This window comes from Arvicanthis niloticus, chromosome 9, assembly GCF_011762505.2.
Source record: "Arvicanthis niloticus isolate mArvNil1 chromosome 9, mArvNil1.pat.X, whole genome shotgun sequence".
NCBI lineage: Eukaryota > Metazoa > Chordata > Mammalia > Rodentia > Muridae > Arvicanthis > Arvicanthis niloticus.
In genome coordinates, this window is record NC_047666.1 from 65,064,462 (window position 1) to 65,352,819 (window position 288,358).

The 288,358-nt window shown below is 46.9% G+C and overlaps 2 protein-coding genes, 1 long non-coding RNA gene and 1 pseudogene across 6 annotated transcripts in view; 3 read left to right on the forward strand and 1 right to left on the reverse strand.

Moving 5' to 3' along the window:
* Positions 1-8,156: 8,156 nt before the first annotated feature.
* Prmt8 (protein arginine methyltransferase 8) lies at positions 8,157-93,689 on the reverse strand. Of its 2 annotated transcripts, XM_076940613.1 has the most exons (11): positions 93,139-93,689; positions 80,487-80,543; positions 54,171-54,356; positions 48,794-48,949; positions 45,656-45,719; positions 30,377-30,519; positions 29,637-29,724; positions 23,099-23,214; positions 16,783-16,933; positions 9,751-9,872; positions 8,157-9,046 (listed from the first exon to the last, which is right to left on the reverse strand). In XM_076940613.1, the coding sequence occupies exons 1-11, from the start codon at positions 93,211-93,213 to the stop codon at positions 8,963-8,965; spliced, it is 1,242 nt and encodes a 413-aa protein (XP_076796728.1). In that variant the 5' UTR covers positions 93,214-93,689; the 3' UTR covers positions 8,157-8,962. The 2 variants fall into 2 exon arrangements, with proteins under 2 accessions (XP_076796728.1, XP_034368573.1); XM_034512682.2 differs by lacking the exon at positions 80,487-80,543 and having other exon boundaries at positions 93,139-93,688.
* Positions 92,007-184,263, forward strand: LOC143443544 (uncharacterized). 2 transcript variants are annotated; one of them, XR_013112634.1, is made up of 3 exons: positions 92,007-92,083; positions 183,139-183,310; positions 184,058-184,263. It is a non-coding gene; the product is annotated as an uncharacterized LOC143443544 (long non-coding RNA). The 2 variants fall into 2 exon arrangements; XR_013112635.1 differs by lacking the exons at positions 183,139-183,310; positions 184,058-184,263 and adding an exon at positions 93,016-100,451.
* Positions 165,614-166,925, forward strand: LOC117715316 (polycomb group RING finger protein 6 pseudogene; annotated as a pseudogene).
* Positions 184,264-224,532: 40,269 nt separating the features above from the next.
* Tspan11 (tetraspanin 11) overlaps positions 224,533-288,358 on the forward strand; it is a 70,563-nt gene continuing 6,737 nt past the window's right edge. Inside the window, exons 1-7 of one of the 2 annotated variants that reach the window (XM_034512463.2) lie at positions 224,533-224,810; positions 254,366-254,460; positions 264,529-264,720; positions 280,444-280,518; positions 281,320-281,424; positions 283,891-284,049; positions 284,381-284,467. In XM_034512463.2, the coding sequence (XP_034368354.1) occupies positions 254,377-254,460; positions 264,529-264,720; positions 280,444-280,518; positions 281,320-281,424; positions 283,891-284,049; positions 284,381-284,467 (702 nt within the window). In that variant the 5' untranslated portion in view covers positions 224,533-224,810; positions 254,366-254,376. Of the gene's footprint in view, positions 224,811-250,641; positions 250,837-254,365; positions 254,461-264,528; positions 264,721-280,443; positions 280,519-281,319; positions 281,425-283,890; positions 284,050-284,380; positions 284,468-288,358 lie in introns of those variants that run through there. The other variant, XM_034512464.2, reaches the window with a different exon arrangement.

A 288,358-nucleotide genomic window follows, 5' to 3' on the forward strand; every position in this document is an offset into this window, starting at 1 on the left:
ACTGCCCACACACAGGACTGAGCACTCAGTGCCTGCCCTGAGCCTTGGGTGTGCCACACACATTGATGAAACCACCTGTTGACTCCCCTTCTCAGCATGAGGTGATGTCAGGCCTCAGGCCTCCATACAAACTAAATTCTGTATTATCCCTCACCTGAAGGGTCACAAGTCACCGTTTCCTGCACACGGGTGAATGATCAAAGCTGGCTGTGGTTTGTGCACTGAGTAGGTGACAGAAAGCCCAGGTGCATACCAAACTGCAGATTATAGGGCATTGCCGCAGCATTCCGTGGAAACTGAGGCCTGGGGGAAGGGCAGCCCTTCCTCAAAGGGAGGCTAATGACCCTCATATTGGTTCTCTGTGTTGTCGCGTGTGCTCCACATTTAGACCCGTCCTGCATGGACCAGGAGTCCTTTACTCTGCCTCCCCTTACCCTGGGCACCTCCCCAGTCTTCTGTCCCCACAAAGTCCTTGAAGCCATATCACAGGGGACCATCTCAATGGAAAGTCTTGGCAGGGTGACACATGAGTGAGCTTCTAATCAGATAGGCAACATGAGCAGACACAAATTAACTCCCCACAGAAGAATCACCGGGCACTGCCAGCCAGAAGCCAGCATCCTTAATTCCATTTCCTCTCAGTTATTAAAATGATTTCCCCCCAGATAGCCTATCTCCATGGAGTCCAGACTAATAAGCAAAAATCAAGGCCAGAAGACTTGTCTGCTGACCCATCTCCATTTCCTGTAGCTATGCATCAAAACGCCTCCAGGATGCCCTCCAGCCGCCTTGGAAGAAACTTCTTTTGCTCTTTGAATCTTTATTTATCACCCATTGCTAGGAAGAAGAAGGAGGAGGAGGAAGAGGAAGAGGAGGAGGAAGAAGAGAAGGAGGAAGAGAAGAAGAAGAAGAAGAAGAAGAGGAGGAGGAGGAGGAGGAGGAGGAGGAGGAGGGAGAGGAGGGGAAGGAGGAGGGGGAGGAGGGGAAGGAGGAGGGGGAGGAGGGGGAAGAGGAGGAGGAAGAGGAGGAAGAGGAGGAGGAAGAGGAGGAAGAGGAGGAGGAAGAGGAGGGAGAGGAGGAGGAGGGGGAAGAGGAGGAGGAAGAGGAGGAAGAGGAGGAGGAAGAGGAGGAAGAGGAGGAGGAAGAGGAGGAGGAAGAGGAGGAAGAGGAGGAGGGAGAGGAGGGAGAGGAGGGGAAGGAGGAGGGGGAGGAGGAAGAGGAGGAGAAGGAGAAGGAGAAGGAGAAGGAGAAGGAGAAGGAGAAGGAGAAGGAGAAGGAGAAGGAGAAGGAGAAGGAGAAGGAGAAGAAGGACAAGAAGATAATGAAGATCCCAACATCATCCATTATACTCCCTCAAAGTAGGTGCCAGGCCCTTCTTGGAAAGGCTTGGGCATGTTGTCACAGAACAAGAACAGCAGAATCAAAAAGATTCAGCCATCTAGGTAGGAACTTGGAGATCACTCCAGGCTAACACTTTCATCTTCATAAATGAGAATACAGAGGCTGAGATGGTGAGTGAATAACTCAAGGTCACACAGTGGGTCCCCAAGGAGAATAAGAGCTATGGGCACAGTGGCATAGGCATCAAGGTGACACTACCTCATCTGGGTATTCGACAAAATTGGAACGAACCAGGATCTGTCTTCAGTACCAAAATGCATTGAAATTAGACAATGCCTGACTTATGGAGGGAAGACAGATATAAAAATATTCTAGTGAGGCAACATGGAGCTCAGAGCGGAACAAAACATGCTATTCCTGGGCTCAGATCTTTGTATGGCTCAGAGGTGCAACCTGTAGGAAGAGAGTAGCCACCCCATAGATTGCCTAGCTTCAAATTCAGTTCTTGCTCCTTCCACTATGGGATGGACAACAAGGTTACAAGAAAGAAAACCGAAGCAAAGAGGCTACAAGGCTTGCTATTGGATACACAACCTTTAGTGGGAGAGTAGAGATTTGAATTGTGTCTTCTTGCTCTATGTTCCTAACTACTCTTGTGTCCCTTACTCTGAGCTATCCAAGATTTGCCAAGAAACCTGCCTAGTACCTGGTGGTACTGGGTACTAGGTACTTCTCATCCCAGCCCTGAGCTGTGTTTGCTGACTTAATATTTCCACCAGTCTGGGCCTTATCTGAACTCATACAGGGTCCCAATCCAGGCATCCTCAAGGCCACCTTCAGAATTGTCTCCAGGTGCCTGAGGGTCATGTGCCTTCTAGTTTTGCCTGCAGCAGGCCAGCCTTCTGACTCACTGTGGGAAGAGTCTCTACCCTGGGGCTACCTGCTTCTCCCTCTTTCACTGGGAGAGCCTTGAGCATCTACCTGCACTGTCTCACCTGAAGATTTCAGTTCCAATAACAGGGAGAGTTCCAGTTTATCTGCAGCTGTTGTGAGCCTCTTATCACACAGAGAGCATCACTGTTCCCTCTCCTCATGCTGTATCACTTGATACTGGAACAACCCCAGGATAACAGGGTTATTATCATTCCCATTTAACAGGGCAAGAGCCCATACAGTAGCAAACATAAAAACACCAAGTAACATACTTCAGGTCTCACAGCCGTGCACTGGAAGAACAAGGCTTAATCTCAGGACTGTTTATCTCCAAGGCTGGCAAGAGTTCAAGGCATCATCCATGACTCTGAAGCTGAACTGTGACTCTGTGAAGCCTGAGCTTTGGCTTCAAGCACGATGCACTCTCCAGTTGAACTAACCGTGGACAGAAAGCAATTGTCACCATATCAGAAACCCATTATGACCCCACGGAGCCTCTGAAAGATGATTCAAAAATACATTCTGTTGGTTAAAGGTGATGCAAAGCATTAGGCCTCTTTGGAAACAGCTGTCTGGGTCTTGAAGACAACCTGATAGTCCCCAGAAGGAGATCCAGCCTTGTATGAACCCATCTGACTGACCTCTGTCTGCCTCCCAGGTAGTTATGTCCTCTGAGCCAAGGGGAAACTGTCCTTGCAGAGAGAACACAGTAACACAGCACTAGAAAGGACAATGCAAGTGAAGTCACACACGTCTTAAGATGAATCTATTACAAGCCATTTTGAACCCCAGCAACCCCTAGGCAACCTGGTTTGCTATGCTCCACTCGAGCCCTGGGACTTTCTCAGCTGCTTAGTGTTTCCTTTCTAGGAGTTCATTTTGGTAACGGGTTAAGTCTATCACCAATTTCCAGGGGAAACGGCTGCAAATTGAGCTCATTAGACAGAGTGCATGTGCGGCATGCAAATCCTCTGCTGTCACATTCCTGATTAAAATCCTTCAGTGTCTTCCTGTTGCCTAAGGAAAAGGTGCCCTTGACATGGTTTACGAAGCCCTTGACCTCGGAGCTGAGACTACGTCAGTCACTGGCCTCTCTTCGCTTTATTCTGGCCTTCTGCTTGTGCCGGTATGAGCCATTCACAACATACCAAGCCTCAGTGGGGCCTCAGCAATGCTGTTTGCAATGGATCTTTCCTCCGCCTCTCCCCCACTTTTACCCTCCTCTCTGTTTTCCACTTTTTTGAGTCTCAGATTAAAGCTGTGCCCTCAGGGATGCTCTCCTGATCTTACCCTAGGACCCAGAGCTTCATACATCCTCTGCCTCTGTACTTTATCTTTCATGATATTGATCAGATCATTCATGTTTCATGTCTGTTTCCCAGGCTTCGGGAATCCCAGGAGGCCAAGCTGCTTCCTGGTTTGTCCAAAGCTATATCCCCTGCGTAGAATATACTCTATGGAGACACAACCCAAGAAAGGATGCTGGGAGACATCTTTCAGTTGTCTTGATTCCAACAGGGACTGAAAACAAACCATGGGGTTCAAGATAAAATAGTACCACATGCTGTATCTGAGAGCATTGCCCTACATCCCTGGGACAGACAGCAAGGGGACCTCCCTCCTGCCTTCAACTAGATCTATGCTTCTTGGTGACCCTACTCCCAGGACATTATGTTTTAGAAACAGTAGTGCTGAGCTTTGGATCTGGAGAGTCCTTTCCAAAGGCATGTGTGTTGAAGACTTGGTCTCCAGCCTGCATTGCTGTTGTGGGGAGTAGCAGAACCTTTAGGGTGGGCTATAATGGATTATTGGGGGCATGGCTGTAGGATAATATTAGGGTCCAAGTCTCTTCTTGTCTCTATGATTGTCTCCTAGGCACCATAGGCAAGGAGCCTGCTCTGCCTGTACATCTAATCTTAGCATACTGTTCCACTGCAGGTCCAAAAACAATAGAACCAAGCAACCATGAGCCAAAACCTTGGAAACCAGGAGCCAAAGTAACCTTTTCTCTTATTAAGTTGATTTTCTCTGGTATTTTGTCACAGTCTCAGTTATTTGTCATAGCCAATATTTATGTCAATATCTCTAGGCCTTGATCTTTTTTTTTTTTTTCCTGTACACATGTTCTCAGGAGGTCCTACATCTTTCTCTTGACACTATGGCCTTCCCTGGTGCCTCTATGATTCTGGTCTTCCAGTTCTTCTGACGCATAATGCCATATAGATGTGCCTTTGTCACCATTACAGCAATTTATGGTATTTGAAAATTGACTGGTTGTTTCCTACTAAAACTGGACAAACATATCTTCAAGGGCTTACATGGTTAGTGAGAGCAATCAGCATTAAGTTCTCACCCTGGTCTCTTGCCTGCTCCAACCACTGGCTTCCAGAGTGAACTGCTGAGCCACTAACTCTGGGCATCAAAAAGCACAAGTAGCCTGTATGTACAAACTCAATGCATTATTAACTGAAAGTAAATGTGCCTAGGGGAAGAATTCCCCTGGGAAGAGCTGCCTGCTCTGAATTCCAATGCCTAATGGTGTTTAAGCACTCCTGCTTTTCACTGGATGGCTCTACCCTGGCACTCTAAATGACTAGGCCTTGACCCAGGGTTATAGTAGGTTCTATGAAACTGGAAGTGGGCGAGGAGCCTGGTGGCAGGTCAGCCCAGCCCGCAGTGTCTGAGGAGGAGGACGGAGACAGACACATGACTGGGGTTCTTTCTTTGTTAAAGGAAAGACATAAGTCTGTGGATGTCAGTCAGCCACCATGTGCAAGAGACTGGGACATGGGTCTTAAGGATGCTGCAAGCCTGTGTACTAATGAAGCAAAGCCACAAAGCAGACCACTTCTGCTCAGGACTCTGCTTCACTCCGTGATGCTGCCCCCAAACTCTAGGCCAAGGCAACAGGTCTAGAACCTCAGCTGTCACTGACTGGAGCTCTGCCTCCAGTGTCTTCTGCCCTTCCAGACCTGATGAGCCTAGGCTTCAGAACTGGTACCCAGGCTGTTTCATGGAAGTACAATGTTGCACATGTATCATCTCTATCAGGACAGTAGGGATGCCTGGGGTCTCCTTGGCTCCCAAAATGCTTTATATGATTTCATCTCATCCTGGGCCATCTCCTTTGCCAATGGGAAAGCTATAGGTCAGTGGTTCTCAACCTGAGGGTTTTGACCCCTTTGAGGGTCAAATGATCCTTTTACAGGGGTCACCTAAGACCATCAGAAAACCAGATATTTGCATGAGAATCCATAACAGTAGCAAATTTACAGTTCTGAAGTAGCAACAAAAATGATTTTTATGATCGTGGGGAGGTCACCACAATATGAGGAACTGTATTAAAGGGTCACAGCGTTGTGGAGGTTGAGAACCGCCGCTCTAGAGTCTCAAGGGTAAATAAGACTATAGAGCATTATTTTCTAGAAGCCATTTCACTAGCCAGTATCAGGGCAGGGATTTTTCTGGGTCCTTCGCCTCGTGTCTTGAGGAGGGATATCTCTCAACTAATGGCTCCCGTCAGAAAAGGAGACAGCAGGGATGTGAGTCTGGGGACCAGCGCACAGGAAGGCTTCTCTGCTCTCTTTGCTCTGGCTGTCCTGGGGCTGAGGGGCTCACAGATGCTTGATAAACTTGCTTTGGCAGACGTTTAAAGAGGAATGGTGGGCTGCTGGCATACAGAATCATTGTGGGTCTCTAAACGATGGGCTGGGGCATGGGCTTTATGGATCATGGTGCAATCTGAACATGTTTCCTCTATTTCCCTCTGAGTGAGGTGAGCTAAGTCTCACGGTCAATCTTCACTGTCAATCTGACTGGATTTAGAATCAGCCATAGGAGCATATCTCTATCCGTGCCCTTAAGGATATTTCCAGAAAGAGTTAACTGTGGCGAGGAGGCCCACCCTCAGTGTCAGTAGAACCATCTCATGGGCTGGGGTCCTGGGATGAATGGAGGTGAAGGGCAAGCCAGCGTTCATCCCCTTGTGTTTGACTGTGGATGCAATGTGGCCAGTCACCTCATATCTGCCACCCTGTTACACCCCTGCCACAGCGTCTCCCCTGCCAGTGTCTCCCCTGCCAGTGTCTCCCCTACCACACTGAACTATACATTAGAAATGCGAGCCAGCAGAAACCCCTTCATTAAACTGCCTTTGCCCCAAATTCTTTGCCACAGCAGTAAGAAAAGTAACTGAGCAAGTGGGTCTCATACCTGTCCTGCCCAGGGACTGAGACTTGAGTATACTCTCAGGGAAGGTGCACAGGCCTAGGGGACTTGGTTAAGCCAGCAGCACCAAGGAAAGCTGAGTGACCTTATTTCTCATATTTGGGCAAGAACAAATCAATTTTACCAGAAACTAAGAGGGTGAGGGAGTTCCATCAAGTTCCTGTGGACTCAGGGATTCAAAGTACCCCACTCGGCCCATTAAGTAGCTAACAAATATTTCTTGGAAAATCCTTTGATTAATGAATACATTATGTATGAGTCTTTGCTGGGAGTGAGTTGATGGCTTCCACTGGGCCAGAGACCTTGGAAGCTTATCTTCCAGGCTTATCTCAGAAGCCACAGGATAAGAGCCACAGAGTTTAGAACAATAGTTGATAGTCCTACAGTTTTCCCTCTAATGTCCCCAGAATGTTTCTTTTCAATTAAATTTTTTTTAATGCTAAGTTTTGTCCCCCTCTTATGTTTCTCTGTATTTCCAGCCTGGCATATACGAATTAAATTATATAATTCTCACTGATGTTTTTTTCTGAAGACGACAAGACTTTGACTGTTTAGGTTGAGGCTCTGAAGAATCAGCCTAGGGCAGGGAAGAGCGTGTGCAAACGGGCTCAAGGCTGGTTCAGCTCTGCACAGACTCTATGGCTCCTCTGTGTCTCAATACGCGTCAGCTACAAGGTGGGTGGCGAGGATTTGTATGTATCTTCCAAGACTTTGGGGAAGCTGACAAATTTTCTAACAGAGTTCTAGAAATGAAAGAGATACTGCCATTGGGTTTGTTTGTCAATTATCCGAGGACTCTCCAGAGACTTCATGCAGGCTCGTTCCTGTCTAGGATAGATAGCCTTTGGGTTGGCTTTTATTAGAGAAAGGTGTTAAAATCCCTCTAGCAGGGCACTCAAGAGACTGGAGGCTGGGGTTCTGGAGAAGGTTATAGGAGCCTCTCCTAGAGTCAGGCCACGCTGGAATATGAGTCTCTGTCACCACCGCCTATAACCCACTCTATTCAGGCAACCCCATCTGGAGCAATCCCTCACCAGCATGCCTCTCCCATGCGTAGCCAATCTCCCCCGCCCCCTGCATCTGATCTCTCCTGGGTGCCACCAATCCACAATGGACTCCATCTTTCACTGAATTCTTTTGCTCCTCGACACTTGGAATGTCTCTCCTATGGAAGACTGCACAGGTGAGACTAACATTCTAGAGGCCAAAGAATAACCTAGAAACAAAGACCAAGTCCTCTGCCAAGCCTAACAAAGCAAGTCGTCTTTCTATCTTATGGAAATACTGTTTCTGTATGCAGACCAGGCCAGAAGCTTCTCTATAGGTCTTGAGACTACAAGTAGCTTCCAGGGTACATGAACAGCACTGTTGGTCAGTTCCTATCTCCCTTCCCAGCACCCTCAACTCCACAGCTCCAGGACCCTCTTATCTCCTCAAGGAAGGACCTAGGTATCTACAGAGAGGTGTGTTCAGGCTGATACAACTTTCCAGATGCTCCTTCCATGGAATATACTTTCAGTGAACAAATATAAACCTAGTAGGAATTATGTTCTATGATTTTCTGTGCTACTGTGGTTTCTTACTACCTACCCTCCCCCGCTACCCGCCCCTACCCTCCAGGGCATCAGGAACACGAATACCCATTGCTTCTTTCTCATGTGTGTTTATTGAGTGCCCACAGAGCCCGTAGTACTGTGTTCAGGATTCAGAGTCACAGTCTAGTCAAAACGAGACCAGAGCTAGTACACAGAATGTTTCATAGCTGTGTAACATCTGTTAAGGGATCAGGATGGGGAAACTAATCACGAAACAAATTCCTATTCAAAAGCAACAGAACCTCCTCTGAGAGTAATATAGATTCTAGGCACACCCACCCACCACACACACACACACACACACACACACACACACCTCAGAATGAACACCCAAGTATGCCCACTTAGTTGTATATGCATGCATATACAGATGTTTGTGGGCAAGTAAATTAATATATATGCTGTGCGCACACACACATGTGGACACACACACACACATACACACACACACACCATCACACAGACAGAAAATCTGGCTTATGCTATCAAAGACACTATGTCTCCAGGTTCTAGTGGAAGTAACCTGTCCTAGATGTCTGCAGCATGCAAAACTTGGAAGATCCAGAGAGTCAGTTTAGGAGGACAATGGGGGCACATGGGTATGCTTCCATCCTCAGAGCCCCAGTCACAGCACGGAAGGCAATAACAAAGCCTTTGTGAAGGGCTCCAGAGGCAGAGCAGAGGAGCTGGAGGCTCCCTGTGAAGGCGGGGGCCCAGGAGAGTCCTGGGCATATTCACCAATCTTCAAGGCAGAGTGGAAAGCTCTGGTTGTTGAGTGTGATCCTCCTAACAGTATTCCTTGGGGCAGCGTGGCAGACTGAAGTGAGTGCCTCTTCTCGCTCGCTTTCTGCAGCTTCCCACGTGTGCTAACGCATTTTGTAGTCATTAGATACAGATGTTTCACACAGCTGTCCCTTAAAATCCAAGTCTACTGTGAAATCGAGGTCTCGCTGTGAGGAGAGAGCAAAGGGTCACAGTATGAGTCTGGGTAAGAGATTGTAGCCCTTCGCAGGCATAGGACTTCTCCTGGTACCATGGGGATAGGTAGACACGAGATTTCTAACTAAGGGGCCCCCAAGACCAGTCCTTAGGAAACCATTCTGGTGCCCCATTATCCTCACAGAAAGGGCTCTGACAGCTAACCTAAGCCTCCCTGTCCTAATATAAAAGCACTCCTGGGATTTTATCTAGGCAATAACTGAGGTTGGTGGGTCTTCCTTGATATTACCCTCAACCACCCTGCAGACCTTCAGCATCTGTGCAGATACGGGGCCTTCTCAGAAAGGTTCAACCAGGCCAGCTGGAGAAATAAGCCAGACATTTGCTTTACCTGGCTCAGCTCATCCTAAATGAAGCAGAACCCATTTATACAACATTCAGTCTCGATGGGTCTCCTGGGAGCTTCCACGAGCTGTCCTCAATGTTGAGGTCAGGGTCTAGAAAGCCTCTAGCCATTGGAGTTTGAAAAAGTCAAAGTTGAGGTCACCCAATGAGGCCTGGTCACCTTCAAACACAGCCGCTGTCTGCCTCACCTAGAAGTGTGTCCATTTGTACACAAGGCATTAGACTAGGTGAGTGAACTTCTGAGAACTCCCTCAGAGTAAGCTCTGTTTGTCTCCCTTGGCCCTGGTCATGTGGGGGTTCCTAGACTCACCACATTTTTGGCATTTGGCTTCATGGAAATGGTCCCGTAGATTTCCTCCCCTCTCCGGACAGTGAGGTAGTCTTCTAAGTAGAAGACAGTCTGCTTCCAGTGGGTGTAGGGGGCATCAGGGGCTGGAGATAGATGAGAGGGGGGGTCAGAGATAAACAAGAGTCAGCTGAAGCCCACACAGAGGTCCTGAGCTTTCTATGGGCCTCTGATTTCTGCCCACATCAACACTCAAGGTCAGCAGCAAGACCCAGAACTTCTGACTCAGCCCAATACCCAACCTCACAGCCCAGTCCCAGCCTGACAGAACTGGTGACCTTAGTGAGGGTCAGAAGAAATGCAGCTGGTGTGCTCAAAGCCCCCTCAGCAACTAACCTCATTAGCATAAGCAAACCTCCTCCCTAAGCTCCTGTGTTAGTAAAGACTCAGGGTGTGAGGTGTATAGAGCAGACCATCCTGTCTCCATCATTTGTAGACTTAGGACATCATGTGTGCCAACTCCATAGCTTAGCCAGTTTTCTAGCTCTACTAATACCCTCCTTCTTACCCCTCCCTCCTTCAGATAGCTTCCCTTGACTGTGAGTCTGCCCCATTGCAGTACCCAGCATCCTGGCCCAGTTCTGGTGTAAGATTCCAACCCTGCCTTCCCAACAGTACAAGAAAGAAATGAGGTAGGGGAGTCTTACTCCAGAGATCACCCCTCCTGCATAGTTCAAGACCATCATGGTGTGTGCATTTCTGTGGTGTTTATCATTAAATTCCATGTAGTCTCCAGCGAACTGGGAGGTTCCTGTGTCCTAGGATGCAGTTCTTTTCTTGGGCAGTGACTGCCTCCAGAGTACTCTTCCTTTCCTACTCATGACACCCTCCTCCTTCAAGGTCAGCCTTCCTGGACCACCCCAACCTAAATCCAACGCTCCAAGGGCATCCAGAATTTACGTCATCACAGTGCCTGGCATGCTTCAGAGTAAATGTCTCTCCCTCAACTGTTTCCTTCCTTTGCAGGCTTCTGGAGAGTGGGGCCAGGCTCGCCTTGCTTAGCACTGCTTAGCTCTCACCACATTCAATCTAGAAGCACAGAGTCTAGTGGCAAGTGGACGGTGTCAGGAGCCCAAAGCTCAGCATCCCGTGATGTGTGGCATGCCCAAAGATGCTTGGCTGGAACCTGTGGGCTGCAGAAGCCTCACTTTATGGTAAGCTCCTCTTGGCTTAGACCTTTGTCTTTCCCCAGGGGACTTTCCTTCTTGCTTGAAACCAACGTGGACAGCAAGAACGGTTGGAAAGGATAGGAGTGCTCTTCAAGCACATCAAAGACTGTTGCCTGGGAGACTTATATGTGCCTTACTAGGACCCAGAAGTGCAACTGCAAGAAGAACTGGATCTGCCTCACAGTCACAGGAACTGAATTACTGGTTTCTCCCCAGGTGTTGAGAACACCACTGAAAAGGAGTTCAACTGTCATGCGTCAAGTCAGACAGGGTGACCTCAAAGATCTTTCAAAAACCCCAAGATCTATTTTAATGACAGCAAAGAGGCCTTCCTCTCCCCCCTTTGTTGTTTGCAATGAGCTGGCTTGATCAAATGTCAGTGGTCAGATGGAGGCTAGAGCAGCCTTCAGTGTGTGCATTTGGAAATCAATGAAAACTCAAGGTCACAGGACAAAGCAGTCTGAGCATCTAGAGGGGAAATGGAGGAACAAGATACCACACACAGCTTGTGCCTTGCAAGGCTTGGGCCTCAAGCCCACCTAGCACCCAGCTTGCAAGGCATGCTGCTGTTGGCAGACCACCTGCTCTCAGCACGCCTGCTGCCAATTACCTCTAAATAAACTGTCAAAAGACAAGTTCTGACTGTGTGTGCGGAATGCTGGAGTGTGACTGACGGCATCCTCCCCCCCATCTCCACCTCAGCCCACTCAGGCAGGTGTCTCTCCTGTTCCTAAAGACCTTCAGTGAAGGGGAATCAAACTGCCTCCTCTCTCATCCAATGAGAGACCTTTGAGGATTTGAGTGTCACTAGCTTACTTAGATCTTCTGGCCAGTGAAGTCAGTCTGCCTCCAATGAGTGGCCCCAAAGCATGCATGCCCTCCCTGGGTAGAAGGAGGATTGTTTCAAAAGACTAAGGACTTCTCCGAACATATTATTTCATATCATAGTGGAGCCAGTGGCCACAGTTTGTCTCAGGGTTTCTCATCTGAGTTTTCCACTGTGTCTAGTAGAAACAACAGAATTTAGAGGCTTCACTCTGCTTTGCCTTTTTAATGCAGTAATTCTGGGAAGGTGGAACACAGGGAGGACAGAAATGGCAAGACATAGTATCTGCCCCCATAGCTAAAGTGTCTGTTTTCTTCGGTATTTTTTCTGGGTAGATGTTGTAGGAAGGACAAGAGGATCTGGTCCTAGAGTCTTCTTTGCCACAGGTTTGTACTCTGACCCTGAAAATCTTTTACCACCATGAGTCAGCTGGTGTGCTAGAAGCCCCCCTCAGCAACTTAACTAATTAGCATAAGCAAGCTTCCTCCCTATGCTCCTGTGTTAGTACAGTAAGATTCAGAGTGTGAGACGTACAGAGCAGACTATTCTGTCTCCATCATCTGTAGACTTATGAAGAGGTATTTATCCCCTGAGGTGTTATATGAGTAAGATGGACAGTGAAGAGTGACCAGATATCCCTCTGTGCCTGTGGACATGGCTCCCATCTGTTCACGCAGCACAGTCATCCCTAGATCTCCCTTTTTGCTTGCCAAAGCATCCTTAATTGAAAGCTGAATCATAGGGACACCCTGCTTAAAACCTATTAGTTATAACAAAGCCACATTAGGGAACTTCTAAGCCATGGCAGCTGGCAGTGTGTTATTACATGAACTGACATGCAAGTATCCATCCGGAAACTGAGGGATACCAGTGAAGACACACTGCCTGACTCTGGCACTCTCTAGAACATCCGGGTTATATCTGGAATGCTGCTGTGTGCGGAGTGGCACTCTTGTTGGACCTTGAAGATGAGGCTATGAATGATGTCTCCAGCTCTCTTTATTCATGATTAAGCTTTCCTCCCTCCCCAGTCCCAACCCATAACCCAGGATGGCACAGCTTTCAGTCATTATGAGGATGAGTTCCTCTTGGGAATATTCTGGGTGCCAGCCCAGCCACCCTGCTTGAAGATTACTGAGGACTTTCACTCTGCCTTTTGGGATGAATATGATTAATACCATCTGCAGTGCTGCAAATATGAGAACATGTGTTCAAAGGTCTTTGGATGCCAGTTCTGTGCCAGGTGCAGCTCTGAATCTGTCCAATGATGCCCAGGGTGATCACAGCTTTGCATGCTCTTCCCCATCCTTCCTGAGGATCCTGGACCCTTAGAAGACCTTAAGTAGTGGATAGTACAAGCAGAGCTACGGGAGCACTGGTCTTGGGTGAGGAGAGACAACAAGGAACCATGAGAGCCAGTGGGAATGGCCTCTCATAAGATTCTCCTCCTGTGTTTTAAAGGAAGACAATTGTGCTTCCTGTTTCAATTCCTAATGGCTAAGTGATTAGTATTTTTTTTTTTGTAGGACATAGTAATTGTTCTAGTTGTACATTTAGAGCTGCATTGTCTAGTGGACTTTTTGGAAATTAAAGACTGTGCACTGAAAGGCTTCTTTGACCTGGAAGATGACTCAGGGCCACAGGGTGGTGAATCTGGAAGAGGCTACCTGAGACCACGAAGTCTCCAGCTCAAGGTCATTTCTGGTGCTGATCGGCTGATCGTCCTACTTTGGAAAAACTAATATGTGAAGTCGGCCACTGCTTCTACCCACCTCACAGCCTTCCTGGACTGCATGGCAGCATCAAATCTCCTCCCGCAGCCACAGAGGAGGAGTTCAAGGGGACAGGGACAGCTGTGTCCCTGGCTGGCAGAGCCTGGAGCCTTGGGTGCTTCTGCCTGTGTGAGACAGCTTCTGCCTGGTGCTGTAAAGCAGCCAGAACCATTAGCGGGCATCATTTTCGAGCTACACAGTATGTGATTTGCTTTTTGTGAGTGGGTCCCTCAGAGCTGGCTGCACTGAGCCTGACACAGAAAACTCAGTGGGGAATCAGCAGGGAGGTCTCCTGCCAGGGGGAAGAGGAATGCATCCACAAATTCCCACAACCAATACCTTGGTTTTGCACATGCATGATTGTGTTAAAACTCTTTATATCATAGCCAGGACATAGGAATACTTAATTTAGGATAATGTTCATCTAGAAGCCTTATGGGTTGGATGGGTAGAAATGAAGACATTCGATTAAAAAAAAAAAGGAGAGATACTGAGGTAGCATCTAAGCCACCAAGTTCTGAAGTGGGCTTGCAGGGAACTCTTCTGTGAGTATGAATTAGTTTATTTACATTTATTAATTATAAATATAACCATATATCATTTATTTATTATCCATTTTAGCTGATATTTATATTTTAATTAAGTTTGCTCAACAACTCAGGCGCTTACATTCCAACAGAAATAATAGTAAATTTATTTCTAGCTACTCTTTGCATTATAGTTAATAATTTAGTTCCATCCTAGTTAATAATTCATCTCCATCCTAGTTATTGAGTTGGGGGGGTGTTCATGAGTGCTCATTGTATTAATAAACAAATAAGCCAAAAGTGAATCGTGCATGGGTGGTCCCATCATGATAGTCTGCCTTGAAACAAACATTGGGATTGATCAACTTGTATGTACCTGTGATCCAAAAAAAAAAAAAAAAAAGAAAGAAAGAAAGAAAGAAAGAAAGAAAGAAATCACTCTGCCAGTGGGAGAGTGAAGAGTCTGGAGTCCACTGCCAAATCCATATGGTCTAGTAAAGAATTCATTGACACACTAGACACAAAACTGGTGCTAACTTCCCAAGAGGACCAAGAAACTAACAATCCACATTGTTTTCTCTGGCTCTCAACAAGCAGGACCAGAGTTTATAAGAGGTATGAAGACTTGGTGAGTACAGAGGGCATGCCTTGCTGAGGAGACAGAAGGGAATCAGGCTCAGCTGAACTCTCAACTGTCTTGTTCAAGATGGTCTTTCAGGAGAGTAGTGCTTCACAAACTCAACTAGGAATCATGGCCACCTGGAGGTTTTGTCAAGGCACAGATAACTGGGCCACCCTCAGTTTCTGAATTGATGGTCTAGGTAGACGCCTTTTTAGACATGAGCGATGCCGGAGCTATAGTGCACAGAGTACACATTACAAGTCACTGTACAAGACACAGGAATCAGAGACTTGTAGGACTACAAACAACCTTCTTGAGCCTAGCTTTACGGAATTCTGCAAAAACAAGGGGGTTTATGGCTTGCTAATATCTCAAAGGCAGAGGATAAGCTTCTGCCTCGATTTACCATGACTTTCCGCTTGAGTGGGGTAAAGTGGGAGGATAGTCAACAGACAGAGTAGACTGACCCTGGGGCTAGACACTTCAAGCCCTTACCCTCTCTCAGGAATCACAGAGGCAACAGCTTTGAGCCTAGGTTGAGCTTTAATCAAACCTCCTGCTCATGGGGTCATGAGAATGTCACCCTACCCACCACAGAGCCAGGGAATCACCTCTAGACAGAAGTCCACTAGGCAAGGAAGCCTTACTAAGAGTCATGGGTTAGGACTCAAGCTTTAGAGACATAAAGCTTATCCCAGCAGACCCCCACTGACTCATCACCCATAGGAGTGATCGTGTTTGGAGCATCATCTGAAGATGGGAGAGACAAAACTAAATGCTATGGCTCCCTCACTACCAACCTTCCCTACCCACTCTCCCTGTCCATTGCTACACTGAGTCTTTTTGTCCTTCAAGTTAAAGTAGAATCTTACTTCTCTCCAGGATGCTCCTGACCACTGGTAAAAAGAGCTCATTTCACCTCCTCAACCTTGAAGGAGGGCAGCCCTCAACAATGGCCAAGATCAGGGGAATATCTAGTTTTCCTAAGGATAAGAGAACATCAGTCCTGGCCTACATGATAGAGGCCAGGAGACACTAGTCTTGGTAATCAAAGAAAACAACTGAATCCAAAGCAAGACTTTCTGGAATTGGACAGGTGTGTGTGTGTGTGTGTGTGTGTGTGTGTGTGTGTGTGTGTGTGTGTGTATGTGTTTCTGTGTGTGCATGTGTGTTTGTTTGTTTTGAGACAGGGTCTCATGATTTATCTCTGGCTGGCCTGGAATACACTATGTAGACAAGGCTAACCTCAAACTCACAGAGATCCACCTACTTCTGCTGCCTAAATGCTGGGATTGCAGGTGAAAAACTGCCACATCTGGCCAGATATTAGGAGATACCAGGAGTCTTCTGCCTACTGTCTACAGGTAAAAAAAAAAAAGTCTCCATGCCCACATAGCTTAGAAATAAGTAATTGCATATGGCAGAACATTCTCTCTGCTGCTAGCATACCTACTCGGCCCCTGAGTGCACACTCACCATTTCTAGGAATTCAAATAGAGGGCACTCAACCTGTGGACCTTTGTCTTGGCAACCCAAGCATACTGCCACAGAAACCAATAGGTAACAATTTCCCTCTGATAAAGGACCCTTTTATTACTGGGTCACTTTCCAAATGAACATGCAGAAGCAGTAGCCCAGCGATGAAGTCCTCTGAGCCTAAGGCATGGGAGGGAGGACAAGGTGTCTGTCTTGTGTGTAAGAGTAATGGGAAAGAGCTTGAGCATGCCCAGCAAGAAGTCTGAGGACCCGCTGGAGGACTAGGACCAAACCATGGAGCCCTCCCCTGCCAGGCTCAAAGGCTATGAGGTACTTCTCAAGGCAGATAAGGCAGAGGACATGGTTTGAATGTGTCTGCCAAAACTCGTGTGTTGGAAATGTGAGCCTCAGTGAGTGTGTTGATGTTGAGAGTTGAAATCTTTGGGAGGGGGTGATTGGTCTCAGGGCTCTATCATCCTGAATAAACAAACCTATTTGTGGATGAATGGATCTGAGGGTTGTCATGAGTTGTAGTTACGGTGAAGAGACAACATGACCAAGAAAGCACAGAGTGAAAGTTCTAGAAACCCGGTAGAGATCTCACCTGTAGAAAAACCCATTTTCTTGTGGCACTTGGTAAATTCAATATTAAAATAGGTGACGAGGGCATGGACATAGTCGTTGCGCTGTATCTGCAGGCAGAAGGCAGACGTGAAGGACAGCTCTTCCGTCTTCACAGTGTAAATGTCCACTTCCTGCAGCCCAGAGGAGAAAGAAGCCAGAGGCTTACAACCTCTGCCATGCTGGGGCCCAGTAGCCTCAACCCCTAGAGAGACTGGACTAGCCGCTACTTCAGGGGGACTTCCAGGTGCACCCACCACCTTTCCAACTTCCTCCTCCATCTTTTATAGGATAGAATGGTGCAAATGGAACTGAACCCACATCCAAGCAGAAGAGAACCAGGAAGGTACATCTGCTGGGGGAGGAGACCACGGGGGCTGAAGACTGAGGCAAGAGTGATTTAGGAGACCATGCATCACCAAAGCAAGTCGGAGTGGCTTCTGGTGGCCAACAAGCATTGCTACCTTCTTCCAGTCATTCACAAAGTGTGGGCCCCATGGTCAGCATCTTTATTACCTGGAGAGGCGCAAGTATCAAAACAGCAGGGCCCTCCAGGTCTCCCATGAATCAGAAGACTTATTCCCCAGCCATCACCATTGTGTGTGTGTGTGTGTGTGTGTGTGTGTGTGTGTGTGTGTGTGTTCAAGTTCTCCAAATCAGGAACACTAAGAGTTGCCTCAGGAGTGAAGCATAAATGGGCTGAAAGAAGTTCCAGTGACCATTTATAACAAGGCTGGACACGTCTAAAAAATAAATATGAAGGGAAAACACAGGCGAGAAGTCTCAGTTTGGACTGGGGAAAGCAGAACACAAAGAACTAATAATTCTCACAAGTTCAACTGGAGAGTGACTGAAAATCGATGTTGTACAGGAAGCAAGCGTAGTGGAGAGAAGGTTCCCCATGCGCTGTTCTTCTGTGTGAGAAGGATGCTGATGGATCTGCTGTTCATTGGCTGTCCTGCGACAGGAAATTCTACCAGGGGCTTAAGAAGCATCAAGACAAATGCCAGTGAGACTCAAAGAAGACCTTCCCTCATGTTAGGGTGTGTAGGAAGAACCACTATCTGGGGGACTCTGGAAAAGACAGCCAGACACCTGTGTGACTGGTGACTCCAGGCAGTGTTCTAGAGCAACAAGACCCACAAAGAGACAAAATAGCATTGGGTAAAGGGCATCTTTACCCTTGGGGAAGGAGAAGCTCTCTTTCAGATTGGCTAGAAAGAGGGATGCAGGATTAGAAAGTGAAGTTCTCTAGTAGTTTGCAGCAAGAGGCTAGGATGCAGGGTCAGGTGGAGCCTTCCATGAGGTGGAAACTACATAGTTTCTGAAGCAAAGATGGAAAATGAGAAGTAACAGAAGAGTGAACCTTGGGTCAGAGGGGCCACCGTAGATGGTGCACAATTTCCTATCTATCATGATAAGCATCATTTGACCTTACTGACAGCACAGTGATGCTGACCCTCTATGTATACTATATATTGGCTTCTGCATGCAAGCATTTTTAGAAGTGGTGGAAAGATCTCAGACCTGTTGCCCTGAGTTCCACCCACAGGGCACACTGGATGTCCATTTCAGCTGACTGGGCCCTTTAACCTTCTTCAAATGTGACCGGCTCCCAGCTTCCTGTTTGTTTCTCTTGTCGTGATATCTGGTCCCTCGTCAGCCTAATGTTTCTAATGTGTAATGTTGACCACATCAGGCTCTTTGCCCTCCTGATGGGAATAAAAACGCTGCAGAGCTCTTTTTGCATTCCAGCCTGATCCCCACCCCTTCTCTCCAGCAGAGACCCAGCCTAGGAGTGCAGAGGGCCGGAGGGGGTTGTTCAAGGGTTAGAAACCTCTTCAGGGGAGGTGTCTGACAGACTTTCTCAGTGCTCTTGGTCCCTCCAAGCCACACCCCATCTACAAGTCCCCTGTAGCTCCAGAACTCAACAGACTGCCTCAGGGGGACTGAGCAGTGATTAACATGTGCACATGCACTTGGGGCCCTTCTGCCTCCTCCTCAGCCAGGTCCTCTCAAAGTACCTGCATGTTCCTTTTTAGATCCTCAGCCACCAGCCTGGCTTGACTTCTGGCTTTTATGCAGGGGTCTTGTCACCTCCATTCTCAACCCCCGCCATTAGAATGGATCCTTCTGGGGACAGAAGCTATGCCTCATTGTCTTGTGTGTCCTTGGTATATAATTGAGCACCAACAGGTATGGGCTCACCATCCTCCCAGAGCAGGTCTCCCTGCCTGGAGCCTTTCCTTCCTTCCTGGCCTTTCTTTTACAATCACTCACTCACTCATTCACTCACTCACTCAAACTGTCACTCTTGGTCTATAACCTTCAGAGACTCCCTCTGACTTACACACAAACCTTGTAAATCTCCCCACCTATCACTTTTCTATGTCACTGTGTCACTGTGCACATGAACATGTGTGCACACACATATACATATGAATGCACACACACACTCAGAGAGGCACATAGAGACACATAAACCCACACACATGCATTGCTTAGGGAAAGCTTATATAAGTTTCTACCTCCATACCTTCTAGTTGATTCTAAAGCCATTAATTTGGGAAACTATGCAGTGATCAAATGTTACTGGTTTCACACTCACTTTGCTATAAGTGACACTCTGAATGAAGCCATCCTGCTTCATTCAGGATGGTTTCAGTGTGAAAATTGCATTTCACTATGTAGTCTGACTAGAGTTGCCTGTCTCTGGCCCCCAGGTAAGGTGTTTTTCTGTATCCCCAAGGTCTTCCAGGAAAGTAGTCCCTTTGCCCTCTTTCCCTTTCTTTGGGGTAAACAATGCTTTCTAGATTATAATTAGAAACAGTGCTTTCTATATTATAATTAGAAACAATGCTTTCTATATTATAATTAGCTGCAGGATTAACTTCTCCTGGAAAAAAAAGAATTTAAAAAATCAGGAGTTATAGATTCACTATGTTTGGTTTGGTTTTTGTTTTGGAGACAGGGTCTCACATAGACCAGACTAGTTTCCGACTCACTAAGTAGATGAGGCTGGCCTTGAACCCTGATCTCTTGTCTCTACCTCCCAAGTTCTGGAATAACAGGTGTCTCCCATCATACCTGGCAGTGACTTCCTAATCACTTTAGGTTTACAGAACCTAAAACAGCCAGAGACCACAGTGAACAGCAATCCACACATCAGAGAAGATCACTAGCAATTTCTGCCCCGAAGTCCACTAACCTCAAGTGCCCCCATGTTTCCCTATATCAGCCTGCAAACCCGAGGCAAGATGACCCTGCTGTCGTTTGGGATTTTTTTCCTTGCCCCAACAACCAACTCTGGAGTTATTAGCTATTTTCAGTAGTGAGCAATAAGCACATGTGCGTGCATACACTCTCTCTCTCTCTCTCTCTCTCTCTCTCTCTCTCTCTCTCTCTCTCGCACACACACACACACACACACACACACACACACACACACCACATAAACTGTCTAGCAGGAATCCCATCTCCAGACAGTCTTCTCTGACCATCTATCAAACAAATGTCAGCTGTCACGTCTTGTGTTAGCTGACAATGTTCCATGGGTCCTGGAGACATTTGCATCTTAATGGGGGCCTCTGAGGGAACAAAAGGCTTCCAGGCAAAGGGCGATGAAGCTGTGTATTAAAGAGACAACAGCAGAGGCAGATGGGTCCCATCTGTGGGAGTTAGATCAGACCAAGTGGGGCTTTGGGGGATACAAAGGCCCAGGGCTCAGGTGCATGTCCCGTTCCACAGCTCAGCCACGGTTATTCCCACTGATGCTCCAAAGCCCTAGCGCTGTTGCTGGAAGGGTTCTTTGTCTTGAATTTGTACCCTTGAGACCTCAAGAAAATTCACCGCCTTGGCCTCAGGCAACCCCAGATAGCACAGGATCCTCAGGGAATAAGCTTCAGAAGAGCTCCTGGCCTCTGCTCTCCCAACCTCTCAATAATGTCACAAATAGATGTCTCCAGGCAGAAGTCTGGTCAAAACAGAGTCTTAATTATAATAAAGTGTCACACTCGGCAGTGTTAATAGCTATGAAAACAGCAATTAAGTGTGTGAAGAAGGGCAAGTGTTTTCCCAGAAGGCTCAGTGAGATGCTGCTGCAAAGAGAGAGAGAGAGAGGTGTGGGGAGAGAGCACTACAGGGGCAAAGGATCTCAGGAAACACTAAGAGAAAGAAGGGTCACGGGCAGCAGTGACATTGGGCAAAGGGGCATCGCCACAGAGTGGAGTCCATAGTCCCAAGACGTATTCAGAGCACTTCTGGGTTGCAGGGGAGCAGATGTGACACCCATCCTTCCCTAACCTCCTTCTTTATCTAATCTGGCATGTGAATACACCCAGTATCTAAGGCCACAGCAAGGATCTTGCTGGTACCCATCTAAGAGGAAGGAAAAGAGGAGGAGGAAGAGAAGAGTCATGTGGTGGCTGAGGATGGGGCAAAACTTAGCCAGTCTGGGAGGCCACCAGCAGGCAACACAGAAACACAGTGGCCACATTGCAATGGGCAAGGGCAAAAGGCCATGTAGTGTCCCAGAACACTGACAGATTTTATCTCTACGCTAAGGCTGCTTCACCAAGTCACTGACGGCAGTTGTATCGGAAAATCAATAGCTCTAGTTGACTTCTGCCTGTTCTGAAATTAGTCTGTCTGTCTGTCCATCTATCTGTCTGTCTGTGGTACTGGGGAGTTGAACTCTGAGGCTGGCACATGCTAGGCAAGTGCTCTACCACTGAACTACTGCACTGATTTCTCCCCCTTTTTGTTTTTGAGACAGAGTCTAAGTTGTTCAAGAAGGCCGTGGACTCTGCCCTCCTTCCTTAGCCTCCTGGAACACCGAGATTGAAGACCTGAGCTACGAGGCTCAGCACCTCTTCTGAACTTTGAGGGGTGTGTCTTGCTCTGAGAGTGAGCCTCCCTCTTTTTTCTTTGTTCTTGTTCTGAGTTCCAAGAAGAAAAGGCCTCAGGGATGCAGGGTTTGTAGGAAGAAGTGGCTGTCTCTTCTCATCATGGCTCCGGGCAGTACCAGGGCAGGGATGTGCTACGTGTACCCTGAGCCTGGGAATGAGAGGCCAAGACTCAGACCTGAAGCCAAACCACTTAGGAAAGATGCCACAAAACTGAGGGTCAACAGGTGGCCTCTCCCAATACCACAGGGATGGTCAGGACTAGGTGTTAGCATTCTGTCTAAACTCCACCCCCCACAATTACATGGCAACAGCCAGGTATGTGCCTCCCCACAGTTATCCTTAGGGGTTTCAGTAGATCATTTGTCCAAACAATGGGTTCCTCATGTGGGCAAACAGCAGCCTTTCAAAACCTTCTCTCAACTTTGGAGGCCATAAATTGGCCCTCTCACTTTTGTTAGAAGTGCCTCAAGCCACCAATCCCAGACTTCCAGAACCCAGGGGCCTCACAGCAGAGGAGGATGCCCCAGCAGAATGATGAGGCTTATATAAGGAGCCACAGGTTTGCACCAGAAAATGAACTTGCATGATACGAAATGGATGCCTTTCAACCTGAAAGACTAGAGTCACAGGTCAGTTGTGTTTGTTTCAGTATAATACATTAGCACACAGGAGCGCTAAAAGAGAAAAGATCCATCTGGGCTTGAGCAATGGTGGCTCCCAGGAGGAGCTGGGGTGGGAAAAGTGATGGGGATGGGTTTAAATGCTTATCATTACTCTTTCTAATTAGGCATGTTTGGGTTTTTAAATGAAGATGCTGCTGCTGCTGCTGCTGCTGATGGTGGTGGTAGTGTTGGTGGTGGTGGTGGTGGTGGTAGTGGTGGATTAGAAACCAGTATAACAAAAATGCTAACCAGATACTCATCTGCACTGAAGAAAACCTTATAAGAAAAGCTGTTCAGAGCACAGACAAAAGAGGAGGCTCCAGGACGAGGCTGCAGACAACGTCTGTGGGAACCTGATGTGCACTTGGAGAGGCAGTATCGTGAGGTCTGAAGCATGGACAGACACTCATCCCTGAATTGCCCAGCTCTCTTGAGTCTCCATATCCCTCATGCCTCCCAGCAGTACAGTTACTGACTCTCCTCCCCTCAGCCTTGCTCCCATCACCATGGCCACCACTTTGGTTCCCACTTCTAGCAGTGCCACCCTGGAGTCACTTTAATAGTCCTGCTCAGTAAGATCACTAGCTTTTGACTTGCCACCAGGCTCTGACCAAAGTGACCTTGGTGCCCTCTGTAGGGAGCCATGTAGAAACCGACATTTCTTGGCCATCCAGAGTGGCACAGCTAGGCCCTTAGCATACCCAGGCCCAACCCTAATGAGTCTCCAGACCTTTATTAAACAGGCATTGGTCACCACTTGCTTTGGGTCCACGATGTCCACCAGGGGCTCCTTCATGGCAACATCCCGGATGCAGGTCATGTCGAAGCCGTAGACGTTCTCCCACCCTGAGGAAACAAAGTGAGTCATGAAGGCAGGCAGCAAGACCCCCAAGTTCACCGGAGCTCCTGGGCACTACAATGCAGACTGCCCAAGACAAGGGAGCAGGGTGAAGCTCTGTCCCCTTCAATCAAAATACCATAAGCATCCGTCCCCTGCAAGAGGTGCCTTGCAATGAACCAGTTGCTCATCCACATTCCATTCTGTTAGATCAGCAGACGCCAAGCAGGCTGGGAATCTTCTCCAAGAAGTTCTCTAGAAGAATTACATCAAGGCTAGGGCCATTATCCACATGGTGTGCTACTTGTTCTGACATGCGCTTGCTGTCTCCTCTCCAGGTCATTGACTTTCCTGTTTCTGGGCCTCTGCCTAAGTGTCCTGTCCCCTAAAGGCTTATCTGAACCTTTAATGCCACTGAGAGAAACGTGAGCTCTTCAATGAACCAGATTCATGTTTGAGACCTAGCTCCATAGCTTGCTCTCTGGGCACTGGGTAGACTCCCTCCTGGTTTCTCAGAAGCCCAGCTTGCTCAGCAGATGGATCCAAGAGAGTACTCACTTGCTTTCCATGTCACTGGGCTGAAAAGCACTCACTTAGGGTTCATAGCATAAGAAATCACTGTATGTGGGTGGAGAACATTCTTACGAGGCTCTGGACTGTTTGGCTTCTCATAAAATGCTTTGGGAAGAAAGCAGACTCAGGGTGTAGGAGCAGGTAAGTGAATTTGAGCCTGGTGGCCTAAGACCACCCATCAGTGATGGTGCTAATTGCACTATCTGATTAATTACCTTTGCTTAATGTACCCAACAACCCCTTGAGGGCGCCTCCAGGCTACAGATGAGAAAACTAGCCCAGGTAAGTTGGTGTCTGGCTCATGCACAAGCCCTAAGCCAAAGTTACACACCAGTTCAGTGACACCAATAGGGAGCTAGGAATTGTGTCAAGCTGACCCCTAACCTTTCAGCTATGTGCCAGGGTAACAACATCCGGGCATGCAAAGTTCTCCCTGCCAAGAGAGGGCCTGGGCAGGGGCTCTGGTCATTGGCAAGCTGAATCTCATTCATCTGTTTATCCTAAGGGGTTTAGAAGTGCTTTGAAGTAAAGATGCTTCTGTCTAAAACCTTATTAAATGTACATTTTCTTTTAGTGTTCATCACACAAACAGGGCCTCAGGGTACTCAGGTCCCAGTGCGTGTGTTGAAGAGAGTGGGTGTGGAAGAGGGAGGTGCGGAATGGCCAGTGAAAGAATGGCTGTTCTTTTCCAAGGTACACAAAGATCTCTGCGGTGGGGGGAAGCAGTCGGGGAGAACAATCATTTCCCAGAGGGTGAGCTCTGGTGAGTTCCTGCCTGCAGGGAAGATGCCAGTCACAGCCCATTCAATCTCGGGAGGCTGATGCCAAACTTGAGACCCGCATTGTGGGGGCTGGGGACGCAACTCATCTGGTAGAGTGCTTGCCTGGCACGAGAATGCCTTGGGTTTCATCGCCAGCACTGCATAAAAACTAAGTGTGGTGGTACACACCTCTGATCCTAGAGCTCAGGGGTAAAAGGTGGGAGACCCAATAGTTCAAGGTCAACCTTGTTTCTATAGTGAGTTTGAAGCCAGTCTGGTTACATGAAACTCCGTCTTCAAGATAGATAGATAGATAGATAGATAGATAGATAGATAGATAGATAGATAGATACACACACACACACACACACACATCACACACATCACACTGCAGGGAAAAAGCCATCCAGTGGGCAGCAGGGTAGACTTCAGAGAAGACCACCCTAGAGAATCTGAAGGCAGCTATCCACCCTCATCCCAGATGACACATATATACTGAGACACCCTCCCTTAGGTATAAACCCCTCCATGAAAAACCTCGTGGCTGTGCACCTGTTCTTTCAGTCCCTCCAGGAAATGTTCTACACAGGTGGTCAACAAAAACCCTAGAGATGGCATGGGCGGTGGTTGACAGCTTGGGTGTCTGGAATTCAAATCTGGGCTCTTCCACTTGTCATTGCGTAACTTTACACAAGCATGAAGCGACTCTCAGCCTCAGTCTCTTTTTCTTTAAAATGAAGCTGATAGTCCACCAGGGCAATTATTAGCATTGATGGGTCACTATATGCAAAGGACCAGAGACAGTGCCAGATGCAAAGAGAAACCTTGACATCATGACCTCATTATGTGGTTTGAAGACCGAGATGGGAAGCCCTGTGTAGATCGGGTCTCTTCTCTAGTCTTAGGTGTCAAAGGGAGGGTTTGGTTTAGTGGTTGTGTGTTGTAGAATCATCTGCAATGCGTTTTAAAGCTCAAAGCCTAGGTTCTGACCAGACCTACTGGACCAGGATCTCCAGATGGGAGACTCGGGAAGCTAGACTTTCACAGTCATGGTTGCTCCACAAGAGGTGGGAAGTTTTCATGCTGGTTGATCTTTTGAGGTCTTTCCAAGTCCTGAAGCCATGAACTTAAGATCTCCTGTCCTTTACGAATCCTCCTCCAGCCGCTATAGGCCCTTCTGTGTCTTTGGCCCCCACAACATGTGGCACAGCTTGGCCCTGCAGCTGGTGCTTTTCAAGCTGAAGGTGTTCACAAATGGAATGCTATCTTTCTTTGCAGCCCCATTCTCTAGTTATCCCTACTGGCACCCAATATATTTGTCTTACATCCCCAGCTACATTGTCTCACTCCAGCTATTTGGGGACAGAGCACCCAGCAATTTCAGAAACACAATTTTGGGTTGGGGAGAGTCTGCTGCCCATTCCTTTCTCACTAATCTCTCTTAGAGAAAGTGAAGCACAGATGACAGGAAGTGAATCAGCTGTGTTAACTTTCTATCATAAGGATATATTGTCTGTGGAAGTTCTGCCATTGCCTATCTAAGTAACACCAGAGGAGCTCACGAATCTTTTGTTGTTTCAGAATAAGTGTTAATAATCAGACCGTGATACATCATAACAAATGCTATTAAGGTAACATCAAAGCCCCTGACCACAGGCCTCTTGACTGAAGCCCCTATTCCAAAAGCTTATCAGAGGAAAAGGCCTCTTTTCTGGGCATAACTATCTCTCATCTCTCTGTGTTGCTGTTTAACACACAATGCCCAGCATCAGTGAAGACTCACAAGGCACTGAAAAGATAATATCCAAAGGGAAAGGAGAGGCCAGGCTCAGCTCTAGTGAAGATGCTCTAATTGCCCAGCCAACAGAGACTGTAAAGTAACTATAACAAACACGCAAGAATCCTGGGGGAAAGGGGAAAGGATGTGCAATAGATGGGTAGAAAACTTCATCACCAAGAGGGAAATGATGTCTTTAAAGGCCAGTCAAATTCTCTAGACCAGAATCATGCAGTCGGAGAAGAATTCCTGTAATCAGCTTGTTAGCAGAATGGATGGACACATTGAGGAAATAATCAATAAACCTGAAACTGGTTCATTAAAAATAACCCAAACTTAAACACGGTGAGAAAAAAGAATCCAACATTCACAGTATAATGTCAAACACATTTGTAATGAAACTCCCTGAAGGTGAGAATGATCAGACAGAGAAAAAGACCCATTTGTATGGATGATGTCTACATTTTCCCAGATATAGTAACCAACCTGCAGAGCCAAGCATTGTACAATAACCCCAATCAGGATGCATACAAGGAAAAAACATGCCCAGACAAATCAAAGGAAAACTTGAGAGAGAAAGGAGAAGAGAGGAGAGAAGAGGAGGATGAAGACAGGAGGAGGAGAGAACGATAAAGAGAGACATATACCTAGAAAAACATACACACACACACAAAGAGATAATGTCTCAAAAGAAACAGAAAAGCACATCTCTGATAAGCAAACCAAATGCTCACTGGCTACCACAGCAGTTACCCTCCTCTCTCTCTGATGGGAAAGACCTGCGTTTCTCTGTGAGGGCTGAAGGCCAGGGCTGCTGGCTCAGAAAGCCTCCAGGGAACAGGGGTACCTCGAAGCTCCATTTACAGCCTCTCTATGTAGAATGGAAGGTGTTTATAATATCTTCATGCATATTAAACTGCCAGGAGCAAAGCAAACAACAGGGAGAGAGGAAGGGAGGAAAAGGAGAGATGGGAAAAATCTTTTAACCTCAGCAGTTAACTTTCTGTAGGGCTGGGCAAGCCCCACTCTCCCACCCCATGTTCACACTGTTCCTTGTGGTTCTTGGGCCAACTGAAACCTGTCTGTAACTGTTCCCTTGGTAACCAGCAACCAAGAGCTGTCATTTAAAAACACATTTCTGTAAATAAGCCTCTTTTCTTTACCTAAAAAGAAAGTGTATCTTAAAAATTATATATATATATATATATATATATATATATATATATATATATATATATATAACCTAGCTGTATCCTAAATAAAGTATAAATGTTAGAATCTTGTTCTTTGGGGATTTAGGATTTTGTTGATGTTTGTTGTCACCTTTGTTTTTTCTTGTGGTGATGGTGGCTGAAGCTAGATTATTAGTACTCTACCACAGAACTGTAGTCAGCCTTTTTAAAAAGTACTCCAAAATAAACACTTAATAAGGAAAAAAATGGGGCCTGACTTTTGGTTTTGTTCATTAGTTGTTGGGAATTGTTTGATTGGTTGTTAATTCATTTGTTTTTCTCCTTTCCAGAACTGTAAACACAGTGATAGGAACTACAAGAATAAATTAAATGTTCTCCAGTTCTGGGCTGGCCCTAAGTGGCAGCCACTGTCCCTTCCTCTGGTGGGTTCATAATGGCTCCTTCCTGTGTCTGCTCCAACTGGTTCCAACTGTGCCTGCTCCCAACTGGTTCCAGGGAGGGAAGGGGGAGGAGGTGAGTTTGTTCTGGAAACTAGAAGGCAGCTCTGTGAGGAGCTGTCTTAGGAGCACAATAAATATTTAAGTAGATGTGAATGAAGAATGTGTTTCAATGTTCTCTCTACATGTTGCCCAGGTCAATTACAACTCACAAACCCCCAAATGTAGTTCCAGTGTGATCCACATTTGTTTTACACATCCACTTGACCACTGTTGACCTCTCAGTCACTTCTTCGGTCTTTGATGAGAAGATGTGTGGCCTAGATTCCAAGCCACCAGAGGCCAGCAGACTTGGGAGAGCCCAGAGCAGAGTAAGGTACTGGCTTAACTCCTTTAGAGGCTAGAGCTGGCCTATTCCTACACACACCACAGACTGTGTATTCTGATCTAGTCCTAGTGAATCACTGAGATTGACGACATCACCTCTCAAAGTCAGGGAACTTGCTCAAGGTTACCCAGTCAGAAAATGACAAAGCCCACATGTAAAATCCTGGGTTTGGCAGGTGTCACAGCATTCACTCTACGGCATCCCACATCTCTTGACTTTCATTCAGAGACATGTGTCCTCCTTTCTTGGGATCAAATATTAGAAATGGCAGTGACCTGGAAGGTTTCCAGAACATGGAGCTTTAAGTCACTCCTCCATTTCTGCCCTTTGAACTTTTGACTCTAAACTTTGCCCTTAGACCTTCAGCTTCCAGAAGGGTGTGTGAACAGGCTTTGAACTCTCCACAGGCAGCCTGTGGGCGAGAGAACCTGGACACACTGGCTTGTGCATCCTAGATCTCCTTCCTCTTACTTCTGACTTGAATGCTGGCATGCTGGATTGTTGAAAGGGCTCTTTGCTCCTCTGTCATGTGCAGTTCCTGGTGACGTGGTCACATCTCACTTGACAGAAATATACTGGGTACCATTCCACCAAATACCAGACCCATGTCGCTAAGAACTACACCTTTTAAAATAAAATAGAATAAAATAGTCCTTTAGGACCAGATAAAATATTGGCAAATTTTTTAAAATTTGTTTTTGTTTTGTTTTTAGACAGGGCCTTATTCTGTAGCTCAAGTTGGCATTGAGCGCGAGACAATCCTCCTGCCTCAGCTAAATGCTGAGATTATAGGAATGAGGTACCTATCACATCTGCTTCATTTGTTAGGTGTGATCTGAGGAGAAAAAGATAGGACGTTGCTATGTAGCCCAAGCTAGCTTCAAACTTACGATGTTTCTATCTCAGCCTTCTGAATGCTGGTCTAGAGGCATGTAACACTACACACACAGAGCTATTTTGCCTGAGAGAAGATACTATTCTAACTTGTAAGACATAACGGTTCTTTGCACAAACACGATTCCCACTGCCCAGGTGACACACTTCATTCTCACCCCCAAGATGTTTTACCAGATACATTGTTTATGTTCTATCTCTCTATCTCTCTCACTCTCTCTCTCTCTCTCTCTCTATCTCTCTCTCCATCCCACCCTTGGGAACAGAGAGAAAGACTCCAGAGAGGAATCCAGACAGGGTCCCAGAAAAACTCTTCCGGGACATGGACTGTCCACCCTGAAGTTTCTCTCACCCCCGCCCCGCCGGTACACAATGAAAGGTCGGTAAAAACCCGGAACGTGACTTACAGTGGATTTTGAAGTCCTTGTACTGTCTGTCTTCAATTGCTACCACGTACAAAGCTGCCCGGTCTGGAAACATAAGCCCTCCAGGTTTCTGTTGATGAATTGTGGGGAAATGGGTCTCGTAATCTATTCACCTGACAAAGACATCACATTTTTGAACTGCACATAGAGTCACCGGACGAGCTCCCCCTTGCCAGCATTTCTCACTCAGTGGAATGACAGTGTAGCTGGACATGGCAGGAACATTCCACGTTTATTTGGACTGGGGAGAATCTGAGGGGCCAAGGGAGCTCAAAGGACAAATGAGGTATAGGTGTCAAATCAAAGAGGGGTAGAGAACCAGCCTTGAAGCTCAGAGAAGCCAAAGCAAGCCCCTGGTACTCTGGTAGTCCTAATAAATGAATTTCTGCTCTAACCAGAGAGGACAAAGTTAGACCTTACTATGTTATATATTCTGACAGTTGGGCATATTGGGTCAGGGTTGATTACTAGGTCCCCTGAAGCATTTGTGTTTTGAAGAGAGGGCCACGAGACAGGTGATCCTCTAGCCCATTCCTCTCTGAAGTTCTCCTGTCTCTCCCAGGCTGGCACACAGGCCAGGGCCATTGAGTAGTGTCTTCAGAGTTGAGGGTGCTAGCAGCAGCCTGACGGTAGCTACCGCTCCTTCATGGTTAATCAAGGCTTAATCAGAGTGTGCAAGACAGCCACCAGAGCGATGCAGGGCCAGCATGCGGACCACTTACCAACCACTTGTCCCTGGCAAAGATCACGGTGTTGAGCATGGACTCGTAGAACAGACAGTAGCCCATCCACTCACTGATGATGATGTCCACCTTCTCCACTGGCAGCTCCACCTCCTCCACTTTGCCCTTAAATATGGTAATAACTAGAAAACAAGAGCCCAGAGCCATGCTGTGCAAGGATGTGACTTACCTCATTCTTAATCAGAGGGATTGACTCAGTCATTAAAAAAATGCTAAGCTCTTTGACAGCTACTGGAGTGTGCCCCCTCATCAAAAGTACTGGACAGTTACTATGCACCTGACTCTATTCTAAGACTCCAGGGTACACCACGTCATGTAATCTGCCTTAAGTAGTCAACACATTATCATCACCATCTTCTCTTACATCTAAGGAAACTGAGGTCTCAAGATGAGATTGTGGCAGTAGAAACAGAGTCCCGGTCTGATGGAATGGGCCTTTAACATCTCTATGGTGCACCCCTCTGCTCCATGTGAGGGGATCATGACAACTCAGATCCAAATTGAGCAAAGGACACTGTGCGTGCATGTTGCTGTTGGATCTGCACTCAGCCAAGGCCCTGCACTCAGTGGGTGCCCACCTAGTGTCTCTGAAGGAAGCAAACTGGTGTTTTGACAAGACCATGTACTCAGCAGACAGAGAAACCCAGGATTAAATGCTGGGTCTTCTAATTAGCTGTCTGCTTTTACACACTTGGCCATGTAACTCCATTGCAATTCCCCAAAGAGTACCAAAGAACATGAGGTCTCTGTCAGGGCTGGTTGTGTTGAGATTAAACAACACCTTGTAGTACCAGGCCTGTAGCTGAGGCTCAAGGGAAAGTAGATATGGCAAACACGTTCTTTATTTAACAATTGAGGGAGGAGGGAAAGGGATAGGCCTTTGTGAGAGGTGACTTTTAATCCCACTGCTGCAGGAGAGTGATATAAGTCAGACTTTCCATCAGTGGACACAGGAGCACACATTTTTTTTTTTATACTTTGATACACAGATGGAGAGAAAACACAACCATGAGTTGTGCGGTGGCACTGGAGGGATGTTGTATCAGTTGCGTGGTCCCTTCTGAACATCTTCCCTGAAAGGCCACACCTTGAGGCTCTCAAACCCCTCCCTCTGTGACAGAAGCTGGGAGGATCACAAAATACCCAAGCTTTGCTAACTGAGCTGAACAGAAGTGCAGACCCCAGAGCCATGAGCCAAATAAACTGTGTCTGCCTTGAATCCAAGGCAGTTAGTTTCGACTGGAGGCCCCTCAACAGCAAAAGGCCAGGCCAGGGCCACTGAGTAGTGTCTTCAGTGTGAGGGTGCTATCAGTGACCTGATGGTAGGTAGCGTCCTCTTCCCTCATGGTTAATGAAGGCTTAATCAGACTTTATAATGTGTCCAACATTACTTATAGCTATCCACCCTCACTGCCCACCAGGGATGCCTGTGTGCCCCACCTGGTCACCTCCCATCAGCCTTACCCCCAAGAAGGAAGAACGAAGTAAAGCCAGACTTCCCTAAACATTTTGGAACAAGTAGGAGAGTCAAGTGTTAAACCTGTGGTTCTTCATGGTCCTGAGACCACAAAGAAAGAATTTAGCTAAAAGAAGGACCCATAGCACACCTTGATAATTCCCAAGGGGACAAAGTCGAGGGCTTTGGAAGGTGCCCACACAGTTCCTAACTTACTTCTCACTGGAAAAGAGCCACAGACACGCCCATGGCCTTCCGCCTGACTCTCAGCTTGCAACGTCTGGTTTATTTTGCTTTGTCCCGTTTTATACTGTTTAATAACCTTCCTTTTTCTTTTTGTTTTTCTTTGTATGTCTGCTAATGGCCCTTTCCTCATGTTTATATGTAGGTGTAAAGTTTTGGATCCTTTGTAATATCTTTTGTAATATATCATGGCTTCCATACAGCCAAGGATAATACCCACTTCTGCCTCTGGGATGCTGTAGCCCCACTCAGCTGCTTAATGCAAGGCTTTACCTAGGATGACCTCAGAGATACGTAAAGAAGGAAACTACCTAAGGAGTAAAGGTTTATGTTAGGCTCATGGTTTGAGGACACGGACTATTGACAGAGTAACCATGATGGCAGGAACATGAGGCAGTCCGTTCTGCTGCATCTGCAGGCAGGAGCCAGAGAGATGAACTGGTTCTTAGTTCACTTCCTCTCTTTATTCAGTCCTGAATTCTATCCCATGGGATGATGCTGCCTATGGTGAAGATGGGTCTTCCCACATTGATTATGTTAATATAGAAACTCCCTCATAGAAATGCCCAGAGATTGTCTCCTAAGTCGAATAGACAATCAATATTCAGCATCACCCATGTATGTCTATATGCATGTATATACTATATGTATTATCTATCTATATCTATATCTATATCTATATCTATATCCATATCCATATCCATATCCATATCCATATCCATATCCATATATATATCTACGTACCTACCTAAGCTGTCTACTTATCTGTCTACTTACCTATTGTAACCCCTGTTGATCAGAATATAGTAGTTAATGAATAAGGCTAGTACAGGGAGCAGGGAAGGCACCCGAGGAATATTCCATACATATCGTGTCTATCAGACAAGACTAAAAGCCCACATCCTGTGCTTCCCGTAGATCCGTCAACAACTTAAATGGATTTAGAATCAGCATGGGACTATACCCCCAGGTGTGTCTGTGAGGATACTTTCGAAAAGATTTAACAGAAGAGGGAAGACCCACCAGAATGTTGGCAGTCATATCCTAGGACTGGGTTCCCTAATAGTTCAAAGAGCACCAGCATTCATCTCCCTCTGCTTCCTGACTGCAGTGCAGACGCAACACGATCTGATGCGTTATTCCACCACCAGGCCTTCCCAGCCAGGATGAAAGTTATCCTCAAATGTGAGCCAAAAACTTGCTCCTCCTAAAGGTTGGGGACTTTATCACAGCCATGAGAATAGTAACAAGACCCATATACAGTTAGTTCAACAGAGACACTCTCTGGATGTCCATAGCCAACACCTGTAACACCTCAACATCTGTGTTCAGTATCACACTCCACAAGATGTGGCCGCCTGGGACAGTGGCTTGGGGGACGATTGGCTCTCATTAAGCATGAGGCTAGCTCATGGGACTGTGTAGGCAAACACACAGAGCTCTGTTTCCCTTGTCCACAGAGAGGCTCTTGGAGGGGTAGAAGCAGACACCACTCCCCCTGCAAGGCTCTGAACAGCTGCAGAACCCCTTGCCCAGTCTGGACCCAGGGTGACATAAGTTCAAGGTGGCTTTGAGGTCTCTATCTGGAGCTGTGTTCCCAGACCATAAGGGTGACGAAAAGCTTGCTTGACTAGCTGTGACAGGACCCCAGCTCATAAATTTTACAGTGATTAATCATAGCTAAGTGTACCATGGGGAGCCATTGACTCTGACTTGGGAGTCTTTACCCCATGGCTTCAGTTGGAAAATTAGAAAAGCAGAATTTAGTTGTTGTTTTTTCTTAATGGGATCTCTCTCTCTCTCTCTCTCTCTCTCTCTCTCTCTCTCTCTCTTTCTCTCTTTCTCTCTCATTCTTTCTTTCTTTTATTTTCTTTTTTTTTTTTAATTTGAGTGGTTATTACAAAGTAAACCAGACCAGCCTAACCTGGTTTGGGATTTCAATGTATCCATCAAAATCAGATACCCTCCATAGAGCCTGAAACCATAGTCTGCCATTTAATTTTGTTTTAATTATCTATTTAATTTTATTCTTATTTACTTACTGGAGTTTTTTGTTTGCTTGTTAGTTTGTTTGTTTTTAGGTAGGTTCTCATACTGTAGCCCAGGCTGGCCTGAAATTCACTAAGTATCATTTACTAGCCTCAAGCCTCGTCTTGGTTCTAGGGAACCTCCAGCGTGAGCCTCGCAAGCATTAGATCATAGGTATGGAGCCATCATGCTAATCCAAGAGCTAATTCTGTCCCACAGAAAAAGTGAACAATAAGGTCACATTCCCCGGGACAGAAAACCCATTGTGCGTCAGGAAGTCCCACACATCTGTCCCTGTAACCACAACAAAATCCCTGTTCATTCTCTTCATGCACTTCGCTTAGTCTCCTTTTTGGTGACACCTACAGTTACCATTAAGCTCTTGAGGCACCGGCCCATGACCCCTCACCTTGTTGCCTATTTTAGAGCCTGTTTCTAATATCTAGCAGGACACATGATTTTCCACAAACATTCTAAACTTCTCACATGGGTGGATAGATAGATAAACAGTTAAAAACAAACAAACATCTAAGATCTACAAATAAGTCCTAATTATACGAGTAAAAAAAAAATCATCAGTGTTTGGAAAGCAGCTTGAAGAGCTGTGTGCTGTTAACTTAGTCATTCTCCCAGAGACAATGTAACTGCTTTCTTTCATCTGCTTACCAAGAGACCTGGGGTCTAGAAGAGTCAAGTTATAGACACCAAACCTGGCCTGCTGAGTCACCCGAGCAACTCACACAGCCTCAGTTGGGATCCTGCCCCTACCTTGTGAATGGGTGCAATCATTTCTGACCTTTCACCACCTGTGATGGTTGTGCACATGGAGCAGCTGCGTGAAAGGTGGAGAGGAGAGAAGGGAAGCGCCGTCCTGTCCTTCTCACGGCTGCTCATGGAAGCAGAGGAAGGGCAAGCAGCTAGGCTTGGCCGAAACTACCAATCTTTCTTGACATCAACCGATACTTTTCCTCTATTCCCTGTGTTCTGCAGGGCCCAGGTACCCAGCAAATCTCTCTCACAGATTCAGAGCCTGCATACTACAGGGCACTGGTAATGGACAAAGAAACCATCAGAATCTTTATCTGTATATCCAGTGGCACCATACCCAACAGACTCCATTAAAACGGCACAGGTAGTCCCTAGGTGCCATGCAGCATAGGTGTACTGCGTTCAGCAAAATGGTACCCTTCCCTGGTCCAAATCCCTATTCAGCTAAGAACAGGGAGCTTGAGATTCCATGCCGCCCCCAGGGCATGTTTCCTACCCTAGCCAACTCTGGATCTCTGCAGGACCTGGGGACTAGTCTGCTCAACTTGGGCTTCTAAGACCTGTGGCTTTAGGCAGTGGCTTTTTTTTTCCTGAAGACAGCACCTGCCATGTATCCTATTAGAAGTGTATTACTGCTCTTCTCATCAAAGACATCTGAGGGCTCCTCCCTACCCTAAGCCATCCCTGGACACTGAGAAGCATTGGCGTGCTCTAGTCTGCTTAATACTCAGCATGCTGGCGAAGGGTGTGTGACCTTGCAGGCCTGGCCCACACAGTTATTAAGAAAGAAATGGTACCCGGAAGAATTTCCACTGGGCTCAGGTGTTCAGAATATCACACACACACACACACACACACACACACACACACACACACACACACACTCATTTTCACCCTATAACCAGACAAGAAGCCAACAAAGGACCAATAAAAAAAAGTCCCTCACCTCAAGAGGTTTACACAGATGACCCTCCACCATTGTAGGTTTTTTTTTGCATCCACAGATTGGGCCACCCGGGAATCAAGATTTGAAAGTCAAGTGGTGTCTGTGCTGAGCACAGATATTGTTGTCTTTATTCTCTAGGCAGCATCGTATAACAACTATTTACATAGTGTTTCCATGGTGTTAGATGCTCTAAGGTATGTGGAGAGGATTTAAAGTGAGTAGAGGATAGGCACAAGTAACATTCGAAATCTACACAGTACAAATACAATGCTAGTTTATTAGCATAGTATTTGCACATGCTTGGTTCTTGGTGTCCTCAGGGGGTCCCAGAACTAATCCTTCATGGTCATTGAGGGGCAACTGTATATTAGTCCCCCTATACAAAATGCATGTCCTGTCCCCACAGCATGGCTAGCCTCTGCTCTCAATTTGTCAAGTCCCTGCCTCAGAGCCCTTTCTTCAAAAAAAAGTAGTCCTTTACAGCTAGTGCTAGCCAGTGCTTAACAATCAAATCTGAGGAAGAGCGTGGGGAAGAGGCAGTTAGGGGGTAGGGGGTGAACGTTGAGAGTTTAGGAGACAACCTATCTATCTGCTAATGCCTAGGATGTAAACCTTTCCTCTGAAGCTGACTGGGGGACAGGAGATCACGCAGGGCAGGATTAAGAGAAGCCTGTGCAAGACTGGCTCTCTGTAGCAAGCATGTGAGCTGCTCCCACACGCCTGCCTCCATGACTGTCCGTGCTAACGCACAGCAGCCCCCAGCTGCCTTGCTGTTCTTTCTAAGCACATTCACGACTTCTAATTTACGCAGTAGTCTTTGTTCACCGTTTGCTTTTGTGACCATGCATCTTTGTGAAGCTAGAAGCTTCGTGACAGCGATGACTTTTTGTTTTCCAAGTCACGTGGTTAACTCCTGTGATACCTAGCACGGGGGCCCAGCTTATGGGACAATATGCTTGAAAGGCCGAATCAATAAAATTACTAATGGATCATTTCTCCGCAGTTAGGAAAAGGAGAGGCAATTGCCTGGAGCTTCACGTACAGGTTCATTCCAAACAGTTTTAGGTGATTAATCTCATTTCTTCCTGTGACAGCATTATTTGTCAAGCTAATAAATGAAATGATAATAATAACAACGGCTAACAGGAAGTGGCTGCCACCTGCCCGCCAGCGCTGTGCTGTGCCATACAGTGGTGTACAAGACATACTTGACTGGATCTCCAAGGAACGAAAACATGGTCCTTAGGATTTCACAGTACCGGGTTGTGGAAACACACAAGGGCCAATTTCAAGCCACTGAAGTGACTGCATCCTTTCCTCAGATCTGTTGACTATGCCTCATGGTCTTGCAGGCTCACAGAAAGAGCTGCTACAGACTCCACCAGCTTTACAAGCAGTCACCACCTGGTCCCCATAGTGACACCACGAGGTCTAAACCACCATGGGTCCCATTTCACAGAAGAAGAAACTGAGGCACACAAAAGTAACTCATCTTAGGTGACTAGCTCCATTAGCCCAGATAGATGTGAGCCAGGAGTGGCCCCCATATAGTGTCCCAAGATGGAGAAAGGCAAGTGTCAGCTCAAAGTTATCCTAATGTGCTGGGAGCCAAACCCAGGAAATTGCCTGCTGTTCTAAGAGAACCTCAGGAAATTACCTGCTGTGCTGAAAAGCCTAGTCAGTACAAGGTTAAGAAAGGACTTTCTAGAATCTCAGGTCCCAGGAACTTAAAGAAGTCTGGTATTTCCTGGGAGCTGGTAAGACAGTGGGACGGTCTTGGGCAATGAGGATATGGCAGTGGGATGGTCTCAGACAAGGAGGATTCAATAGTGGGATAGCCCTACACAATGACCCCCCTAAACTTCCTGTTTTGCTGTGTCTTTATAACCTGCCCCCGAAATTAAAGTTGCAGAGCCTGATCAGAACCCCAGACTTTGTGTCTCTTGTCCTTTCATTCTTTCGCCCCCTTCCCTAGCGGAGTCAATGACAGGTTTTCGTGCAGGCTCACAACCAGCCTTCCATTCCAGAGCTGATCACTGTACACATGACTGTAGGTATCCTGCAAAGACTTCCACAGTTACCACAAGATGCTTCTGAATATGCAGCTAGCATGCTGCTGGGAGCCAGGACCCCAAGCAAGGAACAAATGAGAGAATCTTGGTAGTTGGTAGTAAAGACTTAATTGAACAACATGGATGTTTAAATGAATAAAAAGTACGTCTCTGCTAGGCTTCCACCTGAGAGTCCACCAGGTAGGAAAAGGTTAGGAGACAGCACCTGCCAACAGCCTGTGGGGAAACTACACCCACACACAGCCATCTATTTCCCACTAGTAGCAATGAAATATGGAATCTGCCAAGGGGCTTGTGGGAACTACTATGCACAGTGTGTCTGGCCCAGAAGAAAGGGGCTCAGCCAAGGCCTAGTGGTGCATAGTCAGGGAGAAACTAGGAAGAAACTAAGGAGAAACTAGGCTATCAGCCTGGGGATACGGGAGCAGGGAAAACTCTTTGGTAGTGTGGCTCGAGAAAGAGAAACAGAATGTCAGGAGAGCCGTGTGGAGGTAGAATCCTCTTCTGGAGACGATGCTTTCTGATGACTGCAGCAGCCAAGGTGCCTGGCAGTGAGGTTTTGTTAACTAATGGAGTCATCCCGAGACTGTGCAAGTGCCTGACTGGGAACTGACTACAATGACAACAGCACCATTTGAATAGCACACAGCTAACCTTTTCTGAGTACCTAATCTATGCAAGGTCATGTGCTTGACGTTTGACCTAATGCTCTCAAGTTATGGTGTGGGTGTACCTCCTGTACAGAGCAGTCTGCTCTTCAGTGTGCAGTGTCACAGCAGGGTCCTTCAGGGTTGGATTACAGACACCCTCGTGTCCATGGCCACCCTGTTGTGTCAGCTACCCTAAGATCTCTTCCATCTGGGACATGTATCCTCAGGCATATGCTCAAGGTGAAGAAAACAGAGAGGTACCTTTGGTTTTCTGGAAGGTAAGTGGACGATACCTTTTTGTTCTGTTTACAGAATGACAAAACTTTAATCCCTGCCCTGAACTCAAGCTTCACAAATGAGGGGACTTTTCAGCAGCGTTTCTTCGGCCCCTCCCCCATCCCCGGTTTCTGTCGTGGAGGAAATAATTGCTGGGGTTTAAGTCAGAGAAAAGTGGCTGAAACAGGCATGTGGATCGAGTCATGTGAAGGTGGCCCATCTGTGCAGGTGACTTTTAGTAGGTGTGTGTCTTCATGTGAATAAACCCACCCTCAGGAGCCCCCACCCCCGAAGTGGAGAGGGAGCAGGTATTTCATGTGCATGTTGTTATTTATGGCCCACCGCCCACACAGCCGACACTCATACAACTGGTGGTGGCGGCCTGTCTAACTCATCTCCATGGAAGCACTTGAGCAGTCAAGCTGTCCTCTGTCGAGGACGCATGCCAAGGCTGAGTAAGCTGGTTCAGGGGACTTGGCCTGCTGCGATGTCACCAGCCTCACCTACCTGTTCTAACTCTTAGAGAGGAAGAAATGAAGACCACTAGGCCTGGGGCTCCCTTGTTGGGACAGTGTATTTGGGTGGGCAGGCCTGAGACATAAGGGTGGCTGGGGGTTTTCGATGACGACGGTCTAGCCTTCACAGGCCTTTGCGTCAGTTAAGCATGATACCAAACAGAGCAGAGTGTGAGTGGTAACATCCAGAGCATGAAATGAATGATCTGGGGCTGAACAAACTAGATGTCCCCCCTGCTGCTGCGGAAAGGGGGAGGCAACGACGCTGCAGGGCTCAGGATGGGATGGGAAAGCCAGAGTCAGGTGACAGTGGCCCAGCCTGGCCATCCGACATGAAGGTGGAAGAGGATGTCATTCCTCAGAGGACCATTCTGGGTGGGGCAGTGGTGCTTCAGCACGAAAGAGGTCCCCCTTTAAGGTGAAGGACAAGGGTCCAGCACAGGGTGGCTGAGTGACAAAACATACCCATGAAGCAGGAGGTGGGGGACTCCGAGAGATTGGCTACACGCGGGAAGGAGTGATCCAGTAAGCCAATATGTCAATAACTGGACTATGGTTTTTCAATGTCAGAGGAAGGAGGTCTGGATACACAAAAGGGAGGAAACAGACAGTAGACTCATGGGGCTGGGTTAGCAGTAGAGGAATCACATGACCTCAGCTTCAGCAGCAAATGAAGATAGAGATAGGGATGAGTGTTGTATATGTGTGTACAGGCACATTCATCACAGACATGCGTGCACACATATACACATGCACAACACACACATATGCACATATACACATATAACATATACATATATATCATACATACATACATGTAACACACACAAACATATACCACACACACATATATCAAACACATGCAATGCACGTACATACATACATACATACATACATACATACGCACACTTATATCCCATACATACTCATCCCCCGACTCTCTGCAGTGACACACCCTGACACCCGAGAGCTAAGGAGCATGTCCAGCCCTTTCTTAGTTTCTGGTTACTATTGTCTATTCAAGGACCTTAGGGACACGGCCAGTTGAAGATAGAGGCAGATGAAGCACAAGATGAGCCTGTAACAGCTGGAACTGGAAGATCAGAATCTAGGAAAAAAGGAGAAAGCACACAGGGGCCAGATATAAGATGCTCTCAGAGACCCAATCAGGGATGGTTGGAGCATCAAAGTACTGACAGCCAGATAAAACCTACCGAGTACAGTACGGGTATGCAGTAAAAGCACTGACAATTAATAAGTAAAAATGTGAATAATTATAAAGAGAAATGATAACAAGATGATAGATGATGAATGACAGCCATAGACAGTGTAGATAATGTATTTATATGTGTATAAAAATATTAGAAGGTAGATGAAAGACACATGTAGTGAGGGGTAATACATAGAAAATAGATACATGATAGACAGACACAGACATAGATAAAGTATATAGATAGATAGATGATAGATAGATAGATAGATCTATAGACAGACACAGAGATATTATAGACAGACAGACAGACATAGAGAGAGTGTATAGATAGATGATAGATAGATCCATAGACAGACACAGAGATATGATAGACAGACAGACAGACATAGAGAGAGTGTATAGATAGATGATAGATAGATCCATAGACAGACACAGAGATATGATAGACAGACAGACAGACATAGAGAGAGTGTATAGATAGATGATAGATAGATCCATAGACAGACACAGAGATATGATAGACAGACAGACAGACATAAATAGAATATATGATAGATGATAGATAGATAAATGATAGACAGAGAGATCGACAGACACAGAGAAATGATAGATAGATAAAGAGAGAGAGAGAGAAAGATACATCACATGGAGAATGAAATGTTTACAGGATTTCAAAGTACCTCCCCCAGAACTAACTTGCTCCAAATATATTGTGACAGTAGCAAGAAGAGAAATTATTTCAGCCAATAGCAAAAGAAATTTTAAAAAGTACAGGGGAAAGGCAGACCCCCGAGGTTGGGAGTCACATACATACAAGGAATACACAGAGGAATGGCCCAAGCACAATGAAAGGCCCCTGGGGCAGAGGAACGACCCCAGGACCCCTCCCAGTAAATCTGCCTCTGTATCTGTCTACACTCACCCTATTCCCACTTCCAGGACTGTGTATGCAGGAAGAAGAGCTCAGGCCTGTGCTCTTGCCCCTCCCCCACTCAGGCCAGTGTTCTCACCCCCTTCCCCTTTGTCCCCACCCGTCCTTGCCCCATTGTCCACATCTGTTAACTGGAAAGAATCACTTGCCTATTCAGAAGGATGGAGAAGGGACTGAGGGGAACCTGGGAACGGCAGCCAGGCTGTGTCACCAGGACAAAGAGTGTGGCCTGGTTTCTGTTTTTTCCATACACAGAGAAGACACCTGTTCTCCCTCTGTCCAGGTCAGGTGCTTTTTAGGAGAGACTTGTCCCCAATCCCTGCTGAGGAAACTAAGACATGATAGATATCTAGCCAGAGGTCAGAGGTCAGAGTTCAGAAGTCAGAGGTCAAGATATCTAAGTAATATTTGCCCTGCTCAGTTTGAGGGCATTGCTCATAGCCATAACAGCTACTGCCTAAACAGTGTCCCAGCCTTGTGCCTGTTGCCAACACCTTCCCCTCCCTTCACTCTGCTTCCTTCTTATCCAGCTAGATTCTGCTACAGCTTAAAATGGCTGATGCTTCCCCAAAAGCCCATGTATCAAAGGCTCAGTCTCCAGGGTAGCATTAATATAAGGTGGTGGGCCCTTTAAGAGGTGAAGTCAAGTGCAGCATCATTGGAAGCATGGGCTACTTCTCTTGGAGCCCTGAGTTCTTCAAAATGTGTGTCTTAAAAGAAGCCAGCTGACCCCTCAAGCACCCTTCTTCCCCTCTGCTTTCTTGTTCTTATTTTTACCTCTAAAACAAAACTACAAACTTCATCATCACAGAGAGTTGGCCTCCGGTATTTCATTCCGGAAACAAAAACTGACAAAACCACACTGCGTCATCAATTTATTGTCATTGTTTTCTGAGGCCTCCCTCAAGCTGCTGTGTCTTCTTGTCAAAGCCAGGCTGCCTTCAGCTTTGGAGGCGGCCACACAGACAAGCCAGTGAGTGTGGAAAGAGAAAAGTCAGAGAACAATGAGAGATGGGCCCTTCGCACAGCGGGCGTCCACAGCTCGCAGAGAATAGCACACTTCCCAGCAGTCCCCACTACCTCAGCAAGCCCTCAGAAGAGCACCCAGCCTCTCTTCTCCCTTCCCTCCCTCCCTATCTTCTCTGCCTTGCATTCACAACACTGAACAAATAGAAATAACAAACTAGAGGCCTTGGGCCACCAACCACCTGCATGGAGATGATACCATTATTGTCTAAACCTGTCCCTACTCTGTGACAAAGGCCACTCCCTCCCCTAGGATCTGCAGCTAGTCCTTCAAGGCCAGTGTCGCACCACATACCTCTTCCTGTATCTCTGTTGAATCACACACGTTCTCCCAGCTCCATTCCCTCCCTTGACCCCCATCCCCTCTGTAGCTGCTACTTCAGCTTTTTTTCCCCTCCGTTCTCCATTACTGAAAGAAACATCACATCACCGCCTCCCCTAATCTTACTCTAACTGGACTCTGGACCCTGCTACACTGCATACTCAATGGTGAGCGCCAATACCTACCATGTGGCCAGATCCCATTGCTTCTTCTCTGGCGTTATCCTGTCTCACCTCTTAGCATTTCCTGGGCTGCTCTTAAATATTCGCCACCCTCCCAGATGACATCTTGGTTCCTTTGCTGGCCCTTTCCCCCTGCAGAATGTCCAAGTAATGAGTGGCCAGTCAGCCATATCTTCGTCTTCTTTCTTTACTCCTAATGGTTTGAGTAATATCACCATGTTGATGAGCACAGATAGAAGTCTCTGGAGACTCCCCCTGGAGCCCTAGACACATAAATTCAAGTCTTCCTCAACATATCCACTTGGGTACCCAAAGTGAGGACACCTCAAACCTATCACAGGTAGTGAGCTCTTGGTTTCTCTTTGGCTCCCACTGCCCCTGTGAACCCTCTGGCTGCAGACAGCCACCTTCAGTCTGTTGCTCCCCACACTTTCTCTCCAACCCAGCAGCAGTAGGTGTTCTGGCCTCTGCTTCTGAGGCTGAGACACAGCTCATTTCACTCCACCTCTGTGGCTACCTCTGGTGCCCCACACCTCTCTCTCTCTCTGAAGCCTCCGGAAGCACGTTTGTGATACTTGTGTCTACAACCTATCCTGATGCATCCGCAGTCGGCAAGACTCCTCCCTTGCTTAAAACCCTCCAAACCATCTCCTGACCTGAAGAAAGAAACCCAGTCGCGTCTAAGAGTAGGCTGTAATCACTTGCTTCCCTCTCTCATCCCTTCCTTCTCTGTGCTGTGACTATGGGCCTTTTGTGCCCTGAGCATGCCCAGTTCAATTCCGCCCAAAGTTCTCTTCCTCTGAACTTGGTATCTTGGGTTGAGAATGGCCTCAAGAGTTCATGTGCAGGACCCTTACTTAGTTCCTCAGTGTGACAGCATAGGGCATGAATGTCGGGTGATGGGAGCATAGTACCAGAAAATGGTTAATATTGCTCTCAAGGGAAGGAACAGTCATGCCGAGAACAGGGTTTTGGCCTCTTTGCCCTCCCACATATCCACTGTGAGTTGAAGCAGTACAAGTCCCTTACCAGATACAGCCAGCCAGTCTGGGACTTCCAAGCATTCAGAATGGTGAGCCAAATTAAACATCTTTCCTTTATAAATTTCCAAGTCTCAGATATTCTGTTATAGCCACAGAAAACAGACAATTGGTCAGCCTGTTTCCTTCATGTTCTTCAAACTTGAACATAAATGTGTTGGTCAGAGGGCATACATTGAGTGGCAGGTCTCCAGCAACCCCACCACCCAAATCACCAGAAGAGCATTGTAGTCATGTGATTTTCTCTGACTGGCCACTGCTTTCTTCAGCATCTGTAATTCTGTTCCCTACTGGAAGGAGCCATAGTGAGTCAGAGACCTACTTGTCATAGTCCTTGCTCTGTCCCCAGAGCCAGGCTCATGGTGACACACAGAGAAGTTCGTGGAATGAATTATGCTCTTGCCTTTCACGGAGTCTGCAGCAACTGGGTCAAGCAGCAAACAGCACAGGTGGCAGGCTGAGGCCACACCAAAGTAGGTCTGTGACCTATTTTGAAGTAGTGTGTAGTGGGAGGGCCCCATGGTGCCTGGTCTCTCGGGTCAGACCCATGGGGACATCTGGCGCCTTAGGGGGAGCAGAAGAGCTGTGAGGTACAATAGGAAGTATCCAGGGCACTCATCTGTTTAGGATAAGAAGGCTAGGCTAGCCGACTCTCCCTCTCCGTTGCCCAGGTTTCCAGCTTCCTGTTCCACCCCGCTCCCAGACCTGCCAATGAACCCAACGCACTTCTCTCAGGAATGCCCATCCCTTCAGGGTCCTTCCTCCCCAGTCTTTGTAACTCTGATGGGAGCCTTGTCTTTTAGAGTTGACCTTGCCCTAGCCACTGTACCCAGCTACCTTAGCCCCACTGCCTCTGCCAGCCCTGCTTCTGTTCCAACCCACTCGTCACACTGTGGCTTCTGATCCTACCTGTCACTCTCCTGACTCCACCTCCACCCAGCACCAGGTATGTTCCTATCATACCGAGTGCCCTGTAGCCCCGCACTGAGCATAGGGCGTGGCAACTATAGTCAGTCCTGCTGATGGAGAAAGATTCTGAGGAGGTGGCCCAGTCAGGGACCCTTGCAGATCTTAGCATACTGAAGATGGGCCTCTGAGGGAGGGGGCTGGGAAGGTCCACATATTGTGGGACGGGAAGGGAACACATCTCTCCTTGTGATTGGAGTCCAGCCTGAGCAAGGCGCCTCTCCCCAACACAGCCTGATGTACAACATACTCCATCAATACCGAGGCTTGTGCCAGACATTCTGGACAATACCTCTGGACAGGCGACAGAAGAGGACAGAGTGTATGTGTGTGAGAATGAGGAAGAGGAAGAGCATCAATTGCCATCTTATAGACTTGACAGACTACAGCTGGGCACAGCAGAGGGCATGGTGACCAGAACTTAGTTACAGACAGGGCTGGCTGAAAGCTAGGGTGGGGCAGATGTAACCTGACCAGGCAATGTCATACTCCAGGGAAAAAAATTGTGTGAGCTGTCCGTCCCCCAAACCACATGTTCTGTGTCTTCTCTATATATTACCTGAACTGGAAAGTGCACCCCCCCCCCCAGCCCACCATGCGGAAAGACTCAGAGGTAGGCCTTACCATTGTCCAAGTGGTTGGCTTTAATGATCTTCTCCGAGTAGTCAGAAATACTGGAACATTCAATCTAGAAAGTACACAGGAAGAAAGAGACGGGGATTTAAAAATCACAGCTGGCTGCTAAACTCTGTGCCTTCAAAGACCCCAAAGGCTCATGGGAAAAATCCCAGCACATGACGCTCCTGGGAAGCAATGGGGCCTAGTAAGAGGAAGTTAGGTAATTGGAGACATGACCTCAGTTCCTCTTCTTCTTCCTCTCTTGGCTTTCCAGCCTCCAGGAGGGAAGCAGCTCTGCTTTACCAAATGATCCTACGATAATAGGCTGCTCACTACAGGCTTCACAACAGGACCAACAACCATGTACCAAGACCTCTGAAACAAAGTCAAAATAACCCTCCCAATAAATAGATGGGAAAACTGTTGATGTCCAGAGAGACTCATGGTCTTGGCCACAGCCACACAATAGAACTGTGGTAGCTAGAAAACTAAAATCTGTCCCCTCTAATCCTGTGGCCAGTGTCATTTTATGAAATTGGCTACTTTGCCTAGAGACCTAGAGCCAGCTATGGAGACCCTGAGTCTATCCTGGAGACTAAGGGGTAGCTGACTGATCTCACCATCCTGCGGAGAGGGGGATGAAAAAATGGCAGAACAGACGAACCCTCTGAGGAGGCGTGAAGGGTCACATGAGCCTCTCTCTACACTCTGTCACTAAGTCCTGCCTGGGTAAAGTGGGCCTGTTCTTGGACAGGAAGTTCAGAGCAGTTCTCTGGGCTGGTCTTAAGCTTCCCTTTCACCAAGGAACACACACACACACACACACACACACACACACACACACACACACACACACACGGTGACTCTGAACTCTTGATCAGATGTGGGTAAGTGCCCTAAAGGACCCTGTGTTGACGGCTCATTCCTCAGCCTGGTGGTGCTACTGACACTGGAGGAGCCTTTAAGAGGTAGTGGGAGGAAATTAGGTCACTGAATTCATGTCAAACATAATATTAGGATTATACGCCCTCCCTCTTCCTTTCTTTTTTCATCTCTAAACCAAGGAACCAACTGACCATGAAATGGAAGCTTTGAAACTGAGCCAAGCAAAACCTTCCATCTTTTGAAATTGATAGTCTCAGGTATTTTCTTATAGTCACTAAAGCTGACTCACATAACCCTGCTGTGAACTTTTCATTTGTCTGACAATTTCTCTTTTGCCTGGAACTCTTTTTTCAAGATCCCAAATACTCTAGGAAAGGACTAAAGTTTTTTAAACAAATTTACCATCAGCCAAGAGCAGGCTTCATGGGAATGGTTGGAGTTTAAGACCAATTCCAGAGGTTAGAAGCTTAGGATGTGTTGTCAGAGGATTCTGGGAGCAGGAGGGCATTTCCCAAGACCTATTCTGCTGCTTTGCCTGGCTCTCTGACAAAGAGGCCTAGGGTTAGGCCCTGGGTCTTGGGAAGGGTCTATAGTAGTTATGGCAGAGAGTCACTGGGGGTGGGGGTTACTGATGACCTCTGCCAATGTCCAGCTTTGGGACTGGAAATAACTAAGTGGATAGCTAAGTAAGATCTAAGGGACAGATGCCACCAGCTGTGCTCCACTCCAGGAGGACCCACCCTTCCTTGGTTGTCAGGCCCTTAGCTCTCAGGTCTCATCACCCTGTGGGCAGTGCTCCCTTCCTCTCCTCCTTCTTGCCACCCTGTCACCCCACGCATGTGCGGCTGCCAGGTTAGGATCTAAGGACACAGCATCTTCAGGTAGTCAGCTACCTGAAGATCCTACCCGCCTCCCAGGCCTCTTGCAATAGGCTGCAGTCCCTTTCAGGTAGTTGGAGGAGGGTGAGCTGAGTCCAGGGCCATCATACATACAGAGCGCCTGCTCTGGGGAACCCACAGGCCAAGCTGTGGGCCTTTGCTCCTCTTTTTCCTTTTTGGCTGTCACTCTTTCCTCCCCTTCCTTGGTTTCTATTCTCGTTGGTTGCTTCATTCTGCTTCCCTCTAAGTTTCTCTAGCTTTTTTCTCACCTCATATCTAGCTCCTCCTGTGTTTCTGCTCCACTTCCTGTCTTTGACCATGACTTCTGGTCATGATGGTACCCCATGACCTCCCTCCCTCCCCAGAGGAGTAGACTGTGGTCGTAGGAGAAGCCTGAAACAGAAACAACTGGTGAGCTATTGAGAAAGAAGCTGGTTAAGCCTGGCAGGGCCAGAGCCACTTATGACAGGCAGACTGTGCCATGTGACCACTGGGAAGCACCAAGCAGGAACCCTGGCAGAAAAGTATCTGTAGCCCCTGATAACACAGGATCCAGGGACCATGTCCTCTGCTCAGCCCCACCAAGGTTGGCACTAACTTAAGTTTCAACCCTGCAAGGGACAGCATAGGGTCACCAGATGGACTCAAGGCCACTGACAGTCATGACATCTGGGTTCCATGCTGCTGAGGAGGTTTGAGAGAAGGAAGTCTGAAACAAGGAAGGGGTATGGTCGTGATGGCGATGGTGCTGCTGTTGATAGTGATGATGGTGATGATAGTGATGGTGGTGATGGTGGTGATGGTGGTGATGGTGGTGATGGTGGTAATGGTAGTGATGGTAGTGATGGTGGTGATGATAGTGATGGTGGTGATAGTGGTGGTGATGATAGTGATGGTGGTAATGGTGATGATGGTGGTGATGGTGATGATGATTATGGTGATGGTGGTGATAGTGATGGTGATGATGGTGGTGATAGTGATGGTGATGATGGTGATGATGGTGATGGTGGTGGTGGTGATGGTGATGATGGTGATGGTGGTGATGGTGATGATGGTGATGGTGGTGGTGGTGATGGTGATGATGGTGGTGGTGGTGATGGTGATGATGGTGATGGTGGTAGTGATGGTGGTGATGGTATTGGAACTGCACTGTGATTGATTTTCTCTGCTCCTCTAGCAAGAGAGATGCACTGAGGCTGGGAAGGTGGCTTGGTGGCACGACACTTGCCTAACACACAAAATAGTGTGTTCCATCCTAGAACACCACAAAAATAGAAAAAGAGGTGGTAGGTCAGGGTAGGTCTTTGTAGGAAGGTCCAGAGAAAGCCAGAGGCAGGGACCACTGTGCAGAAGCCAACACGAGGGGGAGTGACATGCTTACCCCAAACACCTTCTTGGCCCCTGCTTTGGCAGCAAACATGGAAAGGATCCCTGTGCCGCTCCCAACATCCAGAACCACTTTATCCTTGAACACGTGCTTATTATGGTACATGGAGTTCCGGTACGTGAGTGTCCTCACCTCATCCTTCAGCATTTCCTGTGGTGGAAGGAAGAAAAAGGTGCAGTAAGGGGACTCATGGCATCTGGGAGCACATCTGGATAATAGGCAATTGAATCATCCCAGTAACATCCTCTGGAACCACCGACATTGCTGGGTCATTAATGAGGATACTGAAGTTTGTAAAGGTTACCCGGCTCATTCCAAACTAAGGCTGCTTTTAAAGTCTTCTTGAAAGACAGCTGAGTTATAAGAAAAGAAGTTTGTGTCCAGACCAGCCACAGGTTGCCCAAAGCCAAAAGGAAAGATCAGTACAGCAGCACAGGAGATCCAAGAAGGAATTATTAAACGGTAGTCCTCCTTAAGCTCCCAGCAACTCTGTTCACTGCCTTTCCGATCTTAGAAAGTTAGGATCTGGACAGAAACCCAGGAAAATACCCAGAAAGGGACCCCACTCCAGGCTGCCCTAGACCCAACTCTGACCAGCAGACAGATGCTGAGATTTGGACTGGTTCTTGGCAACCTGGAGGGTGACCTCCCTTTTTGAAGTTCTCACAGCACCCACTGGGTTCCGTTGGAAATTCTGAGTCACCCTCTCCTGGACCTGTCCTCTTGACTCCTCTCTAAGTAAAACCATGGATGGAAAGACAGAAAGGCCCAGGATCATCTCTTGCATAGCCCTCTTCCTGCCACCCGTCTTGTCTGTATTTGGAGTGAGCATGCTCTGTCCATCCACCCACACTGTGATTCAGCCACACCCTCTGACCGCCATTGTTTTAGTACCCCGTTGATGAATGGTGGACTACCTCACAGCCAGCTTGCTTACTCTGGGGACCTAGAGGCTCTGCCTAGAATGTCCAGAAAAAGCATCTCTGTGAGCCTTCTGGTGATGAGCAGATCCCTGCTGCTAAATCACAGGGGATGGGTCTCTCTGCTGTCTGCTTTCATATTTGGCGATCCAAAAGACAGGTGGGGGGAATGGAGACAATTCACAGGGGTGAAGGCCACCTGTCTAGTCACACTAGTATTAAAAGACCAGTGTGTTACCCCAGTGGGGTCTGGAGATGGCCTACAGAAGCAACAGGGGGGACTGAAGATAGAGGTGCAGAAGCGCTTCACCCACGAGAAGGTTGCTAAGGCTGTGTGGGGTAGAGGTATTATCTGTGATTTGTAGAACCTTTTAGTCTGTACTATGGCACATATAAATTTGGGTTTTCTGCTAAAACATCTGACTGAGGGTACCCGGTCTGGTATCCAGGTGATGGCTCTCTCTCAAACAGGGTCAGGCCAATCTCCCACACCCACATGTGACAGTACACAGATCAGCAGATGATCCACAAAGCCAGGCAGAGCCAGGCTTGGCAGCTTAGTCTGCAATCCTGGCCCTTGAGAGACTGAGTCATAAGAGCTATCACAGGTTCAAGGCCAACATGGCCATATAGTGAAGGCCTGCTTCAAAATGTGCACACACACACACACACACACACACACACACACACACACACACACACCAAAAAGACCCTTGATAATGTGCAAGCCCTGGGTCATAGCCATAGATGTCAAGTCCTGAAAGAACTAGAGATCGTGTGGAGATACAGAGAAAGCTGTCCTCAGTGCTTGGGGCTGGTTTCTAAAATGAGAGCTCCAGGCAGGCCAACTATTCGGGTCCTGGATGTAGTTCCTAAGTGTGGTGGTTTGAGAGTGGCCCCATAGGCTCATATACTTTAATGTTTGGTTCCCAGTTACTGGAGGCTTTAGGAAGGTTTAGGGAATGTGACCTTGTTGGAGATATGTCACTGGAAGTGGGCTTTGAGGTTTCAAAAGCTCATGCCATGCCCAGTCTCATGGCTTCTCTCTCTCTCTCTCTCTCTCTCTCTCTCTCTCTCTCTCTCTCTCTCTCCGTCCAATCTTTTAAATTAGATGTGAACTCTCACCAGTCCAGCAGCATGCTTGTCTGCTTCCTGCCATGCTGATCAAGGACTAACCCTCAGAAACTGTAAGCCAGTCCCCAGATAAATGAATGTTTGCTTGGTCATGGTGTCTCTTGACAGCAATAGCATAGTCACCAAGACACCAAGTGTCAGCTGAGGGGGAACACAAAGGTACAGGCTTTTAGAGTCTGCTACACAGGTGCACCCATTCTCTGGAATGGACAGAGTTCATTTCAGGAGTTCCCTCTGCTGCATAAAGTCTACACAGCCTTAGCACTGACTAGGGTCTACACAGCCTTAGCACTGACTAGGGTCTACACAGCCTTAGCACTGACTAGGGTCTACACAGCCTTAGCACTGATTAATGCTGCATGGGAAGTCAGGCCACAGATGCTGCGAGGAAGCACATGCATTCCTGAGCGAGCGTCTGCCATCTCTATGACCAGAACCCTTGGAAAAGGGCACTGATCCTCAGTCCTTCCCATAGGCCCCCGCTCACCACACATGGAGGAGACAGCACAGAGGAGCTCTGATCTCCCTTGTTAGGCAGGACTGAGCCCTGGATCAAAGAAAGGCAGCATGTGACAGGACAGTTACAAATGAGATCCCTGAGCCAAAATGAAAAGGTTGAACTTGTAGCTGTCTTCACTGGTTTCTAGTCCTATGCAAAACCATGGTTAGGACAAGGACCAGGCTGTTTTAAGGCCTTGGATCACCTGGGAATGCAGTAGCCGCAGCAGTACATGGTGAAGCTGAGGAGTAAATGAGCCAATAATCCAAAATGCTTGGAACGACACCCAGCACACAATAAGCATTTCACAACTTAAAAACCGCTGACTACTGATATTAAAAAACCTCCCCGGGAGCAGCCTGGCAATTTGGATGGAAGCAGACCTTCCAGCAACATCTCATCGCCAGGGAGCTGCAGGAGCTGGTTTGTAGAGACATCTTCACAGTGAGAGCCAGTAAACATCCACGCCTTCCTCACCTCACTAATTTCCTCCATTTATGGATGATGGGGATGCCTTCTTCATGGGGCTCACAGGATGAAGTAAAACAGATACGGATGACATGACTAGAACTATACCCAGCACGTGGCAGGCAGCAGACAACACTGACTGCTTTGGGGGCAGTTTGGGACAATGTTGGGAAATTATATAATGAGGTGTGGCATGGGACTCATATCCTGCACCCACAATAACCGTGAGGCTTGCTTCTGTTCTGGGGCTGCTATAAGACTTCCTTGTTGGGAAGGGGGATGGACATTCACCTGAGAACTTCCAAAGATGGAATCACAGTGTCAGAGGCAGGTCTGTCTACAAGGTCTCAGCCTCAGCTCCTCCCCTGGAGATAACCCTTGGACAAAAGAATAGGCCTCCTCCAGGAGGCCGCATTGGCTTAGAGCACTCCAGCTCTGCACCAGCATCAGTGATGTACAGGCTACTCAGGAGTGTCTAGGGCTGGTTATCGATAGACACTGGGCTGGAAGGTAAAAACAAATAACCGGAAGCACTCCTTGGTTGCTCCCTGCCCCTTCCCCCAACACTTGTTGATGTTCATTTGTTTTCAATGTGTAGTCCAGTCTGACCACAGTGCAGCCCAGGCTGGTTTCAAACTTTCAACAGTTCTCTGACCTCACCTCAGCTCTCAAGTGCTGGGATTATAGCTGGAATACACAATTACCTGCTTCCTTTTTTTTAATTGAATATTTTATTTATTTACAATACAGATGTTATTCTCTTTCCCCATTTCCCCTCCCTAGAACCCCCTATTCCATCCCCCTCCTCCTTAATGCTTTTATAACATTTTGATTACGTGCACGTATTAAGGTCAGTTTTAGGTTGAGGGTTTAGCAATAAAATAGATGCAAATAGCCAAGAAACAAGCAATACAATAAACACAAATAGTCAAAGAAAAAGCAAGGCATTAAACCCAATTATGTGAACACTCCCGTGATCACTGTTTCTAAGGGCTTATCAGGATGTCCAAAGTATCTGAGCCCACTTCCCTGTCCTAGCCTACAGTCATTTTCATGTCTGAAGCCTACTTCATTGTTCTAGCCTAAAATTTAGATTACTATCTGAAATTACTTCTTTGTTCTAGCCTAAGACTTACATTCCTACCTGAAATTACTTCTTTGTTCTAGCCTAATGTCAGATTCCTGCCTGAAGCCCATTTTTTTTTGTCCTTGGCCCATATCAGATTCTTGCCAAGCAGCCCCAAAGGCTCTCCACCTCTCCCCGTTTTTATTTCATTAACATGACTGTGCCTGTCTTAGGTCATTCTGACAAGAATGCCTTCCTTACCTGTTATGGAATATGCATTATCAAAAGCAATGTACTTCTGTCTTAGGTTGGTAAGGCTCTGTGCAGAATCTTACCCATCCTTGGCTTGCCAGCTTGCTAATTTAATAACTGTCTGGGGGTCCATTTTCATGTTCAAGCCATGTACTTGGCTACCAACCATGTTGATGTTGTTGAAGAAAAATAGCTTGCAAATACTGGAAGAAATGAGTCAGGCTTTAAGCAGAAGCAAGAGGGTAGTGGGCTTGATTATTGCTGGTATAACAGCTTTAATTACATTAATTTCTAGCACCACTGCTTCTGCAAATGCTGTGACACAAGAAGTTAAAACATCTACTTTTATTAATCATTTAGCAAAAAATGTTACTAATGTGTTGAATATACCAGAGGATTTAGATAGGCATTTGGAAGAATGGATTGATGCTCTTTATCCTATTCAAATTACTGGAAGGAGGTTCAGAATTTAAGGGTAAGGAGCCATCTTGAGTATCATGTCAAATACCATTGGATTCATGTTAGTTCTACAATTTACAGTAGTAGTCATTATAATTAGGAAGAAGTTTAATGACATGTGCAGTGTATTTGACATAATTCTATTAACACCTCTCAGGATGTTTTAATGATACATAGGGAGCTTATGAATTTCAAGAATGTTGCTCTGCTGAGCATTGATGCAGTAGATACTGCAGATAAAATTACCCATGGCCTGAGGAAAATATTTCTATTTTGGTCAAGCTTCAAAAATAGGATATATAGCTTGATCATGATAGCCCTTTTTGTCTTGGGTATACTTTTATTCCTGCCCATTGTGTTAAAGCTTTTCTTCAACAAGTACCTGCTTCTATCTACTTACCTGCTCCAGGTCCCATCTTAACCACAACTGTCCCAAAGGGACCCTTGGGATGGAGAGAGAGGGGCACTTTGAGGTGGTAGAGAGTTGGGCATACCTGCTCTGCCACCTCTGAAAACAAGAACTAAATTACAGGACTACACCTGTCTCACTGGTCCCCAGCCTGGCCGAGTTACCTCGTGGATCCCAAAGTGAGCATAAGAGTCGAAATAGTAATCTCTTGATGTCATCTCCTCGGGGTTCAGCAGCTTGGACATCTTGCCCCGTCCTGGGCAGCTGGGTTGTGTGGACACATGGTGGACACATTGCACAGGCTTGGCTGGAATGACAGGCTGAGGGGGCTGAGGGGGGGCACTGCTCACCTGAAGGGAGAGAAGGTACCCAAATTAGTCCTGCTTCCGAGATTTCCATTCTTCTCCCCTCCCTCCTCCACCAGTCCAGCACTAATTGGCAATGACTTTTTAACCACATGACTGACAGCAGCCTACTGATGCTCCAAACAGACCCTGATTGACCTCGGGGTTCCAGCTCTTATAAACTGAGTGATTTAAACCTATCTGAGTCTCAGTTTCCATATGTGTCAAATGGGGAAACAATACCATCCTTTAGCAGGACCAGAAGGAAACATTCAGCAAAGGGAAGGATGGATGTGTGAGGAAGGCAGGAGGTGGAGCTGGCTCTCAAACAGCAGTGGTTTGGGTGTGGCTTATCCATGAAGGCTCACATAGTTAAGGCTTGCTCTGCATTGTAGTGAGGTGAGAGGCAGAGGAATCTTTAAGAGATAGAGTGGCCAGGTCACAGGGAATATGCACATGAAAGTAATTAACCTCAGAGTGAGTCTCTGTGGAAAGCAAGACTTTTCTCTCTGTCTCTGTCTTTCTGCCTCCTCCCTCCCTCTGGTTTTTCAAGACAGGTTTCTCAGTGTAGCCCTGGCTATCCTCGAACTCCCTCTGTAGATCAAGCTGGCCTTGAACTTAGAGATCTTCCCGCCTCTGCCTCCCAATGCTGAGATTAAAAGCATAAACCCCCGCCACTCCCCTAGCCCCACTCCTGTCTGCTGTTCCCCTTTTCAAACTCGTATGTTCCTGCTGTCAAGAGGCTGTCCTCAGAGCAGAAGATAAACCATGCTCTTGAACCTTCTGAACCACAGCTAAAGAAATCTTTTTCTTTATAAAGTACCAGCCTTGGATATTTTATTACAGCACTGGGAAAATGGCCACTACATTAGTTATACAATGTCACTAACCACCCCACTCCGTGCCTTAGAGAATAAAATATCCCTTACGCCTTAAGATAGCACTGAACATTAGACAAATTAGAATTTTTTTAAAGAACCTAGAAAAGGGCCTGGCAGGTAATAAATGTTCATTAAACCGAATCAAATCTCATGGACAGAAGTGAGCTTGGAAATGAAGCTCCTGAGTTTATCTTACCCACCACATCATACTAAGCCACCATCAGATTTGCTACCCTCAAATTTGACCTTGAGTTTCAGCACCAGAACCTCTTTCCTGAGCACTGTCAACTACTGCTTCTCCAAGTCTTCATCCTGACAGCTATGCCCCAACCACTGCTACTTGGTCTTCACTCCTCAGGCTGAGGGAGGAGGGAGATGGAGATCAGAGGTCTCCCAAATGAAGCAGAGCAATGGCAGAGGACCGCCTGTCTCTAGAATGTGCTTACTTAGATGCCAGACACAGAAAAGGTCTCAAAGCAAGACACAAACTAAAAAATACCAAGACAAATAGCCAAGTGGGTTTTGCCGAAGGCTGATTTTCTTCCGTTGGGAATCAGTCCTGATTCAGGGATTCCTGACTCATGGATATGTGACCTTGGGAAGTTGTATATCACCAGTATGTCCCTGTTACCTCCTCAATCAAGTCAGAACCTAATAAAACTTCCCGAGGAGCAAAAGAGATAGCTCAGGATATAAAGGGTCTTCAGGGCAAGCATGAACTCAGCATGCAGTTTACATTATATTTTATGAATGTAAATTTCAGGCATAACCCTATCACTGGAGAGGAGGAGACAGGAGGATTCCTGGGCTCGCTGGCTAGAGGGTAGCATAATGGGTGAACCACAGCACCCAGAGAGAAACCCCCAAAAACAAGGTAGATGGCTCCCAGGGAATGACATGAGGCTGACCTCTGATTTACAAATATAGGTCCATTTGTATGTATGTGTACAGGCACAGGAGCTTGATGTGCATTTGTGCTCACACACAGAAACACACACACGTGAGAAAGAGAGAGGGGGAGGGAAAGAAGGAGAGAGGGAGAGAGAGAGAGAGAGAGAGACTCTGAAAGAACAGTCAAAGCACCAGAATCAGTTTCTCAGTTTCTCTTAACACTGGACATCAGCATGGTGTATATACAATAAGGGCATCACTATTGTTGATTGTGTTATTACTACCATATGGATCATATAAAAACACACACATGTATATATGTATACATATATATACATATATGTGTGTACACACACGCATATATAATTTTCCTGTCTTAATTTGTCTCTCCATGAGATGAGCTAAGTCAGTTCAGACTTACGATCAAGGGAACAAGTGACCCCTGGAACAGAGCAGCTGGAGAAATAAAAGTGACACCACCCCACTCCTACATGAGGTGGAGCCTCAAGACTGTCCTGTGTCTAAGACTAGGCAGGAATGAGCTGCAAGGGGCAAGCGGTGTATCCCATCCTCACAGGGCCTCTGGGCTGCCATCTCTAGGAAATAGCAGACTTCCCAGTATAGCAACACAGGCCTTCGGGTCGAGGAGAGGCCAGGCTGGCTGGCAAGTGGGCCTGCCTCATTATAATGCTGCAGGTGTGCCCACCCTCTGCTTGGGATGTTGGTCACGGTCTCTAGAAGGCTAAAAATAGATCGTGTCAATTGCACACTCCCGTGCAGGCTGCAGAGTCACCTCCAGAGCTGAAGACAGCTGTGCACACAGTTGACCCCAGTATTGACTCCATTTAAATACATTAAGGAGAGAAAAACTCTTAACTGGTGCAGTCACTGGTGTGTCAAGGTCATGGGGCTTCCAGCACCCTTCATCTGTCATTCAGTTCTGAGTGCAAGGACTTTGTTTTCCTTGGAACTCTCTGGCTTTCTGTCTTCAGTCAACTTGAGAGGTGGCTTCTACATGTCACACACTGCACCAGGCAATGGGATGTATGACTACTTGGCCAAGGACAGAGGAAGGGCATTGAATTAAATAGCTACAAGTCCTGAGGACAAAGAGGTGATCAAGGCTAGTGAATAGTCCCAAAGGCCGCCCATCAGCCCAGCTCAGCCTTCTGCAACACAGACTTATGCTCTGCCCCTGGACTGACAGGTGTGCCCTTCTCGCGGTAGCCTTGAATTCCCAAGCATTAAGCTACAGGAGAATTGCTTTGAATTCTAGAGACAACTGCGGAACGCCTGCTGCTTTGAGGCACTGTATAGAAGAAATGAATCTGGGGGGAAGGTGTCGCCCAGAGATTCTGCTTTCTAGACTCTGAGACCTTTAGCACCCTCCCCAGAGGCTTCAATAAAACACATTCTACAAAAAAAAAAGGCTCAAACACAAAAGAGGTGAATTCCCTTCGAGTGGGAGTCAAGGAATCCTAGCCGAGTGGGCTATGCCACGAGCAGGGAGCTTTGTCAATGGGTTTTGAAAGGTACAGGTGACAGGGGTGAATTCTGAGAGAAAGAGAGGTGGTTGGAGCAAAAAGGACAGGGAGTGGGAAGGTGGAGAAGTTGACAGGGGAGAGGATGTTGAGATAGCAGAAGAGTCTACTGAGGAAAGTCTACTCAGGCTACGAGGGTGGAATTAAATACAGTAGACAATGGGGAGCCGTGCCCCATGTACGCAGGGTCCCACATCCAGTGTCAGAACACCACTTTTGGAAACTGAATGTGGTCCTAGAGGGCGGGAGGGAACAAGGAAGAAAAGGGTGTCAAATGGCGGATTAGGAGGCTATTTTCAAAGTCCAGTTAAGAAATAATGAACATGTGAACCCCTGGGGTATTTGGAGGGGCTGCCTGCCAGCACAGCACAGAAATAGAACCTATAGGGTTGGCAACTGGTGGAACATGGGGGAAGAGACAGAAGCTGGAAACCGAGATGCCGTCCACATTTCAAGCCTGGATGAGTAGGAAAATAGTGGTGACATTAACAGAAATAAGCAAGTCAGCAGGAAGGGCAGACTGGGGCCGGGGAAATAATGAATCTCAATTTGGATATGTGGAGTTTGAAATGCCATCGAGCCATGCAAGAAAAGATGTCAAGCAAGCGGACACGAAGGAGGTTCCAGTCAATAAACACCTTCTACAAGACAAAAAGGCACACCCTAACATATGTGGTGAGGAAGGGCGCATGTGTGCCTTCGAAGAGAGCGCTGACAAACCATGAAGAAAGAGATGGACATCCCGACTTAATGGGGAAGAAGAAGCTTCTCATCTGCTCCTGCACAAATAACGACCAACAGCAAATCAACACACAGCTTAATTGCTGGGATCCGCTAGAGAGCCACTGAATTCAAAGTAGAACAAAACTTGATCATATCCCTCAAAATGATCAGTCTCTGCATTTGCAAGATTTGAAGCGACAGGGGAGGAGAGGAGGCAGGTTTTTTTTTTTTTTTTGTTTTTGTTTTTTTTTTTTTTTTTTTTTTTTTATTTTTCTTGCGGAAATGTAATTAAGTCAAGACTTTTTCAGAAAACGGTTTGGTAAAAATTCAGTAAGCTCATTAGAGAGCACAAATCCTTTAACCTACAATTGCTTTCCTTAGATTTAACACCAGGAGAGAACTATTTATCATCCTAAGTATGTAGCTCTCCGAATTTCATGATGACCAAAACAAGAGTCAATAGATGCTTCACCAAATAAAACCGATTACAGTTAAGTGGTGAGCATCTTGCCTTTGAATACTATGCAGCCCTTAAAAGTGTAGATCTACGACCACAAGCATAGGAGCACAATAAACTGTTGGTTGAGGAGGACTCATGGGAGAATAGACTGTGTGGCTGTGTCTTAATTAAAACCTGTTCACACTGGTGCATGAAGAGAAGAGACTTAGGGAAGGCACCAGAATTGGCAGCGGTTGTCACTGGGTATTGACTGGGTCGTGAATAATTCATTCTTTCTGGCGCCCCTTTTGCAAGTAGCAGAAGGAAATATTACGGATGAATACAAAATGCAATTCCAGACCCATGGAGGGAAACTGAGGCTGGGACTGTGTCTTGGGAGCTATTGGAAGGACAGGGTGAAGTAAGGGATTGCATAGGAGAGACCACAGGGAAAGAATGGGAGATGCCCCTAGAAAAAAAAACCCACAGTCACCACCCTTTGAGGACCTGACTAGGCTCAGGGGACCCAGAGGAACAGGCATGGAAATGAGAAGACGGTGGTGAGAGAAGATGTGTCTTCAGACAGCCCTTCTTCTGGGGACATGTGACCCAGACACTGACTTCAAGAAGGGACTCTAGAGCAAAGACTTCCTTTCTGCATTCTGGCTAGGACCTTCATCTACCCCGAATAATAATGAGTTCAGAGGGCAGCCTAGAGTCACCCCAAACTCAAGGAGTTCCCATACATCCAGTTGTCCTCTATAGTGACCATAGTTAAATACAGGGTTAGGAGAGATGATTTCTAGCTTGCTCAAGCATTGCTCCTGATCAGCGTTCTCTGTTTCATGAGGTCTCTGAGTCCCTTTCCTCAACAGCCAAGCGTCTGTCATGTGCTGCTGCTGTACTCATGAGACAAAGGAATTCATGGGTCAGGGGAAGCCATGGACTTAATAGCCAGTCAGGGAGACAAAGACCAGGTTGTCCCTGGTTCCGAAGTCTGCCAGCCTCCTGTGAGGAGACCTGCATTCTGCCTGTGGACGGAGAGGTGTGTCCTCTCCCAGGAGGCTGAGGTTGAGTGGGCAGTGTGAGGTGTCACTTTGCCTTCCACAGCTACCTGCTGAGATTCAGACCACTGCTGCGCATGTGCTTGGAAAGAAAGTCGAGACAGAGGGGTCCATGGTGGGGAATACAGTCATCTGGTCTCAAAAGATAGTTCAGCCACAAGCAAAGGGGTTGCTCTGGGAACTTGGTCAGGGAGCAGGCTCCGCTGCTTACCCATGTGGCTCTAGAAACATGGAGAAACATAGGCCATTGGTCCTGGTAGTCATTTCTGTAAGGTCAGAAGGCCCGACTCCTCCCTAGGGAGTGGCTCAAAGAGGCCCCGGAACATTCTTCCAACTGTCTGGTAGAATTTACGGCTGAGAAATCAGGACGGTTTGAGGGTACCCTGGGGTGTAAAGCCCAACTAACCCCCAACTTCTGCACCTTTGTCTCCCATAGCCTTGGCCATTAAGCTCCAGTGTCCCTCCTAACCCAAGTCCCCTCCCCATATAGTACTCCAGTTGGGATGGAGCCCACTCTCTTCTCAGCCTGGCCCTGTCGGCTCAGAACAGCTGTCCTGCTCAGGGAGAGCACCTCTACACAGTAGCCCTCATCTGGTCCTGCCCATTGGCTGGGGCCCTAGAGCATACAAAGGGCCTTCAATGCTTATTTCTGCCTCCTCCAAGATGCTCAGGGTGCCACTATTTCCCGGTACTCTCTCCACACAGCTTTTGATCCCAGTGTGCTGAAAACCATGCCCACTGTCTTCGAAGGCTAAGAAGAAGATGATTTCTGGAGATAAGGTTTTAAACGGGTCCTTTCAGCGAAGGTAGGACTTCCCCAGGTGGGACAGGATGGGAGCATTTCAACCTAACCATCTGACTGAGGACTCATTCTGCTAAGCACTTTGTGAACTCTGCTCCGTGAAGGTGTAACAATCTGACAAGGTGCTGAAACACACAGACCAAAGAGAAAACCACCTGAAGCTCTCAAGCTCTAGACTTATTGGCAAGAGTCCAGAGTTATCGAGTCACAGAGCCAGACAGTAAACCAGTTATCTGCAACAATGCCAGTGTCCATGCTATCAGTGCCGACACCACAGCAAGCTTGGTTCAGCCCAGCCATGCCATGCTGAACCCAGCTGCTGCCTAGGCCGGGGCACGCTAGCCCAGGAAGGAGGCCCAGCACTTGGTGCAGAAATGGGGTGAGAGTCAGTGAGCAGCTCTGGGAACGTGCTTCAGAGGAGCCAGGTAGATACTTCTTCCAGGTTTCTGGGTTTAAAGAGAAACCACAGCAGGTTTCCGGGTACCAATGGAGAAACTGAGGCCCACACAGGACAGGAATCTGTCTAGGGTGAACTGGGACTGGAGCTGTGAGAAGCAGGAAAGGCATGGAGAGAGGACAAAGGAAATCTCGGGGTAAGCACAGGAAGAGGACCGTAGGCTGCAGGACCCAGAACTGCCCGTCTCTCCTGCATCCTGCAGTCAAAGCTGACTTGAGTCCCTTGGGTTATAGATGACCCCTCTTGGCTCCTAGCCCAAGCTTTCAGGTTTTCAAGCTGAAAACAGAGGCACTCCCACTACAGGAGCCAGCTCCTGCTCTATTCTCCAAATGCCAAGGGAGCATGTAACATGACATTCCAAACAGTCTGTGTGGCGTGTGGTTGCCACCGAAGTAATGGGAGACAAGACACTACAGGTGAGTGGGGTGCCCTGGTCTCCCCCAGTCTTCTCTCTCAACTGCCCTCCTTTTCTGTCCTCTCACCCGGTCTTGCCACCAGAATCACCCCTAGACACTCTGCACTCTCATGCCACTGTTCCATAGACACTTCCGAGGCTGTCATCTAAGCTGTGGCTGGGTCGTTGATAATGGTATAAATAGCTGTGCTGGCACCATCTGTCATCATTATAGGGGTATCAGAGTTCCACACAGAGGGAGAACATTCTCACGGTGGGTTTCTGGACCACTTCCACTTCCTAAGATCATACCAGAAATAGGGAACTTTTAAGACCACAGGTGTCCAGGGTGCATCTTCCCATGCATCCATGTTTCCTGACAGCTAGGCTACAGGAGGGATCTCTGGATCCCAGGAGAGAAACTTTGTGGCCTGTGAGCTTGGAGGGAAGCAGTGTCTTGGTAGGTTGGTCTCACTCACTGCCAAAACTCCAGGAGTCAGGGGCAGTGGCTGGGGTGTTGAAGTTCAGGTACGACCAGCCTTGTCTGCCTGCTACTGTTGCTTCCTCACACTCAGCCCCTGGATCCCTGATTTGCTCAAGATTGTTCACCTGCAGTCTTTCTCATGCTCCCACTGAATGGCCTAGGCACAGCCAAGCCCAAGATATTCTCCCTTGGCCTGGAAGTAAGAGCACAGTTTCTCCCCAGTCCTGTCATCATTCCTCACAAGCTGTTCTGTGACCATGGATGCTCTCTAAGCTGACTTCCCAGAAGCCACTTCTCTCAAGTTGTCAGACCACTCACTGCTCTCTGCTCACTGCACTAAACAAGTTGGGGTTAATACAAGGGCAAAGGGCAGTCGTGCTCAGAGTATGGGTCCTGGAACACCAGTATCAGCCTCCACTGGGGGATGGTCTTAGACCACCAGTATCTGCCTTTACTGGGGGAAGATCTTAGACCACCAGTATCAGCCTCCACTGGGGGATGGTCTTAGACCACCAGTATCAGCCTCCACTGGGGGATGGTCTTAGACCACCAGTATCAGCCTCCACTGGGGGATGGTCTTAGACCACCAGTATCAGCCTCCACTGGGGGATGGTCTTAGACAACCAGAATCTGCCTCCACTTGGAGGCTTATAAGAAGTATACACTCATGGGCAACGCAAGATACCACTGCCTCAGAATCTACAGTGGAACTCAGCAGTCTGTGATCAGAAAGCTCCCAGGAAACTTTGATGTACTGTCTGGTCTGAGGACTGCTGCTCCATGTAGGTACCTTCCCCTCCCCTGGGCATATTCTAGAACAGTCACCCTGGGGTGGGGGTGGGGGAAAACATGGTCAACTGGGCTGATAAGCTAAGAAGAGTTCTTTGTGATGTTTGTAAGTCCTTAATTGACTTAAATGAGGTGTCAGTCTCGGAGGAAGAAGGCAGGATGTCTCCTGGCACTGAATTCCAGGCTGGGATGCTCTTTTCCCAAGAGGACTGTGATTTAGCTTCTAGATACCAGCCCTGTGAACCCTCTCAGTCCCAACCCCCAGTGCATGGAAGCAGACCTCGCGGGGGTGAGCCCTACAATCTTCAGGCATGTCAAGCTCCCAGGTGATGACACTCATGACCACTAGCTACATGGCCCTCAACACGGAAGCTGGGTGCCACCCAGGTGCCACTAAAATTATCACAAGGCCAAAACGGGCCACAGATCCCTGGGAGGGAGACAGCTGAAGGTTCTAGAAAGCTCTTTTGTTCTGCGGTAGGTGCTTGGGGACTGGACAGGTTCCATCACATTTGGGCTGTGTGGCCTGGACTGATCCCTGACTGACTCACTAGAACCCCCTGACAGTGCAACTGGAAGGCGGTGTCCCAGGCGCTTCCTGTCAGCCTCTGGCTGTCTCTTTGTGGCATAACAGCAATGCCTGCCTCAAATCAAAACCACACTGCTCCCACACAGCACTCCCTCTGTCTCCTGGATCAGTAACCGCTGCGAAAGCACCGCCTGGATTTGTTGGGCCTGACCTATTTTTTTTTTAAATAAACCGGGTCTGTTTTCCATTCTTAGTCACTTTTCTCCCAAGCCTCCACATATTAAATTCTCCTCTTATATCCTCAGATATTTGGGCTGCAAACGATGTCAGGTTAATTGGATGCTTGGCTCCTGGCTCTTCCTCTTCAATGGGCTTGTAAAGCAGATTTCGCAGGCTAGCATCCCCTCCTCCTCCCTTTCCCCTCCGTAAGGCAACAGGACCCCGCCCCCCTTACCCCCCCCCCCCGTCTGTCTGTCTGTCTGTCTCCTCTCACTCTTCTCCCTGCTGGAGTTAGGGAGCCCCTTCACTTTCAGACTTCAGTCACATCATCCATGTGGGGTCTATGCTGGGGTCCTGAGTCTGCTCCTCTCAGGCTGGGGTCTGAGCAGAGGGATCTGTCCCATGTCTGATTTCTATTTACACAGACACAAGACTTTGCGGATTCTGCTCTTGAGGGTCTCCTCACTGTCGGGTGGCAGCCTTGGCCGACCCTTGCCCTTATCAACCAACACCCCAAAGCTGTTTCCTTCACCCCTGCTTCCACTTCTTTGAAATAATAATGCATTCTGCCTCTTCCATGGGGCCATTAGGGTGACTAAAAACTCTGAATGTGCCAACCACTAGAGGAAATTCTCTAGTGTGACATGGGACCACGAGAGAGAAGTTCTGGCTACCTGATTCCATGCCACGGTGCTATTTTTGGATGTTCCCTGGGTCCTTCAGTGGCACTGGGCACAATGGCCATGGCAGCTCTTTGTGTGCTGTTACACACACACACACACACACACACACACACACACACACACACACACACATCTCTCCAGGGGTTCATTCAATTCTCCATCCCACTTCCCACTATCCTCTGAATTTCCTGGATTCTCTGGGACCAATCCCTGTAGGAAAGGGCCACCACTGGAAATCGGACCTTTCTGATTCCCCAAATTTCACCCACTTCAATTCTGAAACCGGCCTAAAGCTGGCCTAAACCCGGTGGTTCTAACTGAGTCACGACTGTAGCTGCCAATTCTCCATGAGGGAACACTTTCAGACTTTCAGACAGATTTCATATGGCTCTAGTTCCCCTGACACACTGGACACATCATGTTGACGGCACTGCCCTTACACTGGTCAGTCAACATGGCCATTCACCAGTGACAACCTCCACTGACAACCCTTCTGCTAACTTTGCTCCATGAGCACTGCCTGGTCCAGACAACAGACACTCCTTGAGAAGGTGACTGGAAGAAAGACAAAATTGAGCATCATCGAAAGGAGGACAGTGATGTGCTCAAATCCCTCTGGAGGGTCCAAAGCACTCAGGAGATTTTACCAGGAGTGTCTTATCTCAGGAAATTTCTAGGAAGCAAATATCTCAAAGATGCAGCTAGCTTCGACTAAGACTCCAACTCCATCTGTATAGACCACAAGTGGCTTCAAGTGCAGACTCAAGTACATCTGTTAGGCCTTTCCAACCGCCTGTCACACTCCAGTGGCACAGGCAGAGGAGACTCACCGCTGGCTCAGCCCTGGAGCTGGCTCCTCACAGCCCCAGGCCCTACCATTTGGGTGTTAACACTAATAGCTTGGATTTTACTGTTTTGGGGTTTAGGGGGGGGTTGTTCTGATTTTTGGGTTGTATTTTGAGACAAGATCTGACTATATAGCCCTGGCTGGCCTGGAATTCCTTATATAGATCTAGCTGCTCCTTAAACTCACAGAGATCTGCCTCCTGGGTGCTGAAATTAAAGGTATACCATGATACCTGGCCAATTAATTTTTACATTTGTGTGTGTATGTATGTGTGTGTGTGTGTGTGTGTGTGTGTGTGTGTGTGTAGTGTAGTGGAGGTGCTTGCCATGATGCACATGTATAGACCTCAGAGAACAACTTGTGGGAGCTGGTTATCTCCTTCCACAATATAGGCCCTGGGCAACGATTGCCCTGGCAGCAATTGCAGAATCATCGTGTTGGCCCTTGGTGATTTTTTTTAAGAAGAATGTGATAACACAGACAGACATTTCAAATGGTGTCTGGCCCAGCTGGCAGCCACCCAAGCTTAGATGGTCCCTGGTTTTCATGGATTCCTTCAGACGTGTTCCACCTCGTCCTAACAAGCCTATTTTCCTCAAATAAATATATTTCCACCTGGAATCCCAGCAGAAGAGGTTGACTTCTTTCATCAAAGAATCTAATATGAATATTTTTTTTATACTGGCATGCACTGGAGAAGAATGAAGTCTGACAGTAGGAACTCAAGAATTTTTTAAAAGCACTGGAATGCAAACTTTAGATTTTTTTTTAAAAAGCATTCCCAGACAATCCCAACAACTATTTAAGAAGACAAATGGAACATAAGAAACCAAAGGTTTAGACTGAGTGCACTGGTGCACTCAGGAGGCAGATGTAACCTGTCTGATTTATATACAGTTCCACATTGGCCTGGGATACAGAATGAGACCCGTCTCAAAGAGAGAAATATCAGTTCTCATGTTACTGAACACCAGGCAATGGAAAAGGTGATGCCTGAGAGATGGATTGTCCCAGTGTGCCCTGGGGGAAGTATCCAAGCACAGCAGAAACGAGTCAGTCCACACTAGGCAGAGCTGATGGACCTCTTGCCGAGAGAGATGGAGTAAGGACCCCCATGCCAGCAAGGCAAGAGTTCCCGAAACAAAGTCCTGAGGAAGCACAGTCTTCAGAGAATGTGCAGGTCTGCTGAGAGTTCCCAAGGAGTCTGCCAAAGTTGGCCACATCGGGAGTGTAATGGAGCCACATAACACCAGGAGAAGAAGCCCCAGAATGACAGGGTTACTAATCTGCAGTGTTCACACGGCCTGGAAAGCTTCTTGTCCCTCCAAACCAATGTCGAAAGTCCATAACTTATGAACACTAATAGTGTTTCATTGCTAAACTCCCCAATACAAAATACCTAAAAATACCTACCACTCAACCACAACAGCAAAAAACCATAGTGTTTGGCATCCAGTAAAAAGTTATCAGACTTTCAAGGAAGCGAAAAAAAAAAAAAAAAAAAAAAACACTGCACAAAACATCTACAGTTAGGAGCAAATCCTGCCACGTGCATGTTACACTATTCTCTGGAGACACATATATGTTTAGAGCATATACTGTTGCCATGTTTGGCTTTTTTGTTTGTTTGTTTGCTAAGTTAAAACAAACAAGAGTCACCTGGAAAGCGGTACCACAACTGAGAAAATTTCCTCTATAAGATCTGGCTGTAAGCAAGCCTAGGGGACATTTTCTTAATTAATGATGATGTGAGAGGGTCCAGTCTATTGTGGGTGGTGCCACCTCTGGGAATATGGCCCTGTGCAGTATAAGAAAGCAGACTGGGCAAGCCATAAAGAGCAAGCCAGCAAGCAGCACTCCCCCATGGCATCTACTTTAGGTCCCTGCCCTCGGATTTCTGCCCCTACATCCTTCAATGACTATGATGTGGAAGTGGATGATGAAATAAGTTCTTTCCTCTCCAGTTGCTTTAGTTATGTTTAATCACAGCCATGGAAACCCAAGACAAAATTGGTACCAGGTCATTACAGACTAGACCATTTATCTTTAGGAAGACTGAACGTTCGCCTGTAGACACCATTGAGTACAAGGAGCTCTATAGGCTGTTTTGTGGGCACTTTGAAGATAATGAAAAGCAATGCAGACAACTGAGCCTGTGGAGAGCCACACCAACACCGCGCGCCCTAAAGATGGCGCCTGTCAGATGCGCCAGAGCAGTACAACTCCTGGCTGGGCAGAGAGATGGGAGGACTTAGCAATCGCCTGACCTGACGTTGCTAGGCCCGAGCCTATGGCTTGCAGTGGCGTGATGTGGCGTGCTGGGACGTCATTTCAGGGATATAAGGCTCACCCTAGGAGGAGGAGAGAGCCATCAGATTGCCCCGGGGCTCACCCATTTCTTTCAAGGCCTGAGTAAATTGCTGTTGGAAGGAACTGTTGTGCATGTCTTTCTTCCTGCTGGTCAGGAGCTCGGCGCATCACAATTGGTGGCCCGTACGGGGAACCTGTCTCATTAAAGAGCGGGTTCGAGGATAGAGTTCCAGAACCTTCAAGCAATCAGGGCAAGCGCTTGGTAAGTGACCGGTAAGTGTGGTCCAATTCCTTTTTCAAGCTCTCGGAAGGAGAAGATTAAGGTTCGCAGTGAAGCGGCAGCAGTAAGAGAAAGGGAAAGTGAAAGTATAAGTTCCTGGTTTTGGGACGAGTATGGAAACTTTGGTGTATGTGTATTTCTGCTTGGCAGCTCTCTGCATGTGTGTCTGTGTGTGTGTGTGTGTGTGTGTGTGTGTGTGTCTTGGTGAGAGAGAGAGAAAGAGAGAGAGAGGGAGAGAGAGAATCTTGACACAGGCAGCATACCAAATATAGTATGATTTAAAGTCTAATTCAGACCAGGGATTATTTTAAGTCCAATTTACATAACACTGGGTTTTAATTGTGTCACAGGAAAAAAGAAGTGCATTTACAATAATACCAACTTTCCTCCTTTTAAGATGGCACATATTTAAACACTTAGAAGAATTTATATCAGGAAGTTTGGGTTGAAAAAAGGGGCAGGGATTTCAGAAGACCTATAAAACAAGTCAACGTGAAAACATGTTAATTTGATCTGCCATGTCCTCTGAAAGCCTAGTTGCATTGTTAATTTTTAGAAACAGTTTTTCTGAAAAGTTTGAGTAGAGAGTGAATACCCCTGAAGTATCTGTATAGTTTAGTTTTCAGCTCATTTAAAAAGGTAAATTTTTAAAGGTGCAGGGACATAGTTTTCTGAATAGATTTTGAAGAAATGTAACTATTCTTTGAGAATTACTGGAGTTACTAACATACTCTAGTACAGCTTATAATGTTCCTCTTATAAAAGCAAAGGAAATTGAAAATAACTTGATTCTGTATCAAGAATCATATTTTCCTATCAAAAGTGGCAATTTCATGATAGCTGCAGATGTCTCTACTTTGTTCTAAGTCATGAGGTGATTTGATTTCCTTTATAGCAGTTGGATTTTGAAGATGCAATGAGGATTTTTTGATAATGTAGTACAAGAAAAAAAAAAGCACCAGCAACCTATGATAAGACTGCCTTTTTGTGCACTACTGAACTGGTTAAGCCAATGTGATCTTCTGTGGTGAGCTCTTAAGAAATAGGTGTCTTTGATGGAAACTTGGTAGGCCTTTAACAGCAGTGGTGCTAATGAGCACTGCTGTAATAAAGTCGCCATTATTTTTTATGAAACATCTGAACATTTTCAAAAGGCTTATGAGGGCATTATTTTGAGCATCTATTTTGAGGTGATGTTTTAAAATAGCTAACATCAAGTCAAATTGTAAATTAGTTTTAAATATATTGCCTTAAGGACCTACTAAAGAATGTGCCACCAAACTTTTGGGTAATAGTTGAAATATCCTTGTCGGGGGCGGGAAATCAATGTTGACTTAAACATTTTAATTTTCAATCCAACCTTTCTCTTTCACTTTTTTTAAATTCCATTGTTGTTCATCTACTGTGGCTCAAGCTTTGGAATCAAAGAGTTGATTTAGTGCAGGAAACTGAGTGGTTTGTGTGTTACTGCAATCCCTTATGATAATATCTCTCGAGCAGCTAACTTGTCTAAAGCTCTGTCTCAACAGCCAGCAGGCAATTGATCCCGAGGGTTTGACTCCCCGATGCAAGACCATCATTAATTCTACCCGAGTTGATATGTCACTGGCATCCGGACTATCCTCGTGGATCCTTCAAGCAGTTTATCATTTGAAGGAATGGGCGAGAATAGGGGTGCTGGCTTTTGTCCTAATGGCAACCAGTGAGTTGTGTCTGCTCTGCATATGCCGTATGGTGAGAGCCAGACGTAGGGATATGGCCTTGGTAGTCCGAGCTCTCAATGCCCTTGATGAAGGAGTGTCACCACAGGCGTGGTTGGCCGGTGTTAAGCTTTAAACATTCCCAGTATTTGTCGGAACAGCCCTTGCACCCCTAGGACTTTTGAGGTCCATTGCACAGGGAAGGGTGTTCCGATACATTTGGTGCCACAGCTCTTGCACACTGGAGGGTTTAACCCATTGCACCCAGGAGAGTGTGGTACTTATTTTTTGCTTGCCAGTTCTTGATCGCTGGACTCCTAATGAAGAGTCTTGCTTGATCGTACTGTGTCTGCAACAAAATAAAAAAGGGGGAACTGTGGAGAGCCACACCAACACCGCACGCCCTAAAGATGGCACCTGTCGGATGCGCCAGAGCAGTACAACTCCTGGCTGGGCAGAGAGATGGGAGGACTTAGCAATCGCCTGACCTGACGTTGCTAGGCCCAAGCCTATGGCTTGCAGTGGCGTGATGTGGCGTGCTGGGACGTCATTTCAGGGATATAAGGCTCACCCTAGGAGGAGGAGAGAGCCATCAGATCGCCCCGGGGCTCACCCATTTCTTTCAAGGCCTGAGTAAATTGCTGTTGGAAGGAACTGTTGTGCATGTCTTTCTTCCTGCTGGTCGGAAGCTCGGCGCGTCACATGAGCCAACCAAGGCTTAGAGAGTCTCTGAAAGACATTTGAGAGTTCTTCGATTGATGGGCAACCTCAAGAATCTACTGGGACTGATAATATGATTTGTTTTTAGTTTTTATTGCTTAGATTTACTTATTTTATATTTGTGTGTATTGCTTGCATGTTCGTCTATGAGACACATACATGCCTGGTGCCCTTAGGTGTCAGACAACAGTGTCTAATTCTCCAGTAACTGATGTTACAGATGATCATGAGGTGCTACCATGCAGGTGCTAGGAATTGAACCCAGGTCCTCTGCAGAAGGAACAAGTGTTCTTAACCTCTGAGCCAATTCTCCAGCTCTGGTTCATGTGATTTTTTTTTATTAAGAATTTGTAATCCTAGTCAGCTGGGGCTGAAGAATCAGCAGTGATTAACAAGAGACCAGCACCACAGAATCAAAACGTGATTTACTGGGAATGATTGATGCTGGTTAGCCAGTGTTGAGAAGCTGGCAGTGATTCAGAAGAGACCAGCATTGTTGGAGTGAAATCTGAGAAGGTTTCCTCAGGTTAAGCACACAGAAGTTATGTCCCAGAGGGGACCAAGGCTGCATTTCATAGAGACAGTTGAACTTGGTCATGTATAAGAGTCTTTCAAGCAGGAATGATTTTGGTGGCATGAAGAGGTCATGGAGAGCAGATGAGGCTTAGCACTGTGAGAGGCCATTGACGAAGGGGCAGCCTTCATCAGTTGAAAGCTTAGGATTGAAAGAGTCATGGAGAGAGACTGTAGCAGGGTTGGAGTCCCTGAAGAGAACCTAGTAGAATCTACTAGGAAAGGAACAGCGGAGACAACCTCCAGGACAGCAGCAGGGGGTGAGGTGGGGCTGTTCCGAGCCTCTGAGTTATGTGTGCTATGGATGACAGAGCTGGAGAAGAGGCACAGTCTAAGCCCTTCAGAGCCTGGAGGATCATGAGTAGGTTCCAGAAGTCAGATGCTGAGTTTTGCACTGGTAAAGTTTGGGTTTGCTTTGATTTCATTGTGACTGTGCCCTGGTTACTCCCTCTTGGCGCAAGAAAGTGTGTAACTTAGTTGATTTTTCTAGGAGTCAAGAAGCTTTACATTTTAGAGAGACTGAATTTTTAAGGAGTTTAAGAGGAAACTTTGGATATTTCAGAGACTTTAGATATTATTTTAGAAAGGCTTTGAACTTTGAGACTTTGGAAGTTTTAAAACAACTTCAGACTTTCAAGATTTTTAAGTGTTGAAAATTTAAAGACTTTCAGACTTTACAATCAGAATGTTTTATATTGTGATAGTAGTATTAGCATATGAGATCTTAGAGACAAACAAGAAAGGAAAGGTTATGGCTGAACAGTGGTGTGCTTGTGTGTCAGGTTGACAAGGGGACAACTGTCCTTGTTGTCTTTGTCAACTTGACACAGTGGTAATTATCTGAGAAAAGGGAACCACAATTGAGAAAATGTCTCCATGAAACTGCCGTGGAGGCAAGCCAATGGAGGACATTTTCTTGATTTATGAATAATGTGGGAAGGTCCTGCCTGTTGTAGGTGGTGCCAACCCTGGGCCAGATAACCTGGGAGATATATATATATATATATATATATCTGTCCCTGCAAGCCAGTAAGAAGTTTTTCTCTGTGCCCTCTGCTTCAGTTTCTGCTTTCAGGTTCCTGCCCTGACTTTCCTTAGTGACGAATGTGACCTGTATTTAGTGTAAACTAAAATAAACTTCCTCCCCTAAGTTTTTTTTTGATCATGGTGTTTTACAACATCAATAGAAACTCTAAGGCAACTGTGAACCCGAAACAACCACTGTATGAAAGTAGATAGATAGATTACATAGATAGTCTCCCCAAAAGGCAGATAAGGGAGAATTGGAGTAACAAAGAATAGTGACAAAGAAACAAATAGCAAGGTAAAAACTTAAGCCTAATTGTGTCAACAATTACACTAAACATTAATGGTTGAAACAGCTCTATTAAAAGGCAGAGGTTGTCATAATGGATTTTAAAAAACAACCAAGTACTTCCCTGTTGGAGATGAATTTTAATATAAAAAAAAAAGTTCAAAGTGAAGGGATGAGGAAGTTATGCCAGGGAGAGGAGAGCTCAGTGACCATGCTAACAGTAACACATACTTGAGAGCAAATAACATCTGGAGGAAAGAAAATTATTTCACAACGACTAGTTTACCAAGAGGATATAGCAAGTTTATACATTCATCTATCTTTAAAAATGTTGCAAAAGATCAAGGAAAACCTGACATGATCATCTAAGTGAAAGTGAATCAAAATGCAGCAGGGGCTGCAGCTCAAGGGTCAAGCCCTTAAACGGCATGAGCGAGGTTCTGGGGTTCACCAGGATGGACCCCCAGCACTGGCAAAATAAACTGCAGTGAGTTACCCTCACACTGAAGACAGCAAGCTATGACGAACTGGCAAGAAATTCTTGTGTGCTGCTGGTGAGGAAGGGAGATGGTCTCGCTACCATGGAGAACAGTATAGTGGGTCCTCAAAAAAAAATTAAAAATAGAACTATGTATTATGCAGTGATTCATTTCTAGGCGTGCACTCAGAATAACTGAAAGCTGGTTCTGAATGAGATATCTGTGCATCCATGTTCACTTTAGTATCATTCACAATGGCTAAACTACGAAAGGCAACCAAGAGCCTGCTGGTGCACACATTCAGTGGAATGTTATTTGGCTTTTCAAAGGGAGGGAATTTTGTCCAGGGGCGTGGCTACATAGCAGAGGGCTCACCTGGCTTGGGGAATGCCCTGAGTTCTAATCTCCAGCACCATCAAAAGCGAAAGCAGGAAAGTCAGAAAGGGAACCTCAATGCATGCCACAACATAGAGGAATTTTGAGCACACTGAGGTCTGTCAACTAAGACAGTCACAAACACCAAACTCTGTACCAGTCCACTGGTCTGGGTCCTTGGAGCAATCAATACTATTAAGACAGACAGAAGGACGGTGGCTGCCAGACGCTGGGCAGAAGTGGGAGAGGTGTGGTGTCAGGGGTATAATGTTTCTGCTTTGCAAGATGAAGAAAGCTCAGGGAAAGCTGTCAGTGAGGACAGAACTACACAGCAATCTGAGCGGGCTTGGTGATGCTGTGCCCCACGCAAGGTTAAGATGGTAAATGCTGTGGCTGCTTGCACATCACCAAAACAGAAAGGTTTAGAGACAAAGTCTGATGGAATAACAAGGAAAAATAGAACAATCCCATTATTATGATGGCTTAAAGACTCAAATAAGCCAGCCTCAGATGGGAAGCTGGAGATCACAGCGCCGTTTCGGTCACTTTCAAACTCCCCAGTTAAGGTGAACTTAGGGTGAACTCACTTATCAGTCCTCTTCTGAAAGGAGCAGGGAGAAGAGGGACCAATTTCAAAGACTGTTTTCCGGAGGAATAGCTCAGATGTTCAATGTCAGGACAGTAGTCGTAGGAAGTAGAGTGAAGCTGGAACTGAGAGGGCCTAGGTCAGAAGTGCCAGGGACAAACCTTGGAGTGCTGAGGCCCTATATGCGCACCCAAACTCCTGTATCCTCTACAAAACCTTAGGTGCTGCCTCTTCTGCACCCCTTGAGGCTATCTGGCCTTTGTTACCCTGGCCTACCTGCGTCGCACACACTACAGACACCTCCTCATCCAGGGGCTGAGCAACAGCTACTGTTCACACACTGAAGAGTTCACATCTCTTCCCACTTGGGTGCCTGTTCAGATGCAGCCTCTCTGAGCACTGTCTCCAAGCAGGCCTGCCTGCAAACACTACCACCTCCATCTCCCCTGCCTCCCTCTCGGGCTCCGTTTTCCTCAAAGCTCCCTTTGGCTCCTGACTCTATTTCATGCACTTGTCTCCCTCATAAAGTAAAAGTTCTGTGCTGGCGCTACTGGGCTCTTCTGTATTTGCACACTGCCTCATACAGAGTAGATGTTAAACCCCTGTTAGGTACGTGAATGGATAGGGGATCCCCTAGCAGATTGCCAAGGGAGATGGTACAGAGAGGAGCTGAGAATCCTAGAGATACATTCTCAGCCTCAGTTGGGACAGAGGACCCTCTTCCATGCCCAAGCTGGACTGAGCCCTGCCCCACCTAGCAGACACAGCTATGAGGACAGAGATGAAGCTGGAGTCATAAGAACCCATGGACAATATTTAAGCTCATTAGTGAGGATTTTAAGTTGACTTCTTTCTTGGGCTTAGTCCCTTCTCAAATTTTGTTCCAGTTCCACTGGCCTTTACCACATATCCTCAAGACCCTGACAGGCCTTGTGGCCTCTGCACCTTCCTCTGCCTACAGCCTCCACCTTCTCCCTCTCTGCTGTCTGTCCACTTACCTGCTCTACTCACTCATGGGCACCCTTGCTGAGTTTTCAAGGAGGTTAGTTAAATATAATGGGGCCACTTCTGTGTATGTCACTATTCCCCCACACACACACACACACACAAGGGAGAACAAACATTGTGACATTTCCTTTCCCAACTGACCACAGTCAATCTGAGAAAGGCTTGCTGTGGCTTTTATGTGTCTCAAAATGGCAAGAACATGGTAGCACATGTCTGTAATCCCAGAACTTAGAAGACTGAGGCAGGAGAATTGCCCTGAGTTTGAAGCCAGCCTGGATTGCAGAGTAAGTTCCAGGTCAGCCTGGATGAAATAATAAACCTATCTCAAACACATGCATGTGCATCACACACACACACACACACACACACACACACACTCACTCTCACACACACTCCCCCACACACTCTTACATACAGTCATGCATACTCATACACACACTCATATATTCATGCACTAACACTCTTACACACCACATAACCCTCTAACACAAACATGCCCTTTTACACATACTTTCTCACACTCACTCTCACACACACTTACATAGTCATACACACACTCACACACTCACACATACTCTCACACTTACTCTCTCACACATACACAATCTCACATACACACACACACACACACACACACGCGCGCGCACACTTACTTGGGGGATAGGGCCATGTCTTAGTTTTGATCACATCCCCTCATCCTCAGAAATGGCATGGGACAAGCACCAGAAAATTCCACTTGTTGAGTGCACAAATGGATGGGTGGACAAATAGCCCTGATGAGGTGACAGAAGCTAATCAACTTCACTTCCAATCCCTCTTCTTCAGAACCTACCACACCCTCTCTCATTCCTTAGGCATCCTCCCAGAGAGCCAGGGCTGAGATTCTGCTCTTTGCTTTCTTTGAGCTTAATTTTAGCTTGCAACCTGGATCTGCTTTTCGAGTTTCATATAAGAGGCAAGCATTTAGCAACCCTGAGCAACCGTCGCCATCACAACCAGAATGGCAGCCACCCTTCGCTGAGCAGCCCTGGTGCTAAAGGCTTTGTTGGTGTTCCTTCCTCTGACCCTCACACAGATCTTTTGAAGGAAGAAGAGGGGGAATGAGAGCCAGAGAAAATAACTAGCTAACTCAAGGCCGTAGAGTTAAACGATAAACCTTAAGCTCCAGCCTTAAAAAACCACCTTCCATAGTTTGACTGAGACTCGAGAGCCAGTGCCATTCAAAGGTCACAGGCATAAGTGGCCAATGATGACAGCCCCTCCCGGATCACTGCCCAGCCAAGGTTCCCTTTATACCCCACGAGCTAGTGTTCGGAGTTCTTCATTAAGTACCTTCCTGCTCTCCTAACTGGACACAAAATTTTGACCCTGTACATAAGTCAGCACTCACAGCCCATCCCCACAACCATGAGAAAACTGCTCTTTAGTTAGGCTCCTAAGTAGATCTTAACAGCGTCTACTTGGGCTATTCTAGGGGGCTCAGTGTCACAGAGATCCTCAGCCTCAAAGATGGTAGTGGGCCAGTTTGGCAGCTTAACTCTACGTGTGCCCTGGAATCTGCCTTCCTTCTCTCTGGTCTTAGATGTCTATCTATTAACATAGGGGGACTAGGTTAGCTACGGTTAAGCCTAAAGATCAAGCAAGCATTTCCAAGGGCTACATGAGTGTGGTGAGAAGGGGAGGTGACATCCTCCACCTTTGGTAAGCAGAGAGATGGGAAAATGGGCCCTTCCTCTATGCCGTGGGCAATGACCCATGATTTTATCCTCTGGGCACACACCTGTTGACTTCTCAATGGTAGCCTCCATGAAGCCAAATAAAACATGTGTGTATGAGCAGGCTTGCCCCTCTTCCCAGGCGTTCCCATTATCTACCACCACTGCATTCATATTTAGGGAGAAAAGCAATAAAAGACAAATCTAGGAAAAATAGGTACACAGTTCTAAGAAACCAGCCAGAGAAACAGCCCAGGCTTCTGGATGAACACAAGCTTCAAGAAACTGCCAAGGCCAAGGACAATGAGTGACCTTTGGATGACCTGTTCCCTTAAGTAGGCTAGAGAATGGTATAGGTCCTGAGCAGTGGATAATGGAGCCGTGATAGATGCTGGTAGATCATAGTTCACTGTTGTAAGCTGGTCATCAAGTGGCCATGAGAACCACCTAGTAGATGACTGACCCCACCTCTAGAGCGTTTGAATCCAGTTGGTCTTTTCTAGGGAGACTTTTTTTCTTTTTTAAAGCTCCAGAAAATGTTGTTGTGACTGACACAGGAGAATCCAGAGCAACCAGGGGCCATGCTGATTCTAGAAGGTGACTGGTTCTCTTGAAACCAGCTAAGTGACTGCTAGATCTTGGGAAATTGCCTGAAGTCTATCTGGGTCACAGCTTCATCCTCATCTATAAACTGCAGTTAGGATGCATATCCATTCACGGGATCATTTAAGATTTAAACTGCATGATCCCTACCAGGTGCTTGGAAAGGTGCCTGCTCCCAGCCCAGAGTGTGCTACGTGAATGAGACTCATTATTCCTGCTTGTGAACATGGCTTAATGGAAGCTGGAGCTGTAGGCGCTCCACAATGACTCCTAGGTCTCAGGTGAGAAGAGAGAGGTTGCTGGAACTCAGAGCCCACGTTCCTTGGGGAAAGAGCTATATGACAACTTCAGTTCATAAAAGGAGCCTTGGTTGGTCTGTAGAGACCATGCAGAGAAGGGATAAAGGGCTATACAGTTGGCTATACTCTCTTCCCTCCCTGATGCTGCCCCAACCCCAGAGCAGACCTAGACAATCGGGGGCCAGCTCTCCACCGGAAGTTTGACAGAATGTCCTGGTGACAGATGAAGGGTGAAATGGAGGAGCAGACTTAAGATGACCCGTCTGCTTCATTTCCTTCAGTGAAAACTATGTAGTCAGAAAGTCTCCACTGGCTACCCAGCTACTCCCATCCCACCCCACCCCCTACTCTGCTGCAGCAGCAGCCAGCACCAGGCTGTTCCCTGGCATTCCTGTCAGTTCTGTCAAGATGAGCCATGAAGGTCCTGGGGCCACAGCTAGCTCCAACACTAAGCCAACCAGGTACTACCCTCTTTGGTCCTCAGAAAGGGACAAGCTAGCTTCTCCTTGCAGGGCTCAGTAAGGTAGAGTGAGTTGAAGGGCCTCTAAGAGGAACACAACACCTGACACACGACCCCAAAGCCAACTCTCTGACTCAGACAGAGCAATTTGTCATCAAGGGGCAGTCACAGCCACCCTGTCCCCGTCTCTGTCCAGATCCTCTTTGTCCTTCTGGGCTGAGGCTGGAGAAAGATTCCCAAGATCCACTAAGTCACTTTAGGCTCCTTAGAGGACAGACCACAGTGCCTTATTCATTATCTAAAGCTGGATGGAATAAAAGCCTTTTGAAGGTGGACAGTAGGGCACGGGTCTGCCTGAGCCAGGCCCGGGACTGAATTCACCGCCATTATTAAACATATTCCCAAAGCTGCTGGCATTTGATGCCCTCTTTCTTTAGATTCTGGCTCCCTTTGTCAGAATGCTTGAAGGAGGCCAGTAGTGGGGAAATGACATACAAGAAGCTCAGAGCTGGATCTCCAAAGAAGTCTGGGAACAATGAAGTACACACAGCCGATCTGATAGACTGCACCATGAAGAGATGGCTGCTCTATTGGAGTTTAGTTGGAGTCTCTGAAAACTGTACATGGAAACTTCAAAAAGAATCTCCAAAAACCATGGGAACCATCCCTTGCTCTTGGGTAAGATGTTAAGCAGATCTAAAGAATCTAAAGTTTCTTCACTTACCAAAACGTAAGGGGACTTAACCAGTACAGAGGACACATGCTCTACTGGGTACTGGGCTAGCATCAGAATTCTGATGGCAGGCCAGCTGAAAACCTCAGACACCATGACTCTTGGCTTCAGAGACAAACATAGTCTCTGCAAAGGCCTGCCAGAGAGTAAGCAGTTGTTGAGTGGGAATCTAACTCCAGTTTTTGAGAACTGTGAACCTCATTCTAAAATTATTTAATTCCCCCTAAGGCTTAATGGGCTGGCTGACAGTGGTCTCCCACGACAGCACACTTTCCAAATGTTTTGATGCCATTGTCCCTGGTTATTAAAGGGTCACTCCATAAAGCAGGGTGGATAGGAACCACCGTGCCTGCTTTTCACAGAGAAGCCGCCATCCTCCCTGTCTGATAGCCTCCAACAACAGAATCCAGACCACCAGAGCAAGGTTTCTGCCTTTTAATTGGTTCTCTGCTTTGATTATAGTATAAGGTACCGAATCACTGGAGTGAATGAACTGGGAAGTGGAGGCAGTTCATCCTTGGGGCTCAGGACAGGTCCCCAGTGGCCTCACCTGATCATATGGCCTACAGTATAGCAGGGTGCAGGCTCAACAGAGCCTACGAGACAAACCACCAGAGTGGCCTGCGGCAGAAATCACAGTGCCCTGCAGTGCTAGCTGCCCACGCAGTTTGGGTTTCTTTACATGGGAGAGTAGTGAGGATCTATTTTTAACTGTGCAGATAAAAGAGTCAAAAGCAATACGGAACCAAGAGCAGGTGTGCATCAAAGAAGTCTGGACCAGAGTAGAAACAAAGTCTGATGGTGTCTGTATGAAATGTTCCCTACAGGCTCATGTGTTTGAACACTTGATCCCCAACTGGTTGTACTATTTTGAGGGGTTAAGGGACCTTTGGGATACAGGCCCTATTTGGTGGAAGTGTGTTGCTGGTGGTATGTATACCTTGAAGGTTGTATTCTGGGCTGGTTTTCTCTGCTTCCTAATTCAGCCATGATGTGAGAGCATCTTGCCTACAAGCTCCCACGAGCACAGAACTAGTCCATCCTTCTTTCCTCGCCATTGTACGTGGCACCCTCTGAAGCAAATGTTTCCTCCCTTAAGCTGTATAAGTTAGACTGACAAGGACAGTGACCAATGCGGGGCATCACATCCACTTCCCTGTGCAGAGTCTCAGAAAAATGCACATCTCTTGACCCAAGATGGCCAGGGATGATAGACCAAGCAGCGGAAACATACTGGTAGATTGAAGCTCTTAGCCCCTTGCTTCCATCCAGGTTTTTTCAGGGCCTCTCTGGCTTTCTCTACTGCCTCTTGTTGTGGCCAAAGGGCAAGGGGGTCTCAGTCACACAGACAAGGCCCTGGCCCTTGCTGACTCTTATGTCTTGACAGTTTTCCTGGAACGTGGAGGACAGTCGTGTGACTGCAGGGCAACATGTACCTAAGAAGCCTAAATGGGGCTCGGTTGATGACAAGATGGGTAAAAAGCAGTTCCTATGCAAGCACAAGGACCTGAGTTCAAATCCCTAGCACCCTAGCACCATATAAAAAGGGAAGCATGACTGAGCATGCCTGTGACTCTAACACTGGGAGTGGGTAGGAAGGGATCCTGAGAGCTTGACTGACTACTGCCTTAGCCAGTGAGCCTCCAGTGCAGTGAGAGGCCTCACTTCCAGGCAATAAGGCAGAAAAGGACAGCGGAAGACACTCCATGATCTGTCTTGCTCTGGCCTCTGCATATTCATGAGTACATACCACACATATCTATGAAACACACACACATGCATGTATACACATGCACACCCATATACACATGCATGTATATACATGTACACAGACATGTATGTGGGAATGTACACACACACGTGCACATGCATACAAAAGACTCTTAAGCAGAATCTTCAGGCCTTGTTGGAGAGAAAGGAAGGAGAAGAGACTAGGTTTCTAGGTTTGGTGACTTAATACTCAGTAAGATGAGGACACACAGAGCACAAGGAAGTGAGTTAGAGGGAAGAAAGGAAGACCAGACATAAATCCTTGAGGAATTTGGGGTTCCAATAAGACATCTGATGGAAAGATCCTGTCAGTGTCAGACATATGGGTGACCTCAGAGGAGAAAACTCAGATGCAGCTCTGAGGTTGAGAAGCAGCTGCAGATGAACCAGAAAGGAAGCGGCAGAAGTCAGCTTTGCAGTACTATAACAAAACACCCGAGACAAGCTACTCATGAAAAGGGACTTACATGGCTTATGGTTTCAAGCTTCAGAGTTTGAGGTTGGCTGCTGCACTGGCTTGGCTTCTAATGAGGGAAGAAACAAATTATGGTCATAGTACACATAGAAGTGAACCATTTCATCTCAAATCAGGAAACAGAACGGGACCATAGTTCCCTAGTCTGCTGAGAGTACTTCCTAGGAGACTCAGGTACCTCCCACTCTGCCCCACCTCTCTGTTTCTGTAACTGTCACATAGAGACGGGTTTCACGAAGATAATGTCTTTCACATCTATCATGTGATTTGATCATCTTTACTCCTCAACCCCACCTCTCCTCCGTTCCCACCATTTTGAGGACAAAGCTTCCAAATGCACGAACCTCTGCACTCTAACCACATGCAAACCCAGGAGAAGCTAGGAGCAAGGATGAGATCACCTGGAGAAAGCCCAGACCCCAGCCCTTATGAAGACCATTGTACCTTATGACACACAATGTAGGTTTGAAGCTGCAAGGCCTTTCCAACCCCAAACTCAGTTCTCTTTCCATGAGACTGTTCTTACAGCTGCCTGTGACAGTTCACCTTGACTGTCAACTTGACAGAGTCTAGAAATACCTAAAACACCACTGGGAGGGTCTTAAGTTTCTAGATTGGTTTAAATATGGGTGGCAGTGTCCCATGGGTTGGGGACATGGGATGAATAAAAAGGAGAAAGCAGACAGAACACCAGCATCCAGCTCTCTTTCCTGACTGGGGACACAGTGGGACCAGCTGCCTCAAATTCTTTCCTTCCCTGCCCCCTTCTCTTCTCCTTCCCCCAATGCCATGGCAGGCTGTACCCGCAAACTGTGAGCCAAAATAACCACTGTGAACCAGAATAAAACCTTCCTGCCTTAAATTGCTTTTGTCCGGTATTTTTATCACAGCGACAGGAAAGATAACTAATTCACCAGCCTACTCTAACCATGCCCGAATGCAACATACTCCCCCATGCTGAGACATCAGACAACGCCTCTATTCTCAGAGGCTCTCCCCAGCGATTCACACTGCCCTCGAACACTGTGTGAAATGGAGTCACATAGGGTGAGTGTGAGCAAGCTTGTCTGTGTCCTGTGCCTACCCCCCTCAGACCCAGGTGCACCCCTCCCCCACTCCCACACCCTGCCAGGGTTCTCTCATTTGTATCAGCTCTCCCTGAACCTTAGAAGCAACTGCTCTCACTCCGAACTATAAATCTTCCACTAACAGGAAAACAAAAGCTGGCCAAGTAAAGTTCCAACAGGAAGGAAAAAGAGAAAAGATTTGTCAGGCTTCTTTATGTCCAAAGTCATTATTAAATGTGATGCTTCTGGCTACCACATAAAACGTGCTTTATAATCCCACAGGGATGAAAACGAGATAAAAGCTCAAAACTGATGCCCCAAATCACCCTATTGCACATTGGATTCCTCAGCTATAACTTGAGCAAAGGGATATAAAAAGAGATTATAACAATAAGAGATTGTTACATATGTGTGAGCCTTGGATGTAACACCACTCACCACTAGCCAGGCCTCAGATAGCTGAGTTTGCCCGTGTGCCTCTAGGCAAAAGAACGGATGTATGTTAATATTAACACAGGATAGTCCTCAGTTAAGATCCTATCTGCACTTGAGATGGACTGTAATCACTTGTGGATTTTCTGATTAAGCCTCTCCAGAGAATTGCTGTCATAACTGCTTGTCAGGGAGAGATGGAATCCTTGAATGGAACGCATCTGCGGGGATTCCCAGTCTTTCATTTTCTGGGAGCCCCAGTCTTGAAAGGCTACCACTTTGCTTCATCTCAGGAAATTATCTCCCACAATGCAGTGGCAAATGGGGCCCTAATTGATGAATTTTTGCTAATTGTCACTCCCTTTGCAGTGTCATTAGTCCAATTTTGTCCTACTTAACTAGACTAGCCTGGGTTAGGCCAAGCACACAGCATCTTCTCTTATGGGAATTATGGTCAAAAGGGGAGGAGTCTTAACTCACTAACTAATCATACACACTGTCCTGTGAGACAGGACATCCCTCTCTTGTTACTCTCCCCTCCCCTCATGCCTCAGTTCTCGATGTTAAGAACACAAAAGTGCTACACTCATACAGTGATTAGCAGGTAGGGGTTGCTTATCTATTTATTTGTTTATTTATTGATTTTTAAGGGGACAGGTTGGGGAAGGGTACAGAGATACCCGAGGCATTATATACTTCCTCTGGCTTGTCATGGTGTGGCAGACTGATGTCCCATCTCCATTCCCTCCAGATTTTGCAGGGAGGAGCTGAGATTTGACTTCTGTTGTAGCTGTTACCAGACACCAGAGTGCTGACACCCCCACCCCCACCCCCACCCCCACCCCCACCCCAGAGCTGAATATGAGCCCCCAGTGGAGTAGGCTGGCCTGTGGGTCACAGAGAATCCCCATCTTGCTGTGGCAAGGCTGATATCACCTACCCAGTGGATCCCAGGGCAACAAGACTCTCTGGAGTCCCGTCTCCAGCTGCCTTTGGAACATCTGAATTTGAGCCTTTTCTCAGCTGCTCAGCTCTTCCTCTGCTGCCCTGACTGCATGATGTCACCAGCTAAGGCTCTTTATTTGTCTGCTCCCAGTTTGAGAATCTACTAGATAAGCCCAGGTGATTAATGATAGCTCGAGCTCCTAAGCACAAACCTCATGCAAAACCCTGTATTTGTATGATCATGCCCACAACACTCAGAATGGCTTCATGGGATGCTGTGATAGGTCATAGGTGAACACTGGGCGTGGACATAGGGGGTAACCTGTGAGAGCTGGCAATCGGCAAACAGATGGGATCATACCTCAGGCAGAGAGGCCAAGAGCCTGCCTTCAACCTTCACTCGAGGCCAAGAAATCAGTAGCCCATGCTTTAACTTTTAGTAAGTGTTGAGAGGCTGACCCTTGCAGTCCGGAGTAGCTGGACAACTCAGAGAGCTCACGACTATGCTACTAAAATAACTCTACTGGCAAATCCAAAACAAATCCCCTGGGGAGCTAACCCACCAGTCCAGTGACAGGTTCTGCACATTTCAATCAGTTGTAAGCTCTTTCCCAAGCCTACAAATTTAGCTGGTGGGTAGGAGCTGGTGGAGGAGGGGGAAAAAGACAAGACAAGATATAGGTCAAGAGTGTGAATAAAAGAGAGAACAGAGTTGGGCATAGCATTATTGGTACAGTTTTTGTTGCTCAAGGATGAGGACCTCAATTTGGATCCCAGCACACAAGTTAGAAAGGGGAACTGGAGACAGGAGGATCCCTGGGCTTGCTGGCCCGTTGCTCTTGCTGCATTGGCAAGCTCCAGGTTTAGAGGGAGAGGGTTTTTTGTTTTTTTTTTTTTTTTTTTTTTTTAAAAAATAAGGTAGAGAAAAATAAATGAAGACACCTGACTGGGCCCAGTGGTCTCTATGTGTACACACATGCAACATACACTTGACACATACACATGCATACACCATATACATGTGCCAAAAGTACAGTGAAGAGAGAGAGAGAGAGAGAGAGAGAGAGAGAGAGAGAGAGAGAGAGAGAGAGATGGAGAGACAGAGAGAGACCTGTGTCAAAAACAGAGCACATCCCAACTCAAAGCATTACATCCCGTCTTCCCACAGATTGTACACTCTTGGCCAAAACAACCTTTGCAAGTTGCAATTTCCCCAATTACAGAATGCAACTGGCAAGAGCTGCTTTGTACTGCTGCTAAGGAAAGCCGAGTCCACATAGCATTTACTGTGCCCAGTGGAAATGAAAGTATAAACATTAAATAAACGTGATAGCTCCTGTGAGAATTGCTATGACTCAAGGAAAAAAACCAAAAACACAATAAGAGAGACCCTGGGTGAGGTGGGCAGCTAAGTGAACTGACAGAGATCACTGGGAGGAGAGGATGGGGGAGGGGTGGCAAGATAAGCCGCTTTGGAGATTCAACCATCCAGGCATTCATCAGCCAGGTCTTGGGTTTACTATGCTGAAGGTATTATGTTGGCTGATCAAACGATGTTTTGTATTTGTGAGCCTGTGACTGTCCTGGATGATCTTGGGTTTTTTGCTGCTTGTTTCTTTGTTTTGTTATCAACATAAGCTAGGGTTATCTGGGAGAAGGAACCTTAACTGAGAAAAGACCTCCATCATATTGCCAGTAGGCAAGTCTGTGGAGCATTTTCTTGATTAATGATTGACATGAGAGGTTTCAGTTCACCGTGGGTGGTGCTACCCTTGGGCAGGTGGTCTTGGTAAGATAGCAAGCTTAGCAAGCCTTGGGGAATGAGCCAACTAGCAGCGTTCCTTTATGGCCTCTGCTTCAGTTCCTGCCTTCAATGGATAGAGTGTGACTTGGGATTTCTAAGATGAAATAAACCCTTTCTGCCCCGAGTTGCTTTTGATCATGGTATTGTATCACAGACATAGACATCCTAACTAAGACAGTGACCTCATTTGGGATTGTCATTGTAGCAAAAATGATCAAGATGGGATGAAGTCCCATACAATGGGGAAGGGTGGCTAATCCAATATGGCACATGGCCTTTAAAGACTTACACACACACACACACACACACACACACACTCCCTCCCTGTAAAGATGGAGGCAGAGATTGGAATGCTATGTCTACAAGCCAAAGGATGCCCAGCACACTTGGCAACCCCACAAAGCTAAGAGAAAGAGAAGGAACAGGAAAGGATGCTCGCCAAAGCCTCCAGACTGAACCAACTCTACTGGCATCTGGATTGCAGACTCCTGGCTTCCAGAACTGTGAAAAAACAAATTTATTCTGTTTTAAGGCGCCCAGTTTGTGGGACTCTGCTACACCACCACTAGAAAATGCAAATATGTGGTGAAACCAAAAAAGATCTTTCAAAGACCAAACAAACAACAAAACCCTCTCTAGTGTTCATGGCATCCCTACTAAGCAGCAGCTAGCTTAGAGTCCGGATGTAATGATGACAGCCTTGAGGTGTGCTTTAGTAGACAGGAGTGCTTTTTCCTGGTCCATCAACACAGTCTCCAGGATGAGCTGCATGTGTGCATAGGGGAAGGGGAGATAGTTGTCTCCACCACACCTATGACATATCCTTGTTGCCCTCGGGGTATTAGTGAGGACTGTGGAGGTGAAGGTAGTAAGACAGTGGTGGAGACCACAGGAGGATACCTAGAGAAGAGAAAATAGCCAGAGATAGCTCTCTCTCTCTCTCTCTCTCTCTCTCTCTCTCTCTCTCCCTCCCTCCCTCCCTCCCTCCCTCCCTCCCTCCCTCCATCCCTCCATCCCTCCCTCCCTCCCATCTCCCAAGCTCACAGAGTCTTAATTCTCCTAGTGATTTCTCCCTTTGTCTTCATTTTTCAGTTCTTGTTTAGGTTTTTAACCATGTATTGCCAGACTCGTGAGTGGACAAAATGTGGGTCTTGATGACTGGGTAGTCAAAGTTTGGGTTCTCAATCCATCACAATCTCATTCACAGGAATTGCCACAATGGGAATAGCATGTGTTTCACAGTGCCCCGTAGGATGGAATGTGTAATAGGGCATCTGAGACGATGGAGTAATTACCAAGGTCTTTATGAAAAAAAAATTCAAGCTTTGGATGATGTTCTGGATCAAAACATACCAGAAAACATACACAGAAAGTCAGAATCACACGTCTGATGCTCTCTTTAAAAGGGCTGAAAGCATCATCGCTCTAAGACTAAAAGAGTGTTCACCACCAACCATGACAAGGAAGTGTTCTCTCTTTGTCTAGGTTGAGTTTCTTTCCACTTTAAGATTTTGACATTATAAAAATGGGCAGATTAAACTGTTTGTATTCATCACATAACACTTTAAAGGATATGGATCTTTACTTATGGGCAGCCCATTACAAATGCGGGAAAGCCATGATGCTCGAGAAACTTCTAATGACAAGTGAAATGTGAAAAGACATTTAATGTGTGAAAGAGCCAACCAGTTGGATGATACAGGAAAGAATAGTCTTCTCACACTCTCCCTTCTACAGGGCCCCTGGGAGAAGGCTGATCACTGAGTAGCAGGGAGAGAGGCTGTGGGATTTGAATACAATCTAGAAAAGAAGTTAACAGGTTTAGCATGGTGTCCTATGCTTTTAATCCCAGCACTTGGGATTCTGTGACTTCAAGTCCAGCCTGGTCTACCTAATGAGTTCCAGGCTAGCTGGAAGTACATAGTAAGACCCTATCTTAAAAAGAAAAAAAAAATAGGAGGCAGAAGCTAAACCCTTAGCTAGAAACCTAACCACCTTGTTTTACAAAGGTAACTGCCATTAGAAGAGAAGAGACTCAGATTCCGGAAAGAACTCACTCCTCAACCAATGAGGTAACTAGCAAATTTAGGAAACCATTTTCTCTGAAACCTCTTGACAAGAAACCCCACACTGGGCCACTAGGCATCTTGGGTAAGAGCATTCAGAGGCAAGAGCAATAGCAAAGCAACTTTTTGGAGGTCCCTGTCCATCCATTGACTGCTTCAGTTTGCGCAGATGAAACCCCCCGTGCCTCTTACACACAATAGCCTCTTGCAGTTACCTTGGCAGCTCACACATTGTCAGGCTGCCCACTTCTTCCCTGCTGGCACAGTGCAGTCCAAGGTGTAAGTAGTGTTTTTACAGATTTTTTGCATGTTCCACACTGGTGTGTGAGAATCACTTCACGTTGCCGTTAGCGAAGTGGAGGAAGTGAAGCTCACTCCAGAGCTGGAGACAGGAGTGTTGTGCTTCACCCTCTTTGACAGCCAAAAGCCAATTTAGGACTCTCTACAAAGCCAAATTTTCTAGAGGTGGAGGGGAGGACATGTGGGTATCTTCTTAATTCTCCTGAGCTCACTTCAGGGTTGAAGTCAGTGTTTGCTGAAGAAGGGAAACCGGATGTGGGTTATGAAAAGGGGGCCATTTCAACAAGAGAAGCAAGGGAGAGAGAGTCCGCCAAGACTGAACTCCTGGTGAGATTCTCATAAGCCAGCAGGATAACAGTCAAACTTCAAGTGTTGGCCAGGAACAAGCCAGTATCTTAACCTCCGTGCAAGCCTGAATGTGTTTAATCATCACAACAGTCTTCTGACATGACAGATTCAACACAGCAACACATCTAAGGGTCGTAGAACTGGATTAAAAAGCCAGCAGCCTGACTCTAGGGCCTGAGCAGGTAGTGAATACATTCTTCAGAGACATAGAGGCAGACCATCCTCAGATAAACAGCTACTGCCCCCTGCCTCCTCTTACTCCACTTCTCATTGGTATAATGGTGCCATGCACTTCAGTCAAAACTGACACTGAAGCTAATAGTTATTAGCCTAACCTTCCAAGTATATACACCACTCTGGAAATCAGCTCAGTTATACTCCTAACCCCAGCAGCACTCATGGGTACCCAGACCATGTCATCACTGGGCCTTCCTCAGCCTGTGATGATTCTCTTTCTGGGTCAGCAAGTCAACAGAACCTCCAAGAAGCATTCTTTGAAATGAGTATTGCTAAAGCTATTTTTTTTTTTATCCCTGGTTTCCTCCTTTAGGGTGATGGATCCCCAAACAAGGAGTCACCACAGTTAGTAATGTACCAGGTTTTCACAGAGAATCAGTAAAGCAAGAAGAACAGAGAAGGGCTCGTTAACCTACTGGCTCGTAAGAGGACCTTGTGATGAACACATTCATCTTCTGTTAGAGGAATATCCCATGGCAAGAGTCAATGATTACCAAGTATTTAATAGGTCCATGGAGAACCACAACATAGCAGAATGCTTTTGGGTTTGAGCAGTATTTGCTGTCGTAGCTGGATCCGTTCACTGGTCCCCACTATTTTCTGGCTATACTGTAGATGATATGTGAGCTAACACTCATTTCGCTATTATACTGGTAGGAGTAAGTATGACATTTCCCCCTCAATTCTTCCTAGGTCTTTCAGGGATACCCCGATGGTAGTCTGATTATCCAGATGCCTATACCACATAAAATACTACAGTTTCCTCTGTACGATCACTTATCTGACTTACAACATCTGGATCCATAGAATCTCTGTCCATTGTGAGTTTTAAAGGATGGCACCAGCTCAAGCACATCATAGGAGTAGAGATGGGTGCAGGCAACCATGGTGGCCTAGCTGCCTTGAGATGCATAGGTTTCTCAACTCGGGGTCCGTTGCTTTGGGGCTACAATGTGCCTTCCAGAGAGACTGACACACTCCTTGGTCAGTGAAGTGTTCTGGCCACTTTGTTTTCCTCTGTATGTTCCCTCAAGAAGTCAAGGAAGCAAGGAAGCCTGACGAGACAATTGGTCTTAGACATGAATCCTGTGTACCCTGAGAAGTTTGCAAGCATGATTGTATCCTAGCAACTACAACTTATCGATCCTAGAAATTGCCGTTATATTCTGGTATAAAACGACTGATTGCTCTCGGTAAAACTGTCACAGCCTCAGTCTTGCCGTGGCCCCTACAACCTGCCTGCTTTAATCCCTCACAGTCATATCAAGTGACCTTGGCCTGGTAAGTAAACACGGGTACTTACAATTTCTAGAAAGTCAGAAGGCTTTGAAAATGTCTTACAATCGTACAAATCAATTCAATCTACATATTATTTCCCACGTGGCAGACACCGTGCTAAAAATAAGACAAGTAAAAAAAAAAGAAAAGAAAGAAAGAAAGATGCCTATTCAATTGGAGAAATAAACATCTATCAAAGACGATTATCTTGTGATAGGAAAAGTCAAAGACAGGCAGCCCAAATACCTAAGAAGAAACCATGGCTTGCTCTCCCTAGGGAGAGAGGTTAAATGAGAGATCTGGGAAGGCTGCCCAGAGGAAGCAACATTTGATTTGAATCTTGCAGGTTGAGGAAGACTTTTCTTCCCCAGAGAGAAGAATGGGTAGAAGCATCATAGACGGACAGAAGATCACAAAAGTATTCAGCATAAATGCAGCTGCCTTGGAGTCTCTCGTAGGGCAGGTGTTCAAGGCCCTTGTTTACTGTGCTATGAGGAAACGGGTAGCTCCTGAGTTTTCAGAGCTGACCTACCACAAGCAGATTGGACCTCTCAAAAGCCAGCCATGCAAAGATGGTGAGACTGGACCAGACATGGCCAGCTGCTGGAAGCTAGGGTCCTAGCATGGATGTAAAGGGCCAGCCTTGGGGGCACTGAGGGTAGGCTGGGCTGCAGAGAGTGGGACTGGAGGCTCTACAGATGTCACAGGAAGCCCCCGGCGCCACACTGAAGATGTAGCTCAGTTGGTATTGTTTGCCTGAGAGTTACAAAGCCCTGGGTTTTATCCCCTGCACTGTGTAAATCCCAATGCAGTGGTGTCTCCTGCCTATCACTCAGAAAGCAGAGGCAGAAGGCTCAGGAGTTCAAGGTCTTCCTTGAGAGCTCAAGACTTGCCTGGGGGTACAGGAGACCCTCTCTCAAAAGAAAAAACAAAAGTGGCCCTGGGAGATTCAGAGGTGGAAGAGAAAGCAGGAAGTGAGGTCAGGGACATGCTCTGGTGTTTTCCTACACCACACACAAATTGTATGCCACAAGCAGAATTAGCTTGGGCGAACAAGCTTAAGAAACCAAAATCAAAGGTGTTGAAGGTACACTCAGGTCCAGCTTTAGACACAAAGCCTCACACTGGAGGCTCTGGGCCCTGGCTTCTCACCTTGTTTCAGGTCTGGAGAGAGTGGTCACAGTATATAGAGTCACGTCCTCAACCTCAATACTCCAGCCTCACCACCACCACCACCAGCACCACCAAGACCTCCCTCCCCCTGACTGATGACTGCCATCCTCTCTGCCTCCCTCCCTCCCCACTGCCTTTCCCTTCCAAAGTAATCTCTCCTCCTACTCCCATCCACTCCCATTCACACATGGCATCTTGCTAGAAATAGCAAAGAGCAATGAATTGAAACTTAGGGCAATCCTTATCCCAAGCCCGACTTAACCCAGCAGCTGGCTGTAGCCACTGCCTCACCTCAGGCTACTCTGTGGTCTCAAAGAAAATGAGAAACAAATACTAACCATTGCTTCTCTCACATCCTTAGTATAAGCACAGGACACAAGGAGTGTGCTAACACCTCCCAAGAAGCGAGGAAAGATGCAACCGGGCTCTACAGCCACAACTGTGTTCACTAGTTTGTGAGTTCTTTGAGGGCAAATGCCAGGCCACTGGGGTCTTAGAAACCTACTTTTTCCAGGTACAGAGTGAGTGCCTGCTAGAGACTAGACAGAAACCTTTGTCATCCTCCCTGCCCCCCTCCCCCCCCCCACACACACTCCACGAATCCACAAGCGTTCTCCTGCCACTCCTACGATGTGCAAGCAATGCAGCCCCCTCAGTACCCCACTTTGGAAGCACTGCTTTGCTCCTAGCTTATTCCAAAAACAGCCCGTTCCTGGAGGAAAACCAAGCAGTAGTCACAAGGCCTGTATGCCTCATTGGGCACGTTTGACCAAGTCTGTGTTCCATCCTTTCTCCAAGGAAGTTGCTGAGAACCGAATCTCCTCTGTCCCGCTTTGATTCATTGTCGTCTAAGGGGACCCAGCTGGGTCTTTGCCCCCTCTCTCTCTCTCTCTCTCTCTCTCTCTCTCTCTCTCTCTCTCTCTCTCTCTCTCTCTCTCTCTCCACCCCCGTCGTCCCCCCCCCCCGCCCCTGCCACCGCCGCCTTTACTGCTGTTTTCATTGATGCCTTGAGCAGAGCTGGCATGTGCGACTGCTGAGAAGGGGGAGCGCAGAGCAGCGGGGGAAGCAAGTAAAAATAGCCTGTCGCGCGTCGCTCTGCCTGCTCCGGACGCCTTTAACCCTCACCGAGGTGGAGAGAGCCGCAGCCGCCACTGCACACTGCGGAACGTGGCACGGGTCAGCACTAGACCCTACGCGCCAGCCCCAGATGATGGTGAACCAGAACCCATGAAAACTTTCTTATTTTTATTTATTTATTTTTTTTCAAGACCAGATGAGGTGGGATAGGGAAACAGCAGGGAAGAGCTATAGCTACCGGGCTGCAGGGACTGCTAGGAGCTAGCTGGCTGGCCCAACACTTCACCAGTGCGCGGCCTTGAGACTCGAGCTATTTTTAGAAACCTGTTCCGCGGGTGGGCGATCGGAGGGCGGAGGGGGAGGGGAATGCTGAGCGTCTGGTGCTATTACTCGGTTTCAAAGACTCTGCTCTCAGGTTGGGGTGGGGAAGAGGATGGCTTTGCCCTAACTCAAGGAGAAGACATTAGCTGCTCTATGCCCGGCGTCTTCAAGCCCCGGATCATGTTTGTTGCCAGAAGCATGCTGCCTCTAGTGTCCAAGGAATAGGGGTTCTTTGGCTTTGCTGCCTATACGGTGGGGTGGGGGTGGGGGTGAGTTATGACCTCTAGGAAAGAAGGCCGGGAAGGGTCTTCACGTTGTTTTTGCTTTCCCGCAAGGCCTGGACAATCTCCGCGCCACACCCCCATCCCCGCCCCACGCTGCATATGGGTTACCGTATGTGAAATGTACGGCAGCCCCACCAGACACTGGGCTATTAATAGAGCCCTGGAGTTTGCTCTGTGTCTTTTTCCTGCCACCGAATAAGGGATGATCACACACCCCCCACTCCGCCCCCACCTCGGCGCACAGTTCCTCTGTGAAGGTAAGGGGGCTGCCCACGCCGATCCCCTCCATGACTACAGGTGCCCAGAGCCAAGGAACACAAGCCATTGTGATGACAGCCGGGTCAGAGCCAGGCGAAAGAACACACTTGCTCGGGACGCAAAGACCCGCTCGGCTCTCTGCAGCTTAGGGCCAACTCCGGAGTAGAGAAAGGGCAGATATGGGGCAACCGTAAGGGCTGCCGAAGACGGAGGGCAAGAGTATCATTTGCAGAGCTAGAGTGGCCTCCTTAAAAGCTGCTGCGGGACAAGTGGCCGCAGACCCGTTTCGCGCTGCAGCCCCCGGCGCGCAACCCCCTCCGCCTGTGCAGGCTCGGCTGCGGCAGGCGCGGGCGCTGTCCCTGGTGCTGAATGGGGCCGCGGTCTGTGCGCCCTCCCAGGGTTCCGCTCTCCCGCGGCGCCTTCAGCACCCTTGGACTGCAGACCTCCGGTCCGGCCCCGCTGTGGACTGGGGACTGCGGGGGAGGTCAGGTGCAGGTGCTTAGTACTGCCACCAGGTCGGCCCCCGGAGGCCGAGAGCTCTCCGCGGTGTTGCAGGGACCCGTAGCTTGGGGACCGCCTGGAGCTTGAAGGGTAAAGCCCAGACAGCGGTGGGAGAGAGTCGATGCACTGCGGGGAGCAGACCTGGCCCTAATATAACCCATTCCAGCTCTGCGTAAAGCTGGGATTCCGGATCACTATCGGAATCTAGTGCACAGGGGCAGGGGAGCGGGGCTGCCCAAGGTTTGGGACTTGGGGGAACAGGAAGGGAGCAGCGGGTGGCAGGAGAGGGTGATGGGGCTGAAAGCGACTCTTATATTTTCAAGGGGGAAAGGAGCTGAGACGTGCACCGTCGCCCCCCACACACACTCCTACACTTCTCTCTCTCTCTCTCTCTCTCTCTCTCTCTCTCTCTCTCTCTCTCTCTCGGCAGGGACAAGCGGGATGGGGAAAGTTTGGCACCACAGCGGTGGTGGTGGCAGCAACCAGCGGCGGCACACAGGGGTCCCGGTGGGAGGCAGGGTCGCCGAAAACCCCGGCCCGGTCGCCTCCTTACCTCGGTGCTTTCGACTGCGTTCTCCGCCATTTTCCTCCGGAGGAGCAGGCAGCGGGAGGAGTGTTTCATGCCCATAAGAGCCAACAAGGGTTTGGGGATTCGAGATAGTAAAGAACGAGAGAAGGCTGATGTGGCTTTAAAAGAGAGCCTAAGAATGCAAGAGGAGGGGGGAAAAAAATCCCAGCCAGCCCCTCTCTCTTGGAGCGTCCTCCGCGACAATCGAGCTCTGTGGAGTCCCTCCTGCGGTCGCCACTTTGTTCACGTTTCCTCGCTCTTCATCTGCCTCGCATCCCTTCGCACACTTGCAAGTTCTGGTCGCGCTCACGACCCCCTCCGCGCCCCTCTCCCCTGCGCGCCGGGCTGGGCGGGAGGGAGGGAGGCGGCCCCGCGGGCTCGCCGGTGGAGGCAGCGGCTCCGAAGTCCGGCAGGCGGGAGGCGGACGCCAACTCTCCCAACTTCTGCCGATCGCTGGGCGAAGCAACACGCGTCCTGCTCGGCGCTCCCGAGGGCTGAGCGGGTGAGTGGGGGCGGGGTGGGAGGTGCGCGGGAGCGAGCGGTGGTGGGGCGCTGACGGCGGGGACCCCCAGCCCGCCCCCGTGCCCCGGACCGCGGGGTCTGGGGGCCGCCTGCGCTCCGCTGCGCTCCTGGCGCGGCGCACACCTGGCGCGGGGGCTAGGGCTGCGCGCACGCTGCAGGGCCGCGCGCCAGGCTCCGGGAAGCAGGCGTCCGCGAGGCTGCTGGAGGTTCTCAACCCACTGCAAGTCCTCCTAACGATGGCAAGCACCGGACAGGACTCAGCCACGGTTATCTAGTGTCTACGCACCCCGCACCCACCGTGGATTCCTGGATCCTTCCTGCTCGGATTACTATTTGGGGCGTGAAAAGGGTGGGTGTCTAGATGGGAGGGGGGCGTCCTTAACTCCTTCAACTCTAGGCCTTCTCTAGCTTTTCTTCACTCTCAGGACCCAAGACCAGAAGGCCTTCAAACCCCTCTCAGGTGGACTGGGTTGAGGTGAAGGTGGCCGCCCAAGGTGGCTTGGGAAAACAAGAGCAAATCAATAAGAGGGTCCGCGGTCTAGCTCCCCTACCCCTGTCTTGCCTGTCAGCAAACCCCCCTCCATCTCGGGCCCACACCCCCCCGACCCCTCCCCCACCTTCACCCTCTCCCGAAGTCCCTTTTATGGGAGAGAGCTGCGAGGATGTCACGTACCCATTAGGATTCTCTCGATCCTTTTTTAAGGGAGTTTGGGCGGCAGCGGGGGGTGTGAATTTTTATACAATGCATTCCTGTCTTCACTTTGAGAGCTTTTTTTCCTCTCTCTCTTTCGGGCCATCTGTCAGGCATTGGGGGATAGAACAATGGGGGAGGGGGGCCGCACTCAGGACTCTTTAGTTGGTTATCTCAGGGAAAGCTGAACCTTCGGGCTTTCTGGCTCACAGGTCAAGGTCAGGGTCCTCACAGTGTGCCGGGAGCATTCTGCCCTCTTCATCTTAGTTGAGTTATTTAAACCAAACGCTCTGTTTAGTCTGATCATAACCTTTGATAGCCAGGAAGTGTAAGAGTGACTGTCCTCAACTAACCCAGGTTCATTGAGGAAAAGGGCCAAAACCCGGCTCGGCTCAGCGTGATACTTACGTTAGATCAAGACCCTCAGGCAAAGAGAAGAGACAATGCTGTGAGCAGAGGTGAGGGGTGAAAAACAGGAAGAGGATGGAGATGAGAAGGATTAAAGAAAATGCAGCAAGAAGCTTGGGTTAACCGCATTTATAATCCCGGAACAAGAGTAAATTCACCTCAACCTTTTCAGTCCACAGAGCTGAATTCAGTTCGAGTTGGGCATGAATGAGCAGAGTCTTTGGCAGTACCTGGTCCTTCTTCACTCCCATCCTGCCATCCTGCCACACGGTGTATACGGGAGGGGACATTAGTGCCTCTAAAAAGTGACTTTTACCCTCCAGTACCTTCTCCCCCCGCCCCCACACGTGTCTTCTCTCAGATAAGAAGACTCTGAGATGCTAGATCAAAAGTGACTTAGTACTTGTGCAATCAAAGAAGACTAGAATAGCAAGATCCCCACCCACACATTTGGGCCAGTCCTCTTAAAGGTAAGGACTCAGGATGAAAGGGAAGGAGCATTTGTCTGAGGTCCCTTGACAAGCTGCTGGAGGGACCTTCGGAAACCAGCTCCCCAGCCTCCCGACTTTCAACCCAACACTGTCCCCACCCCACACTCCTTCTGCTTGTTCATCCATTCTGTGACTAACAGGGGAGGAGGGGAGCTGAAGCAGGCTCCCACCGAAATAGGCTGCTGTTGTGCGTGATTATGTTGCTATGAGAACCTCAGTGGGGGTGTTTCCTCAGTTCTCTGTTGAAATCTTTTACTGTGCTTGGCTTCTCCCCAAGTACAGACACAGCTCCTGTTGGAATGGGAAAGGACATAGAGAGCTGTGTTTTTACAGCAAGAGTTTACTGTTCCAACTCAAAGGCAGCCTGGGGCACAGAGGTATCTAGGCCACTAGGGTTGCTCTGCGGAAGTGACCAGAGGAAAGCATGGTGACCTATCACTCTGCCCCTCCTAGAACACCTTTGGAACTGAGATTCTGTCCCTGTTGTGCACCCATCTAATTACAAATTCACAAATCGTAGAGAGGTGGAGTTTGGGGTGATTTGTTATTCCTGGATACTGGAGGTAGAGAGATGGCTCAGGCCCCCACATGGACCCCCACACACATGCATGCACACACGCGCGCACACACACACACACACACACACACACACACACAGTCACAAACATGTATACCTATACAAGAATTACCTGAACACCCACCTCTTAGGGTTGTGAAAATCCATGATGTATGAAAAACATATAATAGGACTATTAGAAGCCAGTCCCTTTCTGTCTCTTTTGCATGAGTGTCAGAATATTCTCTTATCAAGTTAACTTAATTATCTTAATTAATCCACATGATCCTCACTGGGCATCTTTTTCGTGTCTCGATCATAATAGGAACTGGATTTAACAAGGCAACAGAACACACCAGACTTCTGATGAGTTTTCAATTTTTATTCACCTTGACTGCTAAGAACAGAATGGAAGGCTTCTGGAGAGAGTTTAATGGCAAGTGGGAAGACATGGGATGATAAAGGGTTCAGCATTTGTCATGGCGTACGTTTGATGTGTTCTGTGGTCAAGTGGTTCCCAAGATCCATTAGCTTATTTCCCTGGCACTAGACCTTAACAGAACAGAATGTGTTGAATGCCACATATAATGTGCTCAGAACCGGGCTGATCCGGTGGTAAGAACACAAATATTATGTGAACATTTGCTAAAACTTGTCCTGGAGCCTGAGGTCAGCCTCACGGAGTGCTTTTCACCACCTGTAGTCTGTATCTGCACAGGTTTTCTTGCAGTCCTTCTGGCTACTCTTTGAGAAATCATCTCCATGAACATAACACAGAGAAAATTCCCCGAAACAGACAAAGCTCAAAAAATTGCCCTCAGAATGCAGTCAAGATAAAAGCCTGGGGAGCCTGATTCCGCATATAACTCTAGAAGTTAACTCAGCTCAAAGAACAGAGCAGTGGCTCTCAACCTTGGCTGTATGATAGAACACACCAATGTTTTGTTTTCCTCTTCTGGGGATTGTTATTTGGTGGATCAGGGCATTAAGAGTTTTAGAGTTTAATTCTAGTGGGGAGCCATGTTTAGAACAAATATCCACAGATATTTGAGGGCAAGAACTGTAGATGGTCTCTGAGAAAAGACCCTTCCAACCCATAGGGGCTGCCCCACTATTGAAAGATTTCCCTCTAGCACACAAACCTTTATCTTTCTCTCCAGTGCTGGGTTCCAACCAGGGCAGGTGCTAGGTTAGTACTCTATCACTAAGCCACATTCCCAGCCCTTGGGTCTATGTGGTCCAGGATAGGCCCTTCCTTTGCTTCCATAGTGCTGGAACTGTGGGTATATTCTGTGACACTGATACCAGTGTTGTTTCTTGAGATCTATGGAGTAAAGTTGTGTTGGTGCCTGGGATGACATATAGGATTAGAATAAGACCCTTGAGGAAGGGTATCATAGAAAAGGCTCTCTAGTGTTGTGAGATGCCACTGAAGAGGTGACCCATAAACAGAGGAGGCCTATATGTTCCCACTCTTCCTATTGTGGAACTCAATAATTCTGCCTGGGAGTCTATGCTGGGATCTCAGAACCAAACATTTCCTTGGCTACCTCTCCACTACCACCAATCCAGTGACCCAGCATAAGGGTGCAGCTTCCCTAGACTTAGGAAGATGAAGGTGCAAACTCTGGTCTGTTCCAGCATGTAAGTTCAGACCATGCTATCCCCCTTTCCTCGTCGCACATAGCTAGGGCATGCACACTGTAGTGCTGCGGCCATGTCTCCTCAAAAATCAGGCCACGGCCATTATCCATCACCGCATGTGGCAGCTAACCCAGCATTGAGCATTCTGAGTGTTGTCTGGGCCAGGTGGCATCCAGCCAAGGCTGCAGCAGCCCAGCTACCTGGCTAAGCTTGCAAGCAACCACACACCTGGATGGTTCTCCTACACAAAAAGGCTCTGTTGGTCTTTCTCCCTAAGCCCCATTTAAAAAACAAACAAACAAACAAAAAAAAAAAACAAAAACAAAAAAAAAACAACAAAAAAACAAACAAAAAAAAACCATATTCCAAAGAAGGGCCTGCTGAAGTGCCACCAGGGCCTGCAAAGCAAATGTGTTTCCCCTTCTCATTTTTGACATTACAACCAGACTATGACTTCTTTCTCCCTCTGACAGTATCTGATTTAAGTCATTGTGATTTTGTGTTGCATGTGGCACTATTTGGCTTGGTAACTTGATATTTGGGAGGCATTTTGTTATAGTTTTGCTCTGACAGGGGAAATCTTTGGTGCTTCACACTCTTAAAAAGTCCAGCTGCTCGGGGGAGTACAGCTCAGGACATACCTAGGCCCTGACTCCAATCACCAACACTGCAAGAATAAAAAGGGAAAGAAAAAATGCTAGAGTCTGGTGAGATGGCTCCCTGTATGGTGTCTGTTGTATAAGCATGGAGATCTCAGTCTGGATCCCCAGAACCCATGTACAAGCTGGGAGCACTGGCAGGCATCTAGAGCCCCAATGCTGGAAGAGAGAGTGGAGAGAAAGCGCAGGATCCCTGACAAGCCAGACTAGCCAGCTGATAAGCTCTGACCTCAAAGCCCTGTCTCAAAAAAATCAAGTGGGGCGCGATCAAGGAAGACATCTGATATCTACTTCAAGCCTCCACACACATAGACATTCATGCAGATCCGTACACATGCATGCATGTGCCCCTACGAATATGCATATAGAACACTTCCAAACCACATATACCCAGGTTACCTACCTACCTTTCTGGATGAGAAGGGCCCAAAGATATTCATTTTTCTCAATGGTTTACGATGGAGTCTAAACTTCTTTGGGGACACAGAAGGGCGTGAAGGCACCAAAATTTTCCAACATGCCGTCACAACAGGAGTAGCTTTTTCTACTTCCTAAAACCATCCGTGTCTTCTCAAGTCATTGATATTTAGCATTTCACAGTAAACCCAAGTACCCCCATCACCACCAATACCAGCTGGCAACCATTCGGCATCCCCTGTATGATAGCTCAATGCATATTTTTCTTAAGAACCCTTTTGCAGAAATGACTATAGTTCATACACGCATGAGGCTTTCTGAACTAAAAGATGTAAAGCTGGGTGCCTGGCCTGGTGACACTCATCTGGGAAGACTTGGTCAAATGGCCAACTCTAGTACGGTCTGTGTTCTGATAGGCTCAGATACTTCTGGAGTCTTGTGAATCAGTTCTTACTGGTTAAATATAGCTACGATCAATGGCTTATCCTCAGGTGTTGCAATGAACAGGGAGACCCTAAAAGCTGTAAGGTCTGTACCAAAGACATAATCCTCTGTGGTGGATTCAATATCTTAGACCCAAGGAGTGGCACTATTAGGAGGTGTGGCCTTGTTGGAGTAGGTGTGGTCTTGGAGAAAGTGTGACATTGTGGTAGTGGGCTTTAAGACCCTCCTCTTAGCTGCCTGGAAGCCAGTCTTCTCCCAGCAGCCTTTAGATGAAGATGTAGAGATCTCTGCTCCTCCTGAACCATGTCTGCCTGGACACTGCCATGCTCCTGCCTTGAGGATAATGGACTGAACCTCTGAACCTGTAAGCCAGCCCTGGTTAAATGTTGTCCTTATAAGAGTTGCCTTGGTCATGGTGTCTGTTCACAGCAGTAAGCCCTACATTCTATTATAAAGATATAATTCTAGGAAGTGCTACAGCCTTGATTCTCCAAATGCACTCTGGTTTTGCTTGATCATAACATATACTGTATGCAAGACTGATCTCAGGTAGCCTGAAAACTCAGTGAGCCCTTGAAACCAAATAAAGCCGTGAACAAGTTCACCCGTTTTCATGGACCATTTAGCCACCATGATCACTTTCCTCTAAACTGTGTTAGATTTTCATTTAAGACTTCACCACACTGGAGAGATAACTCAGTAAAGTGCTTGCCTTGTAGGCATGAAAAGCTGAACCTGATCCTCAGAATCTTGATCGAGAGAGAGAGAGAGAGAGAGAGAGAGAGAGAGAGAGAGAGAGAGATGGTGTTACATGCTTGCAATTCCACACTGCAGAGGTAAAGGCCCAAAAGGCCATTTGGACTCACTGTCAGCTATCCTAGCCTACTTGGCAAGCAGCAAAGACTGAGAGACCCCATCCCTCAAAAGCAAAGTGATGGCTTCTGAGAAAACCCTGAAGTTGTCCTCTGGCCTTCACATGCAAACACAGGAGGCAAGGGAGCGGGCAAGCCCCCACCCTCACCATCTCTCAGTGTCACTATGGACATTTTCTTGTGTAGAATTTCACTCCTGCAAATCTATACAATATGCAATATGTGGGGGCACATGTGTGTCCATGTATGCACATTGTTTGCACATATACACATTGTGTGCATATATGCATGGTGTGTATACACTTGTATATACATGCATATACACTATACATGGGTGTGTATGCATGCACATGGGTGTGTGTGTGTATGTGGTGCACTCTGTTGCTATGGCAATCGCATCATTTGAAACTTGTTTGTCTTATTAAACAAGCCCCTTTCCAGGTTGACACATATACAGCCAAGTTAATTTTTTAAAACTGTAAAGCTCTTGCATGCATGAACCCCACTTTTAAAAAACAGCCCCTTTTTGAACTCCAGGTTGTTCACTGTTTCTTGTCAGTCTGAGAAATGTACAGTAAATGTTCTTACACCATGTGAATAGGAGCCTTTATTTTCATGTGATGGTTTCCCCAAAGTAATATTGTCTTAGTTTAGATTTTCAAATCTTAACCATGCTAATATCTAGAGGTAGAGCCTGAATCCTCAAGAGACAAAAACTCCACCTTCCTTCCCTTATCTGCCCTAAAGTCATGTGCAAAAACATATTTAAAACTGAGATTAGGATCTGGAAGCAGAAGATCCATGACATCACAGTCACAAGCCTGTCTAAAAGGTCATGTCCATAACATGAGCCTTTCAGTGCTAAGAACATTCCAGAGAGCCGCTAAGACCCGTGGTGCTCTTTAGTGGCCATCTTTCCAGAGCCCTGAGTGCTCCCAGTTCCTGGACAACAGATTTTGATGTTTCCAAGTCCTTCTGTGATCTGAAAAACAATACAAACTCTATTTAATTGGCATTAATCTTCTATGTCAAAAGCTAGCCAGACCCGGTCAGCCACTCCCTGGTCCCTTTTCTTCCAGGCGAGATTGAGGCAGTGCTTAGATCAGTAGCAGCTACCACTGTTTGTACCTAATAGAAACTTCACCACTTTCTACCTCTGCGAGAGCTGTGTTCCACGCCTCTGTGGAGAAATGCTCCCTGGATTTAGGGTTGCCACATCAGATGTGACTCATCTGTTACTTTTCCATACAAGGAAAACTCACTTGAGTCTATGCTTCAAAATATGAGGTCAGGCATAGAAGATGGTTAAGAGGAAGCAGACATTCAACAGAGCCTTTGAGAAAAGAGTTTTGTGGCTTAGGCCAGTTGAGTCAACTGTGCCATCAGTGCGCCACAGAAAAATGACAGACACTGGCTCTCAGAGGGTTCAAGGCACAGCAAGCTCACAGGATAAGGCAGGCACTCAGCACAGTTCCTCATTGCAGTGTTTCAAGACAGGGGTATTTCCTTCCTACTTTCGATTCCAGAAGATAATATTTACTCTGGAGGTTAAAGAAAGAGCAGCTTATCCTGACAGCAAGACCTGTGTGCTGGCTGAATCTGGGAAAGTTGCCTTGTACCTTAGGACCCATTTCCATCTCTTTAGAACAGGGATTTCCCTGAGAAGGGCCTACACTTCTATTTCTGCTTTGTCACCTCATGCCTTCGGTGGCAATCACCACTCTATCATATGTTCTAGTCATCACGAGGACTGACCAGACACATATTACACTCCAAGTCAACCCCAGTAGTACAAATGTGGAATGAAGATTAGAGACCCTTCTCCCACCCAGCTGTCAGAGCACTGAAAGACCCCGTGTCTTAACACTTGTTTGCCAGCTGGTGGCGCTGTTTGTGGAGACATCATGGAACCTTAGGCAGTAGAGCCTTGATAAAGTGGGTCACTGACAGCAGGCCTTGAGGTCTATCCACCGGTTCCACTCCCCATCTGAGCTCTCTCCCATGTTCTGCAAACAAAAGGCTTCCCAGCTACAGCTCACAGTACCACGGAGCTGCCTACCATCATGACTCCCCTCCACCAAAGACTCAAACCTTGCTTTCGTCAGTTACTTGGTTACAGCTGTGAGAAAAAGCAATCAATACAGAAAGAAAATCCAATTCCAATATGGTCAGAGGCTCCTGATGGAGGCCCAATTTCCCATTAACCAAGGTGTGTATGTATCCTCAGTGAGCCATGCCTTGGCCTTTCCCGAGGTCAAAGGGCTTTTCTTGTGTTAAGAGCAGTGTCAGTGGCAGTAACCAAGCAGCCAGTACCACACAGCCTTTATATTTCCCTGTGGCTGGTCAAGAGTAGAGCTCAGTGGGAAAGCTGACAGATTTCTCTACAGCAAGGGCTATTGGACCTAAGAACAGCTCTTGATGATGTACGTTGATACACAAAGTAATCTACAGATTAACCTGCTTCAAGTACATAAAAATAAAAGTCGTTTGTTTTGGTTTTTTTTTTTAACCTGCCAATCATTCTTGACATCAAAACTCATCTAGGCATCTGTATTGCCCGGTATACACAATGAAGGTCATCAAAGATGCTCCCAGTAGCAGCCATCTGGTGGCAGGTGAGGTGCTCTGTGACTTCCCTTTTGGAAGCAATCTCCCTGTAGCCCGCCCTCCTTGCAAGAGAAACAGATATGGCTTACTATCTGTGCTAAGCTCTCAACCAGCACTCCCAGGCTGGTTATGAATGGTTCAAGTTATTCCATGGTAGAAATGAGGCAACAATTTGAGGACACCACAAAATCACCCAGTAGAAGAACATCTTGTTTCTTGGACTTACCTGTATCCATGGAATCCAAGTATAACCGCGGTTCACCATAGCCAAGGACCGTCTTCCCCTAGGATGGACATTGTTCAGGTAGATCTAAGCGGTCTTCTGTGGCTAGGATTCTCCGTGTGTGTGTGTGTGTGTGTGTGTGTGTGTGTGTGTGTGTGTCGGGGGTGAGGTGGGGGTGGAAAGAACTCTATGAAGCATGTCCCCCAATCACTTCCCCCCTACCCCAAGATCCTCTTGACAGTCTAAGCTGCAAGCACCATCCTTACTCTCATTGAGCATGACAAGGGCAGGTGGCTGAGAGGAGAGACTTGAGCTAAAGGGCCAGGTCACATTCTTTGAGGGGACTGAATTGCACGCAAGTTTGTTTCCTATGATGCCACCGGTAGAAGGTCACAGACTTCGGAGCCACACTGGCTTGGTCTTAAATGGGCTCTGGTGTGTAACTAACTCTGACCTTGAACGCATCACTACCTCCTCTAAGCACCCTCATGCCTGTCTACAATAGGGAGTAGAGGGCTGGTAGAGTCTGCTGTTTAGAGCCGCTATGAAGCACATAACCCAGAACCAAATTCGTTGTAATCACTAATAAATGAGAAGAGGACACACAGCACACAGCTGGATGTGACAGATCAGCAAGGCTGCATCTGCTGTTGGAGTATGGCACACAGGGACAAGTGCAAAAAACAAAAACAACAAAAAAAGGTCCACCCCATCCCCTGTCAACTTGGGAATGGCTATAGACGAAGCAACTGCACCTAACTGACACCTATCAACCTACATTCCTGCCCTCAGCACTGTCTGTCACATCTGCTTAGTAAGTTCTTTCTCTTGGGGGTGTTACTCAGATTGCATAATATCTTTGCAGGTATAGAAGGCACTGCATATATATATATATATATATTTCTCCCCTCCAAGGAAAATTCAGCTTATACAATGCACATCCAAAGACACCAGAATGTAGCCAATGTATCCTGAAAACTGTGGTCTTTGTCACAAGAAGGAAGTAAAAAACCCAGCACCCGGACAAGAGGGTGGAAGAATGAGGGTGGTGGTGTCAGGGCGGGGGGATTGCACGCGTGCCCATTTCTTGGCACGCAAAGATGGTCCTGCTGCTTGGCTTATTTCTTCATTATCCCCCTCTTTGTTCTCCTCTCCCCCTCCTTCTCCCTTTCCCCTCTTCACTAATCTACCATCAGCCTTTGCAAGACACCTTAGACTACACTCGGTATCTGTAACTTTTCTTCCTGGTCCGAGAATAATGCCTTGAAACATTCTATTCACAGTTTCTGACTAAAGGATTCTCCAAACCTTGCCCTCTCCCTTCTCCTTTAGTCTCTCAGCAGCGAGGACAAAGAGGAACCCTTTCTCTTCCTTCTCCTGGTTGTGCAGTGGGGTCCTTGAAACAACTCCTGGCACTGCTCTTCCCCCAACTTTGCCAGACCTGTAGACTCACAGCCCCCATTTGACTGTGTGAGGAGTCATGCTCTTAACCCAATGGGCCTCTGGGTCTTTTTCATCCAGTGTCTCAGGTACAGATCTGATGATGTCATTATGACTACAGCTTGTATCGCACTAAAGTAACAATGCTCCAGGGACTCCCCTCAATCCCTCTTCTGATGGGGTGCCTGTAAAGTCTTCCTGGGGGGCTTCTAGGAGCCCACACTGTGCATATTCACAATACCCTTGAACCCCCCCGGGTCATCTTCTGTAAGTTTAGATTGCCCGGCTGCCATCTGCATTGACAGTGACCCTCATGAGAAGGTGGAGGGCTGTGCCCGGGGCTGCTGAGTGTGGTGGAAGTGAGAATATCCAGTGAGGCTCCTGCATCCACCTATGTGCTGAGGCTCATAAAGTCTCTTGCAGAAACTGTTTCATCCCATCTCTGCCCCTAACCCATTCCTCAGAACAAGTGCAAACGCCACTGTCCAGAAGACACACAAAGAGAACATGTGGCTTTTGTCATCTTTGTCTCGCCTGTCTTCTTCTCACACAGTAGACTCAGTACAAACTGCCCCCTCTTTCAGCCACACACAAAAGTGCCTTTAACGGTTCATCTATGTTGTCAACTTGACTGGATTTAGCATCACCAAGATATGTCTGAGGATGTTTCTAGAGGGGCTGAACTGAGAAGACCTACCCTGAATGTGGGTATCATCCTCCTATGGGCTGGGATCCTGAGACAAAGGAGGGAACCAACAAAATGCTAGCTAGCATTCACCTTTCTCCACTTCCTGGGTATGGAGGCAATGGGACCCACTACTTCACACTCCCTCCGGCCATACCTTCAGCACCACGATGGACTGTACCCTAAAAACCCTTCCTTTTGCTGACTTTGTCAAGCATTTCGTCATTGAGAAAAGTAACTGATATTGTGCTCATATAGGGCAATTCACAGAGAAGGAAGCTTTGGGTTGAGGGGAGGCCTAGTTCTCATCAAATCTCAGGCTCAATTATGTAGGAGATAGAGCCCTGGGCATCCTCTGGTTGCCTGTGTGGCCAGTCCTTTCCCTCTGGGCTTCTGGTTTGCTCAGGTTGTATATAGGTTATCCCCCTTCTCCAATGTAGCTGGATTACAATATATGTTATATTTCCAGTGTGGTAGGTGACCCCATTTGTGGAAAATCCTAGAGTGGGGACCCATTTTATCTTAAGATCTGAAACTATCATTCCTATTACAATTTCCAAAAATCCTCTTGCATGTGTCATGGCTTCTCTGTCTCATCACCACCAAGGACAAGTGACTCCTGGGGAAACATTCCTTTCCATCTGTGAGCTGCTCCCATCTGCTGTTGACGGGTCTACACGTAATGAAGACATTTTGGAAGCCTCCACAAAAGAATCAATCTCTAATGGTGGGGCGTCAAGCATCAGATACAGGGTGGTGTGACTACACCTTAGAGTGGTTCCAGAGGTGCTCCCAGAGATGCTCCCAAGTGATCCCAAACCCATAAAATCATCTTATACTTGTATATAATTATGGTTACATAATTCTAATTCTTTTGCCAACTGCAAAGTTGTACCCTGGTGAATGAGCGTCAGAAAAAGCAGGAAGCTATAGGAAGAAGTAGACGAGGGTAGAGTATAGGAGCAGAAGAATGTCAAATTACAGTCCCAGTTGTATACGGCACATTGCTAAAGACCCAAAGTCAGTTAAGACAGAAAGACCCCTGGGAAATTGGGACTGGTGGCAGTCTGGGTCCGCCCTTGAGGTCCTCTATACAACTGAGTTTCATTTCTTCCTCAATATTTAGAGCTGTTTGGGCAAGCCAAATTGGTGGGTCTTATTCAAGTCTTCGGTAGTATTATTGTCCTATGGCGATGTTCAAGGTACAGCCACTGTTCCTAGCTCTTTGGGCAGGCGGGGGCGGAGAGGAAGGGGACAGTATTTAGAAAGCTTGAGTACCAGGGGCTCAGGTATTTGGGTCTCGAAGTATTCAGCCATAGCCATCTTCAAATTTTATCTTATTTTTTAATTTAAATAGCAGTAAAAGTAATCTGCCTTGCTGTCAAGTCAGGCTTGAAGAGATGTACCCTATGGAACTGGACCATTACCCACATACACTGGAAGGGTTGTATTAGAGACATGCATCTGGAGACTGGTGCTTCTGGGTGTCCATCCTACAAAGCAGCCCCTCTCATCTCCCAACACCACTCTTTAAGTCTCACCCACTACCATGCATCGATCATAGTTTCCTCTCGTATTCAGAGGCTTTTCAGTGGGGATGAGGCACATGAAGTGTGCCTACAAAGCCAGATGAACTTGACACTAACATGTAACATAAAACACTTCATAGCAACAGAAATAACCATGAGAGCAAAGATGGCAGGAGACCACGCTCACGTCTTCAGTCCTCTTGGATAGATGGAATCATCCTGATGCGGGTCCTATTCTAAGTCATTGCGATCTTTAGGGGAGACATGCAATTTCTCGATAAACAGCAAGAAATGAGGGCAAACTTTCCTGGTAGATACTGTAGCAACTGCTTTCTTAGGAGTGTTCTAAAAGCAAAAAAGCAAAGGAGGTGATGAATTAGCCGAGGGAACTGCTTTCAAGTTGATTCTGCCTGGAGCTAGGACAAGACATCATGGCTCAGAGTCCTCCTTCTACAGTGTACATAAAAAGTATTGGCCAGGGTCATGGTACAACTTGGAACACAGCCAGTTACGCACAGTGTCTGCTCGCCCTCAAGAGCTGAGGACAAAGTGAAGAGCTGAGACCAGTTATGAACTACAGAAACCATCAGGGAAGCATGAACTCAAGCTGGAAACATAGCCCCGCTTGGCTCTCCCAGACACAGCAGACAGTAGGCAGAGGGCAAACAGTGAAAGGTGAAGAATTATTTTAATAAAAAAAATTAAAAGTTGTTTCTGAATCCTGCTCTGTGGAGAGGCTTCCTAAGGGATCCAGGAGGACTTACTGCACCCTTACTGGGACCCTGGCCAGCTTGACTTGACATGCAGCCAAACCAGCCTCCTTTGCATTCACAGTCCCACCCAGTGGGGCCCAAAGGGGTATATTATGGGTCAGCCCCAGAGCAGCTTCCAGAAGCAACAGCTTCACCCAAACAGGCCCAAAGTCTCCCAGAACCACTTTCTGACTGGCCTCCTGCCTTGCCATCTAGCAGGGCTGGTCATGCCCCAAGATGCCAAGCCACTGGGTGTGTTAAGAAACCTCTCTTAATGCCTCTCTCTGTCCAGTGCTATATGCACCTATGGTCCTGGGCACTCAAGTCTGCCTCTACGATTTGTTCATAAGATATCAAGGTGTACTTACTGCAAACCACAACTTTCATCTTGGGAGAGACTATTATTCCACTCTAGGTGCTCCAAAGTGAATTTAATGGACAGTAAACATCTAACAAAGGGCACAATTCTAGACAGGCAGCTGTAAATTTTTTCCAAAGTATCTTTTATTGTTATTCTAATTATATGTACTTGTGTGTGTGCATGTGGGTGTGCACATAGAATGTGCCTTCCTTAGGGATGCAGAAGAAGGCATCAGATCTCCTGGAGCTGGACTTACAGATGTATGAGCCACCTGACATGGGTACTGGGAACTGAACGCAGGTCCCCTGCAAGAACAGTATACGTTCCTAAACACTGAGCTGTCTCTCCAGTCCTTTCCCCACCAGGTACAAAAAAATTCACAGTGCTAAGCAAGAGACAAATCAATTCTACAATTTAGTACATACAGTGCACCTGCAAGACTGCTGGAGACTAAGACCTTTCACGAACATGGCTGCAGCCTAACCGCTGATCTTGACCAGAACTCACTTCAAGCCTCCTCAGTTCCCAAGGCTAGTGAGAGTACGGAAGTCTGCCTTGCTTTGCTGTCTGTAGCACACAAGTGTGTGCAACTAACAGACTCCTCTCTTGACCCCCTATGTCCACTGTTTTCCTCTTAAATAATGACCTTTAGTGATTCGGTGTGTACAAGCCATGAAGTGATAGACTCTGAACCCACGGTAGGACATAACTTTCCAGTCACACGTTTGGCGATTATTTTGTTGGATATATAACCAGGCCCAATATCTTCCCCACCCCCACTGGTCTTGTGATTCCATTGCTCTTTTGCATAGCTACTGTTGCAGGTCTGTTACCACTCTTCCACTTGTTTCTTCTTGCATACTCATCCTCAATGCTATTGCATGCTCTTCTTGCAAGCTCTTCCTGCCTCAGCCATCTCTCTCTCATGCTGTCTTGGCACTGTGATGTGTTCAGACATGATTATTTCCTTAAACACACTACTTGACTACTTGGTCATGCTTAAGGCTTGGACTGTTATCTCATTTTATCTCTGCTGCTTCTGCTTTTACTTCTCCACCCCACCCTACTCTCTAAAACTCCTTACAGAGAAATGTTGAACTGTCCAGCCATAATTCCCACCTCGACTCTGAACTTTCCAGTCCTCTCCCTCCTCATCTTCTCAGGGGCCATACATAGTCAAAGAGAATCCCACTTTGTTTCCATAGATTCCCTCTTCAGTTCTATTTGCTCTGCTATCTTAACCGATCTGTTGGTTCTCAATGTTGGGCAGTTTAGTTCCCAAGGCCTCTGTGCATCTGCCAGCCATGTTTATTTTAAAGTTCTGTTCTCCTTACACTGTCATCTTTTCCTCCGCCTAGAACTCTGGTTAGTCAGTACATCCTCATACATAAATGTTTGTGTGCAAAAAAGGCTCCTGGTTGTGAGCCTCGCAACCAGGAGAAAGGTGTTGTGTGTACTATGAACAAGTTTTGCTTCCTTCTGTCCAATGTAGGCAAGGTGCCTGTCACTGGCAGAGTGAGAAGGAGCAGGGGTGTCTGTCTTTTGGCTTATGGAGACTGATGAGCTCCGCTTGAACCCTGTGACCCAAGGTCTGAGAAATCCGGGTCCAGGCCAAGGAAGGTTATGGGACAATCACTATCTGGTTGTCCTGGCAGCCACAGCCACTCACTCCATTTTATGCTCTGAACTCTCATCCTATGTCTGTCACTTACAAGCCCAGGACACACTTCACATGTGTAAATGGTCTGAAGCAATACTTCCTTCAGAAACTGACTCCATGGACTTTCCATGTTTCAGAGACTTCTCCCAGTTCTACTGCGTCAAAGGCAGTTCCTGTTTTCTCTCCCCTATTCATAGTTTTACCACACACATTTCTCTTCCTTGGGGAATTTGAGTGGAAAGGTGATGTTGTCATTTCACTCAATCCCTCCGCTGGGGGCCAAAAGACTTGATATGTTCTCAATAAATAGTTGTTGGATGGATAAATGGATTTAATGTTTCCTTACCATTTAAAAATTGGTCACCTTTGGAAAAAAATTGCTTGCATCGTTAATTTACTGAACTGAGTTCTTGCCTCTCTTGCTACTCAAATTACGTGCAGAACTTAGTAGGATCTTAAGACCCCAGGTAGACAGAAGTTTTCTTTGTTGTTGTTTGCAAGAATCTCTAGAAATTGCTCCAAGGATTTCTAGATTCCCTGTGGATAAACCTGGCATAAACCCTCAGGACGCCTAACAGGTGCGAACAGCTGCTAACCCCTGTTTCTTGTCTCCCAATTGCAAATCCTACTTTTAACTTTCCGAAAGTATTAGGGGAGTTTTGGTTCCACGGGTGAGATGAGTCTTTGGTAGCACATGAAGTAGATGAAGCCAGTCTCTAGCCTTCACTTTTGAGTTACATATCTGAGGTCATGTATCATCTGAGCAAATGTCAGGTGTGGAGCTAGAGCTTCTTTTCTGACATCCACTTTCCCTGACCAGGCAGCATCCAGAACCAGCTAATGTTGCTGTGGCATCTCCCTGTGGAGGGGCCAAGCCAAGGACCAAGATGTCTCCAAAGACAGATACACACACACACACACACACACACACACACACACACACACAATGAAGGAATATTGCTCAACAAAAGTGGACATATAACTACCTTTTTTTTGCTGAGGAAAATAGTAAGGGGCATGTTACTTAATTTGTATAAAAATTGTGCAAGCATTTTATCCAAACCCCCAGAATCTAGAGGATAAACCCTGGTCAAGGGCTGGCAGCATGGTGGTATAGTATCACTTTGTAGCCCTATGAAGATGTGTGAACACCTCACCATGATGCCTCCCAATTCCATTGGAGAGTACTGTCTACCATTGTCTTGAAAATGTGAGTGATTCCTCTCTCAACTCATCCAGGCTCTGCCCCTGAGGCCCAGTTACGTTTTGTTTCAGTAAATCCTTCCTTGAGGCTGGCTTCTCAGCACATAAAGGTTTTCTCCTTGCTCTAGTTGGCTCATAGATACAGATGCTACCACATCAGGGGTTGGGGAACTTTAATCTAAAGTTGTGTCCTTCAGCTCTGATTATGGAAAGCCGGAAAAGTGGGGACAGACGGACAATGCTGGCAGGAAGGTAAGGAGATTGGCCATACTTATCCACAAAGTACTTAATCATGACTAAACCAAAGCTCATTCACCTAGTGTTGGGTACAAACTTAAGTTTGCTCTTTAACCAAAACCAGGTCTCTCATAGCTCCGGTTTCGTCACCATTTCTCAATGGGGATAGTCCATTGGGATGTAGCCACCGTGATAACTGTACACAGTGAGAATACAGTGGCTGTGCTTCTCAGACTCACAGAACCAACAACTAATAAAAGTTCAGATTATTCAAAGAAGGTTGAATTAGGACCAAATCATCTAAAACAGGTTAAGACCATGTCCTGAGAATTCTGTTTTTCTAAGTCAGAGTGGGGCTATCTTTTTAAAAGCTCCCATCATATGTCTTTGTATAAAATGTTTCTGAACTTTTTTATACAACAATTAGACAACTAGAAGACAATAATATCCACTGCAGAAAAAAATCAAAATGCAAGTAGAGATGGAAACCTAGCCAGCCAACTCCCTCCTGTGCTGCACAAGCTTCTGGCCACTGTCTCAGCTACAAGCTCCAGAGGGCAGAGCCATCCACGCCTTCGTTTTATCTCAGTACTCGAAGCAGCACTACGCACATAGTAGGTGCTTTTAATATACCGGTTGAATGAATGAATGAATGAATGAACACATATCAGTAACTTAGGCCCTCTGCCTCTCCTCACTCTAAAACATTTTTGGACTAGGAAATCAATTTTAAGACTATTGCTTTGAGGACGCCATAGCAACCACCACCTCTCTCAAACCACAGAGGCTAGTGATACCCTTTAAATTGCCACCCCAGGATCCCCAGGTGAGGCCCTTGAGGACCAGCTCCTGCAGAGCCTTTCCCTCCCATCACCTGTCAGATAGACAGACTTCTCAGCCCAGTTCCCCTTAGCTCACAGTATGGCTACATGCTTAGATGCTTACATCCAGAACCAGAGCCCTAGCTGCAGATACTTAACAGGTAGAAAAGAGAAGCTACCCAAGGAATTGCTGTCAACTTTAATGTTCTATCTTAATGGAGAGTCTGGGGAAGGTCCCGCTTAACAAAATGTTTTTTTGCAAGGACTTGTCTGCTCTGCCTTGTCTTGTGACTTCTCTAAAGAACACTGAGACAAACTCTTACTTTAAGAGATTATGAGACAAAGATATGGAGTGTGTGTGCCACCAAGATAGGAACAAGGTCCATGTCAAGAGGCCAAGAGAATTTAAGGCCTTCCACCAAGGCACAGATCTGCTAGCAAGCACCTCCCTGGTTCACTGTTTATGGATCTGCTGAATGGAAGAAATCAGACTTCTTGAAGAAAATGGTCTACTTAGGACTGGATGGCTCAGACACCATGGCCCACCAAGCCCATGAGTCAGCTCCCTGTAGGAAAGAGAACTTGTGTCCTTTTTTAAGCACCTCCAGAGAAAAGGCCTCCCCCTAGCCCAGACACTGGACTGCCCAAGCAAGAAAAGCTGGTATGTCTAAAGTGTGACAATCCCTTAGCGATGAGAGCCCTTCGAATACTCAAACACTCGGCCTCAGAGGGACTGGAGAAGATTTGGGTCTCTGTCCTGGACATTCAGAGTGTTGGGAAAACAGAGGAAGTGAATTTGGATTAAAGCTGCTCTTAGGAACAGCTACCCAAAGGAGGGGCCTTCCCTCGAGATCCTGAGTTTTGAAGCATCTAGACCTATCTCACTTCTTAGCATATTGGAAGGTAATAAAGCTCTCACATGGAGAAAGGTGTCTAAAAAGAGAACTCAAGGCACAAAATTCCTGACTCTTCAGCCCCTCTTCCCCCACATCCCTCTCTCCCTACATCCCTCTTCTGCCAGTAAGAAGAGAGTGAGCATTCGAGAAGATACTGGGCTGAAACCTGATGCCCCTTTCCTAAGAATCAACTGCCCTTGCTGCTCATTCCAGGGCAGGAGGTAGCTTGGCCTTCCCACTATGTCCAGAGGCTATCTCACCACTGTGGCCTTAAAACACAGTGAACGCGACATATTAGGCAGACCATATAGATCAAGGCTTGCCATCTATCTCCTACTTCTGTTAGAAACCTAAGCAGCAAAAACAAGTCATGTCTAGCAACATGGAAGATGATATAATTGCCCCCATAGGGTGGGGTCTGGCAAGGAGGCTTAGCCAGATGGCAAAGCCGAGGAGATCCCCAAGGGGCTAGGCCTAGCAGTGGTTAGACAGCTAGCTATTCATGCCAGAGACTCTCAGACCTTTTAAAACAAAATCAAAGTCCAGGGTGGAGGCTTAATAACCTCTGGAGCAAATTGTCTACAGGAGAACACAGAGGTGAATAAAGGATCCCCCACGCCTCCCGAGAATCCCAGGTAACTTGCAGCATTTGAAGCCTCGCTCCACTCTCCAACCCTGCTCAGTCCCTCCTCACCTCTCAAATTATCTGTGCTGCCTTCCTTCACCCACGAGCACAGCCTTACTCCAACCCTATCTTGGGATGTCTTAAGGCCAACCCAGTATCCCTCTGGGACCACTGGAAGCAATTGGAACAAAGGTCAGCTAGAACTGGGAGTTCCTCCTTACTGGGACTAGCCAAGCAGTCAGTGATGGGTGATCTAAGTTTTTCCGGTCACCACACTGCAACAAGGCCTTGTCCTGGGGGGTTGGGAGGGTGGGGACTTGCCCTTCTAAAGCTGAGCTGATATGAGAGTTTCTTCATCTAAAGTTGAGCTGACAGTTCCTTGCTGCCAAGAGGAGCAGAAACGTGAATAAGAAACGATTGAGCAGGAGTCTGAATGCCACCTAGAAACTTCGCCAAGTTTGAACTGGATCATTTTCACATGTCTATGATAGCCTAGCACGTTCAAGGATAATGCTGGGTCCTAGGGATATAGAGATAAATAAGACATGATCCCTGTCCTTCAGAGTCTTTGCCCAGGGAATAACACTTGACTGAAAGGTAATTGCCAGATGGTCTTAGGAGAGACTTCCATCGTATAACTCCTAGAAACCACTTTAAGCAGCGAGGGCAGTTAAGAAGAGGAAACTGCTGGACTAGGCATGGGCTTGGGGTGGCGTGGGGGATGGGCATGGGGCTTATGTATGGAAGGAGATGGGGAAACATTCACTCTTAGGAAGGACCAGCCCTCTCGGGGAGGAAGCAACAGAGGGCAGACATTGGGTGCAAAGCTACCAGGAAGAGTGGACAGGAGAGTGGAATAGAAAGAGTGGGACCCACTCACTGTGTGCTACAAGTGAGGCAGATGCCAACATAGTATTCAGAAAGACAAACACATACGTGACTTCATTCTATGCTCTGGGCCCCCAGGGAGGCAAGCATATTATCCTCAGATAATCCAGAGACTCATAAGGCTTACTGGGCTCCTTCGAAGACACAAAGCACAAATGTGGCTAGGTTAAGAAATGGGGTCTCTTTAAACCCCATTCTTGGGAGCACTGTGTGATGGGAAAGGCCCTTTGCCCCCCCCCCACACACACACACCACTGAGAGGTTTACACTGTATCCTGACCCCTGGGAGTCCTAGAGGATTTTAAAGAGAAGAAAAGCATGATCAGATCTGCATTCTTAGTGACTCTGCCAGCAGTGCTGTGTGTAAACTGAGATCCCAAAGATGTAGAAGGTAACTGTGGTAAAGCGGCCATGGGCTGCAAGTGAGGGAGTGCAGATGGGCGTACAAGAAGAGCCCTTAGGAGCAGTCCGAAGGGGAAACCAATGGGACAAGTGATCACATACGAGGAGTCACCAAAACGAGAAGGAACTGTGAACGTGGCCAGCTGGGCTGACCACTGGTCAAGGTCCCAATATAATGTGGGCCTTGAGTGGCTGGAGACCAGTATTTACCAAGACCACAGGTAATAAAGGAAAAAAAGACAGAGGTGTGGAGTTACTCCAGGCAGGAAAAACAACGGAGATCCAGGTTGCACGCACTGCAAACAGAGGCTGCCTGAAGCTTCCACAAAGATGCCCGCAAGCTCTTCCAGTCTTCCAGTGAGGAAGACAAGAGAGGACGGTGACGGGGAGACTGAAAACTGCCAGCTAGAGAAGTACAGGCAGGGACAGAGGAGGCACTGTCACAGAAGGTGAGGCAGAAGAGCATTAAGTGACCAGCCCTCGACAAGCCTTTCTGGCTTTTAAGAACTGAAAAATGGAGTCCACCGGTCTTGTGATGCAAACGTCAGTCATGATTCAGTCCAAAGGGTTGACAGAGAGTACCTGAGTCATAACGGTTGAGGAGGAGCAGGGGAGCCCCCACAGACATTGACTGTAAACAGTACTTGTAGCAACTTTGACTTTTATAAAAGGGAGTGGTGACAGGCCATTGTCATAGAATTTAGCATGGTGAGTCGCAGCCTGGAGAAGAGCTGCTAGTGAGAAGGACATTGGGGGGAGGGGGGGCTGGTAAATGGTGTAAGCTCCCAAAAGAAGGGTCAGCTTTAGTCAAAAGAAAGACAACTTTCTGGCAAATTTTGGAAGGAGATGCTACTGGAAAGCACGGACAGGAAGGGAACCAGCAACGAGAAAGCTCTTCCTCATACAACTAAAGTCACTTTGGCCTTGGGATAAGGGAGTAAAATTTATTGAGTGTTGGTATCACAGGAGCAAGCTGGCTGAAAGTGGGCTGAGAAATCCAATGCGAGTTTACACTAGCTAAAGTGGAAGACAGATGTAGAGTCGCCAGACAGAGGATGAAGGCTCGGGCAACTCCAGGATAAGCCATGGTCACAGAGCCTGCGCTGGCCACAGTCAATCAATCACACTGTGCAGTCTTTGGCAGCTCTCGGTCACCCCAACAGGAAGCAGAGGGTATCTGGCTACATAGGGCAGGGACCACATGTCTGATGGCACGGGTGGGGACAGAGGGCTACCGCAGACACAGAGACACTACAGGTCAGAGAGAAGCAAGCCAAGATCCCAGGGGTCCTATTAGATCCTCGGAAGAAATAAAGGCCAAGGCCTTCACACTGGAAGAGGCCTCCCAGGGGCCTATGTGTGGGAACTATGAGGCTGAGAACTTGAGAGGAGAGCTCAGCGTCGCAAGCTTCAAGAGGAGAGACAGTGGCAGGACGGGGTGGCTCTACAGGTCAGGGAATCCAGAAAGCCTGTTGCTAAAACAGGGCGGCACTCGGTGCCTGGCTTCAGCAGGCCTTCCATAGGAGCCCCACCCTGGTGCTCCTCTCAGCAGCTCCTGTCAGCAGTGCCTTCCTCCTCATCACACCAAGGCCCACTTGCTGTGCAAGAGTCTGCGTAGAAACCAGGCTTGGCAGACACTCACTGGACTTCAGGTACGGTCTCTTGAAGTCAGGAGAGAGGTCTAGATTATCTAGGCCTCACTGCTTCGGTGCCTCCAACCCATAGACCAACTTCTTTCTTCCTCCATTGTCATGGGTTTTGGTCTGTCAAGGATGTGTTCTCCACCCCACTCCCTTACTGTCCTTTCCCCATGTTCTGGCTCCCAGAGCATACTCCCTCCCCTCTGCTGCTAGGCACCTCAGTCATGCACCTGGCTGGTGCTTCTGTTTGGGACTCTACAAGTCCCTGAGTAGTGAAGTGTGCGTATCTAGGTGACAGGCCTACCCTCAGTTTCCCTCTTTCCCCAAACTGACCACGGACTGAGCAAACCAGGCTCCATGTGCCATCATGGAAGCTGCTCCCAGTCTCTATCCTCTTATGCTAGCCCATCGTTACAGTATTGTATAACAAACAGCCCCGTGCTAGGGTACAAAGGTAGTGTCCCTTGGAATTTCCAAAGATCTTTGGCATGGACAAAGTTGAGGAAAGGGAGGCTCAGAGAAGGTAAATAGCCTGTCCTCATATCACACAGCTTGTAAGTGGCTGACCTGGGATTCAAAGCCAATCCAATCTTCTTCTTCAAAGGCAAGCACGTGTGAACCTCTCCCCCCACACCTGCATCCCCAGCCAGAGCTTATGACAAACTCATGTCACAATCTGTTTGCCCATCCACATATCTGTTGATTCATTTGTCAAAGCTGGGCATTTCCAAGGCTGGCTTGCACACACTCGCTTTAGGTTCAGAATGGTCAATGCGCCGATGAACGGAGGTCTGAAGTAGAACCCATTTCTTATGGTTATCTATACACCACCTTCCACAGCCAGAAAGGATTCCACAAATCCTTTGTTCTTGCTTACAGAATATGTGTGTGTGTGAGAGAGAGAGAGAGAGAGAGACTCTTCTTAGTTGAGAGCTTGTAGGAACTGTACACTGTGGTGCTGTTGCTGCTCAAGCTCACGGTGGAGGCTTTGAGTTTTTCCAACAGCCTTTCTCCAAAAATCTCCTTCATATCTTTTATTGCTGAGACAAATCTCCAGGCCTGTGGGGAATCTGTCAGTGCCCTGCTTTCTTAGCATCCTTGCTCACACCCCACCCCCACTTGACCTCCCCCTCCACCAAGACTTCACTGTGAAGGGTCCTATCTGCCTAAACTGGGTGGGTCCTCAGCCCCTGCTCTGTACCTCCAGGCTGGTTGACAAACTGGAGAAATGAGTTCCAGGAGGGGGCTGGGCATCAAAGTAGCTACTGAAGCAGTATGTCGAGAAGGCTCTGTTCCAGAGTAAAGGAGATCTGGGGAGCATCAGAAACCACAAAGTGGAGAAAAGAGTGGCTGAGAAGTGTTCAGAAGCAGGAGAGGCTCTTCCGCCATTTGATAACAAAGTAACTCAGGTTTTTTTTTTTTTTTTTTTTGAGTTTTTTTTGTTTTTGTTTTTTTTGTTTGTTTGTTTGTTTGTTTGTTTTTGGTTTGGTTTCGTTTGGTTTGTTTCTTTTCCTGGCAATCCTCTCCAGATCAAAGAGTTGCTTCTTTGAAGTCCCTGCAACCACACTGGCCACACTGTGGAATATAAGCTAAGAAATACAAGCTAAGGCCACACTAGCTGACCTGCTCTTGCTTTGTAGGGATTACTTAGTTCTATGTCAGGAATCTGCCTGTCAAAAATCTTGTTGCTGCTGGGCTAAATGGCACTTATTCTCGCCAGCCAGGCTGTGTGCCCACTGGGGTCACAGTTAGGGTAGACATCGGGCTCAAGGGCTTTTGCCAATACATTAATATATCCTGTCTGCCCAGGACAACTGTTAGAACCAATTGGGTGGATCCAATCACTGTCCCTCCACTGGACTAGGTGGTCATTAGAAAACGAAAACATCTAAGAACCTCCCCCAGAAAAAGCCACTTGAACCATGGGAGGACGACTTCTGCTTACAGTGACTTCAGTTCCCATAGCAGGTATTAATACAAGTGGTAAAGACAGTTTGAATTTGGTTCTGATCCTTACAAGACATCAGCTTATAGGACACAACCTCTGCTGGAGCAGGCAGCAAATTGGTTTCAACTCCATGAGCCAAGGGTGGCTGATCACAGACAGTCATGTCCCTTTGCTGCCCCTTCGATCCTGGAATAGAACCCTCTGCTCCAATACTTTCTGTTCTCATTATCAACGCCACAACGTCAATATGACAGTAAGTACAACTAGACTAGGGACCACCTGGTTCTCTAAAGCAGACCCAGACAGATTCTGAAAACGCCTGGGCTGCCTGAAGTTTCTGATTTGAGTTGTTGGCCCCTGAGGTGTGGCACAGGGGCACATCACTCTTTTGCTTCTCATAGTGGCCTGTGTTGAAATCAGATGGTAAGGGTCAAACCAGAAAGTCAACTCTCTCTCTCTGCAACAAAAGCCACGGCCTCTGGAATCACTTCTGAGTTTTAAGACAAAGTGTTAGCTGTGGTCAAGAACTGGATGTCAAAAGTGAACGACTAACAGCACAGCTTTGTCTCCTTTGGCTGGGGCTAGGGGCTGGGAGTGGGAGTGACACTCATTGGTCTTTAGGGGAGGCTTTAACAAAAGCAAACAGAGGCTCAGACAGATTACATGGCCCATAATAATATGCAGATCTGGTCAGGGGCAGGGACAAATGTGTATCTTGTTGTGTGGCCATTTTCCTGCAGGGGCAAGCATGCATTTTGTTGTATTGGTCTCCCTTCTCGTCCTTGAAAGAAAGAACCTGGGAGTCCATGAGACCTGCCATGCCAGACCAGCAGGCAATCTTGCTCAGAACCATAGGCCTACAGACAGCATAAGGCAACATTAAAGGCCATCCAGCCTCAGCCCACTGTTTACAGATAAGAGGACTCAGGCCCCAAGAAGAAAAGTGACTTGTTCAAGGTCACACAGCAAATTAGTGGCAATGCCCAGGCTTCAAGCCACATTGGCAGAGCGTGGTGCATGCCAGCACCCAGTCCTCCCCTCTAGCAGATACACCTAGACTCTGTGCCTGGATTATATTAAGGTCTCCGGTTTCTGTGCTATTCCTCTTAGGAAGGAACAGTTCTTGTACTGGAGAAGCTAGGGCTTCCCTTTCAACCAGGTGAAAGCCCCCTCCCCCCCATTTCTCTCCACATTTTAGGTAAAAGTGTTTACATTTCTTAAGTGTCCAACTCTGTCTCTGCCCCAGAGATAAACCACAAAAACATCCAGACCTTCCTTTGTTCATGTTGATAGCTGTCTTTGCTGCACAGAGGGAAAGTAGGTAGGAAATATCCAATACCTTTATAAAGCAAGACGACAAGCCAGACTGCTATTCCCCGATAAACGGTCTCAAGTCCTTAAGTTCACCAGTGGTATTATCTATCACTTAAGTTTCCTCACAGAAATGAAATTTCTGATTTGGGGATCTGATGTGACACCTGACACTGATGCCAGTACCCTGTCCAGAAAACTAACCACACTCACTGTGCATCCTAAACCAGGTTACATAAAGCCACAGGGACCAGCCTCCACCCTCCTGTAGCGTGTCACTGATTCCAGGTTAGGCTCTCCTGTCTACCAGATATCCTAGAAACCGCTGCAGTCTTTCCTGACCCCCACCCCTGTCCCCAAAACCTTTTATCTCCTTCTTGACAAATCACTGTCTACCCAAATATAGATACTTTTGCTGGTTTTTTTGTTTTTGTTTTTGTTTTGGGGTTTGGGTTTTTTTAGGGAGGTTCTTTTTTTCCTTGATTTTTTGTTTGTTTCTTTTTCTCCTTAAATGTAAAGCCTCTTGGATTATTTTCACCATCCCCACCTAGCAGGGAGCTCAGAGCACATAGTAGCCCCGAATAAATAATAAAGAAGTGAATGAGTATGTACTGTGGAAAAAAATCCATTCTCCCTCTACCACTCAAGGCCTGGGAAGAATCAACTACTACAGAAGAGAAAATAGGGTGTGGGAACCTAGAGAAAAAACTCAGATGAGAGAGCAGGTCAAAGAAAAGGAAGGCATCTCCTGCTTAATCTTTCTTAAATACACTGAAAAGTGAAAAACCCATCCCATGAGTTGAAGAGGAGAAATGGTGTGTCTTCAGTACACTTTGTAGCCAGAATCTGTGGCTAACGAAACAAAGGACATCCCTTTTGTCAGTGAGATTCTTCCCCCTTTATGGCTTAAAGAGGTGAAATGTGGTCCTACCCCTTCCGCTGTGACCTCTGTTTTGTTTTGTGCTCCTAAACCAAAGTCACTCGATGTTCACAGTGCCCCCAAGCATTGAGGGATCCATCCCACGTCTTCATTTGGCTCAACAGCCAAGATCAACAGTGCAACAGATGGGGCTTCCCTCTGCTCCATCCCATGTCTACTGTAAATGAAGCAGTGGGTGGTGGGTCTAATCAAGAAGAACCCATCATCCTGCTAGAAAGAATTCTTTCCTCTAGGAAAGAGTGTGCATCAGCCACACCAGGGTCTGGTGTAAGGAACATCACTACTGGGGGGGGGGGCACCTCTTCATAATTGACATTTTTCCTGGCTAGTCTCCCTCTTAGCCACTAAAGAATTTTTTCAGAACACAGCTCTCCTAGAGTATATGCTTAGCTGAGCCAAGAGGAAAAGTTAAAACCAGGACTTTCCCTCTATGTTGCTTTGAACCCCTCACTAGAATTTCATGGGAGTCCAACTTCTTTGGGTTATGGAGAAAAAGCAACTATAACCTTCCTTGATATTTTAATCTACCTCAATCTCCAGCCTGGAGAGAAAGCCTTATAAGAACAAAGATAAGGAAACCCATATACCAGTGTGTGTGTGTGTGTGTGTGTGTGTGTGTGTGTGTTCCCTCGACCACAGCCCACAGCAAATAAATGACTAAGGAGACATTCTTGGGACATCTTCATTGTCGTCATGAAGTCTACCTTTCAAAGCCAATTATGAGAGTTATGTTTCCATCCCCCCAGATGGCTCTGTCTTAACAAAACCAAACCCTGGATCCAAGGGCTTTTCGTCTGCTAATTTCACTCTTTCTATACACATCTCCCCAGATGTGTCCCACTCACTGCCTTCCAAAGGGAACTTATTCCTAAAGGTTTACAGTAATGAACACTTTCATCTGCCTCCAGAGAGGTTACTAGATCTCTAGAAAGAAGATTAACCTAGTCTGTTGAATAAACAAATTCATCTGTCTTAAACTGGTTCCCACTTCTCTCAGCAGGAAAGTCAACAAAGCCGGTTGAAGCTGGAGGACAGATGTCCCTGGCTAAGCTTTTTTTTTTTTTTTTTTTTTTTTTTTTTAAATCTTTTTGCTCTCTTGTCTACTCTCTTTTTGTCTATTCCTATATGGAATCATTTGTATAGTTGATATGGGACAAATGAGTCCCTTATGGGAGTAAATGAATAACTAACTCCTTCTCTGTCTGATGCTTGCACCCCACACAAGAGGACTGCCTACTCCAAGATAGTGGGGAGGCGACTTCAGAAGAAAGAGAGAGGAGTTGGTATCTGCTGACACGGTGGATTCTATCCAATGAGGTCAGAGGAAGGCTGTTGGCAGCTTCCGTTAAATTCTGTTGGGGCAGGGAAGTCGCCACTGGCAGTTAACTCTGAGGTGGAGCTAAGGATGCTGGGATAGATTAAGTGAGAAGCTGAGCCTTACACCATGAGCCTCACCTAAGTGCCCAACGAAATGGAATACAAGAGTGAAGGGTAGTCACAAATAATGCCAAGGCCTCTTGTTAGTCTTTGGCTTCCATATCCTTCCACAAAACTTCAAGTGCTCATAACCCAGCATCTCCACCTCCTGTCAAGGCCTTGGTGGCAAAGTCTGTAGGTAAAGCTAAGGAGCAAAGAGGACAGAGGATGCAAATATTGCCCTAAGCTTCAAAACACATTATAGCCAGGACACTGATATCTATAAATGAGTCACCTCAGGCCAGATCTACTGAAAAAGTGCAGTCTCTCAGCCTCAGTAAAGTGGACAAGTCAAAATAAGTCCTGACTAATTTCAGGGGACATCCTGTACTCCTTCCCACTTAGTGCCAGAAAGTCTCATGAAGACCAGTCAATCCAATAGCAAGATAAGAGTCATTTAGACACGTCTTCTTGGAAAGCTGGTTAGGTTTCCTACTAGTGTGTGGTACTGGAGCACCGGCTCTAAAATAAAGCCCTGAATTTCAATTCTGGATTGTGTTAGAAACTGGATAAAGATTTTAGACAAGTTACTTAACCTCTTCAAACCTCAATCTCCTCAATCTGTAAAATGGGGATAATATTGGGTAAAGCACTAAACAGTGTAAGGGATGGGCATCCTGTTCAATCCATGGTTACCTTCCATACTCCTATGCCCCACTCTGCTGCTCTCTCCTCTCCTCTTCTCCACAACTCCTAGCTACATTATTGCCATAGACAGCAAGAAAAGATTCCTGCTCCCTCCAAATTAGGCAGTCTCGGATAGTCTAGAAACGTCTAAGCAGACCTGACCATCCAACCAGCCGCCTGGGCTTTTGAAAAGCCTAAGAAGCTGGTGATGTCCAGAATCTCACATGGATTTCCTACAAAAGCTGGTTAAATCTTTTAGAAAATGACCTTCAACCCTCCCTCTAAAAGAACCACAAGTACAATTTGCTCATTTGGTGTCTGAGACAGGGGCTGGTTTGCAGCAAGGGTCAGCTGGGCAATGAGTGACATTACCCAGCACCCAGTCTATGTCTGTGAGCCACTTCAGAGTGCCTTGATACCTTGACAGATTTTTCACACTTCAAGACTTCAAATTTAAGTGGTTTACGGATGGCCAGATGGAGGTCACAGACAAAACCTGATAGGGCACTGGGAACCCTTTCATTAATGATTCAAAGTTAACTCGTGTGTGTGTGGGGGGGGGGGGGGAGGTTCTCTCCTTCATCTTCAATACGGTGGGCATGGGGTCTAGGAAAGGTGGAAATTCCTCTTTACCCCAGGGGAATTGGAAGAAGGGCAAGGCAAGGACTCTGTCAAACCTCTCTGCTCTTTCACTGGTTGCGTTCAAAGTGAGGAGGTCGGGAGGAAGATACCTAACCATCTATCACTGTTGCCGATGCCAATTGAGTCTTTCCCATCCTTGCCTCTGTTTCAATGTTCACCTGTACTTCTGACACAAACTATGCCCCCTGCTATGCATCAGCAGAACTTAGCCTGGCAAGGGGATTCCTTTTCCAAATTTACATGAATTTGTAGGTAGGTAACATTTTAGAAACATTGTTTCAAGTTCCTTCGGAGAAAACCACAATGGCTACCTTCCCTATCAAAGAAGGTTTTCAGGAGACTATGCAAGTTGAGTGCTGGTGACAGGCACACTCATGAGGCTGGGCTGGTAATTGGTAGGGACAGTTTGGTTTTCTGTGTTTCTTCCTTCACCATTCAGGAAATCTCAACTTTTTCAGTATTGGCTTGAAACAACACTTAGGAGGTAGGACCCAAAGCTTCAGAGAGGGACTGGCAATATGGGGAAGAGTGTGTGGGTGGGGGGGGATCCCTGTGTTCCACCCAAAAGTATGAAAGGATTATGGCAAACACGCCTCTGGAGTGCTTCCCAACAGTATATGCCTGCCGTCTCCATTCTGAAGTTCTTAAATTTCTAGTTCGCCTAACCAGGCTCTAATTTCTGAAGTAAGTAAGGCTAAACCCTCAAATCGTTTGGGAAATGAAGGTATCTGGTTAAGAGACAGAGAGTCAGAGCAGCTCCTTTGTCCTCGGTTCTCAGGTCCTCTTCCCATTCACTTGAAGAGGAAACATGTGAGGGAAAGAAAACACCCGCAGTAGAAAAGCAAGCTGATGAGTGTCAACCGAAGAAGCCTAATCAGCTATGTGTGGAAATCTTCTTGAGCAACTTGCAAATGAAAGCAGGGCTCAATACTCAATACTCCAACCCCCCCCCCCCAAAAAAAAAGCTTGGAGCTAAGAAGCACCTGGAAAGGGGGAACTACCTCTGGATCCCAAACAGAGATGACTGGAAAGAGGCTCAAAGCATGGGAAAACTAACAAAGGCTCAACAGAGCAACTGACAGCAAACTTTCACACTATTCTTTTCCCCACAAAGGGGAGACCCATCTCATTCATAGAGCTCTTGAGGGGAGCCTGAACCATTTGCATTAATGGAACAATATAGAAAAAATAAGATTCTCCATGGTTCTGATTGGCTCAAAGGACAACTTACAAAGGCATTTGGGACTGGGCTTGTATCCTAGGGCCACAGGCAGGTCTCTTGAAGGCATGTCTTCAGTAATGTTGCAGGGTCTCTTGTGCCTTATGGGGAGAGATTTTTCTTTGACATTCAGTCCAGTGAAAGGATTCCTGAAGGTTCTGAGGGTAGGCAGGCTGCATAGCTCAGGGTCTATTCCTTCAGCTCTCATCCCCACCCCACTCTCTGGTGGTTGGTGAAGTGTCTCTCCTAAGCAAACATTGGCTAGCTCTTGATAGCAGGAAGCTACAAAATTTTCTAAACAGTTGAACCGGAGGACAGAGAGCCTCAAGGTCCAATAGGTTGAAGAATGTGTGATTAAAACACTAGTGAGCAGAGGCAAGGTGGAAATAGAGCTATCAATGTCTGTAGTTTCAATCTGGATATTACGGGTGATGTTTATTCTCTTCTGCGATAGTTTCCAAGTTTATTTGGTGCACCAGTTCAATGTCCTAATATTTTCCCTGTTTTCTACAATGTATGATTTTGAGCTCACATTTATTTGTTGATGCAGCAAGGATGAGCTCAAGGTGGAGATAGTCAAAGGCATGCTTAGCAAAGTCTAGACACTGCCTTAGCCCAGTAGTCAAACAATTCAGAGCTTGCAGCAGTATGGGGGCCCCTTGCTAGCCATATCTCAGGGAGTCATCTGAAGCCTGTCTTTCTCTTCCCTGCCTCTGGGAACACAGGTACACACAGCCTGAATCTGGGATGCCTGCACACTCCTCCTTACAAAGCTCATTCATCTACTGATGAACAAAACAAAATGGAATCGCTTCCCCCTCAAAAAGAAATAGTGATTTTGTGTTTAAAAGAAAAGAGGGCTCTTTTGTTTTCCAAAACTGGCCACAGCACAATCCCATGAAAACCCTATTTCTGTGGCCCTCATGCTGCCGTATTGGCCCAGGCAGGATAGGCAGCTCCCTGCCCTGCCCTGCCCTGCCCTGCCCTGCCCTGCCCTGCCCTGCCCTGCCCTGCCCTGCCATGCCCTGCCATGCCCTGCCCTGCCAGGACCTTTGGTATGCCAGCACATGGCAGGTCTGTCTCCTTGAATTAAGAGAGTCCACAGCTTCTGTTCTGTGGTTTGCCTCCTTTTCCTGCTGGAGAATTTCAGTTCCTTTGACCTGGTGACATATTTTTTTTCCTTCTTGTACAATCCTTGGAGGAGGGGTAGCCACTTTGGGTGTTTCAGCCCCTTCTCAGCTGATCCTCGCTGCTATGTCTCCTAGGGGGTGGGTGTGTACAACCCCATTCTGCAGCCTCTCTCCAAGGTGCCTTCCTGACCCCCTTCACTTGCACTCCTTACTCTTTGTGCTCACCCCACAGGGTCACAACCCTTGCTTCTGATGCTCACTATATCAGGGTCACTCCCTTACTTTTGGTGTTCACTGTATCCAGGGTCACGCCCTTACTTTTGATGTTTGCTATATCAGGGCCGATCCTCTTGCTTTTGGGCCTTACCCCATCAGGTTAACTCAAAATGATGGATTGCCCAGCCAGTTCATAGGGAAAACGCTGTGAGTTGGGGTCTGACAGGGCAATGCAACTCAGGTACTAGGCTCTGGGCCCTCATAGCCTGATATTATATCCGGGAAAAGAATTTTGCACATGTTTTCAGCTTTCTGGAAGTCCCCAAGGCTCTGCTGAAAACAGTGTGGATGGCAAACTTCTGAGATTTTCAAGCGTTCCCTTTCTTCTTGGCAAGAAAAGGTCATGTTAAACGGTCAGATCTTTGATCACCCCCTAAAATGTCCAGAACATTTCACTGAGAGACTGTTCTCTAATCATTGAGGCAAAAAAAAAAAAAAAAAAAAAAAAAAAAAAAAAAAAAAAACTGTAGAGAAGAAAGAGGCTGGAACTGGGGTGTAGGAAACACTTCTGTGGAGGTGTGGTGGGAATGGCTTCCCTAGGATGCCTGGATGCAGTCATAGGGATGAATGCCAGCCACACAGATTGCATACCTAGCTCGTGGTCTGCACTGGGACCACTGTTTATTCCCCCTCTTCACTGTAGCTCTCACTATCTTCAGTATTATTATTTTTCAAGTGAGAAACTAGGCTCGGGGACATCAAGGAGTCTCCTTTATGTCACAAAGCTAACAAGAGACAGACCAGTGAACCCAAAGGTTCATGATCTTTGATTACCATACACAGCAATCACTGTCCATCTGCTTCACTGGTAGGGCCTGCAAGATACAAGTGGCACAGGCCGATCACCTGCTCACTTAAAGGTTTACATTTTCATGTTTTCAGTAGAAACTCTATTTGCTCCTCTTCCTTCCACCCATCTGGCGATTTTCAGAAGAGTAGTTAAGGTGGGAGAAAGCGAGGCTTAATTCCACCTTCCCTTTCACAGACAAAGTGACAAGATGCTGTAGGAGAGGGGCTGGAGGTGAGGCTCATTGGCCAGCTATATACTCAGAACAGAGCTTGGAAAACAGGCTAGGTCACCCACCCCCTCCTCTGTGAAAATAGGTGGTGGGCAGAGCCTGAACTGGGGTAATGTATGGGGCAGGAGCCAAGAGAGCCGGGCACACATAATACAGTCTTTCCAAAGTCAAGGTGGAACAGAGAGAAAGGTGTCCACACAGGCCAAGAAGCCAGTGTGGCCACTGCTAGGGATCTGATGGCCCAAAATGGGCTTTAAACCACGCTTGTTGCCTGAGCGGACGATTGAGTCCTCAGGAGGCTTTGGCCCTGCATCTTTTACCTGGGCCCGGTGAATACCTTCTCTTACAACCACGATGATGTCTCTCCAGTGCATGCTCCACTCCGAAGACGGCAGCACCAGGCATCCCTTAGACACTGGTCACCATGCTTTGTACCCTGTGACACCACCGCCCTAGTTAACATAGATTTTCTAGTAGACAGCTGGCATCTCAGCCTACAGCAGCCACCTTGAGACCACCCACCCAGCAGAGTGACTTTGCCAGAGTATCTGTCCATGAGCCCCCCTCCCCTTCCCCCCAGCAATCCTCCCTCTTAGAAAGTTGCAAACTGAGACCCAGCAGAGGAGCAAAGCAAAAGCCAAGAGGTCCAGTGGGAACAGCAGGCAGTGGGGTTTTAAATGCCAAAGAGTTGACCCTGCTGACAGCAGAGCTGAAGGGTTGAGTCATTGCAGATGTGGTGTTATGGTGCCTAGGGTACCCCAAGGTTCCCACTTGAATTTCCTTGTTTAAGTCTCTATCCTTCGATAAGTCCACATCACCAAAGGAGACCCAAGCACATCACTGCTTTGTGATACTGGAGAAGGTCCCAGTGAGAAGCTCACCATGATGTCTATGAAGCGACAAAGACAGACCTCCATTCTAACATTCCTCCCCCCACACACCCCAGCTGGCGTAGACAGAACAGATGCTGAAGGGCAGACTGGGAGTGGACTGTGGCTGGGAAACAGACTTAACAGTAACAGTTGAGAGGACATAGCTGTGAAGGGCCTACCCAAATCAGAATGCAAACTAAACTAGCAGGGCCCTAGCCAAGAGGTATGAGCAGAGCAAGCGGGAAAAGATGCTAACAGCATCCCGGAGATCAGGACTTGCTCTGCTTGTGCATGTGTGGAGCAAGATTTCCTGGAGCTGGACAAGGACTGCCCCCCTGAGCATGGAAAGATACACTGAGAAGTGAGTGTGACCAGTTGGTTACCCAGACAAGTTATTCTCAAGCCCATTTCAAAGTGATGCTGGCATATGGAACACAGCATCTGGATTCTCCCAGTGAAAGTAAGGTCTGTGAGGCCAGAAACCAGAGCCCAAGCCTTCTCCAAACCTCAGTGTAGCAGCCTCCAAATGATACCGTTGAATTCAGCAGGAGCTGACATGGGAGTCTGTATTTCTGAGTATTCTCTGCTGCCTACGCTAACACCCAGCAACATTCGCAAACCCTTAGGGTTTAGCCACTGGACTCCACTGTGGTAGCCTGGGGTCCATGTCCAGGAGATCTCTCTCTCTCTCTCTCTCTCTCTCTCTCTCTCTCTCTCTCTCTCTTCCACTATTTAAGTACAATGAGGGTAAGATGTGCACTAGGACCCATAAGACTAGCTTATTGTTTTAGAGTGCCTCTGAGGAGGGACGTTTACTTAAACCATTTGTGCATGCCCACCAAGTGGTCTAATAGGCATAAAGTATTGTTGCAGGTAAGAATAATTGGGCAGGAGAGCAGAAAATTGACCTGGAGAGTGGAAATGACAAGCAATACTTTAAGCATTGTAGTATTAAGTAAGGATTCTAAGTCAAAAAAAAAAAAAAAAAATCCTGGACAGCAGACAGGTTTCAACTCCCTGTACATCCCCCAGTGTTAGCTTAGGTTGCGCCCAGTTACAGTTGATCTGGTTGGTCCTTGGCCCTATATAATATAACAAGGGGGTCAAGGGTTCAGGCACAGCCAGCAACCCTGAACAATTCCAAGCTGGGAGGGGACTAGGGTTAATATTTTTGGTGTTGAGTAGAAGCAATCTCATAGAAGGAAACTTTGGTCAGGATTGGGGCTTTCCCCTCAAAATGTGTAGGGGGTCTGTTGGGTCTGAGGGCCCGGGGAGGTGGTCTCCTCTAAATGGTAAACATTTTCCTTTGGGTCTCTTTTGGTAGCATAATAGAATCTTATTTCTTAGGTTTTTCCAGTGCACCATAGACTGGACAATGGACTTCCATTTGTTGTCGCCAATCTCTATCTTATGGGTCTCTGTCCTGAAGTGTTTCAGGGAGAGCCCTATATATAGTTGTCAGCATGCTTGGGGGTGGGGGGAAGCTCAGTTTCACAACCCCATTTGGCACAATTAAAATCCCCTCTCTCTATTTCCTGCCCCCTGACGGTGTGTGTGGGAGGGGAATTCATTCTCAGGGCATGAATAAAACTGGATTTCCTGTATTTTTTCAAAATATAGGCCCCCACAACCACCCCTTCTATAGCTTAACCAAACTCCAAAAGTGGGCATAAAAGTACAAATATCTGCTGCCCATCTGTCACACTGACTGTCACTTTCCCAGTTTCTATTATGCCTGATTCCCAAGTTCAGATTAAGGGGACAGGTGAGGCTCCCATTCCCATGTAAAAAGAAAGGAAAAGGGTTAATTATCTTGTGTTGGGCTCTAAGGAGCCAAAGTCCTAGCAATAGTCCATTTGTAATCAATGACTTAGTTAGGGTTATTGTTGCTGTGATGAAACACCATGACCAAAAAGCAAGTTGGGGAGGAAAGGGTTTATTTGGCTTACTCTTCTACATCACTGTTCATCAAAAGAAGTCAGGACAGGAACTCAAACAGGGCAGTAACCTGTAGGCAGGAGCTGATTCAGAGGCCTGTGATGGGGTGCTGCTTATTGGTTTGCTCCACATGGCTTGCTCAGCCTGCTTTCTTATAGAACCCAAGACCACTAGCCCAGGGATGGCACCACCCTCAATGGGCTGAGCCACTCCCCATCAATAACTAAGACTATGCCTCACAGCCTGATCTTATGGAACCCATTTTCTCAACTGAGGTCCCCTCCCTTTAGATAACTCTCTCTAGTTTGTGTGTCAAGTTAACATGAGAACAGCCTGAACAGTCAGTCATCCTCAATGGCTTTTTTAAATTGGGAGTGACAAATTCAAGGGATGATACTAGCTACTTTCACAGCAGTTGGGATGGTGAGGATGACAGGGTAGGGTCCCTTACAGGCAAGTTCTAGAGTCTAGACAGGTATCTTATCCAAACAAAGTTTCCTGGCTGGACTAGTGGGTGGGTTTAGACAGGATGGGAGATGGCAGGATTTCCTTCACAGTCTGGTCAATGACCTGTCAAGATTCCTGTAAAGGAGAAGGGAGGGATTAGACATTTCTGCCTGGGGAATCAGAGTTTGGAGAGAATGGGTGGTGGTCTTCAAAATATAAATTTGAAAGGAGGAAGCCCCTTCCAGTAAGGAGCACATCTGGCCTCAAGCAGGGTGAAGGGAGGAGGTTGGCCCAATTTGCTCCAGTTTCCAGGACCAATTTGATTGGAATCTCCTAAAGAGTTCTATTTATCCTTTCTATCTGACCTGAGCTCTGTGGCCTATATACACAATGTAATGTTTAATTAATATTTAATGCCTTTGTCAGATTTTGAGACACTTTGACTATGAAGCCTGGGCCATTGTCTGATCCCAAAGCTAGGGGAAGCCCAAACCTAGGAACTATTTCCTGAAGACGTTTCCTAGTAACTGCTGGAGCACTGTCTAAGTGGGGTACCCTCCATCCATCCTGAGAGGGTATCTACAAATATTTATGTTTACAAACAGTAGACCTGACTTTGGGCAAGTCCAACTCCCAGTGTTTCCTGGCCCATTTTCTCAAGCTCGGATCCCTTGTGGGATCTTCCTTCCTTTCCCCTTTGGAGTTTATCCCTGGCACAGGTGGCATATCTAAAAATGGTGTCTTTAATTAAGCTTTGCAAAGTTGGAACATTAATACCCGGGTCTGAACAGTTCAGCTGTTTGCACGGCCCCCGAGGTGAGTGACTTGACGGAGATTCAGAACCAGTTGCCTTAACCAAGCTCCCAGGAAGGATGGGTTTGACATCCAGCAACATTCGCCATCCACACATTTATCCTGTGTGGCCAGTTCTTGTTTAACCTAGTCAGTCTTGCCTGGGTGATCTGGTAAATGGGCTCTTGCAGGACTACTGAGACTTGGAAGGACTCCACTAGTTCTAAGGCCATTTTCCAGGTGACCAAGTCAGCTGGTCTGTTGTTTCTGGCCTCTGGGGAAATCCCCCTTTTCTGCGTCCTTTCTAATGGGCAAGGCTACCCTCTTGAGTAACCAGCTAGATTCCAGTTGAGCTTCGATTGCTTGTCTATTTTTTACTTCTTTTCCTGCTGAGGTTAGTGATCCTCTTTCCGTGTATGGCGCACCATGGACAAGGGCTGTCACAGAAGCTATGGTATCTCAGTCTTAGCACCATATTGGAGCATATCATGATAGCCTTGTCTCCCCAACTCCCAAGCCCCATGGAGTGCTTGAGTCAAAGCTAAAAGCTCAGGTCGTTGAGCTGATGTTCCCCTGCTTAAAGATGGTGCCCACATAGTCTTATCTTGGGTCACCATCACTGCCACTGCATACCTGATCCAGTCTTTGACAAAACTGTTCCCACATGTGAACAAATACCTCATCTGGTGTTACTGGTGGGACATCAGTCTGATCAGGCCTGATGAATTGGATCAGGTCAGATACCTCAAGACAGTCATGCAGGGGTCCTGAGGAGCCATTGTCTCTTAGGAGCCTTGCAGGTTTGAGAACTGACATCTTGAGGAACCGAATGCAGGGTTGATCCAGAGCAGATCTTGGCATTGGGACACCAGGGCATTAGACATCCATCTCTTGGGTGTCCCCCCTCAAGAGGGCCTAAACATAACATGAGGTTGTCAGGAACAGTTTGTGCGCTAAAGTTAATTTGTCAGCCTCTTTTACTAGTAGGGTGGTGGCAGCTATGGCCCTTATAGATTCTGGCCATCTAGCTGTGACCAGTTCAAGTCTCTTAGACAGATTGCTACCACTCTTTTCCAGGGTCTCAGGATTTCCATGAGGACACCCTGGCAATGACTCTGGCCTCATCCACATATTAATAATGCCTGAGAGTACTGGGGCTGGGAAAGTCACCAGGGCTGGGAAAATCAAGTCACCAGGGCCTATTTTAAGGCTTTGAAAGCCCTCTGCTCAGTCTCAGTCCTTTCGTTCCAAAGGCTGCTGCATACCTTTGGTGCTGGCAGAGGGGTTTGGCTATCTCAGAAAATTTCATTATCCATAGCCAGACATATCCAACTGCCCCCTACCTCTGCCAAGATTCCCATACTTGTCTTTTCAATGTGGAGCGAGGAGATACAACATCCTGGGAAGCCTTCCCATTAGGTTGTACAGCCTATGTATATGACATTAGGGTCACACAGCTGAGCCTTTTTTGTCTGAGACTCTACTGCAGGGCTTGGAGGGTTTCTAAAAAGCCTTTTATTGCCTGTCTACAGTCTTCCTCAGTGGTCAAAGCTATAAGGAGCGCATCTATATACTGGAGTGGAGTGCTTTGTGGATATTTTTGTTTAAAGTCCATCAGACGTGCCCTCAAGTTTTCATCAAACAATGTTGGTGAGTTTTTGAACCTTTGCGGCAACCACTCGGTTGACCAATAGTCCACATGAGTTGACCAATAGATCCACATTCTAGGTCAGTCCATTCCAAAACAAATTTGCTTTGGTTGACTGAAGCTAGCAGGAAACAGAAGAAAGCATCTATTATATTTAGGCTCATATAGATATTCCTTTCAGGGGGTGGGGAGAGTTAAAAAAAACTTAGGAGAGTATAAAAGTCTAGTACAATGTGGTGGATGGTTTCCACCCATTTATTGACCTCCATTAAATCCTGTACTGATCAGAAGTCTCAAGTGTTGTGTTTCAGGGCAGGGAGCAAGAGAATGAATGTTCCATGAGGAGTGGCAGGGGACAAGAATTCCTGCCCCCTCAATCAGTTGATGTGTTTGGCAACCCTTTACTTGACTTCCTGGCCCACTGGGGGTATTATTTGACCCATACTGGTCTTGTAGAACATAACTGAACTATGGTGGGTGGCCAGTATGATGCTAATTCTGATGGGTTCTACTCTGCCTAAACATCAGGGTACCTCACTCTGAATTTCTGTAGGTAGCCTGAGGGTAGCTCTTCCTTCCTGTGACCAAATCCTCATATAAGAGGTACTCCTTGGATGGAGGGTAGGTGACCAGAGTATTGGTAGGGGCTTAGCTTGAGTCCAGAGTTAGACTGGCTAAATTCTCCCTCGAAGAGATGGTGGGTGGCTCTGGGGTTTGTAATAGGTCCCTTCTTGATCACTGAGTCTGGCCTAATCAGAATGACTCACTGTATCTTGTCCCTAAGTCTACAGAGGAGGCCATTTGTCCTATTGCTCCTTGAACCACTGTCTTCCTGGAGCTACAAATTACTAGCAGTTCTGTTAAGGCAAGAATTGTGCTACTTAGTGTCTATTACAAAGTTGATGGACTTGCCCCCTATTCTCACTGTCATCCTGGGCTCTCCATGGGTTACGTCATATGGAGCCCTGGCCCCACCCATTTTCAGTTAGCTATAGGATTGGACAACTCTCCTTCTCTTTTTCTTTCCTGCTAGGATATTCTTTCTTGAAGTGAGCCTTCAGCCTACAATAGGCACATTGTTCCTTTTCCTTTTCACCTGGCCCAGCTCCGCTATTTCCTCTCTTGTCTGTTTCCCTGAGGGCAGTGATTACCACCCAGAAGAGTTTCTTTCCCTGTTTTCAGCTGAATCTCAGCTGTTGTAAACGTTGAAAAATTTTCAAAGTTGAGAGCTTTTCTTCATTCCTTCAAATTCCTCTTATTTCTGAAGTTTTCCCTTTATATCTGGCTGACTGCATAACAAAGGCAGTATTAGTGGCTCTCTGGTTTCAGGTGCGGGGGCATCTGGGTCTATTGGGGTAAATACCTAATATACTTCACAGAACCTTTCCAGAAATACAGCGAGTTATTCAGCAGGTCCTTGAGTAACTGACTTACCTTGGGTAAGTTGGTAGACTTTCTGATTACTTACTTTTAACTCTCTCAGTAACGTTTGGTGAAAAGTGCCCAGTGCCCCTTACCTGCATGGGTATTAAGATCACAAGTGGGTCAAGGGGAGAGGTTTGCTCTGTCTATGCCTCTGCATCTGGAAAATGTCCTGTTGCCCAACCCCAGAGCCAACTTCCTGCTTTCCAGCTGAATTGAGTCCCGCTCCTCTACTTTAATCAGGGTGGCCAGAAGTTGCTGACAGTCATGACAAGTCAACTGGCTCATATGAAAAACAGTCTCTTAACAGACCAATAAGGACATGTGGCTTCTTGGGAAAAGGGAGGCTTGTGGGTCTTCTAATTATAATAGATTTATTATTATAATATATAATTGAAATAGATTTATTATAATTATTATTGGTGGAGAAGGGAACATACACCATAAACAGAGGCAGGAGACCTTTCCTCATCTTCCTCTTATGTGTAACAGGGTCCCAGTTCTTTCTTTAATGAGAGAATGTGAACAATGGTCATGCAGTCTCAGACAAAGCCTGTCTGACCTCCTGAAAGGCAGAGATGCTCCTTGTGCACAGTGGACAGAAGGAACCAGGTGAGGCAGAATTGGCCCTCTGTCCTCCCCGCTGGGAAGAACAATTTCCTCAAGGGCTCTTGAGTTTTCCACTGGTCCAGTCAGAACATAAAGAAGAGGAATGTCTGTCTCTTCAGATGGAGCATGGAGAACCTGCAGTACTTTCAGCTCTCTGAGTGTTCTGGCCTGATCAACAGAACACTGGCTCCCAAGGAAAGAGAACAAGTCTTCAACCATAGGATTGGATGAAGGAAATGGCTTGCCAATCTAAAGATTCCTCAGGCAGCCATCCCACTTCAAGAGGGCCACTCAAGTTCACAAAGAGGATGGAGCCTTACTGGGGATAAATGAACACCATCATTGTCCCCATCCAAGAAACCCTTAAAGAGTTTTTTACCATACACTTTAGAGGGGTCCTTGGGAGGCTCAGGCTCCCATGTCATCCTGTGACAAGGGCAAGTAACAAATTGACTTAAAGAGACACAGACAATGCAGATACAAATAACAGCAACCAGATAAATGAGACAAATGCAGGTAGCCAGACATCAAACATTCATCCATCCAATAGACCAGGGGGTTCCAGTGATGTCTCACAAGGACCTCTGACATGGGATCTACAGTCGCACATAATCTTCTGATGAAATGGTGATTCCACAGACCAAACTTAACCTCTAGAGGTGTTCAGAGCAGATGACTTTCAATTTGCCTTCTTGGGTGATACTGTTGATTGCTTCCAGGGTGCTCATCAGCGGTTGGTCAAGAGAGGATCTTCCTGGGGACCTGGAATGTCTCAGGATATGCAACCTCTAAGAATCCTCCCCAGCTGGATCACACCCACTCCTGGAGGGTCCCGAAGCCTTTGAGTGCCAGAATCCAGTCTCTGAAGATTTCACTGGATTCAAAATGTTACAGGGAACCCACCAGAGATGGTTATTCAGACACACTGTGTAGCCAATTGAAAGTCTTTATTCCAGCCAGCTTGGACTGAATTCTGGTATTTAGGACCCAAGTATAGAGCTGAATATTTAGAGATTTTTTTTTTTTGGTTTTTTTCGAGACAGGGTTTCTCTATTTAGTCCTGGCTGTCCTGGAACTCACTCTGTAGACCAGGCTGGCCTCGAACTCAGAAATCCGCCTGCCTCTGCCTCCCAAGTGCTGGGATTAAAGGTGTGCGCCACCACCGCCCGGCCATTCAGAGATATTTTAAAGGCAAAAACCACATCCTGTTATCTCACTGGACAGCTGCATGGGGGGGGGGGGGGGTTGTGCAAGCAGGAAATTTGACAGAAGCCAAAATAGATTAGCTGAGCATTTTGACCTTGGTTCCTAGAAAAAAGTTGGGTAACTTTCCACAGGGCTTTCCATTAAGAAAATCAAATTCCAGTCAAACCTAAAATGGCTTCAGCAAGAATAAAAGATGGAGGAACCTCTGCACTCTCTTGCCCTGCAACAACACAAAAGCCAAAGTGTGAGGGCACCAGGTAGATCAGACATGCCTAGTGGCCAGTTCGAATAGTCGTAGGTCATGGATCTGGAGAGGAGAAGCAGACTATTGCATATTATGTCATGTGGACAAAGCCCAACAGTACATGTGCCCCCCAATAATAATTCTCACACTGCTGCTGGGTAAGGCCATTCTATACATGAACATGTGCCAAGCCCCACACCCCAAGTCCTTGAAAATAACTAAGGGTGTGTGTGTTAGAAAGAGCACTGGACTGGGAGTCAAAAGACTTAGGTTCTAAAGCTAGCTCTGCCACCAGCTGTGAGCCGTGACAGACACTTCTGTCTTGGTGCTAGTGACACTGCTTAGAGGTTGAAGGGCCTCAGCCTGAAATTTTAAAGTTACTATGATTTATTTCCTTGGCAACCTATAAGCCAGCCACATAAATAGCACCCCAGTGACCTCATGTCTCTGACTGTGAGCGGTCATCAAAGTGAAGCAGTACTAAAGTGGACTTTCCATACATTATGGGCACTATCAAACTTCAAAAACCTTTCCTGGGGGGATGGGAGTGTGAAGGGTGCCAATACAAACATTTAAAAGGCCAGTATAGTTATTTCCTTGGTGACTAACATAAGATACTACAGTTCATGGGGTGGGTAAAAGACTCAGCCATTACAAGAAAAGGTTTCATTCTAACTTTAGTACAGCCCAATCTAATACAGGGGAGAGTGGGAGCAGGGAAGGAGAAACTTTACTTCTGTGCCTTAGATGCAGCTGCAGGTTGCCTTTAAAAAGCCAGCCTTCTGGACATTCAAATGAATGTCATCTTTGGAAAATTGACAACATGTCCTAAATTTGAGCCTATGGGCAACCTTATCATTTGGCAATTTCACTCCTAAGTGTGTTTCTGTGAGAAACAAAATAGCATTCACAATACTGTTCACAGACATATGACCAAATGTCCATCAAAAGGAGTGTGGATCAATTACTGGCATTTTGGTGCTGGGATTGAAAAAAAAGTGCTCCAAGTTCATGGTTGCACATCATAATCTAATGCTGAATGACGATGGCCCAAAGAACACAAGTCAGAGGACTCTGCTTAAGTCTGAAACCAAGACAGAACACAAGTTTTATAACCACAGACAACTATTCTGTATAATGAAGAGTGTGAGAGACTCTTTGGGGCTCGCTGATGTTCTGTCTCTTGCAGTAGATGATAAACTACCATGTTGTGATGTTTTTAGTCACATCTGTGACTTGCTTTCTTTTATGTAAAGGAGTAACTACTTTTTAAGTTACTTTTTAAAAGTATTGTTCATAAGAAAGAGAGTGAATACAATAAATATGGAAGTTGGGTTCCTCAGGCTGGGGACATACCTCCCAAACCTTAATCACTCAAGGTATTAAGACCCACACAGTAGAAGGAGAGAGAGCCTGTCCCTGCAGATTGTCCTCTAATATACATGCACCCACATGTGTATACATATACCTACTCATTTATACACACAAACTGTTGAACCTATATGTGGGCAGGGCAGGCTAGAGAGATGGCTCGGTGGTTAAAAGTGCTTGCTGTTCTTACAGAGGCCCCAAGTTTGGTGCCCATCATGTCAGCTGGTTCCATGTCAGCTGTTTCACAACTACCTGTAACTCCAGCCTCAAGGGATCTGATGCTCTCTTCTGACCTCTGACCTCTGACCTCCTCAAGCATCCACACAGCGTGGCATACAGTTCCATGGACCTACCCAAAAGTAAAACTAAGTTCAGTTTCTCTTACTATACTCTTTATTACTTTGGGTGCTAGGGACAGAAGTCAGAACCTTATGCTTACCAGGCCAGTTCTCTATGGCTGACTAGACCCCAGCTGTAAAATTTTAAAAATAAAAGTAGCACTTGTTGAGTTTTGGTGTAGTAAGTAAGAATTACTACAATAATTTTCAAAAAGTTATCAAAACACTCTCCCTTTTCAAGTATGCATCTGTGGAAGGCTGAAGTTAAATTGAGTGCTTCGGCCAAAACAGGCTCAAGACAGAAACAGATGTAAAAACCCATGTGTCATCTCTTAATTGAGGCATTTAAAATAGTGATATTCTCTCTCTCTCTCTTCTTCTGCCCAGGGGACATTAGGTAAACTTTTGGTTGTCCACTGAGATCTAGGAGGAGGGGTCCTGCTCATTTGTAAAGAGAGCTGGCCCTGCACCTGGGGACCTCCCAGAACAAGAAATACTTTGTCAAAACTTCTGCCCTTCAGAGGTGGAGGTCCTGATGAAAATTCACCTCTCCCCCAATGCCCTTCTCGTTCAGTGTGTGTTCAAATATATAGAAGTAACAGGATTCTCTTTAAATAAGTTCACAGTTTGGTTTTTTTAAAAGTCACTATTTGTAATTATAATGTCAGTGGGTATAACCCACATAAACAAAAGCTCTTGGGGGTTCTCAATAGTTTGTTATTTTTTTTTTAAGAGTTGAAGGGATCTCAAGACCAAAAAGTTCAATAAATTCTTAGAACTTATGTAGAATATAGATTGCATGGTGACATCTATTGAATAGCTTTTACATGCCAGCCAGGTTAAAGACAGACAATGTTCATGACAGGTATGACAATGACATGTGGCTTCTTCTGAATGAAGGGGGGGGGTTGTCTAGAGTACACTAACCAATGAAGAGCTTGAAACCAGAGGCAAAGGATGTGCATCCAAATATCTCTCAGATGCTCACCCTGAGAAAACACATCCACCAAAAAAACTCACCTGTGATTCCCAAGAGAGCTACTGTCTAGAAGGGACAAGGGACACAACATTTCCATTCAAATGTGAGTGCCAAGAACGGGATTGTATATGCGGGGATGCGACAAATGTGAAACCCAGAAGTGCGGTCTCATGAGGAAGGCAAGGAAGAGGAGGCAAGGAAAACCTTAGAGCCCGATGTGACCCCAGAGCTGAGTCTTGAAGGATGAGTAGGGATTTGGTCACTTAAAAGCAGGCATTTCAGGAGATAAATGGGGTCTACTGTGCCATGGGCAAAGGCCCAGAAGTGTGCAATCACAGGGTGTATTTGGGGAAGTTACAAAAGGGTATAGAGAAGATGAAAAAGGCAGACTGTTATAGCTAAAGAAGCTCCGTTTAGTGCTGGGCATCCATCTTGGTACCTGCCAGTCGTTTGTCTCTGATTACAGTCCCTGAAAGATAAGTTCCCAGTAACTCTAGTTTAGTGACCCCACCCCACCCAAAAATGTACAGCCGCGACTATCTACTTGTTATGACTAACTACTTCCCACCCTCCCCACCTCCCCAACCAGATACCCAAAGATTGTTTTGAGTTGCCTTAACCACTTGGTAGAACAGAGTAGTCTTTGCTTGCTTGCACAGATATTGAAGGTCTTCATGTGTTCGGCTTTAAAAGTCCTACCCCAGACCCCGCCTTCAGGGCAGTCTCAAATCTGGCTCGGAGTCTGTTCACTCTTTTAATTATAAATGGATTGAGTTTATAGTCTTTTACAAGGGGTCGCAAACTTCATAACAAGATGAAGTATATACCACCCCCCCAAAAAGATGGTCTCTAGTAAAAGCCTCCCTCCCAAAAAAAATTTGTAAAGGAATAAAAGCTTTGAGTTAATGAAGCTCTTCTGTCTTTAGGAGCAGCTAGGTTGACTCCTGACTTCCCACCCTGGTGCAGCGTGAAAGGGGCCCTGCCCTCTCTCTGCTAGGCTTCCTTGTCTTTACACTAGCGCTTTATCTGACTCAAGAGCAGCCAGGTGGTACTGATGGTAGTGGCTGAAGTTCCTTTAGGCCAGAGGAGGAGGGAAATGACCTGTTCCCTATCTTGCATGTAAAGCCAGCAAGGCTGGACATTCCCTGGGCTGTGTCTTTTAGGTCCCCTGTCAGGTGATATTGTGCTTCCCATTGTGGGGAATTGGCCAAGATGGGTGACTGTTCATTTCAGAAGCATCCATCAAGCCCTTTCTGAAACACCTGGAAAGGCAGGGAGGGGGCATTAAGCAAAATCAAAGAGGGGAGAGAGAACAGACATGTTTTCTGATGTGCTCAGCTCCTCATATCCTCACTGACAGCCTTCATGAAAGATTGAGCCAGTCTCAGACACCTGTCTTTTGCCCAGGGCCCCAGGAGAGGCCTGCCCCTTAGATCAGACGTTAAACAAGTGTGGCAGAAGCCATGTAACCATGGCTGGGAATCTATCTCCAGAAGTCGGGTGGGATTTGAATTGAGAACCTGTCAGTGGAAATGAGACAGTAAGATGGGCAGGAGCTGGTGAGCTAGGTGTCAGGGAGAGGGTCTCCCATCAGTCTATTGGTCAAGTTTATTCTACAAACAGAAGAGAAGCAGGAGGCCCCAGAAGCAGATGGAGCTAGGGATCCCCCAGCAGACTAGGCCAACAGTAAGTAAGTGAGGATTCCTGAGGGGATGTGGGAAACTGACTTTGTCTGACCTGAGAATAATAAGTTCTTCAGGGCAAATAATGCTTCGGCACTGTGCTGTATCACTCTGGCCAGCAAACCTGGGTTCTGGTACACCTATAGACTTTATCAACGTCTGTGGGTCAAGGCACATGAGAGCCCAGACTTTCCTTTTCTTTTACACATGTGAACAAGACACCCATGGGGGCAGGCTCATTGTAACTGCATCCAATCCAGATGAAACAGCATCAGCATCTCCATCATCTGGGTCATAAGGTAGGAGCTGCAGGAGATTGTTCACACCTGACCCCTGTAAATTTTTTGTGGGGGGCGCGGAGAAATAGGTTCGTGTTTCAATGCACCTGAGCTTGGAGCCACTGAGTTTGGAGTTTCTTACAGAAGACAGCAATGTCAGAAATGGAGACCATCTATCCACAACAGCTCTGGTCACTTTGAGTGCTCCTATAGCTGGTTCCTCACACTGGGTCTCATAAATTGGCAGTCTGTATATTGCAGGTGTTTGAATACTATGCTTTCGATGTAGGAAGTACTGGGTGCCAGGCACAGTTGTTGTAAGCCCTTGCAAATATTAGTACGTTGAACTAGCAGTAGTTGATAAGGTGTTATAATAAACAGGTGTTGGGTTACTCAATAAAACAAATTATGGGGTCAACTCAGCCCTCCCAAGCAGGCAGTAACAAAGCCACCAGCCACCTCTTCCTCACCTGGCATGGCATGTGCCTCCTTTGCCAGGGTCCAGGACAGTGCCTGTGTCTCCCTTTACTGCTTGTCTCTAAGCAGTGGTGGCAATGAGAGAAGTGTCTGTGTTTATTGTTCACACTCTTAGTCCACTTAGAGGACACGGGGAAGGGTTGCCCATACCTGCCGGTCTCTGCACATCAGTTCCCAGTTACCTTGTTTAGGCTGCACTTGGTCTCCCCTCCTGAGAGCCATTCCTGGATAACAGAGCCAGCCCTTCAACCACATCCAGAAACCTTCCCCCAGGGAACCAAGGAGCCTCAACCTGTGCTATTTGTAATCTCTCTTTCTTTTCTGCCTCTGCTTCCCTCCTGCCTTGGAGGAAGGCAAAGCCTTGGATGAGGCACTAGAAGGGAGAGAAGCAGAATCGCTCGCTTGGGCCAACTTTATCTCCTTCCCTTGCTCAGTACTCCCCGTGTTGGCAGACTCTCCCACTGACCTGCCTGGGTTTCTCCTCAATTGTTTTTACATGGCTTGCTGCCTAGTGCCTTGAGCAGCTTCTCTTGGGATGCCCACTCCGCTCCTTTGGTGGAATCTGGGAAACCTAGCATAATCTTGAATGTACCCCTTCCCTTCTTGGGTATGACAGATGAGACCTCCAGATGCTCCCTCTGAACAAGACTTCTACTCCACATTTACCCATCACCAAACATGGGGAGTGGGTGACTTTGAAGAGAATTTACTTCTCCTAGGGTTTTTTTCCCTGGCAAGACCAGTTCTGAGATTGTGGCAAACAAGGGATCCTAAGGCTGTTAACCCAGGCCAAGTATCCTGGTCTCCCATGCCCTTAGAGGTTCTTGGGATGAAAGGGAACAGAAAACAAGATGGCAACATTAGAACAAAGACATTCTTGTTTACAGGTCTGAGGGGCTGGGGGTTTTGTGGTCCAGAAGAGAAATACTCTCTAGGCTTCTGGTGCAGGAAAGGCTGAAAGAGAGCTCCATAGCATATCTGATAAGAAAGGAAATTAACCCAAATCCTTGCCCTGGGCTCTTGGGCAATGAGGAATGAAGGGAAGCAAAGCTACCATTAGTGACCATGTCTATGTATTGCCTGTTTAATGAACGGAGAGCTGGAGGTGGCTTAGTACAGGGCACACGGAAAACAGAACAGGAAAGTATGAGGACAGATGGTGTGGGGCAAGGAGATGACACCTGAGGCTGAAGTCTGACAGCTCAAAGAAATTTGCCACCATAGAGGCTGATGCAAGTCACAGAGGCAGGAACAAACTTAGGGAGCAGATACCAAAACAATTGAGGTTGATGCCTGCTGGGGGGGGGGGTGTAAAAGGAAGATGCTGCATTGTTTGACTGGACCCAGACTTGTGAAGCCAAGGAATTTACTTACACACTGGATAAGCAGTCCTTGAGAGGCTTTAACTGAAGAACCAGCAGGTCCTTTTTACAATAAGTCCATGCAGAATGGGGAAGAGGGAGAAGGAAGAGGAGAAAGAAGAGGAGGAGGAGGAAAAGGAGGAAGAGGAGAAAGAAGAGGAGGAGGGGGAGGTAGAGGAGGAAGAAGAGGAAGGAAGACTCGGGAGGACTCTCTATGAGGCTGCTGACAGCACTGGCAGGGGAATGTGGATGGCTTTGCCTAGGATGGCATCAGTGCCAATGACTATGGTCACTTGGGAACTACTGAGACCCTTTGGTGGATTGGATGTGAGTTAGATAGGAGAAGGAAGTCGAGAGTGAAGACTCCCAGGGGCACTGAGCAGTGGTGGGGCCCCTTAGCTAGATGGGGAAGAGAAGTAAAGCAAATTGGGTGGGGCCCTGCTGGAGGCCATAGTGAGTTTGGGCAGGAGTGGGTTGGTACCTACTATCATAGGACCCACTTCACCTCACAGGGATGGTGGCATTTCTCTGGTGGTTCCAGCTCCACTGGGAAAACCATCAGCAGAACCTACAGGGCATATGTCATGTTCAAGGTCATAAAACAGTGACTTTGTGCATTCATTCATTTGTTCATTCGTTTGTTTGTTCGTTCCACAAACATACCTACGTATATACCAGAAGGAATATCTGCACTTGCCTCAGTCTTCAGAACGATCAGCCCACAGAGGCCTCCCCACCAGAATCTGTTGCTTCTTTAAAACAGTCTTCCTAGTAGATGCAGCCTCAGGAATTTATAAACAAGACAGAATCGAGACTAACTTCCACAATAGAGAAACCATGTCTACAGGGCAGTCCAGGACCTACTTACTGCCTAGTGTCTCTACCTCTGGCCCACTGCAAACCTTGTCCCACCAGAATCTGTTGCTTCTTTAAAACAGTCTTCCTAGTAGATGCAGCCTTGGGAATTTATAAATAAGCCCCAATCATGACTTCAACTTCCACAATAGGGGAACCATGTCTACAGGGCAGTCCAGGACCTACTGCCTAGTGTCTCTACCCCTGGTTCACTGCAAACCCTGTCACTGGTAGCCTCTGAGACTCTTGTACTTCCTGTCCCAGAAAACCAGCTGAGTTATCCATAAGGGTTTAAGAGGAGGATCATGTAATCACTCAGACAATGACAGATTGGGTGGGAGCCTGATGGCTGTCTCAGAGGAGAGCTGTTCTGACCACCCAGCTGTCCTTCCCTCCTTTAGGGCTTTAAGAAGCCATTTGCCTCCAACACTTTGGTTTTATATTCTTTTTTTTTTTCCAAATTTCCCTTTCAGCCCTTTTTAGTAAACAGAAACCAAAATAGCCTGCCCAGTGTCTGCTCTCGACTCTTCGCCCTGCCTTTAGGTCATTTCACTTGGGGCTTACTCCAGAGCTATTTTTCTTTGTTCTGGCTCAGGTTGTTTACTTGTTTGGGATTTCTGTTTTTATTTATTTTTTTTTTCCTGGAAGCCAAACTGTCTCACTTCCGCACTTGCAGTTTTCATTGTTAAGTATCAAAGGCCCCTTTGGATAATATTGATAATTGTCCACAGTCTTGTCGGGGCTGTTATGGGGTCCTCTTCTTGCTCAGGCTGGTTTTAGAGACTCTCCTGTCCCAGGTTCATTCAGGCAAGTTGTGAGACTTCCACAGTTACTGTTTTTACTCTGTTTTTGTTGTTTCTGACTTTCAATGTGATTTGGGAGGAGGGCCATCTCTGTTAGAGACTTGTATTTTCCAAACACATTTAAGGTTAATATAGTTTAAAGAACAGATTTCAAGGGATGGATAGGGTTGTTTGTTTTGGTACATAATTTCAGTTTCATTGCACGGAGATTCTACATTTCAAAAAGTTTTGAATGATTCTGTTGAAACAATCTGCTGAGCTGCTGCTGGGTATTAAGTGTGACTGGCGATGTCTCCCCTTCAGTCACTCACTCATTCATTCATTCCACAGACAGGTATGGAGCATGGAGAGCCGGGAAGATGAGGAAAGAAGCCCACTGGGTACAGCAGTTAAGTTGCTGCTGCACGGAGGGTGACAACCTCGTCTTTCCAGGGGTGGGACCAGAACACAACATGGGGGTCAGGTCAGGGTTGGGGGTGCAGGAAGGAGCTCCTACTGCTTTCTATTCTCCCTACCTCCTGGGTGCCCTGGGACCTGGTTGCCTGCTTGTTTCAGAAGAAGTGATGCAAAGCCCTCTTTCCAGCTGGCCTTGGGAGCTACATGGCACTCCCTAGGTAGCCCCCTGCTCCCCGGGAAGCAGCATCCTGCTGAAACCCTGTGCTCCTGGGAAGCACAGTTCCTGCAGAACTTTGTGGAAGAAATGAAGTATCTGGCCACAACAGCCAGACTTAGTCCCCACTGGGGACACTGGCAAGAGGTGGCTCATGGCCCCAGTTAACAGTTTTCAGTATTTCCTGGCAGTAAAAACTGTTTTGGACAGAGAGTTGAACATAGTATTAGTAGGCCAGCATTAATTAACCACAGCTAGGAAAACCCCAAGCTATGCACAAGTGGTCACCTACGGTGGAGAAAAGTTCACCAGTGCTCAGCACTGGATGTTAGTGAGAGAGAGCAATGTGGTGAACTTTACATTGTTTTTTTTTTTTTAAATAAAAAAAAAGTGTTTTGAGATGCATCAAGCCGAGGATCTCCGACTATCAAGCTGTTAATGTCCCCTTTATTGTCTTGTTTTCTTCAAAGGACTGTGACAATTGACAAAACAAGGCACAGTGGCCAGTGCCACATAAAATGTGAGGCTAACACCTAAAGCCATGTTTTCAAAGCCTGAGGATGTCCCAAATCAACTCCTTGTATGACCCAATTAGATCTTTTACATTTATAACAGAGAAATTACTCAGGTGTAGGACATGGGTGAATTCTGTCCTGGTTTGTGTTGTTTTCCAGGAATCTTTAGGTCATTCAGCTTTCATGAAGGTTCATTTGGTTGAAAGTAGATGACACATTTCAATAGGGTGATTCTGAAAAGTGTTATAATATGTGGACATTAACAAAGGATGGTCAGAAGGCCACTGTCAGTATTCTGCATAAAAAGCCTTCTTTTGGTCACATACCCAAAGTGACCACTTGGCACAGGCCACCAGTCATTATCCAATGTATTCTCCTTTAAAGGTTAAATAATTACCAATAGATAATTGTTATAATATCTTCACTTAGCAATTGCATGGCTTTTGGTGGCTTTTGCTACAAGCAAGAGAACCAATCTGTCTCCCAGATGCAGAAAGATGGGACACAGAGATGCGGCCTCTTGCTCCAGGTTACATGATTAGACATCCCAAGCAGAAAGCCTGCAGAACTAAATGCAGGTGCTCTCTCCTCACTCTGTGGTGCCCTAGTCCGTTGATCCACAACCACAAATGAGCTGTTTCTGGCACTGATTGAGGCCTTTGGTTCCCATGGAAACAACTCCAAAATGAAAGCATCACATTTCACACAGGGGAGCTCTCGGATGGAGGAGAGTGGGTCTATATAGCAGCAATGGCAACAGAGAGGGCACTGTTTTTGACTTACTATCAGATGAAGTCAGCCCCATCCCTGTCTCTCAAGCAAGCCATTCTTCAGTTAAATGCAAACAATGGTTGCTTTAGTTGAGTTTGACAATTGAAAAGTAGGAATTAAAATAGCAGTTGTTGGGTGGGAACTTTGTAACAAGCTAACAGTGGCATTATGCTAATGAATCCATCAGGAAAGACATGGTGGTGTGTCGAAGGCTTCAGAGAACTGGAAAGTAATTAGATATATTCATTTGATTTGCTTTTAAGGGATCACATAACTGACAATATGACTCGGTATGGCAAGTTTCTGTAACTTGTCAAAGGACCTAAGAGCCTAATCTGCTGACACCAGCCATTTATAGGGGAAGCAGGAAAACAGAGATCTCTTAAAATAGTATTTACTGGACACTTGAAATTTGCAGAAAATTTAAATCGTGAGCCTTTAGGACCCTACCTAGAGTTGCCTGCATTTTGATTTGTCTACATAGAGACTTAAAAACAAATTGGCAAGTGGAGCCAGTACATTTCAGACTTATTACAGGCAAAATGGGAGTGTTGCCCAAGCTTGAAATACAGTGCAGGATGCACTTAGACCTTGCTTCCACTGATCTCCCAACCCAAACTATGCAAAGACATTGATATAAATGAGTAGCATCCACAATGTGTACTGGAGAGTATATAAAATACATAAAGTCAAGTGATAAAGTGATATTCTTGTATATTCTTCAGGAGTTAAGGTTTCTACAGCAAAATACCTTGCAAATTGGCATAAAAACATCAACATCCAGAAGGATACAGGCGGAGTTCTTGAGCCAGAAAATAATCACAGAAATTAATTTTAAAATAGAACTTAAAATTAAATGCTTCCATTTGTAAAGGAAACTACTACATTTAAAGTGGGGGAGAGATTTTAATGCCAGGAAAGTAATATGCATCCCAAGGGCCAGGAGCAGCCCCATAAATCAAACTCACTGAGCACTGTGAAAATACATCACCCTATCCTTATTTTTCTCATTTAACCATGAGCCAGCAGCTGAAGACAGTCTGTAACCCGCTATTTGCATCAGTGATCTAGAAATTTCTGACCACATGGAGAAGCCTCTACAAATTGAAGGAGTCATGAATAGTTGAGACACTAAAAGGGACCACCTGGAGTCACACACACACACACACACACACACACACACACACACACACACACACATTGCTAAGGAGGCTCCCGAAAGCCAGCACCATGATCTTGGTGAGAAAGCAGATGTGGTCAGAAAACAATGTCCATCTTAGGTCACACCCTATCTAAGTTCTTCAACACAGCGGGCTACTGAAACAGAATGAGCTTTAATGGCACTTGAGGGCTGTGGAAGCTGAGTCAACGCTGAGTGACAGACAGCCGTGGCCAGATAGAGCCATTAGCTTTGGCCATTTACACGGCAGCCTGAAAAGAATGTATGGTGTCTAAAACCATGGTATTAGGACCCGTTCATAGGTCCTAATCACAGGTTCTCTGGTTCTCTGATCACAGACTCCCGGGCCCCATCCTCAGGATAGGTGGAACTCTCTAAAGTGGAGTAGAGACAAGAAGCTCAAACCCCCCCCCCGCCCCACCCCCCCATCTTCAATTGTCCAGAGACATCCTCCCTGTCCTCTGCTTCTCTCTGGAGGCTGTGCCTCTGGAGGTAGGGTAGACTTAGACTAGGCTGGACCTGTGTTTCTCTAATGCCTCCCTCCTGAGACCACCTCTGATAAATCCTGTACCCCCCCCCAGACATATACAGCAGTGAGAACTTTGGTGGTGCAGCAGAAGGACTTACAAAGCCCAAGCCACCACAGGGGCTGACCAGGTGCTGTCAAAGACTTGGTGGACATCTTCTCCTATGTCCCTGCAAGCTGACTGCCACCCTCACTTTTGCAGTCAAAGATATGAATATTAATAGGGTTTAAGAGGAGTTATCAAGTGCCACCCAATAGACATCAAAGATGTGTCTCCAGCCTGATTCTGTCTGCTCTCAAAGCCCTCGTAACGGTCTCAGACTGATGAGGTGGGGGAGGAACATCAACACCTAGAAACAAACAAAATGTACATCAGAAGGGGCACGACTAAATATATATTAGGTGTATTGTGCTCGCGGCATATAATTACATGCAGGTGATGTAAGATAAAGAGAAATAAGCTAAGATTTCTTTCGTAACATTTGATCACAACAACTGAGATAAAAAGGACTTCTATATTCAACAGTGTAGGTCAGTGTAGTTGTATGACAAGGAGATTCATCATGGAATCAACTCACTGTCAAATCTTAAATTCTACTAACCCATTTGGATGGCAAAGAGACAGACCCATCCCTTCCCTAGTGTGGTGTCCCTCATAGGCACAGAACTTAAGCTAACATGAGAGGCCTGAAGTCTTCCTTCTCCTTCTTCCTCCTTCCTTCCTGCCTTCCTTCCTTCTTTCTTCCTTCCAATATTTTTCTCTAAATGTATTGATGCTGGAGTGGAATTGTATCTGTTAGAGTCTGGAGAAGAGGGTTTCTAAGGGAGTTCATCCAGGTACGGCCCCCAAGCCCTGGTCTGTGGCTCCAAATACTTCCCCAAGCCAGCTTGCCTCTTGCCCTGACATCCCTCACTTCATAAGCAGTGTTCAAAAGGTCGTCTTTTATCTCCCTTCTCCCCATCCTTCAGTGTAGGGAGGGAGTCTGTATCTGAGTTGCTATCTCTGAATGATCCAGCAATCTTTGTCTTCATCATATGTGTAATGTTCTTCAAGTTCGGGAATTATTTTGGTCCTCTTATCCTCAAGTCTTGAGGCCTAGGAGTAAGGGAGTTAGCACTGTGGTTTTTTGTAACTCTTGAGGAATTCCCTGGAAGGAAACTGCTTCTGGTCCAACTTCTGGTAGCAGAGCAGTGTGAGACAGTCTGTCCACACTAGCCTCAAGTGACTAATAAAGACTCCACCAGCAGGACCCAGAGTCATGTCACCCTCTGCAGCCAGCAGTGTAGACAAAATCCGTATGTCAAGGCCACAATGGGATAAACACTGAGTAAGAGTGGCAGGAGCCTTCTATAGAGACAGAGTCCAGATGGATTGGAGGGGTTGCACCCCCAGCTTTATGGATCTATGGTGCATTGAAGCTTTTGGTAACCTGATAGACTCTTTTGGGGTCGGTGAAGAACATAGTGCATGTCATTTTGACAATGAGATTCTTGAGTCTTGGTGTTCCCATGTTTACCTGTTGGTTGAACAATGAGACCCAATTAGACGATATTAATATTGCATGCACACTTCTTAATTGTATATATAGTTCAGGAAATGTTACTAATAAAGATGTAATCAATGGAGAGGTTTCACCCACTTTGATCCCAGGCATCAGTTTGGTGGGGACCCCTCTACCAGATTTTTACTGAATTCATCCAATGTTACTTGAAAGTACTAGAACTTCTTCCACTGACCTCCAGTACAGCACTTACTTATTTGTGGAAGGCTGTTCCACAGCTAGTCACGTGGCTTATAAGCAGCTTCAGAGAAAGATACATGGGCTTGATAAATGGATCACGCTAAAGTTGAAAGAAATCGCCCTCCAGAATGGAAGAAATGGGGCCTTCATAGTCTATGACTTCATTTCGTTATAATGTACCCAAAATAAGCCCTGGAGGTGAACGTTTGTGTTCCTGGAATTAGGTCTTTATAGTATGCAATGTTGATTTCTCAGGTCTTTGCCCAGAGGCTAGCCCTTTAGCTCAGCTAACCCAGCAGCCAGCGTGTATCTAGACAATGATTCTGCCTACTGACGTCATGCCATAGGGATTGCATCGTTGCTTCCCAAGTCAAGCCTGTGAGGAATTGACAGATGTCATCAGAGCAGGCAGCTGAAGCTGCATTTGCCAATTGACCTTGTATCTTCAGCTTGGTGATTACAGGAAATTCCCCAGGAGATTATGCCCTGGGTCACACTTCCTTGGGTTCCTTCTCTGTGAGGCTCTCCTTAGGGGCAAGTCCCAGACTCTTGGTTGTCCCAAGAGACAGGAGTCTTCTTCATTAGGGGAAGGAGATAGGGACATTGAGTGCCTCATGAATGAACTTTGAAAATCAGCCTCAACACTAAAAGTACCTACTTAATGCTCTTCTGTGAGCTAGAGTTTATACATGTGAACCTAGAAACATGCTGTGTGTATAAGGGTGAGAAGGAGAAGCCACAGTAAACATACGTTGCATTATTCTATTTTTCTTCTGAGGAAAGTTCTACCTCTATGAATCTGTCTATAAATGCAGAGGCCATGTATACAAGCCCACTGTATAAAAATACCATAGCCACCTCTGGGGATGGAGTCAAAGGGGAAGAGAGGCACGTTCTGGCATAAAAGGCAAAACTGAGACCCTCGTTAGGTATTTTGTACACATTCTGGGAAGTTAATATTTGCAGAATTGAGATGAATCATGTCGGAGCCTGTCCTATCACCCCTGTGGCTCCCCACCACCTAGACAGGCTATTAGAGATTTGGGATGTGGGGGTCCCTGTGCCAGTAAGGTAGAGGCCACCAGTGGAAGGAAAAGCTAGCTCATCTGCTCAGTCAATTATCTAGGCCTCAATCCATTGGCTGAAAACCCTTCTGCCTTGTTGAGCTGATTTTAGCGTTTCTTGGCAGCCCAGTTATGTTAGCCCTGAACACAGACAAGGCTATGCACACAGCTGAGACTTGTCCATGCAAAAGGAGAAGCTGAGCAGGGCCCGGGCTGCAAAGCTGCCTCCTCTTAGAAGTGTTGCTTTTAGACAAAATCTTTGGTCTATTAATAGAGATTGGACAATAGTGGCTCCCAGGGCTGTGGGGGATGAGACTGGAGTGGCATCCCCAGCAGCTCAGCCCCTGGCTTACTCAGGGCTCCTGGTGGGGATGGTAGGAAGAGCCCTTGCCTTTCAAAGACCTGGCTGAACGTGAAAGTTTCCCCACTCCCAACCCCACCTGAGTTGTATAGTAACCATAGGAAGTTATCTGCAAAGCATATGCCTGACAAAGACGAATGGGCTGAAAGGGAAGCCAGGGCTTTCTCTGGACTCTAAACTGAACTTAACACGTAATTGGATCCTAATTGTCTTCAAATAATTAGAACATTCAAACAAAGCTACTTCTTGTAGCTGATAATAAAGAGATCTTCCCAAGTATCTTTTATTCAAAATCAGAGGTGTTGAAGGCCAAGGCCTACAACCAGCCAGGCCACCAACATGGATTCTCCATAAACTTATAGTACCTCCTTTGGGCTGCAAATCAACCTTACTTATGGAGCAAAGGATGGGGTCTCAGTTATATGGCCTCAGTTTCCTTGCTGATCCAGGAATCATCTGGGACAGACATGTTCTTTCATGTCTTAGAGATGAAATAAGACATACCGTGCTGCACTGACCTCGTCAGTAGGCAGGCAGCTCACGTGATCACCCACAGCCGGCCAAGGAGCTCCCCGAACTCAGATAAAACACAGGATCCTTTGCCTTGACACAGAAAAGAATTGTGCAAAGAGCCAGTGGAGAGCAGAATTTGAATTTATTTTTAAAAAGAAAACAAACTTTTTTGTGTCTTTTTGTTTGGGTTTTTTGTTTTGTTTTGACGTAGATGGTAAGCAGGAGAGTTAAGAGAAAGGAATCGGAAGACACCTGAGAGCATAGCCGTGGCCACCTTGAGAGTTCTACTTCATTGTCTAAAGTGAGATCCCAGGGTAGTTCCTGAGGGGCACCAGGAAGGACTACAGGTGTGGGCCATCATCTAAGCCTCTCTGATTCAAAAAGTTAGGATAGTGTCACTGTAAAACAAAGGGACTTTTGTTTGAGTTCCCAGAAAATAATCTGGATATCATGAGAATGTTGGTTTCTTTGAAAAACACAGAAATATTATGGGAATATGTTTTGGTTTTAGCCCAGGTGGGATGCTGCTTCAGACTGTCCCCTGCAGCTTGATTTTGCCCGCTACAGGTTGTTTCTGCAGTTGTGTGGTGTGAGTGGTGTTTGACTTTTCAGAGGGTATATAAGGGTTGTTGTTGCTTGTTGTTTGGTCACTGACGCTCAAGGTTTGTGAAGGAGTCATTTGCAAAGAAGACACAGGAAGAAGAAATTAGATATCCCAATGGCGAAGATCAAATTCGCCCCAAGGAACTTGACGCCCACAGTCAGCAGGAAGTAGTCTGATGATGACGTCACCTCCTTTTCTCCCTCTATTCTTTTTCTCGACTATCTAGTATTAGGGTGGAAAGGGGGTTGAGAAGGGTGGAAGAACAAAAGAACCTACAAAGTAGCCATGTGCTGGCTATACCTGGGAAAGAAGTCAGACTTGAAGGTCGTACAGACATAAAGCATAAGAGGAATGCTGGCAGCTGAGCCAGCAGCCTTTACAGGAAATGTTCACTGTGCTGGAATTCTTGGTTCTCGGTTGCCAAGGAGCTTCAACCCAGACTCTAGACTGAGGGACTCTTTCCTTCCTGTGACCCCACCGTTTTTTTCTGTCTTTCTATCCTACCTTAATGTGGGCCATGACCTCCAGTTTTTGTGGAGCTTGAAAAAGGCAAGCAGGATTTTCCCCCTCATCCAGCCTTGTAATGGACCTACTGACATACCCAATTAGAAGAGGGGTGTGGCACTTTACTGGTTGGGAAGCCTTTCTACTAGTTGTCCTGGGTGACAATGGCAAAATGCCCTCTTCCCTGGAACAACAGGCAGCTGTGGTCTCATGATGTTTATTTGATACACAAAAGGCTCAAAAAAAGAAAGAAAGAAAGAAAGGAAGGAAGAAAGAAAGAAAAAGGCTGAACCGACTCGAGAGCTCCTTCTGTTTCCCAATCTAGTGCTTCTAATCACATAGAAGGAGCAGAACCATGCATACTTCTCCAAGGGTGTGCCCCAACCCGACTGCTGACACTTCAGCCTGGCCTGCACTAGGGCACCTGGCCCAGTGTGAGGCTTAGCCTAGCTTGAAGGCCACTGAGAAAGGCCATTCCCATTCCCTACCTAATCAAGTTCAGACCCCAATTCCCATTGCCCTGGAAAAAAACACTGGTTTTAAGAAAAGGGAAACACTGCATTTGGCCTCCTTTGGATTGGAAATGCCAAGTCAGAGGCAGTAGGAGACATCACAGCTGCCCCCCTTAGTAAAGGAAGAAGGTAAGGGTGACTGGACTGTGGATGCTCATGATGGGACAGTTATTTCCTCCTTGTAGAGCATGGCTATCTTATAGATTTTGGGTTTTACCTTGTTTGGGGTTTTGTTGTTGTTTTGTTTATTTGTTTTTGAAAATCTGTTCATATAAGTTTTGGTCAGAAGAATGGGATCTGAGTTATACCCTTGGCCCTGGGTGGAAACATGGCTCTCTAAACTGCCCAAAAGGTTTGAAGATGACAAAAGACATTGCTTCTGCCCCCTCACTTAAGAGTCAATCACTTGGACAGGAAAATGCCTCACAGGACACTGTCTTCTGAGGGCTGGAGATAAGACACTCAGCAGTTAGGGGGTGCTTGCAATCATGAGGACAAGGATTTGGATCCTGTTATCCAAGTAACAAATCAGGCATCCAGCTTAACAGACAGACAGATACACAGACATCAATATTTTTATCTCTCTTTTTTTAAGCTATAGCTTCAGGAAACATAATCTACCTGAAAGCATGTTTTAAAAAAATGAAAGGGATGGCTTCTCCTTCATGAGTTAGGAACATACACTCCCAGAAGTCCCTGGCTCCATGTAGCTGCTTACAGATTCCCCATTGTTAACCCTGCCCAATTTCCTAGTTCGGAGAGCATAAAACTTCTTTCCATCTTTCTATCTCTCTTTTCCAGACAGTAGTAAAAATTTCTAAGCCTGCTTGCCTTAACATTCTGGCCACCCTCACTCTCCAAAAACTCCCTATGCAGAGGCTCAAAGACTTGAGTTTCCTAAATGAAAAAGTCCTCATATTCTCTCTCTCTCTCTCTCTCTCTCTCTCTCTCTCTCTCTCTCTCTCTCTATCTCTCTGTCTCTCTCTCTCGTCTTCCTCTAGTCTGGGTCCCTCTTCCTGGTAGCTTCTGAGATCCCCCGCTAGCCTGGTCTAGTGTTTTTCTCTCAAATACCAATAAAATTGTTCATGACTTTCCTTCTGAGTCTGTTTTGAAATTCTTTCATCTGAGAATCTATAAAAGAGGCCGAGCAACACCAGCTGCAGTCCTACTGGGTGGCAGGCCTGGAAAAGGCCCAAGATACAAAGCTAAAAGTAGTACAAGACCAAATTCAATACAAAATTTTAGCAAAAACACACACACACACACACACACACACACACACACGAATAGTTACAGTGGATGACAAAGATACAGCTGGCTAATTCTGAGCAGAGACTCGACCCCCTGGGGCGAATGCAAACCGACCAAATTAGTCTTGGGACATCCCTAGTGACCCAGGCAACTGTCCTTGAAAGATGTGCCTGCCCAGATCTTCTCCCTGTGACTAAGAGTTAGTCAGGTACCTGCTTGAAGAAGAGATAACCAAGTATAGCCTAAGCCAGTATGAAGCTGGAAATGTAGTGAGGGGGGAGTCTGCCCTTGAAATGACCCATCAGGAGAAAACTATTTACCATGTTATGTATATGCATAATAGGGACATACAGCCACCAAAGATTAGGGGATATATGGCCCGCACATACACAGAGCATCCAGTGTTATAATATATTTGTCACTCAGGGAGCCACCCAGCTCCTCCTCCTCCTCCTGGAAATCAGCCCTCTCAGCTGAGTCTCATTCTGTGTGTGCACATAAGTCTGGCACTAAAGTGGAAAAAAAAAGTATTGCTTGCTTTACTTTTCATCTACCAGAAATTCTATCTTTTCTTTTCCTCTGTATCAAGATATGGGTTCACAGTTTTCCAATTTCATGTGTAGACTGAATTGTGGAGTTCAGGAACTTTCCCTTTTACTGCCTTTGTTAGAAGGCCCCAGTTATTATCCAGGACAAAAATAAAATTACCTTGCTGAGTTAAACTTACGAGCCACCTGCTAAAATACTCCCGAAACACCCCACCCCACCCCCAACACTAATGACTCTCAAGACGCAGGAGACATTCCGATTTATGGCTAAATCTTTTGGACTAGGCAGATGAGTTCTTCCTATCCTGAAGCAGAATGTTCAATTCTTTTGGGGTTGAGGTTGTTTTGTTTATTTTCATTTAAATGTATTTGTTGAGGGAGAGAGGTTGGGGAATGGGCAGAGAATTGGCACCCACATGTTACTCTTAAGGAAGTTAGGGGATGACCCACAGGAATTTATTCTCTCTTCTGTCCATGTGAGTCCCAGGAATCAAACTCAAGTCGGCCTGGCAGGCTTGGCAGCAACTGTGCTCACCTGCCAAGAACCCTGAGGCCCCTGACTCAACCTGTTGTTGCTATTATAAGACTCACCTGGCTCTTGTCTTCAAAAGAACAAATTCAGTAAATAGGCAGGGGTGGTCTGCCAAAAGTTCATTTAGCAGAGGCTAAGCGAAGAAAGTGCCCTAAAGACACAGATGCAGAAGGTTCTGAGTTGAGGATTTAGTGAGGCTCTTATGGATTATTTAGAAGGTGGGTGCCATATTTAGGGGTAAAGGGAGCCTTTTTTGTGTCCCAAATCATGGTTGACAAGATCTTCCTTTGAGGGTATTTTTCTCCCCACTCCATTTTCCCAAAAGGAGGGAGGAAAAAACCGAAGGTGGAAGTAACACGGTGATGTTGATGTCCTCTGAGGGCTTGATCCTTTGTTAGGGTATGAGGATAAGTAGACATTGTGGCCACACTGGAACTGTACTGCTCTTTAACCACAAAGGGGTCTTCTGACAGTCAGGAGACACAGTCACCTAGGTAGATAACAGGAGCTCTTCCCTGCGGCCAGACCTCATGCCTGACTCCCTGCCTTGGGGTGATCTCTTTCCTGGAGTAGGTGGAGGTCTTCTGAGAAGTTGTTGTTACAATTTAGTCTGTTGCAATTAGATGCATCACTCCGTGAAAGGACAACAGTGTCTTGTATATATTCTTCAGGTAGAAGCCTGCCAAAACTAATTGTGGTTTTTCTTGGTCCTATTTTTTCTACTGTCTCATCAGCTTGGCTATCTCATACCCAGCTGCTGGCCTTCTTACTTACTTTCCTTGGTGTTCCTGCCTGGCCCTTTGAATCCTGAGATCCTGTTAATCCACACATTTGTTTGCGCTATAACACTTCCCACCTCCGGGCAAGCATAGAGCACATTTGTCTCTGATGACTGCAAGGAATGCCACTGGGAGGATGTCAGGTAGTAAGATTGCCATTGTAAATTCCCAGGGATGTCCCACCTGGAACAAGAGGCGGGCTATGGGGGAAACCTCCAGCTAAGGTTGGAGATGCCCAACTAAGAGAGATTCCAAAATGGAAAGCCCCTGGAATCTTCGGTATAACCAGCTTCCCCAGCCCTACGCCAGGGTGGAGAAAAGGCCTCCAGATGTCCAATTCTCCTCTACGTTACAAGTCATCATAGCAAACCACCCTTCTTTTCCAACAGGCTCGTCCCTCAGGTGTCTCCTTAACCACTGGTGAAAATTGTGTTTTACTACAACACTGCCTTGCTTCCAGACAAACGGGGGGGGGGGGGGGGGGGAGGGGGAGGGGTTGGGGGCGGGGAGGGAATGGAGAGAAGAGAGACCTCAACAAAATAGTCTCAATGAGAATACTATTCTGCAACTAGATCTCTCTCTCGTAGGAGGCGAGGAAAATGGTCTGAGACCCTGTGTGTCCAGACCTTCGTGATTCTCTGTTAGATCCATTGGTCTGTCCAGGACACAAAGAACTAGAGGAAATGGGGAGAGAGAAAATTTTGGATGCTTTAGACAGCCCACTCCTTCCACTCAGAGAGTCTCTCAAGGGGAACTCTGGGACTCCCTCACCTAACCACTCCTGAACCTGACCCCCAACGTCTCTTTTCAAGTTCCCAACATGTGGATAGTAGAACCCCACATTCACAAGCATGATCAGAGCTCCTACCACTGAAAGAGGTGGCTGGAACTAACAGGACTGTTCGGGTACAGGTGCCCTTTCTGATATCCAGCTACGTAAGGGGAAAACAGAGAAACTGCCTGAAGAACCCAGAGAAGTTTCCCAGTGGCTTACAGACCTGTTTATGCTGGAAAATGATCCTCTTGGTCCACAGAGATTCCTAGAACTGTTTAGACTTGACTATTCCCCACCACCACCACCACCACATACCCACTTACTTGTTGCTTTGAAAGGCTTATTTTTATTCATGAATTCTTTATTGACTTTAGCAGCCAAGCCTCTTTGCTAGGGAGAAACTTGTTGATAAAATTCAAGGTAATTTTACAATTTAAACAGTCCTGGGGTTGGGGGGCGGGGATAGCTCTCCTTTGGACAGAGGCTGGGCACCTCCCCCCTCAGCTAGACATCAGTCTGATCCTTGAGCTTGGTGCACCTGGGTTCAGGACTGACAAAACAGCCACAGATCTCCTTGCAAAACCTCTTCTATTATCCCGCCAATTCAGAAAGGCAAAAAAGAGATTCCAGCCTGCCCTAAACCAGTTCCTAAAGTCTGAACTGTAAAACCCTGTAATTCTCACTCTGTAATACTCTTCTCCTGGTCGTGAAACAATCAGTTGGTCCAAGAGCTGTGACTGATAAATGAAGCCATTTACTCCTAAGGCAGGCTCCCAAGAGATACCCAATGGTTTTTGATGTCAGATAGAAAAAAATGCCCCCCCCCATTTCACTACATTCAAGACTCCAGTTTCTACTGGCTTTTGAATGGGAAGCTCTGCTGACTACAGGAGAAAAAAAAAAAAAAAAAAAAAAACCAACCAACCAAACCATAAGACTCGTGTGCAGTACTTTGTCTCTTTGGGATTGCCCACACTTTTGTGCCAGGGGATAAGGGAGGAGTTTCAGAGACTTGGTGGTGAAGGAGGGGACAGTCCTACAGCATGTTGTAAGACTGATAAGCTCACATTATTAAGAGCCCAAATTTCGTGGCAGAGAGGGGATAGAAAGTGTCATTTTGTTTTTAAGGCACTAATCTCTCTCACAAAGGTAACAAACCTGGGATATACCCTTACCCTGCCCTGAGAACCAGGCAACTTGGACCTGACTATCCTCAGAATGTTTACACACAGAATTTCTAGTCAGCAATAATACTTCTTTGAAGCAATGAAATGTTCCAATTTTGGCTTCCCAACTTGAGGCAGAGCCCTATCTAACCTAACTAAAGAAGCAGAAATTAACCCATTGTAATGGACTTCGGAAATACAGACAGCCTTCAAGGCCCTCAAGTAGGTTTTGTTTGGCTTAGGATCTTATCCAGGGAAATCCCTGGCCCAACAATGCCCCTTAATGTTCTTGTATAGTAGAAAAAAAAAAAAGAGTAGCCATTTAGGGTTCTAACCCTGCTGCTAGGTCCCAAATCCTGGAAGGTGGCCTATATATTTTAAAAATCTGGACAAAATCTAGGCAGAGATGGCTTAACTGTCCTCCTAGTAGACAAGGCTACCAGGGTAACTCCAAGACAACCACTGGAAGTTCAAAGCTCCATTAGTTCAGAGGCATCCTAAGTGACATGAAACATCAGGACAGCACAGGGAGGAATAACTTGTTATGAGCCACTCTCCCCAGATAATCATAAAAACTTACCAAGACTTTAAAACATGCTCGCCATGTGCACCTGTCACAGGAAGCCAAACATTCTCATGGACAGGTTATTTCTCAAAATGATGCTCAGACCTGACATGGGGGAGCAACTCAGGCCCAGTCCAGAGGAAGAACGGTACACTGGTGGCACTAGCTATGCCCCCCAGGGTAAAAAAGAAGCTGGATACAAGTCGAACCAGTCACAAGCTTTTTCCTCTCACCCCCACTGGACTTCAGCAAGAGGCTGAATTGATCACTCTGACCCGAGTCCTTACCCTAGGTAAGGGGGAAAGACTAACATTTATACTGACTCCAAATATGCTTTTACGGTGTTACCTACCCATACACCCATATGGAAGGAACGAGGGTTGCTGACAGGGAAGCAGGCCACGCTAAAACACCACAAAGAGATTCTTCAGTTGCTGGAAGCTGTTAATCTCTCAGAGAAGGTGACAGTGATCCACTGGAGGGAATGACTTAGGTTCATCCTCTCAGAGAAAACAAAAGGATGATGAGAGGCAAAAACCAAAGTGCTGACATGCCCCCCACCATGCCTGTCCCTGGAACGCACTGTGACTATGGCCTCCCAGCTTAGTGTGTGTGTGTTGAATTGCATTTGTGTGTTCAGGTACACCTGTGTGCACACATACAGAGGCCGTAGCAGGACATCTGAGGTCTTCTCTTGCTCTTCGCCCTACTGCCTTGATGGTCTCTCACTGATCCAACAACTCACTGGTTTGTCTAGGCTGGCTACCCAGTGAACTCTTAGGATCTAGCTATCTCCATGCCCCAATGTGGAGGTTATAGGCAGACATGGTCATACCTGGCTTTTTATGTGGATATTGGGTATTCAAACCCAGGTCCCCCAGTTGGCACAGCAAGTATTTTTCCTACCTCCCAAGCCCACTTCCCGTGCCCACCTCCTGTGTTTTGATAGGTATCAGCTTAATGACAACCATCAAACCCATACATCAGACATGTCCCCTCCCGGTAGTTAATAGCCCAAGGCCAACAATACCTTCCCTGATTTAACTCTATTAAAATAATAATAATAGTTGTCCAGGGAAGGGCTGGCCTGCCTCTAGGGGCTACAAGTAATTCCTAGTATCAGCAGATACCTATATGGATGGAATGGTTAGAAGATTTCACCACCCACTAAGGTGGTTAATGGATTCCTCAGAACAATTATTTCCAGATTCAATCTCCCGAGATCATGGACCATCCTTTCTTTACCTCTCAGGTAACCCAAGGGGTTACAACAGTAACATCTACATTCTGCCAGCACACCTCAGTTTTCCTGGAAATGTAGAAAGAGTCAATCAGACTTCTAATTGTTCACTGGCTAGCTTGTGCCATGTCTCACCTACTCCCAACAGCCCCAGTGAAGATAAGAAACACTCATCATGAGCTTAAGGTGACCCCTATGAAATGCTGTGCAGGAGGCCCACTTTTAGTAGAGGTCTGCACATTGACCCGGACACTACCCACCCACTAAGGTACCTCATTGACTTGGACCAGTTTCTATAAGCCATCCACGAGTACAGGACCCCAAGCCCTTTCAGCTGTAGACCCTAACCTTATCACCCCTGATGGTCAGACAAGGGGAATAAGGGGAAAAAAAACTTGGGGAAAGGGTTCTTTAGCTGTTTGTGGCCACTTTGGAGGTCATATAAATTGCTGACATGCTCGGCTAGATTCACGTCTCTAGAGTCAAACCACCCCTTTCAGATGTTTCTGTGCTGGAAAAGCCTACCGAAGGGCCTCAGATAATATGCTCCTTTGAGCCACAGACACTACACAATTCTTCCTCATAAGACACTGACCAAACAGATAAATGACAGTTGATCTGTGTGTTCTGAGGTTGCCTCTGTTAGGGTAGAAGTGTCTCTAGGATTGTCCCCTCTTCCACTAGATCTGATTGTGAGTTCCTGCTCACTTCCTCTGGGCTTGAATCATTCTTTAACACACCAGGCTTTCCTTCAAAGAACCTTCCTCTGCCTCTTGTAACCACAAACACCCTAAAAACCTTTCTTTCGACTCTTCTACTCCCTCCCATGTTACATCTTAAAGAACCCACTGATTATGACCTAGACAGTCAAACTGCTTCTCTTTGAAGTCTCTCCCACCTGAAGTCACACCCCTGGCTGTGTCTCCTCCTCAGGCTAGAACTACATACAGCCAGCATCAGCTCAAGAGTAGGCTTTTTAGGAAGCACAAGGACAGGACGTATGAGGCTCGCCTTTCTGGTCTTCTGCCAATTGGTGGCTATTGTCCCAGAAAGAAAGAAGGAGGGGGAAAAAAAACTGGTCCACTCCCATCCTAATTACAAGTGGAAATCTTTCCCTCTCTACAGTTGATCATTAAACCTTATCACCCCTGATGGTCAGACAAAGGGATGGTCATTTATTATTGTCATATGATTGTTGTTCATATATATCTAACCTGGGAAGCAACTGCCAGGTTCTCTTTCTGTATATGTGGTATGGCGAAGGTGGTGCTAGCCTGTGAGTGGGAAACTTACCTGCCTAGCGTTGCTAAGCTAGTTCTCTGCTGGGGACTTCACAGCTACTTATTCATTCCACTGGGACTAACCTTAAAGATAGCTGTGACAACTCATCTTTTCTCTCTGATGTCTCACCAAACTTCTAATTTAGGAATAACCCAGATCCCTTTTAGTCCTGAAAAGGCCTACCTTGAGGTTATCTTAAGCCTCCTAACTACAAAAAGTTACTAAGGACAGTTATTTTCTCTTTACTGGCTATGGGACAGGCAAGCATAGGAGATAGTTTAGCAACCTAGGACTCCATTTGACTTAGGCTATGCACACACCTCCCTCCTAATACTGCACTTATCAGCCACGACCTACTTGAGCTGTGTACTCTGTCCACATGCATCTATGAGCATCCCCTGCAACTTAAACCCAGACCCTCAGCTTCATGGAGCTGCATACACACTCCACTCTGAACAATGGAGTAAGCTTCCCCTCACACCAATGACCAACCTCAAACTTAAGACTCTGTTCAATCATATTCTTCTTGTGTCCAAGAATACAAAAGGCACATTTGACCCAGTTTGGGGGTGAGTATGCAGTAGGCAGACTGTGTCCTTATTATGAATTTTTAATGAGAATCCCCAATTTACCATTTTATGCCTATGCATTAATTGCACATGCATACAATTAAAATCAGATGCACCGTGGAAAGGGGCAAAACACAGCACAGAAAGAGTGAGATATCTTAAAACTGTCCATCAAAATAGAGAACTGTCCGAACTGTGTCCCTAGATCCAAGTTCCTCCTCCTCTTCTTGGACCCCATAAAAGGAAAGTCTCCATAATGTTCAGGATGCTTGACTTATGGGCTCACTGTTAACCTTGAGAACGCAATCTTTTTCTCATCTGTTAGCATTCTGAATAAAGAACCCTTGTTACTTTGCAGTCTGTGTTCTCCTTTATTCGTTCTTGAATAAGATGCCAAGGACCTGGAAGCACCTGGTCCAGAGCCCTTCCACCACAACAGCTGTGACTTAGGCTCCTCCCAATTCCTATGGAATCCAGAAAGAGGTACTTTGTCTTTCCAAAGACTAGAAAACCAAGCCCGGCCACCAATCCTAAAGATTCTTTTTTCCCCTTGGTGGGGTACAATTTGGCAGTTCACAGATCAATCCTACAGGGCCAGACTTGGGAGAATGTAAACGCACCACTTACTCAGAGCCATATTTGGTTGGGGTTTTGTTTGTTTGTTTTGAGAATTTCATACAAATACTATTTTACATCATTCCCACTCCTTATGTATGTATATAAACACATAAACACGGCCCGATGAACCCACTTAACGCTGCTAGCGTATGTCCGTGCTTAGGAAAGACCAGTTGAAACTGGATAAGGTGCTTGTGCTTGGAAGAGACTGATTCTTCTCCTTTCAGGATCTACCATCTACTCACTGCCTGAGGTTCTTCATCTAAGGGCTGGGCCTTATTTTCCCAATCCATGTTGGCATGCCAACTAGTGTTGCCATTGTGCAGGCCTTGTTTAGGCAACCATATTTTTGAGATTTCATGGGGGCCGTTTCTCTGTCATTATATAAAAGACCTTATGTCACAGTCGGCATTCTGGTCCTCTGGCTTTTAGAATCTCTCTGCCTCCTTTTCTGTAGTATCCTTGTATCCTTGGATGTAGGGGGTGTACTGTAGCGATTGAGGTTGGGTACCCCATAGTCAGTCCGTCTTCTACATGTTGACTAGCTTGTGGCTGCAAAACGGTGGTAGGTTCTCCTCTAGGGTCCATGACATCACCAGCCATGGGGTAGTTTAGGGTTCCAGGCATGTACTCTCTCCTATTGAGCAGGCCTTAGGTCCAATTAGCAAGCTGTTGGTTATCCCTGAGATGAACATGCCACTGCTGCACCAGTGCGGAGACTGTGGCTCACAGAATCTTTGGATACTGTGAGAGCTAGTTCTCCGGGAAGAAGCTCTCAGAACAGTTCCACCCTGATTTCTCCAAGATCTGTGTCCAAAGTGTGTGGTGTCTTCCACAATAGGGCCTTGCCCTCACGTTCTGCGAGTCAACCGGGGACAACAGAAATAGCCCACGTTGTTTGGAAGTCCCTGCACTTCACTGACCAACAGGTCAAAGAGAGGTTTCCCATGATGGACACTAAAGATTTTCTTAGTCTATGGCTTTTTTGAGGGAAGCACCTTCACCCCACGTGAAATAACTTTTATTCAAACTATGTCTATACATCTATATACATAACACACACATACACACAGAGATGTATGAATCTTTAAATGGCTAGAATTTCATGTGTGCAAGTGTTTTTGCCTGCATTTAAGTTCGCCATGTGATACAGTGCCTGCAGAGACCAGGGGAGGGCATCAAATTCCTCCCCCTCCTGCTCCCCCCCCCCAACTGCAGTCAGAGCTGGTTGTGAGCCAGCCTGTGGGTGCTGAGATTGAACCTTGTCCTCTGGAAGACTGCAAGTGCCCTAAAGTGCTGAGTCATCTCTCTAGCCCCTACTTTTTATTTTCCCCTATGGCTTTTTCAAAATACCCTTAGTATTTTCTTCCTCACCTAGTATTGGCTTCTCTCCCCACTTCCCACTTAACTGCCCCATTTTTCCTCACCTCCCCCTTAACCGCCTGTAGGCTTCCTTTTCTTCTGCTGCCCTCACCCATGCAAGGCTCTTCTTTGCTTTCCTGACTTCCGTGCTGACTTCCATATTGGAAGCTAGGATCCAAAAATGAGAGACTGTGAGGTGCCTGCCTCTGAGTCTCAGTTACCTCAGTACAATGATTAAGAGATTCATCAGAGAACCTGGTCTTAAGGCCTCAGACTACTGTCTACTCTATAATCAAAAAGCACCAGATTTTTAAGGTTAGCATTGGATATGTGGGTGTAAGGTGTGTTCTGTGTGATCTTTCATGTGGAGTAGAGCTTGCTCCTTGGAAGTTAAGACACCAGACTTAACTCCTTGGTCAGGAAAAAGCTTCTTTATGTTTGTCTGTATAGAAATATCCCACTCTGAGTGGATTACTTACGTGGGCCTCCAGCTAGCAGCCTATCCGCTAGGAAAAGTTCTCCAGGAAGTCTAGCAACAACTACCAAAAGGGACAGCCAGGGGCTTTTAGGGAAATAGTCCAACTGAAATAGGAGTCTCGCCTACATCCAAGATCAATTAGATTCCCTTGCAGAGGTTGTCTTTCAAAATAGAAGGGACCCCAGGATGGAGCAATAGCTCAGCCAGCAGTTCTTGCTCTCTCAGTTCTTGCCAGCCCATATTGCTCTCTCAGTGGACCAGAGTTCAAGTCCTAGAACAAGGGGCAGGCAGTTCACAACCACCTGAAGCTCCAGTGCAGGAAAGTATCAGATGCCTCTGGCCTCCAAAGGCACCTGCACATATCCTGTCCCACCCCACCTCCAAACACACCCACATTTAAAAATTAACAAAAATCTGAAACTAACAGCAACTAAGATGAGTCTTAGGCTGACTTACAGGAGGACAAGGGGTGACCTGTTATCCTCCAGGTGAGGATAAGATCACTCCTACAATTTTGAGCCAAATTTGAAGCAAGCTTTAAGTACTGGCTAGAATGATGGACACTGGCTAGGTCCATTCCCGGCTTCCCAGAAAATGATGATTAAATCACATTTTGCAGAGGCTTTCAAAGGCAAATCCATAAGGCCATGCATTTTCCATTTAGGTCCAATCAGAGGCAAACGTATACCCTGACGTACTTCCTGCTGCCTACCTCCCACCTACATCCATTTGGGGCAAGCATACATCCTGGCATATTTCCTGCCAAGGTAACTCCTGCCTTGGCAGGATGTGATCAAGCACATCTGGTACAGTTGGGTTCAACAGATGCATTTAGGGGAATGGAGACATGTGACTTGTTATCTTCCATGAACAGTAGCCCCCAGCATCTCAGGGGGTATCTGTCCTTGGCCAATGGGGCTTACAGGTTACAGGCATTTTCGTTCCATGGATCTCTTAGGCACAATAGTTAAAACTTAAAACATAACTTTGGCACTTACAACCTGCCTGTGTCTTATAGGAAAATGTTGCTTCTAAGTTAACAAAGCAAGGAAAGTCCAACAAAATGAGGCAAATATCCCTGAAAGCGGTATGATTAAGTACTTGAGTAATAGATCTTTCCCAGCACAGGTTGGAAAGCTGGAGTCTTACTGGCCTCCTTCTTCCAGTTGTGTCTGCTCTATCCTTGCCCTCCCCAGTGTCTTCTCCACAAACAGTTTATTTCTCCCAGGAGTCAGCAAATCTAGTTTTCAATGACATTACAAGACCCTAGCCCAATTTCAGAAAGAAACCCAGAGACAAGGATGGATTATCCTTCTGGGTCAACCAGAACAGCAGCCTAACAATTGCAGCAAGGAGAACACCCCTTGAGCCCCACACCTTGACCATCTGTCAAGGGATGCTTGGACAATTCTCAGTCCTGCCCAAGGGAGCCTCCCTTTAGGAATGGTTGGAAAGACCGTCTTCTGATTTTTACAGTGTCCTTATTTCAATGGAAAGCAGCTACTGGCACTTTATCTATTCACACACTTTAAAGATTTATGGAGAGAGTTCTCTCTGAGGGCAAGTTGAGGCAGGTTAGTGTAGCAACAACCCCAGAGACTCAGTCAACTCTCCCTGAAAGAATGGGTACGTGTCCCTTCCCAGCAGGACACTAGCCCATCAGCAACTAGTTTTTGGTTGGGCACTTGCTTGTAGAAAAAGGGGGCCAGTGTAAGCCAGTATTTAGTGCAAAGAGGACAGGTCTGCCCTTGAAATAACCTGTCAAACTCGCCTCGCCTCGCGCTCAGCTTGCCTGGTTTCTGATCCCCGCCATGGAGGAGGCTGAGATGGACGCCAGGGAAAACAAGCGCGCCTCTGAGGCCAAGCTTGCCTCAGCCATGCCGCCTCCGCCTCCCATCTCTCCGGCCGGTGAGGAGGGCCCAGCGTCCCTGGCCCAGGCGGGCGCTCCCGGCTGCTCTCGCTCTCGGCCCCCGGCGTTGGAGCCGGAGCGCAGCCTGGGCCGCTTGAGAGGCCGCTTCGAGGACTAAGATGAAGAGTTGGAAGAGGATGAGGAGATGGAGGAGGAAGAAGAGGAAGAGGAAGAGATGAGCCACTTCTCTCTGCGTCTGAAGTCGGGACGGGCAGACTCGGAGGACGAGGAGGAGCGCCTGATTAATCTTGTTGAGCTGACCCCATACATCTTGTGTTCCATTTGCAAAGGTTACTTGATAGATGCAACTACCATTACAGAATGTCTTCATACCTTTTGTAAAAGCTGCATCGTGAGACATTTTTACTATAGCAACAGATGCCCAAAATGCAACCTAGTGGTCCACCAGACTCAGCCTCTTTATAATATAAGATTGGACCGGCAGTTACAAGACATAGTATACAAATTAGTGATCAATCTAGAGGAAAGAGAAAAAAAGCAAATGCATGACTTCTATAAAGAAAGAGGTCTAGAAGTCCCTAAGCCTGCTGTTCCACAGCCAGTCCCTTCAAGCAAAGGAAGAACTAAGAAAGTCCTCAAGTCAGTGTTTCGTATTCCGCCTGAACTTGATATGTCTTTATTACTTGAGTTCATTGGTGCTAATGAAGATACAGGACATTTTAAGCCATTAGAAAAGAAGTTTGTACATGTTTCAGGAGAAGCAACTATTGGACATGTAGAAAAATTTCTTAGAAGAAAAATGGGTCTTGATCCAGCTTGTCAGGTAGATATCATCTGTGGGGATCACTTATTGGAGCGGTACCAAACTCTACGGGAAATCCGACGTGCAATAGGTGATGCAGCAATGCAGGATGGTCTGCTTGTTCTTCATTATGGTCTTGTGGTTTCTCTTTGAAAATAACTTGAAGATACAAGGGTATATGAGAAACACAGTAAGGAGGCTTCGGCGGATCTGCATCACACCAAAGATTGTCACAAAGCATGTAACCACCACCACTTTACGCTGTTAAGAGCTAGCTTCTGTTTCAGCACCAGAACCCTAGCATTATGTGTACAACTTGAAACAATAGAATGTATTTGCTACACTAAAGACTATGTAAAAAACATTCATAACTCAGGGGAAAGACTGAAAACACTGAATTTCCAAGTTCCTTGTGATTCCAAATATGAGGAAGTTGCTGGTTGCTTCCCATCTTTGAGTTACGTTGGTTGTTTTCCCAAAACTGGGATTCTGCCTTCCAACTGCATGGGTTGGGTGGGAATCCTTCAGAACAGTTTTGCTTTGAATTCAAAGCCAGTCTGTTAAACCTCGGGGTGCACTTAGCACCAAAACTACTGGCCACTTATATGTTCCTGTCCTATTCTGAACTTAAAAAAAATTTCCGATGATACTACTAAAGCACTGTTACTCAGCTCTGAGACTGGAGAGACTCTCCTGTTAGAAATGGCTCTTCTTAACATCCCTTAATATGAGGTTCTTCTTTATGATGGTTTATTTGCATATATCAGTGCCACTAGGACAGGTGTCACAAAATTCCCTCAGTGTGGCTGTTGATAATGACACTGATTGTAACAGTAGCAAAACTTACAGGTGAATTACCAGAAGTTTACAGAACCCTATTGTTTCCGTGTTTAATGGTTTTGTTTTCTCGTCATTTGGATAAAGAATCAGAGTCTTTGAGAACCTTGCTTTCACAAAGAGTTCATTGTAAACATTATTTTGCCTAAAATTAGCATTCTGATGCTTTCTAAAATAAATATTTTATAGACTTATTTCATAGCAAAATTTCCAAATCTGTACAGAAATTTAAGAAATTAGACTTACATTGGCGACTGTTTTTGTAAAGAATTTATGAATTGTACATAAATCTCTTCTGACATTTAATAAAAATTTATTTTAGCCAAAAAAAAAAAAAAAGAAAGAAATAACCTGTCAAGGGAAAGCTCTCATTACCATCTCATAAATATGCATGGTTAGGGATATTTGTCTAAACTTAAGAGATACATGGCCTATGCACACACAGAACATCCAAAGTATGTAGTTTTAAAATTATGGGGTTTGCAGAACTTCCCAAGTTATATGATAATCCGTCTGCCAGTCAAGGGGCCATCCAGTTCCTACACCTGGGGTCAGCTCCTTCCCCACCACTAAACTCAAAAGAATCCTTGAAAATAACAGGTAAGGGACTCCACAGCCATCTGGCTAGAGCCTGATGCTGGGCTGCAGTGTATCTGCTCTAATGTTCCTTTCTCTTCCAACAAAACCATTACCAGTTGTGTATACTTTCTCAATTGTTTGATGAAGTCTCCAAGAACCTGGGACTCAGCAATCTGTGGACAAGACTTCATGGTGCCAGCACCACTTGTCCTCCCTGAGACAGGTCTCTTGGAGTGAAGCTCCAAAGACTGTTCTGAGTTAGGCTCTAATTGTCCATCCATAGGAAGCATTGCCAGTCAGTGGGTCAGACTCCAAGCAGTTACGGTCTGATCATTGGTGGTTGAGGTGGGGGGAAGTGGTCATTCTTATTTTTGGCCATTTGTCTCTATACTGGGAATGCGTCCTCCTGAGGGCCCTGCAACCAGTCCTGCCTTCCCAGTGTGGTACCCATGAGCCAGTGTGCACCCTGGGAGGCTTCATCTGAGTCCCCCCATCAATACAGCCATCTCTGGCCCGCACCCTGTGCTCCTGCCTCTGTACAGTGTCTGAGAGCAGTTGTGAGTCCTGGGACACTCCATCCAGAACTTAGTACATCAGCCGTGGCCCACAGTGAGAGGGAGAAAGACTGCCACGTCCCAGTTGAGCGTCTGGAAGCAGAGCCGCTTTGTGTTGTGTGTGTTGAAATAGCCCTTGCTCCTTAATTTTGTGTTGCCTGGGGTTATGTTAAAATTAGTATGTCCAGGATATAGCAGTGAGGAAAGATGGCCCAGAAACCTTTTTTAGACAGGAAAGGGAATGCTGGCCTGGTTTCTCTGTGTGCACAGCGACAGATCACAAAGTGAACCAGAACTGAAGAAGATGTGGATTTCCTTGCTGCTGCCTTTTTGTGCCTGGCAAGGAGGGGGGGGGGTCTTTCTACAACACATTTCTCAGTCTTCTAAGTACTACCTTCCTGTATCCCTCAGCATCCCAAATGGGCTTTAAAGGCTGTGGCTTTCCCACGCTCTGGATTCCTTGTGCCCTCTAGGCCACAGTAGATACACAAGTCATTGTATAAAAGCTCCTATTTTTCTTTGTCTTTCTCCTGGCTCCCAACTCCAGGGACTCATTCAAATGCCCTCTGTCCATGAGGTTGTTTCTACCAAGGGTTGACTGAGGTAGGAAGACTCACCCTGAATGTAGGCAGCGCCATCCCACAGGCTGAGGTCACAGACTGAGAGGAAAGGACAGAGCAAGCTGAGTTCCAACATTCCTCATTGTCTGCTTCCTGACTGCCTGTGCAACATGACCAGCTGCCTCACGCTGCTGCTCCCGTCTCACTGCCAAGAAGACCCACGCCCTCACAGTAAACCTTACTGCTCCAGATAGATGCCTTTTTTGGGCACCTTTGTCATGACAATAAGAAAATTAACTAATATACACATACATAGATGATAAGAGGTTTTGTTTTATAAATATTTATTTTTAATTGTGTGCATGTGCCTGCATTTGTGGATGTGACTGGAGATGTCCACTGAGGCCAGAGGAGGGCATCGAATCCCCTGGATCTGGAGTTATAGACACTCGATATGGGTAGCGTATTCAGTATGAACAAGCTGGACAGAGGACAGCTCACTTCCCAAGAAGGGCGTTACAAGACAGTGTGTAAATTAAAATGTATGTACGTAGTGTTTCCTCCTAGAATTTTCCATATTAACATCTTCAGGCGGTAACTATCACCACGTAGTAGCCATTTGCCTTCTGCTGCAGGTAATCAAGTGTCTGAGAGACGGCATCTTGTTTCCGGTCTCTGGTCCATGGCGAGTTTGAGCATCTCTCTGTGTGTCCCTTGGGATCCTGTGACTTCAGGTCACTTGCCTGACTTTGTAAACAGTTTCCTGTCTTTTCTTTCCTGATTTGTGGTAGTCACTGTTGTGTTCTAGAAACATCCAAGTCAACTTTCTTGCTGTTGCTCTCAGTGTTCTTTGTTTAATTTGTTGGGGTTTTTGTTCATTTGGTTGGTTTGGTTTGGGTTGGGTTTTTTGGGTTTTGGTTTTGGTTTCCACTGCAGTACTGGGGAGTAGTGCATATAGCTAGGCAGTTGCTCTACCACTGACCCTTTTTTTGTATTTTGAACTTTAAACTTTGAATCCTCTTGCATCAGTTTCTATGTAGCTGAGATTACAGGCCAGTGCTACAACATCCAGCTTTCTGGTTTAAAAGTTGTAAGTCACTTCACATCTCCCACCAATCTGTCACCTTGGTCCTTTTTTTTAAACACCGTTTCTTCACATTTTATTTGTCCCCTAACTCACCCTGTCTCCACCACCACCATACACACAGAAGGGGAGACAGAAGACAGAGATAGCACCCCGGTAGCCGCTCATAAGAAGAACAAAGATGTTCCTCTTGACATCATGTTCACCTCTCACATGCAGATCCACCTCGAGAGGAGAGAACACGACCTGTGTACAAAACCCTCCTAAGCCTTCACTAATGGCCACGCCACCACCAGCAGATTTCCACATTCTGTAGCACATCACAGTGACTGACAGCAGAATCTCATTTCCGTCTTTTCAAAATCATCATGGGAATCAATGGACCCCGCTTGTCTCATGAAGTTCCATGATGAAGGCACTAGAGAGATGGCTCAATGGTTAAGAGCACTTGTCCCTCTTGCAGAGGACCTGGGTTCAGTCCCCAGCACCCATATGGCAGCTTACAACCATCTGTAAAATCTGGCTCAGAAGATCTGATGGCCTCTTCTGCCTCCATGGGCACTGCACACACACGGTACACATACATACATGCAGGCAAACACATACATACACATAAATAATCCTTCTCACTTTCTAAACCAGCCCCCTATACTCTGCCATCCACTGTTCGTAAAGTAGCCCTCCTGTGCAGATTCATTTAGGAAGTTTCCCACTTGCTATGAACATAGTCCTAGGTCTCCTCACCTTTAATAAAAATTAAAATTTTATCATTAAAAGTCTTTCACATTCTTTGTTAGACTTTCCCCAAGGAAACCATTATATATATATTTTTTTAGCCCTGAAAGCATCACCCATTTCTCCTCTTACATGTTCTAGTTGGCTTGAAGGAAAACTTGATTTTTTTTCTTGTAAATAATCTTCTTGGCTAATAACTTTGCCGACATTTCAGTCTAGTGATTTCTCTCTTGATTCTGTTGGATTTCCCATGTCTGCAAGAGACTTTATAGTATATTAAAAAGTAACTGTGTTTTGTTGGTACTGTGCCTTGTTCCAGGTCATAAAATAAGCTCACTAATAGCTTCCCTGTTAATATACATATCCACAGCAAATTTGTGATATGTCAGCTTTATCAAATTTAGGGAGTTCCCAGCTCTGTGGCCATTTCCTTTCATAGATTTCATGATTTTGAGTGACAATTGATTGTTTATAAATTTACTTGTACAGTTAATCTACATTATATACTTTAAAATAAGAGTATTCTTGGATTAAGGGAGTATTCTTGGAAACTGGCCTGAAAACTGTGAATGTGGACCTTTAATCCAGGGAATAAGGCACAGTCTTAGCTTCAATTCCTTTCATATCTCTATGCTGTAGATATTTTCTGTTATATATATATATTATATATATATTATATATATAGTATATATATATATACTATATATCCTAATATATATAGCATATATACTTTTATTTTTATTACATATATGTATATAATTTTAATGTAATATATATACATATACATACACACACACACACTATATATATATATATATATATATATATATATATATATATATATACCTTCTTATTTCTGACATTCTCTCACTTTTTCTAACTTGTTATGTGTGCCAGCCTGTCTCCTCCCTGACACTCTGCTTCATTTCTGTGTCACTTGTTCCCGGTCACTTTTGCAATTGATTCCTCATTTTCATTGCCTGGCCTTTTTATCTGGTGATGAAAACACATCCTTGTAAGCACTAGCTGTCTCTGTTCTCCCAGGCTGCTTTCTTTACTGTTCTTCACTGTTTTACTTTTCCCTATATAAATGCCTCTTTAACTAGAAATTATTTCCAAAGAGGTGACAACTTTGATAAACTGAACCTTTATTAGTAATTACTAATCCGTGCCATCATGATCTGAGACTCGGGGCGCCGCGCTCTCTTCTCCCTCACAACTGTGGTAGTCGAACAGAGGTCTGCTGCTGCTGTTGACCCCTGTTTGGCTGTTTGGAGTTTTGTAAGTTTTGGGGTTTTGTGTCATTTGTTGTTTGTTTTGTTTTTGAGGCAAGGACTGGTTATGGAGTTCCCACCGGCCTTGAGCTCTCAAACCTGTCATCTCCCACATGCTGGGATTACAGACCCAATCAGATCCTGAGTCCCTGTCAACAAGACAAATGTCCATTTGACTCTCAGTTTTGAGGGAAGAGGTGTTTGTTTCATTTTTAGTTTTGTTCTGTTGGGATTGTTGTTTATTTTACATGTATGGGTGTTTTGCCTCCCCCCCTCGTGTGTGTGTGTGTGCATGTGCACCACGTCTCCTGCAAACCTAGTGCCCTCAGAGTTTCAGAAGAAGGTGTTTGTTGGTTTCCCTAGAACTGGACTTAGAGACAGCTGTGAGGCCGGGTGTGGGTGCTGGAACCCCCATCTTATTGCTTGTTCTCTTTGTCTATTGGTTGGTTGATTAATTTCAGAGAAGTTGGTGGTAATAGTTTGGTTTGATTTGGACTTTTTTGTGTGGGGGGAGAGGTTGGGGGTAGGTAGTGGGCCGTTTGCATATTCCTTATCTAAGTTCATACTCCTAAATTTTATCACGGTGGTATAAAAATTTTTTCTATGTCACCAAGCATTCTATGACCTCTTCCAATATGAAGTCTTATATGCATCTTTATTTTTAAAAATTTAGTCATTATATACATTTGTATCTCTTCTTCTGAGTCATCTTTCATGGACCTTGGCATTTCCTCTTCACCCAGCCTCCATCTTATGTTCACCCCTGATCTCTCCTCCCTAATCCTTCTAGGAGACTTCCCAAACTCCATCTTCAGGCTCATGGAAGTGTTCTTGGCGCCTTTTGTTTAGTCTTCTACCTAAACTGGTAGGTTTTCAAAACTGCTTGCTCTTTCTGCTTCCTGCTTAACCACATTCCCCAGGGGTTTCTTTGAAGATACAACAATGTTCATTCCAAATTCTTATTGCTCAGTGCATTACTCCTGTTCCTTTCAGCACTGTTTAACAGCCAGATCCTTTCCTATGGACCCCTTGACCAGAAATAGCCACAGGGAAAAATGTACTTCTGGGGTTCCACTGCTGTGTCATCAGTGAAAGTAAGGGGTTCTTATCTTGGGGCAGAGTCTCCAGGAAGGCAACTTGGACTCAGATCAGGATCCCCACTCTCAAGGAATCTCCCAGTTCTGCATTTTTCTTTCTTTCCTGGGTTTGGGGAAGAATTAAAATGGAAGAATGTAACAATTACTGTTACATTGTTAACCTGACAGGATGTGGTATGGCCTAAGACAAGCCTCCAAGTGCACCCATAAGGGATTATCTAGATTAGTTTAATTGAGGTAGAAAAAAGGAACCAGCTAGCTGAGCTCAGTAAAGCATCCAGCAGTCTCCTTCAAAGTTCAAAAGCAATGACAAGCTGCTTTCAGGCACCTGCCGGAGGTGGCTCCCCAGCGGTGATGGATAGCACCCGTGTACTGTGAGCAGAGATCAACTCCTTCTTCTCTAAATTGCTGTTGTCAGGATATTTTATCCAGAAAACCAAACTGATGCAAGGTCTCAGTCCTGTCTCTCTTGCCTTTACTCCACTCCAGTTCACTTTGCCCTGTCTCGATGCTGACCTCCACCCAGAGCCCGGAGTGTGCATCTGCAGAGCTGTACTTCCATCCAGGCTGACGAGAAGAGGGTACAATCTCATATGGAAAAGACCCTCCCTTCTCTCAGCCCAGGCCCATCTCTGCACATGTTCTACATCCTTTCTACCTGCAGTTTTTACTTTTCTCCCAGCTCAGACCATCTGAATCCTCTAAACCCAACAGCTTTGGTTGCATCTTCAGTTGCATTGGGAACAAGGACAAGCTTCCCAGCCCACTGGCCATTTCTCCTGGATGTGAGATGGCTCCTTGTACCTGTCCATCAAGGTCCCTCCTGGAGCTAGAAATCAATCCAGATGAAGTTGCCAAGTCCAAAAGATGAGAACCCAGGAGGGAAGGCTGGGTAGTCTCTACTGCCTATGCCCTCTGCCCACAATAGACTTGCTTGCTTTTCTGCTTCTCTTTCTAACCATGTTATAATCCAACACTTAAGTCCATAACCCACTGCCTACTGGCTCTGTACTCCAAATAAACAAACAAAAATATAAGGAAACAAAGTGGCAAAGGAAAGTGAGCTTTTTGAGTTTGAACAAACTGGGAAGAGAAAGAGCCCATCTTCTCACTGCTGTGTCTGTGACAGTCTGACATTTTATAGAAAGCCATGTGATGAAGACCAGATGAGACACACAGATTTGGCTATGTGGGACAGTAATCCTTTGTTTTCCTGGGACAGGGCGACTAAGCCTCTGGCAGTCTCCCTTCTCAGGTGGAAGGATAGTTTAAACCTCCAACTCACACTGACAGCAGCTGTCTACCAAGCAGGATTTGTCCAGCCTTGGCTGCCCAAGGCCGCCACACTGTCTCCCTCACAGGAGTCTCTACTCTCCATTGCCTTCCACGTAACCCTTTATGTCCTTGATGCCTTTCCCCAACCAGAATTTTCTAAAACGTTGCTTGGGTGGTATTTTGTCCATCACAGACAAAGCTGTGGGACCCACATGGTAATTTAGTGCACAGTGGTGGGCCTGGAAGTGAGTGTCTGTAGTCAATGTTCTCTGGTGGGCTCTTGCCTTCTCAGGGCCTCTCCTGCCTCCCAGCTCTTAAGTAGGAGTGTTCGAGTCTCCAACGCTACCCTGCCCTCTGTGCCTCTTGATCCTACTTTTCTCAGCACTTCTTCACAGTGACTTTGCAACCCTGAGCTTCTGCCTCTGCACCTCTTCTCCAGTGCCTTACCTGGAATTGCTTATCTACCCGACCCTCTCTGAGATGGTCACTGTCTTGGAGTCTATTGCTTCTCTATCTGACCAGCAGACAGGAACGACACAACTCGGAGTTCTTCTCAATGCAGTTTATTCAGGAACCCTTTACAATCTTCTCTCTGGAAGCCCCTGATCCCCTTAACGGCAGCCCTTTTATCCCCATGCCTGTCCCATTCAGAACCTGCCACACGAGCATGCCTCATTGGTGCACGTCAAATGGCCCAATTCTGCACAGTAGTTCTGCGGATGTGGCTCTGTCAGGGAAAGGGGGGGCGGCATGCAAACCACCAAGAAATGGCACTTGAAACTCTGCAGGCGCCATTTTAGCTGGCTGCGCCACCGCACCTGCTCCTCACAATTCCCCCTTATTAATTTTGGCAGAGAGTGCCTGTCTTAGGTTGCCCCTTTCAAGCAACGCTCCTTACCCATCATGGGGAGTCAAACAGCTTTGGTTTGGTCTCTGTCTTAGGTTGGTAACATGCCCAAGGAGTCTTACCCATCATTGACTACCTCTCTAGCATGCCAAACCACACTTGAGGAGACTGTCCCATCTCCACTGCTGCAAACGCTTGTACAATCAAGGCCTAAAATGTTTTCTGTTGGGCTTTCATCTGACGCATGCACCAAAAGGCAAGGCAACTGATGAGGACCAGGCACATAGCAACCTCCCTGATTCCCATCCACTCCTTGATGTGGGACATTGCTTGAAGAGTCCAGCTGGTCAATCCGGAGGCCAGGGAGGCGTCCACTCTGGTCGAGTTAATGTGAACAATGGACTGTCGTAATTCTCTCAACATTCCCTCGAATTCAATTTCCTGTAAAGAACTGAGAAAGGCTTTTGGAAAGAAATACCAGCATGGCTTATATTCTGAAAAGGCACGGAGGTAACACATATACCTATATTTTTCCATTGGCAACCCAATTGAGCCAACTCCACCAATACATCTACCTGTTCCTGAACAAGATCAACTCTTTGATAAAGCAATAGAATGCCTGCTTTCAAATGATTATTAATATTTCCTTCACTATTCAAGGCCTCGGCAACTGCTGCAGACATATTATTCAAAGCAGCTGCGGTCTGGACTGTGGTAGTTGATGAAATAGCGGCTGCTGTGGCCACGGTGGCTGAAACAACAATGGCTATAACTATTGCTGCAGTAATGCCAAAATCTCTTTTAGATCTAAATAAAATCATGGCTGAAGGGGCTTCCACAGGCCAAGGAAGATATCGAGGCACACGGGCAACCATAGCAAAATGATATTTTGAAACATTCCAACATAATGAATAAAAACAACTATTAAAACACTACCATTAAAACTACTACAAATGTAAAAGGAGGCCACACACACATACCGGTGTGGGTTGAAAAGAAATATTTTGTCTTGAACTTAAAATTTGTACTGAGCTTTCAAAGGTGAGACTTCCATAACAAAAACTAGCATTGCTCCTTATCGCTGGTAGCATCCACATCAGCAGAAGGGTCTTCCTTAGCATCTCCATTCCTGTCTTCTTGCTGTATAACCCTGGTCTTTCTGGAACCCAAATTGGCTGATGTTGATCCTGAGGAAACACACAAACAGACCCTCTTGCCCACACCAATACTGGGTCAGGGCCACTCCATTTTCCTATCAATATGTCTTCCCACATTACCATGCCTTTATGGGTAGCATTGGGATCAGCATGGAGATCAGCTGCAGACCATCCCTGCTTATCCAGAGTCAAAAAAAATTAGGGTAAAGAGGGCTATAGCCATTCTCTCTCTAGGCGTGCGGCCGGAGGCTATTTCCCCTCTTTGTTTAAGAAGACACTCCTTTAGGGTGCGGTGTGCCCGCTCAGCAATGCCCTGCCCCTGAGGATTATAAGGCAAACCATGGTTAAGGTGAACTCCCATGGTCTTACAAAAGGACACAAAGGAAGTAGAGGTGTACACTGGTCCATTATCTGTCTTTAAACATTTAGGCATGCCCCAGGCTCCCCAGGCTTCAAAACAATGAGCAATGACATGGCAAGCCCTCTCCCCAGAATGCAGGGAGGCAAACATAATTCCAGAAGCAGTATCTATAGATACATGAATATATTTTAATCTTCCAAACTCAGGGAAATAGGTGACATCCATTTGCCATAAATGTAGGGGGGCGTAGGCCTCGGGGATTAATCCCGATTCCCATCTGGGGTAACAATGGGGCACAAGCTTGACAAGCTTTCACTATATCTCTAGCATCAGCACGAAGAATGCCAAAGTGAGATGATAGGGTTTTAGAATTTACATGAAACTGGCTATGAAAGTGTCTTGCTAACTCCAGGGAATCATAGAGCACAAAATTTGCAACATTAAAACAGGTCTTTGAAGCTTTATCAACAATATCATTTCCTTCAGTCAATGGACCAGGTAAACCAGTATGGGCACAAATATGTTGAACAGAAAAGGGTGTTCCCTATTCCAAATAAGAAATTGCAATTGGGTAAGTAACTCTCCTATGGTGGACTTTAGGTTTATTTTACCTACAATTTCCAATTGTTTAATAGCATTTACTACATATTGACTATCAGATATCAAATTAAAGGAACGAGAAAATCGTTCAAAAACCTTTATCACAATCTGTAATTCTATAACTTGAGGGGACGCTGGAGGAAATTGGTTACAGGCAACGATCCTGCAACCAAAAATGCTCCACATCCTGTCTTAGAACCATCTGTAAAAATAGTAGGGCAATTTAACAAAGGCTTTCTATGGGTGATCCATGGAAAGACCACAGGATGAGCATTAATCAATTGTAATATAGGGTCCTTTGGAAAATGATTATCCGTTGTCCCATTAACAGTACATCTCAAAATTGCCCAATCATCCACAGTGGCCATCAATACTTCAAGTTGAGCAGCTGTATATGGTACAATTAGGCTTGTAGGTTGAATGCCAAAGTGTTGAACACACCGACGAATTCCCAGCGTGGCTAACTGGGCAACTGCAGTTGGAAAATGAGTGAGTGTCTGAGCAGGAGAAATTTTCGGATGCACCCAAAGTAAAGGGGCCCCTTGCCATAATACTCCTGTAGGCTGACATTCAGTTGGCAATATGCATAATGTAATATCCTGGGATTCATCTCTATGCCTCAAGGCTGCATCTTGTATGCCCTTTCCCATTAATGTTAATGCTGCTCTAGCTTCATTAGTTAAATGTCTAAGTGTTGGGGGCCGATTTTTAGCAGAAAGCGGCTATCAGGTTTGCAGCCATCTTGAGCTATATACCCTGACATGAGACTTGTATTACAATAGCCTACAACAGCTGAGCACACTCTGATAACATCTTGCTTTGGATACCCAGGACTTTCCTTGGGTGTGTGAGATTAAAGGTGTGTGACTTAAGAGTGTGACCTAGAGATCAGATTTAGAGACAAGACCTAAGGGCATGATTAAAGGTGTAACTTAGAGGCATGGCTTAGAAGTGAGACATATAAAAGGCAGAGGCAGACGGCAGAGAGATATACTCTTTAGGGAGACTCTTTAGAGAGTACAGCTAGACTTGGGACTTGGACTAGGAAGAGAGACTGAAGAATAAACAGGATTGAATCACACTCTGTCTGGTCTCCATTCTTCGAGTCCATCCTCACTCTCTCTCTTGCTGAACCCCCACCCTCGGACCGGAGCTGCAGCTTGAGCCAGGATACAGTGGCCGCCAAGAGCAGAGTGGAGAGGGCCTCAACATTTTTGGCGCCCGAACAGGGACTCGAGCTTGGGCCTCAACATCTAAGGGAGCTGAGGTCTGAATAACCTGGTAAAATATCATATAATGGCTGTAATTGTTTATTAGACAATGAGAGATAGGATCTAAGCCACTGTATATCTCACAACAATCTTTGAAAATCATTCAAGGTATGCAAATTATCTGTGTAAATCTGGATTTATTGAGGAATTACTTGTCCTAAAGATATTTTTGTTCCTAAATAACCACAGAGCCCTTTTATACCTTCTCAGGAGCTATCACTGTTTCTTTCTTAAACTTAACACAACAGCTCTATAGGCTTCATCAAGCATCTGCTCGGTAGGGGCAGCAACAAGAATATCATCCATATAATAATATTTGATTTTCAAAAAATTCTGTCTGACTTCTTTCAAGGCGGCATCAACATACAGTTGACACATAGTGGAACTGTTGGCCATGCCTTGTGGCAATACAACCCATTCATATCATTGATCTGGCTCTGCATGATTCATGGAAGGGACTGTAAAAGCAAACCTAGCCGTATCCTTTTGATGCAATGGGATTGAAAAGAAACAATCTTTAATATCTAAAACTATGACAGGCCAATTTTTGGGCAATGTGGAGGGTAAAGGCAGACATCGTACCGGTTCCATTAAAATTGTTTATTTCTCTTAAATCATGTAGAAGCCTCCATTTCCCAGATTTTTTTCTTTATCACAAAAATGGGTGTATTCCAAGGTGATGTAGATGGCTGCAGATGGTCTAACAATAATTGTTCTTTTACCAGCTCTTGTACAACTTGTAATTTTTCTGAGGGGAGTGGCCACTGAGGAACCCACACGGGCTCCTCAGATTTCCACCACATGGGGAAAACATCCTCAGTGGCCCCTATGAAAAACCCACTCCAGTTCTATCTTGCTTCTGTTTTACGGGCATGGGAGACGTTCGTCCCTGCAATCTTTTCCCCAGTCTTTTTCCTGGAAAGTAACCCATGCCAGACATTATGTGACGAGACTGTGGGCTATATTCCTTCTCAGTAGTTAACACATAGCCCATTTCTTTCAGGAGATCCCTTCCCCATAAAGAAACAGGAAGCCCCATAACATAAGGCTGGAAAACTCCAGAATGTCCTTCATCATCTCTCCAGTGTAACAACCGAGAGCTCATCTCAGGCTCCTTGGCATATCCTAATCCCCTCAACATTTGATTTGAGTTTTGTTTAGGCCACCCCTTGGGCCAATCCTTAATACTGATTATGCTGCGATCGGCGCCAGTATCCAAAAGGCCAGAAATTGATTTTCCTTCTATAAATAAATTTATTAAGGGCCGAGAATCAAGATTCAGGGAACAAAATATGGAATTGGTTCCAGTAGAGCCAAAACCTTTGGGTCCTCGCTCAACATTTTTTGCAGGAAATCGATCATGGCAATTGGGTAATAGTAACATCTGTGCTCTTCTGTCTCCAGGAGAAATGGTGGACACTCCTCTAGGGGAGGGCACCATAATCTTTACTATTCCTGTATAGTCTGGATCAATCACCCCTGGATGAATTATTAAGCCCTGCAAAGTGATGGAGCTCCTTCCTATAATCAAACCCACTATGCCAGATGGTAACGGTCCCTGAAAATCTGTGTCAACCAATTGAGGGCCTATCTGAGGTGTTAATATGAGTCTGGAGGTGGAACAGAGATCGAATTCTTCACTTCCCGCTGTGGCTCGCCGTGGCAATCCCATTGCATTGGAGGCCTCAGGCTTGGCCAACTCTAGGCTACTGCCCCATATATTTGAGGGCACTGAGGTCAGGGCCCCGTGGCAAATTTTTTGGCCTGGCTCCTCTATATCCAGCATTGATAGGCTGCATTCATTCGCCCAGTGGTTCCCCTTTTTACATCTAGGGCAAAGACCAGGCACCCTTGCTCTGGGGCCATCCAGGACTTGAAATTGGGGACACTGTTGTTTTAAATGTCCCAGTTGGCCGCATTTAAAACATTTTCCACTTTTAAGGTTGTTTTGACTGGGTCATCTGTATAACAGCGGCTGCCAACCCGGCATTAGAAAGAGCCCCCCCACCCCTAGCTCTCTACAAATTTTCATCCACACCTCTAGCCCTTTGCTCTTATAAGGATTAATGGCCTGTCTACATTCTTTGGTACATTGTTCAAAAATCAGTTGCTTTAATAGTGGCATGGTTGTGTCAGGATTTCCAAAAATTCTTCCCTCTGCCTCCACCATTCTAGCCACGAAGTTGGCAAATGGCTCTGCTGGTCCCTGAACAATCTTGGTTAGGTTTCCTGACACCTCACCTCTATTGGGAAGATATTTCCATGCTCTAGTCCCTATATTATTGATTTGCTCATATACCTGCAAAGGGTAATTTGTTTGTTGATTTGCAAATCTGCCTTGGCCCAACAACATGTCCTGGTCCCAGGCCTGCTGGCCATTAGTGGCATTTACAGCAGCCTGCTCCACTGAGAGCTCTATAAAGTAGGCCTTCCAATCTAAGTATTGGCCAGGAGATAAACAAGCTCTAGCCAAATTCTGCCAATCACTGGGTGTCATGCAATATCTATGGAGAGACTCCAGTTGAGAAACCACAAAAGCAGCACTAATGCCGTATGCTCTGACCCCCTTGGCCAGTCTTTGAATAACCTTCCAATCAAGAGGCTCATGGTGCCGATTGCCTTGGTTGTCTTGAAATACTGGGAAACACTGAGCCCGTGGTTCCCTCCAGGCTTCAGGAAAAAACTCTGTCCTGATTCTCCAGTAAGAGCGTATGGAGGCAGCCAAAGCAACCCTGGCGCAGAGGGTTCTATATCTAGTTTCGCTTCCTCTAGGTCCTGTGCCAGCCTCTCTAACTCGGCTTCAGAAACCTCTTCTTCCTCAGAGCTTTCTTTGTTCTCAGACTTTTGAGATAGCTCCTCTTTCAGTTGCTCTAGCGCATTGCTACCCCTCTCTAACTTTGCAGTGCATTTTTCTTCTCTGTTCTCAATGCAAGATCTCACCAGTTTCCACACAGGCTTTACTCCGCTGGCTAGTTCTCTTTCTCTTCAGGCAACTTAAGATCTCTTCCTAACTTCTCCCAGCTGGGTAGTGTGAGGTGCCCTGAAACTGAAAACCAGGGTGCAACCTTGTCTACAGCCTGTAAAAAATTTTCCACTGTGGCCCTTTTAAGACCAACCCCTCTCGCTTTTAGCAAGCCACAAAGAGCATGCTGCAGCAACTGTGAGGATGATGAATTTCCCATGGTACAACTTGTCCCGAAGCCGGGAACCTTTTTAGGTCTCAAAACTGAGAACTTGCCCTTGTCCCACTTGCCTGGGAACTTTATAGTCCCTGAACTGAGAGCTTTCTTTTGTCCCACTTACCTGGGAACTTACCAGCTAGCTGCCCTGACTGCGCTGAGTTCTGAACTCCCCGTACAGGCCACCACTTTTCGCTTCTCTATCTGACCAGCAGACAGGAACAACGCAACTCGGAGTTCTTCTCAATGCAGTTTATTCAGGAACCCTTTACAATCTTCTCTCAGGAAGCCCCCCCCCCCCCCGATCCCCTTAACGGCAGTCCTTTTATCCCCATGCCTGTCCCATTCAGAACCTGCTACGTGGGCATGCCTCATTGGTGCGTGGCAGCAAGTCTCCGCAGTAGTTCTGCGGATGTAGCTCTGTCAGGGAAAGGGGGGGTGGCACACAAACCGCCAAGAAACAGCGCTCAAAACTCTGCAGGCACCATTTTAGCTGGCTGCGCCACCACACCCGCTCCTCACAGGAGTCCACTGCCATTGTGGTTGACAAGAGCTCAAGTGGCCTTGCAGCCTCTGCTCTTAGCTTCTCCCTGTCCAGTCTCTGAAATGCATGTAAGTAGGTATTTCTCAAACAACAATCTATGACAGTCTTCTGTGTGAGGCTATGTATCTGTTGACTTCAAAGTCAATTCATTACAGGGCAGTCCCAGTCCTAGGACTGAAGCTTGAGCCCTGATACCTTCCCTGTGTTGCCTCTGCCTCAGGAGAGGGGTTGTTCCTCATCTCCCAAGAGGCCATGGACCCCGCTTCTTTCTGGTACTTCTGGCACCATATCTTGAGATGAAGATGTCAACACTTGGTTCTTTGCTTCTGTTTCTCTAGCAAGTCTCATAGTGCTGAGATCTACAGAAAGATTGGGTGGATGAATGAATGAGTGACTGAATGAATCAATCAATGCTCTGCTCTGTAGAAACCTTCCTCCAGTATACTAATAGTTACGGTTACAGCTTGGTATCAGAGCAGAAAGTTAGATAATTGTTTTTAAATTATGTTATTTGGCAAGTTCAAAAGATGGGGAAAGTGGGAAAGGAATGGACTGCTTAGTGGCCAGCTACTTAATGGCTTCTCAGAAGGGAATGCTATGGCATTTTTCTTTCTGAGCCATTAACAGAACTCAGTGCCTGGTGTGCTAGCAAGTACTCCAGGAGTTGAGGTCTATCCAACTGTGATACCTGTTTCCACTTTGATCATCAGGATTGATGTGGATCATGTTCCAGGCTAAGTAGGTGTCCCCTTCCTCACTTACTGCTCATGAATGCCTCTTTCAAGCCACACTCAACTGAAGAGGACAATCTTGACCACTCTTTGGTCAAGGGCACATGAAGATCTGAGTTCTCCTTCCAGAATCTCTAAAGAAGCTCTCGAAGTAAGTGGCCCTAGCATTGAGTTAGAGCTATAACCCCCTAGAATAGGTTGCAGCCAGTGTTTTCTGCATTTTGTAGCTCTGAGATCATGACATAGAAAAAGTATCTCTTTTGAGAACACACAACTAAATGGTTATACCCCCATATTGTACATGCACAGGTCCCTGTGGCATCCCCAGAACTATGCTCTTTCTAGAACATTAGGACTCATGATTGCCCAAGTAACCATACAGGCTGAAGAGTTGGGAAGATGCTAGGACGGTCAGAGGCAACACTAATGCCAGATCTTAGTAAGAGTCCAGAGATTTCAGCTGACATGATAACAGGGATCCAGACATAGTTCTGGTTACCACTCAGAGGCAGGCTGCCCAGCTCTGCATCCAGTTGGATACGCCCATGAGAACAGGAGGGGTGATGGTGATCTCAGGGGCCTGAGATCTTTGAGAGTGTCATTTCAGAGAGGTGTCTTCCATGAGGTAGAAAGGGTCAGATTTCTTCTGTCTACCAGGAGGGACTTTCTCACCTAGGTACAAGAAAATGCCTACAGAAGTGGGAGGAGACCCACTCTGACCCTCGCTGGGGCAGAGTACTTCGGGTACCAGTATCTGTTAGGCTGGGGGGAGAAAAGGCAGAGTTGGAAGCAGCAAACACTAGGTGTGCCACTGCCAGCAAGCCTGTGGTCTGATCCATCAGTGGGTATTAAATAGGCTACATAAATAATGATTTTTTTTCTTCTACTTTTTCCCAAGGTGACAAGGATGAAGGTTCCTAAGTGTGGTTTGAATGGATCGATTTTTAAAGCTGAATTACTACCTTCTCTGAGTCTAAAATGGCTGCCCCAGGCTGTTTAGAACCAACAACAGGCTTTCTTCTGTTCACGTTTCTGCTTGGAAGAAAATCAATGACCTTCAACAACACTTTTAGACTCAGTGGTACTATGCATATAACCAAATAAACTTACATCACTGAAACAAAATATTTCTGAAATGGTTTCCAGGGATTTGTTTCTGTTCTTGTTTTTTATTTTGTTCCTTTTCTTTATTTATTGTCAATCAATCAAACAGCCCTCTTGTACTGCCTTGCTCACTGATGGGCTGAGACTGGGGACTCGTAGGCATCTAACCCTCCGTCATCAGCTGGCTTGGAGACTGCAGCAGGTAGCCAGTTGATGGCCAGGTAGCTGCACTCCTGTACTCCTTTATCACCCAATAAACCCAAAGACACTGAGGTATTTGTCTCGAGGGGACCCCAGGTATCGGCCTGTTGTAATGACTGATGAAGGAGAAAGTACCTGAGGCCAAACCACAGAACTTCAGCCTGGCATTTCACAAGCATGGGAGAAATAGAGACTAGAGTTAAAGATGAGCTCAGGGAATGTCTGGTCTTCTGTCTTTCCAGATGAGGGAACTGAGGTCTACACAGCTCAAGAGAGCACTCCATACCCCAACTCCTGTGCCCCAGCTCAAACTGCCTCTAACTCCTCATCCCCACCACCCCTCAAAGAGAGGATAGCCACTTCCCCAGGCTACAACTCAGTTCAGCTCAGTGATATTTTCCACATAGAAACCTTCCAAATGTTCCAGCATGATGATAGCCTTGGCCTTAACCCCTGGTTACACTCAGCTTAGTTCCTTATGAAGTTAATGGCCCTGCTTTTCTGTAAGTCAGTCAGTATGTTCTTCATGATTTGTGTGTAGTAAGCATGTGTAATATCTGCGCATGTGTGTGGTTTTGTATGTATAGTATGTATACGTGTATACGTGTGTGTGTGTGTGTGTGTGTGTGTGTGTGTGTGGTGTCTCTGTGGTATCTGTGTGGGGTGCATGTGCACATGTACATCATAGATGCACATAGCTGTGTATACATGGAGGCCTAAAGAGGTCACTGTCCTTCCCCATCACTCTCTTCCTTGTTCCTTTAAGGGCTATGCCTGAGGTTTCTGGAACATGAGGCCACAGCCAGCTTTTAATGTGGGTGCTAGGAGTCTAGACTTGAAGTACCATGTTGCATACAAGTGGCCCTATGCTTTGGGCCGTCTCCCATCTCTAGAGTCTGGTTTTGTTGTTGTTGTTGCTTTTTTTGTTTGTTTGTTTGTTTGTTTTTTTGCTTGAGTTAAATACTATGTCTTTGAAGATTTCCCTCCCTAGTCAGAGCAGTGAAGAGAAAATGGATGCCATGGTGGGGACCCCAAGGTACATTTTGCCCCCGGGGATGCATCTCTGACTCTTGTACCTGAACACTATCAGATGTGTCAGTAGTAGTACCTAGGCCATGGGAAAGGCCCCACCAGACACAGTCAACCCCACAGCAGCCTGTGTTTCTAAGAGCTGAGCATCTGGAGCATGGAGCCTACCCAGCTCCCAGGTAGGATGGATAAGGTGGACAGGCTGGAGAGATGACCCTTGGGGAAAACATGCTTTAATATGGGAAGGTTTCCACCATGGAAGAGCCTAAAGTGTGGCCAGCCAGGGAGTGTCTTTCTGTCTTTTGGGGCCACAAGGTAAAGGTGACACAGGAAGCTGCAAAGACAAAGGTCCTTGAAAGCTGAGCGGCCCACTACAGGAAATGAGTGCTGACGTCCATGCCAGGAGTCTAGTGAAGTGGACATGTGCCTTTCCCCATTTTGGTTTAGCCAAGTGTGTTCTTAAGCTAAATTTAAGACATGGAGGAGGAGGAGTGGGTGGGCTCTCTGCTGGTAAGATAAGAAGGAAGCCTTGTATCTTCCTGTCCTTCACACGGAGCCTCCACAATGCCTCAGCCCACAGTGGAATAACGGATGTCATATGGGCTCATTTTGTTTTGTCTTTGTTCTGGGTTTTAGGGAAAGGGTCTAGTTCTGTGGCCCAGGCTGGCCTTCAACTCACAGAAATGTTCCTACTTTACCTGCCAGGTACTGGGGCCTAGACCTGAACTGGATGTATGGACCACCTCACCTGGCTTTGATAGAATTGATGACTTGGTCATTTGGGCCACTATCGTTTCAGCCTTTTGTTTATATACATGTTAATGCTGCAGACTGGGTCCAAGGGCTTTGGGCCCACGCCTCATTGAAGTAGCCTCACCTACAGATTTTGCCCCAGTCCTGGCACAGAGAAAAGCCATGAATGTTTGAGACAAGACTCTTGGGCCTAGTCATAGACTCTGACTCTGGTCAGTCCTGGGAGAAACCAGATTTCCTCCGCAGAATTCCATTTGTAAATTGGCCAGAAACATAGAAGAAGGAAACCAAGTTTAAGCCAAGCATGGCAATGTGCACCTGTCATCCCAACACTTGACAGAGTGAGACAGGAGGATTACAAGTTTGGGTCCAACCTGGGCTACATAGTGAAACCCTGTCTTGGGATACAAACCACAGAAAGAAAGAGAAACCTATTTGTTCTGCAGGGATACCCTGATGTGGAGTGTGCAGTGAGCACCAGTAGTAGTCTTCCCCACTTCTGATGCTGACCTCAGATCGAAGACCATTCCACCCCAATCTCACACGGGCAATGTACTCATCACTCCAGGATCATCAGGGACATATATCAGCTTCCTGGATTAGCCTTCCCCCATCCCTATCCCTCACCACTCCGACCATCAGCTCATGCAGTGGAGATCCCAGAATAGTAAGGCTACCCAGATGCCAGGCAACTAAAACAAACAGAAATTCCTCCCCACAGAGGTCAGTGGGGACAAAGGAGGACAGCAAAGAGGCATAGCCTTGTATCGTCAGTGATTCGTTCAGTAAGAAATGACACTTCTCTTAAGGGTGATTGACCCTGCCAATCAGGCAGGACACAGGCAGGATGTGCTTTGTAGAAGGAGGGAGCTTTGGGTTTAGCTTTCATGGAGGCTATCTGTGTCTCCAGAAACAGTCTCTTCAGGCTGGGCATGGCCCACAGGAAGGAAACACATGCCTACAGTAAAGCAAACCATGCAATGCTGTCAGCCTCTGAGCTTGCTCTCTTCTCTTTGCTCACATCTGCCATCTTTCTCTAGCACCCACTGGCCCAGTTGTCAAAGTAGGATGGGTCAAGGGACTGTACCCCAGCTGTCCAGCCAAGCATGAGCAGAAGTGCGGATGGATAGGCCTGAGGGGTGTGGACTTGCAAGAGTGTCTGGACTCTTCTTAAACCGTGTCCCTGAGAGGCATGGAAGGCTTTTAAGCAAAAGGAGATGATATGGTTTTTAAAAGCAAGAGATGGACAGATGAATGTGAGGGGATGGACAAGGGCAGAAAAGTCTGGTGAGGAGCTGAGGTGGTAGACTGCAGTGGTAGCAGAGACAGAACAGTGGAGAAAACAAACAGTAAACAGATAGAACACAAAAACCTTAGGCACTGAGACTGGAGAGATGGCTCAGTGGTTAAGAGTACTGACTACTCTTTCAAAGGTGCTGAGTTCAATTCCCAGCAACCACATGGTGGCTCGAAACCATCTAAAATAGGATCTGATGCCAGTATACTCATATACATAAAATAAATAAATCTAAAAAAAACAAACAATAACAACAATTTAAAAAGCCATAGACACCGATGACACATAGTGTGGTAGTTGACAGAAAACATTCCTGATCTGTACACAGTGACATTTACCAGAGCTAAGCAGGTGAGTAACTAAAGGGCTTATGGGATTGAGACTCAGCAAGGTCATTTAGATGCTCTGTTTGTCAGTCTCTTGTTACTGTAACAAAATGCCTGAGATAATGGACTTATAAAAAGAAGGAAAGGTTCCTCTTGACTCACAGTTTTTTACATTCTAGGTCATGACCCATTGGACCCTTTTCCTTTGAACAGATGTTCTTACCTCATTGAATGGAAGAGAAAAAAAACTAGGGATTTAAACCCCATTCAAGGGCACTCCAATGACCTAAACTCCTTCCCTCTCCTCCTAAAGGTTTGGGCACCTCTGCCTGAGTATCACAATGCCTTCAACCCAAAAGCCCCTGAGAGTCATTCCTGATCCAAATCAAAGATCCCAGGCAGACACCTTCTCGCCTGTTCAGTGTAGAGCCCTCCTCCGCTCTCTCTTCATTCCTCTGCTAAAAGGCAAAGCTGACCTGCCTCCTAGTCACTGGGTAAGGAGAGGCTAAGTAAGAAAGCAGGGTACAGGTACAAGTCCCCTGCAGCTAATTGTACCATACAGGTGGACCTGAATCCTGTCAGCTCCGATACAGACTGCTTCTGGCCTTGAGTAAATCCTCCTCCAGTCTCTGTTTCCTAGCTGTTGTCAACACTCCAGGGCTCTGTAGACCAGTCTATGAGGAGGTGAAGGGCTGTATAAATGTTGGCTGCTAATAACAGACCATCCACAGAATGTGTGCACATCACCTGGGCAACCCGATGTCTTCGACAATCTTAAGTGGCTCTTGTTCTGATTCATCACCGTGATCTATGCATTTCGCTTCCAGAATAAATTTAGCCCTCTAAATATCTTGGTACATTTTCTACCCACCCCTTAACATTTAAATACTCCATCTTCCATGCCACCCCACCATCTCTGTATCACCTGCTCCCTGTCACACCCAAATCCCTTTTCTTCTCCAGCCACCAGCCTGGCTCACTGAGGTCCTCCAGAGAGGACAGAAGCCATCAGAGCAAGGCTTGCTGGGCTAGCAGGACAATAGTTGGGGAGCAGAAGAGAAAGTAGAACCCAGTGAACAGGGCTAGAATCAAAACCAGCAATTACAACAAGCCCCACCTCCATGTGCTGCAGGCATGTAAACACAGACTATAGGAAGATTGGCACAAGATACAATTTTTGGCAACCGTTTAATTCTTTCCAGTCACTGACTTGAGCCCTGGCATTGGTGGCAGTGAGATCATCTTGCAGGCTTGTAGAAGCTCATCAGAACACGATGGGGTAGGCTCCCTTACTGGAAGCATTTTCCTTAGGGATGTACAGCCCATGCCCCTCCCCCTTTTCTTTTTAAGCAAAAAAAAAATGTCCTTATCAGCTTCAAGATCATCGTAAGCACAGGGGTTAGGATAAGACTGGTGAGTTGCTGACAAGAGGGCTGAAGAAATGAGGAACAGGGGAACATTTCCTCCTCTTGGAGCCTTAGCCACAAGCTCCTCCACACTTGGCCAGGGCTCTGATGGGAAATGGTTTCAAAACAGTGGGGGACCACAGTCTCCAAAGTAATAAAAGGGGTAGAAAACCTTTACCCAGTGCTTGATACTCACCAGGAGCTGTTCTAAGTATTTGCACATGAATTAACTCAGTTAATCCTTGCAACCCTGCAAAGGAGAAAGGATCGTTTTTTTTTTTTTTCTTCATTTTATAGAAGGAAATAATTCAGGTAAGGGTCTGAAGCCCTTTAAGCTTGCAAAGCTCTCCCAAGGTGACCAGAAGGCCAAAGCAAGCCAAGGGTGGGGTTGCCTCTTATCCCCCCACCTGTCTCTCCAGATGCTGACTTAAGCCCCTCCCAGAATGGGAAGAGGAATTCCACAATCTTCCTTTGAAGGTGGGGGTGAGGTCAGGATGTAGCAATTTCCCCTTGTGACATTCAAACCTGGATCAGGTTACCCACCCCTTTCCACTGTATCAAACTGCTTTACCTTCAAGGCGCCTGAAGCTCTTTCTATCCTGGTTCCTCCTCGGTTCCCACTTGTCTCAAACATTTCTATCTCCAAAATGAAGCACTTCTCATAGTCTTTAAAAACCACTTCCCAAACCCACAGAGTCCTTATTTTTAGGTAAATAACAGGAGAACAGACACTCTTCCATGTTCCTCACACTCTCTCAGATCTTCTTAAACAGAACAGCCAAGGTTTTTGAAGTTAACCCTTGATATCCTGGCCTGTGAGAATCTGTCCAAGTCCTCCAGCCTGGAGAAAGGTGAGATTCACTTTGTCATTTCATCCCTAGGTTGATGTAAACTAAATAAACCTCACTTCTTGATAAGTTGCCCAGCCTTGGGTGTATGGAACTCACCATCAGAGAGCAGATAGATGGACACATACAGCCTAGTACTCAACTCACTTTCCCTTTTTACTCTGCCAAGACCCCCTTCCTGTGGAATGGCCACACCCATGATTCAGATGAGAGTGCCTATGTCAATCAACATAATTGACAACAGTCTCAGAAGCTAGCCAATCCTCACAGGTGTGCCCAGAGGCTTGCTGTGTAGATGATTCCGTGAACGCTATCCACCACACTGGTGGCCTAGCTTTCTGATACAGCCCACCCTCCTTGCTAGGTACTTTTGAAGACCCCAAACTCGGGAGACCCTTACTCAAGTCTCAGGAAATCACAGCCACCCAAAAATCGCAAGACACTGTACCTGGATGCAATCAGCAGAGGTTTATTAGGGAGAGTTGGCTAGCCAACAGTCAAATCGCTTGCCCACGCAGGAGCTGAATTTGAGAAATTGGCAGGCTGGCTGAGGAACTATTTAAAGGGGAAAACCACAAACCAGGGGAGTGAGGAGGGGGGTTAGGGGTTGTCAAGGATACATAACATAAAAATAGCAGAGAATTCCAGAGGAATGCAACCTAAGTGAATCAGAGTCATGTGGAAAACACTCTGTATACCCATTCCTCTCAAAAATGTGGTCTTGTCATGTCACTTGCTCAACTATTTCTCAGTCTCACCTAGATGACTTGCATTTTTCTTTGTGGTCAGGAATGTGTCTTCCTGCTTTGGGCCTTTCCCACCCACAGGTGGGTTCTCTTCCCTGAGGCTTGAGGAATGTTAATCTAGCAAGTGTCCTCTGACTCAGGGATAATGTACTCTTCCCAGAATGTATCCCCGGGCAGTGAAGACCTGAAATCTTACATTCAGTTTTGCTTTCTGGAACTAGTGAACCTGCATTCTTTTGTTCAGGTCTAGGGGTAAAGAAAAAGCCTGTATATATTTTATAAAATGATCTTTATAATTTTTCACTCTACACTTTTACCATTGCACACACTGTGCACTGCATTTCTTTATCTTTTGCTGGCTTGCCTTGGGTTGTCTTTTTGTCAACTTGACACAAACTCAGGTCATCTGAGAAGAGGGGACTTCAACTGAAACAAAATGTCCTCATCAGATTGGCCAGTCTATAGGCTCAATCTATAGAGTCTATAGGGCATGGGAGGGTAGTTGATTGATGATTGATATAGCAGAGGACCCACCTACTATGATGGTACTACTCCTGGCCAGGTAGTCTTGTGTTTGGAAAAAAAAAAGCAAACTGAGCAAGCCATGAGGATCAAATCAATAATTGGGGTTCCTCCAATGTCTCAGTTCCTGCCTTGAGTTCCTGCTCTGATTTCTTCTCATAATGATCTACAACTATAAGGTGAAATAAACCCTTTGCTCCTCAAGTTGCTTTTGGTCATGGTGTCTTATCACTGCCAAAGAAACCTGTGGGAAGCCTACAGAAGGCAGCTATCATCCTTGCAGCCATCTTGAGCCATATACCCTGACAAGAGATTTGATTACAATAGCCTACAACAGCTGAGCACACTCTGATAACATCTTGTTTTAGATACCCAGGATCTTCCCTTGGGTGTGTGAGACTTAAAGGTGTGATTTAGAGCTGAGACTTAAGGGCATGACTTAGAGATCAGATTTAGAGACAAGGCCTAAGGGCATGTCTTAAAGGCGTGACTTAGAGGCATGGCTTAGAAGTGAGACATATAAAAGGCAAGAGGCAGACAGAAGAGTTCAGTACAACTTGGAACTAGGAATTAGGTTAGAGAGTACAACTTAGAGTACAACTTGGAGTAGGTATTAGACATTGAGGAAGAAGACACTTGGACTAGAGAACTCAGAAGAAGGATTATTAGGTATTAGGCACTTGGCACTTGGAGGAAGAACTTGAATTAGACATTAGGCACTTAGCACTTGGAAAGAAGCTTGGAACTTGGAGGCACTAGGCACTAGGGACTAGGAACTAGGGAATAGGAACTCAAGACTTGGGACTTGGACTAGGAAGAAAGACTGAAGAATAAACGGGATTGAATCACACTCTGTCTGGTCTCCATTCTTCACATCCGTCCCCACTCTTTCTCTTGCTGAACCCCGACCCGCAGACCAGAGCTGCTTGGAGCAGTGTGGGCTAACAAGTTAGTCCCCAAGGCTTTTGGCAGTGCAGGTTCCAACACTGACAGAGTGGTCTGTGACATTTTGGCCCCCCAAATGTGGGCCAGCTCGGGCCGCAACAGAGACCCAACTAACGCACTCCTCTAGGGCACTGCAAGCTCCAGTGAGACTCTGTGATCCCTTATCTACTGCTCTGCTTGGAACAGCATCTAGCACATAATGGGCACAGTGGGATACCACCCAAGTGTCACTGTGTTAGGAGAAGGGCTCGCTCAGGGCATCCAGCAGAGCACAATGCCCTGCTGTAAGAAGTCATTCCATCAGCTCGCCTCATGAGGCAAACAGATGTTCCCTAATTGGCCTGGACTGTGTCCTCAGTCAGCAGCAGGGACAGAAAAAAGCAGCCAAGACTTGTCACTCCCAGTGCCTCAGTCTAATAAGCCCTGCATACTCTGTCCTGCCTGCCTGTGCAGAACAAGATCTGGCCTTAGTGTGGATCCCATAACTAAGGAGCCATTATGTGGCGTGCAGCCCAGCAGGCCGGGAGATCACAGGGCCTCCTGTGGCTGTGGCTGCAATTAGTGCCCTCAGGCAATTATGGCCTGGCTCCTTCTGGCTTCCCCCACCCTCATTACTTCTTTCTTGGCTCCCACACTAGGACAGCACAGGACGCACTGCCTTGGACAGTGTTCCAGCTCTCACCTAAATGTTTGAACTGAGCAGAGCCAAAAAGCGGCTCTTCCCTTCCAGTGCAGGCAGACAGAGCAAAGCAGCCCTGTCAGTTCCATAGAGTCTGCAGCTTATAGCACTGCTTCTAGATTCTCCCGAAATCTCCCCTCAAACATTCTTCATGCCCTTATATTCCTGTGCCTTGTCTCCATTTCCTTTGGAGGTGCCATGCTGCCCAGCCAGCTTGCAAGCAGCATCCTTTCTGTTCTGTGACTCAAAAACACTAAATGAATGGTGTCCAGAACTTAGTACAGCTCGTGGCAATGGGCTAGCACTTGGTCCACAGTATCCTTGACTTCAACATCTGTGGATTCAACCACCATGAATCTAAGTGTTCTAGAACACTGTCTGCACCTAACATATGAGGTTTTCCTTCTGTTACTTCCCCCTTAACAGTACAGCATAACAGCTACTCAGAAGTAGTCACATTGTATTATGAATTAGGAGTAAGTTAGGTTTAAAGTGTATTGGAGGATTATGTATGTGTGTAACATGCAAATGCTGTGCTGTTTTATAGAAGGGACTTGAGTATTCTCAGATGTTGCTGTCTAAGAGCCAGTGTCCAGTGGATGCTGGCTAACTGGTAAGTTATTTCTGCCCTTCTCAGCACGGGCCCCTAAAGGCTGGCACTGTTTCTTTTTGCTCTGGTTTCTATGCCTAGCATGAGATTTGGTACCTTCTTAGAATAGTAGATTTGGAGTTATAGTGACAAGAGAAGGAAGGAGAAAGGAAAGAAAGGGAAGGAGAGAAGGAAGGAAGGAGGGAGGGAGGAAGAAGAGATGAATGTTTATGAAGCACTAGTCCAGGAAGAATAGACAAGGGGACAGGGTGATGGGAGAATAAAGCTTGAGAAAGGGGTTGGTTTTAGTCCTGGACAAGGGTCAGACAAGGCCCATGTGACATGTGAGCCTGGAGAACTGTGTTCCCAGTTCCTTGTTCACTCTGAACAATAGGCTCTGAACAACAGGCTCATGGTTGCAGGACTCCATTGTCCCCTACAGCTTTGTCACCTGCACAAGTGGCAGGCAGCATCAAGCAGCTATCAGAGCCCTTTCAGTGTAATATGTAACAGCTTTCAAACCCAATTTTTAGCTGGCAAACTTGATACTATTAGAAAAATATGCCCCCTGTCCACAGTTTAGAGTAACTGTCCTCCTTCCTTCTCTTGTAACAACTAAGGACACTGCTCTCTGCCATTATTCCTGTGGTCTGAGTTATGCAGTGAATGGAAACCAGCCCTGGGTGATATTAGCTCTCAGAGTGGTGCTAGCCAGCAGCTTCTCGATATTAAATCCGAGCAGGACTCCATAGTTTTGAGGCCTTTGCACAAAGGCTTGATTGATTCTTCCTGTTCTGGATAATAGAGGAGGGAACTGAGAGCCATCACACTTCAGAGGGGGGAAGTACCTGGGGAATAAAAAGGAAGAAATCATAGAGATGAAATGAATTGTGTCTTATATGATCTTAAATATCACATTTTTCTTGTCTTGCCTGGAGCAAAAGAGATGAGAAGCATGCTCTACATAGCACAGTAGCGAGAGGAAGGATTAGACACTGCCAGACCCAGGGGAAATCCTGGCTCTGACTCTAATCAGCAGAGGGAACTTGAGCAAATGTCTCAGTCCTAAGGAGCAGAGTGGGGGCAAAGGGGTGCTGGGGGGGGGGGTTAGTGCACAGTGACAGAACACTTGACAAGCACGAACAAGGCCCTGGCTTCAATCCCCCAGCACTACGAGAAAACAAAAATGTCCTCATCGGGTTTAGTGGCGCATCCCAGGACTCAAGAAGCTGAAAAGGGAGGATCCCAAGTTAGAAGCCAACCTGGGCTACATAGTAAGAACAGTGGAGTGTATATTTGAGGGAGGTCCAGTGCGATTATACATCCCATAGTGATATCACAGTCTTGCTGGTTTGTATGTGCACACTCTATATCTCAGAAAATGGTTCTGTCATCAAGCAACATGTGACTGTCGATGTGGGTAATTATGACATCTACCTTGAGGCGTTATGGCGAGAGAATAAACTGCAGAACACAGTTGTTCTGAGTAGATGCCAAGACTGTTGGAGGATAGACACACAACCTTAAGTGGCACTCCACAGACTACTCGTTAGCCACAAAAGAAAACGCCTCCATTATACAGGCTTCTGGGAAACAGCCCCTAAGCTCAGGGAGCCCAGCATCATCAAGGTGGGGACATGGTGACATTTTACACCTCCTGAGGTGATACACTGAGAAGAACAGAACTCTCATGTGGCTTCTGCCAATAGTATCTGACTGGACGCCTCCTGTGAGGTAGCATCACACAAATCCAAACAGCAATTTGGCAGAGTGGCTCACTTGCATGCTTTGAAACTTCAGTGCCATGCAAAGCAGGGATCTGGAAAGGGTGCTAACTAAGGAAGGTTAGGGGAATGGGGAAAGTGTGCACAGTGTGGTGGCAAGATTCTGAACTGAAAGAGTAAACCGGGAGGGATAGAGAAAGGGGGAAGAGCAGAGATGACTATGGATTAGGGGTTTGCATAAGAATCACTGTTATTTGGAGCCATCCTCCAAGTTACCTTCTCCAAAACTGAATCCCCACCCCCACCCTCCCAATCTCCCACACTGCATAGGGCCTTGCAAAGACGTGATTATGTCACAAGGACTCTCCCCAAATACAGTTATTGCAGAGGTGATTCCTAGTGAAGGAGGATTCACCCACTTTCTAGCATTTCTCCATGAATGAGAGACAGATGAGCTTCTCCTTCCAAGTCGAACCTCCATTTCCGAGTTCCCAAGTTTCAGAACTATTTGTAACACATATATTGCAATATAGGTAATTTATAGAGAAACTGTATGTGTGTATGCATAATACATACATATATTTAACATGTATCTGTGTCTATATAATATATATAGGACAAAATATGAACCTAAGTGTAAGTATGAGTGCAAGTATGTATGTTAAGCATGTCATGCATGGTGCCCACAGAGGTCAGAAAGGAACATCAGATCCCCTGGAATAGCAAAGAGGGTGGCTTTAACCCCACTCTCCACTGCTCTCTATATCCTTGTATATTCTCATAGCGTTTTGTAGTTTTTGGTCATTTTGGAATAAAGACTTGAGGTAGGATAATGCATATAAAGCTCTTATCACTTAGTGACGGCCGGATTGGTAGTAAATAGGACATGCTGAAGTCACAAGAGTGTTCTACTCTCTTGTATCCTCTTTCATGCTCTGATAAAAGCATTATTTTTCTATGGTTTTTAAATGTCCTATGGGGGGGAGCAGTGTTTTAAAAAGAAAAGTATGCCCCCTTGGGTAGACAATGTAATAGCAACTCCATATACAGTGGAACTATATTTGTGAGTGCTGGGAACCAAACCCAGGCCCTCTGCAAGAGCAGTAAATGCTGTAACCACTGAAACAGCGTGTGTGTGTGTGTGTGTGTGTGTGTGTGTGTGTGTGTGTGTGTATTCCACTATATTCCACTATATTTATGTGCCACTGTATATATCCCACTCTGTGCATATACATAAACACATACACATACATATACATGTATATATATAGTGCTGGGACATCAGGAATCTCAAAGTCTACAGACAGTGCTAGCTATCTGTCTGCTTTTATTCCTTTCTCTCCTTTGTGATTTGTTCCAGTCTGTTGCTCTCTGACGAATTCAATTGTTCTAGAACATTTCCAGTAATGCATTGTCTCTCAGAGACAGCCAGGTCATCTGTTCTCAGCTGTCATATGCCTTCACACCCTGCAAGCCATCACCTGGTTAGAAGCAGCTCACGTCTTCTGTGGGTGTGGCCTGAGGGGGATACAGTCCATCCATTGTAGCCAAAGAGAGGTGGCTGGAACTTACAAAGACATGCTCAACCTCTCCATTTCCTTGTATATTCTTACAACTTTTTTGTGCGTAGGATTTTGGTTTTGAAATAACGATTCGAAGGCAGGATAATGGATGTAAAGTTCTTACTACTTCCAGGAGGCTGGATTGGGACTAAACAGGACATGCTGTCCACAATGGGATCATCATTATGAGGGTCCCAAATACCTGTCACATGCTGATAGAACAGCTTTCCCTGCTCCTGGGGGGTGGGGAAGGCTCGAGCCACTAATCGATTCTGGGGTTCAGTTTTCCCATCTGTGAAGCAAGGGACCATCAGAGCTGTGCATGGGATGGCAAAGAGAAAAGGGATTATGGGAGGATAATAAGATGAACTGTGTAAAAAGTACATTACATTCTTGGAGGAGTAGATGGTAAATCCACTCACATCACTGCAATATTACGACCCCCCCCCCCCCGATTATTCATGAGAACAACATTCTCATGTGTTTCACTCTCTCAAATCCTCTTTCATGCTCTGATAAAAGTATTATCTCTCTGTGCTTTTTAAATGTCCTATGAAGCTTCAATGGAGAAAGGCAATGTACGTTTTTAAAAGAGAAGTAAGTCCCACTGGACAAACTACACAACTCCACAAACACCAGCCGGGTAAAGGAAGAGTCGTAGGAACTTTCCCTCTCTGCTAGAGTGGATCACAAGTTATCGGGGAAGAAATGCATAATCAATAAACCAGACAAGCCATTTCATCTCTTTGCTGAACACTGTAGAATGTAAAGCAGAGTAAGTTCATCATAAGCTCATATCTATCTACTGGGGCTGGAGAGATGCTTAGCCATTAAAAGCATTGGCTGCTCTTTCATAGGACCCAAGTTCGAGTTCCAGCACCCAGCTGGTGGCTCACAACCATCTGCAACTCTATTTTGAGGGGATCTGACACACTCTTCTGACCTCCATGGGTACCAGACACACATGTAGTACACATACATGCAGGCAAAACAACCCCACACACAAAAAGATAATAATAAAATAATTTTAAAAGAAGGTATCCACTAAATCATGGATTAATGAAAGACTAGCTGAATGGGTAGATGGGTGAGTAGATGCATGAATATGGATGGATGAGTGGGTAGATGTATGTATGTATGTATGTATGGATGGATAGATGGATGGATGGATAGATGAATGGATGGATAGATGGATGGATGTACATATGTATGCATATATGGATGATAGATGGATGGATGAATGGATGGATGGATAGATGGATGGATGAAGATTAGATGAATGTATGTATGTATGAATGGATGGATGGACAGATGGGTGGAAGAATGGTAGACAGAAAGAATACAGAAACTAGTTATGAGCAACTCCAAACATGGGTAAAGTGGTAAAGTCCAGAGGATTGCATTCTTATCAATATGTCTACACTGGAACCTATAGTGGCTATCAGAGCTCCTGTATTTTTGCACAGGGAAAGAGGCTCACAATTCCTAGAATCACTTGGAAAACAGAAGCGAGCCAAAGCTTAGACACAGCGTAATTTAAAATGGTGCTTGGGTAAGAAACTGATACTTGGTGCCATATCTTAATTTTGCGCTAATCATATCTTTTCCTAAGAAGTATAAAGCCTGGGTTGTAATTAAGACATAGCCTAATAGTTAAACTGTTGATCTAATAATGAGTTTTCTTTTAGGAAAAGAAAAATAATATGGCTGAATCATCCTCTTCATTTCTCACTCCTCCCTAGTCATACAGAGCCAGAAGTAAATGTATTCCTCTTCCTTCTTAAGGGAAAAGGGAAATTGGTGGGGACTGGGTTGTGTATACTCTGGGAGGAATCGCCTGGCCTTTGGAGAATGTTTGCTGCCACCAAGAATGCAGGGCAATGAAGACGATAAAAGCTTCTTTCACTGGGAAGCCACACAGTACAGTAACAAAGGAGGCTGATTCTAAAGGAGACCTTGGTGACATATTCAGTCTTTCTTAACTCCAATTTCTTACTGTGATGGCCAGTCTTCATTGTCAACTTGCCAGGCTTTAGGCTCACCTAGTAGATGCTGTGTCTCAGAGGACCTTGTCAGAGAGGACTAACTGGAGGAGAGTCACTCTGATGAGAGTGCCACTATCCTGTGGGCGGAAGGATTCCCCGACAGAATAAAAGGAGAAAGGGGAGGCCAGTATGGACCTCCCGGCCTACTCTCCTCTACCCCTGTTCCTTCCTCCATTATGTCCCACCGTAGCACCTGGGCCAGGCAGCCTCAGACTATATGCTCTAAACTCATGAGTCAAAGTAAACCCTTGCTTCTGTTGGGCCATTGGTTACAGTGAAAAAGAGTGATTAAAATATTTACTCTGTGAAATGGGAGCAATAATGATATATCCCATAAATATGTCATAAGAATCCGAATTATAAAGAATGGCGATTGCTGCACTGTATCACACAGTAAATCTGACAAAATGCTAGATATCACCAAGACATGAAAACAAGCTAGGAGCTAGAGGAACAGCCCAACGGCTAAGAACACTGGCTGCTCTTGCAGAGGACCTACGTGGTGGCTCATAACCATTTGTAATTCTAATCTCTGGCCTCCACTACACACACATGATACACAGGCATGTATGCAGGCAAACATCCATATACACTAAATAAAACTAAATACGTCTATTTTAAAAACGAAAGGAAAGACAAACAGTAGGAGATCAACATATACATTCAACTAGAATCAGCTTTGGGTTGTCAGTCCCCTGGCCAATCAGGACCACACTGCACTCTCCAGGTGAAGGTACTGAACCTGGAGAATAAGTGTCATCATCTCCAAGGACCTTTTCCATTCTAAGATGACTAGTGGAACCTGATCCTGGAGGGGAGATGAAGCAAGCCTGATTAAGAAGACACACCCAGGGGTTAGAGATATGGCTCAGCAGTTAAGAGAACTTACTGTTCTTACAGAGGACTGGCATTCAGAGCCCAGCAAGAATATTTTTTTCCTCATCCTTCTTTTCCAGCACAGGACTAGAGGTAATTCAATACAAAAGCAACAGATAAGATAAAAAGCATCAGACTGGAAAAACAGAGAAGTCTGCTTTGTGTATGACACCACTGTAGTAACTTCGGAAACTCCTCTTCTAGAACTAATCCATGGCTTCAACAATGTTTCAAGAAAAATGTGGCAAAATAAATTCATTAGGCTTCGGTCGGCTACTGGAGAATACCCGGGCACCTGTACAAAACAACGACCATCTTTACAGTCACTCAATGAAAAAGAAAAAGAAAACTTTTGGGTGTAAATGTAACAAAGCATGGTCAGGACTTGGACTCCGACGATTTGGGATGCTGTGGTAAAACTCATCAGCCAGGGTGGAATCCATTTCTCATGGTCTGGGAGGCTGGGAAGTACAAGATCAAAACAGCAGCAGATTCCGTGTCTGGAGAGAGCCGCTTTCTGTTTCACAGATGGCAGTCCCCGGCTGTGTCCTCACACGCGGGACAGCAAACAAGTTCCTCGTGTCCTGTTTTGTCGGGTTATTATTATTCCTGTATTACTCTGGGTTCTCTGGGAGAACAGGACCAACGGAATTGACTCAGAGGGTATTTCTCAATTCGGCTTATATGATACTGCCTGGGTTGTCCAACAGCAGCCGTTTCATAGCAGAGCAGCTGAGCCCAGCCTCCAGTCAACACTGGAAGCTGGGTTCTGACACCGCTGATGGGATGCAGAGCAGCAACAGCAGAGGAAGCAGCAGAAGTAGATGAACTCAACTCACCCTTCAGATAGGAAGCCAGCAAGGCAAATGGCAAAGCTTTGCCCTCCTGCCCCCTTTAATTTAGACTGCAATAGAAAGGTAACCACTCACACCCAGGGTGGTTTGCCCTTCTTTAAAGAACCTGGTTAATAAAATCCCCCAGCAGTGCATCTCTTAGCTGATTGAAGATCCAGTCAAGTTGAAAAGCAAGACTAACCATCATCCCAGGCACTGGTCCATCCATGACCTAGTCATCTCCCAGAAGCCTCTGGGACCTCTTAAGATGATTACATTCTCGACTGTCAACTTGGCTATATTCCAAATGAACTACAACCCAGAAATGGAGAACCCACTGTGATCCGGATCTTGAGGCAGGAAGACAACAAGCCTTTGATCTGGACCTTGAGAACACCTTTAAGCTGGGTCAGACCTTCTTCTGGAGACCCTCAAAGGACGACAGAAAAAGGAAGGGTTGGTTCCTTCTTCACCTGCTTGCGCTCACCTTGCCAGCACATCCACTGGAGACTACTTTGAGATTCCAGCCTATAGAGAAAACCAGGTGAAGCACCCAGCCTTGTGGGACTCAGCAACTACTAGATTCTTGAAAATTTCCATTCACAGTTGGCCATTGTTGGATTAGCTGGACTGCAGACTGTTAATCATTCCAATAAATTACACACACACACACGTTTATAATGTAATATATATAAACATATACGTACATATATACATACATATAGAGACTTACTACATAAGTTCTGTAACTCTGGAGAATACTGACTAATTTACATTGCAAGCCAGGCAACACATTAACTTAAGGGGTCTATTTATTTTGTGTTACTATGGTAAATATACTCAAGGAAGAAACCGTTGGTTTTAACTCACAGTTACATAGAATTTCAGTTTATCTTCAGTGGCGAAGGTAAGGAAAAGTAGCTCAGTCCACGGCAGTGGGAATACTTAGCAAAAGATCCTCACACCCTATGGACCAGGAAGCAGAGAGTATCAGCACCAGTGCTAGACTCTGAAAAGTCTACCCTTGTGACTTGCTTCTGTTAACCAGCACCACCCCCCTTTTCCCAAAACAACATCACCAACTGGGAAATACAGCTTTAAAACATAAGCTCTTTGTAGATTTAAACTATTGTATATCATCTTTGTTGTTTAAAGTTTCATGGCCACCTCAAAATGCAAAACATACCCAGTAAGGATTCCGTCCTGACCCTTTGGACACTGAAGTCCAAGTCTCCTGAGACTCAAGCCACTGTGAAATCACAAAGGAACTTGTGTGCTTCCTCCATAAAGTGGCACAAAGCACACATCCCCATCCTAAAAGAGAGAAACAGAAGGATAACAAGGAAAGATTGGACCAAAGAGAGGCCTAAACCGAGCAGGGAAAACATTAAATCCATCAACTCTGTTTTCAGCATCCAGAGCAGATTGGTTTGGGACTCATTGATTCACAATGTTCCTGTTCTCCAAAGCCCACTTGGGCTGGCTCTCAGTGTCTGCAGTGTCCTGGGCAGACACCCCATGATGCTCACATCTATCTCCAACATCCTCAGGTCTCCACTGCGGCTTAGGGCTTACCCCCATGGCTTTATTCTTCTAGCCATCACATGCTCTGTGCAGGAATTCTGGCCCTGCCCACTCATTACCTGGCCTCCCAGGTTTTTCTCCCAAATCTACAAAACTTCTATGACCCCCATAACTCTTGTCATCTTCATGCCTAAAAAAATTAACATCACATAGATACTGCCAAGTTCTACTGCCAGCTCAAGACATTAGCCAAAGCCCAAAGACAGCAGCCATACCCTTTTCCAGAAGAATCCTCCAATAATAGTCTTTTCAAAGGAGAAGTTTCAAGTGGGTTTGCCTTTTTTTTTATATCCCAGCTTTCGATGGAAGGGGTCTTACTCTGAAGGCACCCTGCCTACCACCCCAATACAAAGTCCATGGCTTATCTTTGACAGTGCCAAGCTCTTTGGCAATACCAGACAGATGTGTTTATCTTTATTTGTCTACAGCTGTAAACACACCCCCTAACTATGTGTTTAACAGAACCTTCTGGTTTGCTTTTTGTTCTGACTCTCACCATAAACTTGACTAAAAGTACCCAGCTATAATCACACCACAGCCCAAGTATTGTACTGTCTTAAAATTCCCCCATTAACTTAATTGGCCTCTCAATGAAATTTTCAGGTCACAGGCAGATGATGGCTATTGTGCTGGCTAGAGTTGATGCTGACTTGTCATAGGCCTCACATGAGGGGAGGGAGCCTCAGTGGAGAAAATGGCTCGATAAAATCAGGCTGTAGTGAAAAAAAAAAAAAAAAGCCTGTTGGACATTTGCTTAATTAGCAGTTGATGAAAGAGGGCCCAGTACATTGTGGGTGGGAAAATCTCTGTGGTCATGGCATGCTAAGCAAGCTATGGGGAGCAAGCCAGTAAGCAGCACTCTTCCATCAGCTCCTGCCTCCAGGATTCTGCCCTGTTTGAATTCCTGTCCTGACTTCCTTCAATGATGAACCATGCTGTGGAAGTGTTAGCTAAATAAACCCTTCCCTCCCCAAGTTACTCTGGTCTTGGTGTTTCGTTGAAACAGTAGCAACCCTAACTAAGACAACCATATTCTTTGCCAGAGCATAAGACAAATAACCACACGTTTGATTCTTAAGAGACTCCTTGCTCTCATCGGAAACCTCATGAGCACAGTCTTTTCTGTGCACATTTCTGACCGTGTTCTGGTGTACTAAACTCCCACCAGAATCACCCATTAAGCTCTGCTTGTAGCATCCTAGGGATTCTCTAGCCTGCATCTCCAAACTCTCCCACGAACCATTTCCGAAGCCTAAAGAATAAGATGTATTACAGGAACATCTGTCCCCACCCCCAAGCCAATTTGTCTTTGTTAAGTTACTTCTCCATTGCTGTGACCACAATACCTGACTGACACAGACACCTTAAGAGATGAGAAATTTCTCTTGGTTCATACTTCAGAATGTGAAGGCCATTGTGGTGGAGAAAGCCCGGTGAGTTCGGCAACTGAGGCAAATGGTCAAGGCAGCTCACATCACAGCAGACCAGTAAGCTGCAAAAGAACCCGAAGTGGTAGGCTGGACCCTTCAAAAGCCTGCCCCTAATAGCTACTTTCTGCAATGGGGCCCCACCTCCTAAAGACTCCCAAGACTCCCTGCTGGGGATCAACACTCAAAACATGAACCCTCGACAGGTTACAGCTAGTCTGTATACTGAAAACTGTGAGACTCTGTTAAGAGAAAGCAAGGATCTAAATAAGTGCAGAGACATGCTGTGTTTATAGTTTGGAAGGCTTAATAGAGAAAAAGATGTTAATTATCTTTCAAATGTATATACAGGTTTAACATAAATCTCATCAAAATCGCAGAGGTTTTTTTTATGAATATAGACAAGCTTATTTTTCATACAGAAAGGAAAGGAAACCAGAATAGCTGGAGCCACTTAGAGATGGGAAAATGGAGTGGGAGGAACCCATCTACACAAATTTAAGACTTACTATCAAAATAGAGAGCTTCAGCCATCAAGACTGGATGGCACCATCCGTGGGACAGGCATGCAGCAACCTCTCAGAACCCAGAGAGACCTATGCAACATGCCTGAGCTTGAGTTGGGTATGGAAGCAGTTAGATGCAGGGGAGGAAGTCTCTTCAAGGTGTGGTTCTGAGCAACTGAAAATTTTCAGGGAAAAACAAAAGGCATCTTGACATATAAAATTTCACCTGGAATCTACCACATGCTTCTGTACAGTTGTAAAGCTTCTAGGAAGGGGCAGAGGGAGAAATCCTCACATTCTAAGGTTATACAGAGATCTCTCAGCCATGACACCAAAAGCATGAATGAAATCGTTGGCAGCTAGTCGGTGTGCGTCTATGTCTGTGGTGTATGTGTGTGTGCACTTGGGTGTGTGTGCGCGTGCGCAAGTGAGCGTGTATTCCTGTGTATGTGTGCACACATATGTAGTTCACAGATTGATACCAGGTGTCTACCACAATCACCCTCCAACTTAGTTTTGAGCTAGGGTTCTCCCTGAACTCAAAAGTCTCCAATTGGTTGGGCTGGCAGCTCAGGGATCCCAGCTGTACTGGGGTTATGGGTGCACACAGCCTTCCCAGCTTTTATTCAGGTGCTAGGATCCAAACTCAGGTCCCCATGCATGGTTGAGTGCACAGCAGACACTTCTGACAGACCCCCAGCACAGAAAGAAAAGGAAGAAAGAAAGAGTAAGTAAGAGGAATGGAGGTAGGAAGAGAAGGAAGGAGAGAGGAGGAGGAAGCGAGGGAGGGAAACAGAGAGGAAGTCAGGAAGGAGGAAAGAGAAAGTATTTGAAAACCACTTGTCTGCAAGGAACTAGTATCTAGAAAATATGTAAAAATGCTTAAAATTCAACAGGAAAAAAATCCTCAATTTAAAAATATGTAAAAGACAAGAGCAATCCTTACACGGGGGGGGGGGGGGGGGGGCTGCTGTCCAGATAGGAAAGAGGAGCTTGCACAGGCTTTTGCCAGGGACTGTGGAAAAGCTCACAGCAAACGCTTCCATCAAAGGAACAGAACCAGGATGGCACACAGAGGTTAGGTTCTCTACACAGAACTGCTGGGGTTGCAGAATGGGACAGCCACTTGCAGAGACCATTCGTCAGTTTCTTTAAAAAGTGTAACTGCTGTGTGACCCAGCAGTGGCACTCCTGGGCATTTATCCCAGAGAAATGAAAATGCACGTTCATAGGGGGTGAAAAAATCACAACTGTGCAAAGCAGGTCTTAGCAGCTTTATTCATAAAAGCTCAAGAATAAAGACAGTTCTGATCCTTCCAATGACTCGGTAGTTCAACAAACCACAGCCTACCTTGGCTACTGGAACAGAAAGGACTATTGACACAGGCTATAAGCGGAATGAGTGACATTTACACAAAGAGTCAATCACAGAAGGCCCTAGGCTATATGTGTCCATTTGTGAAGTGCTGAGTTTGGACAAATTTTGCCCAAGGGTCCACATGGATTTGTTCTCATGGTAGCACTCCTGAGAGATGGTAGAATTTTTATGATTGGAGCCAGAGGGGCGTCCTTGGTCACTGAGGGCATGCATATCCTTGTTCTTTCTCACTCGTTTCCTTCCACAAAGTGATTGCTTCACCACTGTGTGCTCCTGGCCATGAGCTAAAAGTACTGAGAGCCATCAGTCATGATTCCTCCAAAACTGTGAGCCAATACAAACCCTTTCTCTTTCTAAGTTGATTGTCTCAGGTATTTTGTTACAGTAATGAAAAAGTAATATGTACCTGTAGCTTTCCAGAAATGGCCTGGTGACAGTTGCCAAGGATAAAGCAGGGAGATGTGCAGAGGAGAGAAGTGGACATGGCTATTTTATACTACAGATCCTAGGACAAAAATGCTGGTTCTTGATTGAATTGAGGTCATTGGTCTGGGTGTGCTATGGTTTGTTAACACTGAAGGAAGCTAGATACATGATCCATGAGACATCCCTTTGTTGTTTCTTACCATTTCATGTGATTTACATTTATCTCAAAACTATAAACTTAATGTAAAAAATTCCACCAGTATGGAACGATAAAACCCACAGCAGTTCTGTCTGGACTTAGAGACAAGGAGATCAAGGAAGAGACAAAAGGGAAACCCAACAGCACCAGGTGGTTTTAGGATCACAGTGCCCTGGTTTTCACCTGCTGAGAGACATTACCACAAGAGCTGAATTAGAAATCTCTCCCAGCCTGAACTTATCCCAAGCTGGCCCAGGTCAGAAACAAGTCCCCACCCCCATCCCTGGCGCAGACAGGGGCCTCTCTGACGCAGACTGAGTAATTAGAGCCATTGCTCCACATGTGTTTGCAATCTGAGGGCTTCCTGTGTGTTCACAGACCCTTAAATAACTTTGCTTACGGGAAAGTTTTGGTTTGGAAAGCCAAGCCAGGCTGGAGTTGGAGGCAGAGGCAGCAGTTCAAAAGCAATGGTTTTCAAGGCTCCAGCCAGCAGGCTGGATGAGAGATGGGGGTAGGGTGGGGTGGGGGTGGGGGAGGAGTGGAGGCAATGGCATGTGGAGGCTAGGTGTTACAGAGGCACAGGGCTGGGGGGAGATGACTAGTGGGAACAGTCTCTCAATAGACTTCAAAGAAAGAGCACTTACTGTGTTTCCTTGGCTTTGAGAAAAAAAATCAGTGTTTCTTTTGTACTTTTGCATGCCTACCTTTGTACCCCACCTGGCCAGAACCCCAAGTTCTCCTGAGCCACAACCTGGAAGATGTCCCTTCCCAGCTGGAATAGCACTGCACCCCGTGCAGCCTGACCTTTTGCACATGGCCCATTTTACTTGGTTCACAGATCAAGAGGCACACAGGCCAGGGATTCCTTCTCTGCTAACTTCTACCTCATAGGGCTGGAGAAGTGACTGAACAGTTAATAGTGCATAAAAAGGTCTAGAATTCTGTTCCCACTACCCAGTTCAGAAGGCTCAAACTCCAGGGGATATGCTGCCCTCTTCTGTTTGCCATGGGCACCTGCACTTATGTGCACATGCACACACAGATACTTTCATGTATATGTAATTTAAAAATAAAATAGGGGCTAGAGAGATGGCCCAGTGGTAAAGAACACTTGTCCTTGCAGTGGAATGGGGTTAAGTTCTCAGTAGACACATGGCAGTTCACAGCCATCTGTAACTCTGGTTCCAAAAGTTCCAATGCCCTCTGCTGGCTTCTGTGGGCACTCCATGCATGGAGGCCGAAACCTCATATACAAAAAGCCAAAAATGGAAATAAATATTTTAGAATAATGATAAGATGGAATGAGAGATAACTCCTAACTAATGGGTGGCATGGTCTGAGAGCCAGCAGGCTGCAGGCAACCAGCATGACCTTCTACACAGCATCAGATCTCATGTCTTATGGCAAAGCACAGGAATAAAACAAGAAAAGACTGTTCTATGAGAGTCAGCAAACTACTACCAGGCTGGTTAGCCACTGAGAGGATGGCTATGGGTCACATGACAGAATTCCTTATCCTGGCAAGCCAGAGGATGCATCCTCCTGAGGAAGGGTCAGGGGGAATAGTGTGACTGACTGACAGGTCATTCATCTGATCCCTTAGCCCTGGCGTGTAGGTCATGTGTGGCTAGGAAAGCCATGCAACAAGTGAGCTGCTCCCCTCTCCAACAAAACTCAGTTCTCCTTCCTAATCTGTGTGAGCACATTAGGGAAACACCTCACAATACTGATTGTGTTTCCTATGACAACCAGGATCACACCAGGAGCTAAACCAAATCTTCCGTTTACTCTATCTTTAGCCTGCCTGACGGAGTGCCTTGCCTTGTGGTTGCAAAACGGCTGCTGTCTGCCAAGGCATCACATCTGTATCACAGGCAGGAGGAGAAGGCAGAGACATAAATCAGGGTCTACTCTTCTCAAAGCTTTCTCTTTTTAGTTAGGAAAAAAAATGCTTTTATAAATTTTTGCTTATCCAGAACTATATCATGGGACCACCAACAGAGTGCTGGAAACTTTACAGCATAGATTTCTAGGCTGTGTCAAAGAGGAAGGCAAGGAGTGTGGAGGGTGTTATTTCAGTAGTAGATTGCTTCCCTACCATGGACACAGCTGTGAGTTCTAGCCAACACTCTCAAAACACAATATAAAATAAACATTTTAATAGGAAGGAAAGGGAGAAAGACAGAGTGGGCCAATCTAACATGTCTGTCATGGTCTTTTAAATCACTAGCACACTGTGGCACACAGCGGGTGCTCAATGAAAAGCCATACACAAACATAAGTGCACATGATCTGTGCCAAGGAGGGCAGGGTAAGCCAACAAACCAAATGGTTTCACTCTGGGGAAGACTGCAGATCACGCCATACAGAAATGACTTTTACCAGGAAGGGACCAGAAGCATGCTTCTCAACTCTCCAGTTGTGCAGAACCACTTCACAAGGCTTGAGTCAGAGGGCAAAATAAGTCAAAACTGTTTGGCTTTCCTCACCAATGAGTTGCCATGACTTTCTCCCACCAAGAGGAGCCTAGCTCCCACCTCAGCTCTGTGGTGGCCGCAGGTCCTGAAGCTACCCACCTCTGCCAACTTTATAGGGAACAGTCTGTGAGCTGGCATGGGGAACCCAGGCTTTGGGCCACTTCTGGGATGTGACTCAAGCTAAGACAATAGGAAGGGAGTTGGCAGCTCCCCACTTCACATGCACTAACTCACGTGGGTCTGTGAGCAGGATCGTTGCATCCCATATGTCAAAGCTGGATCTTATTGAAACAGGGAAAATGGTCAAGTCATCTAGCCAGTAAGCAAGGAGCAGAGACACCAGCCTGTCTGGAGCCTTCCTGCCTCCAGAAGTATTGTTTTGTTTTTAGTTCTCAGTTTTAGGCCAAAAAAAAATTTTTTATATATATATTTAATTGCAGGCATCTCCTCCGACATCAGCATCTGGTAGGAGGGTTGTTATGGTGACATGGGAAATAGAAAAACTACAGATTTGGCAACCCCAGAGCCCCTGGTCCTCGGGGAAGGCTGGCCTCATGTGTGGTAGAGGGGCCACACTGGGTGGTCTCTAAGGTCAGATTACATAAAGTCCCAGGCCATCAAAGGGAAGAAGACTCAGAGGCCCTAAGAAAGTAGAAAATGGCAAAGCACCATTGGTATAATTTTCTACAAAATGTAAAACAAACTTTAAACTACAAACCACTATGTCCTCAGCTTGGTCCTTAACCATGAGGTGAAGTAAATACGGGAAATAACTAAACTTATCAACTTGTGCTTCTTGGGAAATATATTCATTTTTTGGTAACCGCAGTCTGGATCATCCGTGAAACCCATTCACGTGTTTATATTGGGTTTAAACTTGTACCCAGTGAGCACTTACACATAACACATGTTCAGTATATACATATTACACATAACACATGTTCATCACTATAAGTCACCAGACAAGAAGCCACTTAAGAGACAAAGGGTTTACTTCAGCTCACAGTTGGAGGGAAAACAGTTCATCCTGGTGGGAAATTCCTAAGGGCGGAGTTTGAGGAAACTGGTCACACTGTGTCCACACTCAGATAGCTTTCCCCATTTTCTGAAGTGTGGGGCTCACACTGGGGGAATGGTGCCACCCTGCCTTAGAGGGGTCTCCCACCTCATTTAACCCAACCAAGATGAACAAGCAGCCTGCCAGCAAAGGCTAACCGAATCCAAATAACCCCAAATAGTTGATTCTAGATGGGTCTTGTCAATTGACAGCATTAACTACCACAGTAGTTGCTGCTATTTTGGTTTATATCATTCTTCAAACTGATCATCAAGATTAGATAGGTGACAGACAGACACACACACACAAATACACACACACACATACAAAATTCAACCAGGTGTGATGGTACATACCTGGGTCCCCAGCACTTGAGATTCAGAAGTGGGGAGGATCACAAGTTGGAGGCCAGCCTGGGCCACATAGAAGACTCTGTCTCAAAAGAGAAAAACTGGGGAAAAAAAACCTCCACCTTGGCTTCTTGGAGTAAAGTACATGTTGAACGAATTGTGTAGGCAGGCACTGTTGGGACCGGTGTGCTTCCCGCCATTGTAGGCATGGCAACCTTGTGGCTTAGGTACACATCAAACAAGGAAAAGAAATGTCCAAAATAGCAGTAAAAAAAAAAAAAAAAGTAATAATGGACTGAAGAGTTGGCTCAGTGCTGCATGCTCTTTCAAGGACTCAAGTTCACTTCTCAACACTCACATTGGGTAGCTCACAACTCCCTGTAACTCTAGCTCCTGGGGAGCCTTGCTCTCTCTCTGGCTTCCCTTGGCACCTCTCCCCCAATGCACATAACACAAACTGTGGTGTTTTGAATGAAATTATCCGCTGGGCAGTGGTGGCACACACCTTTAATCCCAGCACTTGGGAGGAAGAGGTGGGTGGATTCCTGAGTTCGAGGCCAGCCTGGTCGATAGAGTGAGTTCCAGGACAGCCAAGGCTATACAGAGAAACCCTGTCTCGAAAAACCAAACAAAGAAAGAAAGAAAGAAAGAAAGAAAGAAAGAAAGAAAGGGAAAGGAAAGGAAAGGAAAGGAAAGAAAGAAAGAAAGAAAGAAAGAAAGAAAGAAAGAAAGAAAGAAAGAAAGAAAGAGGAAAGGGAAGGAAAGGAAAAGAAAAGAAAAGAAAAGAAAAGAAAAGAAAAGAAAGAAAAGAAAAGAAGAGAAGAAAATTATCCCCCATAGGCTCATCTGTTTAAATACTTGGTCTCCAGTTGTGAAACTATTTGGTGAGATTTAGAAGGTGTGGCCTTGTTAGAGGAAGCATTCATAGTGGGCAGGCTTCTAGAGTCTAAAGACACACACCATTTCCAGTTTGCTCTCTTTGCTCAGTGCTTTCAATCCAAGATTCCAGCTGTCCCTCAACTTGCTGCTCTGGTACCCACGTACAGCTTGCTTCCAGGCAGTCTCATCCCTCTGGAACCATAAGCCCAAATAAACCCTTTGTTCTGCAAGTTGCCTTGGTCTTGGTGTCTTATCACAGCAACAGAAATGTAACTAATACATACATGCATAAATACATATACACACACATACATACATACACACACATACTTACATATATGTGTATATATACACATGATTAAATAAAAATAAATCTTAAAGTTTGATAGTAAGAATTACAGTAAGCAATTGGAAAGTACAGGGGAAAGTAATTAAGATGGCCCTTCTTAAACCACAAGGGTTGGGTAGAGCCTCTGGGGAGGCTTTATGAGAGCCCAGGGCCACCATGATGGCTCATGTCCTGCCACTACCACACATTTTTCTCCTCTCCCATCTATCTACCAAGGGAATACTTGCCCAGGGCTCACAGTCTTTCACAGTTATCTTTCCTCTTAGTTCCTTGTGACTAAACCCTATGACTTGGTACAGACTGTAGGTAGGAGGCATCCTTAGTGAAGGGACGGATGGGAGACAGAAATGTTCTGATGTCCTGGGTTGCAGACAAGCAACAGCATAGAAGCCCTGGTTTGAATTTCACAATGAGTTACATTGCATTTATGATCTGTATAATCACTCCCAGAAGGCTTGGATTCTTCTATCTATGAATTACAAGGAAATCCACATTCCTAGAATCTCTAAGCAAGAGTCGACCTTCCTGTGCAGATGTCCTTGGAAGGTCCCCCAGCAGAAAAGCTGACTCCCAGGCCCATAAGAGCAAAGAGACAAAGAGAGCAGGACCGAAGATCCCTGAGCCCTGACATAACCCTCCAGCCCCTGTGCTCTGGCTCTGCCAGACCCCATGTGCACAGGTCTTCAGGACTTCCTTGTAAAGCCTGGGTGCCAGCCCCACCTTGTCTCCATCAAGACCTCAAACCACACGGGAGGAGATGAGCCATATATCAGGAGTTCTGGAACTGAAGGAAGGGGGTGAATTTGGCTTCTGGTTGCTATACTTGACCCTCAGGACCCCCTGCCTCCTCTGCAGTCCTCTCCCTGTGTTGACCCTCCCTCACTCCCAGCCTCTATCCAGAAGGTTCTGCTTATCAGGACAATCTAAGTGATATCATATGATGCCTTTAGAGAGAAGGCGAGGAGGTTCTTGGCACTTCAGGGTGGGAAGGAGACAAACTGCTGCCATTGGCTAGTCTTCTGGTCCTCTGCTTGCCCATCTCAGAAAACAGACCTGGAAAACAGATCCAGATGTGTAAAGGAAGCTGCAATGACCAGAAGAAAACCAGGAAAGAAAAGCACATACCATGTCAGCTTCTCTCCTGGTTCTACAGTAGACTACCCTGACAAAAGCAACTTAAGGGGGCCAGGGTTTCTTCTAATTCATTCCAGGTTACTACCTGACAGATCATGGGAACCTCAGAAGCAGGAGCTTAAGCATGCTGGTCTCATCACATTGATAGACAGAGAAAAATGGGCCTTAGCACCCATCCCACTCACCATCTCCACCACACAGCCCATGTCCCATCCACAGTCAAGATGGGTCTTCCCTCATGGACTCCTGTGAGCAAGGCAATCCTGCCCTGTAGTCCATCTCCCAGGTGATTCTAGGTTCTGTCAAGTTGACAAGTAACACTGACCACCATACTTAGTCATGGGTGGTAAGGGGTTGGCAACCCTAAATAGCAGCCGTGTGCTGACTGCTGGCTGCTGGCTGCTGTTTGATAACTGGCAGACAATTGTTGCCACCTTTCTCCTTCAGTCTCTTGTTTCTGGATTATAAATGGCCTCTCCATCAACTTACTGTCACTAAGATTTCCAAATGCTTAGTGGATGCTTCTGGTGCTTGGTCTTCATGATCAACTTGACTAGATTAAGAGACACCTAGGAGACACACCCCTGGGTAAGTCTGTGAGAGTATTTACAGGTTTCCTGATAAGGGAAGACCCACCCTGAATGCAGAAGGTGCCTTTCCACGGTGTCGGGTCCTGGATTAAATAAAGGAGGGTAGGAAATCAGATGAATACCAGTGTTTGTCCCCCTCTGCTTCCTAATTCTCCCAGATGTACGCAAGCAGCCTCACACTCCTGCTTCCTGTCAGCTATGTAGTTACTTCAGTAAAAACAGGCCTCAGTGGGCTGGAGAGATGGCTCAGCCGTTAAAGGCTAGGCTCACAACCAAAAAATATAATAGAACAGGCCTCAGGTCTAAATCCATGCTCACCCCTGTGTAACAGAGGCAGCAGAGCAGGGATCCACCGTCCATAGATTTGATAAAGAATACGTCCATGCAGCAGCCCCAGCCTCTCACACAATATACAACGACCTTGAGATGGATGCCCGCCCGCGAGCTTGGCACGGTGCTGTGGATTTCTGGGAACTTCTTCACAGATATGAAGGATCCAGGGCTATGTACGACTTGGGTGGGCTGGAGCAGGAGTGGAAAGGACAGTTGTAATCTCCCAAATACTATCAGTGTGCTGGACATCATGTTTAGGAGCCAGCAGACCAGACAGGGAAACGCCTTTCAACGACAGCCAAGTCACGCTGCAGTGTTTTAGCAGAGCCTGCTTGAGCACTCTATAATTCATTCCACATTTTGCCATCCCATTACCAGCCAACACCAGACTGGAAGAAGAAAGAAAGATGAGTAGAATCCAGGCTTTGCTCTGCATCAGTTCCCTACTGACCTGATGCGGTCCCAGAGTGCCCAGAGCCAGAGCCACTCCTGTACAAATCAGGGGAGGATGCCACCTGTGGGTAGATGTAGTCCAGGGGGAATAGCCTACCAAGCGCCAGTACTACCTATTAAGCACAGTCCTCCTGTGACTCAGAGACCTCGTGCAGTTAACAACCTGTGCAACCGATCCTGATCACAAGGGCCGGCTACATTTCAGTCAAGGTCTCAGCCGTAATTTTGCCCTGATGCAGTGTATGTTAAGTAGTGGTGGCTCAGTGGAGCACAGAGCCAAATGTGGAGGAAATCTAGGTGAGCTGACTTGATTAGGACATAAGAAAATGAAGCATGTGAGAGACACAGCACATATTAAAAACAGACAGCCAGAAGAATGAGGACTTATATGTCAAGCAGGCATCTTATAGTCTCTATGAGACCCCTTCCTACTGAAGCAGTGAGGTGGAACTATGGGTAAACACACTTGCTGGGCAAGCATAAGGACCAGAGCACAAATCCCAGGAACCCACATAGAGATGAACACATAGTGTGAGTGAGCATTTGTGACACCCGGACTCCTCTGAGGAGACAGGGGACTGAGACAGAAGAACCCTCAGAAGGTTGTGGGGCAGCTGGCTTAGAACACATGGCCAAAACCCAACAAAAGGAGCCTGCTTCAAGATGGGAGACTATAACCAAAATTGTTCTCTGACCTCCACATGTACACCACGGCGTGCATGTGCTCACTCTTCTCTCTCCTCCCTCTCCTCCTCTTCTTCCCCCTCCTCCTCCTCCCCCTCCTTCTCTTCCTCCTCCTCCTCTTCCTTCTCCTCCTTTTCCTCCTTCCCCTCCTCTTTCTCTCTCTCTCTCTCTCTCTCTCTCTCTCTCTCTCTCTTACAAAAGGTCAAAGTGAACTGACCATGTAGACAGAGAGTAAGGGTATTTCTAGACACAGGAGCCAGCTAGACAAACAGGGAAGAAAGAATGAGTTTTGTGTTCTGAGCAGCCCTGCTGAGGCATACCCAGGACAGGAACCTATGGCCACAAGAACAAGCAGATGTGACAAGCAGGACATCTCATAAATGAGCACCTGTGGGTGTGGTTCTGGTCACACTCCTTCTCAAACTCAGCCAACATCCTTGCCAGTCAGTCTGGGCTTGTGTTAGCTCACACTGTAGCTCTCACCTTCAGCTTGTCACTGGGATAAAGAAGGCATGATGCCAGCTAAGTGTTTGGAAGCTGTATCAGGACACAGCTTTATTCAGGACCAGCTACCCAGTTGTTACAATGTGGGTTTAAATGACAAAATGGAACCTTTTGCTCAAAATTATCAGATATTTCAAAACAGTCAGTAGCTTTCTGGGTACATCTGAGCCTGGAGCATTGTTACGTGACTCTGTGGCCATATGCCCATCACTTATAGTTGGGACCAGGGACCTTGATAGAAAATTTGGTTAAGAAAGGAAGAGGGGGAAAGTTAAGAAAGGGAGAGTAGGTTAAGTTTTTCAAAACCCCTGTAGTGGTTTGAATAAAAATAACACTGGTAGGCTCATATATTTGAATGCTTAGTCACCAGGGAGTGGAACTGTTTGAAAGGATTAGAAGGATTAGGAGGTGGGGTGGGCTTTTGAAACCCACAGCCCTGCTCCCTCCTTGCTGCCTGTAGATTAGGATGTAGCTCTTGGCTACTTCTCCGGCATCACGTGTACCACCGTGATGAAAATAGACTAAGCCTCTGAAACTGTAAGCCAGCCCCCAATTAAATGCTTTCGTTTGAAGAGTTGCCTTGGTCATGGTGTCTCGTCAAAGCAATAGGACAGTGCCGATTTAGGTGAAATTCCAAAAATTCTTACTTGGACTCATGACAAGTAAGAATTTTTAAATTTTTAAATTTTTAATTTTTAAATTTTTAAATTTTTTTTTAAAGAAAAAAAAAATCTCTTGCAGCCATGCAGTTCTTCTGAGTTACTGTGTCACTGAAACACACTTGTATTCTGCATTGTTCTTAATGGTACAGCAGGGCTTACTGCACTGTGAATCTGTTATTAGGTAAGGTGACTGGTTCTAAGATAAATGCCCAAAACAGCATCTTGTCACAGAACAGAGATTATATTCTGGAAAAGAAATAAACGTATAGGGGCTGAAGAGATGGTTTAGTGGTTAAGAGCACTTTCTGCTCTTCCAGGGAAACAGGGTTCAATTCCCAACACACTTGTCAGGCAGCCATAGCAACTTGTAACTTCTGCTCCAGGGGATCCAGTGCCCTCTTCTGGCCTCTATAGGTACTGCATTCATGCGACATACACTCATAAAGACACATACTTAAAAATAAAAATGAACTGTTTTTAAAAAGAATAAATGTGTATTACAGCTGGAAATAATGGAATGATGCTGCTTCAGACTAGAAATATTAATATTGGCTACTTAGAAAGTAATATTAGATTAATGATGGGAAAAAAATCCAGCCAAAACATGAATAAACTTCACAAGAAAATAGTGTCAGGAAAACCCCAAGTTTGAATTGGAAGGAAAAGCCTTGAACTCAGTATCATCAACTGGATAAGGCAGAACACATGGGCCGGCCACCAGTGCTGCCCTGCCCAGTTCTCACAATAATGAAGAAATGCACAGACAGGTTCTCCCCAGGCTAATCTGCTATAATTTACTCTGCTGGGGGGGGGGGGCTTTAAAAGCAGCATCAAACCATGTGAGTTGGAGACACAAGACAGTGGCAAACCTAAGATAACTTAGTCCCCAAGAGAGGCAGAGCCTGACCTTCAAGGTCAGGCCACAGACTTTACCATGAAGAGACCCATCCCCCAAGCCACCGTGGAGGGCAACAGTCCTTGAACACACACCAGGAAGGTTCATTTAGCCTGAGAAAAAGCATTGCGGTTAGATACCACAGCCTTTGTAAGAGCTATTTTTAGACATTTTTGAGACGGTCTTATGGTCAGGTAATGGATCAATTTATAAATGTTACTCAGAGGGAAAATGTGTTAAAATCCAAGTGAAAAATGTTCTTCTACACAATTTCCTCATTTCTCACTTGGTGCCGATTTAAACCTGCTTCCTCGCTGCTGGGCAAAAGAACAATGTGATCAGTCTCGGTTTTTGATCTCTAGTAACCATTCACACTCTATTAAAAAGAGAAAATGGCAAGATTAATTTGAATAGGTCTTACTCAACTCACGCCTAAATTCAGACCTTTTGATTGGGGGATCAATTATTTTAAAATATTAATGAAAATTTTAAAACTTGTTCCCATTTGTAAACATTCGCTGTGTATTTTACCCCTAGGGCACAAACCAACTGGCACTCGCTCTAGTGTGATCAGCAACATGGCGGCCAGCTACTGACCGGGCTACATGGCTGATGGCTGCTCAAGTGGACAGTGTGCCCCTGAAACCTTTGGTCATGTTTTGTCAGCTTGTGCAGCCACTGTTGCTGTATCACCGTTGAAGTTACAGTGGAGTTTGCCTAATGGATGAAGGACTCTCGGCTGTGACTTGCCTTGTGCTTGCTCTCTGTCCTGTGGTTCTAAACACGTCAGCTTCTCGGGCATATTGTTACAGCGGGGGGGGGGGGGGGGTAGCTAATGCATTACCTAATCAGACCTGGAGTCATTTTAATCTTGGGTATTGGTATATTGGGATTTATTTGGTTCACACATTGAACTTCCTGTCTGTGGTGTTTTATGTCCTCTCCTCTTTCTCCTGTGTCTGACTCTCCTTGAACTAAAAGTGAGATTTTTTTAGGCACTGTGAATTGTTTTCCTTTTAGCAATTTTGGCATTCATGTAACTTAGTTATAATTCTTTTAGTCATATTTAAATTTTTCAGCAGATAGCTTTATTTCTAATAATGAGTGATCATCAGTAGATAATATATATATAGTTATGTACTCATATATAGTACACACACAGACACACACAGACCACACACATCTTTGTGTCTAACAACCAAACCAACTCATTTCTCTCTCTTTCCATTTTTAGGAACTTATCTGAAAAAAATACTTCATAAGTTGCCAACCATGTGAGATTTATAACATGACTTACTATTAAAAGGATGTTTTCTCAGATGACACAGTGATAATCTAAATGTCTTCAACCTTTTATATCGATCATATCTCCTGCGATGCACGTAGGCAGACGTTGCTCAAAATGACTTAAAAACATTGTTTTTCATATATAAATTAACCGGCAGTGAATACATTTTAAAATATTTTTGAAAACCTTTCTTTAAAAAAAAAAATCACATAAAATGTTATGTAGCACAAAGTTCCAGGAAAAATTGCAGGGTTTATACAAAAGCTTCAGTCCATCCCTTTCTCCCTCCCTCCCTCCCTCCCTCCCTCCCTCCCAGGCATGTGACCCTTGATGCAGAAAGCTTGCACCCCAGTTGCAGGCTATGGGGGCTCCCTAGAGAAGCTAGGAGGGGGTGAGCATTCCCAAAACTCACAGCTGCATGCATTTAAGCATCGTGTTGCTTGTTATTTATACATTTGCTTAGCTGTCTTGTTTGCTATGTCTACATGTGTTTCTCTATGTTTTGCTTTAAAGAATCTTCTTAGGACGGGAAAATCAGACTGAGAGGTCTTTTTCTTAGGACGGGAAAATCAGACTGAGAGGTCTTTCATGTGGAATGCCAAGAAAGCAAACAAGAAATCAGACCCTTGCGCAGTGCTCTTCATACTGCTGATGAAAATCAATAATTATTTCAGGTACTGATTAGTGCGACTAATTCTCCTGGTGTCACAGAAGCGCACCTCAGAGCAGCTCCAGCTTCTGCAGGAACATCCCTCTCCTGGGAACTACACCAGCGCCATGAGGCTGCACTTCACCACCATTTCTTTACACACTAAGCATTAGGCATAGGTAGAAAACTGAACAGCTTTCAGCTTCCAAGTTCACAGTCAAATACAGGCTGGTCACCATTGATCAACAGCTGATCGTCCCCAGTCTTCCGTGAAGTTGCCGAAAAGCAGCAATCAAACCCCATTGTCTACCGTGGATGAAGAAACCAAGGCCAGTTTCTGCTCTACGAGGTCAGGAGGAAACACTAAGACAAGCAAGTTGTCTGTGGTGTGTATTCGCATTGTTGCCACTGCCTCTAGGAGCATGACTGGTTTCTTCTAGAATGGCTGGGCACAGTCTTACACACAGCAATTCAGTGGCCACAGGAGCAGCTTAACCAAGCAAGGCTGGCAGCCGGGCTGGGGTTGGGTTGTCAAGGAAACCTTTTTTGCCTTGCAAGTCTCCTAGGCAGTGATTGGAAAAGGTTCTGAGAGACAGGCTGATGCTCCAGGGTGAGAAATGCAAGATGTACAGTTCCTGACCTGTGAGTGCTTGATGTTAAACCAAAGGTTTAACAAACATGTACTCAGAGAGCCAACAAGTACAGGCTACATTCCTCGCTGCTGCCTTGGGGGTGGGAGAGCTCTTTCGTGTTCTATGCCTGCCCTTTCAGATACCACGTACCTTAGGCACATGCAGCTGTTAAACTCTCCAGATGTGTTAAGACCCAAGTACCTATGTGTGGAATCCCAGCACTGGAGCAAGGAGGAAGGAGGCTCCGAAATTCAAGGAAAACTGGGATGCTCAGTGTGCAAAATGTAGGTGCTGAATGGAAGTCAAGAACAACCTTTTTTTGGGAGGCGGGTCTGGTTTGGTTTGTTGGTTGTTGGTTTTGAGGGAGTTTGTTTGTTTGTTTGGTTGGTTGGTTCGATGTCTTTTATTTTTTCATTCAACCTAAACTTTAATGTAAAAACTCAGTATTTGATTCCATAACTGTAAAGCTCAAATGTCCATGTTGCCTCTGAGTGTCAGTCCACTCTGCTTTCAGATGGCTCTGTGATCTGCATAGAGCTCTAGTGAACCCAGCATCCGCACTCAGATACACAGTATATGTAAACAGTTGGTGCGCCAAGGGCTGGGGCTACCATTGGTGGACCCACACTGTCCAGCAGTACACATGAAATCCTGCATTCCCTCCCCAGGACCACCCTCTCCTGCAACCAGTGCACACCAGAATTGGAACACGGACTAAGCCAGAGTGTAAATGACCACACTATTCATTTTTATATTAACACATATGAGCTGATACTCTTTTAAATGCATCACATTAAATAAAACACATCACTAAAATGAATTCCACCTGGTGTTTTACCTGTTGAATTTGCACAGACAAATCACAGCTGTGTGTTTTTATGGGCTAGAGGGGGATGTTATGATTTTTAATGCAGCGTGGGACGGCTTGATAAAAGCCAATTAACCCACCCATTCAGCACCCCCAACACTTGACTTTTTGTGTGTGGTGCGAGCATTTTGAAGGTTTCTCTCTTCACGTTATTAAAATGTGCTGTTTGTTGATGGGCAGCCGCAGTTTGAACACAGTTTTCCACAACTCTGGTTAAAGTCTGATGGCCATGTGGAGTTCTCAGGAAGGGCCTTTAAGAGGGACTTGGTCTTTCTTGACAACTGAGTTCATTTCTTTGAGAGCACAATGCTACTGTGTCTGCCCTGCTCTGCCCATTTCTCTTTCACAGGTCCCACCCCTTTTCAGCCTTATTCTATCAAAGGAGCAAGCAAATACAACAACATCATTCTGGACTTCTGTCACTAAAACTGTGAGTTAATAAACCTCTTTTCAAAAGAAAATTACCCAGTCTCAGGTGTTGTGTGACAGCAACAGAAAACAAACTTAGACATTAGCATTACCCACCATGCCATGCAACAGACCCTCTCCCAGTGACATTTCCCAATGTCTCAGGGTCTGTAAACTTTACCATCACCCCTCCCCTCCCCTCTGTCTTCATATGTTCAAATATGGCTCCCTGGAACATTCAACTTACATATTGTTGGAGTTTTTATTGCTGTTTGTTGTTGCTCTTGTTGATCCAGATATGTAATGTCAGTAGAGATATTACTGGAGAAGGAATATGCTAACACAGATGTTTCCTTATGTCCTGGTGTCCAGGGTCATTAACAGATTCTCCAGGGTGTTTTCTGGTCTTCTCTCCCCCAAACACTGTTATCTATAACTCTGATGAGTACCAACCCCCTTCATCCTTACCCCACACACCCCACGTCTCCCTGCTCCGGCCTACCCCACCCTTCTCTACTTCCCCACACGGCCCCCGAAATTTTCCCATCCTCTTTTTGGTACCCCTTCTCTTTACTGTCCACTCTGCCTTGTGTTTATTTACGTATTTATTTTCATGTGTCTGAGTGTTTTCCCTGCATACATGTCTGTACCACATGCATGCCAGTGCCTGTGGAGGCCAGAAGAGGACAATGCCATGACTGGAATTATAGGTGGTTGTGGGCCATCGTGTGTGTGTGCTGAGAGTAGGACAGGATCCCCTGGAAGAGCAGCCAGAGCTCTTAACCACTGAAGCCTCTCTCCAGTCCTGTGTGCTTTGGATTTTACTGGCAGCTTCTCTGACCCTTTATGACCATCTCTGCTTCTTGGAATTCCCTCATTTGAGTCAAGCCCAAGCCTTGCTCTGGCCTTTATACCATTAACCCTTCCCCTGTGACCCTATAGCCAAAAGCCACAGAGATGAAGCCTCCAACCTGCAGAACCATGAGTTAAACCTCTTTTTTTTTTTTTTTAATGTAACCTTGTCTTGAGTATTTCTTTACAGCAGCAGAAAATAAGCTAAGACCTTATCTATACTTGCCACACTGTGCAACAGATGGAGATTTGCATGCAGGGGTCCACTGGAAGGTACTTCTGGCACAACACCTTAAGACAGAAGTAAACAGGGTTAGGCAGAGAATGGATTTGAATTGGGGTTTCCTTTGGGAAGCTATGGGCCTGGAGTGGCCTTCAGAGCCTTCTAGAACAGAACCAAGAGACTAACTACCCTTTATGTGCCCTGCTTTAGTTGTGTGGGCCCAGGATCCATAAGTTCCTCCTGCTGGGTCTAGTGTGTCAATCCGCTTTGCATCGCTGTGGTGAAATGCCTGCTATAAAGGACTTAGAGGGAGATGGAGGTTTCCTTGGCTCATGGCCTCAAAGCTCTTGGTTCACAGTTGCTTGGCAACATTGCTGTGGGCTTGAGGTAGACCAGAACACCAAAGTGGGAACATGTGATAGGCAGGGCTGCTCACTTCCCAGCAGCCAGGGAGCAAAGAGAGAAAGGGGAGGAATCCAAAGTTCCAAAATCCCCTGTAAGGCTCTGCCCCAGTGCGGTAAAGACCTGCTTGGCCCATCTACTAAAGGTTCCATGTCACCCAACAGCACCACACCTAAGGATCAAACCTCCTGACACTCAAGCCACTGGGAGATGTTTAAGATCCGAACCGTGACAAATGGCCATCTGGCTTAGACAAGCTACCACTAAGTAATAATTCTCAAAGTCTCCCAAAGTATCCTAATTTCCAAGACAATCCCTGTATTCTTGGGCACCCTCCTCACTGCTCTTCCTGAATAACGGGGTGATGTTGATCCTTCCTCTTGCCCAAGTTCTGGGACCCTGCAGCCTTCCTCGTGGCCTCTCTTGATGGCGTTAGTTTCTTTCCTCAGCTCCATCTCTTCTTTAGATCTGGGTTCTATCCCTAACCCTGTCTGGTCCTCATTTTCTACACTGCTTCCACCTCACCTCTTCCTTTCAGTCTGTCTCTCCCTTCAGCCCTCTCCTAAGACTTCTAGAACTGCTTTTCTGCACATTGGCTGGACACCTTCCCCAGAGTCATCTCAAGCCCTGTTGGCTAACCCAATGAACTCAGCTTTGCCCACTTCAGGCTCCCCTACAGATTTCCAAAGTTTCCAGCACACATCCCAGGTCCTTCCCTCACACCCTAGATCCCTCCCTCACTTCAGGTCCCTCCCTCACACCCCAGGTCCCTCCCTCCCTCACACTCCCAGGTCCCTCCCTCCCTCACACTCCCAAGTCCCTCCCTCCCCCACACTCCCAGGTCCCTCCCTCACCCCAGTTCACCCCAGGTCCCTCCCTCCCTCACACTCCCAAGTCCCTCCCTCCCCCACACTCCCAGGTCCCTCCCTCACCCCAGTTCACCCCAGGTCCCTCCCTCCCTCACACCTCCAGGTCCCTCCCTCCCTTACACCCTAGGTCCCACCCTCACCCCAGGTCCCTCCCTGACACCCCAGGTTCTTCCCTCACACCAAGTTCCTCCCTCACACCAGGTCCCTCCCCCATACCAGGTCCCTCCCCCACACCAGGTCCCTTCCTCTTGTTGCCCCTGGTCCCCTCTTCACAGGCTCCTCCTTCTGCAGCTCTGTAGACCTCTCTGCTGTGTCTTTTCCTTTCACCACCTGCATCCCCAGTTCACCTCAGAGAGATTACAGCCATGATCGCCTCTGAGCCCCCTCCATCCCACTTTCTTAGTTCATCTTCAATTGCTTCAACAAACTACCTGAGACTGACATATAAATAAGTAAAGTCTATGGACCATGTTCTGTAGGTCAAAGGAAAAAAAATGGACAGCCATGTCTGGCAAGGGCCTCATACTGTGTTAGGGCACAGTAGCAAGAGAAAGAGAGAAGGTATTCCTTCCAGAAATAAGGGGCAACATCGTGTTATATAATAACCTCTGGCCTGTACACATCTGCATATATATGAACACACTCACACATCTGTTCACACACAAACACATCCACACACATGGACATACACACACATAAAAATGAAATAAAAACAACCCACTCTCTGGGGTAACCTGTCCACTGCAGAAACACAAAGCTCACGTCCCAGAGAAATTAACCCTGTTGTGTGAGCCCTCACGACTCAAAGGCTCTGAAAGGTCTCATGCCCCTGAACCCTAGGCACCAAAATCTCAGAATGAGTTCTGAAGGAGACAAAACACATCCAAAAGGCGGTCCCATGATTCGCAGCCAGCTGGGTCACTCGGCATGCTGGCCTCAGGAGCCAGAACCCTCTGCTTTCCCTGCTTCCTGTGACTGAGCAGTCAACTTCACTGGATTTATAATCTCCCAGGAAACACACCTTTGGGTGTGTCTGTGAGGATGTGTTCCCAAAGGTTTCACTGAGGGATTGTGTGTGACACCAATACCTTTCACACACACGGGAATCTGAATAACAAAGAAACACAAAACAAAGCAAGCAAACTGAGCACGGTATTTGTTCCTTCTGCCTCCTTCTGGCAGACACACTGTGACCAGCCACCCCTACTCTGGTGGCTGTGCCATTCAGTCTGTGATCCCCTGAACCCTCACATCATGAGACAGAACAAACCCTTCCTTAAGTTTCTCTTGTCAGGTATTGTGGCATAGCAAGAAAAATTAATAAGCTAGCAAGCTTTGCGCACTGCAGTCAAGGCTTGGCTGAGCGCAGGCCGTTCGTTCCTCTTGGTAAATCACACAGGGTTCTCACCCACTGGCCCGGGCAATGGGGGAAGTGGGGGGTCAGCAACTCTTCACTCTCATCCACTGGCAGAGACTGGGCCTTGGCTGTCCGCGCTTCCACTGTGTTCCAGGACAGAAAGGGAGCTGGCTTTTCTTTGGTTCTAAGAAGGGAAAAAAAAAAAAAGATGAACCACAGGATTTTGATAAAAATGGGTCGTGTGTCTCTGGAGTGAGGACAGAAGTGGGAGGCTTGTCCCTACATCCCGAGGAACCCGTCATGGATTCACTTCTTCCGGGATCCTGGGATTTCCTCCCACTTCATAAGGACAAATCCAAGTCTGGGACAGTGATTACTGATGGGTGGGTGGGACGGGGATGGAAGGCCATCCGCCTCTCCTCCTCCTCCGCCCCACCCCCTCCTCACAAGTTTTCTGGAGCCACTTCTGCACAACTGCCAGGACCGAGAGCTCCAAGTGCTCTGAATTGGGTGGAAAAAAAAAAAAGCCAGCTCCAAACAAAGAGCAGCCAGGGTCCCGCCCGCCCCGGGCCTGTGGGCGCGTCCCCCAGTCTGAGTGAGAGGGGCGGCCAGCAGCCACCGCGGGCCAGTGGGCAGGGAGCGCAGGGTGGGGCGGGCGACTGTGGCCAGGACCACCACAGTCACTGCGCCGGATTCCGGATCCCTGCATCCAGCCTGGAGGTTGTGGCCCGGTAAGTGCAGGTGGTGGTGGGAGAGTGCCGGTGGGATTGGCATCAAGCACCAAGCTGAGTGGTTATCCTGGCATGGCTTCTCCAGCTCAGCTGCCCATCCCCATCACGACCCAAAAGGGCTCGGTGGCCAAGAAAGTTGCCCTTGATTGAGGATGGGGCAGGATCCCGCTGTGGGTGCGCGTGGGTGTGTACTGTGCTCAGCGGGGTGGGGGTGGGGTCGGTATTACTCTGAATAATCTGCCTTACCTTTCTTCACTGGATTGCCACTAACTTTATGCGCCCAGCTTTGATAGCCTGGGCCATATAGAGTGCCCTGTACATGACTGGCTCTCCCCCAAATGCCCCTCTTTGTTAACCCCAAACGCCAGTGGCTGTCTCTTGTTTGTTAGTGGAGGCAAGATGCCAAGTCCTTGGCCACAGGACCCCATGTAAAGCAGGGTCTGCTAGCTGCTGGCAGCTGCTGCGTCTAGGACACTGGGAGGTTGTCCCAGGCAGTCTGTCTTCTCAGGCTGGGCTATCCACCGGGCACTGCTGTGTATTAGTGGAAACTGAGTTAGGCAGGCCTTGTCACCTGTGTCTACGAGCTTTGCTTCTTGTGTTGAAGAGAGTGAGGAAGATTTTGGAATGCCGTGGTTTTGTATTATGCAGCGCTTTCATGTGTGAACTAGCTGTAAAGTAGGGAAGAGAAAGACTGATTGGCATCTTAGCTTGGGCTTAGATGGCAGAAAGCACAGGAAGAAGCAACCAGAAGCCAAAGAGTGGCACATATTGAGGCAGGAAGTTGGAGAGTGTATCAAAGGAAGAGCCAGTTTCCAAAAACATTCCTAAGTGCACTCCAGGGTGTAGAGTTACAGTATCAAAGGGTCTTGGGGAGAGGAAGAGGGTAGGATTGAGCCAGAGTAGATGGTCTGTGTTTAATTGATGAATCATTACGAAAACAGCTGGTGGAGTTTGGCAGCCTGAGCTTAGACCAGAACTTAGTAGGGAATTTAACTGCCATGACTATATCACAGCACTGTATCCCAGGAGGGTTATCAGAGCTCCATGGCTTATTGTACACAGTGGAGCCACTAACCAGGTCCTACATGTCTCCCACATGATTGGAGAAAAAATGTGGGGGTGCCTGGGATGGGGCTTTAAGCAAGGCAACAGTACTGGAACACAAGTGCTATCTGGTAGCTTGGGAATGTCCTGGTGGTCGGCATCTGCTTGCTCAGTGGTGGTAGAGGGAGCCCTTACACTCAAACAAGAGGGGTGTCTTCTGGAGCCTGTGTCTGGACTCTTGGTTGGAAATATGGAAACTACCGACAGGCCTCCCATAGTTTCTGTCTAAATATCTTCTGAGGCACAGAAAAAAAAAACCAAAAAAACAAAACAAAACAAAAAAACCGAAGCAGAACAAAACAAACAAAATGCAAGGTTCTGTAGGAAGCAAACTTCCCCACTTTCTACTTTTCTGGGGAGTGTAGGGGGTCCTATAGCTAAAAGCAAGATGGCAGATCAAATTACCTACATTCTTCTGAAAGTGTGCATTCTGCAGAGGTAAGAGGCTCAGAGTATTTGAAGACCATCAAAACCTGTGGGTTTTTTGTTTGTTTGTTTGTTTGTTTTGTTTGTTTGTTTGTTTTTGAGCTTTTTTGTTTGTTTTGAGCAAAAGAGTTGAGCAAAGAGAACAGGGATACTCCATGAATTCCTCTGGGCTGCCAGCTTTGCTGCTTATACCTGGTCCTGGTCTGGCTAACGCTTGTGGGCTCCCAGGTTCTGATAAAATATCACGTACAAGGCAGATAAAACTGGGGAGGAGGCAACATGTATAGTGTATGTGTATTCCATGGATTCGCCAAGTGTCTGCCATGAGCCTGGCACTTGCAGGTCTTAAGGAGTCCATGAAGACACAACTGTTCCCCCCCTAAGCTCTAGTCAATGATATTAACCTCACTCCCATGAAGAGATGAAAAAAATAACAGGGTGGAAACCACGTGGCACTCACAGGCCCAGCCACACTGAGGTGCAGATAGGCAGGCCTGCCTCAGCTTTGCCTTTCAACCTGTGTGACCGACCGTCCAAGAGTCCCCTGACCTCACTGCGCTTTCATTTTCCTCTCTGTAGATCTGGGAAGTGATCTCTTCTAGTGAAGTGTGGGAATGGCTGAGGACAGTGGGAATGTCCCATGTGTCTGATGACCTCAGTTGGAAGATAGCTGTGTAGCAAGCAGGTACTGAACACTGTGGCTCATGTGGGAATGGCGGAGTCCTGTGAATTATGCACAGAGCAGCCTTTGTTTCTCATTGGGACGTCTCCCCTGGCCCCTGCCTGTGGTAGGGTTAGTGGGTCTGTTGGGAAGGATTTGGAGATGTGGTGGTGTGGCTTTGTCGGAGGAGACATATCACTGGGGGTGGTTTTGGGATTTCAAAGGCGTATACCAGGTCCCGTGTCTCTCTCTTTTTCTGTCTGCCGCATGAGGATCAGGATGTAAAGCTCTCAGTTTCTGTTCCAGCACCATACTAGTCTGCTTCCTGTATGATATGATGATCATGAACTAAGCCTCTAAAATTGTCTAAAAATGTAAAAAAAAAAAAAAAAAAAAAAAAAAAAAAAAAGAGAGAGAGAGAGAGAGAACCCCCCCAGGTAATCACTTTCTTTATCTCTTTCTTTATCCCTTTCTTTATCTCTTTGCAGCAGTATGACAATAATTAAGACACTGACTCTCTCCCAAGCACACCCACCTTCCAACACCTCAATCAGCCTTTTCCACAGCCCCTCTTGAAGGTGTATGATCTCCAAGAACTGGGAATATTATAGAGGGTTCTGGAAATGTGAGACAAGCATCTCTGGGCTGATCCTTGCTGTGGTCCGAAGCAGGCTCCCCTTTCAGTGAGGCTCTAGGATGACCCCTCAGAGGTTCTCAACCCTACCCAATGTGACTTCATGTTTTAAAAGACCTTTGTTACTTGATTTTTAACATACACAAGATATTTGTTTTAGTTTTTAAAAACTTAAAAGACCCGGTACCTGGTGGTTTCATTGTGCTTTTTGTCGCCTCTTCTAAGCTATACCATTTTGATTTTAAACAATCAGTTTAGGCCTTTCCCTAACAGAGCAGGTTCAAAGATGTTTATAGAGAAGAAAAGCAAATGTTGGTTCAGGGGGCAGCAATTCTCCAGTATGTCTGACGCCTTCAGGAATGGAGAAAATTATGTCGGACTGTGAAACCTGTTAGGCAGGTAAGGATCTCCATTTCTGCGAGTGTTCTTGAAATAGTGCAATGAGGTATCCCTCTCAGAGCTGCCTCAGATGGATGAGCACCAGGCTCCTGGCACTTGGAGACCACCACTCCCCCTTCCCTGGCTTTGAACGTGTGTCCCCTCCAGAATCAGCTAAAGATGGGATAGGATGATTGGTTCTTTTAGCCCTACCAACTAGCAGGAAGTTTGACTAGATATCCACTCATGGATATCTAAAGAGTAGATATCCACTCATGGCCTGGACATTTCAGAGAGAGTGACAGTCATAACCTATGATGTGTCGTGGGGAGGGTTCTACCACCAATCAGAACCACTGTATAATTTGGGGGACCTTCATGCCTTCAGTTCAGCATGGAAACACAGAAGTCCACTTATTGTTCAGGAGACACCAGTAAGAGCACAGAAACCTACAACCTTTCCTTCCTTCTCCGTTCTCTCTTGGCTCATCATGTTTTTATTTCCTAACACTAAATGACATTCTGAGTAAAGAAAAGATTGATTTTAAGTGACCAGCATGGCTTCTGTCACTAAGCTTTCGACCATGCAATTCCCACTTTAAAAAGCAAACATGGAAGCATTTAAATTGTATGGCATCACCCAAAATCCCACAGTGCACAGGTCATGGGTGCGCTTTGCTCTTACTGAAAGGATAGCAATGCACGGAACAGGTTCAGCTGTAGCTCTTTCTATAGACACAGCCAGTGGCAGCTTCCAGCCTTGTGCTCCTGAGGAAGAAGGAAGGGCTGAGGAGAGCTGTGGCCCTGTCAGGCTCTTACAGGAAGCAGTACATGAGGAAGACAGGGCATGACAACCTGCTTCTCAGGATGCTGGCCCTGCTGTGTGCATTGGAAGCAGTCTCGGTTCCAGCACAGAGTCTCAGGACAATTGCAACGGAACACATTATCTTCTGTGGACTCTTGGAATCCTGGGCTCATGGCACGTGGGAGGGGTGGGATGTGTGCAAATGTGCCCCTTTCTCACAGGCGTGTCCAGCTGGACCATTGGGTTTCACTCATAAAACACAAGTTCAATGGCAACATTGTTGAGCATCTCAAGTTGCCAATGGCAGAGCAAAGATCCCAGCTCAGGACCCTTCTGAGCCCATGACCTTGTGAGCAGGGCCATGAAACGCCCTGGACTCATAATTTGTCTTTCGTTGGGGGTCACATTTTAAGATGATGTTCTGGCTAGTGTTATGCCGACTTGACCCAAGCTAGAGTCATTTGAAAGGAAGGAATTGAGAAAATGCCTCCAGAAACTTCTGGCCACCAGACATTTTATTAACTAATTATTAATTAAGGAGGTTGCAGTCCAATGTGAGTTGTGCTATATCCAGGCTGGTGGTCCTGGATTCAGTAAGAGAACAGGATGAGGAAGCTATGTGAGCAAACCAGTAAGCAGTGCTCCTCCATGGCCTCTGCACCAGCTCCTGCCTCCAGGTGCCAACCCTGTTTGAATAAACCTTTTCTCCCTAAGTTGCTTAGGTCATGGTGTTTTAGCACAGCAATAGTGACCCTAACTAAGGCAGGAGGTGTCCCAGTTTGGGCAGAACAAAGCCTTAAAGCAGAATGGGAACATGACAGAAGTTTCATTTCTACGGCGGGGTCTCTGCTTTTTTGATTTCATCATCTGCATTTGTGTTGTGTGGTGTGTGTGTTGCGGGGTGTGGCGGGGGGGGGGGTGGAGATTGCCTGCCGAGAATTCACAAAGCATAAGTTCAATCCTCAATGTCACTAGAACATACCTATGTACATGCACAAGAAAATACATAAATGGCCCAGAAGAAAGCCCGGTGCAGTGGCACATGTCTCTAGTCTCAGCTACTCAGAAGGTTGAAGCAGCAGGATTACTGAAATTCAAGGGCAGCCTGGGCATCATAGCAAGCCTCCAGGAGAAAACAATACAGGGTAGAGATGGGCGTGGGCATTGTACCTGTGGTCTGAGGTCTGAAATAGACAGAGAGCAAAACTTCTTGCTCTTGGTCTCCAGGATCCTTGCTCGATGTCTGAGCATGCTCAGTTTTGTACCAAAGCCGAGCAGATAAGAGGAATGAAGGCGTTGTCACCGAGGGAACGTTCTTTGGGTTAAAGAAAAGAGATGAGCAGAGAAGGGGCCGTGAAAAAGTACCAGGTAACTTCAGTTTAGGGGTGATTCATAGGCACGCAGAGCCATAGGGCAGCAGGATTTCTAGAAGATGAGGACTCCCCTGTGAGGGGGCAGAACTGTGAGACCGGGAAGTGTGAGCAGAGCCCTGAGACAGGAGTGTGTGCAGAAGCACAGGAAGGGAGGGAAAGCACAGGTAAGTGGCCACCAGCACAGGAGCCTGAGGGCTTCCAATTCCAGTGAACCTGAAATTCTACTCAAGGTCTTAGAGAGCAAGTACTAATAGTAGAGTGGGCTGGGTGGGGGTGGGAATGTCAGGGAAAGCACCGCCCTCTTTGTAACACAGAAAGGACACGACTAGAATAGGCAGCAGTCCAGAAAAATGGTGCCAGTTAAGCACAGAGAAGCCACGTTGTCATTGCCCGTGTTTCAAGTACTTTTCTAATCACTGTATGAAATATTTGACAGGTGAGACCCAAGGGAAGAGAGGCCCATGCTACTCACGCTTCAAAGCAAAGCATCGTGACTATGGAGGCTTAGCTGCAGATTGGATCCTGTCCCTGACAAAAAGCACAGTCAAGGAAGCAGAGAGCTCAGGCAAGAAGCCTGGCTAGGCTGTAGCCCTCAAAGGTCCTCTCCCAGAGGCCTACCTTTGCTACATTCTTTCAGGGTTCTACAATCTTTCAAACAGCGCCATCATCTGGGCACCAAGTGTTCAGACGCATGGGCCTATGGAGCATTCTACATGCAAGCCATGGTCCAGTCTGTGAAAAGCAGTAACAATGCCTCTGGGTGTCAGACATAGAAATGAAGCGTCTATGAGATAGATTATAATCCCAGCCCTCTGAATGAAGCAGAATTGAGAGCCAGCCTCTGCTTTGTAGGAAGCCCTTGTCTCAAAAGACGAAAGGCAACAAAACCACAAAACCAGTCAAGTACACAAAGACTGAGTCCGTAGGGTTATGAGGACTGTACATGTGAGAAGCGTTGTCACACTTTTCCCCTTGAAGCTCCCGCCAGTGGGATGAGACACACTCACCACCGGCTTCAGGGAGAAAAGACAGAAGGCGTCCTGGACAGGTGCACTCACTAGCCTGGTTTGAGTCATGACACACTCTTTTTACAGAAAGAAATTGCCTTGCTGGGTTATTCTCACTCTGTATGTTTCTTTGTTCGGTACTAAGGATACTCAGATTCTCATATAAATGACCCAGAAGCTACAGTTTTGGAGGACAGGAATCTATCTTTTCCATGTGGGGAAGAGAAGAGACTCTCTACCCAAGTGAATTGTTTCAGAGGAGTTTAGAAGTTATATTTGAACCCCTACACCAACCAATAAATGTCTCCCACAAGTTAGTGAACTAAAAGATAAACAGAGGGTTTCTTCCTCACCTGGGACATGTAGGTAATTTCCTCAACCTTAGAAGCAATGGGTAGCGATGATACAGAGATGGTGGGTTGAACGTAATCAGGGTCTGATTTAGGCAACACCACGTCTCTCTCTTTGGGGCAGAGTTGGGGTAACACTGTGGCCATTTTGGCCAGTGTCCAGGAGAATGTGTTATTTCCTTATCCAGAAAAGTCAAATGTCTTTTTAAAAGACAAGTATCTGTGTTCTTGGCTCACCTGCAAGGGGAAGATTTGAACTTTTCCTAGGAATTATCAAGTCCTTAGAAAATACATTTCCAATGACTTGAGATGGAACACCACGGTTTATTTACCAGAAGCCTTAGCAGCTTCCCTGCTCGCCTCAATGAGTGGCATCAGCAGTTTCACATCTGAGTCCCAAAGTGAACACCCAGATTGAAATTTAGACACAAGACTGTTCTCACATCCACAGCACAAACATTCTGTCTTACACATCTGTGTTGTGGGGAGACAGCAAACCCAGCCAGGAGGCTGGACACCTGGCATCCCTGGCTGCAGAGGAAACCCTACCTCTGGCAGTGACTCTGAACCTGAGACATGGCCATTATCTTTGGGATGGGCAGGCTTGTCTGTTGCCCCTAAAAGGAAAAGAGTGTCAGTGACCCCTAACCTCAGGTGAGGGAGCCTTCCAACCTTTGGTTCTATGGAATCCCTTGGAACATGGATGATCAGATACAACATTTGTCACACGACTACAAAGTCACACACACACACACCTCCTAGGAAGGAATGGTCTTTGAGCTAACCACTAATCCATGGTGCCTTATTCCAGACATAAGACAGACATTATTTGGAAAGCAAAGGAGAAATTGTGAGAATCTCCATCTGGGAAGAAGGTCTGCATCACTGGAGCACTTTTGTTCAATGCCCATCATGTAGAAGGGAGTGTGTGCCCATCTGGTTCACAGCCAGCAGGCTATGAGTACACATAATGAAAGCCTGTGGGAGCATCCTTCCTCCTCCCCAAGTGCATAGGATGGAGAGACTGGGGACCCCTTCCTGCTGTGCTGAAACTGGGGGGACTCTGGATCTGGTAAATCTCTTCCAAGTGTTATCACCTGCTGCAGGGTGTGGGTGGACAGCAGGGCACGCCTGCTTCTGATGCTTCAGTGCGGACTCTGTGCTTGACGGAGTGCTTCTGAGACAGCTGGAAAGGTGCACAACAGCTACCATGTTTTAGTCACATGGATTCAGCTTGAGGCCCCAGCAGCCAATCCACTCAGTGTCCTCAGCCGAAGATTGGGTCCAGAAAGCTGTGGCAACTGTGTGAGTCCATCCAGGAGCTGCTTTTGGGGGGATGGAAGTGAGCCAGCACCAATCCCCAGCACACTGATGCTGGGCTCTAAGCTGAGGTCTGAGCACAGTGGGTGGCTGCCCAGAAATGTCCTGAAAATGTTGTGTTAAGAAAGGCCAGATGCAACAGAGCAGAGAACATAGGGACCTTGAAGATAGGAAATACTTGAAAGAAAATCACAGTCAGGAAGCAGAGTAGAGGTCTCCAGAGGCCATGGGAAGGGCAGAGAAGTGAATATTTCAGTGTGTGGGGCTTCCATCTTGGGTGATGAGAAAGTTCTAGAAGTGTAACAGGTGTGAGGTAAATACATTATGAACGTATTTAATGCCACAGAATTGCATGTGTTAAAATGGTTACCATGGTAAATTTTATATTGTGTGGATTTGATCACAATGAAAATGGGTGAGGTAGGGGTGGCTGGAGCCCAGAGATCTTCAGCAGCTGGACCGTCTTCTCAGGTCTTCTCAGGTGACCTCATAGAGCCCTTCAGTTCCTGCTGTTCCTGGAATCACTTGACCTTGGACAACTGTGCAATGATAATACTCATTAAAGAATTAAAAGGCATGATCTCAGAGTCCTAGAACTGAGGTTGTGGTGTGGTCCCAGCTTTGGGGTACATTGGGAGGAGGAGACAAGAAGAACTTAACCTGGAGGGGTGCTCAACACCCTCTTTCAGCAGGAAGAATGCTTGACACAGTTCTGTATATTGAAATCTACTGAAAAAGTCATTTGGGGGAGCATACTTCCAGAACACCAACTCTGTCGGGTACAGATAAAGAAACTGAGGCACAGAAAGGGATAGATAGCACCTCAATTACTGTCACCCAGTAGGGAATAGAGGGAATCCCTGACACCTGGGCCTCTGCTTACCCACCCCCATTCTTCCTTGAAGCCAATGGACTTCCAAGCTGGGCCCCATAAAGAGTACTTTTTTTTTTTTTTTTTTTTTTTTTTTTTTTTTTTGGTAATCCTTTGAAGCAAGAAATTCCCTCAGCCTCTCCACTCTCCTGGGTCCAAGAGCAACACCTCCTACCCTTCAGCCAGGGAAAGGAGCAAGCAGCTCCTGTAGTTATGGGCTGTGAATGGTACCTAGCCTGGATGAAGAAAAGAGTAACCTTTCTTCCAAGGAGATCTAGCTTCTTCCTGCACAGACAGTGGGGAAGTTACCAGGCATGCACATCTCTGAATGGGGAGAGCATGGGTTCTGTCTTCAGTCCAAGTAGGCTGGGTTTGTCAATCGTGCTCAGAATATGAGGCAAGGCCCTAAACTTTCTGAAGAGTGTGGTTGAAGCTCCAGATGTGCAAATTCAGCCTGCTGTGCAGGGGTTTCTGTAGGTGGGTGTCAGGGTTGGTTTCTCACCCTAAGCTTCATCTGCTTCCCTGGTTGGATCTGAACATGCAGTTGCCAGCCTGGACCAGTTGCCAGGGACCGATGCAATTGCTGGGTGGTCCCTCGAGGGCTCTCTGCTCTAACAGAGGCACAGGACATCAGTTAATATATGCCTGATGGTCCCTTCAGATAACCGTATTTTCAGACCTCTTTTAAATGAATGTTCATTCCCCAGCCTCAGACTCTGACAGCTGCTTGAGTTTAAGTTAATCTTCTAAGTTGTGCCTGTAATTCCTATCCCTGGACCAGAGGAATCAGACCCCACTGCTTATGAAATCCAGGTCAAAGCCTTGAGCCTGGCATTCACCCTTATCCAGCTCTCTCTTCAGCACCCCTGCAAGTACATCTTGGCTGTGAACTTCATATACTCTGATAAAGTGATATTACTCTGCCTGTTGCCCCATTGCTGAGAGTTTGGAGGTCAGGGACGGCCTCATTAATTCTTTTCATCCTTTTCTGTCTCTACCACCTAGCATGTGTGTACACATACGGGGATCTTAGACATTCAGTGAATTAATAGACTAATTATCTAATCTCAGGGGAAACTGATACATAAATAACTACTCAGTGCTAAGTGAGGAGAAGCCTGAGGCAGGGCAGTAAAAGGAGGGGAAAGGGCGGATTCCCAAGATGCTCACTGAGGAGGATACAAAGGAGGCACTGGGATGCAAGGACAAGGGATGACATTGGACGGTAGGTGGAGGGTCCCTTCAAGGGGAGTCCAGAGAGAGAGAGAGAGAGAGAGAGAGAGAGAGAGAGAGAGAGAGAAACTAATAACTTTATTTCGAATGGGTTGTGACCCTGGATGAGCCTGGATCTCAGCAGGCTCTGATAGCTGTTCCTAAGTTTCCCTGAACAGAACTATATTTAGTCATGGTCCTCGAAAGTAGAAGGTTCAAGAGCATCACATGACTTCTGGAGGAGGCCTTCACGCCGTGTCCTCTCGGGCTACAGACAGAAGGGTAAGAGGAGGTGAGGGACAGTGAGCAAGAGGAAACCCAATCTTGTTTCATAACAAACCACAGGAGACAATTAGGCCACCCTGTGAGAGTGCCATTAATGGGCTCTTATCTGCTCTCTCTCTCTCTCTCTCTCTCTCTCTCTCTCTCTCTCTCTCTTTCTCTCTCTCTCTCTCTTGCGCGCGCGCGCGCGCGCACGAGCTCTCTGCTGTATTAAGGATTAAGCTTCTAATACACAGTCTTTGGGGCCATCTTCCAATCATGGCAATTACGGCTCATTGGAGACACTCAAGAGGAATCAAAACAGAATGAGACCATGAAGCCAGTGAGCCTGTCTCTTACCCACTGATCTATTGCTGTGAAGAGACGCCGTGACCACAGCAACTCATAAAATGAAGTGTTTAATTGAGGCTGGCTTACAATTTCAGGGGCTTAGTCCATTATTATCATGGCAGGGAGTATGGCAGCATCCAGACAGGCACTAGGGAGATTTGTATATCTGTCTAATACTTGTACATCCTGATGTAAAGGCAGAAGGCATCAGTCATACACGGGTCCCATGTTGGCTTCTGAAATCTTAAAGCCCACCTCCAGTAACACACTTTCTCTAATACGGCCACACCTCTTAATTCTTCTAAGCCTTCTCAAACAGTGTCACTTCTTGATGAAAAAGCATTCAAACGTAAGATCCTATGGGGACCATTCTCATTCAAACCATCACAGGCCGTATCACAGGTCACCAGTGAGGGTGTTTTAGAAGTAAGATGTGGTTGGGGTTGTGGTTCGGTGGCTTAACTGCAAGTCCAGTATCATGAAGGTCTGGGCCCCATGCCCAGCATACACACAGAAAGAAGGGAGGGCTTGGGAAATGAATGTGGGCCAGTGCCTCGTTTCCATGGCGAATGCTGAAAAGCCACCTCCTTCCTTGGCAATTAGAAGTGACTTTGGGAACTATGGAGAAGTGTTCATCAGACAGTAGTGAGTTCAGAACGTGTGGATGAGGGATTGACCTCAGACCTAAGTGGCCAAAGAAGGCTTAATCTTTTTTGTCAATGTGGCTGGACTTAGACTCACCTAGGAGACTCACCTCTGGGTGTGCCTTTGAGGATGCTTCCAGAAAGGTTTAACTGATGAGAGGAAAATCCACCCTTTAATGTGAGCTTCACCATCCTATAGGCTTAAGTCCTGGACTGAATAAATGAAAGGAAAAAGAAAAAGGAAGCCAGCTGAACACCAGCATATCTCTGTCTCTCTGTCTCTCTCTCTGTCTCTCTCTGTGTGTCTCTCTCTGTCTCTTTCTGTCTCTCTCTCTGTCTCTCTCTCTGTCTCTTTCTGTCTCTCTCTCTGTCTCTCTCTCCCTCTCTCTCTCTCTCTCTCTCTCTCTCTCTCTCTCTCTCTCCCTCCCTCCCTCCCTCCCTCCCTCCCTCCCTCATGATTATGGATACAGTGTGACCAACCACCTCATACTTCTGCCACCATGTCTTTCCCAACCCTGATGGAGGCTATCCTTCAAACTTTGAACCAAAATAACTCTGTCTTCCTTACATTGCTTTGCTCATGTATTTTATCATAGCAACATGAAAAGTGATACCTTATCGAATAACTAGAGGGAGACGGAACCTGGGAGCACATGGGATGCCAGAGATACAGGGAGCACAGTGAGTAGATACAACATTGAACCTGAGCTCACACCAGCTGTCGTTCTTTCTAATGGAGGTCAGAGTCCCCTCATCCTGAGGCGGAGCTACAGCAGAATTTCGATTCTTCTTTTCTGAGAGAGACATTAACCAGAGAAGACTCTGACTCCCAGAGAAACAATCCAGTGAGAATAACAATGCTGAGCTGCTGAACCAGAACGCCGCAGGACAGTAGCTTGAAAAATAAATTGTCTCCCAGGTAGCAGTCCAGGATGGGTCAGCAGCTCCACTGCAGTCATTACAGATCCTGATCACACAGTCTCATTTCTTTCCCTGTCATGCAAAGGACACTGTGTATGCCGAGACCAGCCGCACTAGCACCAGCTGGACACAAATGTTCATTGCCTGCCTCAAGACTTTCTGAATAAGATTTTTAGGGAAAGCTCCAGCTCCCAGTGGTGTCGTGGTGGCAGTTGTGTGTCTTTTACAGTTCTGGAGACTGAGACAGATGCCTAGCTCTCTTTGTCTTTCTACACAGCTCCTGAATCCTCTCTATATGGTCTTTGTTACTAAGCTGTACCCACAGCAAAAGCAGGGGAAGTCTGGGACCCTGAAGGCTTACCACCAGGGGCACTGAGGACAGTGTTGACTACAGTGGAGGGTTGCAGCTTGGGCTTCCCCAGGGGACTTGATGACCATGGATTTTAGAGCAACACACAGTTGGAGAAACCCACCAAGGTGGAAAAGATGGAGTTGGAAGACACAGAGGCTCGGGGAGTATGGGAGATTGCAGACAGATGGCATGACATCGTAGTGATGAGGCTGTGTTTAGCATCCACCAGGACATTTTTTTTTAAGTGAACAGAACATTAAAGATAAATACAATAGCAAGACAATAGGTATCACTGGCATTGTCCCAGACACAATAGGTGTAAACAGGATATTGGGTGAGAATACAGAAACATGCCACCTGCTAAAACTGCCTGAATACCTTCAGCTTGCTAACTGTGTGGCCCCTGTCTGACCTCAGTTGCTTTTTCTGCATCTTTGGCAGGAGATGGTTCCGATGGACATCTCATAGGGTGCCTGTGATCCTTAAAGAGATTTACTTATGTTGGACTCCAAGCCACACTTAGTGTGTCATGTGTGACACACGCAGCAGTGACTGCTACTGGGCACCTCCATCCGGGATGCAGAAATGATCTGAGATAAGCACGATCAAAGCACTTGAAAGGGAAGACACTTTTGCCTGACTCAGTTTTTGAGGCTGTCCTTGTAGTCCAATACACAGGAAAACTGCAGCATGGCATCACAGAGAAAGCTGTGCACAGGAGTGGGGCCAGAGGCTAGGTATCCTTAGGTCTCCTTGAGTCACAGGGGTTGGGGAAGGTGACATAAACACCAAGATAAATGTCACCATCTGCACTTGATGACCTCATGCCCACTGTGATGGTCAAGGCCATGTGGGTGCCACCTGCTGGAGCCCTGACTGTAAGTCACCCAGGCTGCAGCACACGTAGAATGTGCTTCCTGCTGCCAGGTTGGAAACCATCACTGCTATCTTCCTATTTGTTTTAAAATGACTTTCCTGTCCATACCAGAGCACTTGATTAAATAAAGGTCTTGGCTTCTTGCAAGAGAATGATAATACTCGGCTGGGAGCAGGGTCTCTCTAGCAACCATTTAGTCAGAGGCACTAGTAAGCAAAATGGACACCAGAAGAGAGGACCTGGACTGCATTCCCAGCTGGCAGACACAGATAGTATGTTACTCAGGGTAACCCAGATGTGTAACTGGAATCTAGAATGTTCCCCGAAGGCCTGTGAGTAGAAGTCTCAACCCTCAAGATGGTGTTATTGGGAGGGGGTGATACCTTTAAGAGGTGGAGTCTAATATAAGAAAGTTAGGTCACTGGGGTGTGTCCTTGAAGGGGCTATTGAGACCCTATCCCCATACTGTGTTTCCTGGCCACCATAAGGTCAATAGACTTGTGTCCCCTTCCACTAGAATAATCTGCTTCACTGGAGTCCCAGAGTGACAGGGCCTAGCAGCTGTGTGTATGAAGGCTCCTGAAACCGTGAGCTAAAATTAACCTTTCCTCCCTTAAGTCGACTTTTCCCTGGCATTTGATCACAGCGTCAGAAAGTTGACACACCACCCACTTTCCACTGTGTCCCTATTTTCTCCCTGGAGGCTGCTGGCCACCATCCTGAGAAGAGAAAGGAGGCGAGGCAGAGAATAGGGTTTGGATGGCTAGGAGCATGGCAAACTCCTCCGGAGACTTCAGCGAGATGAGTCTACTCTATTGTTTCAAGGATAGGATATAAATGGGCGTTTTTAGGGGTATGGGTGGAAAGGGCTGATTGGCAAGCAGGAAGGGCTGCTTGCTTATAGCACAGCACCTAAGTATCACGTGGGCAGGAAGCCAGAGTGGGACATGTGTGCTGAGTTGTGCAGCCTTGCAGCAGAGAGCTCTGTACAAGGCGGCTGTTCAGACAAGGCCAGGGATCTGTGTTGAGAGACACTCTTCAGAGACAGGGAAGCCCCACTGAGAAAGGAAGCTCCCCATTTTGCATCCAGCTCAGAAAGCCATCTGATCATGGAGGACTGCTACCTTAATAGTAAGGTTTCCCAACATTCCTCTGTCTTTTATTTATGAAGGCCTTCAAGATCTGGATTCAATCATGCCTTGAACATTTCAGTACATGAAGTTCTTGCAAATTCTCCAGTCCATTTAATGCTCAAAACTACCCAGAAAGGAGACAGAATTGGCCCAGCACCATCTCCAATTTACAAAGCAGGACTCTGAGGCCCTGGAGGCCATTCAGCTTGCCAAGGATCACAGTGCTAGAGGTGACAACTGGTGCTCACACCCAATGATTAGTGCTGCTGTTGTGTTTGTTTACTCACTGACACTTGTCATATGTGCTGTGGAGTTCCTGTTTCAAAGATCAGACTGCAATTTTTTAAAGAAAAAACAAGTCAGAACCACTTAGTAGAAAGTGACAACAAATGGAACCTGAGGAGACTGTGCATGCATGAGTACAATTACGTACTCACATGTGTGCATACATGTGTATATGTGTGTTATACACATGTATGTGTACTTACGTACCCATGTGTGAGTGTGTGTGATGTGTGTACAGTGTGTGCATATATGTGTATATGTATGTCTGCATGTGTATGTGTACATGTATGTGTGTATGTGTGTGTATGTGTGTATTCATGTGGAACCTGATGGGAGCACATAGCTAAAAACAGGGCAGGGGGTGGATCCCCACATATAACACACGTAGGTGCTGCAAATGAGGCCCAAAAAAGTCCCATCCTGTACTTAAGAAAACATCTTTGAGGACATAGACTAAGAATTTTTACTGCCAGGATCTTAATTCAAGGTCCACCTACAGCACCATTCAAGAGACTCTATAGTTAGCAATCAACCCTTAATCTGATCCAAACAGTGGCCCACATCCTTCCACGTGTATGCAGTAGCTAACATCAACACGCTGACAAAGTGGTACCTCCCCAGAGACTCAAGCACATGCCTACGTGCCTCACTGTGGAGTTCACAACCAGAGGATTCCAAGTCTCCAGCTTAGGCAGTCAAGAGCAAGGAAGTGACTCCATCCGAAAGGTTCTGTGAGCATTGGCTGGTTCCTTTGTAGTGTATGAATGGCCATGGTGGCTTTCTTGACTCAGGGGGCTGCTGCCTCCTCCAAACTCAAGTGCAGTCTGTGCCCAGGACAGACATCATGATCTTACCTCTCACATGAGATCATCAAGCTGAAGGAATCAGAAAACAAAAATTAGAGCTGCAGAAGACAGGTCAGGAGTGAGGGTCTTCCATAGACCACTAAGCCACACATGACCTCTGGCTCCTCCTGCTGTCCAGGGCTTCAGTTCTCAATGAAGCAGACAGACTGGAAAAATGGTTCTGTAGAGAAAAAGGCCTTGCCGTGAAAGCCTGAAGACCTGAGTTCAAATCCCCAGAACCCACGTAAAAAAAGGAAACAGAAAATAGTACACGTGTCAGTAATCTCAGCTCGGTCCTACTGGAAAATGGGAGGCAGAGCCAAGAGAGTTGCCGGATGTTTGAGTGCCAGAGACTGTAAAGAAGGCCCTGTCCTTGTCTCCAAAAAAGGTGGAAAGTGATCATCAACACTGAAAGTTGTCCTCTGACTCCCCCACACACACAGGTACACACACACACAAGCACATGCACACAAGCATACACACACACACACACACACACACACACACACACACACACACACATTCAAGGATAACTTTGGATCCTTCCAAACACCCCTTCAGCTCTCAGCCTTGAAATTACTGAGAGCCCTCCCAGCTTCTTGGCCTTGTCAGAACCATACCTGACTTACCAGGTCAGCAGGCCCATCTGGGCTCCATCTATGGCTTCTCATCTTCTGAGCTTTTTGAGACTGGTTTCCTGGAAATGGGGGTGGGGGGCCAGGCTTGCAGAAGAGAGAGAAAGAGCAGTCCCCATGTCTTACAGCTGGTGACATTATACATCCAGTCCTCAGAAATGGCTCAGAACATGACATCACCACCCAGGCATCTGCTCCTACTTTTCTGAGAAGGCCTGTGGTGTGCCCGTGACCTCAGCAGCCCCTGAATCCAGTTTTGTTCCTCTGTTAACACCATAGCCCAGGAGAGGTGCCTGAAGCCACTGCTCCGTGGGGATCTGTGAAAAGGTTTTAGCATTTTGGTGGAAACTGTCTTAAATATGAGTTCCATGAGAGGAGATGCCCACACTACAGGAGTCCCACCTCTCCTGGGTGGTACCTGACTGTCCCTAGATATGGCTCCCAAGATTCTGAATCAAGACGAGATGCTGACATCAGAAACATCTGGAAGCAGATGAGATAAGTCTGTCCTGGTCCAGGCCTCAAAAGTCCCATCTTTCAAGAAGCATCGATGTCCTAGAAAATCAGGGTCATAGGTCACTCTCTGGCTGAGTATTGTTCCAACTCTGAAGAGCTGGGACCCTGGGACAGGTTAGCCACCTACATGTCAATGAGTCCCCAGGTGTGCATGTGATCTCCAAGCAACCAGCTGAGAAGCACTCTAAAGTTACCCACTGAGTCCAACAGGCAGTGAGGACGAGGCACAGTGGAAAGGGCCCTGAATCTCCCAGGCCACAGATGTCTCACCTCAGTCCTTGGGCTTTTAGCAGAGTCCCCACCTAGGATAGGCAATAGTCAGCCTGTGAGCATCCTCCAATAGCTAAGGCTCGGAAAAGACCTAATCCCTTCCTGAGGCCCTGACCTCTGCTATGGCATCTTTAAGGCCCTCTGATATAGCAATGCTAGCTTGCAGATAATGGAAGGTTAGGACAGCCACTACAGGGCTGGGAGCTCTTTGAGTCTTGGTGCCTCTAGGTGGGCAAGGAATAAAGTTGTTTAGGATTTTTGGCCTCTCAGAGGACAAAGAGGGTTGTAGCTTGTTGAAACAGGAAGTCTGGGACCAGTCATCATGTTCATACTCAGATGCTTCCTTGTGATTTAGCATCAGAGGTTGATATGGAAATGGTGAACCATATCTGTGATGCCTCCATCTGGAAGCCAGAGGCAGGAGGATTGTGAATTCTAGGCCAGACTAGGCTACATAGCAAGACCCCATGTGGTGGTTATCCTTATTGCCAACTGGGCACAATCTAGAATCACCTGAGAAAGGGCTGTCTACATAGGATTGACCTGAGAGCATGTCTGTTGGGAATTATTTAATTCATCTAGTTGATGTGGGAAGAACCAGCCCACTATGGGTAGTACCATTTCCCAGTCAAAGAGTCCTGAACTCTGTAAGAGTGAAGACTTAGACTGAGCACAAGTAAGCCAACAAGTGAGTGTGTGCAAATTCATTTCTTTCTACTCTTGACTGTGGATGTAATGCAACTAGCTGTTTGAAGTTCCTGCCTTCACTTCCCCACCTTCCTCACAATGGTAGACTTTAACCAGAAACTGTAAGCTAATATAAACCTGTCTCCCCTATATTGCTTTTTGTCAGGGTATTTTATCACAGGAAAAGAAATGAAACTAGACATCCTGTTTCAAAAAAAATGTTGCTCTCATCCTTTCATCCCCAGGGAGTCCCACATGCTCTCACAGTTTGACCCTCAACCTTGGGGATAGCTGTTCTCCCATTTGTTTGGGGTGTCCAGCTCTCAACCCTTATGAGCAGAAATGAAATGTACACACATAGGTAGTAAGCCTGTCTCCTAGAAACTGGAGCTGGGTGACAGTAGGATGCCAGGAGTTGCCTAGGACTATCCAAAACCCTATTGGGATCTGAGGCTTTGAGATACCATGACTACTCTCCCCTCTCCTACCCTGCTCCTACCCGATTAGGGAAAACAATGACACCAGAACAAGATAGTGTACCAGAACAAGATAGTGGAGTATTGTTTGCCAATGAGACTAGTCCCATCCATTACTCTGGGGGTTGCAGAGCCAGTGCATGGGCTCTGGAACCTTCCAAGGAGCCAAGTAACTCTTCTTTACAGCACTGGTACTCTCTGTTCTACCCTCTAGCCATTCCTTGTCCATTTGGAAGCCTTCTGTCTTGCCCCTTCCCACACCCTTATTGATAACCCAGCCATGTGTCCTCATCCTTCAGACCCTCTCCTCTGCCTGCGAGCTTTCTCCTGGCTTTCTATTCCCCTACTTACTCCTTCCTGAGCCACTCTTTCCTTATCTCTGCTTCTAGACTGCACAGGGAGTTACCCACTGTGCCCAGTAGAAATCTGTCTCCTGTACACCATTCTGACATCATGTCCATATTGAACTCCAATACCAAATGCACACTTTTATCCTTGCTAGAGAACTCTGGGAAATGTGGAACTAGCCACTAAAAACTTCAGAACACACTCCAAAGCTCCTGAGACCATGAATGGAATGACCATGCTGAGACCACTGCTCTCTATGGACCTTCAGTCCTGAACCCTCCACCATACACTTCCCCATACACAAGAGGGTACACTAACAGCCCCCTGAACATAGGGAGATCTCACTAGAACCCCTTTTCCTAATCATTATGGTCTTTAGCAAAAGCAAAATTAGCCCGTGATTAGTATCTCCAGTGCAGATTGATGGTAGTACATGAATGAAATGCAAAAGCAAATATCCATATGTATGAATAAAATACATATTATACATTTTACACAAATAAAATGTATAAGCAAATATTCATAAAGATGAGGGTTATGAATGAAACATATAGGCAAATACGTGTATGAGTTGCTTGGTGGCCCCAGCCAACATATTGCTCTGATCACAGTACAGCTACAGTGTACTTGGTGAAGGAATTAAAGTAGCAGAATAAACTTCATTTTGTTTTTCAGACTTCATTTTAAGTTAACTTGTCCTCAGAGTAACGTGGCCCACTCCTTTGAGTTCTGAGAAAACCCACAAAATGGGTCTTGGCAGTTGCAAAATAAGCATAGAAGCTTTGGCCAGCCAATATTAACAGGGTGGGCCAAGAAAATGTAAGTTATTCCCAGGTCAAGATGCTCCTTTTAGATTTGTAGTTTCTCGTTATGATTTGATCAGATGCTGTGAACCAATCAGCTTAAAGGCCAACATTCCTTTACCCTCTTACCCAGTCATGTAATGCTAAAGCTTGGAAATCCCCTCTTGAGGTTTCCCCCCTTGTAAACCACGTTTCCCTAGACCTTGGGACTCCTCTCCTATCCTTCTGTGTCAGGGAAGTTTGTTGCCCAAGCTCAAACTTGAATAAAGACTTCTCTTAGGGACCATTTGAGGGACCATTTGGGGGCTCGTCTGGGATCCCCCAAACACCCCTTGTCTCGTGTCTTTGTGTATTGTCTGTGCCTGTTCTTGATTTCATTTTTGGAAGAAAAAAAAGCCTTGAAGTGTTCCTATATACAGCAAGGAGTGACTAAGAATGGACATTCTAGAGAGTCACAGCCGAGGAGGTCAGGGAGACATTCTTGGCCCCAGAGTTGATAAAGTGCCCACCTGTCAGTTGGAGGAATTTTTGGTGGAAGACTGAAAGAGCCCCACTGTCAATCATGTTCCTCCTCATGACACTTTTGGTTTCCCAGTGGGAATCTGTGAGGCCAATTTTTTAGATTTGTTTTTGTTTTCAGTTGCAGAGCAACCATTTTGCACGCGTCTGTCTTTCTATTCTGTTTCTTGTGTTGTTTGGTCTATATTTGCATTAGACTATGATGGATGCCATAGTACAGATTGCCTCTCATCCCCTCAATCTTATTCTGACTCATTTTAAGAAGTTAGGGCTAAGGCTCATAGCCCCTCTGTAGATGTAAACAAAGGGAAAATGGCCACTTATTGCAGCTGGGAGTGGCCAGCTTTTGATGTTGGATGGCCACCAAAAGGGACCTTCCATCTCCCCACAATGTTAGCAATAGAAGAAAACGTGTTTCAAAAGGCTCGTGGGCATCCTGATCAAGTCCCCTATATAGTAGTCTGAAAGGATTTATTTACTAACCCACCACCTTGGATTAAACTTTTCCTCCTTCCCCCTGCTAATGATTCCTTGTCATGAACTGTGCTGACCCTGGTGACTGATGAGAAGGAGATTCCCAAACCAACAGCTTCTCTCTACCCTGTCTCACAGAATAGTATCCTAGAGAACCTCATTTTTTGCCTCCACCTTATATACCTCCTCTGCCTGTGCCACAGGGTGACAGGGAACAATAGGTGCCAGCTCCAGCCCCACCACCCACTCCAGCAGCACCAGCCTTGTGGGCAGAAGAGGAACCCATACAGGGCACAAGGAGTAGGTGTGCTGTGTCCTCTGAGACTGGAGGGCTGGAGACAGACTCCACTGTTCTGTCCCTACAGGCAACAGGGCCAGCAGACCAACACAGGAAACAGCCTCACCATTTGCTACTGCCAACCTCTATAATTGGAGGAAGCAAGACGCCTGACTTTCTGAGTGCCCTAAGGATTTTATTGGCCTCTTATATACTGGTTTTTTTACTCATCAGCCCACTTGGGATGACTGTCGGCAGCTTTTGCAGGCTCTTTTTACTACTGAAGAAAAGGAGCACCATTTCCAGGAGTCTCCAAAAAATGTTCCAAGAAATAATGGCACTCCAACCCAAAACCAAGCCAATATTGATGAGAGATTTCCCCTTATGAGACCAAGCTGGGACTTCAACAAGGCTGAATGTAAGGGGCATATCCAGATCTATGCCCAGGCTCTGTTGGTAGGTTTCAAAGCGGCCACTCGGTAGCCCACTAATTGGGCTAAGGTTTATGATGTTAGTCAGGGATCTGATGGGTAGCATTTCTCAAATGGGTCACGGAGGCTTTCCACAGCCATACATACATAGACCCTGAGAAAACAGAATTCTGGCATTGTACCCTGGCTTTCATCAATCAGTCAGCAACAGACATCAGGAAGAAGTTACCGAGATAAGAAATATTAGGAGAAAAGTTGTTGAGGGATCTAGTGGAAATTGAAGAAAAGACATTCAATAACAGAGAAAATGTGGGGGGGAAAGTAGATTAAAACAGGAAAGACATTGAATAGAGGTTTGGCCAGAGTCCTTCTGGCCAACAATGCCTTAGATCCAGGGGAAAGGAAATGCCAGCTCCAATGGATTACTGAAGGAAAGGAATCTTAAAAAGGGCTGCCAGCCACCGTTAGGTAAGAATCAATGTGCTTATTGCAAGGAAGAAGGTCACTGGGCTAAAGACTGACCAAAGAAGAAGCCACAGTATAAGGTCAGGCTTGCAGAGAAGGAGGATTGAGGGACTCAGGGTTCTGACCCCCTCCCCCAATCCAGGGTAACCCTTAGAGTGGAGGGGAAGCCACTCCACTTTCTGTTGGATACTGAAGCTCAACATTTGATGCTCCCGAAGGCCGAAGTGCCATTGTCTTTCAGAAAGTCCTGTGTCCAAGGGGCCACAGGTACTAAACAATGTTCACAGACTACCTGAAGATCAGTAGACTTGGCAATGAGATGAGTAACCCATTTATTTATGGTCATCCCTGAATGCCCCTACCCCTTGCTGGGAAGAGATTTATTAGCAACTATGAGAACACAAATTCATTTTAAACCTGGGGTTCCAATTACTGGATCAGAAAGGTAACCCAATCCAGGTTTTGACCCTTAACCTGATCTCTGAGACTGAGCACAGACTATACAAGTCACCAATAACTCCCAGAACAAGACTTGGATGTCTGGTTGAGAAAATTTCCCCAAGCATGGGCAGAAACAGGGGTCATTGACCTAGCAAAACATCGACCTCCTGTATTTGTTGAGCTTAAACCAGAAGCTGACTTGGCTCAAGCCTACCAGTCTCCCATATCCCAGGAAGCACAGAAGGGGATCACAAGCTATATTTGTAAACTGTTGACCCTGGGAGTCCTCAAGTCATTGGAATACTCCATTACTACCAGTGGAAAAAAAAAAACAAATTCTAATGACTACTATCCTGTCCAAGGCCTATGGGAAGTTCATAGCAGGATGATGGATATACACCTTACAGTACCTAACCCCTATACTTTGCTGAACGCATTGCCATTGGACCAAAAATGGTATTCTGTTCTTGATCTAAAAGATTCATTTTTTTAGCTTACTCCCAGCCCTTAAGAGCCAGGAATACTTTGCCTTTGAATGGTATGACCCAGAAGAAGGCATCAACAGACAGCTGACCCTGGACTTGCCTTCTCCAAGGCTTCAAGAGTTCACCACCATCTTTGATGAAGCTCTGCATGAGTACCTGGGTGAGTTCCAGGCTAACAACCCAGATATTACCCTCTCCTAATATGTAGGTGATCTTCTGCTTGGACCAGAGTCCAAGGAGAGTTGCCAAAAAGGAACTCAAAGATTCTTGCAGATTGTAAAGGACATTGGGGGTATTGAGCATCAGCTAAAAAGCCACAACTTTGCAAGACTAAGGTCAACTACCTTTGTTACATCCTGAAGGAAGTGATGATTCTCAGGAGCAAGGAAGGAGGCTTGTTCTCAGTATTTCTACCCCACAGAGTCCTCGACAGGTGAAAGAATTCGTTGGGTCCACAGGCTTCTGCAGGCTATGGATTCCAGGCTTTGCTGAGATGGCTAGGCCTCTATATGAAGTCACCAAAGAAACTAATGATTTTATCTGGGCTCAGAAACAACAGAAGACCTTTGAAAAGGTAAAACAGGCCCTGTTGTCGGCCTCTGCTTTAGGGCTACCGGGCATACTAAGCCATTCCATCTGTATGTTGATGAGCATGGAAGGGTAGCAAAAAGGGGTTACGACCCAAACTCTAGGGCCATGGAAACAGCCATTGGCTTATTTATCAAAGAAACTGGACCCAGTGGCAGAAGGATGGCCACCTTACCTGCGTATTATTGTGGCCATGGCACTACTTGTTAAAGATGCAGATAAAATAACTTTGGGACAGAATTTAACTGTGACTAACCCCCCACGCAATTGAAGGGATACTCAATCAGCCTCCTGATCAAATGCTCAGTAATGCCCACATGTCTCATTATCGGGCTTTACTAATCAACCCTGGACTAGTTACTTTCCAGCCACCTGTTTCCCAGAACCCCTTTACTCTCCTACCTAATCCTGACCTGGACCACCCATTCCATTAATATGACGAGTTTCTGGCTCAGGTACATAGTACTCGACCTGATTTGAAGGACTTTCCTCTCCTGGAGGCAGAGCAGACTTGGTTTACAGATGGGATTTGCCTCATCCATGAGGGTCAGAGGAAAGCGGAAGTGGTAGTGACTACAGAAACAGAAAATCTGGACTCAGTCTCTTCCTCCAGACACTTCAGCTCAAAGGGCTGAACTGATAGCACAAAACACAGGCCCTCATCATGGGAAAAGGACGTGGACAACTACATGGACATCTACATGGACAACTGATTATGCATTTGCAACTGCTCATATACATGAAGCCATTTACCAGGAACGAGGTCTCCTCACAGCAGAAGGAAAAACTAACAAAAATAAAGACAAAATTTGACAACTTCTTAAAGCCCTCTGGCTGCCAAAAAAACGGCAATCATTTATTGCCTGGGGCACCAAAAAGGAATGGCACCCGTAGCTAGAGGTAACAATCTGGCTGCCAAGGCTGCCAAGGAGCTAGCCTTACAGGGAACAGCCATCTCTGTGTGGGCCACCATTTTACCTGAACTACCCAATCCCAATCAGCCAGAGCAACTGGTCTATACAGAAGAAGACAGTAAACGGGCTACAAGCCAGTCAATGTCTAGAGGGCAGGTGGCAATCGACTGAAAGTAAGCTACTACTACTTACCTCTTTAGCAAGAACCATTTTCAGAAAATTCCGCAGTCGCCCACATGGGCATCAAATGAATAGCAGATGCAGTTAGACAATCTAAGGTGACCTTCAAGGATATACAGAGCACTCTTGAGGACATAGTAGCAAGCTGTAAAGCTTGCCTTCTGACCAATACCCCCAGCAACCTCATCCAGGCTCCCAACTGCAAGGTAAGAGACTGGGGACCTATTGGGAAATTGATTTCACAAAGATCAAGCTGGAAAGGTGCAGCTACAAGCATCTGCTGGTATTTGTAGACACTCTCTCCAGATGGACAGAGGAATTCCCAACTAAGGCTGAGACAGCCAAGGTAGTTGTTAAGAAATTATTGGAAGATATCTTACCCAGATATGGATTTCCTCATATGATAGAGTCAGATCAAATGGACTGGCATTTGTATCCAAGGTAAGTCGGGCTGTAGCAAAGTTTATTGGGGTAGATTGAACATTGCATCGTGTGTACTGACCCCAAAGTTCAGGCCAGGTAGAAAGAATGATTAGAACATTAAAAGAGACCTTAACTAAATGACTTTAGAGACTGACAGGGAATGGATGATGCTCCTTCCCTTTGCCCTCCTTACCAGAAGGAACTAACCCCTTTTGAGATTATGTATGGTATCCCAGTCTCCATTGTACCCAACCTGCAGTCAGCAGCCATTGTAGAACTAGAGGAGGAGGATTTAATATTTAGGGTCAGAGTAACTTAATGGACTCATAAATATGGCTGGCCTAAATTAAGAGCCCTTTAAGAAGCAGGCCCAGTTCTGGAATTGCACAAGTTTCGACCAAGAGACTGGGTCTATGTGAGGAGAGTTCGCCAAGGCACGCTTGAACCCAGGTAGAAAGAACCTCACATTATCCTGCTGATCATGCCAACTGCCATCAAAGTGGACAGAATCACCACCTGGATGTACTATACTCAGGCCAGACCCACTAACCCTTTCTCCACTAAAGAAGACTACCTGGCTCAAGCCACAACGGATTGGAAGGCTCAAAAGGACACCAAATCCGTCAAGTAAAAACTGACTTGGCCCTGAGTCTACTGTCCCTGGTAACTGTATGTATTGCAGCCCTTAACCCACACCAACCTTTTGATTGAATCTGGGTGATTGAAAATCCCGAGACTGACTATTGCACCCACCTGGCCTGTACAAAAGTGCCAATCGAAACATCTTGGTTCCTGGACTTGATTTTTGATTTGTGCTGGCTAGCTGACAACTCATGGCCCCACACCAAACAGACTCCTCAAGATTCATATCCTAAATACCAATGGGAGATTTTTTATACATGTCCAGGGTAGACAAAAACTTCCAAATGTGGGGGTCCTGAACAGTTCTACTGTGGTGCCTGGGGATGATGAAACATCCATCACCAGAAGTGGGGGACAGGGGGTGTCAAAAGAAGATCTTATCACAGTTTTCTGACAAGGGAACAGCTCCATAGTTCTGTTCATGTTCACTTTTACAGTCAAACTCCTAATAAGACTGACCGAAGGCAAGTCAGCAGCAGCAATAGGCCCAAATCAGATTCTAGCACCTCCTAAATCATCCTCGGTCCCAGCACCTTCTAGACCGACAACTACCTTACCACCAGACATCCAATCGAAGGGACCCTCTGATCCAGAGCTCCCTCCTGAACAACCAGAATCAGCAGATCACCTCTGGTCAATGATGGTAAATACCTTCCAGATACTGAATGCTTCCCAGCCCAAACTTACCGCCTCCTATTGGTTATGTTATAATGTTATATAACATAACCCCTTTATGAAGGCAGAGGGTTAATAGCAGAATACAACATTTCTGAAAGGGGTTCTGCATGTTGGTGGTCTCAGGAAGGTCCAGCTTTAACCCTCCAAACTATATCAGGACAGGGTATCTGCCTAGGAAAAGTCCCCTCGTCATATCAACACCTCTGTAATCAGACCATTCCCCTAGTCCATTCCAAATAGATTAACCCCCCCCCCCAGAACAAGCATGGTGGGCCTGTGACTGACCTCTTGTGTGAATGGGGCGGTTCTTAATTCTTCTACCCCAGATGGGTTCTGTATCTTGGTTCAATTAGTGCCCCGTGTAACCTATTATTCAGAGGAAACAGTGCAGAAAGCCTTAATAAGACAAACTGAGGGAGGCGTTATGAGACAAAAGAGAGCCTAGCTCTTTGATCTTAGTGTTGATTCTAGGAGCAGGACTAACTGGGGCTGGCACCAGAATAGCTGCATGGGCATTACAGAGAAAGAACTATAACACTTTAAAGGCAGACATAGATGAGGATATCCAGTGTCCAGATAGGTCCATTTCCCATCTGGAGCACAATGTAAATTCTCTAGATGAAGTGGTGCTACAAAAGAGGACAGGATTAGACTGAGTGCTCCTGCAACATGGAGGGTTACATGCCACCTTACATGAGGAGTGCTGCTTCTACGTCAGCCATTTTGGAGTTATTTGTGAGTCATTGGCTAAGGTCAGGGAAAGCCTAGACAGGTGTGGAAGAGAACCAGAATACAAAAGTTGGTACCATTCGTTGTTTGATTCTTCCCCTTGGTTAACAACTCTTATTTCCACCCTCATAAGACCCTTAGTCATTCATTCTTTTACTTCTCCTTACCTTCAGACCATGTTTTCTAAACAAGCTTTTACAATATTTAAAACAGAGACTGAGAACTATTCAATTAACGGTAATGAGGTCTCACTATCAACAAATTACCATGAAAAAAGCCAGACCTCGGGGAACCCAAGATTGGCCTCCAAAGTAACTAGTAAGTGAGGAATGACACAGGATTAAAGTAGCAGAATAAACTCCATTTTGTTTTCCAGACTCCATTTAAGTTAACTTGTCCTCAGAGTAATGTGGCCCCCTCCGTTGAGTACTGAGAAAACCCACAAAATGTTCTTGGCAGTTGCAAAATAGACGTAGTAACTGTGGCCAGTCGATAATAACAGGGTGGGCCAAGAAAACATAAGTCGTTCCCAGGTCAAGATGCTCCCTTTAGATGTGTGGTGCCTTTTTGTGGTTTGACCAGATGCTGTGAACCAATCAGCCTAAAGGCCAACCCTCTTACCCAATCATGTAATGCCAAATCTTGGAAATCCTTGCTTGTGGTTTTTCCCTTTATAAACCCCATTCCCCTAGATCTCAGGGCCATTCTCCTATCCTGCTGTGTCAGGGAGGTTTTTGGCCCAAGCTTGAGCCTGAATAAAGACTCTTATAAGCTTGTATTGGAGTTGTGGACCCTGATGGTCTCTTAGGGGGTCCCACAATCTGGGTATAACACTGGTATATGCTGGCACATGCCTCTGTCTTCACTATTTTCCCTACCAGGGCAGAGCAGAAGTAGCTGTGCTTAATTACGTATTTACACATGTGGCTTAAAGAAACTCCAAGTTTGCTGGAGATGACCAGCTTAGGGATAGTGTAGCAGCTCCAAAATGATCAGAGCCCCAAGTTCTTTGAACATGTTGCATTGCTCTTTTTTGGGGGGCGGGGGGGGGACAAAATGGCAGCTTCAAGTCCAGCTGTAACATCAGAATGCCAGGCAACCAGAAGAAAGCAGCCTTTCCCATTTTAAGGACATGTCTGGTTTTGTCAGAGATAAAGAACGGTGCTTATTAATGGCAGTGGGACTGCTCTATCAGAATGATGTCACAGCTCCGAATCTATATGTATTCTGTAACATAGCTGGGAAATATATGACCTGAAAATTAGTAGAGTTTGAGGGGAGCTTGACAAATTTCCTATCAATGCAGGAGTCTGCGTAAACCTCCAATACCCAGTGAAAAAGCTAGCACAGAGTCAGGAACAAGTTGACCTCACTGACCTCTAAAAACCAATCCACGTTCTTTCCCAGTACAAGGGAACCCCTCTTCCCACAAAACCAATGCCTTCAAGAAACTGACCTGAAGCCGGATGTGATGGCACAAGCCTTCAATCCTAGCACTCAGGCAGGCAAATCTCTGTGAGTTCAAGGCCAGCCTGGTCTACAAATCAAGTTCCAGGAAAATCAAACTGCTTGGTCATCCTCTGCTCTCATACTGTTTGCCTGCCACCCTAACCAGACCTGAGAGAGAGAGAGAGAGAGAGAGAGAGAGAGAGAGAGAGAGAGAGAGAGAGAGAGAGAGAGAGGGCGCAGGGTGGGATACAGCAACACACCCCAGGGGGCAAAGTCCCTGGCTAAAATTCAAAGAATCTGCTCTAAGAGAACAGAGTGTGCACATTTCCCCAGCTGTCTTCCAGCCAGGGAGTACTGTGAAGCCTCCTTGCTTTGTAATCCTGCACAGAGAGGTTAAGTAACTTGTCACAGCCTTAGAGTAGAGACTACCTGCTGTGGTGTGTACCTATTGAGAAGCAAAGAGGGTCAATGCCCAGCAGGCCTTCTGGAGCCCCACTGACTTCTCAGCTCTCCTTCCAGGGGTCAGAGCAAGACAAGGTGGTGCTGAGTCAGAGATGGGGCTTCAGGGGAATGGAAAAGGCTCTCGTTTACCGTTTACTGAGCACGTACTATGTGCCTAAGCCTAGTTAGACCTTGAACCCGGAGAATCCCACGGATCTGAGCATCCCACAGCAGAGTTCTCATCTGTGTGCTTACAGGGGAGGATGCTGGGTGGGAGGGCATTGACTTGCTCATAGCACGCAGTGGGCACTTGAGGCTAGCAGTCAGCATGCAGTCTCCCAACTTCTTCTGGCAGAACCACTAGCGAACTGGACCCGCTTTCTCCTCTGGGAGCTGGGAGTTGGGGACAAGTGAGGTGGCCCTGGGAGATCAAGGTCCCTTCCAGACAGATGCTTGTGCACAGTGACACAGGCAAAGATCCTGCTCAGATCTGTGGCTTTGCCAAATGTGTGAGTATGCATGAGCAAGTGTGAGCATGCGTGCATGTGTGTGGACAAGAAACATGTCCTGAGACGGGGGGGTGGGGTGTGAAGGGGGGGAGGAGGAGGAGAGAAAAAGAACTCTAGACACCTGTTGGTTAGCCTTGTGTCATAATAATAAAACTGAGATCCAGAAGTCTAGAAAATTCTACCAAGATCGCCCTTCCTTAGATCGTACTTCTTCATCTAAGGTCCAAGTTACACGTATACATTGAGAGCTTCAGCCTCGAACCCACTGGGAAACACTGACTGGTTAAGCCTTTCAGGTGCTGAGGTGGGAAGGACACCAAGGATCCCTGTGGTGTCCCCTACTCAGCATGGTTGTATTCTCCACAGGCCCAGCCGCCATGGCGCACTGCAGGACAGAGCAGGATGAGTGGCTGCTGGCCCACCTGAAGTACCTGCTCTTCACCTTCAACTTCTTCTTCTGGGTAAGCGGGCACACCCCTCCCCACACCTACGGTCTGGCCATATTCACTTTTGAGTCACTGCCAAGGTTGACTTCTCCCAAGCTGATGACCATGCAGGAGCCCATCGTGCCCTGCTGCTCAGAGCCAGCCCTGCCCTAGCTGTGAGAGAGGAATCCAGGCTGCAGCTGTCATGGAGTCCAGGACATCACATCTAGACTGAACTGTGTGTAGCCGCATCTATCTTCCCACCATCCCCATGTTATCCTGACTGCTGAAATGATGCCCCCTCCCCACTGAGACCCACTGGCATTGCCATGGTCTCAGGGCTGCACTGATACAGGGATGGTCTCTTTGGCATCTGGCACAAGTTTCCCACAGCAGTATGGCCTCTGCCTCCCAGAGGTGATTGATTACCTGGCTAATTAGGAACACAATACAATCAATCCCCAGATGGCCAGTAGAGATGTTGCCTTTTATTCCAATTCATTTATTAAAACAATGCCTTGCTCTGTAGTCCAGGCTGGCTTTGAACTGGTGACCCTCGGCCTCACTCTTCCAACTGCTTATAGGCTTATAGGCTTATAGGGGCTTGACACCATCTGGTGTTTGTTGATTCTATGTTCCATATTGTGGTCTCACTGGATGTGGGAAAGGCTAAGAGGGCAGGTTTGCAGTCAGCAGGGACCCTGGAAGCTGTGGGTGCTGCGTCCCAGAGCAGTTTAGCTCAGATGTCTAAGTCTGTTTCCCTAGCTATAATTCAGAGATAATCCCTAGCCTCTAAGCCTGAGAATGTCTCCAAACAACATCCCAGTGAGACAGGGCTAGCCTCGAGGTACCAGGTAAGGGATCATTACAACACACACACACACACACACACACACACACACACACACACTTGCGTGCACAAGCACACGCTGAAACACGGAGGAACCAAGGGGTCACACTGGTCCCAAGCTCATTTCTGGCCAAGACAGCAGCTCAGGATAGGTTTCAAAGCAGAGAGAAATCTGACAGCATCAGATACTGTGTGTTAAAATGATAGACACAGTGTTTGCTTAAATATGTTTTTGCAAATTTTCTGTGAACAAAAAATGAAACAACTTGCTCTGATCTTCTCAGGAAAGAGGTTTTTTTTTTTTTTTTTTTTTTTTTTTCAACAGGGAGGCCCAGGCGTACAGATCCTGGATAATTATGCTCTGGGGCTGAGGACTGACAACTAGGCCACATGCATAGATTTGACCCTCAGATAAATCACTCAGGGTATTTAGAATTCTTGCTAAGCATGCATTCCTCCCTCCTCCCTTCTTCTGTCTCTCCATCCCTTCTTCCCTCCATCCCTCCCTCCTTCCTTCTCTTCCTTCCCTTTTCAGATTTTTTTTTTAAGGTTTCAGGTTTCTTTTAAGGTTTTTTGTTTGTTTTCTGAGACAAGGTCTCATACTGTAGCCCAGACTGTCCCCAGACTTGTGGCAATCCTCTTAACCTTAGCTGGGATGACAGGCATGAGTCACCATGTCTGGGTCAACTTGTTGTTGTTGTTGTTGTTGTTAAGACTTTTTCCTGACCATACAAGTCTTTTGGGCCAACTCCAAATAACCTCCAAAGATTGACAGGTCAGACAGTGAATTCCCCACATCTTACATGTGGGCGTCCTTGGGTGGCCAGGACAACAGGCCACAGTCCACAGAGGCGTTAACCAGAAGATTGTTACTTGAAGTTCTAGGCTAAGTCCATGATCCAGAGGCAAGCTCAGACCCCTCAAATTGAGCAGAATTTACCAGAGAGAGAATATTCGGGGAGTAAACCCTCCCCACAGAGAGGGCCCCCTCCTATTGGAGACATGCCCCAAAGTCCAATTGTTGTGACTTACCTGAACCTGGTCATAGGACAGGGAAGCGTCTGCATGCCTCCCGTGGGGCAACCGCAGCTCTGCCTTCCCTAAAGAACTACGGTGCAGGGCCATGAGGGAGGGCTGTCTTTCCACATTCTCCAATTCAGAGTCTGACACAGAGCGCGGCCCAGCCACCCAGGTGAGAAGCTCAGTACAACACAAAGTCCCTATTAAACCAATACAAAATGCCTCTTGAGTGTAGATTCACACTTCAGGGTTCTGCCAAAAGCCAGCATGGAGCAAAAAGCTCAGGATGTCAGCCTGGTGGTGACGATGCCCAGCACTGAAAGGCTGCATAGACGCACCTGTGACCTTCCGTTCAACTCCAGCACTCAGTGTCACTGGTACCCCTATTGTGTAGATGGGGACCTGGCTCTCCAAGTTCAGTCATTGACACTTGTCTTGGTTTGTTTCCATTGCTTTGAATAGACAACGTGAACAAGGAAACTTATGGAAGACAGAGTTTGTTTGGGATTTACAGTTTCAGAGGGTGACTCCATGGCCATCGTGAGGGGAGCATGGCAGCAGGCAGAAAGGCATGGTGCTGGAGCAGCAGCTGAACGCTTACATCCGGAACCTCAAGCATGAGGCAAAGAGACCTAACTTGGAATGGATAGATGAGCTTTTGAAATGGCTATCCATTTTGAAACAGGCTTTGAAAGCCCACTCCCAGTGAGATCCCTCCTCCAACAAGGCCACACCTCCTAATCCTTCCTAAATAGTTCCACCAACTGAGGATCAAGTATTCAAACAGATGAGTCTACAGGAGACATTCTTATCAAACACCACAACAATCCAGCTGCTAGGCAATTCACTTACACACACACACACACACACACACACACACACACATCTCCAATATATCTCCAGAACTGTAAGATTAGACTTGCTATTGTGCGATTTCTAGTACAATTGGTGGTCTATATTCGTGCCCTGCTGTTAATGCAATGGGATGAATGGTGGTCACCTGTCATCATCTCTTCAGCAGCTTCCTCCATTCCTATCAGGGCAATTAGAGCTTCTGGAATCATGACCTGCATAGAAAAAAAGGAGTGTTCACACAAAATGTTGCTTCTAAAGCTAACCTTGCCTGCATGATGGGGCATGATGCCCTCTGAGACCTTTCTATTTTGTCAATAGCACTGCCATTATTACATGCAGGTCACAGTCATGAGAGTGTCAAATTCCCTCATCTGAGAAAAGCAGAGCAGACCCCACTCTACTCTACTCTCCCTGGGCAGGACTCAGGAGCTCCCTACCCCCCCACCCTGCGTCACCTGGTCCCTCAAAGTCTCCTTGGTTTACCTCTGGCCAGGGATCTCAGATGCCACCATTGACATATCTCCTGGGTGACCCTGAAAAGCAAACATGCCCAGCTTTTCTGTGTGGCTGCCAAAGAGACACTTTTCTTCTCCCCCGCCCCTTCCTTGCACAGCTCCCATCATCCCTCTGTTCTCTAATTTATTATTTTAATTAGCTGCTTGGCTGTGTCAATAATCAAAATATCCCCAACCTCCCAGAAGCTCTGCCAGGCTATGGGAGGAGCCTGGGAATGCTGCCTCAGCTCACAGCCTGTCCTGCCTTGAGGGGCCACCCAGGATTTGGTGCTACAGTTGGGGACCCCATTTAGAGAAACATAAGCAACTGAGGAGATGTCCAAGTGAATCAGAGCACTTGCTGGGCAAGCAGGAGGACCTGAGTTTAAATCCACAGCACTTATGCACAAAGCCAGTCGGGGATGGATGCAGGGTGGAAACAAAAGGGTCACTGAGCTTGCTGGCTGCAGGCTAGCTCCAGGTTCAATGAGAGATCCTGTCTCGTGGGAACAAGGCAGAAGTAGAACATCCCGAGTCCTCCTGTGGCCTGTGAGTATGTGTGGGCTTGTATACCTACACACACACACACAGAGAGAGAGAGAGAGAGAGAGAGAGAGAGAGAGAGAGAGAGAGAGAGACAGAGACAGAGACAGAGACAGAGACAGAGACAGAGACAGAGAGACAGAGACAGACAGAAAGAGAGACAGACACAGAGCCACAGATTCAGACAGAGAAAGAGACAGACAGAAACAGAAGAGACAGAGGGAGACAGGCAGACAGAGAGACTCAAGCTAAGACTGGAAGCAGGGACTTGAGCACCACCATCAGGGTAGGTGAGGTTCAAGATGAGAGAGTCAGAGGCCCATGAATTCATTTCATCAGTAGATATTTAAAAGCATGAAGAACATGCCTGCAGGTAGAATGCCACCCTGGATCTGCATGTAACTAGACCATCCCTACAAGGCCACTCCCACAGTATTGGTACAGGGCCAACAGCCAATAGGACCTCCACGTGGGCAGGGCTAGGAGAGATGCTTACCTGGTATTTGAGAAGTGTTGCTCATTAACAGGATGCAGAGCAGTTTTCTGTCCCTCTATAGTCTAGGAGGCTCCAGCCTCAAGCAGTACTGGGGTGCCACTGGTCCTCCCATGTGCACTGGACTCAAGCAGTACTGTGAGAGCTGAAGATGCAGACAGGGGTCCAGGTGACTGCAGACAGGGGAGTGGGGATTTGTGCTTTAAAGGTGGAATAACCAGGGCTGAGGCAGGGCTGGAGACAGAGCACTTGCCTAGTGTATACAAGGACCTGGGTTCCATCCCAGTATGCCTCCCAAAGAGAAAGACATCCAGGTATCTAAGGAGACTAACCTCAGTTCAGACCAGATAATTCGTCTCCTCAGCCTGGTTTTAACCTCCAGTTGCATCTCCTTTCCAAACTAGACTCTAGTAATTAAAACCAGGGTCTCTCCACTCAGTCACCTGCAGTGACCTGAGGGCAGGGACAATGGCAGGCTTAGCACTAATGGTTTTCAGTGGGCATCCATGAAAACACCGAATGATAAAGCATTGACCTAACATTATATACCAGTGCTCTCCTAGGCCCCCCTCGGAGCTTCCTAGTGGGCTGGGGGAAACTCCACCGCCCTCTAAGATGCAGGTCACCCCTCTACAAGAAAAAATGGCCAGGAAACAAGGGCAAGAAACATGAGTTGTTGCCCAGGAGTCTGGTAGGCAGAGGCTGATGTGGTCACAGCTCCACACCCAAGCTCCTGCATGCCCGGAGGAGGTGGGGAGAACACTACCAAAAAAAAAAAAACAAAAAAAACAAAAAAACAAAAGAGATTACAGGTTTCCTGCAGAACTGGAAATAAGTGCACACTTGTCATCACTGGAGTAATTAGCATAAGAAGGATGGGAAGGAAGGAAGGATGAGAAATAGGTACCGAATGAGTGGTGGTACTGTGTGTTGGATACATGCTGTCAATATATCATATGGGTCATATATGTCACCACGATCATATATGTCATACCAGGCATCCAGCCCTTATCACCTTGACCAGGTTCACGGTCTTGTTCACTGGCACAGCCTTACCTCAGAAGCACTGACAGTGAGTTTGAGAGCAGCAGCCACGGGCTTAGAAGATGGGTCAGGAGACGGCAAAGCCTTCGCCGTGCAAGTGTGAGGACCTGAGTTCAGATCCCCAGAACCCATGTAAAGCCAATCGCAGGAGTGCACGGTCTGCAATCTCATTACTCCTACATCAAGAGCGGAAAACGGAGACAGGAGAATCCCCAGAAGCCAGACGGCCAGTTAGCCTAGTGTAGGCAATGGAAACAAGAGACCCTGCCGGTCTCAGCAAAGCGGGAAAAGACCAACATCCGACCCAAGGTTGGCCTCACATCTCCACACTCACAGTGAGGAGCCACACTCGCAAATAGGCACACCTACACTTGAGTATCATGCCATGCGTAGAAAGATTAAAAAATGATAGAATAAAAGATATGAGTGAACACTTCCTAAGAGGCCATTAGAGCCAGGGGGTGAAAGAAGGAAATGCAACCAAGTGAGGGAAATATTTAAGGCCTCCAGGCAAACGCAGAAGAGTTTGGGCTCTGTTTTTGGCGGGGTGGGGTGCAGATCAGTAAGGGGCTCAGCCCACCTATAGGTAGAGGAAGAGCTGGAGGATGGTCTGGGACAGGAGCCAGGTGGGCCGTCCAGCGAGGATGGGGAGGTGGGTCTAACAGTAGGTGGGATCAGCATGCAGATATCACAGAGAGGCGTCAGTGTCCCTGCAAAGGCTGTTGGGTACACGGGTGGTGGTGGCATTGAGGAAGCTGCCCAGGGACCATTCAGGAATGAGGAGCGTGGTCCTGAGTGGGCCAGCCTTTCTACCTAACCCCAAACCTTTCCAGAATGTCACAGAGCCAGTAGTAAGCAGCTCTGCTCTGCCCCACCACCCCTGACACAGGGCCCTCCACCCTGTGTGCTTCCTGCCTTTCAAAGCCACAGGGCAGCCCATTACAGGGGGCGGAGGTGGGGGTGGGTGGGGAGAGAACCCTGCCCAGGGCATTCTTCTTAGAGATCCCATTGCTTCCTGTGTCTCCAGCTGAGAAACCCTACCTGTAAAATCCCGACCAAAAATAAATCCCATAATTGCTTTCAGACCCTCTGCCTGCTTCCCTCCAGGTCTGGGCCTTAGTTCTATCAGGCCTTAGGCAAGGATGGCTGCTCACGCCAGGCCAGGTGCCCTGGATTACACACAAAGCATTTTGTCAACGTTACTCTTTTATAAATGAACATTTGTCAATAACCTGTGTGGGTGACCACCCCTCCTGCCCCTCCTGTCTTGCTGTGTCTTTGTCCGTCTCCTCCCACATGCACACGCACGCGCACACACACACTGTCTACAGGCCATGGCTGAGAAATTCAGCTATTATTTGACAGAAAACCATCTCTCTCCTTCGAAGAGCTGACACTACAGAACCAAGCTGATGCAAAGGGCTGAGGAAACCAGATCTGGGGTCAGTGTTCTACCCCACAGTCCCTACCCAGTGGCCCAGTCCGCAGATAAAGATACTGGGACTTAAAGAAGTTGTTCCACCCACACACAGTTAATCATACAACCAGAAGGATTTGGCCCAGTCTTTCTGGCTTCTACCCTCCTGTGACATCCGGTAACCCATCCCAATAATGTACATTTTTACTTCTTGTTCAGAGGTGGAGGTGACCAAGTCCCATACAACAAATCAAAGTCTCTGAAGGAGTTAAGAAAGACCCTCCTGCTCCTCATGGTTAGTTACATGGCTAATACCAGCTCCTCTGTAGCTGCCTTCTCCACTAGTTGGAACTCCCTGGGGAGAGGGACCCTGGACTCCCAGAGCCATTGATTCACGCCATTCTCTTGATGTTTTTAGATTATCAGACCCAGCGTAAACTTGATTTCTAAACCTTGATTAGGCAGGATGGCCCTCCAGACCCTTCCAGATCTTGTATTGTGGCTGGAGACCCAGCTTCCCTACCAGATCCGATATCTTTCAAGATCTGCAAGTATTGGGCAAAGCACTCTGCTCAAGCCCTGAACCTAAGTCACCCTGGCAACTGCACTTAGGGAAGGAAACAGGACTTTGAGAAGCTTCACCAGGCCAGCTGTGCTCTATGGGACTTCTCATAGCGCCACCTACTGGGAAGAGAGGGTAGGACGCTTAGATCTATGCTGTGATTCTCAAAGGAGCACCTGGGAACTTTCTAAAAAGTCGATGCCTGGGTCTTACTCTCAGCCTGATCGGCCCAGGTTCCAGCCCTGGTTTTTCATAGCTCTTCAGGTGATTATGCAGCTGGAACTCTGAGGATGTGGAGAAAACTTTGAGACTTATCTAGACACGTGCTTTGCCCATGGTGTACAGGCAGACTTCAGCCCTGGATCCCAAATGCATTATTTTATGTGTTAAATGACTCTTTAAATTAAAAAAAAAATCAGATTCCAAGTGGTTCCATGTACCCCAGCAGATTACCTGTCCACAAGGCAGTCTGAGCTCATCATTCTAAGGGTCTTAGATACAGGTGCTCGTGTCACTGGTTTGGGAATGACTGGGAGTCAGAAACAGCTCACTGAATAGAAAATGTGTGTCTGTTTCAGTACAGAGATGGTGATTGTTAAACACTGCATCTCTCAGCTATTTGGTGGTGTTATAACACATTGTAATCACATTTACTATCTCACAATGTTCAGAATCTCTGTATCCTGTGCCTTTTGTCAATTTGTTTTCAAGAAGAGAGAGAGAGAGAGAGAGGAGAGACAGAGAGGAGAGAGACAGAGATAGACAGAGACAGAGGAGGGAGAGACAGAGAGGAGAGAGAGACAGGGGGTTATTTCTTGGTTAATCCACTGTGTTTGCTGGTACAACACCACGGACAAAGCACATATCCAGATAAGTCTCTGGGAAAAAGTAACTAAAGGGGTCTTTAGGAGGTATGGATTAGAACTGCCAATCCAGTGAGGCTCTCTCTCGACTTGAAAGATGAAGGACTGAGGAGCTAAGATGTTAAGGGAGTGTCTCCCTCTCCCAACTGAACTGTTCAGAGTTGAGACCCTCACTCCAGCCTTCTAGACAATCCAGTTATATAAAGGAATAGTGAAGTGATGTTTTACTCAAGGTTCCCAGTGGCCATGGAAGCTGACCAACAGGGGTAGCCACTAGTCACTCACGTGCATTGTTCAGCTCGTCTACCCAGACTCAGAACATAGGAATTGTGTGAGGCATAGATAACCCTCACCCATGGGGTCTCTGAACGTCTCCTGTGTCCTGGAATTCCTGACTCAAAGGATGGTTTGTAGGCTGTCATTGCTGTTGTTAGAACCACTAAGAAAAGGTGCTGGCACGTATAGTGCTATTCATCAAACGGTGCATCCTAAGTTTAGAGATGTTATGATGAAAGCGGGGACTGTGTCTCAAGCGGTGGAGGGAAGGTTAGCATCTCCAGTTCCATTCAGCAGCACAGCCGTGGTCCTGAGCGGTGCCCTTACGCTGACTTCTCTTGGAGGTACCAATGGAGATAAAAGGGTGCTTGGAAGGAATCATCCATTTGAACAGCAGAAGCGGAGGATCAGGCACACCCACTTTGTCAGATCCAAGCACAGTCCTGCCTCTGTCCTCAAAAGACCTGGCCCTGAATCTCAGTTCTGAAACAAATGGTGTCATCCCGGGGACACTGCTGTTCCCTGCAAACCTCAGTTTCCTTCCCTCATCTGCTACGCAGGATAATATACCCTGCCCCATCCTCCCAGGATGATTGTAATAACTTAGATAAGAAATTGACAGATTACATGTCCAATCACATGATGTGAGTGCCTGGGGTGTGATAATTGCTAAGAACCCCCCAAGCATTGCTCTCCTGAGGACTGTCACTGTGCAGAGCAGAGAATGGAAAAGGACCATGGAGTCACTGTGGTACCGGTGGGGAACCTCTTCCAGGGATAAGCATCCCAGGTGTGGGCAGAAATGCAGTGGGGGCAGAGCAGGCCATCTAGCTTTGACCATAGTAAGACCCTAAGGAAGCAAGGAGAAGTTGACCTTCCCAGGATCAGATGCACAGCTTCTCAGAAGTCCCTGAGTCCTGGGCCAACAGTGCTCCTATTCCATGTGTGGCACCTGTAGCGCACACGTGGTGTATAAATGCACCCCTACCGAAGAGGTTCTTTGGCCTCATGATCCCTGGAGGCTGAACTCCCCGCTGTGCTGCTCCGAAGTGACACTTTTCCTCAGCAGCGGCTTTCAGACCATCGAGTGAGCAGACCCATCTCAAGACCAAACTGGAATCAGACGGTTAACTCCCTCCCCATCCTGTGCAGGAGTGTGAGGAGCACGGAGGCCTTTCCAAGGAGCTGTGGACATGACCTAGCTCTGCATCACTCCTGGATCTGTCCCTCCTAGAAGCAAGACCTTAGGGAGGGCATTTTTCCTCAGTGGACCTCTTTCTTCAGCTGCTGCCCAAATGTCAGCATGGGCCAGCATGGAAGGCGCTCTGGAAATTTTTGAGAGAGAGCAATGAGCATGCCGAGGAAGAGAGAGCCCAGAATGGCATGGGAAAGGCAAAGAGTCTTCATCCCTGGTCAGTAAGAAGTATAGAGCTGGGCTCAGACTTAGATTCCAAATCCCTCTGCATCTGTGAGAGGGCAGAGGCACAGGGTGAGGTGTGTGTGCTGGCACGTCCACTGAGCACCTGAAACCTCCATTTACTGCTTTATAAACGGAAATGTCCCCTTTAGACACCTTTGAAGACTAATTGACAAGGGGCCTGAAAAGGATGTGTTGCCCAGTGGGCACTAGACAGATGGCAGCTGGCACAGCCTCAGGTGCCACCTGATTGGCTTTGTGTCTCTGCAGGTAGGTGGGACAGCCGTCATGGCCGTGGGTATCTGGACACTGGTGGAGAAGAGCGGTTACCTCAGCATCTTGGCTTCCAGCACGTTCACTGCCTCCGCCTACATCCTCATTTTCATTGGTGGTCTTGTCATGACAACTGGTTTCCTGGGCTTTGGGGCTATCATCCGGGAACAGAAGAGCTGTTTCTCCACAGTGAGTGTCCCCTCCCCTATATGGAAACTGTCTTTTCACAGTGAGTATCCTTTCCTAGAAAGTAAGTGTAGGCCTGTGCTACATGGGGCCAGAGAAGCATCACACATGTTCCCCAGGTAGGGCACTGAAGATACTGAGAAGCCAGAGCAGGGTGGCTTCTGTAAGGTCTGTGGTGGCTCTGCTGTCCAGGTATGTCTGACCTGAGCCAGGAGGTCAGCCTTAGCAAATACCATAGCAACTGCTAGAATCCTTTCTCCTCCTTCTCTTCCTCCTCCTCCTCTTCCTCCTCCTCCTCTTCCTCCTCTTCCTCCTCCTCTTCCCCCTTTTCCTCCTCCTCTTCCTCCTCCTCCTCTTTCTCCTCTTCCTCCTCCTCTTCCCCCTTTTCCTCCTCCTCTTCCTCCTTCTCCTCCTCCTCTTCCTCCTCTTCCTCCTCCTCTTCCCCCTTTTCCTCCTCCTCTTCCTCCTCCTCCTCTTTCTCCTCTTCCTCCTCCTCTTCCCCCTTTTCCTCCTCCTCTTCCTCCTTCTCCTCCTCCTCTTCCTCCTCTTCCTCCTCCTCTTCCCCCTTTTCCTCCTCCTCTTCCTCTTCCTCCTCTTTCTCCTCTTCCTCCTCCTCTTCCCCCTTTTCCTCCTCCTCTTCCTCCTTCTCCTCCTCCTCCTCTTCCTCTTCTTCCTCTTCCTCTTCCTCCTCTTCCTCCTCCTCTTCCCCCTTTTCCTCCTCCTCTTCCTCCTTCTCCTCCTCCTCCTCTTCCTCTTCTTCCTCTTCCTTTTCCTCCTCCTCCTTTTCTTCTTCCTCCTCTTCTTCCTTCTCCTCCTCCTCTTCCTCCTTCTCCTCCTCCTCCTCTTCCTCCTCTTCCTCTTCCTTTTCCTCCCCCTCCTTTTCTTCTTCCTCCTCTTCTTCCTTCTCCTCCTCCTCTTCTTCCTTCTCCTCCTCCTCTTCCTCCTTCTCCTCCTCCTCCACTTTACACCTCTCCTCTTCCTCCCCTAATCTTCCCTTCCTTCTTCTGCTCCCTCCTTTCTCCTTCATCTTGTCCTTTCTCCTCCTTTTTCTCCCTCTTCCCTTCCTCCTTCCCTCCCCATCTCTTCCTCTTTCCCCTTTTAGACTTTAGCAGACAGTCTTCACAGATAGTAAAGACTGAAAACAGTGCTCCAGTGACCCTCTATGTCCCTTCACCCAGAGTTCACCGTTGTCCTTTCATGGTCACCCTCATCCTCCCCTGGTGCACATCTTTCCATGTCTTGCTCTCTGCTGTAGAGCAGCCTCAGACACTATGTCACATGTTTCATATGTCTCTCAGCCCTAAGGGTCCTTCGTCACAGCTAAAAGCAATCAATATTCAGTTCTTAATATCATGAAATAATGAGGTAGGCTCTGAATTCCCCAGCTGATCCATGAGGTGTTTTTAAGTTTGTTTAATTAGACCCATGTGTTTAAATTGGCTGATTTGTCTCTGATGTCTCTTTCTATCTCTGAGGATAGTCACCCCACTCTATTTGCTAAAAGATTGGGTCTTTTGTTCTATGGATTTCTAGATGATTCTCTTCCTCCTCACTTCCCTCTCTTCTCTTCTTCTTCTTCTTCCTCCTCCTCCTCCTCCTCTTCTTCTTCCTCCTCATTATTCTTCTTCTTTGGATATGCCCCCTTGTGTTGTCTAATATGTACTTATGACAGTTCCATGGATAGGCATGGTCAGGCTTATCTGATTTGATCATTTGGAAAGAGTACTTCATTGCTGGCATTTGTAGGTACCATGGCCTTCGTGGCAGCTTCCTCCTGGGGGGACTGGGGAGATACCCATAGCATCTATCCAGGGTCAGGAGAGAGGCCAGGGAGGATCCAGCAGGGACCCTGAGGCAGAGAACACCTCAGGCTCCACACAACCAGCTCTCTGACATCCTTTGACTATGACTGACTCTGGCATTTCTGTACCTACCCCATACTAAGCCTAATGTTCAGAAGAGAAGAAATGAACAGAGAAAACTTTCTGAGTTTTCTGGGCTTTGCGAGGAAGCCTAAGCTGCAGAAAAGATCCAAATTTCAAAGAGAAATCAGGCTGAGCCTGAAAGAAAGCAGGCAATGAGAAGAAACCTCAAAGGGCTCTTGAGCTGCCTGTACCCACTCTTCATCCCGGCCCCACACCCACCCTAGGCTGTGCAGCTCTGTCTCACACTCATCCTGGAGAGTGGAAGCAGGGCTTGCAGCGGGGAGCCTGAGGCCTGGCCCCTGCAGCAGCTCTCAAAGCAGCGACCTAGTTTTTGTCCTGGATATAAAAGCCGCTCTGTGCAGACCAAGCCGGATGGTGCTCCCATTTTGAAGAATTCCTTCATTTGACTCTGAGGAAGGGCTTGGATCTGCAGTACTCGCAGGGTACATGGTGATATATAGGCTAAAGTTCTACAGGGACCAACCTTCAGGAGGAGTACTCGGAAGCACCTTCCAGCTCAGGTTGGGAGCAGCCACAGCCAGCCTGGTCATCCTCAACACAGTCTGGCAAGAACATGATCATCCCTTGAAGCCCATGTGAACTGGCTCTGGGAACACACACACACACACACACACACACACACACACACACACACCTAGTGCCAGAAGATGGTCAAGTGCCTTATAGAGAATGGTGCAGTATTCACATATAGTCTATATTCATATTCTCTCTTTAATAATCACATTTAGCTACTTATAATACCAAATATTGTGCAAGTGCCACACAAGTAATTGTGCCTTATCATTAAGGACTAATGGTGACATTCTGTACACACTAAGTACAGACACACCATAGCAGACCCTGTCTCCCCCACATGCACCCAAGGCTGGCTGACTCCATGGATGTAGAGGGCCAAGTCTTTCTCCACCATATGGTGAAGGATTGGCCACCTCAGGTCCCTGAGAGTCTTTGGCATGTCCCAGATCTGGCCATTCTGCTGGAGGAAGACATTGGGTCATAAGAACTCAAGCAGAGAATGGTCCTATGCTTCAGCGACCAACCCTTTTGGGGACTGAGTCTCATGGAGATGGGGCTATCAGGTCCAAAGAAAGACCTCTTTCCATGAGAGGCTCAGTTCCTGGGTCTGTGTACAGCTAAACTTTGAGAGGCCTGAGGTCCTAGATAAGCTGCTGTCCCTGGTCCCTAGAACCTGTCCCAGGAAGGCAGGCTTCTGAGTCTTGTGCCTCCTTCCCCCCTACCATGGACTGCCTTGCAGAGCATCTCAGGAAACATGAGGCAGAGGAGGAGACATCTGCTGGGGAGACCAGGGCTCCCTCTTAACAGCCTAAGAAGGAATGCAGACACTGTCCCTCGGGGACCCAGCTTCTGAGTCAGCCATCAATCTAGGGGGTGAGGTGTCCCCAGCAGCCTTGGGAAGCAGCCTCTGCTGACGAGGCACAGCTTGCTGACGACACAGATGGCCACTGTTCGCTCAGCACCACCGCCGGCTGCTCCTCACACTCCACCAACCCTGCAAAGGCACTGCCATCTGCCCATCTGCATTGCTCCCAGCACCGGTGCCTGCTCTGTCACTCAGACCCCACACGCCCGCCCACAGAGCTGCTCCAGCTTCTGATGTGCACTTGACAGGGGCTGGGGAGTAGGTACAGGTGAAGCGACCTGCAGAGAGAGGGGTCACTGGGAGGAGCACCGAGGGAGCAGGCTCAGCCAAGCAGGTAGGAGGCAGAATGCAATCATGTCGTCAGGAAGGAGAAGGACACACAAAAAGAGACCTGAGGTGCCTTTGAATGTTACAAGGTCAGAGCCAAACGAGGTTGGGAAGGAACATTATGGTTGGGCCAAGTCTTATCTGTCTGGTCCTCCTGGTTACTAGTTACTAGGGTGCTCACAGCCTGATTGCGGGGATATCGAGGCAGTGGAAAATTACAGCATACACCTATAGGAAGGAGCAAATGGTCCATCTCCTATACTCTGACCTAGTATATCTCCTGTCCCCAGAGGGGCAAGATTCACTCTATTTACAGTGGAGACGCTAAGGCCCAAAGAGGTGGAGTGACTGAATCTAGCATGCAGGACTCCCCTGTACAGCCCACTTCCCCCGGAGGCAGAAGTTATATGGTTCAACAGTCAGGTTTAGAATTTGCTCAGAGAGTTACACAGAAGAGGTAAGAGTAGTGTATGATCTCCAGGCATGCTCTCAGAGTAGAGATACAAGATGAGATAGGTTGTCGGTCCACCCATGACTGCATGTGTGTGTGTGCACTTGCACAAGTGTATGCGTACACGTATGCATGCACACACACGTACACACACGTACACACACATACACACACGCACACACACACACATATTATGAACGTTTTTCAATACATTCTAGAACTTTTTCAGTGCTCCCCTGGGGTGTGGGATGTAAGGGCCCCCTGCAGGGATTGCCCACCCACACATTACAGAGCCACCTTTCTTAGTTGCATGCTGTCGCCCTAGCAGCCCCGATGTGTTGCCACATGGCCAGTATTTCCACTTTGGAGTAAATCGGGGAACAAGTTACCAGATACGACTTGCATTCTTTGCATTTCATTTGGAAAGACACCAGAGGTCCTAAGTTATATAAAGGACATTTGCCTGTGCCTTGCTAGGAGGAACATAGGTGCAGGAAACAGTCTGTGCAGTAGATAAGGCCCTGCCCAGGAGGTGTGGATTCACTAGGCTTTGTGGGCCCAGGCAAGTGTCTCTGGCTAAGAAAGACACGGAGAGTAATGTCTATGGGAAGGGGCTGATAGGAAAGTGGTCTGGGTGTGGGAGGAGGAGGGCTCATTCCTGCAGGTCACTGAGTTTTTCCCCATTGAAATCTGAGCTCATTTCAATCATAGGCCTTTCTCAGTGAGTCCAACAGAACCAGCTGTGTGACTCTGGGTCTCTGCAGTCGCTGCAAAGTCTGCTCTTTGGGACACTGGTGCTGATCTGGTACTAGAAAAAAAATGCTGTCCTGTTCTATTGGGAGGGAGCTATAGGCTCCCAGAGCCTTGGCTGTAGAATCTGACCCTCTGGGACTTTCTGGGTCACTGTTTCAAAGATTTAAACGCCACCAAATAGAGTAGCACAGAGGACCACTTTGTGGCTGAGCAGAGGGCAAGACAGATTATCAAGTCACCAGGGAGGACACAGTCGGGCTGTAGGAGCTGGGTCCTGGTACCCTCCTAACTTCCCACTGTAGCAGCTTCTATGCGAGATGTGTCCTCACCCAGACTGTGGGCACGTTGGGAGCAGCGCCCTAAAAATAACTGCTAATTTAGGTCCCTTCTCAAAGGAGTTGTGCTATGATGTGTTGATTAGAGCTATGCTTTTATGATTTTTACATAACGTGGCTTCCTGGACCTTATGACACTTCCTCACTATCCGCACATCGTATAGCAGTGGGGTCACTACAGAGCCTAGGAGAGGCTGGGTCTCTCCCCCAGGTTGGAGTTTGCACAGCAAGCTGGGCAAGCTGTGAAACAAACAAACAAGCAAACAAACAAACCCAAACCTGCTTTTGAGAACTAGCCCAGATACACCTGCTGTAAATTCTAGGCTTTGTCCTCTTAGCTCATAAAACCGCAGAAGACCAGATGGAAGCACTGTGACTCAGGGTCCCTTGGTTTTCAGAAACTGGGTTCTAGAACTTACTTTTTCATTCATCCCCTCCCTAAAATAAAAAAAGCTCCTGACAGAGACCCAGTTTAGTCTGAGCCGTCCATCACAGTCTTCATTTGGCTGAAGATATAAAAGCTTGCAGGGCCCACATTCCAGATTCTAAAAATAGGCCCCTCCTTTGATCTGGGTGGCATGGGTACTGGTCATCAGCTTTCAGCTCAGATGGCCTGAATTCATTCTCTCTCTCTCTCTCTCTCTCTCTCTCTCTCTCTCTCTCTCTCTCTCTCTCTCCATCTTAGCTAAAATAGAAGATCTGATGTGAATAATTTAAAGTCCATCTCTTTTCCCTTCTTGGTTCTTCTACCAAGCCGATTGCTGCTACCACGTCCGAAAGGATGAGCTATTCCTGTCCCCAAGGACTGTCTCCTTCTTAGGAAAATGACTTTTAGGGGTTGCAGGCATGCCAGGATAAAGGGTGCAGGAGGGAGGGATATCTAGCCTTGGTGCAAGCAGGACAGCGCTCTCTAGACTATTCCTGGGGTGCTGAGGACACCCCCACCCCCACCGCAACCCAACTTGGATGCCCATCATTCCAACGCCCGTCTTTGATCTTTTCCTTTTTCTCTTTGAGGACCACTGTGTGTAGAGCTGGACTCACTGTGTTTCTCCTTTGGGGCTTCCTGCTGCCTCCATCTGATTAAAGATTTCAAAAGGAAGTTAACCCAGAGGGGGAAAAAATGAATAAAGGCAAGGCAGTCGTCTCCAGAAAACAGAATACATCTAAAACAACTTACCTCTCTAGGCTGAAACTGGGCTTTAACGCTGCCTGTGTTAGCCCAAGAAAGCAGTAAGAGTAAGTTCTTAGTTAAACAATTCAGAGTTCAATGCCTGAAAGGACATTGAGCCAGGAAGTGGGTGACTCATGGTCCTCGATTCTGGTCTGTCCTTGGTCACTTTCGTCATTGCTTCTTTCATAGGAAAGTGAGACAGAGAACAAGAAGGTTCTGGGTTGTGATGCTTATGAGTCTGCTGGTGAAAAATGTGAGTGTCTCAGTACTCATGTTTGTGTAATACACACATGCACATGCACGCACATGAATACACACACACACACACACACACACACTTTTTCTTGTCCTCGATGAACAGTGAAACCAAGCCAGGAAAATCACTAGTCTGGTGTGGGATGCCCATAGAAGCAGGCAGGTGTCTACAGAGGACATGACGCACAAAGCACACAATCAAAGAAGACTGCCTAACATCTGCTGGGCCCCAGTCTCCATTCTAAGACTACAAAGCTCTGTTTACACACACACACACACACACACACACACACACACACACACACAGAGAGAGAGTTCAGAGTAACATAGAGACTACCTCCAAGCACAGGGCACTCACCTTACAGGTTCCGTATCTTTCCTACACAGCCAACCATGGAACCAGACCCTTCTGGGAAGGCCATCTAGACCAAGGACAGTTAGACTATACTTAAGGAGGCTGGAGACCTTGGTCTTAAAGATGGGTGGATGGTTGGACAGATGGTCATGTGAACCATGGAAGGAGGGAGGGAGGGAGGGGGAAGAGGTGATGACAGTGGTATGGACAGGAGATCGGGTGTCAAGTCATGTCTTCCCTCTGACCTGTGAGATTGGCTAGTGGAGAGCTTTTATGACAACTTGATCTCCTAAGATGCCAACCACCCTGTTCCTAGTACTGACCCACACTGTCACCCAGGCAAGATCCTGAAAGTGGTAGTGTCTGCATGGGTATTAGACGCCTGGTCCTAGCCAAGTGTGCAACAACCCAAGAGCATTGCTACCTCTGATTACTTCTGATGGTGCAAAAATGGATGCCTTTGGTGACCTTAGATGTGTCTACGTCTTACAGCCTCGGCTGGAGCGTGCAGAAAGCCCTCTCTTGGACCTAAACATATCTCTGTGTGTACACTCCTCATGCCTGGCAAACCTGAAGATTGTTCCCCTCTCTGGGTGGCCAGCCCTCATTACTAAGCCTGTGAGCCAGGCTACAGAAAGCACCCCAGGGAAGATAGTGAGACCATCAAGGAAGAGGTGGCCTGTGGAGAGAAGAGGTCATTTACGGAACCACACCCCTCCTCCACTTGCTTCTATCGGAACAACTGAGTCTTCTTCGCCCCACACTCACCCAACCCCAGGAAGCGGCACAAACGGGGCTGTTGTGTTATTTTTTCCTAGAGAGATAAATATCTATTCACATCAGATGGGCACCAGTGACACACCAAAGAAATAAATCCACCCAAATCTACCTTGTGGAAACAGTGCGTACACCCCAGTAACTTACTGTTACTCTTACAGTAACCCCACTTACAGGGGACCCTCAGCAAACTACTTCACTCAAGAACCCACCCCCCTTATGGATGCCAACTTGAAACTTGAGTACCTGTGCTCCCCATAACTTGCAGACGGCGCCACCAAACAGACTCCTCTCCTTCACAAATACTGTTTTTATAACCTCAGGGTATGACATTGTGAATCTCGTCAAGTGTCCTGATCCCTGTAAGTTCCCTGAGCTTCGGAAACTTATGAGTCAGCTTGCCCCTTTAGGAGGGAAGGCTTTGATTTAGAGGAAAGAGCTACACGAAAGGGAAAGATTGCCTTCCTTTGGAGACAGGACAGCAGGCCTTGGGGTGGAGTGAGGTTCCCTCTACCTTGGGACCAGTAGAGGAGCAGTGGTCGTAGATATCTGGCTGTGTCCCCGTCGTGGTTGATGCTGAACTCGACTGTGGAAAAGCCTTCCTGTTGACTGTCTGTGGTCGGTGCCCTAACTAACACTGAGGTTCTAGGGACACTTCAGAAATGTAACACCCCAGAAGCTAGACAGCTGAGGGTTGAACAACCCCCCCCCCATGGTAAGTCAGGAAGCTGACTGAAACCCATGGCTTTCCATTGGCAGCCAGCAGCCTCAGCCCCTCCAGTTGTGACAAATGCATGTACTTCTCTTAGCCCACCACAGAGCAGAGGATGTGACATCCCAAGGGCAGGCTGGTCCCAAAGCAAGGACACAAGACATGCTCACCAAACAGAGAGCTCTGAACAGCAGCAGGATGCACTAGGGAGAAAGGAGGCCATCTGACCCTTCCTGGCCAGAAGAGCGTGCTGGACAAACACCTCCCTCCAACCTCTGCTTGCATTTAATGCACAAGATCCAAAGGGTAGGAACTTCACCCTAGTCACATAGCATCTTATCACAGAGGCAAGCCAAGCCACCTTCTGTGCGACTACCTTCCTAACCAGGACCACCTTTCTCTGGGCCTGACCATTGCTACCTTTCACAGTATATTCGATAGATGCAGCTGTTTGTTTGTTTGGTTGGTTAGTTGGTTGGTTGGTTGGGTTTTTGTTCATAGCCAGTTAACTTCCTCCATCACCCCTCACCTCCAAACTTCTGCAGCCAATGCAGCATCACACATGGAAGGCTTGATGTGGAGCCATCAACGTCAACAGGTGTGTGCAGCCCATGTGTTCCCGGCTCTCGTGCTCTTCTTGACACAATGTAGGGAAGAGAAAAAGGACTGCGATTCTGCCATTGCTTTGGTCTGCTGAGGAATATAGGACCCTCTGCTGAGAGGGGTTTATACTCACCTCAGACGCTTTGTCCTCCAAGATGTCTGACCTTTCCCAACCCCTAGGCTGTTCCCTGGAGCCTAAGGTCTCCTCTCTCTTGCTCCTGGTAGAAATGTCTCCTGGGTTCCCTTTTCTCCATTACTCTTTTCCTAGAACTCTCGCCACTAGAGACCACACTGTGGCCCCATCCTGGGCCCCTGCCACCATGCCCTGCCCTCATTATGTGTACTCTATCTCCCTGTTAGCCTGTGAGAAAGTAGGAAAGCCCAGACCCTTCCAGGGGCTCCCGGGCAGGTTACTCAGGTCCTCAGCCAAATTCTATCAGCAGGAGGATCCTTGGGATTCCTGGGCTATGTGCACTACCCCCACCTTCCATGGGGAGCCTGCTTCTCTTTCTCTCTTTCTCTCTCTCTCTCTCTCTCTCTCTCTCTCTCTCTCTCTCTCTCTCTCTCTCTCTCTCTCTCTGCAACCAGCTGTGGGCCCTGTACCCATTCTGGTTGTCACTCAGCCCATTCAGATGAAACTCTGGGAAGTCCCCACATGAAACCTGGTAGACACCTGTCTTTGGCTTGTCTCACAGGAACTGTGTTTTGCTTCCATGGTGCCTGGACACATGAAAGGTAATCCTCTTGGTCCCCAGCAGTTAGCCCTGTACTCTGGATGACCTCTGTGCTTCTGGAAAACCTTCTTCCTCCCCAGGACCTGTCAGCTCCCCCCTCCACCCCCACCCCCCTGCCATGTCTCAGTCTCCCCTCAAGCTGCTGGCCAGCTATCTTCATGCCAGTTCTGATGTTGTCTGTGCCCAGCCCAGATCCCAGTCACCCCCTGTGAGAGCCAGCCATAGACTGCCACAACCTCGCAGCTCCCAGTTGGGATGGCTGAGGCCCATCATCCAGCAAGGCAAGGCTGTGGCCCGTTGACCCAGTCTGTGAGCATTGGACTGGTGCCAGGAGGACTAGAGGTCACCTTCGACCTTCCAACAGTGACATCTTGTTAGAGGAATGACTTGATGCTCCCGAGTCTACATCCTCTCTTCTGCAAATAGCCAAGTGCCTCCAGCTGTTGGGTAATTGTCGGAAAATAATTTGCCCCAAGGTCACTTGCTGCTTAAACAGCTGGCTCTGTCTTTTCCGGTTTGGCTTGGTCTGACCTGGGTCCTCCCCCAATCCTTTCACACCTGGCTGCTGTCATCTTTCACACTCAGCTGCTGAGATAATTGGGGGGGGGGGGGGGGGGGCGCTTCTCACTGCCGGTTAACTTTGGCCATGTCTTGAGTCTGCTCTTTCTTCAAGACTATTCTGAGAATAGCCTGGTATTCTGAGAATAGCCTGTCCTAGCTCTCCTGGACCAGCACCTTAGTGGTTATGTGGTGGTCTTGTGGCAAGCCTTACAAACTGAGTTTGTTTTTCTTTTTAAATTTCATATGCAGAATGGTGAGGGGAACCAAGGAGTACTTTGGTAACATAACACTCCCTTGTTTGTGGCAGAGTCCATGCAACAGAGGAAGTCTGAGATGGCAGTTTTATAAAATCTTAAAACTGATAGCAAAGATAGCAAAATAGATGCTGAAGTGTCACCCTTTACTATTTGCCCCTGCGTATCTGACCTAGAAATTACCTGGCACTTGTCTTGCCCCAGTGCCGGGTGAGTCCATCTGAAGACTGTTTCTAATTAATTAATTGCCCTAACATCCCAGGGAGATGTATTTCCACATATTTCCTGCAGAGCCTCTCATTATAAGATATACTGGTTTCATTCAGAGAGTACTGTGCGATCTCAGATTCCTTGCAGCTCTGTCATTTCAGAAAGCATCTAACTTCGCTTCAAATTAAAACTGTTACAGAACTATCAAGGGGGTGGGGAGATAGTTCCAAGAAATAAAGACCTAGCTGTGCAAGCATGAGGATCAGAGTTCAGATGCCTCAGATCCAGACAAATGCAATTCCCATGGCAATACGCCTCTCCCCACGTCACCAAGAGCAAGAGTGAGCAGAGGGACCTACTGCCTCAGAAAGCACAGATTAAATGCCTTTACCTGGGGTGTGTGAACAAACGTCTCTTCACACCCCCCCCCCAACAGGGCCCCAACAACAGACAAGAGAAACAATTCCACCCAAGCCCAGCTTGATGAAGCAATGAGTTTATTGCCATTTCTTACAGGAGTGTGGGTGACCAAAAAGTAGCTTTCTGACTGAGAAGTTCACTCAAGCACAGATGAGGCTGAATCCCTGGCGCTCTGTGCACTTCTTGCAGCCAGCTCCACCGGAGGGTTCCCCTGTCCAGCAGTTGCTTCCTGCTTATGTAACCTTGGGCAGGGGCCTATGACTCTTGTAGCATCTTTGTGTCCCGAGAGGATGCTTCCCTTTTGAAGGATGTAGTTACGAAACCCTAGGCCATCCCTTCAGCCTCCTGACCCAGGTCACACTGAGTAATTCAGATGTATCCTCCCAGACAGGCAGAGTCAAATCCCTCTAACGCTTGTGTTTCTGGGTCCCATCTCTGTCTTCTTGGCAAGTGAATAACTTTCTCCAGTCTTCTTTTGTGTATAGCAAAGTGCCTAGGGACACATATGCAAATCAAGTCTCAGCGTCAGCCTGAGAACCTGAGGGGGAGTGTGTCTCAGACTTTCCCAATTTCTGAATCATTGATGTGTCTGCTGGGTAGTTTCGTGCATTAGAAACTGTCCCATGCTTCAAGGAAGGTCAGTGGCACCCTGGTTCTGCCTTCTAGAAGCCCATAGTACCTTCTGTACTGCCTATGACAATAGAAAAAGGTCTTCAGAATTTGCCAACTGGTCCCTGGAGGCAAAGTCTTTCCAGAACGAGTGAGCCGTTGGGTAACCTGAACTGAGGTAGCAGCTGTGTTGCCTTCCGGACAGAAGATTTAACTGCTTTTCAGCACAGGGCTGACCCTGCTGCAGGTTCCTGTTGTCTCGCGCTTCTCCTGTAGCCCAGGGCTGTTTCCTGAGCATATACCCAACCCTACCAGGCACAGTGGAAGAGCCAGGGAACTCCAAGATGTGCTTCCTATCCCCAGAAGCTCATAGTTACTCACTCTGGGGAGACAGGACTAAGCTCTTCAGCAGAAGCAATGGAGACAGCCATGAGTCTTGCTATGTTGAAGGTCCCCAGAGCAAAGGAGCAGTGAACCAGCAGGGGAAGGGATCAGAAGCAACCAAGTCTAGAGAAGAGGACCAAGGGGACAAGGCAGAGCCAGCCAGGGGTCAGCCAGGGGTCAGCCAGGGGTCAGCCAGGGGTCAGGCAGGACATCTTCAGGGGGTGGCACTGTAGAGGCAGGACTGAGCTGGGAAATGAAGGGCAGACAGACACTGCCAATGGGATTGGTGAGGGAGAAAGCTTGAAGGCTGGACACGTGGGGCGGGAACTGTGCGGGAGTGCAAGGGGAGGCTCTCTGGGTCCTGCAGAAGGGCTGAGACAATTGTGCTGGAGTGTGAAAGGGCTGAGTAAAGTGGAGAAGAGACAGCAGGGTTGAGGCATCGCTAGGGCTCATGACCTCCCTGTCGCAAATGCAGCAACCTTCTAGGACAAATCAGTCCTGTGCTCAGAGCTGCAGGATCCTCTGAGCCCTTCGCCTGCCTCCTGGGAGCTGTCACAGGGAGCTATGACTCAGGGCCTCTCCTGCCCCGGTGAATCACACATCTGCAATCTTCTTGCAGTAAGAAAGGCTGCCTGAACTGTCACCTGTGACCGGCTCAGTCCCCTCAGAGCACCAGGCTCCAGCCCTGTTTCCTGGGATACCTGGTCATACTGGAGCATCATTCCTTGCTCCCCTGGGCACTTCACACAGGACCAATGTGCCTCCTCTACATGACACCTTAACATGTCATGTGACCTGTTAGATTTTTCTGAACAATCCCAGTTTCACCTGTCATGGAGTCCGGAGACGTGACATGGTTTCATGTCTCTCTCCGTCCTCTTTCCACTTGCTTTCAGGAGCTGCCATAGTAGTGATTTCCCCCAGGGGAGCAGTATGAAACAGCCACCTCCTCAGGACTGGTGTCTATGAGTGACTCACAGTTGACAGAGAAGCAGGTGGCAAGATGTGATCTCCTAACTGCCAGCAGCCTAATACTGTTGTTCAGGGACAGCCACTTCATCACCGCCTTTCCTGATAGTTTTGTAGGTCATGCTACTATTTATTTGGGAGGCCTGGGTTGACCAGTAGTCCCTGCCTATAGGTTCTGTGTAACAAGACAAAGGCTACCCTTAGTATCACATCTGGGTAAAGGGAGTGCAGGACAACTTCAAACCAACCAAAAGGACAGACCTATTAGGAGCATTGGGGTTCTGAAGGCTGTGAAGTAGTGGGACAGTCGCCTGAGTGGTGACAGTATAGCCACACTGCCTAGTGGGCCAGGCAGTTCCAGGAGTGTCCTGCACTGATCTAGACTGTTGGTCCCTGACACTGTCTGACAAGTGCTGCTTACCTCAAGCCTACACTTGGCTGTGCTCTAGGAGGAAGCATGTCAGAGCTCTGGAAAGTCAACTTCTCTAACCAGTCAGGACGGACAGGGCAGGTAATGCCAGCGTTGCCACTGGCAAGGGATTGAAAGCCCAACTCCATGGTCAGGACTTCTACAGATGCCCAGACGCTTGTATCCTGTGTACAAGGACCACAGTACCTACACAGCTGTTATGGAAGCCTACCACACTGGTCTGAGAGTGATTTTCTACTTTGCAGTGGTGCCCATTCAGCCAACCCCAATGAACACAAGAGCTTAGACTTGTCACAGATGCCAAGCTTGCCCCCAGCTCTTTTGATGTCTTCATGCCCATTCCTGAGAACAGATATAGGTATCACAGACCTCATAGATGCATCAGCTTATTCTGGGTCTCATTCAGTACTATCTACAGGTTGAAGAGTCCTGGGGCCAAGGAATGTGTCCTGGGGAGCCTATAAGCCCTCCCATACTACTGGTCCTGAGTCTCACACCTGGAGCCTGGAAAGCCCTGTCTAGACAGACAGACAGAACCCCAGACAATGCCTACAGCAGATGGGATCACAGAATATACACCTCTAGCCTGTATCCCTCACGGCACCCCAATCTGTCTTTCCCATATCCTCAGCCATGGAATGATGGGATGCATCTGGGAGGACCTAACAAAGCTTGCATGACCAGGCTGTATGTCCTTTTCTATGACAACGCAGGAGAAAACGGGAAGGGTGATCAGGAACGTACTTTGTCCTCTTTGCCTCAGGCTCCTTGAGTGACAGACAGTCTAAACCCCCATCTAGAGAGAGAAGCAACTTTTCCTGGTCACCAATGATAGCGAGCAATAGTGCTGAGAGCAGAGGACACAATATCACTGGGGGTCAAGAAATAAATCAAATAGCAGCTTTGCCCGGGTTCTTTCCTTAGGACTTGAAAGAAGTCCCATACTCTTTGTGTGTGCTTCCCAAGCCCTGTCCCTCAGGCAAAGACTACTGGCTCTGTCCTGCCCTCCTGAGAGCCCATTACAGCTGTCTCCTCCTGCCCAAATACCTTTCCCTACTTCATCTCAGATGGCACCCAGAGGTGGCCTTCCGAAATCCTGTGATCTCAATACACCTTGGTGGCTGCCCTGTTGTTGTGACCAGATGTGAGCTCTAGAGAGAGAAGAGATGTTTTTCTTACTGGTCATCCTCTTTTTACTCTCTCCACCTTCCTCTGTTTCTTGTCCCTTGGGTGTCTGTGCTCTGCTGGCACTCCCTGCCCCTGCCCAGTCCTCTCCCAGATCATATGAACCTGACCTTTTAGCTCTCATGAAGCTGATGGCAGCGCACAGCCAGGTGGGAGCCAGGAGAGAGGAGCACAGACGGGTACCTGGAGCTCAGGGCTAGCTCTGAGGAGCCTGGGAGAGGCAGGCGTGGCGAGGGCAGCCAAGAGCCCTGAGGAAAGCTATGGAGAATAGGAATCAGGGCTGGAATATATGACTCAAATCACCATCCATGGCCTTCTATTTTTGCCTTCTCCAGAGCCCTATTTCCTTGGCCCAGCCTGCCTCTCCTTTCCAGCCACCTGGGTGTCTGCATTGCCCAAACTCAAATCTTCCACACTTCCTGGGTTGTTGCTCTTCTGCTCGGAGTACGCTTCTCTCCTTGTGTCGTTTTTAGAGAGGTTTCATGGATGTCACTACTTCCACTAGGCCTGCTCCAACACCCCATCACATCAGGACCCTCCCAGGTTATCCCATAGAATACACAGCATTCTAATAACTTTGTATTGCCCAACTCCCATGAGCCAGTATTACCTTACCCACAGTGCCTAGCACCTGGCATCCAGTCAGTGTCCACTGAAGCCTGGATGGGTAGATGGATTCCTGGGGTCCCCGTTGAATAGTGAGCAGAGAGGTGAATGGGAAAATTGGTGGTGGCAGCCAGCAGGGGTGGGGTTGTCGTGTCCAGATGTAGATAAAAAAAAGAGGAAGATGGGGATGATAGGAGCCCTGTCAGGTGTCCCTGCTGCCCCCTGCTTCTTTGCAGGGGCTTTTGTTACAGGAGAGCCCCATCCTTAGGGTGACCATTCCTCTTCTTGCTCCTAGTATTTCTGCCTGTTGCTGGTCATCTTCCTTGTGGAGCTGGTGGCAGGGGTTTTGGCGCATGTGTACTACCAGAGGGTAAGTACAAGGTCCTTTTGCAGAGTTTTCTGTTGGTACCATGATGGAGTCACAGCAAGAGGTTAGGAATCATGCTGCCTAAGCAGCTGGGGCAAGTGTCCTCATAGGAGGCTCTGTTTCCTGGGCTGGTGATGCTCTGTACCCCAGTTTCCCATCCCAGATCTGGTAGATCTCCCCGTTTCTGTTAGCACTGCTGGGATTCATTAAGGAACCCGAGGGAGGCCAGTTCATCCTTCTCCCCAGATCCCTCAGGGATCCCTGGGGAAACCCATCTGCTAAGACAGCCTTGAGAAGGGATCAGAAAGGCTCAAAGGGCAGACTGAGATACTGTAAAGACTGGAGTAGGCCCCGCCTACCTGGATGGGTAAGAGTCAGAATCTCTCTCTTCCCATGCTTGTAGCTTCAGGTTCAGGATTTCAAGAACAGGATGACATAGGGACGGAATAGACAGTATGTCCTGATCAAGCAGGTCATTTCAAGCCAGTGTCCACACAGTTTCACAGGGTCACAAGTGCCCACAGGTACAGTGATGATCATCCCCTCTAGATATGTCCCCTGATGAGGTACCGAACCTCATCTTGCCATCAGAGTTTAAATCCACAGCAAGTTGACAGCAGCTCCTACGAGACAGCCTGAGCCGTGTCATCCTCGACCCCACTGTCAGCTCTGCCCTTCCTGTCAGCTCTCAACACCCTGTTTGAGTCATTCCAGTGTCCTGACACCAGCTGGTGGGGATTTGGAGACACCTGGGGGCTAGAGGAAGGTGGGGGATCTGCTGACATTCCATGCTCCCCTCCTCAGCTGAGTGATGAGCTGAAGCAGCACCTGAACAGCACCCTGACTGAGCACTACGGGCAGCCCAGGGCTGCAGAGATCACAGCCTCGGTGGACCGGCTGCAGCAAGACGTAAGCCACACAGAGAGATGCAGGCTTATACCCTGCCTCTGTCTCTCCGAGTCTATGCCATCGACCTCGGGAAAACTTAGTCACCCTCTCTAAGCTTCTGTTGACATTTCCTTAACTTAAACCATATGGTGGAGAGGTGCAGTGATGGTTGTCACCTCTAGATATGTCCCCTGACACCATAGAAAGGACTCAATGAGTCCTGGCTTCCCCAATATACCTCTTCCACTCTGGCCAAACCCCACTCCTGCTCCCTTCTAGTTTGGGTCTCCTGGGACAGAAAGCTGCTCTCAGCTCCTCCTGTCTACGGACTAATGTCATCCTTCCTCAGAAAGATGGGTACCAAGGCCCCAGTGTTCTAGACCAAGCCACTGTGGCTCAGAGCAAGAAAGAATTTTTTGGTTGTGAGCCATTGGACAGCACATGAGGGATATAGGAAAAGGCCTTGTTTCCAAGAAGATATAGCTGATGCCAGAGAAAATGACCAGGGGACATATGCATACACACAGGTACTCATGACATATGTAGTCATGCACCATGGGCTTAGCCCAGTAGCTGAAAGAGGGCAACCCACACTGTTGAACATCTATTGCGAGCAGTGTGAACCCTCTGGATCCCACATATATAGAGTTGTGTGAGGCAAAGTTTGGACAGGAGCCTTGACTAGAAGGTCTCGCTCAGGGAGCTGTGGAAAATAACAGGTGACACTGGGCAGCTTTTCCTGGGCACCTCAGATTAGAGAGTAGGGGAGGTGGGTCTGGAGATGGCCTGGAGGGAAATCAAGGCTGCCACTGACTTGTTTCCATGGCATCAGTGTGTGTAACATGGACCTCTCCCAAGCTGGGGCAGTTAGTGTCCCAGCCAGCATCCAGGTAAGAAGGAATGAGCCTGAGACTGTGGTGGATCAGAGCCAGGGCCACATTTGGGCCACATGTATATAAATGACACACATGCACACGGACCACTCCTCATACAACGAGGGTAGTGGGAGTTGTGTCTTGGTATCTGCAGGCTCTGTGCAAATACTTAAGTGTTCTCCAAGCACCCACTCTGTCCATCCTCACACAGCCCCACTGCAGAGGGTTTGGTCTCAATTTTATAAGTAATGTAGCAGCTCAGGGACACCAGGGCTCATGTGCGCGCGCGCGTGCTCACACACACAGAGACATACACACATACATACACACACACATACACAGACACACATACACACACAGACACACACAGACACCCACAGACACACATACATACACACACACACATACACAGACACACAGACACACACAGACACACATACATACACGCATACACAGATACACACATACACACACATACACACACACATACACATACATACACACACACACACACCCTACAGGGACACACTGTGTATAAGTGCCATGTGACTCTCAGTATAACCCACCGCAGTCATTGTTCTGTGTGTGCCATCACACTCTGTGTGCTGTGTGCTCTCGTGAGCTGTGGCCATGCTCTTATCCCACCAATGTATCCCACCGCTGGGTATGGTATTATGCAGTGTGCATGCGCTCTCTGCTCCAGCTGTTGTGTGGTATGGATTCTCTGATCTTGCTGTTACACTGTGCGTGCCCTCTGGGTGTTCTCTTGTGCTGTAAGCATGTTTCACATGCTCAGTTATGTGCAGGCTCTCTGTTCGCACTTACAGGTTTTGCTGGCCCCCCAAAACCAAATCATTTCCCTTCTTCCTCTGTGTTCTTCTCAAGGACAGTAAATGGTAAGCTAAGTCCTCAGTCTCGTTCCTGGCGTGAAGAAGGTAGCTAGCATTTGAGTCAAATGTCCCTGAGCCCATGAGACACCCACAAGACAGACTCAAGGCAGTTGTGTCATGCACCTGGTGCAAAATTTTAGGATCTCAGTGTCCTGACTCAGAGGGGAGAAGTGACAAACCTTAGTCCTTTGAATCATTTTGAATGTGGTAGAGTGCAGACCCGCTGGGTTATACTTGGTACTCACACCAGCCTCTGTAGTCAGAGCTGACTGGCCTGTGTCCTGCATAGTCTCTAGGACACACATCCATGTCCTTCTGGTCTTAGGACTCTGAATTTCAAACAGAAATCCTGGAACCTCAGACAAGGTTGGGTCCTTTTCCCCAACTGGATGAACATGGGGTCTCCCCTTTGTGATGTTGTGATCCTCCGGAGCCTGGCTGTACACCCTAGCACCCAACCTTATATTTGTGAAAGCCCTTATCTGTCTGACTCCTAATCTCTCAGATAATCCCTACTGTAGAATACCCAGCACAGGTAGACAACAGGTGTCCTGCGGAGAAATGCCCCAGACAGACCCTGTCCTTCTCCAAAGGGAAATCACAGAAGAGACCGGGGGGGGGGGGCAGGTTAAAACCTGACTAGCATAACCCTTGGCCCTGGATCACAGGGGCAGGAGCACCACACAGACCCTTCTCACCTGAGCCTCCTCTTCTCCTCTCAGTTCAAATGCTGTGGCAGTAACAGCTCAGCCGACTGGCAGCACAGCGCATACATCTTGTCTCAGGAAGCACTGGGTCGACAGGTGCCTGACAGCTGCTGCAAGACAGTGGTAGCCCGCTGTGGTCAGCGGGCTCACCCCTCCAACATCTACAAGGTAGAGGTGAGTGCTGAGGTCATTTGGGGTCTAAGGGGGACCCCAGAAGGGCCAGCTCAGTAGGCAGGTGTAGGAAAGCAAAACACACTCTTTGGCCTGAGATCACAGAGCCTGGGGCCCTCAAAGATCTGACAGGGTACTTCCTCCTGAAAGTCTATCCCCCCCGCCCCCCCCCCCCCCCCCCCGGCGCTCTCAAAATGGCCAGGAGAAATTGGATGGTCCCTTTAAGCACTGACATCTCTCCGCCTCAGCTACACACAGGATGACGGTCACTCATCCCTCAATCCTCCTGCCTATTGTCAGCCCAAGGTTTGAATAACCCACCTCTACCTTACAGGGAGGCTGCATGGCCAAGCTGGAGCAGTTCTTGGCTGACCACCTGCTGCTCATGGGAGCAGTGGGCATTGGGGTAGCCTGTCTTCAGGTAAGTGAAGTAGGGGATGTCTTCCCTCTAACATTTGTCTTGGGGAAAGCAGCTGATGCTTTCTTTGCACATGCGTGCTTGGCCCTGCCCTACCCTTGTTCCACCCACCCCACCCCCTTTCCCTTTGCAACCAAAGATGAACCACAGTGTTAGCCTCATTCCCCAGAGAGCCTTAAACAACTTGAATTTGTCTGGAACAGGGACCTGGGACACATCTGAGTGTGAGGTCAGGTATGTAGCATGTGCCCTGTGTGCACAGCACAGCCTGCTGGGATTGTGAACATGCATGCCAGTGTGTGTGTGTGTGTGTGTGTGTGTGTGTGTGTTTAAGTTGCCTGTGTGCACATATGTGTGCATGTACCTGCCACCATTCACCATTCCATGTGTATTCATGTATGCTTCCAGAAAGATACACCCAGTCCCCCTAAGGATGGGAAAAGCTACACTCTCCTCTCAATACCTCTCCCTACATGCCCCTCCTCTGACCTCCATCAATGAAGTGTCCTTCAGTCCCATCATTTGCTCCAATCAAGGGACCTTAGGGGAGAAGCCACACACGATGCTGAGGAGGCACAGAAAGTGGTCCTGTCCTCATGTATACTCCCGCTTCCTTCTGATAGTGAGCTGTGTAGTGGCTACCCTTCTAGAAGGACCTAGGCATCCTGCTGCCCTGCCTGCATTTCCCACCCCAGTGCTGTAAATGAGATATCCCAAGAAGGGAAGGGGCTGAACATTCAGACACCAACATCCCAATCTGTCGCTGGCTCCACAAGACCTTGAGCCACCGCTTACCTTCTTGTCCTTCAACTTCATCTGCAGATGTGGTTCATCTCCGCTTCTACACACTGCCTACATAAGAGCCAGATGTGCGGGAGAGCACAGGGCCCAAGCGGGGCACCCAGCACACACACATGCCTCTGTAGGTCGGTGCAAGCTAGCTTTATCTGATTCTCTGTGGTCTCAGAGCGATTTCAGATTCTTCCTCCTAATGGCTCCTCACACCAGACCCAGGGTGAGCACACTCCTTACTTCTCAGATCAGAAAACCGAGACTCAGAGAGAATGCACCTCCCACCTAAAGCGGCAGCCATTATGGCCCTTGGCTCTCCCAAGTGCATTACTCTACACAGAGGCCCATGGGAAGGAAATGCATGGAGTGCTAATGTCATCTAGCTGAGGAGTCTCCCAGTGTAGGGATGTCTCTGGACCAAGGCCCACTCCCTGCCCAGTGGGACTGGAGGGCCAGCTGCAGTTTCACACACTGAAAAGCAAGTTCCCAGTCTCTCAGGGGAGAGACTTCTTATTCTGTCACTGATGATCTGAGCCATGTCACCTAGGGTCAGTTATATCATCTCTGAGCCTCTGAGGTTCCTAAAATGAAGGCTCTTCCTATGATGGTTGGTCACGTGTGCAAATCACAGACCTCATTGTCAAGCAGATGCAGGTACCCCACAAAAAATGCTCATTGTTTTTATTTCTACACAGGTCTATCATCTTCCCCAAAATTCCCCAATGGCTTCCTGGTCTCCTCACCGCTAGACTAGGGAGCTCAGGCATAGCCCTTGAATTTTTACATTTCCCAGAATGGGCCTCTGCCCCTTGTAGTGAACCCAAAGAAGTCTGGGACCAGGCAGGGCTGCCCATCACTCCAGAAGCTGGAGTGATTGTCAGGTTTCCAGGGACCCATCACACTGATTTTTAAGAGCCTGCCCTAGAAAGATATTTACCAGGACTGGTTCACCTCAGTCTACTTCTTCCTGGTCTTTGTCTGCACAAATTGTAGCCAAAGGTAATGAACCCGAGGGCCAGGCACAGGACTGAAAATGCTCCAAGCCCAAAGTCAGAGCAGGTCAGTGCTGCTAGCTACTCTAATGTTCAGAGCCAGGCCACTGGGCAGGCAGCATACCTGCAGGTTGTCACACCTCCCTGTACTATGACTCTGCATCTCACTCCTTGCCCAGGTTTCCTTCTCCCTTGTGGTTCACTAGCAGAAGCTAGTAATGGCGAAGCCTCGGTTAGAGTGCCCTCTACTGGCTAGAGATGGACATTAATCTGCCCTGTCCTCTAGGCAGTCTGGAGGCTAGAAAGGGCCCAAATCAGGTCTCTAGAAGAGTAGTGTTCCTCCCAGTCATAGCTGACTCTAGGCACACCCATACACACACACACACACACACACACACACACACACACACACACACGCACACACACACACACACACACGCACACACACTCGCACATACAGCAAGGCTCAGGATATCATCCTAAGATGGTGTTCTTGTTTTTGGGAACTGGAGACGTCTTGCTTGGGAATCAGAGGGCCTGGACTGTAAATGTATCCTTATGTCTCGACGTGTGACTTCTGAGAAGCCACAATCTCTCTCAAAGCCTTTGATTTCCTTATCTGTAGGATACAGAGACTGGAGAAATTATTTTAAAGCATCAGCCAATGGGCTTTGCCACATAGGAGTCTGGTCTGCTAGCATGGAAGACAGAGCTCTTGGCATTGAAACAGGAGGCAAGCCTAGCATAAGGGCCATCACTGGCTGCTCTGATGCCCCTGAGGTACTGCCCTTAGATTTTAGTAAGGTTGCTAGCTCACTGACCTTAGTAGGCAGATGCTCTGAGAACTCTGGAAACCAGGCAAGAAGTACAGGGCTGCCCACGCTGATCTCAGCCAGGTGTCTGGTGACATGTCTGTCATGGCTTCACTGACATATTATCCAGGAAATACATGCTCTGGGGAAATGGTGACATTTACGCCACAATGTGCGCTCGCAATGAGCTCAACTTGGCCACTGGTAGGATCCCTTGGCAAACTTTGAATCCACCCAAGGCCCAGGCTATGTTCCGGTACATGTACATACAATGGCCAAGGCAGCCGCCAGACCTCAGTGTATCTTCAAAGAAATCGTCCTCAGATTTCAGGGACTCCAGAGGAGCCAAGTGGAGCCAGAGATAAGGTATGGAGGGCTTAGGAGGTCGGAGATGAAAGCCAAGTGGGGAATTCCCCTGGGAGTGTAAGCAGCAAGGTGGGAACTGAGGGAGGAATTTACAAAGAGACCCCTCAGAAGCCTCTGAATATAAATGGACCTGCTCCATGGTGGCCTTCACAGCATTGTCTCTGTGGAGCAAGCTGGAGCAAGAAACAGATGGCAGGAAGGCTAAAGGGAGGAGCCTTTCCACTCAGAGAGATTTTCCTCAGAGCACGTACTCGCTCCTCTCTTCAGCATGTCCAGGCCTGTTGTGGCCACATTGTGTGGCTCCACACACTGAGGGCCCTGTCAAACAGTCACACCTGTGCTCGCTCAGGTGGAGGGCTGCTGGGACCATCTTCCTCAGCAGACATTGAGTATGGCTGACGACTGGTCCCAGAGATGGAAAGTCACCGGCTGACGATCACACAGCCGCCTGTGGCAGAGCCAACCAGGCCCCTTGTTCCTGATGTTCTTTCTTCTCCTCCGGCTTCCTCTCTTGTAGGTGGTTTCCACTCAGGCATAATCTTAGAAAGTAATTTATAGAATATTCCAGCTGGGAAACTTTAAAAAGGTTATAGTAAGTAGCCTGGAGATCTTTTCTGGCCATCCTTCTCACACACAGAGGAGGCACCTCCCACCCAGGGGACGTGCAGAGGAGGCGCTAAGGCACACTGTACATCAGCTTTGTAGCAGGGCCATGCTCTGCTCATGGAGGTGGGGGCTTTCATAACCACAGGAGAAGCAGGGAGACAGGAACACAGGACACTGTCTTATAATCAGGCAGCATCAGCCTGTGCACTGGATTCACAGGAAAAATGGGCCATTGCTGAGCCCAGGGAGAATTCCTGGAGGAGGTGATGGATACTAAATTCTGAGGGGGGTCTGACAAGAAGCAGCAGAAAGTGGCTACAGAGTGA

What these genes read in the sequence shown, in the direction of transcription:
- Prmt8 (XM_076940613.1), bottom strand. Translation starts at nt 93,213, where the DNA reads ATGGGCATGAAACACTCCTCCCGCTGCCTGCTCCTCCGGAGGAAAATG. An exon ending in AGCCAACCACTTGGACAATG is followed by an intron (nt 30,520 to 45,655) that starts GTAAGGCCTACC and finishes CTTGTTTTCTAG; the next exon opens with TTATTACCATATTTAAGGGC. An exon ending in AGCCAAATGCCAAAAATGTG is followed by an intron (nt 9,047 to 9,750) that starts GTGAGTCTAGGA and finishes CTCTCCTCACAG; the next exon opens with CGAGACCTCGATTTCACAGT.